We start from the raw sequence: 288,358 nt of genomic DNA, 5'->3' as shown, positions 1-288,358 counted from the left end.
TGTTCTTTTAGTCAAAGGTGTTTATTGCTTAAGAGTTCTACAGTTCCACTGGACTTGCAAAAACATTAATTGCTACCATGATCATATGAGACCTTGGTCATTTGCTACTGGCACCACTTGGGTTATAAAGTATTTGCTGTCAGACAGCAGCTAATAACTAATACATATGAAATGCATGATGACCTTCAGACTTCAAAAAGGACACTAAGGTTGAATATCAGGGTTCATGGGACAAAGGGTGGAATCTGACAGTGGGAAATATTCCCTTGATTTTAGTACAGTGTGAACTGTGCCTTATCCCTTAAGTACTTTTTAAAAATCCACAGCAAAATAGCAATGAAACATTGGGATAGACAAAAGCCCATTCTCTGAATGTTATGTTTTCATTAAGCACACACCAAAAGTACTTAGTTCTAGTGGAAAATCAGGGTGATGTAGTGGACTGAGATTGGGAAGTGAAGGTTCTCTGAGGAATTGGACTCGTCCATGGACACTCACATTAAAACACAGCACTTAGTCTTTAAGATTCCATGGGCATTTTTTGTCCTTTTTTTGTTTTTTCTTGATATGCTAGCATACATGAACATGGCTAATACTGTACTGTAGTTCTGTTTCTTATGCAGATATATAATTATTTAAACTGCAGAGCTGGAAAGGACCCTATGGATCATCGAGTTCAGCCCGTCAAGTAAGCACAGTGGGGAATCAAACTCCCAACCTCTGGCTCCACAGCCAGATGCCTAAACCAGTGGTTCTTAACCTTGGGTAGTCCAGGTGTTCTTGGACTGCAATTCCCAGAAGCCTTCACCACCAACTATGCTGGTTGGGGCTTCTGGGACTTGCAGTCCAAGAACACCTGGGTTACCCAAGGTTAAGAGCCACTGGCCTAAACCACTGAGCTATCCAGCAGTTGGGGAAAAAAGTATGCTGGCAGCATTCTTCCCATTAACAATTAAAAATATACTCCTGCTTTCAACTGTTCTTGCAATGAATGGAAAAAAGTTAACAGGCTGCAAAGAAGCACACGTCTTAAACGTCTTGTGTTATTTTATTTTCGGCTTAGTATAGTGAGAAACCATTTGTATAAATGTCTCCGTCACTGTTTTAACACCTACCCAAATGAGTGGGCATAGGCTTTGAAGCTTGTTTTACACAAGAAATAAAAGCCAGAGGACCACAACTGGTTTGGGTATTTCAGAATATAAGCTTCGACATTATATGCACATAAACCAGCCTGTCTCGGGAAAGCAGTGTTTATGCTTGGAAATCATGAAATAAATAAAAAAACAGGCTTGATGTTTTTACTCAGTATTTTGATTTCTGATCCTATATTTTCTGCCATTATGCTAAAGTGTCCTACTCTACACTCATAAGAACTAGAAACCCAGCTTTTAAAAGCCTGGAAAACTAAAGCATTCTAAAGTAATGGGGGAAAGGCAAAGTACTGTAGCATTTTAAAGACTAACAGATGTATTTCAGTGAGTCTTTGTGGATCATAATCCAGTTCAGACACAGGGAGTGCTCATACTGAAATTAATCTGTTGATCTTTGAAATGCCAGAGTTTTGCCTTTTTCACCTTTATTTTTGCCAACATGCTGAAACAGACTAACACAACCACCTTTGTGAAGAATTCTAAGAATCCAGATTCCATGACAATGAAGAACTCAAAGCAAAATAAACAGGACCTGGTTAATCAGAGTCATTTGTTTGGCCTATGCTTCATCCTAAGTCCTGACTACTACAGTCCTATTCAGGTGTTAAGCCTAAAAACTAATGTAGGGCTCATTGGATGGTGGGCATGTGGACAGATATGTAAGCCTAACCTCTCGCCTCCCCACTGCTGCTGGCGGTGATTTTAGGCTGCTAAAGACTTACGTGATGTCTTGAGGCCTCTAAAGTGGTTCCCAACCTTGGGACCCCAGATGTTCTTGGACTGCAACACTCAGACACCTTCACCACTAGTTGTACTGGCTAACATTTCTGGGACTTGTAAGTCCAAGAACATATGGCAAACCTAAGTTGGGACCCACTGGTCTAAAGGCTTCTTGAGGGCAAAAGGAACCCTAAGGAGTTCAGAACCTTAAGGGAGGTGGGAAGGACAGAATGCTTTCAATTAATTTAATGTTACTGTCATAGGATGACATCATTCTACTTGGGTGTTGTAAAGCTGTGAAAGATGACTTTGGACAGTTTATCTATATGATCTATATACTGTACTACCTCTTCTAAATTGTTTTATCATGCACAATCAATGTAGATGTGCCATTGCTTCTTGACTTTAGAACCAGGATGGCACTGGAGATTAAAAGAGAAGCTCTAAACAAATGCTGTAATGAACATTCAAAGGAGGGAAAACTAGCGTTACGGAGTTTCCTCCTCTGCCATCGTACAAAGAACCACTTAGCCTGGATCTGACTCCATGCTTATTTTGCATGTGAAATATGCACTGCAGAACTTCTGAAAACATGCATATACCACATCCTTCACATCTATAATACAACCATTTAGTACTCTAGTTTTCATTTCCTTTGTAAAATACCTACAATCGCAGTCTAGATTTACAAATAAGAGCAATGAGCTAAAACACTGCATGCTATTGTTAAAAAAGGACACACACAATTAAAACTATTAAAATTTCGTTCATAAGTTTCTTCGATCAGAATATTTGGAAAAGGGTAAGTCTATTAAAGCAAAAATAAATTAACTTCAAAGACTTGCTGAACTAGTCAGGGTACACTATTATTAAAACTACCATATTACAGAACACATTGGTCAAGAACCTCTGAGCTGCCTCTATATTCTCACTTTTTTTAAAAAAAAAGAATTAAACATGGTCATATAACACAAGCATATAAATTCATAGGCACTGTTCATTCTTGCCCAAATGATTCATTTTACAGCATTATCAATATTAACTTTGTCTGTATGAGTAATCTGTTTTCCCTGTGTGAACCAGGTTAAGTCAGTCCTGTCAAACCTTATTTCATCACCTTGAAAATCTACATTTGGAACTACAGCACTCATTTGTTCACGAGTGAACCACTTGTAACTTAAGAACCTTGATTTTCCAAAGTAATTATTCTTGTTAAAATAAAAAGGAAGTATGCGTATTTCAGATTTGTTGCGAAAACAGGACCTTATGGAAGATATTACCCTATCCAAAGCAGGCAAAGGACAGTATTTGGAATGTTTCCTCATAATGTAAAAATTAAATCCCCCATTTTCTACTTGCCTGGCTCAGCTGCCCCACATATAAACAGAAACAATTTGTCAGCAGGAAAGTGCAGGCTTGTTTGCCAAGAGAAGTATAGATGGATTCAAAGGTCCCTTCTTTCTGTAGCCAACTGAGTGCAACTACAGAACTTCAACTTTTCCTTTATCCAAAAGTGCTCCAGCATCACTGATGTCTCCTTATATCCTTTATCTCTTAAAAATTCAAAAAGCATTTCTTTTAGCAAAGTAATAGGGCTTCACTTCCTCTTCAGCAGCTGGAATGAATTTGGGTACTATCTGGTAACCCAATAGGCTTCCAATTTCTAATTATGCTGGACAAACGATGGGCTCCCTTTATTACTGCAGTACAGCAGCAAGCTTGGAAGAAACTAGTGGAGATTTCATGGGGCAAACAAGGAAAGGGTGAAATGAAGAAAGGAGTAAGAGAAACACTTGGGAGTCTAGTGGCTTTCCATCCCAACTCAAATTTACTATCAGAATATTATTCTAAATAATATTTAGACTTGAACCATGTTAACATTAGTATTCATCATTTCATACCTTTAGAGTAGTTCCAACATTGAGATCAGAAATTTTTTTTTACAGCTCACCAACTTTTTGTTAAAAATTATTTGACACTAAACTGGGCAGGAACTTGTTTTTATATGATAGTTTAATGAGGTATTCGGCAGATAGTAACAACAGTTCTATAATTTTATTTCTTTGTAAAAAAATTTACACATGCAGACTAAAACCAGTGTAAGAAAGTATCCACCATTATTTTAAACAAATAACTATACTTAAATAGAAATGTCTGCAATATGTTTGTATAAAAATAACGTACATTTTTTACAGAAACAGATTCTCCAGTTTTCATATTGATACAACAACTCTAAACACATACAATTTAACCTGATCTCCTTTTCTTTAAATCAGTATGATACTGCTAAGGTATTGTGAGTGCAAAATTCAACAGTTCTTTAAAAAATGAATCCTACATATTGAAGGTCTGAGTTTCAAATAAAATTCTAAATAACTTCTTTTCAAGTCTGAAACAGTCTTATACATTGTATAACATCCAAACATAACTAACAGGCTGTGTCTGCCCCAGTTAGCGCCTGTGCCGGCTATGTCCTCCTGAACGGCTACTATTGTGGTGCTTGCTCTTATGTGATCTTTCAAATGAGCGAGATCTCTCCCGCCTGTCCCTGTGGTGTCCTCGTTCATGCCTGTGTTTCTTGGTAACATCTGTATGGTCTCTGGTTTTGCTCTGAGAACGTGAACGAGACTTTTTTCGTTTGTGACCATGTCTATTTACACTTTTCAAGTCTTCTCTACTGTGCTTGGGTTTCAGGTGTGGTGATCCATGATTGTGATGCCTCCTAGGACTGCCACTGTGACTACGAGATCTGCTTCTGGATCTTGAGCTGTATGTTCCAGACAGGCTCCGCCTATTGTTATAACTTAAAAACACAGATATTAAAGGCTTTAAAAGTTGCTATACAAAACAGAGTTCTAATGCTTACACTCTGTTCGACAACATTAAACCTACTGTTCATTAAACTAGTACAAGCCATCATTTTAGATTTAGTTTGTTAAAAGAAAAACTGCATTCAATGGAATATTTCTTACAACATTCACTATGAGATATAAAATGAGGCTATTAATGAAAAATATTACATAGTGCCATCTACCCATTCAAAGCTATTACTATTTTTATTCTATCGCATTGTTGTCCCCAGCATAATGTTAAAATAAATATGAAAACAGTTGAAATAAAAGCAATTTAAAAGCACAATAAATATGGGCACCAATCCTTTAAAAGTGCCTTTCTTAGAAACTGTTAGCTGACAAGCTTGATTGAATAAAAGGGCAGCCAGTCAGAAAAGTCTTGGACTACTCCATGTTGTAAGAGGAGCTGTTGTCCCCATTAAAGATCCCAGAGAGATCTTGAAAGCCCAGATAATCTCATATGGGACAATATGATCCTTCAGCTAGACTAGCTCCAACCCATATAAAATATATAAACTTCTAGAGACAAGCAAATCATGTAGTGCTTCTTCCTGACTATAACTCTATTGCGCAGCAATGGATTGAAATGGAGATGATATCATCAGCAGTAAATCACCCAATTAAAAGCTTCCTTTGGGGATTTCAGGGTGAATGCAGTTTCACTGCCGTACATGTCACCGGTGCCCAGTAACTGCCTTTTATCAATGGTGAATTACCTCTAATCAGTGGCAGTTTGCCACATATGAACACCACCCATGCATAGCTGTGCAACAAGCAGAAGAACAGAACTAAATGCAGCAGACAGGCCACACACTACACATAAGAACAGAAGGACATATTATGTTTCTTTTTCTGATTATACACTAAATATTTCAAAAATACTCACTGCCTTCTTGGAGAATGGGACCTGGACCGTGACTTTGTCCTTGACTTTGATCGACTCACACTTCTGCTGCTTCTACTTCTTTTGCTCTCTTTTCTCATACTGGGTCAAAATAAGAGTAAATGCTGCATCAATTGCGTAGAATGCAACAGCAGGCAGTTTAGAATGAACTGTACAGCTCAGCATCTGACAATGTATTTACAAAACATGATTACTCACCCATTGTATGGGCTCTTAGAAACCACCTGCCTGTCTTCTGGCTCTTTTTTAACAGCTTTTGCATTGATACACACTGGAGACTTATCTTCTATTTTCATTTCTCTTGGTGAACCTAAGGGGGAAAACACAATTACATATACTCAAGTGACAAAATATTTAACTTTTCCCTTAGTGAATATAAGTTTCTGCAAAATGGCATCAAATGTCAAGAATATTTTGCTAATGACTGCATTAAAGTTAGCTTCTCCTGAGATACTGTTTTGTACATACTACCACCTTGCTTCCTAAATTTATTTAGCATTTCTGGCAACAAAACTATATTCCTTAAACTATGGCAACAAAGCAGATCCAAGTTCAAGAGTACTATTCATCCCACACTCAACAGCCAAGTGATATATAAAGGCATGCTGTGGTTGATAATAGAAATGATAGACGACCATCCTAGTTAGTAGCTACTGATGCTCCTAATATCCATAAATGCAGTGGTGCCTTGACTTACGAACTTACTGTATTTTTCCATGTATAAGACACCCCCCTCCACTTTTCTAACAAGTGTAGGGGAAAGGGATCAAAGTGCTGCAGGATCGCTTTGATCCCTGCTTTCCCCACCACTTGTTTTTGTTTTCTCTTCAGCTTACTTCCATGTATAAGACGACCCTCAATTTTTAGTCTAAAGATTTTAGACAAAAGTATAGTTTGATACATGGAAAAATACTGTAATTGGTTCCATAACTCCAGTTGTAACTTGAAATGGTCGTAAATCAAATCACCATTTCCAATAGGAATACACTGAAATGCAATTAATCCGTTCTGGCCGAAGGGGGAAAAACCACACACAAACAAACTCATTGCAAGACCCATTGGAAACGTGATTAATCCATTCTGGCCGAAGGGGAGGGGAAAAAAGAAAAGTGTACAAGACCCATTGGAAATGCAAAAAAACCCAAAGCAGAAAGCAAGGAAAGCATGCAAGACCCATCAGAAATGCAAAAAAACAAAGCAGAAAGCAAGCAAACCCCGCAAGACCCATCGGAAATGGGGGAAAAACCCCCAAGAGCAAGCAAACCCTGCAAGACCCATCGGAAATGGGGAAAAACCCAAAAAAGCAAGGAAACCACCCAAGACCCATCACAGCACAGAAACATAACCCACCAGCCCAAAACCACCCTGCAAAACCCACCCAAAAGTTTTTAAAAAGCAGAAAGCAGCACCTTACCTTACCAGGCAGTCCGAAGCCTCCTCCAATCACAATCACTCTAACCGTTGGGGCAAAAGAGCTACAAAGAAGCAGCCTCTTTGCCCACAAACGGTTAGCAATTTGAATTTCCTGCCTTTTTCTGTTCCTAACTAGAAGCTCCGGCTGCAAGTCGAAGCAAAATTTTGCGGCTGGAGCTGGTCATAACTCAAAATGGTCGTAAGTCAGGACATTCGTAAGTCGAGGCACCACTGTGTATCATACCCCTTTTAAAGCCTTCCAGGTTGGTTGCCTTCACTACATCTAATGGCAATGAGTTCAGCAGTTTAATAAGTGCTGTGTTAAATACTTTATAGTAGCTTCAAATCAGCAACCCTTGCACCAGTTCCTGGTTTGAATGAATGTATAGTGAACAAAAGACCCATTAAAATAAAACAGCCAAAATGTAGGTACAGTATAAAAGACTTACATGGCTTAGAAGCAGGTGAAAAGCCTCCTAATGTTGAAAGAGCTGGCGTTCCATCTGGGTTTAATCCTTTTGCTTTTAATTTAGCTTCCTGAAGTGCCATTTTTCTTTTTTCTACTTCCTTATCAAGTAAATCATAGTTAGGCTGCAAAGAAATAAAGAGTCCACAATCAGACTTTTACCTAACTAACATGTGTCTGCACATACTGCTTTATTTTGCCTAATATTCTCTTCAATACTGAACTTAAGACAGTTGACTGACTGGCTATATGTTTGGAAGAAAAACATGAATGCCACCTATGTTAAACAGCAGCTTCTATATAGTCAGGAGATACCCAAAATATGCAAGATATAAACGGACTGTACATGTTTCTCAATCAAATCCAGAATTCTGTTATGAATGGTTAACAGATCACAGGTGCAATGCTCTGCTCGCTCTCCAGCCCACAGCTGTGAGAGCCAGAAGAAATCCCTTTCAAATCAACGGGACTTTGTATTTGCAAGGTGGCAGTGACCTGCTCAACGTCTTTTTATTAAGTTGGAAAGAAACTGATTTGGGTTGGGAGGGGTATTCTAGCTTGAGGATACTGTCAAAAGACCTGTGAAGCTTTCAGAAGAAAATTCTGGAGGAAAAGGCTGGAGAAGGAACTGAGCTGTTCCCCATCTCCTGAACTTTTAAAGGGGGAAAGCAGGATTAGGCGGATAGAATTGGCAAAATTACCAAACTTCCTTCCCTGCTCCCCGAAGAAATGTTTCTGGAGGAAGGAAAAAAAATTAAATCCACTTTCACATTTAAAAATGCTAAGATTTCAGAAGGACAGCCACTTGCAATGCAATCCCTCTAGCACCATATGTCCTGTGTAAAACAAAAATGCCTTGGGATGGGTGTTTTCTTTGCCCTTTCCTGAATTTGTCCCATAACTGCTTTAACCTGTATGGCCTCTACTGAAGGCGAGATGGTGTCCTAATACAGCCTTGTGGCACAGTCGTTAAATCGCTGTACTGCAGCCAAAACTGGGCTCAAGACCTGGGGTTCAATCTCAGGTAGCTGGTTCAAGGCTGACTCAACCTTCTATCCTTCCGAAGTTGGTAAAATGAGTACCCAGCTTGCTGGGGGGGCAATGTGTAGCCTGCACAATTAACTTGTAAACCACCCAGAGAGTGCTTGAAGTGCTATGGGATGGTATATAAGCAGCACACTTTGCTATGCTAAACAAAAGCACACCTCCTAAGACAGAGAACATAAACTGTTGTCCTTCAGATTTTGAGACTTCCACAATTCTCACCATTGATTTTACTGCTTGAGGCATATGAGCCTTATAGACAAAAACATCCAGAAAGTATCATGCAGCCTACTGGTCATGAAATCCATGCAACATTTTGTTGGTAGTCCTACATACAAATATACTTTTAAAATTACTGTACCTTCTTTCTAGTGTACAGCTTAAGTGTTGTTAAACATATCTCCTGAATATCTTCTTCAGTAGCCCCAAAAAGCAAAAACCAATGAGGTCGGTTAGGCAAAGGAATCTAAAAGACAAAACATTGCAAAGGTGACAAATCTCAATAGAATCAATTTCATTAAGGAATACTGACACCTACAACCACTGAGCAGAAATAGGAATCGGGCAAGTACTTACTTGTAGAGCTCTAGCAGCAAGATAAATACAAGCACATGCTATGGTCTCTGGCTGAAATCGAACAAAAACATTGGTTCGAAGGCTATCATTCATGTAATTCCTGAAAAATAAGAATTTAAATGTGCTTCAAGTTCTAAGCCTATCCAAAAAACAAACAAAACAAACAAACAAACAAACATGACTTTGGAGACTCAATCTACTTTATTATTTTTTCTTCATCTTTATTTTAACAATTTAGATTCCATTCTGTTAAGTAATGTGCCTTACATGTGGCACATTATGAAGATAGATATAGCTTAAGAGCAGAAGTGCTTCAAATGCCCATGGACCACAGTAACAAGAAGTTTCTTGTCATCTCTCTAGATACTCAAATAGGACAAGCAGTGTTTTACTCTGAACAGTCTTCACCACGATGAATACAAGTCAACATTAAGACTTTATAATGATTACGTGGTTCAGATCTATTTAGTTCAGATTTAGGAAAGTTCTATGAAGTGTCCATCAACCTCTAAAACAGTATGTTCCATCATCAAGTTTTTTTAAAAAAAGGTAATAGCACATATTAACTTAATGTACTTAAAATGCTAAATTCAGACTAAGATACCTTCTACAGCATGTTTGTAGGCACAAAAACATAATTAAATGCACCATCCATGACATGATGTAAAAACAGTGTATCTAGAGAATATGATGCAACTATTAAGCACTGCTGTTTGCTGTTGATTCTCCTATCCAAATCAACAGATTTGTCTGGAGTTTGCCAGATGTTACATTTTTAGCAGTGGCTTCAATGGACTTCAACCTACTGCATACAAGATTTCAGCCTCTTGGGGGACTTGAAAAATTTACAAAATTAAGGAGTCTTGCACAGCTGTGATACAGAGATCAGCTATAAACATACTGTAGAATCATGTTCTAAGAATTTATAAGCGTTACTTGCTACATCCCACTGCTTCTCAAAATTGCTGCTTTGGAATTTAGTAACACGATTTCATCTCTAAACAGAAGGGACAAATCCAAATATCCCATATGAACTACTGTTGGTATCTGTTACACTGGAAAAACTGTGTTCAATAAGCAGACAGTATATAATTAAGACTGTGATAACTGCTTGCATGCATCCCATGAAAAATAAAAAAAGTCTATGCTATTAAAATCTAAAATGAGACAAAATGGGAAAAGCAGTTAATTAAATATCACACTTGATAAAACTAAACTCTACAATAACTAGAAAAACAAATATACAGTTCATGATATGTATGTTGAGTAGATACTTCTAAAATCCAATATACAAATCCTTTTGACACCCCGACAGAACTAGAAGCTGCTGCCAGATGGATATGGACCACTTCAGTAAATCTCGGCTGAGAGCTTGCACTGGATTGGCTGGAGAGAGAGAGGCAGCCAATCAGGCCATCCTCAGGTCATGAGCTGTGGTGCAGAGGGCAGAGTTCTATGACTTACCATCAGGGACTACCCTTTAATTAAAGAGTAGAAAAAAGAAAAAAGTTAAATTGAGTTCTCCAATATAATGTGTTATGCAAGCCATGAAAATAGTAAGCAGAAAGCAAGCGTCATTCCATATGATGTTCATCTAACTTACAATTTATTGTCTGGTATATTGGACAGCAAGCTTGCTTTTTCTGCTACTATTTTCTTGGCAAGGAGAAAGAAGAGAATAACTTACCAAGCAGTTTGAACGAGGGTTTGATTACGTTCACATTCTAAGACTTGCAAGTACATAACAATTATCTAAAAATGAAAAAAAGAAATAAGTTAGTATTTCAGTGTTAATAATATACTCAACTCACATTTATTATGAGCAAAAATGAAAATATTTTCATCTTTTATTAAGACTTATTTCTACCCTCAAAATCAAAATCCATTCTACTTTACTACTAGTAATATCACCCTCTCCCCAGACTTGTACAATGATTTTTACCTTTCCTGCCACCATTAAGAGACACGTACAGTTCATTATACCGACCAGTATTCTAGCAGACTCACCTTATGTGGATGCTTGACATGAACACAAAATCCCAATTCCTTCAGCACCCTTCTTTCTGCTTTGATTACTTGATTTTTGGTGTTTATGTAGTTCTGATCAAGTATCAGTGGGCTTGGAGTCCTACAGTTTGTAAGAAATAGAGTCAAAACGGTTTTTTATATCGAAGACAAGAGGCTTCCTTTTTCCCTTCCAACCAACTAATGGCAACAGAAACCAGATTTTAAACTCCTGCAAACAAGTTTAAGCTTTAATCTTGTGCTGTCCAAGTTAACTAAATTTACTACCTAAAGCTATATTATTTTTAAAAGTTTTGTTGTCTTCTCTCAGGAAGTAAAATAACAAAACCAAAGTTGCTTCACTTCATGTAATAGCACAGTGAGCTTCAAGATGAAATGCCAAGAAACCTTCAGGGAGAAAAAATGTAGTCAAACAATCCATGTGTAAAAAACTGAATTCTTAGTTGAGTAATACATTTTTTTACATTGCTAAAAGGTTGCAAACTGTCAGTAATCTTTTATGGCAGAATTCCATTATCTGGAAAGAAACGTAACAGTGCATTCACTATTCAAGTTACCACTCCAAGTACCCACATCTGTAAAATAAACGTGTTATGAAAGAGAAGATTAAAACAAAACATATTCGATTTTTCTTTAGAATATCCACAGCATGTTCAATTTTTTCATCTAGTTTTTTTTTTAAAGCAGTTTAAAACACAGTATTCTAACTACTACTTTATTCTACTCCTATCTCTCCCCATATACAGATCTGTCACACTTCATGTTTATAACACAAATTAGACATTAACTTTGGTTGCTGCATGCTACTTGGCAAATTTTCTTGGCAAACCAATTTAAATGCCAGATGATGTTTTTAAAAATTGAGGTAATTTCAAAATAAATTATCAGAAATATCAATGTGCTAAAGTTACTTTTTTTAAAAAGTTGCCCATGGATCAATACAATGTCATTAACCCACTTTCTTTAAGGAAAATAAAATGTTGAAGACTACCATTTCCCTGAAAATAAGACAGGGTCTTATATTAATTTTTGCTCCAAAAAGAGCATTAGGGTTTATTTTCAGATGTTTTATTATTTCATGCACAACAATCTACATTTATTCAAATACTGTCATGTCATCTTCTGGTTGCTGCACAATGGTGGAGGCCAGGGTTTCACTTAACTGGGGCTTATTTTTGGGGTAGAGCTCATATTACGAGAATCCTGAAAAATCATACTAGGGCTTATTTTCAGGTTAGGTTTTTTTAAGGGGAAACAGGGTATATAAGCATGCAGTTAACACATTTCTATATAAATTAGTGGGCCTACATATAACCTGTTTTGTGTAATACTATACATAACCTAAACTATTTATATACTAGTTTTTTGTACATACTACATACTCCTGCCTTGACTTTCATCATTTTCCATGCTGAAACGTAAATTGTACTTCTTCATGGAAGGAACATTTTCCTTCATATTTTGAAACATCAAATAGGATCTGTCAAATTTCAACTTTAGCTTTTATAATATTTGGCATTCAACACACTAAGCTGACTGAACAGTTTAAGGGGCCTTAAAGGAAACAAAGAATTTTTCTACACCAGCTGGGGAAAAATGCTACTTTAAAATAATAAAATTATTTTATTCATGCCTTCTATACAAATACTATACAAAGTTTACATCACCATAGTAGCCCCCCCCAGCTTAAAATATAAAGAGAGATAATTGATACCCATCTTATTTGGTTCTTTATCAATTTCTCTGTCAGCATTTCTTGGTAGGACACTACTACACACATAATACTTTCATAGTAAAGCTCACTAGATATACAGCCTGACATAACTACAAATACCCAAGTGCTATCACGCCAGAGATAACTTAGACCCACTAAATTCCTGAATTAATCCAGGCAGAACAGGCTATACAATTCTATGCCATCTCCCATCACAAACTGTTCTTGTGCTCAAATCGTGTTCAATTTAGGGATCCATCAAATATCTGCGTAATTACATAACATATTAAAGAAGCAAAACTATTTCTATGATTTCTTGATAGTCTAGCAAAGTGAGTTGATTTAGTAAAATATTCTTTCTGCTTGGACTTGGGGTGATTTTTTCACAGGCAAATTCATAGCCCTAAATCTACATCCTCTGCCGTCCGGTTTTTACAGAAAAGCATAGCTAGTTATATTTACAACACTAAACATGCACATTACTAAATGCCTGAAAATATGTTTTCCCTCTTTAGCCTCCAGTAACTAATTTTAACTTCTCAAATGGACGTGTTAACTATTTTTGAATTTTATCTTTGATAATTTGTTTCCTATGAGAACTATATTTTATGGAGAAAAGCACTTGTTTTTTAAAAAAAGCACAAGCTATCTGTGAACAGCCATGGAAAGATTTTAGAAAGCCAGGTATCTTAAGAGAAATGGAGATAGCAGTCTTTCCAGAAAAACAACATGTACTTATTTTAACAGCACTAGACAATATCTAGATTACTCATGTTAGTGAGTTTTATTTCTAGAAATATATACTGCAACCATTAGGGCAATAAAAACTATTAATTCTGGTAATTACCAATTTTTATTGGTCTCCACACTGTTTGCCAAACAAGATATTAAAGTGTACGAAAGAGATGTATGCTCCAAAAAGATAGGAAACTACATTAGAGTTCATTTTATCCAGAAAGCATTCAAACTGTGATGCACGGTAAATGCAAACAAGGGGTAACAGTATGTGTAGATCACCCCAGTACAAAAAATAAAAAGGACATGCACATGTCATATATCAGTACCTACAATTGCTATATTTACATTTCATAGACCTAATTCTACATGAATGTGATAGACAGCAAAGACAATTACTTAAGAGTTGCTGTAAGAAGTGTATAACTATAATGGAGAGAGTGTAAACTAAAGAACAGTAATTCCTGTATATCTAATAGCATCAATAATCAGAATGGCCCAACATTTGCAAATGATATACCCAACTTGAAAAGAGAGAACTTTCAAAGAAGCTATAGAGTTTAATGTAATTTGGAAGCAGCAATCTCAGTTTCAAATTCACTGAAGAGCCAGGTTCAGAGGTCAATGCAGACAATATCAAATTAAGTACACACTAAAGGTAAAGGTTCCCCTTGACATTTAGTCCAGTCGTGTCTGACTCTAGGGCATGTTGCTCATTCCCGTTCCCAAGCCACAGAGCCAGCGTTTGTCCGAAGACAGTTTCCGTGGTCATGTGGCCAGCACAACTAGACACAAAACAGTTACCTTCCTACCGAGGTGGTACCTATTTATCCACTTTTTACATGCTTTCAAACAGCTAGGTTGGTAGGAGCTGGGACAAGTGACGGGAGCTCACTCTGTTGCATGGATTCTATCTTACGACCACTGGTCTTCTGACCTTGCAGCACAGAGGCTTCTGTGGTTTAACCAGCAGCACCACCACATCCCTAAGTACACACTAACAAGGGAGTAAATTCCATTCATGGCTAGACTTACAAGTCTGTTGAAAGTCTGCTATACACAGTTGCTTAAATACCTGACACTGTTCAGAACTACAATTTGGGGGAACATGCTCATCAATTCAGCAAACATTTACTGTATCTTAAAATGCAGGTGTTATGGCTACCTTTAATATAACTTCTGACTGCAACGAAAACTTTTCACTCGTATACAGTTCAGTGTTCAATCCTTAATCCAGTTGAATCTTCCAAGATATATAACTGCTGCCTTCTGGCTCTCTCTTCTGCATCCTGTGTTTAACTAATTTGAGGGACACACAGAAGGAGCATCCCTGAAGAAAGTGAGAAGTATGAGCACATTAAGGTGTCCCCTGGGCAACAGCAGCACCCTGTTGATCAATCCTTCCAGTTTGGAAGCATCACTGGATTGCTTCTGACACAAAGACGAAAAAGACTTTGAAAGATGTCAAGTGTCCATGTGCAGTAATACAACTACATACAGTATAAGCATACAGGATGCAATGCATTCATAACAGCTTCAGTGATGCTACTTTTTGATCACAGTGTTCTTTAAAACAATCAGCCTAGGACAAATCTGTGGGCAACTTTCAGTATTGTCTGCATTTCCAAAGCAATCCTGCTAACTTTATTATAGCAAATTCATCTCATTTGAGGGTTAATACAAAAAACTGTGTTATACAACCACCAATGTCTGCCTTGGCAGCTACAAACCCCAGAACTTGCTTTCTGCAGTCCTTTTAACTGACATTCAGGTGATTGAAACTGGGAACACTGCAAGCAAAGCAAGTGCTCCACAATGAAATCCCTAATAATATGCAGCTGACTAGTGCTGATATTGAAGCAAAAATCCTTTTAATATGAAAGTCTGCCTAACTACAATGCTCTAAAGTTAACAGAAATCTTTAATTTCACATTACTACAAAACTGTAAATGAAATATTAAATATACATACAAAATTTGCAGTTATACTAAATATCTACTTGTACGTTTTCCAGATTTTGGTACCCAACAGTACAATTGTGAACTGCTTTCAGGGCAGAGATTTTGCTGTATTATGTTTCATAAATCAAAAGGCATTAAACTCCAACAGAATAAGCATAACATCTCTAGGTATACTACATGAAATTCTCAGACATTTAAGCTTATTTGCAAAAACCTGGACAGCAAAGATAAAAGCTTAAAACAAGATACAGGAGTTCTTCCAAATGGTTCACCAACGGCCAACCTGTCAGTCCCCGATTCCAGTGACCTATGCTCAGAGCACTGGCTTCTCCTTGGGGATTTTCCATACGTCACTCACTGTTGCCATGACGACAGCTTCATCTTTATGAACCACTCCACATCACCCAGGCTTTGGTAAATGTAGCTGGTCGCTGTATAGTCGGTTGCAAGGGAAAAAAGAGTTGAAGTTAATAACATGTACAACTGATTTGTTTGTAAAATTGTAACACGCACAGAAAAATGTTTACATCCAGTTCTAAAAATGAACCTTCAAGATTTAATACAGTTCTAGAATGTACAGACAGTATTTTATTTAGGTTAGTTAGCAAGAAAGCAAGTAAAAAAAATCTGTTTGAATGTGACATTACTGGCCAAAAAGCATGCAAATGGCTGATGTACCACTTCTTAAAAGACAGCCCTTTTTTTAAAAAAAGGTAAGTTGTTAAACCAACACTGAAGTATTTTGGTCTTATTCTGGCTAACCAAAAAGTTTTTCTGAGTTATTTGTCAGCAGTAATGCTTAAAATTGTGAGACTCAACAAAGCCTTAATTGCAATTGTGTTATTGAAAAAATATAAACGTTTTACTTATTTAAAGATATTTGTATGAAAATTAAGCAATATTAATGCATATACACATTGCCAAAGCAGAAACTGAACATCGCTTTTTAAACACCTAATGTGGGCTAGATATGATCTCATCCTGAAGACACAAATTTATCTGCCCCATAATCCCACACTGCATAGTGGAAAAACCCCAAACCAAAAGCTTCAGTAAATTGCTGAGAGATTACTTTGTTCCTACAAAGACAGCTTCAGGCAACAACACCCAAGTCACACAACACATACTTCTGTTACGTATACTTTCCTGTAAGCATTTAACCTTTCCTTGGATTAAATACTCCATTTAAAACTTTATATCTAAAAACTGTACAATTCTACAACAATCACAGAAGCATACACACAACAATTGGACTCATCTGATTTATAGGCAATCATGCTGAATGACAGCCTTGTATGTCATTCTAGGACCACATGACTTCCAGGATTCCTCTGATTACATCTTGAAGATACCATTAAAGCACGTATATGCTGTAAACCAAACCATGCTGTCAACTTTCCCAACACTATCAAATGCTACCACAAGCTTTCAAATGGTTAAAACGTTAATCTCCTAAAAGACTCTAGAGGTAAAACTGCTGCACTTAACATGTGTAGCCAACTATACTACCTAGTCAATTCTTACACGGGGGTTAGCATTTAATAAAATGTCACTACAATGAATTTTGCTACAAATCAAATGACAAGTCAACCAACACAAGAAGGCTGAGAGTCACTAGCCAGATCTTATTCTTCCTTCTGTACATTTCAAGATCTACTCATCTAGCAATAAATACTTAATGGACCGTACTACTAAAACACATACAAGCAAATTAAAAAAAAAACCACAACATATCAACTAGCTAAAGAACTGTTTATGCACAATTAAAAGCTTACCCCACTCCACCTAAGTCATGCCTATCCAGCCAGAACTTCCAGAGTTGGGCTACATTACAACAATGGAGCACAAAGTGGTATACTGCATGTATCAAAAAAGGAACAGATCTTACCTTTTAGCTCTTATCTGGCGCAAGTGATGGAAAACATTGATCACATCTCTTATGCGACGTGGAGCTTCTTCAATTTTGGAAGCAAGATTGATGCATGCCATAGCAACAATCTGGAAAAAAGAACCATTGCCATGAAAACATATTTATAAATTGAATCAACAACTGCAACTTATTATAATTACACAGAATAGGATTTGGAATTGGGGCTCTTGCCACAAAAGATGGCAACCGAAGGCTCATCAGAAACAACCAATATGATCTAGAAATTGTATTTTTTTTAAAAAGGGTGAGACAAAATTACTGTCCTGAAACAGATAAGTAACAATAGTAACAATAATAATAAATATACTGGGCATGGGACCTGTTACTAGGGCAACTAGATCTATTCCACCCTGTTCTCACACTCTTAGAAGAAAAACACACTTTAACATCAAAGGTTTCCCACACTCACCTCGAAGCTGTGTTTGACAAAGGACTTGGAATAGAAAAAGCGGTGAAACAGCACCTGCCCGGTTGCCATCGCCACCTACGAAGACAATCCCCAGGCGGGGAAGAAGAAAAAAACATCAGCCATGTCAGTAACAGCCGAGAAGCGCATGCGCGGAGACCAGAGCACGCATTCCCCCCTCCCTTTCCTGAAGCGGCGTCGAAGCCGCGCCTGTCTCGTAGGCCGAGGTAGTTCAACGGCCGCCATTTTGTGTCCAGCGCCCTCTCTTTGCCGTCCCCTCGCACGTCAGGCCTAAACGCCTTTCTGAGGCAGCGCCCTCCCCAACCCTCTCCGGACGGACGTTCAACACATATCCTTCTCCTCCCTCCCTGCCCTCCACACCCTCAGGCAACCGAGAGAAAGCTCGTGAGCCGAACACGAGGCCGCAGCGGCCTCTCCTTAAGTCTACCGAAGTAAGTCACCCGGCGACCCTCCTCCCCTCCCTCGTCCACAAGGCCCTACTTTCGCTGACCTGCGGCAGGCGGAGGAGGATGCCTGCGGACTGGATGAGTTCGCAGCCCAGGATCCGCAGGTCGGTCTCGGTGTGGAGGTCCAGGCCGTCCTGCATGGAGGGCGTCGGCGAGAGCCGCTCTTCGGGAATAAGCGAGTGGCTGATCGTCAGCGACACCTCGGAATAGAGCCGGTCCCCGATCAGGATCCCCGTCGGGGCGGGCGGTGGCGCTGAGGCGTGCGCGGCGACGGCAGGCGAAGGATGACTCCCAGTAGAGGCCATGGCGAACTACCAGAAAACGCACGTCCGACCGCACCCGGAGCCGGCCACGCAGAGAATAACCCGTTGGCGCCCGGCGCCCGGTGACGCAGCACTGAACGGTGCACGCTGGGAAAAAAATGAGTCCTCCTAATCCCCTCCCCCCCCTTATCCGCAAAGCGAGAAGCACGTTCTGTACTTTTCTCGCACGCGGACGCGCCTCCTCCCTCCCTCCCTCCCTCAGTGTGATGTCATCGGCGCCAACGGCCAGTGGGGGCGGGGGATGCAGGAGAGAGAGAGAGAGAAAGAGCGCGAGAAAGAAAGGCAGGAGGGCGCGCGCGCGCGCGCGCGCACTATCAATATCGAACGCGGCCAGCCACGTTCGCCTCAGCGTAGCAAAGATCAATTGCGTTGATGTAAGAAACGGAAGCCTGGTCGAGGAGGGCGAGTTTTCAGGCTATAGAGGCGACTGACTGTTTCGTTTCCTTAGGCCTTGCTAGTTTTTAGCCTCTGTCATTAATAAAAATAGGTTGTCTGTCTGCTCTCTGCAGCTCTCCTAGCTCACTGGGGACCGAATTTTTAGTGGACTTCTTGCTATGTGACCTTTCTCTATGCAATCATTATCTGGAAAGCAGAAAAAAGAATACAAGACGCTGGTCAACTGAAAAAAAAGTACTTTACAGACTCATTTGTCATTTGGGACTTGTGTGGGTAACTTGTTTAGCCAACATTAATTGGCCCAAGCATACAGTAAACATGTTAGTTCCCATATGGGATGCCATAAACTCATATAGTTGACTTGGGAGATCACCTAGTGACTAGAACTAAATTCTAGTTGAAACCCCTGCTCAGTAGAGGATCTGTGATGCAGGCTGCACCCATATTATCCGGATAAATCTTTTAGCCTCTGCTTAAATACCTCCTAGTACAAAGGTCCTCTGTACACATACTAAATAATGCCCTCCATGAGATATAAGTCAGGTCAGTAGAGTCTCCATATCCTCAAAGTGTAATGCATTCTGACCACTATAACACTTGCAAGACATAATACTTGCACATGTAAAGTCAACTGCAACATGATTATATCTGCATAGAATAAAAGTAACCAGTCTCTCATACAGTAATGTGGTCATGGGCATTCACCTGATGGAATGAACCCCATGTTCTTGCAGAGCTGTTCTGTATAAATATTGATTAAAACAGCCCTTTCCGTTCATAAAGTAGGCTGGATAGCTCAGCAGTTTAGGCATGGGGATGAGGAGCCAGTGGTTGAGAGTTCAGTAGCCCACTGCACCTCCCGTCCCAGGTGGCCCCAGAAGAAATGATGGTAAACTACTCCAGAGTATTCTCTACCTGGGAAACCCTGGAAAGGGTCGCCATAACCATTCAGGACAAACAGTAGTTCTTTTGGTTGTTATGAGTTTTTCGGGCTCTTTGGCCGTGTTCTGAAAGTTGTTCTTCCTAACAGTCTCTGTGGCCAGCATCTTCAGAGGACAGAGCCACAGAGACTGGCGAAACGTTAGGAAGAACAACCTTCAGAACATGGCCAAAGAGCCCGAAAAACCCACAACAACCGTTAGATCCCAGCTGTGAAAGCCTTCGCGAATACAGTAGTTCTTTTCATTGGGGCACATATAGGGGATACCTATGAATACCCAACGTTGCTCGACTGTAACTCCAGTCCTCACAAGCATATCCAATGGTAGGATGAGGGAAGGCCACACTTTCCCCATCTTTACTAGTTCAGGGGAGAAATTGTGTCAGGTCAAGCCTTTGATTCCATGCCGCTAGGAATCGAGGTGGTGCTGAGCCTGCGGTCAGCTGGCGGCGAATGAAAAACAGCCGCTGTGTATTCCAGATGTCTGTTTCAAACGTGTTACATCTCCCATTTTCTCTTATACTGCTCTGATCTCTGCTTGCTCTGTAAGCTGATGCTGGCTTCCTCCCTTCCCGACTTTTCACGTCCCGTCGCGTCACTCAGGGCGCACGTGGGAAATTTCCAGCACCGATGTCATCACTTCTCTGAGTCATTGCCGTCACCCAGCCAGTCTCCTTCCGAATTCTTCCTGCAGAACAAGCTGAGAGTTCTTCCAACAATTACCAGATGAAGCCAGATGAGCAAGCAGATCACATTGTGTTTCATAGGGTAGTCCTTCACCCGGATCCATTTTGGTGTCCTCATTCTTTTTCAAGGCACTACAGAGTGACTTGGCTGGCTGGCTGGCTATGGGATTAGAAAAACACGGAGAAAACGTATTAACTGGCAAGGGTTTTTGATCTCTTGAACAAGACAGGCTGTGCCCTAGAACAGTGGTTCTTAACCTTTGTTACTCGGATGCTTTTGAACTGCAACTCCCAGAAACCCCAGTCAGCACAGCTGGTGGTGAAGGCTTCTGGGAGTTGCAGTCCAAAACTCCTGAGTAACTCAAGGTTAAGAACCAGTGCCCTAGAATATTCATTTGTGTGGTGCAATAGTACCAATTTAGAGACTTCAGGACCGTATTGAGCGGGCGAATTTAGGAGACACCTGGAGACAGCTTGGTTTAGGAGTGATTTCTGGCTCTGATGTGATTTAAGAAGCTTTTTATTTAATAAAAACAGCGGTGGAACATGCAGGAACTAAATGAAAGAGCAAACTGTGGAAATAGTATGAGAAAGAAACAACAGAAAAAAGCCAACAGAACTGCAAAGCAAAAAGATTCACAACCACGTTGACAAATGCAGTTTTAAAAACTGGTATTCTCCCTCTTTCTCTGCCTTAGCAAATGCCTGTTCCTTATTCCAATCATCAGCTTGGAATCAGTTCTTGGAAACAGTCTGGACTGCTTTTTTAGATTGGGAGATTTGGAGGGGATGGTAACCCAAAAAGTAACTTTTCCAGCTGGTTGGAAGAGGCTTGAGATGTCATTAAGCTTTAATTTAAGCAGAAATGTGTGCTCAAAGTCTTTTCATAAGCCATTTAGATCAAACATGAAGGCTGAGTTCTGTTGTTTAATTTGCTGTATGTATGTATGTATGTATGTATGTATGTATGTATGTATGTATGTATGTATGTATGTATGTATGTATGTATGTATGTATGTATGTATGTATGTATGTATGTATGTATGTATGTATGTATGTATGTATGTATGTATGTATAAGGATTCATGCTCTACCTCCTTGTGGTTCAAATGAGACTCTGGAGGCATTCCGGTTACAAAATCGTAACTACTCTTTATTGGATCGTTTAACAATAAATCTTGTTGCATAATCTTAACGTCAACTTTCTCTCTCATCGCCAATGGGTTCGGCAAGAGCATCTAAACATCCTTAACAAAAGGGTTATTAACCAAATGGTCCCAAGGTCTGCTCAAGAACGGATTACTGCCCTCCAGGTCATGAGGTTCTGCCTCTGAGTTCATAAGTAGGGTGGTCTCATTGTCTTGTATCTCCGCCCTGCAGACGACCTCTTCTCCTCGTAGAGGGGTCAAGGGCCCGTTAAGTAACCCCTCCTCTGGGTTTCCTCCAAATGCCATTCCCGACGTTCTCTTTCTTCCCTGGACACTGCTTCTTTCTCTTCTGGCCTAGATGACTCAATCTACACCACTCTCTGGCCTCTGATTCACCCCAATAAGAAGGACATTGTGATAACCCCCTCCTTCTCCGATAATCGGCTTCCTCTCGAGGAACCCACACCTTTTCCCATTTACCAGTCCACGGGTCCTCTACCCATATCAACTCCCAACCCACCCACCCCCCGCATATCAAGTCAACTTGTCCTTTTATATCCCTCATTCCCGCCTCCACAGTGGACCTCCCCCTTTCTTCTCTTCCCACGAATTCACCACCCATCTGTGTGGCCACTGTCATTTTCAACAGTTCCTGCTCCAACTCCTGGGTATCCACTCCCTGCTGTTTAGTCTCGATGGCGGGGGGTGCAGGCGGGTTTGTCTGTGCCTCTTGCTCTCTTTTGAGGGAAGACAATACTCCGGCGAGATACTTTACACTCTTGCCTCGCGTCTCACTTAGTAACTGGATAAAATCCTGTTTCTTAATGTAGTAAGTTGCAACTAGAGTAGGTCCATAGAATCTTGGGATTTGGTGGGTCAACTCTTTCATTGATTCAGTGGGCCTACTCCAGTTGTTACAGTACTTTTACTGTACTTGGCTAAGCTATAGGATTTCTGCTAATGTTTCTATTCTGTCTTTCCTTCAAGAAACATTTTTTAAAAGTTCCCATTGACAATTTGTCCCGTTGTGTCCGACTCTAAGGGGTTGTGCTCATCCCTGTTTCCAAGCCCTAGAACCAGTGTTTGTCCAAAGACAGTTTCTGTGGTCATGTGGCCAGGGCAACTAGACACGGACCGCCGTTACCTTCCCACCAAGGTGGTACCTATTTATCTACTCGCATTTCTACATGCTTTCAAATGGCTAGGTTGGCAGGAGCTGGGACAAGTGATGGGAGCTCACTCCATCGCGTGGATTCGATTTTATGACTCCAGGTCTTCTGACCTTGCAGCACAGAGGCTTTTGTGGTTTAACCTGCAGTACCACAGAGGCATGTACGGCTTTTCTTTATGTTTATATACACAGCCCTCAAAGGTAGGTCAAGTCTAGAGAAATGGACCAACTCAAGATCATTCTGGGAGTTTCAAGGCACACTGGGCCTAGAACCTGCATCTCACAATTCTCTATTCATGTAGGAGTAGCTATGTAAGTCTGTGCAAGCAAATAAAGACAAAAACATTAAAAGAATGGGGGGGGGAGAAGAGACAAAAATGTGTTACCTTAAAGATTAACTATTAGATTTCAGTGTGAGCTTTTGTGGATATTCTGTACTGTATCTGTTTTCTCAGACATGTCAGTGTCCAACAAAAGTCTCAGGTATATGCAGTGTACAAGAAGTGGATTAGCTAGGTCAGTGGTCAGGGAACAGGGGTAAATTACCTCAAATGGGGTAAAAATGAAAATCCTGGGGGTAATGAGGACACAACCCTAACACCCTTCCGACCTCCTCCTCCTCCTCTGCCTGGAGAGGGAGTCCCCGGCTGCCCAATCGCCCCCTTCCCACCCCCTTCCCTGGCCTGGCTACAACCGAGCCATGGTGGCTGGCGGCTGGTGATGGGCCCCAGCTGGCAGCGTACAGCAGCCGGCGGTGGTGGGGACGCCCATGGTGAAGGGCGAGGCCGGGGATGAGTGGCCGAAGTGCCCCAGCCAGGAGGAGCCTCTCCTTCAAGTGCCTGGAGAGGAGGATTGCAGCGGAGGGGGGAGGGCGCAGCCATGATGGCAGCCCGGACCAGACTCAGCCTCATGGCACCGGGCTGCTGCTGCCCCATGCCCTGTCCCCATTCCCGGAGGAGCCCATCGGGCGGCAGCAGCACTCGCCCGGCCACGCGGCTTCCTTCAGCGGCGCCTCCTCACTAGCCAGCCAGGCATGGTGGAGCCTCTCGCCCTCCGTGCGGCAGCTGTTGTGGCACTTCGACGGCAAGACCCATGGGAGCCCTGACGCAGCCACCGGTGCCGGAGCAGGAAGCGCCGCCGGGGAGCCACCCACTGGTGAATAAAGGGAGCCTCCCCAACAGGGCCAAGGACTCAGCGCGCCCCCACAAGGTGACAGCAGAGGAGGAGGAGGCCTGGGCACAGGTGGCAGCGCTCAACTGGCCACGTGTCACCAAGATCCTTCCTTTCAAATCAAGGGGGTAATGTCAGTGTATATAAATTTTTTAGGGGGTAAAAGGTAAAAAAGTTCCCTGACCCCTGAGCTAGGTGATGATAGCACTAATGACACAAATGATTAATAGTAGGAACGTAGATTGCATAGATATCCCAGTTTCAGTGGGTAATCCTTCACATCCTATGATGTGCAAAGAAGCAGAAACTTCAATCAAGAGTCAACTGTTGGAGAGTCTGTTACTCCATGGAAAAAACAGTTTATAATTCTGAAGGTCTGCATCTGGTTATGGTGAAGACTCTCAGTATTCCATATCTGAGATTGAAGCAAGAATTCTTTACTAATACTGTATATGTAATGAGCTAAGAAACTCTGGTCAATATTTAATCCTTATATGCTTGGAATTTATGTATGTATTTTATCTCCACTGTTTCTCTTTCCACTCTTGTTTTGTAGTTATTTTTCTCTGCCACAGTGACTTGCAGATTATAGATTGTCCAGGAAAACTGAAATGTTCTGAAACAGGTTTTTGTGTGTTGCCATTTCTGATGTCAGATTTAAGTTATTTAATTCTCTTGTGTAGAGATGTCCTGGTTATCCTATGTAGAGTACAGATAGGCATTGCTGGCAAAGGATGGCCAAAAAATGTGTTTCTCAGAGTACAGTAACACCCAAGATGATTAAAGAACAAATTAACAGGGCAAGACAGATGCCTAGAAGCAACCTTCTGCAAGACAGACCCACAAGAAAATAAATGAATACAATGAGTTGTCACCTTCAGCTCACATGTGAAACCACTCACGTCACCAACAAGCTACAACTCATTCTGGACAACAATATGTCACTCTCGTAAGCCTTGCTGTTAGGCCTGTACTGGTTTATAGATAACCCATAATTTCAAATGAGTATTGTCACACAACAAACTACACAATGTGAATACAGAGATGGGGGTTAGACTCTGCTAGAAACCTAGATGCCAACTTGGTCCAGTCCACTCTTCTTCTCTGACAGCACAGTTAAAGTCTCCAACAACGTCACCCACAACATCTGGGGTTTACCCGTTCATTGACCACTGTAACGCACTCCACGTGGGGCTCCCTTTGAAGCTGACGCAGAAGCTTCAGGTGGTGCAGAATGCAGCGGCCGGACTCCTTACTGGAGTGAGAAAATACCAACATATCTCGCCTACTCTGGCCATGCTGCACTGGCTGCCCAACCGTTTCCGCATCAACTTCAAAGTGTTAATGCTTACCTATAAAGCCCTAAACAGTTTAGGACCTCGATACTTTGCAGAACGCCTGCTCCCACCTAGATCTACCCAGATCACCCACACGAGCCAGGAGGTGAGACTGAGGAGCCTAACGCCAAGGGAGGCCTGGAAAGAAAGGACACGAAATCAGGCCTTCTCAGCGGTGGCTCCTCGCCTCTGGAATAACCTTCCTCCGGCGATTCATGCGGCCCCTATGCTGGGCACCTTCAAGAGTCAACTAAAAACGTGGATGTATATTCAGGCCTTCTCTCCTATCAATATTTAATTTTTCTTTCTTTTTTTCTTTCGTTTCTCACTATTATTTGTTTTATTATTGTATGTGTTTGGATTCTTTGCAAAATTCTTATGTTTTTATTGTATATATTTGTCGGGATCTGCAAGATGAGGGGAAGTAGGGGTCTTGCAGATGAAGCCTGTCTCTGGATCTGCAGATGAAGCTCCCTCCCCTCTTGACCAGCAAGGAGAAAGGAGACGAGCGCTCAGGGGTATGTTTCAGGGCGGGATCCGGATGAACAAGGACAGCCTGCCGTCAGGCCTCTGTTCAGTTGGAATCTCCCCCCTTTGCTGCGCCCCATTTATTCTTGTACTCTACTACCTTTGCACTAGTTAATCAATACAGAGGTAACTAATTTCCTGAATACACAGCCAGAATAACCAGAGTGCTGGTAAACAGAGACAGCTAATTTCCTTGAATACAAAGGCATCAGTAAACAGAGTGGTTGGTAAACAGACAGGCTGGTAAACAGACAGTTAATAGTAAACAGACACAGCTAACTTCAAATACACAGCCAATGTAAACATTCCTCAGGTAGACACTTTAACTACATTACCCAGAGACAATAGACAGCAGGTTAATGATCATCCTTACTGGAAACTAGTGACTTGCAGTTTTAGCATGAGGCCTGCCATTGTCATAGATATACATTTGCTACTGCCACAGACATATACATTGTAACAGCATAACAGCATAAATTTTCCCCACATATATTTTTATTGGAAGCCGCCCAGAGTGGTCGACCAGACCAGATGGACGAGATATAAATCAAATAAATAAATGAATAAAATAAATCTGCTAACATGTTCTCTGTGATCCCTTCCCAGTTACACTAAATCTTGCCTATCAGTGCTGCTCTCCCCAATGTATGGGGGCCACAACTGGTATGCTTGTAGGTGGAACTAGGGGAAGTTTGTCCCCAAGTAATTTTCTCCAACTATGGTTACCTGTGGTTGTTTGAATGAAGAGAATAAGTGCATTGTGATAGACTCATTAACTTGAAATTAAAACTGGTTTGAAATTCTAAGTGTTCTTACTTGAAACAACTGTCTCAAAATCATCAGGATTTCCTGTGAAGAACATACCTTTAGGGTGGGAACATTCATGTAAATATATATCATTTCTGCTTCAAACATCTTAATACATTGTGGCATAACTTTTCTTTCCTCTGCATGGTAACTTCAACTGTAGTGCCAAATTCTCTTTCATTTTAAACATTTGAAAATTGCTTTCATGTTTGCTTATTGTAAACAAACCTAATGTTATGAGATGAGATACAAGGGCTGTGAGTGAATAATTGAGTACATCCTGAATCTATGCAGAATCCACCCAGCTGCTTATTCCAGGCTGTCTTCCTCATACTTTACCAGAGAGATTACCCATGCAATGTAAACAAAAAGTCAGTTTCCAAGTGTCTCTTGATGTTTCAGGGCAGCAACACTTGATAGATAACCCATAATTAGGAGATAGAAATCCTTAAGGGCCGATCGTGTATCGCAGCAGGGATTTCTCTCATCCCTCGGATTTTGAAATGGTCCTGGCTCTCCAGCACTAATCTACTTCGGGCGCTAATTAGCGGCAGTCTACAATGGCTGCTGCTGCTTCACCCCGCCCCTGAAAGTCAAAATCAACAGCAGAGGAGAAGCGTGCAGGCTGCAAGGTGTGGAATGGTACCACAGCTGAAACTAAGAAGCTTCGAGGCGAAAGTAAGAAGATACAGATTCTTGTGAACTTTCTTCTTTCACCACAGTCTGTTTGAACTGAAGTGACAAACAGACATGGATCCACTCACAAAAGGATTAATCTAGTAATGCAGTAAAGTTCAGATGATGTGTAAGGATAGAACCTAAATAAGACTGGGCATCCTTGCTGGTCACAGGCTCTCTATACTCCCTATTCTGGATTTGGGCCTCAAAAATCAATGCAGAGCATGGGTGTATGGAGGGCAAGTTACAAGCAAGCACGTTCTTTCGTTTCGTTTAGTCGTTTAGTCGTGTCCGACTCTTCGTGACCCCATGGACCAGAGCACGCCAGGCCCTCCTGTCTTCTACTGCCTCCCGGAGTTGGGTCAGGTTCATGTTGGTTGCTTCGCAGACACTGTCCAGCCATCTCATCCTCGGTCGTCCCCTTCTCCTCTTGCCATCACACTTTCCCAACATCAGGGCCTTTTCCAGGGAGTCTTTTCTTCTCATGAGATGGCCAAAGTACTGGAGCCTCAGCTTCAGGATCTGTCCTTCCAGTGAGCACTCAGGGTTGATTTCCTTTAGAATTGATAGGTTTGTTCTCCTTGCAGTCCAGGGGATTCTCAAGAGTCTCCTCCAGCACCACAATTCAAAGGCATCAATTCGTCTGCGGTCTGCTTTCTTTATGGTCCAGCTCTCACTTCCATACATCACGACAGGAAAAACCATAGCTTTGACTATTCGGACTTTTGTTGGCAAGGTGATGTCTCTGCTTTTCAAGATGCTGTCAAGATTTGTCATCGCTTTCCTCCCAAGAAGAAGGCATCTTTTAATTTCGTGGCTGCTGTCTCCATCTGCAGTGATCATGGAGCCCAGGAAGATAAAATTTGACACTGCCTCCATATCTTCCCCTTCTATTTCCCAGGAGGTGATGGGACCAGTGGCCATGATCTTAGTTTTTTTGATGTTGAGTTTCAGACCGTTTTTTGCACTCTCTTCTTTCACCCTCATTACAAGGTTCTTTAATTCCTCCTCACTTTCTGCCATCAGAGTGGTGTCATCTGCATATCGGAGGTTGTTGATATTTCTTCCGGCAATCTTAATTCCGGCTTGCGATTCCTCCAGTCCAGCCTTCCGCATGATGTATTCTGCATATAAGTTAAATAAGCTGGGAGACAATATACAGCCTTGTCGTACTCCTTTCCCAATTTTGAACCAATCAGTTGTTCCATATCCAGTTCTAACTGTTGCTTCCTGTCCCACATATAGGTTTCTCAGTAGATAGATAAGGTGGTCAGGCACGCCCATTTCTTTAAGAACTTGCCATAGTTTGTTGTGGTCCACACAGTCAAAGGCTTTTGCATAGTCAATGAAGCAGAAGTAGATGTTTTTCTGGAACTCTCTGGCTTTCTCCATAATCCAGCGCAAGTTAGCAATTTGGTCTCGAGTGCCTCTGCCTCTTCGGAATCCAGCTTGTACTTCTGGGAGTTCTCGGTCCACATACTGCTGAAGTCTACCTTGGAGGATTTTGAGCATAACCTTGCTAGCGTGTGAAATGAGTGCAATTGTACGGTAGTTGTAGCACTCTTTGGCACTGCCTTTCTTTGGGATTGGGATGTAGACTGATTTTTTCCAATCCTCTGGCCACTGTAGGGTTTTCCAAACTTGCTGGCATATTGAATGTAGCACCTTAACAGCATCATCTTTCAAGATTTTAAATAGTTCAACTGGAATGCCATCACCTCCACTGGCCTTGTTGTTAGCCAGGCTTTCTAAGGCCCACTTGACTTCGCTCTCCAGGATGTCTGGCTCAAGGTCTGCAACTACATTGTCTGGGTTGTCCGGGATATCCACATCTTTCTGATATAATTCCTCTGTGTATTCTTGCCATCTCTTCTTGATGTCTTCTGCTTCTGTTAGGTCCCTCCCATTTTTGTCCTTTATCATGTCCATCTTTGCGCGAAATGTTCCTCTAATATCTCCAATTTTCCTGAACAGATCTCTGGTTTTTCCTTTTCTGTTATTTTCCTCTATTTCTTTGCATTGTTCATTTAAGAAGGCCCTCTTGTCTCTCCTTGCTATTCTTTGGAAGTCTGCATTCAATTTTCTGTAACTTTCCCTATCTCCCTTGCATTTTGCTTCCCTTCTCCTCTCTGCTATTTCTAAGGCCTCGTTGGACAGCCATTTTGCTTTCTTGCATTTCCTTTTCTTTGGGATGGTTTTTGTTGCTGCCTCCTGGACAATGTTACGAGCCTCTATCCAAAGTTCTTCAGGCACTCTGTCCACCAAATCTAGTTCCTTAAATCTGTTCTTTACTTCCACTGTGTACTCATAGGGGATTTGGTTTAGATTATACCTGAGTGGCCCAGTGGTTTTTCCTACTCTCTTCAGTCTAAGCTTGAATTTTGCTATGAGAAGCTGATGATCAGAGCTGCAGTCAGCTCCAGGTCTTGTTTTTGCTGACTGTATAGAGCTTCTCCATCTTTGGCTGCAGAGAATATAATCAATCTGATTTCGATATTGCCCATCTGGTGATTTCCATGTATAGAGTCGCCTCTTGTGTTGTTGGAAAAGAGTGTTTGTGATGACCAGCTTGTTCTCTTGACAAAACTCTATTAGCCTTTGTCCTGCTTCGTTCTGAACTCCAAGGCCAAACTTCCCTGTTATACCCTTTATCTCTTGGCTCCCTACTTTAGCATTCCAGTCCCCTAGAATGAGAACAACATCTTTCTTTGGTGTCAGTTCTAGAAGGTGTTGTAAATCTTCATAAAACTGTTCAATTTCAGTCTCCTCAGCAGTGGTGGTTGGTGCATAAACTTGGATTATTGTGATGTTGAAAGGTCTGCCTTGGATTCGTATTGACATCATTCTATCATTTTTGAGATTGTATCCCATTACAGCTTTTCCCACTCTTTTGTTGACTATGAGTGCCACTCCATTCCTTCTATGGGATTCTTGCCCACAATAGTAGATATGATAATCATCTGAGCTGAATTCGCCCATTCCTGTCCATTTGGATATGTAGCAGAACGTGCTACATATAATGTAGCACGTTCTGCTACATATAATGTAGCACGTTCTGCTACATTATATATCATTATTTAATTTTTAAAAAACTTTATTAAATAAACAACATAAACACAACACTCTTGCAGTGATCTTCTTCCTTTATCTTTATTCTTCTTCTTCCTTTATTGTCCTCTTCTCCAGATCTGCACTGATTCCTGATTAGGAGCTTTACCTTTTCCTCTTGTATATATCATCATTCTTGATCGCAGGGCACATCTGTTGAGGCATTAGCTGTGGTTCCAAGTTTCTGGCATTACATCCATTGAGCCAATGGCTAAAGTCCTGTTGCTCAGTACTGTAAGTTACAACTAGAGTAGGCCCACTGAATCAGTGGGGATTTAGTGAGTCAAACTCCTTTTAAGTCCGCTTGATTCAATATACCTATTCTAATTGTAACTTACTATGCTAAGCATAGTAAGACCCTGATGTTAGGAAAGTGTGACGGCAAGAGGAGAAGGGGACGATAGAGGATCAGATGGCTGGACAGTATCATTGAAGCTACCAACATGAATTTGACCCAACTCCGGGAGGCAGTGGAAGACAGGAGGGCCTGGCATGCTCTGGTCCATGGGGTCACGGACATGACTAAACGCCTAAACAACAACATGCTAAGCAACAGGGTTTCAGCCTTTAACTATGGTCTTAATGTCAGGATTTGTTCCTCTAAGCGAACAAGGGATTACTGTAAATTTAATATTTTAGTGAGAATGCAAAGTCATGCCTGTAACGTCAAGTCAATGTATGACTGATAGCATACAGATGGGACAAGCCTAGGTAATGCTTGTCAACCATGTTCAGCTACTATGTCTGCAGTGATAGGCTGCTCTCACTATTTAAGCAGGAGAATGAGAGCAGCACTTCGTCAATCAGTTGTGAATCTGGTGGTCATTACTTGAATGTGAATGTTATGTTGCTCTGAGATATCTATGCCAATGTATATATTGCCATATATATATGTCTGACCAAGTCTAATATATTATGCTATAAGTCGTATAAGAACTCTCTCCGTATATTTTCTCATACGGGCACATCTTTACTCTGCTTATTAAGGGGAGGATTTGAAGCTATCAGATAAGAGACTCTGTGCAACTTGTTATCTTGGGCTCCAAGGTTTGTTTTCCCTAACAGAGTGCTCTTGGAAGCTTCATTATCCAAATTTGACTCCAAGCTTCTGGAGAGGCAATACGCCACATCAAGCCTTTGGAGTTGGCCGCACACCAACACTTAAATCAGTAGTTTAAAAAATCATTTGAAATCACTGGATCAGTTATAGATGAGGCAGACAAGAGTATTTAGCAGTATTTAGTTTTGTTCTAGATAAATAGTCATTTTGGCAGTTATGGTTATATATACTGTTTTTCTTTTTAAAATTGCACCTCTTGCTGCTTGCTTAAAGTGTTTTGAGTGCAATTTTGATTCTTGGAATAGTTTCAGAAGAGGTAGCTGTGTTAGTCTGTGCAAACATATCAAGCAAAATCCAAAGAAACCAAACCAAACCAAACCAAAAGGACAAAAACATGTGGCACCTTAAAGACTAATTATTACATTTTAATGTGAGCTTTTGTGGACAAGTCCACTTTGTCAGACATATGGAAAAATGAATTGCTGGATGAAATATCAACACACAAGTAAAACATAACAAATATTTATTGGCTCCAAGTGTCTTTTTTCTGTATTGGGTGATTGGTTACATTTCACATGCAGTGATTTATGGTCTGTGTTTGGTGTTAGGTTGTAAACATTCACTCAGGAGACAGAAAAACATTACAGGCATAAACAAAAGGAATGAAGAAAAAGAGGTGGTGTGTAAGCAGACTGTTAAAAACTCAAGCAGGGAATGAGTATATAAATAAAATAAGATAGTAGAGGAAGCACATGTGTTTATGTAGGGAATATTAACAGTTTTTACCTTTGAGCCTTGAGAGATGGGCCTGGAAGCAGTGAAAAAAACAGTGGCAGTAGATAAACAGCATAAACATTACATTTTAGAATGACTTAAGAAACCTAGGTTTATATTAAATCCATTTGTATGGGTGTCCATCATGCGTATACATTTTATCTCAACTGTTTCCCTCTGTATTTGTGATTTGTAATGATTCTTTTCTAAAATAGTGACTTTCAAATCCTCTACAGAGTGTCCTGGTAGGTTGAAATGGTTGGAGAGAGGTTTCTGTGTATTGTGGTTTTTGATGTCAGATTTATGACCATTGATTAGTTTGCGTAGAGGCTGTCTTGTTTGTCCTATGTAGAATGCAGAGGGGCACTGTTCCCAAAAGATGGCATAGATCACATTGGCTGAGGAGCAAGTGAAGGTGCCTTTGATATTGTGTGTGGCAATATCATTTTCTTAAAGAAAGCCTTCTTGATTCCTTAGCTGCTTGTTAAACAAGCAGGCATCTTCCAGGTTTGATACTATGTATTCTTGATCTGTAGTATGCATTCTTCGTTGACCTTATTCTTATGGTTTGAAATAGCTCCCAAGTTTTCTGGAGAAGTTTAATCCTTTTGATTTCGCCTTTCAATTCACATTTACTCGTCCCCTCATTAGATTTTTTTCTCTTGAAGTAAAATGTGACTGTATTGGATTTTTTTGGCAGTTGTCCAGTAAAATACAGTGGGGTCTCTACTTAAGAACTTAATCCGTATTGGAAGCTGGTTCTCAAGTGGAAAAGTTCTTATGTAGAATCTGCATTTCCCATAGGAATGCATTGAAAACCATTTAATCCGTATCTGCTCTTTTCCGTCCATAGAAACTAATGGGAAGCTGCTATTCCGCCTTCTGCCAGTAGAGGGGGATATTTTTTCTTTTTTTCTTAGGTCAGGGAACAGTGTTAAAAGCACTTCTGACGAAGCTAATTTTGAAGCAATGGACTGAAAACCAATTAATCCGTTCTGGCTGTTTTTTTGTTATGTAGAGGTGTGTTCGTACATTGAAGCATTAGTTCCCATAGGAACTAATGCAAAGCTGGTTAATACGTATTCTACCACTAGGGGGAGAATTTTTTTTAACCTAAGATGACCTAAGGTTAAAAAAAGAGCAGGAAAGGTTTTTTTTCCTGTTCTTATCTAGGATTTCTGTTCTCAAGTAGAAGCAAAATTTAGCAAACGGAGCTGTTCTTAAGTAGAACTGTTCTTAAGTAGGGACGTTCTTAAGTAGAGACCCCACTGTATGCATTGCCTTTGCTAGTGGTGTGCTCATTATTTCCTGTCAATTCAATAACACACAAGCTAGGATCCTGGGCGTCATATAGGATGAAGTGCAAGTCTGCCAGTGGCCCATGAACTGCGCTTAAACCCTTCACCAAGCCAACATTGGACTTGGACTGAATATATATTTTGCTTATAAGCTCACTCTTTCACCTTCCTTTAGTTTCTGCACTGTACTTGGTGGAGGATTACTAAAAGACAAATGTAAAACAGTTTAGAACTATATAACACCCCCACCTTTTGTTAATGATTGTCTGCCATCTGGTGGATCCTATAAAAAGTACATGTTGATATGGTAATAATAAGGGAATTCTCAGCCAGATATCAGAGGTAGCTGGTGACTGGGAAAGGGAAGTCCTTAACCAGTGTGAGCATCTGAGTTTCACAGCAAGAGCTTCTCCTGCCTCCAGGATTATGCATATTATCTTGTTTTATTTGGTGACTGGTTTTCAAAAATTAACCATGGGATTCCTTTGAGGTCTGATTTCACAAATATAGAAAAACTTCCTCTCTTCACTTCTCAATATTAATGTGCTTTCAGCTCAGATTGTGGGCTATCTCATCCATTTCTGGCCCAAGTGGCATTCCCAGGTTTCATACAGCAAATACTCAACTCACAAGCAGTCAAATAACTATACAGTATTAGGATCAACAGTTGATTCTAATAAAGGCATTTCTCATGCAGGCTTTTTTTTACATCTTATGACTCAACAGCTCCCCCATCAGTTTTAGAATTGCATTGGGAAATGCCACATTTGGTTGCTCAGAATAAAATTTACCAGCAGAGAAGCGACCATACCCAAGGATCAAAGCATAGGTGAACATTTCTCGTTAATTGAAACTTTGCCTAGTTCTGCAACTCAGCAATAGAGAATGCAAAGTCAGTCTAAAAATAATTTCCAGCTTTGCTGGACAAGGACTATGTTGTTGCACCTTTTTCTAAGGCTGCCAAAGAAATCTGTGTTTTGCTCAGAGCTCCTACCAGTGCTAGAGTTGTTGCTACCTTTATATTTGCAGAGAAGAGGAATCTCTGTACAGTGTTATCTTCCTGATGGTCATATTGATTATGGATTTTGCTTTCTATTGTCTTCCCATGGATCAGCCTGGCCTCATTCAAGATAGTTTGTAGATGGAGAAGGAAGTACATCATTAGAATGAAAGTGTTAAAGAGTCGTTGTTGTTGTTGTTTTGTTGTTTTGTTGTTTAGTCATGTCTGACTCTCCGTGACCCCATGGACCAGAGCACAACAGGCCCCCCTGTCCTCCACTGCACCCGGAGTCGTGTCAAATTCATGTTGGTAGCTTCAGTGACACTGTCCAACCATCTCGTCCTATGACATCCCCTTCTCCTCTTACCTTCACACTTTCCCAACATCAGGGTCTTTTCCAGGTAGTCTTATCTTCTCATGAGATGGCCAAAGTATTGGAGCCTCAGCTTCAGGATCTGTCCTTCCAGTGAGCACTCAGGGTTGATTTCCTTTAAAGAGTTAGACATGGGCTATTCGTATTTGTATCCTTGGGGAAATCCATTCCCTTCCCCCAGCACCAGCTGGCCCACTCACCAGTCATTGCGCGGCACTCAGGTCCTTCATCATCATGGTTGCACCAATCTGGGAAGGAGTTCGGTTGGTGCTTCCCTGTGTTGCCAGCCACTTATCAGCTGAGTGGGGAGACTCCCTGTCCGTGGCAGAGTGGTTTGCTGCTCTGAGAGGCAGGGAAGCATCAGCCAGGTCCCTTCCTGTATTGACATGACAACAACAACAACGGACCTGAGCATCATGTGGCGACCGGTGAGTGGACCAGTCAGTTCTGGGGAAGGGAATGGGCTTCGGTTTGTATTTGTATCCCCAGAGATACAAATAGCTCATGAGCAAAGGCTCAAGTCCTATCCAGTTATCATAAACCCCAGTGTTGTCAAAATGGTTAGAGGGGAGTTCCTAGCCCCCACCTTCCCCCATTATTCCTTTTTCCAAGCAAGCATCACATAGGTTGTGCGTGTGAGCAATACTCCAGATAAGGCATGTTATTGTTCTTTAGCCGTTGTGTCCGACTTTTTGTGAGCCCATGGACCAGAGCACGCCAGGCCCTCCTGTCTTCCACTGCCTCCCGGAGTTGGGTCAAATTCATGTTGGTAGCTTCGATGACACTGTCCAACCATCTCATTCTCTGTCGTCCCCTTCTCCTCTTGCTTTTACACTTTCCCAACATCAGGGTCTTTTCCAGGGAGTCTTCTCTTCTCACGAGATGGCCAAAGTATGGGAGCCTCAGCTTCAGGATCTGTCCTTCCAGTGAGCACTCAGGATTGATTTCCTTCAGAATGGATAGCTTTGATCTCCTTGCAGTCCAGGGGACTCTCAAGAGTCTCCTCCAGCAACACAATTCAAAAGCATCAATTCTTCAGCGGTCAGCCTTCTTTATGGTCCAGCTCTCACTTCCATACATTGCAACTGGAAAAAACATAACTTTGAGTATGCGGACTTTTGTTGGCAAGGTGATGTCTTTAAGAGGCATAGCTTTTGCTTATTGGTAAAGTCTACATGTGAGAAGGAACCTTTTCCATTCTGACTTGTCGTTCCTTGCAGCAGAGAAAATGATGATGGAGGAAGATGGCAGAGTACTTTAATGGTTTTGAATAGTTATTATTGTATGATGTTAATTGTTGTGAGCTGCTTTGAGTCCCCTATGAGGAGAAAGAGAGGTTTATAAATAAAATAGAACAAAGATGCTTCTCTAACTGTATTATCAATGCTGAATTCTGGGACAAGTTTTCACTCAAGAGTTGAGATATGTACAAAATATTCCGCAATATTTTGGGACTGTCTTTTCCAATGGAAGGGAACATACATGGAAATGCTGACTTGTTTAGCTACTGCTCACATTCTGATGTTTTCAGTGATGAATGCTGGAGAGCCACCTGGTCCTATGCATGAGTTGATAACTAATGACAGCTTGGGGAATTATTTTAAAAGTGGATTATTTACAGTTGTAGTCTAGTATCCCATTACCAGTCCCAGCTGGCAAGGAGTAAGCCCACTGAATCAATTGCTGAATGATAAGTCAGTATTGAGCCAACAAATATATTTTAGTTGGGACTATTACTAAGATACTGCACATATTTCCAAGGCCTCCCCAAAGTAGCTTTTGTAATTCTTTCAACATTAACAGATCTTTAGTTAACTACTTCTCAAAATTAACTAAAATGGGTACTTTCAAAATTTCTTTTTTAAAAATCTGAAGGCTACATAGTGTTGGCCTGTGGCATTCAATGCTTCCTTCTCCATCTAGCCACAACACAGCACAAAGAAGGAGCCTGAGGCTCAGCATCGGCCAGCACTGATCCATTGTGTATTTTTCCTCTACTGCTTAATGAGGCCACATCCCCATAACTATAGAAGTAGCTTAAAAGTCAAAATTGCACTGTGAAAAGTTAGTTACATAGTTATCTTTTGCTGAATTAAATTTTAATGTGGTTAAATTGTTATTATTAGCAGAAGAATGAATTACAAACAACATTATTTGTAATTAGTTACTTTCAAACTCTTCTTATGTTTCTAGACTCTTACACTGGAGGGGGGGGGAAGGAATTTCATATGGAGTTTAATAGTATTGGCAAAGGTAAGCATTCTATAATGACCACAAGATGATATGAGTGCCAACTAGATATGGGCTATTCATATTCATATTCCTAAGGATACGAATATGAATCTTGGGACCACAGGTAACACGGAGGCCCATTCCCTCCTCTCAGAACTGACTGGTCCACTCACAAGTTTCGACACGATGCTTGAGTCCTTCATCGTTGTTGTAGTGCCAATCCAGGAAGAAGTCTGGCCAACGCTTCCCCACCTCCCTGTGCAGCCAACCACTTTGGAGGTCGAGGAGGCAGAATGGAGAGTCTCCCTGCTCAGCTGATGAGTGGTTGGCTGCGTGGGGAGGCAGGGAAGAGCCAGCCGGGCTCCTTTTACAATTGGTGAGACAACAATTATGAAGGACCCAACCACTGCACAGCAACCAGTGAGTGGACGGGCTGGTTCTGGGAGGAGGGAGGGAGGGAATGGGCCACTGTGGCACCTGTGGTGCCGCAATTTGTATTCTTATTCCCAGGAATATGAATAGTTCATTTCTAGTGCCAACATTCAGTTCAGGCAATTCTCCTCTCTTGTGATGGTTGTCTTTTGGTCCTTCCCCTCAGAAGAAATCCTTTGTGTTTAGCTATTATATCCATGAATCGTTTGAACTCTTAGGTTCATGGCTTTCCTGGAGAACTAGAAATTCAGGAAGCAGTGACTGAAAGACTGTGGTGCTTACTCATACGTACAACTTCCCTTCTGTGGACTTTTCCACTCTTGCTGAGCCTGAAATTTTCCTAGAGGATTGTCACGATTTTGCTATGCCTTTTGTAGTGTTCCAGATGTGCTAAGGAAGAACATCTGTCTTTTCATTAAAAAAGAAAAAGAAAAACCCCAAACCTTCAAACTATGCATATTTGCTTGGAGGAAGCCTCTCTTTCTTTTGGAATGTCTCATTCTCCTCCATGTTCTTGGCATTTCCTGAATGAAAATACACCTTGTGTAAATGGTTTTATCTCCAGATGCATCTCTGTGCTCTTTGTGGAAATTGCTTGCAAAGAAGCACAGGATTGGGCTGAGAGATTTTTTTTTACTGAAAGGTATGTTAGATATCTAATATTTTCAATCTCTAACATACACAGGAATTTGCATAGCCATTATTCCTCATGTACCATTGTTCTTGCCTTCCATTGCTTCACAAAAAGAATTTTAGTTGCAACTGATCACCAATTTATTTGCGAAGGCTTTCATGGCCGGGATCTAATGGTTGTTGTGGGTTTTTTGGGCTCTTTGGCCATGTTCTGAAGGTTGTTCTTCCTGACTGAAGATGCCGGCCACAGAGACTGGTGAAACGTTAGGAAGAATAACCTTCAGAACATGGCCAAAGAGCCCGAAAAACCCAGAACAACCATTGATCACCAATTCTGCCCTATTTTCCTTTGGTAATAATTACAATAAATATTAATACAAAGGAATTGTCACCTTGCTTCTGACATTTTTGCATAACATGTCAATCTATTTTTAATTATTAAGGATAACACTCCCGAAGATGATGCATCACATCTGCAAAATAAATTATGTTCCAGGACTCTTAAAGAAAATATCAGAATTGACTTGACAGTACAGTACATGATTACTATTATTTAAAGAAAATACAATTTCCTTGCCATGTTCCTTTTTATCCAGCAGAAGGCAGCATTCCACTATAATGATGAGTATCTTTTACTGAACCTATAAAAATACCCAAAATAATTTGGGACATTTTAGAATGAACAGTATGTTATGACTTACAACTAACTATTTATGCAACAACCCAATATCACAAGCAAAATAATATATAGTATAAGAGGATATCCATTCAACACTCAGTGGCTCCAAACTACATTATTCCTGCATTAAGATGTGCAAACCCATTTAGAAACCTTTCTTATTGGCTCAACAGGAAGTTTTCACAGAGCTTTCTTCTAATTGAAGTGATGGTGTATGGGTTTTGAAAGTGTATTTTGTGGCACCAGTGTGTAAAGTCAAGGCAGCAGGTACTGGTTTTCAGTACTGTATATGTTTTCTAAAGCCACACATACATGCTGCGGGCTGTGTAATGAACACATCCAACTCCAGGTATCATGAAAAAAAGCATAATGTAGGAAAAAGTCAATATATTCATGAAGGCTTTCACAGCCGGGATCTAATAGTTGTTCTGGGTTTTTTGGGCTCTTTGGTCGTGTTCTGAAGGTTGTTCTTCCTGACGTTTCGCCAGTCTCTGTGGCTGGCATCTTCAGAGGACAGCGGAGCACAGGTTGCTGTCCTCTGAAGATGGTGGCCACAGAGACTGGCAAAACGTTAGGAAGAACAACCTTCAGAACAAGGCCAAAGAGCCCGAAAAACCCAGAACAACCAGAGGAAAAAGTCCTTTGTAGCTCTGTTTAATATCAGTGTAAAATATCCATATATTTAGCAAATCAGATAAGCAACTAACAAGCATTAGTGCTTTTTAGACATCATGCTAACTGTTCTTTTTTTGTGTGTTTGGCAATAATAGGTCTGTCCGTATTCTTGAAGGCTTTCACAGCTGGGATCCGATGGTTGTTGTAGGTTTTTCGGGCTGTTTGGTCGTGTTCTGAGGGGTTTTTTCCCCTAACATTTTGCCAGCCTCTGTGGCCGGCATCTTCAGAGGACAGGAGACAGAGTTTTGACTCCTGTCCTCTGAAGACGCTGGCTACAGAGACTGGTGAAAAATTAGGAAGAAAAACCCTCAGAACACGGTCAAACAGCCCGAAAAACCTACAACAATAGGTCTGTCCTTGCAAAAGCTTTTAGTCATTAAATAATTCATGATGGTAGTTTCCACTTGGACAACAGTCAACACACTTTGCAATGAAAAAAAGGGGTAAATAATATGAGCAGGTTTCCATATGTTTTAGAATTGATTGTTTAGATGGCCACCAGCCATCTTCTACAGCACCTGTCTCTTGAGCAATGGCACATACATTCTTAAAACTTGTGCCAAACCATATGCTTTTGCAGTGAATCGAGGCCAAGATCAACACTCCCACAGCTGTATTGGTAAATCCTTTGAAGCTATAAAGAAAAACATAAAAATAATCGTGTTTGTTCTAATTCTGAGTTGAAGGGAAATGTAAAAAGACATTGTTTATTAATCTCAAATAAAGTGTGTAGAGTAGACAGAGTGATTTGGTAGGTAAGCAAGATGTTGAACAATGCAAATATAAATCAATGGGAATGCTTGAATTATAGTGCATGCTGTTTTCAATTGACATGTTTGTAAAATAACATGCAACATCTGTAATAGAAACATATTTCTATAGTGTTGTTTTAGATTACTATCTCTCGGCATACGTCCCAGAGCTATTGAGTGGGAAGATGTAGTACTTTTGAAATGGTTAACAGCATATTTTCAAATTCATACCATCTGCAATTTTGTTGTTCAGGTAGCAGAAAGGTTTTAATCCAACACATTTATATATGATAGCAAGGCAAGTATGGTGCACATGACTTTATAGTGAAGTCCTAATCAAATGGACCATTTGAATCGTTTTTTTCCCCTTCTTTTCTTTGGTATCAATATATTTGTATGTATAGTCACGTATATATACCGCTGGGCCTCTTCACGTGGCTGTCAGTTCAATCAGTACATTTATTGCTATTTGTACCAGTTCTGTAGGGTACACGTGCTGACCTAAATTTTTCTTCTTAAAAAAAGTGATATCTCTCTATTTCCTGTCACTTCCAACGGTTAGTTGATGCATCTCCTGGTGGGATATGCCACCGGGAGCCCTTGCTCCCTTCCTTTTCTTAAACCAGGTGGCAGGAGAGGTGGAGTAATAGAGGCCACGCCCTGGCCCATGACTCGAACTGATCTTCTCAGCCACACTAGATGCTCTTCCAAGTCCTTTATTCAGAGCATGTTACTATAGTCTCTCGAGACTGAAGGATGCCTAATCTGTCTAATCTAATAGATTGGGGGTGGTTGTATGCTGCTTTCATTTTTTCCTGCCCTGCCCCTTTAGTTTACAACTAAAGATCACACATCATTGGGGCCATTTTATTTTGTCTGTCTCTCCCCCCCCCCAATTTGTCATGAGGCAAGGGGGAGGAAGAGTGTGGGAAGGCAAGGAGACGCAGGGGATGGATGAAGCAAGGGGAGGAGTGTAACCCCATCAAGGTCAGCTCCTGGGCCCACTGGAGCATGCCAGGGTTCATTGCGGCTGATCCCAGTCACAAGTGAATGATATCTATGGAAAACTGCAAAGTTTTTGAGGAAGACTGGAAGGATACTTTGCTTGAAATCGACATGCCGTAGTTGCACCCCTTGCTCTACATTCAGGGCATGGAAAAATTCCTCTTTTTTTGCACTACCAAAAAACCCCACAACCTTTCAACATTGTAGCCCTAGAATATGTCTCTTTGTCTTTGAGTGTGTAGACCCTCAAAATTACTCTGCGGGGAGCCATCCCAGTGTGTTTTAACATGACAAGGTAAACATTATCTCAGCACATTGCAATGCTGTTAAGTGACAGGTCATGAAAAACACCAGGGTTGAAATTATGGGACATGTCTCAGTGAAACCTGAAAGACAATTGCTAGTTCCAGCTTCAAACTGGCAAACATAACAAACTGGGCTACAAGGAAATTTATTGGTGACCTATGGACATTTCCTGGAATTGTGCAAGCACTTTTGGTCTCTGAGCAGAAAAAATATGTTCACAACGGTGTTATGGGGCTTTGTTTTGGTTGCACATTATAGTTACCAGGAAAAGTCAATCCTGACAAATCCTGGCAGGATGAGTAGAAGAAAACTGACAAGATTCAGATAATACATTATGCATTTGTTGTATTTAATTCCTTGGATAAAAAAAGATAAGCAGAAATTGATGTATCTAAAATGTAGTAGCTAAATTGTCTTACCTCCACATGCTATTCACATACTCTCCACATTTATGCTCAGTTTCAATATTCTCCTCCCCTCAGTCTCTTTCCTCTCTGCTTCCTGTACCATTTTTAATAGATTGTTGTTAGAAGAGAAATGCAAGGTCCCAAACTCCATGTTTCTTTTGGAGAGAAATGCAAGAAGGATGTGCTGGTAAAGAAGAAGAAGAAGAGTCAAACTAAATAGTATAGGGTGGTGGCACTGCGGGTTAAACTGCAGAAGCCTCTGTGCTGCAAGGTCAGAATACCTGCAGTCGTAAGATCGAATCCACACATCGCTTGTCCCAGCTCCTGCCAACCTAGCGGTTTGAAAGCATGCAAAATGCAAAAACGCAAGTAGATAAATAGGTACCACCAAGGTGGGAAGGTAACAGCGTTCCATGACTAAGTTGCGCTGGCCACGTGACCATGGAAGATTGTCTTCGGACAAAAACACTAGCTCTATGGGTTGGAAATGGAGATGAGCACCGCCCTCTAGAGTCAGACACGACTGGACAAATTGTCAAGTGGAACCTTTACCTTTACCTTTAGATAGTATAGTTAGCAAGTCATCTTTAGAAGTAAAAGATTTGAGTTTATGCTAGCACAAGCTTTTCTCACCTCTGCTTGTTGAAATTTAGCCTCCTTTAGTTTGTGATTGGTCATTGAGAGGTAGGTTTGGGCATTATTTGCAAGTGGAATGACTCAGGCTTAGAGTTTTCAATGGATTAATTGTAAAGCTGGTGTCTCATATAGTTTGACCCTCAGAGGCTGGGAGCTATTGACTTTGGGTGGAGCCTGGCTGTTTGGAATCAGTATAAAAGACTGAGTTAAAATGACCAGAACATACTTACTATGCAATTACATATCTGATTAGTAGAAGAGCAAAGGGTTTGCTAGCTACATCTGTGTCACTGAGACAAAAACTGATGAAGAGGAAGTACGAACAAAAGTGAAGTCAGATTTACAAAGTTTATAGTCAAGGAATGGGCCAGGGCATGGACTCACCTCCCTCTGTTACCATCTCCACACAAGAATTGGAGGTTGTTCATGACTTCGTGAACCTTGGCTCAACAATCTCTGACACTCTCTCCCTAGATGTCAAGATGGATAAACACATTGGCAAAGCAGCTACCATGTTCTCTAGACTCACAAAGAGAGTATGGCTTAATAAGAAGCTGACAGCATATACCAAGATCTAGGTCTATAGAGTCTGTGTCCTGAGCACACTCCTGGATCCTTTGTGCACTGCAGAAGAGGAAGGTGAAAATGTTCCATATGTGTTGTCCCTGATGCATTTTTGGTAGCACCTGGCAGGACAAAGTTCCAAATAGAGTAGTCCTAGAATGAGCTGGAATTTTTAGCATGTACACATTGCTGAAACAGTGACATCTACATTGGCTAGGGCATGTCGTGGAATGGCTGATGGTCGGATTCCAAAAGATCTCCTGTATGGAGAATTAGTGCAGGGAAATCGCCCCAGAAGGAGACCACAGCTGCGATACAAGGATATCTGCAAGTGGGATCTGAAGGCCTTAGAAATGGACCTCAACAGATGGGAAACCCTGACATCTGAGCGTTCAGCCCGGAGGCAGGCAGTGGTGCATTATGGTCTCTCTCAATTTGAAGAGACCCTTGTTCAGCAGGTCAAGGCAAAGAGGCAGTCCCGAAACCAGCAAAATCAGGGAGCTGGTTGTATTTGTCTTCAATGTGGAAGGGATTGTCACTCTCAAATTGGCCTTCTCAGCCACACTAGATGCTGTTCCAAGACCTCTATTCAGAGCACGTTAACATAGTCTCTCAAGACTGAAGGATGCCTACAGAGAGGCAAGGAAGCAATGCATCAAACGAGGGAACAGGGAAAACATCAGGGACCTATAACTACCTTTCTCCACCTCTTTTGACCCTTCCAGGATGACAATTGCACACATCCCTCCACTTCCAACAGAAGCAAGGTGGTTAGCCTTGCCTCCACTTGTCCATTGTCCCTGCAGATACCTTCCCAAACTGTTATAAATCATTTTCTGTCCCTTCAATAAGACTTGGAAACCAGACGTAAGAGCAACAAAGCAAAAAATAATGGTGAGCCTCGTGGCGCAGTGGTTAAAATGCTGTACTGCAGCTAAAACTGTGCTCACGACCTGGGGTTCAAATCGCAGGTAGCCGGCTCAAGGTTGACTCAGCCTTCTATCCTTCCGAGGTCGGTAAAATAAGTACCCAGCTTGCTGGGGGGGGGGCAATGTGTAGCCTGTATAATTAAATTGTAAACCGCCCGGAGAGTGCTTGTAGCGCTATGGGGCGGTATATAAGTCCCCCCCCCCAAAAAAAAAGGTCTTGTGGGGCATTTTCAGGAGAGAATCAGTGGGTGCCTGCCAATTTTGTCTTACAAGTTCTCCCACCTCTATATTACCTCAGCAAATCCATTTGGGAATGCTTGCCAATATATCCTTTTCCTCCTGATGATGGCTTGGTGAATGATGTAGTTGTGAAAATATACAGTCCAAACTCAATTTGCAGAATGTTCTGTAAGGCCAAATCATCCTGTTCTTTACATTTGTATTATTGTATAGCTGATTATGCAGTGTAGTGCCAAGAAAAGAAAATGCTTTACATACCTTCCAAGATCTGGGGAGTAATATTATCACTCCATTCAGGTCATGTAAGAAGACCTCATTTGGAATATTGCATTAAGTTCTGGAGCAGTGCAGCTGGAGAAAGAGGCAGACCACTTGAATTGGATTCAGGAAAAGAGCTGAGAGGATAAGGAGAGGTGTAAAAGGCAATTCCTGTGAGAATAGTTTGAGGTAACTAGATATGCTTTGCTCCAGGAATGGGGGAAGGTGGGAAGACCAAAAGGGACTTATGTTGACAGTTTCCAAACATTTCAAAAGGATTTCAGAAACTAGAGAAGAAAAAAACTATTGCCCTTGTTCGCAAATAATGAGCCATAAAGCAGTGGCCTTGGGCAAAGGAGACAAAGGAATTATATAGGAACAAAAGATGTGTGGTGAACAGTTATATCAAGGAGGATGGCGGGTCCAGAAAGCATAGAGACTCCAGAAAAGTAAAGTCGGGGCTTTTGGTCATGCTGGTAGCTCAAAGAACATGATTTTGCAACTCTAATCACATTTGCCAAATTCTAGCCCCCCTCCCCCGCTCTGCTATCAAGGGCCATCTTCTTGACAGAAACAAACATGGAAACCACTGTAAATATCCCCAGGTAATTCTAAGTCCTAGTGAGCATGTGTGGCCATGTGGGCAAGCTACGCAGCCCCAGGGTGCCCCCAGAGGAAGGGAATGGTAAACCACATCTGTGTATTTTCTACCTAGAAAACTCTGGAAAGGGCCATCATAAGTTAGAATTGACATGATGGCACAATTATTATTCTTGGAGATTTTAACTAAAAAGCAAGGCCATAAAATGTATGCCTCCTTGAGGATGAGTCACAGAGGCATGTTTTGGGTTATCAGCATAAAGGACATAATATATCAACATGTTTACATATCCTTTTAATACATTGCCATGGCAGCTAAGCTTCAAAACAGTTACAAGTAATGCAGATCAATTTAAGATGGCAATGGGGGGAAAAACCATTGGTGCCCCAAGATCCTGAATGGATTTATCATATCAGCAGTGACTCAGGAGGAAAGCAAGAAGGATAGTGAGGAGAAATTCCATGATGTGTCATTCCAATAACTTTGACTGTAGATCTAGTCCAACAACAGGACTAGATCAGCAGAAAAATATGGGAGCTTTGCATATCTTTGTAACTATGTATGGAGGCTGCATCCTGTAACAGAGACTGTATAATGTTTCACTGATCAGGAACATCTCCCATGTTGTGTGTGGTTAGCCATGGCTGAAAATGGAGTCAAAGTCAAATGGGAGAGTAAGGTAGTCTGAAAACTAGCCAGAACAGGACTCAGACTCATAAAAGGTTTTCATCTATTACTATTTCTCTGTACCTTAAGACAGATTGAGATGGAATAGCAGACTCAAAGGTTTATAGTGTAGACTCAGAGGTTTATAGCTCTTTAATCAGTTCCTTGTTCTTCCTGTTGGCATCTTGGCCTTCCCCAGCATCTCCTTCCTCTCATCCTTATAGCTGTGGGACAACACAATAAATCATCTTCCATGAGATCTGTGATCCCCAAATCCATAGCACCTCACTCTGAGAAATTCAGCACCAGCCCATGAGACTAGGAGCTGGGTTTTCTGATGTCTCAGAAGTGGGGCAGGCAGGAATTTAGAAGAGAGCTATAATTGCTTATGAATGGGCTATCTGATTGTGGAAAGCGGCAAGAGGAAAATCTGGGGAACAGCCCTCAGAATTTGGTTGAAACTCAGGAACAGCCATAAAATATAAGGACCTAGAGCAGGAGAAAAAAAAAACATTTTTCAACGGCCAGACAAAGTGCATCCAGCAACTGCAGCAGTTGAATATGACTCCTTCCAGAAGGTGGAGGTGAGCAACATTATGCTCATTCAGACGTAGGAAGCTAACTAAGCCAGGCCATCTGTTCCTCTAGTTGAGTATTGTGGGCATTGATGACTGTGCACCTCCAAAGTTTTAGGCTTCCAGTGCTAACCAGGGATGATGTGGGCCTTCTCATCTCAGGTGCAATTCATTTGACTAAGCCAGGCATAGAGGAACAGATGGCCTGGCTTAGTCAGCTTCCTACGTTTGAATGAGCATAATGTTGCTCACCTTCACCTCCTGGAAGGAGTCATATTCAATCACGCTTTTTTCCTAAACGTTTAGGCCTGCAGGTAATTGAATGACAACATCTTTTCTGTCCCTTAGGCTTTGCTTCTATATGCATTTCAAGGGATTGATATTTGTGGCTAGTGATGAAGATTTTCATTTGTGAATGAGCCATCACAAAAGAAACACCACAAAGCTCTCCTTTTATCTCGCCATGCATGATATTAGTTCAGGAGGAAAACAGATGACTAAGGGAGACATAATTACACTATTCCTGGAAAAGAAAAAGCGAACAGAGATACAGATAATACAAGAATGCAGGTAGTCCTAATGAAATTGGCAGGAGGTTTGCCAGAGATCAAAGAAAGTATACACAACATATAAATAATGTCCGTAACATATGATGACAGTTCCTAGTTCTCACGGCTTCAAGAAGTGATTAGACTAATTCAAGGAAGAGAGCCTTGCACCAGGTTAGACCCTTTGGTCATCTAGGCCAGCATTTAAATATACTGGATGTGGGCAACTGTGGCTCTTCAGATGCATGCACGTGAACATGCACACACAAACATACATCCTACTCCACAGCATGAAAACATCAAAATAAGAATACGTATATCATAACATAAAGCACAAGGTGGGTTACTAAGAAGCACATGTCCATGCCCATCAAGACAGACATGAAATCCTGAGCCATTTTTGATGGAGCGTTGCAGCCTCAGCCTGAATATTGAATTCCCCCAGCTGGGATAGTTCAATGTTAAGCCAGAGATCAGCCAGACTTGTTTAGGAAGGGAGACTGTAGTGTAGAAGAGCAGACAATACAGCAGCAGAAGGCCAACGTGGTCCTAGCTACCCAACTGCAGCAGTCTATGTTCAAAATTGGTGGACTGTTGGATGGACTATACAGTTATAGGGACTGAGTTTTTAATAGACTGAAACCAGTCTCCCTCCCTATCCTCTACCCAGCCTTAGCTTGCTGTAACATAGAAAAAGCTGTTGAAGTAGGTAAGACATGCTCCCTGTTCTTCTGTCAGCCAGGTTTCCATAACACGTGCCAGATCAATGCTAAGTCCTGCATGACTGTTGCTTTTCCTACCTGGCATTAAGGTCAGGAGGATCGACCCTTTGCTGTAGCCATGGCTTCTGCGAAGAAATTAATTGTGCTTTTTTGGCCCAGCCTGTGAGTTCTTAACAGAATCTCTGCCATGACAGCTTAAAAGGGAGTTGATGCTGCTTAACTATTGTTATTGCTGGGCAAGGTCAATCGGTAAAGCCTACTAACTGGGAAAAGTACTGCACCTGGTGATCCTGTGAGAACCAGCATCCACTCCAGAGTTCCAGAATGTTCTGACCTTTATGGCTTGTGGTTGGTTGTTGGGTTACATCAGTGTTACTATAAAATCAGATGAAGACGTGTTTCGGTCCTTTGGCATTCAAAATGTCCTATAGGTATGTTCCATATATGCTTTATTCCTTTAGCTTGTCTACAGCTTTCTGAGGTAGGGGTAGGGCGTCTGGAATTAAAGGTCTGCCACTCTCATAATTTGGCCAGAACTTCCCAGGCTGAATTATGAGAGTAAAAACCCATGGCAGCCAGACTAGCTGAGGTTTGACCTATTGACATGTCTCTTTCCCATCCAATGAAGAGGCCTCTGAAGAAGTACGCTGTGCTTGTGGAGTTAGACAACCAATACTGGTCCTCTGCAAGGACAGTGATTCTGAGTCACTGGAAGAGGGGCAGCAAATCAAATTCTGTAGATGGAGGAGTTCTTGCCACTTTTTAGAGGTGAAGGAGCAGGAGACGGCATTTGGTTGTACTGTGTGACTCTTTCCTGACAGGGACAGAAATAGCGGTTTGGAGACCTGGCAGGTGTGCTGGTCTCCCTGGTTCAAAGACATGACAGAGGTCTTGTGAGAAGCAAAGATACTGGCAGACATAGCCGTCAATGTATTGCAAGTGGATTTGAAGCTCTGGATGGAAGGTGAAGGACCTTGGAGCACATTTTTAAATAGCATGTGCCAGAACAGGCCAAATACTAGATTTCATGCATCAAAATATCAACATCCATTCAAACTAGAGAAGTGATAAAGAATTCATGTAATCAAAGTACTTATTTACATTAGTTTCAGTCTGACATTAATAACAGCAGTTCAGCATGTTCTGAATGGTTTCAGTGACCCTGTAGTATGAACTGAGTCTGATTTTGTTTTTTTCCTCAGCTAATTAGACAACTGGGAGATTTATGATGTAATGAAATCCCATTAAATGTTTTCTTTAATGTGACATCTAATTCATCAATGTCCTGTACCTCTCCAGGTGTAATTTAAATTCTTCTGTACTGATGTACAACATGTTCTTATTATGAGAGGAAATGCATTTATTCCCTCCATGACTATCTATTATTCTCCCTCCTAGCTTGCTCCATTGTATAATATGTTTGCAATAAATTCTGCCAACTATCTTTAATGTCTTCTAAATCATTTCAGTAGGTATGTATGGGACTTTATTTTAAAAAAGTTTGTTTCCCTAAATGAAATTTCCTATGTATTATATGGATAGTTGCTATCAAAATTTGAGGAAAATCAGTTCAATACTGAGTAGCTGAATTCAACATAGATGATGCACATGATCAAGTCTTGTGATAAAAGGTTGAATGGACCGGATTTGTTTAGCCCGGAGAAACAATTATAAAGATATGATAGGCATTTGCAAATATTTGACGGTCCATGACCTTGATGATGGAACAACCTGATTCTCTGTTGTTCCAGAAGACATGATTTGACCCAGTGGGTTTAAACTACAGGAAAGGGAATTTTGACTAAGCCCTTTAAAGGACTTCCTGACTGTTTGAGCTGTTTGACAGTGGGACAGATTATTTTCGAAGGGGGTGGGCTTGTAAGCAGAGGGTTGCAGAGCTACCTAGTAGATACTGCAGTACTGTAGTGGATTTCCTGTATTGGCAGTGGTTTGGTCTTGATTATGTTTAAGGGCCCTCTATCTTGCAATTTTGTGATTTTATTAAAGGTCCCAGATATGTTGAGTTAAGGGGCTTGGAATAACAGCACAATATATTCATACTATTGTTTTCTCATTTCTAAGTTGTGTGTGCTTCATCATTTTTTGAAATGGCCAGTGGGTGACTGAGGTATTTTTTGCTCTGTGTGTAGGACTGATGGTGATGGAGTATTGTGGCTGGAGGAATATCTTTGTGTGGCCTCTGGCGGTTGTGTACACTGAAGGATGGGGATTATGAGAATATAAATTAGTGCCTGCAAATGCCCGATGATGGTTCTTCTTTCTCATGTCTGTACTATTGCCTGCTTTTGAAATAGATTCTCTTTGGTCTTGCCTCTACTTCTTTGGAGTGGTTTTTAAGGGCTTTTGGAATGCCACAAATCACAAATGAAGAAGCAGAAACAGGAAATCTCAATGAGGCTTTCCCTTTTGTGTAACGTGAAAGGATCAGTTCATGAAAAATACAAACACAAAAGAGGCATCGCCACAAAAACCTGAAATATAGGAACCATGACATTTTTTTTGCTGAAAACATACCATGCCCTATCTGGGTGGGTCTCATGTCATGGGATGTAACAGGATGAACAATGTCTGGCTCTTTCTGAGGCCCATTACTTGTGTTGTTGCTAGCTATGGTAACAGAAACAAGCAGGTGATAACTATCAACCACAAAGACAACAATAATTAGACAGTCCAGAGCTACATGTAAAGGAGGTCTTAGAATTCTAAGCTAGGAAAACTCCATTATTTTAAAACAGTCTTCATCAGCAAAAGTGTACATTCCAGTTGTATTAGTCAACATAGTATGATATTCCATATGGGAAGGCTTGCCTAGAATCAATGGTTTAAATTACTATAATTTCAAACTCATGAGAAGACTAAGATAAAAGAATGAAGGAATAATATCCCCCTGTTCCATTTTTGCACATATTTATTTAGTTATAGAATATACTCTTTTTCATTCTGCCTTGTGAAACTGTTTTATGAAATGATGAAGCAGAAGAGGGAATATTAAACTTTTTTTGGATAATCTCCTAGAATTGGGCTCATTTCTTTTTAAACTATGGCTGTGATGTCTTGCTGCACACTCTTAGGTTCATGATTTCTACCACCAAAATAGGATAAGGAAGACTTCATGTGAGTACAGAGCTACGTTGGTTCAGAAGGGTTTTTCCAGCCGTCACCTCGGAGTAATGCACTTAGCTTTCTACTTGCTTACATCATCCCCACAATAACCCTACAGTGGACCCTCGACTTACAGACGGCTCGGCTTACAGGCTTTTTGAGTTACAGACTTCTCTGGCCGCAAAATATAGGTTTGACTTGCAGCCGGAGAATCGACCTACAGACCAGAAAAAAGCCAAAATGGAACAAAAATGGAACAAAACCGGCCGGTTACGGATTAATCGGTTTTCAATGCATTGTAAGTCAATGGAGACTCGACCTACAGACTTTTCAACCTGTAGCCACTGTTCCAATATGGATTAATTCTGTAAGTAGAGGGTCCACTGTATAAGGTACAGTAATTTGGGCTGAGATAGGCCAAGCATGCTCCATACATTGGCCGGTATCTTATTGCTGTTCTCAACTAGACTGGATCCATTGACTCAAGGTGATAAGATGGCACAGTTACTATGGTCTGGATTGGTCTAGATCATGCTAAACAGGTCTACTTTGAGGTAAAATACATCATGCAAGGATTAAGCACTTTACATGTCAAATACATTGTATTTGCACAATCTCGCCTGATCTTCTTTCCCTTTAAAGGAAAAGAAAAGAAAAATCCTGCTCCTCTCTCCTCATCTGTGCTTTGCCTATGCTGCTTAACAATCTTGAAAAATGGGAAGCTTCTTTTTCACTCGCCTGTGAAGAGAAATGGAGAGGAAGCATCCAATTTCTTTCAAAGTTCAGAAAAAATGAGAAAGGAGCTGTGCTATCCCAAAACCAATATAAATTCAGGAGCATCTGCATTTGAATTCAATTTCTTTGCCATTGTTATTTTCTAAAAAAGCTATTTCAACATACCGCTTATGTTTTGGCAACAATTAAAAAGAAATGGAAAATGTCCTTTCCTTTCCCCTTTGCAGGTGAGCAGCCAGGAAACTTTCCATTTCTCAAGATGGTTAAGTGGCTTCAGCAAAGGGACAGTCACCTACCCACTTTGGTTCAATCACAGCAAATCAAATTTGATTTGTTTTCTAGGTCTGAGGTGATCTTTCCATTTGTGAAATCAGAGTGTTGTAAAATACAAATGGCTATACTTTTTGTGTTTGCATTGATGTACATGGCATTTGGAGACATGAGAGACTCTGAAGAGGGAGTAAACGCACCAAATATCAGACATCAGACTTAAAGGATTTGTGTACCTTAAAATTGCATGAGCTTTTAAAAATGGCTGAAATGTTTTATGTCCCATCCAATTTAATTGGAATTACAAATAAATCTGTAAATTTCCATTTCTTCCATCTCAGAACCAAATCTATAAATTCCACTTTGATCACATCTCATACACATCCATTTGAATCAGGCAAATTCAGTTGAGAATATGGGATGTGTCCAAAGGCGGTACATATCCTTCATTGTAACCATCACAAGAGTCAATCTGGTCTACTGCACTATGCTGACAATGCCATGCTAAATGGTGACTTTTTGCACAAATCTCATGAGATTCGTTATACAAGAATATCAGAAGAATCTTCCTGGATCAGAGCAGTGCTGTATCTAGTCCAACATTTTGTTTGTGCAACACCCAACCAGATGCCCTTGGGGAGCTCAAAAGCAAGACCTGATGGCAACAACAATATCTACTGCTTCTGTTCCCTAGCAATAGATATTCAGGGGCATACTCAGTAATCATCCCTGTGGCCAACAGCCACCAATATTCAGATCATCACTGGATTTCTGCAATCCCCTTGTGAGGCCCTCCATCTTGATCTGCATGGAGTTGTAATAAATTCAACAGTTTGCCTGTGCGCTATTGTGTGAACAATTGCATTGGCCCCGAGTCATCCTATCATGTCAGAAAGAGACTGCAAAAGAATTTTTTTCTCTTTCTGCCTATTCCATACAGGCTATAGTTTTATGTAGAGTTCAGAAACCTGCTTTATTATTATTATTATTATTATTATTATTATTATTATTATTATTATTATTATTATTATTATTATTATTATTATTATTATTATTATTATTATTATTATTATTATTATTATTATTATTATTATTACCAGAATCCTCCATTTGCTATCCTTTTTTCCCTTTATCTGCCTTACCAGACCATTTGACATCCACCAGAGAATGCATGGTGGATGGGAGAAAATGCTGGCAGAATTGTTTTATTTATCAACTTAATGTTTCAGTGGTAACAAAAGCAACTTTCCTGGCTGTGAGTCTTGAGGCAACAGTTTGACAGGCAGGTCTCATATTGTCCCTCCCACAGCCCTGGCAGAATCATCGAGTAGCAATGCCAGGGTGTTGACATTTGCCTGCTGTCCCTCTTGTGGTCACTTTGCCAAGGTTTGTCAGGATTCAAAAGAGTTGTTCTCCAATTGAGCCCTTGCCAATATCATCATATAGTTCCATTTTATTTTCCTTGAAGCAGCCAGCTACACCAGAGTGGACTCTTCCTGCCATTTATCACTGAGGATGGGGAAAAAAGGACAGAGTGGCTATGCATAATGTGGCACAAGAAAGAAAAGGTGATGATGTTGCCTAGTGGAAGATGCTTTATACAAGGGCTGTGTATGAATCTTTCAATGAGATATGGAGGTCTTTGGGGAGTTCTGGAATGTATCCCTCTTGAATCTGATGGGCATGAACTGCTGGTTTGGTGAGGTTTATTTCCTGGTTGAACAGCTGATTGGCAGTTCGGCAGCCCTGCCCCCTCCAGCGGGTGCCCACTCAGAGGCACCACCTGGAGGGTGTGGGGCAGGGTGCTGCCGCTGAGTGGACGCCTGCTGAACCAGCAGTTCATGCTCATCTCTAGTCTGATGTGACTTGTGCCTTATTTGATTCAATCTGTGTCCCAAATCTGAATCAAATTGTAAGCCTCCCATTGCATTGATTTGCACCGAAAAACAATAATATCCTGCTGCATTATGTGATTGCGGAAGGGTTATGACCCTTTGCATGCCTGGTTTTGTGTTGCAGCCACAGCTACATGATCAGTCATGCAACACGGCATTTTGGAGAAACAGTGAAACATTTGCATTATTGCCCATATGATCCAAATAGAATCCTAGCCTATAGTATTTTCATTTTTCTACTGATGTGCATGACATTTGGAGACATGATGCTCTCTAGTGGGGCGGGGAGGGGATAGGGGAATCTGCCAGGCTTAGACCTCTAATCTGACATTAGAGGTTTGTGTTAGAGGCTTGTGCGCTGGTTCAGTTTTGTGTGGCGGACATTTCTTCTCCCCCCCGCCCCCTCCCCAAAAGCAGGAGAAGCAGGGAACAATGTGTAACCTATCCAATTTGATTTGTGAGCTGGAAACAAATTGATTTGTAAACTTTGCTCAGGGGCCAAATCTGGCCATTCTGTCTTGATTGGGGCTTTGTATAAATCCAACCCAGGTTACTCTGGAGTTCGTGATTTTTCAGAATGTCGTACATAACCTTCCTATAGAAATATAACGAGGAGTGAGGTTTGTTTAGTATGAGGAGAGCTGAAGATGCAACAGTACCTTAAGAGATAATGTAAGTGCTTATTCTTTAAAGGCTGATCTGTGTGATTGTCACAGCAGCAGCTTTTCTAATGACCTATAGTTTGCAAATTTGCTGGGTTTGTTTTTTAACTGGTGCTCAGGCCGTAAGCACAGCCCTTCCTTTGCAACTTCAGTTTCTCTTACATGCCTGCTTTGATTTGGTCTCTTAACACTTGAGTGCTTTTGGCTCCCATGGCAGGTAATCTCTAATGTGTTGTTTGGCTGTGAGTTTAGTGATCTGGCTATGTTGAATACTTCCATTTACTTATTAAAAGAAAGAGCACAACGAAGTTTGAAAGTGAACAATTTGTTCATTTTGTCTTTCTTTTGTTTTTGTTTTCTTTCTTTCTTCTGGGAGACCTCTACATATTTTATAGAACCTCTGCATGTTTGTTTATTAGGTCCAGAGACCACAAAATGATCCCTGTTAAAAGTCTCCCAAGTTAATATTTATAAAAAGGAAAATGATGCTGAAGTCTTTCATAGAAACACAAAAATCTGATAGTTTGGAGAAATATAAATTGCATTATTCATGTTCAATTGTAAAGTTGTGCAACCTAGATGAAGAACAGTTTCCTGGAAAAGAAGAAAATTGCCTTTGGGTTGCCAACCGATGGCTGTTTTTCATGCCAGAGAATCAGAGGGGGGTGAGACCTTTTGCTTTCTGGAGAGTGGCTGCTAACAACCAAGGGAGCAAAGATGGTATCAATCATATGTGTGTGTGTGTGTGTGGGGACAAATAAATGTCTGTCAACATATCATGCTGTGGAATCCTTCATAAAAACTGTTCCAGTCCAGTGAGCTTGAAGGTTATAATTGCTGGTTAGCTGTGCCCACTACACATCCTATGACTAATCTTCTCCTTGGGAGGGAAATAAAACTTTCAACATGTGGAACATTTAATCTACATTTTTGAAGCAATTTTGCATGATGGTCTGTGTTACAGTTGTTCTCCCCTCCTCCTCTCTGAATAACATCTACTGAATAAGGAGGAATCCTCTGTCTGTCTTGGAAGGCAGGTTGGTGGTCTGGAACATGAAGGCTTTTCTGATGGTAGAGAGATAAGAAAGCTGCCACATGTCCTCCAAGAACTGCTGTGGGTTTTTCTAGTCTTGTTGCTCTGGAGGTGTGGATCCCAAAAACTGGGTGTTAGGAAATTGTGTTGGAAGAGGAGAGGAGCCACTGGGCTGTGTTGTAACCCCTGCATGACCCTGATCATAGCTAGAAACTGGGCCAACATGAGAACCAGCAAAGTGAGTTTCCTGTCACTGGATGCAATGCCAGGGAAGAAAAAGAGTCAACACAATGGCTTCCCGCTCTTACCCTCATTGGAATGAGCCAGCAGGGTTCAGGAATGGCAGCTGACAACCTGTTGTTCTCTGCACAAAAGTATATACACAGTAGGATTGCTCAACCAAGCTTCATGCACATGGTTGACATAGGGCAGAGATTAACGGAACGTGGCCTTATACCAAATCAGACTGCAGATCTATCTGCCTCAGCATTACCTCCTCTGATTGGCAGCAAATCTTGAGTCACGAGCATAGGTTTCTCCCAATGAAATCAGTCAAAATGTTCCTAATATTGAACGTAGAAAGCTGGCGGCACCCCTGGATGGCACTGCCCTGCTGCCCTATCAATTGAATAAGTGGGTGTAAGCACACATCCAGATGGCTCCCCACCACATGGTGCCACAAAGAGAAGCAATACCATTGGTGGCAATTCCACAGTCTTCCACAACATTGTATAGGCAGCTGGAAGAAGGAGAGGTAGTGACTATAGCACTATCACAGTGGCTGCCAGAAGGGCAAGTGGTGACAGCTACACATAACCCTTCTACATTCTGTCTATGGGAATAATTGGCACCAAGAGATCCTATAAGCAAAGACATTGTGGGATAAGTACCCCAGGATGTAACCTGTGTCACAGTGTGGGTGTTTTTTAAAATCACCCATTTTGTTGTGTCTTCACTTCAGTACTTCTAGGAATGAATTGTGTCCAGGCAGATGGCTCCAGTAGTTATGGTGGTGGCAGGGATCTGCGTACTGCCAATCTGGCAGCCATGCATGGGGTATGTGCCTTCCTGCACATCATGGTAAAACCAGCTTTCTTTCCACCACCTGCCACCTGATAGTCTTATCTGGATAGGCTGGAAAAGGTACTGGATCACTCTGCCAAACTTGTATTCTGCCATAAATTTAGGTATATACCACCGCCCCCAGTTCAGCCTTCTGGGAGGATGATGAAGAGGGGATGGCCAGGACTTCCTGGTGCCCCCTCTTTTTTATCAATCAACTCGAAGGATGTAAGTTTTTCTTTTTGATAATGCTGTGCCCACAGAATGGAGCACAACTGCAATCATTTTAAACAAAACAAAGCAAAGGAGTAAAAGGACAAGCACATGATCTGAATTCTTTATAAAAAAATTAATGAAGAAAGGGTTCCATTCCAACTAGATAGGCAGTATGGAAGCAATGGAATATATATTGCATTACAAAAGTGGTGTGAGTTCAGTAGAGTCAGACAATATTTTGAATCACATATGGGAAAACAAGACCCATAAAAGTTTATTTGACAGTAGAAGACGAAAATATGCAGCAGCAATAGGATACATGTATTTCTGACAGCTCTCTCTCTCTCCTGATTGATTCTAGTTTCCTTATGTCTTTCTAGAAGAGCAACTAAAATGCATGGCAATGAAGTTTTCTTTTTATTGGCTCCCAAGCTATAATAGGCTGCAGGGGAACTGACTTATGCTCCTCATTTTATGCAATTATGCTTGGCTCTAAAGCAGGTCTCTTCAGTTTCACAGTTTTATGTTCCACATTGTTTCAATAACATGTAGATGGGAGGGGTGATTTAAGATGGTGAACGATAGCTTCACAGAAACAGTGGGTTGCAAAAGCGCACAATTTGACATCTATTCTACTGTAGTAAAAGAAAGCATTTTAATAGGTTTCCACATTCACAGTGTATACTTTTGTAGTCAAAACGATCACTACAAAGTAAATAAAATATTATTTTCTCTGTATCAGCATCTTCCTTGCATGCTAATGTCCCCCAGCTCAGCTCTAGATTCAGCGGTAGATGCAAAATTCATATAAGACAAGAACTGAGGGCACTACAGCAGTAGTGTGATTCCACCACCCCTTAGCAAAGCAGAGTGTTTGCAGAACCAGTGAAACAATTAGGACATGAGCATCAGGATACAAATTTATTTTATTTTAAGTGTGTGTGCGCTCGCGAGCACCTGCAGAAAATTCTGTCCAGGACCAAACTCACAAGAAGTGGGGGCTGGAGAAGCACCACTGAATGGAAAAGATTGTTTTGAAATCGATCCTTCTTCTAACACATTATAAAAGATGCTTGTGATGCACAAGGAAGGATTTGCTTTCCTAAACTACTACCCAGTCCTTTGCACTGCGGGGTGGGGATACTTCAAAGTCCAACTTCTCCTCCCCCTTAGGGCTTTGGATAAGAGAATCCAGTGGCATTCCATTGGCTTCCCTTTCAGCCTCCTCCCAGCCACAGGCAACAAAGAACTTGTGGCTGTGTGCAGTTCTTTGCTGCCATTGTTCACAGGCAGAAAAGGGGGAGAGAGAAAAAAGACCGGATAAGCACTGCTAGCTGCTCTAGCCACTTTTGAAAAGTACAGTAGGTGGAATGATGGGCATCCTTACAAGAATCCATGGTTTTCTTGCCTATCTGCATCTCCACAGGAAGGCATCCCTCCCTCCCTTCTCCTTGTGACTCTTTTGTCACCTGGAGCATTTGCCCCAATTTATTGACAGCATGAAGACCTTAGCTTTTGCTCACCTCATTGCATAAGGTGCACTTGTTTATCTGCGTTTCACAGCAATAAAGATTGGGAATCGAGTCATTATGAGTCTCCTACATGCCCTGGGCTGAGTTCAGAACTTGAAATAATTGCTGTGCATTTTGAATCTCCTACATGTTCTGGACTGATTTTGTGTGGTATGAATGGTCTCATTGTCTAAAGGCTGCCCACCGTCTCCTATCTCTTTTATCAGGCAACAGAAAATCGCTGTTTTCCGGATTCTTAATAGTGGCCTTTCAAGCATCTGAAGTTACCTATCATAACAGGGAAGGTGATGCAATATATTTGCTTTGTTTTTTTCTTGTTGTGCTTCAAAGGTGTAAGATGTTATGCAAAGGGTCATGCTTTCATTACTGGAACGGCCGGTAATCTGGGTCCATTAGGAATAACCAAAAACTCGCAACAAAAGCTTCTCTGTTCTTGCGAGGCAGCCAATTGCAATATTGATTTATTCCTACCAAGGTCAACCGCAGAAAAGTAACACATTAAGTCATAGAACACTTCTGAATCTAAGCAGCTTCAATGTTTTCTTTTATTTCAAGAACCTTAACGTTTCAGAATTGTCTCCCTATGCCTTTACATAGTCTGGAGCTAGTTAAGGCACTGTTGCGGTTGTTCATCAAATTTCCTTTCTGCCCCGCAACCTAACTCACATTATGAAAGCCACTGTGAAATTTATCTGTCTTTATCAGTAAATATCCTGTTGTTCTCAGAGTTCTCCTAAATCTCATATAATGTAGGAGCGTTTCATAACGCTCCCACCATGTGACTTGATTTAGCATGGCTTCCTGTTCCAATTACCACCGAGAAGACAAAGAATAAGATACAAACCATCTTTGGGGCCAGCTCTTGCTGCCAGCCTTTCTGAAGGTGGAAGCCAAGGCAATAATTTGAAGGCATGTGTTCATGCTTTTTGCTTACATGTTGGGTCACGAGGACTGGGCCTAAAGAAACTCCCGTGGAAACTGTATAAGTGGGTTCAGGCACATACATTTCCTGAAAAAGCCTGTGCAGAAGCTTGGTGAGGTCCATCTTTAGCAAAATTTGTGCAGGCATCAAGGTTCTGAAGGGATAAGGAGCAGGGAAGGGACCACACCCAAGTTTTTTTTCTTTTCTGTTTGAGTCAATCCTCTGAGGGCCTGATCTCACTGACAAAAAATTCCACTGTTGTAGCAGGTTCTCCTTGAAAAAAACACAACTTGAATTTTAGTGTACACAGGAGGCATATGCACATGTGAACTATTGTGTCAGGAGAGCAAGTTTTTCTGTGCCTTTGGCATAGATTTTATTTATTTATTTATTTATTTATTTATTTATTTATTTATTTATTTATTTATTTATTTATTTATTTATTAATTAATTAGATTTCTATCCTGTCCTTTTAGACAAAGTCTACTCCGGGCGGGTTCCATCAAACATTATAAGCTGAAACTGTTAAAAACAATTAAAAACCATTATAAACAATAGTAATTAGTAATGGTTAGTAGTGCTCAAGATGGAAAAACAGAAAATTATAGTAAAAATAAAGTCAAGTATTGACAGGAGGGAAGGCCGGCCAAAAGAGCCAAGTTTTTAATTTTTGCTTATTTTGTGGCAGATGTGGGATTGATTCTTTGGAATGCCAGCAAATCCATTCCACATATGTAAATGCTTCTGCCTCTTTTTTTAAAATTCCTGCTGTCTGATACAGTGCCAATGCCATATAGCAGGAATTAAATAACTAAATAACAGCACACTCCCCCACCTCCTACCTGACTGCAGGCTTGTCCATCTGCTCATCCCTCAGTCACCTGTACCCCTGCCTTCCCACCCTCATCCCATGACCCTTCTTTCAATTTCCACCCCCTTTCCTTTCCCTCTCACCCTCTTCCCCCTTCATTCTCCCTGCCCCCCCACAACTGCCTGATTGTCCACTGCCCATGCCTAATCTTGTTTTGGCCAGTGGCGGGGGCAGAAGGCAGCACCTCCTTCCAGCTTGGCGATTTCCTGGGCAGTACCAAACAGCTGATGGTTGATCCTGTCGGTGGAAATGCCTACAGGTGGTTTTGAATTGCTCTCATTTGCATTTCCAAAGACAGCAATGTAAATGATCAATGTAGATTCTGCTTGAGTTGGTATAGAATGCATTTGTATACTGGGAAAAGTCAATTCCCCTGGATCCGCTCTCTCCAAATTGCATCTTACCCTCCCAGCTTGGGATCAAAAGCAATGCATTCCTTGTTAATTCTAACAAGTAACACATTGATAATGAGTGAGAAACACTGTAATACACAATTTAAACAGTACAAAACACAGTCTCCCAGTACTATGAATACAATATTTTATCATTACTATATCATCAACATACATGACACTTGACAAGTGACATAAACAGAGAAGGCAGAACTCTGTTCCCCAGAGAGCTTAGAGCATAAAAACCGTAACAGAAAACAGGAAAGCCCAAGGCAATCAAAGGAGCAGATGTAGTGATATCTTATGCTGAAGCCTCTGTTTAACTAACAGGTTAAAATGAAAACAAAAAAGGGAGTTGAAAATGCAGTGGGTTAAAGTAATAATAATAAGGGAGCGATGACTTAGGGAATATACATAAAAATAGACTATTTTAATAAATAGTCATTTTTTTAAAAAAAAATGATGCTAGCATTCCAGCAATTCTGACATCATTTCACATAAAAAAAAGTCTGCTTCCTTAACCATAAAGTACATTTCAACAACAATGCTGAGGGGATAAGATAGGATTCTCTGGATACTGATGACATCCTTCCAGCAGGAAGATAAAAGCTATTTGTGTATTAGGACCGTATTTTACCTCCACCCCTCTCGCTTTCCATGTCATTAATTGACTTTCCTTTTCAAGTACCAGCAGAATTAAATCTAGACATTACATTATTGAGTTCTTAGGACACCTCAGCACTAGGGATGGGCACAAAATGCCACTTCGGCAGTTCTTGATGGTTTAGATCAGGCTTGTCCAACCTGCGGCCCGAGGGCCGCATGCGGCCCAGGTCAGCTCGTAATGCGGCCCAGTGCATTTTTTTATTTTTAAAGAAATTCCAAAGTTTCAAGTTACACTGCCGGCGCTTGTGGCCGGAATGTGGCCGGGGCACATCACAACGGTAGGGGGAGAGAGAGGGAAGGAAGGAGTGGGAGGGGAGGGGACAGGGGGGCTGCGTGACTGCATTGCACCATCCCCATCAATAGGCAGACCACCTCCCAGCCCCATAAAGCCGCCGGAGTCGAAGCTGGCAGCCTCTGCTGTCTGAGATCGCAGCTGCCGGTAAGCGCGCTTGGAGCGGGGCTGCGGGGGATGGCTAGGGCTGCCCCCCCATGCAGCCCAAACCAAATGTATGTGCGGCCCAATTCAAATTTTCATCTTATAATGTGGCCCAGGGAAGGTGAAAGCTTGGACACCCCTGGTTTAGATGATGGTGAAAGAGGTGGGGGGCTGGGTGCTGAACCACAGAACACCTGTCCCACTATCATCCAAATTGGCACAAAGCACCAAACCATCAATGGGTTTGTGCCCATTTCTACTCACCACCCAAAATTTAGTCAACGTCAGTCAAGTTGTGAAACTTTAGTCATCAGAAAGGAGTAAAAGTGATCGTTTCGGATGGGATCTTTGGGTTTTTTCAACTAAAAGTCCCATAAATCTCCATTCTGCAAGTTCCACCGGACAGATCCATGCCTAAATGTGACTTGCCTAGAAAAGGGGCCTAGCTGGGAAGGCTTTGGGGCCTAGGATAGGCCTGACTCTGCCCTAGCTTCCAGAGCAGAAAGGAAACTGCCCCACTGCCAGCTGGGAGCTTCGTATCTGCACAGGAAGCTAGGGTAGAGTTGGGCCTTTGCAAAGCCTTAGTCTTCACGGTCCATCCTGGCTTGAATAGTTTGCCTTCACTTTATATGCTCTGTGGCACACTGGACAGAGACATACAAATATCCAGTCCTCCTTCACATCATTGATAATCTGAAACACAGAAAGCATCTCAGTAGCTGTTGTTCACATATCTGTGACGTGGCAAGCCAGTGGACCCAATTTTAACCTAGTTTAAATGGGAAACAACAACAAGTAGAAATTAACGTGGACCATTATTTATGCTGAAAGGAGATACGTATAGAATAGAGATGAGCATAAGTCAGTTCAGCAGTTTGTGTCGGTTCATCCTTTGGGGAAAGAGGTGTTCAGCACTTCACAGCCCTACCTCCTCTGGTGGGCACCCACTCAGAGGCGGTGCCTGGAGGAGCTGGGGTGGGGAAGCCGGGGCGCTGCCCCTTTGGACTGGGAAGCACCTAATACCTGTTCATTTGAAGGATGAACTGCTGAACCGGCGGCTTGTGCCCATCTCCAATCGAGAACTTTTCATCCCATCACAAATTCATAGGAATCCGACAAACAATCATGTTTTGGGTTGAGTGCCACCAATGTGGCATCTGGAGGCACAGACAATAACAGGCAAGAGTTACATGACATTGACAAGACAAGACGAATCAGTGACAATATTCAGAGTCTATATGTAAAGCTACCCCCAAAACATTCAGAATAGATTGATAGGCGGTGTAGATTCCTAAGCTACTAATGAGAAAGTAATAAAAATTGCTATGGTTATTACTTGGGTTTTCTACAAAAAAAGGACATGGAAGTCGAATGGCAGTAATGCTGTGCAAATGTCATTTCATGATGTTCAAGGTTGCCATTTGTTGAGGCTGCCATACGGACAGTCTTTTGCTGGCAGTACCAACAAGTCAAATTCTACAAAACAGGGACCCAGCTATTGTGTCCATACATATGTACCAATTATTGCACACTATCAAGCTCTATTCAAATAAGAAAGGCAAAACAATACTAGGCAGTTCTGCAGGTATTATTTAGGAACTAGACCTTATTTCTGCACACTGTGTACACACATGCATTCAGTACAGAAATGTATCCTTTACTTTTTCCCTGATCCTCACAGGAAATCCACGATCAGTGGATCCATGTAAAATGCTTTTTTTCAATTGTGCTTTCTAGAGAGAAAAAAATATTTCTTTCATTTGTTGATGGGCAGACAAAGGCACTCCGAGAAAGGGCAAAGCAGACTGGATATTACCTTGGGAATAGTCCCATGACCAAATGTTGTGGGAGAAGACACAAAGGCTACATGAAGAGGTCTTCTTACAAATATGTAGTTGCCTCTCTGCTTTCTCTTTCTTTAGCTTGTGCGACAGCTACATTAATGTACTGAAGCCATTCTTCAGCGTTCTTTTCATCTTTGGCTTTGAGAACATATGTCTTGTTATCTGTGAAGATTTCAAAGGCCCGAGGAAGGCTGCGATCCCGGCGCTTTTTGGCCACCACTTTTACACTTTGAACCTTACTGAGCTCAATGGGGCAGTCATCTGGATCATCTTTCTGAAACAGAGAAATGTGGCTCAAGAGTTATTCAGAAAATACCCAGTGGGTTATTCAATGATGAAGAGCTCTGAGGAAATATATTTTATAGCTTATGTAATTACTCCTTACCAAGTTTTCTCAGGGTTAACCTATGCTATACTCTTAAACTGAAGCAGCCCTTCTTCCTTACCAGTAAACCTAGGGAGTTACAATTATGTGAGAAGATTTAGGAGAAAATCTCAGCTCTTTTTTCAAATGAAATTTCCCAGGATTATCTGGGGTAGGGTGAGGAGAGCCATGACATTTACACTGGTATAAAACCAGTATACGTTTTTAGTGAAGATATGCATTCAGTGTGCTCTAGGGAAAAAAATCTCTATTAAACACATAATTTGTTCCATAGGAGCCAGTATTTTGGACTTGGTGCTTGCCAACACATCAATAAATATTGCATAGTTTAATGTCAGACATCTTCCTCTTTCACCATTAGTGCATATGTTACAACAGTCCTTTAACTAACTCCAGAGAAGTAGGATTTGGGCAATTTTCCTACTAGGTTTTTAAGCAGCCTTAATGCATGGGAGAGATGCCCCAGTGATAACCCTGGGCTATGATGTGCTCTGTTTATTGTCTCAGCAACCTGGCTTGCAGATTTGTTCAGCACACTCCCACTCCAAGCTACCTATAAGAGCTCCTTTGCCATTTAACTCTGTTAAAACAAATTGTGGTAGAGAGGTGGCACAGGAAAAACTGAGCGGAGACCTATGGAACTTATTAGTAGCTTAATTAGAGCTTACAGAAAGAACCAACAGAGAGAAAGACAGAAAGATTATTTATTGTTCTCTTTTGTGGACCCGGATTTTAGTTCCATTCAGATTAGTCCCATGGGGTCCATAGGACCAACTGAGAAGAAATGGGGACAGCCATTATTGAGAAGTGGTTACTACCCTTGGGTAACACAAATGTTATTTGACTGCAACTCTCAGAAACCTCGGCCAGCACAGCTAGTGGTGAAGGCTTCTCCCCTTAAGAATCACAGGCTGCACCAACAAGCCGAATCAAAACTATTTGGCTTTGCTGTGGTTTGATTCACAGTTATCTTATGGTTCAGTTGGCCTTCACTGATCGCACCCGGGCCATGGATTGATTTTGAGCCAATCTCCATACTGCCTCCTCAATGCAATTTGCATTTCAACCTACAGGTTCCTCTTCCCTTCCTTCCTTTCTTCCTTCCTCCCTTCCTGTTTCCACCTTTGCCAGTTCTTTTATAGTTCACTGCCAAGCTGCCTAGTTTTTAAAATGTTAGGGGAAATGCAGCAGCTTTCCAAAGTACTTATTTATTTATTTATTTATTTATTTATTTATTTATTTATTTATTTATTTATTTATTTATTTATTTAATCAATCAATCAATCAATCAATCAATCAATCAATTAATTAATTAATTAATTAATTAATTAATTTATATGCCGCCCACTCTACCCAGAGGTCTCTGGGTGGCTTACAATAATTAAAAACTTCAAAACATACACAGAAATACACACCCACACATATATGGAAATCTGTATAGTCTTTCGCATTTCATTGGGATTTTTCTATTTTGTAGTGATTCGTTTTTTTTTCCTCTGCAGAGGTGATCCAGCACTAAACAAATCTATCAGTACAATGACTCAGTGCTACATTTGTTTATTCATTTTTTTAAAAAAACTGGGGACACTTAAATGACAGTTTATGGAGTATGTTCCCTAAAAATCACACAACTGCCTACATCACCAAAACACTGCCCCCTCAGACACACACCTCACATTCTTTGGCAGAAGGAAACAACTGATCACATGGGGAAAAGTCAGTTCAAAATCATTCTGGCTTGAAACAAGTCAAAGTACCCTCAAACTGTGCCTTGACAGCAAACAGGGCTGGATTGATTTGAATTGGCCTTTGGTTAATGTGATCAGTAAAATAGACAAACAAAAAATTAATCTTTTCTGCAGCTCCTGTGGTATTTTGTGATGTATACACAGCCAAAATGTGTAATAAGGAACCGGTTCTCAGAGGTTTTCAAAGCCGGATCTGGCAGAAGGACTTTGAAATTAAATGGATTTTCAAAACTTACAGATTTTCCCTTGCGAAAGAGAAGTTGATTGCCAGCGAGTGTAAAATACCGGGTCTTCCACCTTTTTATGAACTTCCATCGGACTTGCTTTTCCTTCAGCTTGCCTTCAATCAAGGGTTGGCCATCTTGATTCACAACTAAGGAGATACATTTTTTAAAAAAGTTTTATTGTTGAATACTTTGCTTCTGCTTTGGTGGTTTAGACTTTACAGTAACTTCGGGAGATGGGTGCCCAGAAGGTGTGATTTTTATAAGTTGCATGATTATATTTCAGCAAAGCAACAAATAAAGTATCCATGCTCCCAGAACAAACTTTTCAGAGGAGAAGTTAGATTATCTCTGAAAAGGCCCATCAAACTCATTTGTTACCCATTTAAATTTGTCACAATTTTCCCTTGTTTATTGGAAGTGGGTAAGAGTGCAACCATGCTTAGGTAAGTAATAATGTGGCTACAGGGGCAGGAGAGACAAGAAACTGCTGGAATGTTCCTTCTTTGTACCGCCTACTTTCCTGGTTTCCACCAAATGATTGAACTCTTAGATTTGCCTTCAGTTCCACCAACCCCCCCCTTAACAAGTTTTCTCTATTGCTCAGAATTGTAACTCCCTGACAAATGCTTCTCTCTTCATTTAAGATAGTATTTGTTAAATGCAATCTCGAAGGCTTTCACGGCTGGGATCTGATGGTTGTTGTGGGTTTTTCAGGCTCTTTGGCTGTGTTCTGAAGGTTGTTCTTCCTAACGTTTTGCCAGTCTCTGTGGCCGGCATCTTCAGAGGACAGGAGTCAGAACTCTGACCAGAGCACAGACAGAGTTCTGACTCCTGTCCTCTGAAGATGCTGGCCAGAGAGACTGGCGAAATGTTAGGAAGAACAACCTTCAGAACACGGCCAAAGAGCCCGAAAAACCCACAACAACCACCAGTATTTGTTAACTTGCTTCTAAACACCAGGTTCCACACAAGGAATAGTGTTTGACTAAGTGACTGTGCAGATCTCAAATTTCCCTTGATTCACCCACACACCACATCCCTGAACTGCCCTTTTCATCTCTCTGCAGGAACTTCGTCAAAGTTTTGGGGAAGTGGTAGAATGATCTGAGCATAGATTTGCCCTTGATGGGAACTTCTGATCTGTTCCTTTTGGGTCTATACTACCTTCATGTTAAGCCCCCAACCCATGTCCACAGAGATATGTGGTTCCTGATTTTATAGAGGTTTCTCTCCAGCAATGTGATCTGCTTTGTTATACATGTCTCTGGAGTTAATCATGCAAAGGAAGATGTTTACATTCCAGAAATAATTCTAAACATGCACAAGCTTTCACATGGTTTCACAATTACACCTTTTTGCCACTTGAGGAGAACTCCTAGAAAAAGATTTATCTGAACATGTGCTTTGGGCCTTATTCAAATGTGCCCAATTAATTTGTCCTGTTATGAAATGTGTGGTTTAAAGTTACCTCAAAGAATGCTAAGCAATGAAAAGCATTTTCATTGTTTACTTTTCTTTAATTTTGCTAAAACCTGATCATTTACATGTATAAACAGCTTAAAGAGTTGCAGGTGCTCATAAATTTGATTATGTACAGAAAGACAGGATACCTAGTGTGGTGTAAAAGAGTGATAAACTAGGACTCAGGAGGCCTGTTCTGAATCTGCACTCAGCTGTGAAAACTCACTGAGAGGGTGGAACTGATAGAACAACTCCCTGAGCACTGGGCAGAAAACAACACAATGAAATTCATCAGGGATAAGTGCAAACTACTGCACCTAGGAAAAAGAAACTAAACACACATTTACAAGATGGGTTATACCTGACTCAGCAGTAAGCAAGAAAAATCTTGTAATACAGTGGTGCCTCGCTTAACGAGCGCACCGTATAACGAAGAATCCGTATAGCGATCCCTTTTGGGGGATCGCTATACGGAGCTGCCCCAATCGCCGCACTCGCTTTGCGACGATTGGGGCGTCTGGCGGCCATTTTGGAGCCGCCGATCAGCTGTTCGGCGGCTCCAAAATGGCCGCCGGATGACCTGAAATGGCCCCCTGTCAGTGTTTTCGTGCCCTCCCCTTGCTTACGGAGGTCGCGAAAACGCTGCGGGGGGCCATTTCGGGTCATCCGTGGCCAATGGCTGCGGACGACCCGAAATGCCCCCCGCAGCATTTTCGCGACCTCGGTAAGCAAGGGGAGGGCGCGAAAACACTGACAGGGGGCCATTTCGGCTCATCCGGCGGCCATTTTGGAGCCGCCGAACAGCTGATCGGCGGCTCCAAAATGGCCACCGGACCAGCGAAAACATCGCTGGAAGGGTAAGTTTTGGCGCCTATTGGAACGCATAAAACTAAGTTTAATGCGTCCCAATAGGCTTTTCCTGCCCCGTACAGCGATGTTTTCGCATAGCGAAGGTTAATCCGGAACGGATTAACCTCGCTATGCAGGGCACCACTGTAATTGAAGATTACAAGTTCAATATGAGCCAACAGTGTGATATGGCTACAAAAAGGCAAATGCTATTTTAGGCTGCATTAACAGAAGTATATGTTCCAAATCCCGCAAAGTGCTAGTTCCCCTCTATTCAGCACTAGTTATGCCTCATCTTGAGTACTGTGTCCAGTTCCGGACACTGCACCAAGAAGGATGCTGACAAATAAGAAAGTTCAGAGGATGGCAACAAGATGATCGGGGGGGGGGTCAAAATGAAGCTCTATGAGGAAAGTCTGAAAGAACTGGGCATGTTTAGCCTTGAGAAAAGACTTAGGGAAGATACGACAACACTTTTCAAATTCTTCAAAGACTGGAGGGGCATGATCTGTTCTTGATCATCCCCAAGGACAGGACATGCAACAATAGGCTCAAGTTGCACGAAACTAGATTTCAGCTCAATATCAGGAAAAACTTCCTAATTGTTATAGCAGTATGGCAATGGAACCAATTACCTCTAGAGGCAGTGAGTGCTTCAACACTGTAGACATTCAAGATAAATTTAGACAACCACCAGAGATATATCCTTTGATTTGTATTCCTGCATTGAGCAGGGGGTTAGAGTCAATGGCCTTATAGGCCCTTCCAACTTCATTTTTCTACGATTCTATGATAAACGTCTCACTTATCTTGAAAGCCTTATTAGAGCTGCTATAGGTTGGCTCTGACTTGATGGCACATAAGAACAACAATAATAGGCCATGGTGCTAAACATTGAGCTTGGTAAAGTATATGGAAACAGTTCATTACAATGAAGCTGGCACTCCAGTTGAATTTTTGTGGCCCAGTGATGATGAGTCTCAGTAGCATTAGAGAATCTAATACACCAGTAAGTGCAAAGGTGGCCAAAGACAACTTTCTATTTTTAACCTTTATCAAAATGTGGGGGATAAATCCATGAATATTGAGTACTTTCAACTTTAAAGGGCACCCTAACTGATGCCTAAATATCTGAGGGACTAGTTAAAAAAGTAAATTTCAGAGGGGTAGAATGATTAATATTTTATTTTTTAAAACTTCTTTATTTTCTTTGAAATTAAGCTGCAGGGAAAGCACCCCAGAGGGAGACCACAGCTGTGATACAAGGATATCTGCAAGCAGTATCTGAAGGCCTTAGGCATGGACCTCAACAGATGGGAAATGCTGACATCTGAGCGTTCAGCCTGGAGGCAGGTGGTGCATCACGGCCTCTTCCAATTTGAAGAGACCCTTGTCCAGCAGGCTGATGCAAAGAGGCAGTCCTGAAAGCAGCAAAATCAGGGAGCTGGACAGAGGACAGATTGTATTTGTCTTCAGTGTGGAAGGGATTGTCACTCTCGAATTAGCTTCTCATCCACACTAGATGCTCTTCCAAGACCTCTATTCAGAGCACGTTACCATAGTCTCTCGAGACTGAAGGATGCCTAATCTTAAAAAGCTGTCTAAACATGGACAATGGTATATAGTAACCTTATAACTTCTCTGTTGTAGACTTTTTATTACTTTAATAGCAATAATCTCATTCTATGGGATCTAATTCACTGTGTAAAGTACTTTAGGTAAAGGTAAAGGTAAAGGTTCCCCTTGACACTTTTTGTCCAGTCGTGTTCGACTCTAGGGGGCGGTGCTCATCCCCGTTTCCAAGCCATAGAGCCAGCGTTTGTCTGAAGACAATCTTCCATGGTCACATGGCCAGTGCGACTTAGACACGGAACGCTGTTACCTTCCCACCGAGGTGGTCCCTTTTTATCTATTTGCATTTGCATGCTTTCGAACTGCTAGGTTGGCGGGAGCTGGGACAAGCGACAGGCGCTCACTCCGTCGCGTGGATTCGATCTTACGACTGCAGGTCTTCTGACCTTGCAGCACAGGCTTCTGCGGTTTAGCCCGCAGTGCCACCACGTCCCTTTCAAAGTACTTTAGACTGAGTTGCAACTGTTCTTTACTATAATGTGTAAGATAAAAAAATGAATGTCATTACTTTATAGATTAAAGCAAACTTGGATGATGACAGCATGTATCTCTGAGTAAAGACAACTGGGTATGTACATATTCAAATCTTCCAAAAAACACACAACCCTACAACATTGGCTTATGACTGTGGAATATTCTGCTTCTGTACCCACAATTCAAAAGCCCAAGGAATGGCCTCACACTGCTGCACAACATTGTGCCTTCATTGCCAGCAGAAAAAAGGATGCCAAGCTTTGCATAGCAAAGTGTAGACTGAATGTTGATGACACCAATGGCAGCAGTCAGGATGGTCTATAGTAGAGGTCCTCAACCTTTTCCAAATCATGGACTGGTTGGGTGGACAGGGTCCGTGCGCAGGGGGGCACCCCTCACACTTGTGGGTGGGCAGGGTGCACTTGTGGGTTGGTGGGGCACATGCTTGTGCATGCATGGGTGGGCAGGGTGTGCTCGCGACTGGGTGGGGTGCACTCGTGGGTGGGCAGGGCTCACACTTGTATATGCACCCATGGGCAAGGAACCCCATGTATGCATGCGCAGGTGGGCAGGCACCCATGTGTGCAAGTCAGCATGCGGGGGGAGTGTGTGCGGGGGGTGGGATATCTGTCTCCATGGCCTCGTCCTGCCAAGGCCACAGACCAGGGGTTGGGGACCCCTAGTCTATATAGGATACCCTCTTCTGTTTATTACTGTTCACAAAGGGACAACAAGCAGGGGGAAAATCCCAGAACCTGACTTTTTTTTTAAAATCACCTCATCACTTCTCACTCAAACACAATGCAATTGTCATGGTTGTTTTTCAACAAGTTTTCTATGTATCTATTGCTTGGAAAATATGGATAATCACCAACAGTTATGATGAAACCTCTGCTTGTAGGGTGCTAATTTAATTTTCCAGCTTTTAAAAATGGAAGCTGAAGTACAAGCACACTACACACTAATTCCAGCAAAATCTCTCATGTAGAATTTCCCAGTGCTAGAGGATCTCAGAAGATGAATTCATCTCTGTATTATGGTTGCTAGAGGAGGAGAGAATCAGGAACAGCTTGGATGTGGTTGTGGTCCCTCTGTGCCACCTTTTTTGAAGGTCTGTTTTGGACTTAATGAAATGGTGATGCAAATGTGTGATTAAGTGCCACACACACAATGAAGAGGCATCTACACCCTTCAATCTCTGAAGTAAACCAATGTTGCCATGCCCACTGCAGACTAGAAAGCAATCTTCCAATTTCCAAACATTTTCATTGGGTAGGCAATCTGAGGAAGAAAAGCTCTATGACCACGTTGTGTGCATATTTTCCAAAATATGTCCCCTCCCCTTTAAAATGAAAAGAGGATTGTTTGGAGTTAGCAAAGATTGTCAGTGGAAACCAAGGTCAAAATCATCCATGCTGTTAGTTTGCAAGACTGGAGCAGATGATTATGATACAACATTAATGATATGACATTTTGGAGATCATTAACTCATATAGTCTCTACACATCAGAAGTGACTTGATGGCGCATAACATCTTTGGAGGGTTTTTTTAAAATTTCCAAACAATTGTCTAGTGACAAGATGAATGGAATGGTTCAGACTATGAGAAGATACAGGCACCAAAGCTCTGCTAACATCAAGTAAGACCATCCCCAGCCACAAAGCAAAAAACAATAATCTTACAGTTTAAAGGAGTCATATCTGTTTTCTGTTCTTTTTAAAAATATCTTTTAAATATTTTTACAACCAGACAAATATGTTTGGCAAGCAGGGAGTTAAAAATCCAATTGAGTTCTAATTAACAAGTTCAAAAGTTCAGATTGCTCCGGATCTGGAGCTGATTCCTCCTTTGAAAACTCATGTCAAGAACTTGGTCTCAGAAATTCACAGAAAATGTTCAGTTGAAAGCACTCAGGGCTGGGCAAACACAACTGCTGCATGTTTTTATAATGTCCTCCTTTCTGGAGGATTATCTGTCTATTACTGTCTTTAAAACAAACCTTTTTTTTTTACTCTTTAAAGAAAATCTGCCTTTGACTCTGTTTCTGTGATTTTTAGCTGCCTTAAACTCTCCAAACATCGTCCTTCCCAGGCCACAAAGCTGCAACAAACTCTACTTTTCAAAGTCTGTTTGTTTGTTTATCCATCCTACCACGAACCACTGCCCCAGTTCTGATTACCTTTCTTGCAAATGTTACTTAGAAGAAGGAAAACAGACACATTAATGTACTATAATAATGCTATCTCACACATGTCTATGGAGTACACTTCCATAAATGGATATATAATTGCAGCCTTAATTTCACATTTAGTCTAGATGTACATAGCACTGCAGTTATTTTGTTCCTCAAGCAATGGACAGTCAGAATCTCTTGGTGATCTATAGTACATCACTGGGAAATCTACCATCAGATCCCAATTTGCTTTCTGCCCATCCTCACTTTATTTCAATTTCCAAGTGCCTGAAACCTCTGCTTTTTGTACCTACATTGAACTGTTGATATAAATGTCATCTAAATTCATGTTTACGTAGAAAGGATTCAAGAGATTAGATGTCTAAATATTTGTCTAACTCAACAGTAAATATTTTTCATGGTATATGACTTGTTTGGAAGTCCCTCAACAATGTAAAAAATGTTGGCTGAAACACATGTGCACACACAATCGCTTCCTTCATCAGCAAATTGGCACTGATACACCAGGAAGTGGGAATGACGTGATAGAATACTGAGGTGACAAAACAGATTATGCTATTTTAAACAACGGATGGGACATATCACTTTGGAAAGTTCTACCACATTAAAAAAAGTGGTTTCAAATAGAAACTAGTACTGCAAGAAAAAAATGGTCAAACTTAGCTTTCTCTCAGCTGTGGTATTTTTGTATTTGCAATAGCTTCTTAAACAAAGGATTCAAAAACAACATGTATCAATTGTAACCTGAAATGTTTTCTATCTGCAAAAAGTCTGATGAGAGGAAGCATGGTGTAGTGCTTAGACTATTGGGAGTAGCTACAAGTTCAAATCACACTCGGACGTAAAGCTCACATTGTGATGTTAAGACAATCACTGTCTCTTATCACTGCCTTGATTACTGCACAGAGTGACGTGGAGGCTGGGGAATAACCATATTGGTTGCCCTTAAGCCCCTTGTAGGAAGGGTGGGATATAAATGCAATAAATAAAGAAGTACCTACTGGATTAGATCAAGAGGACAGCAATTAGGATGATATTCATAGGATGAAGTCAACCTGCAACAGATGTTACCTTTCCTAAGGGATATTCACTAACAATTTTGTATTGCTTGTAGATCATAGTTTGGGTGGGGGCTGGAACAAGGAAGATAGAAATTAATGTCTGAATAAGACAGCACAACCTTTCAACATGTTGACTCTAGGGGACGGGAGGATGCAATTGAGCTCCACATCAGATAGTAAAATGTCTTGGACTAGTACTGATGGATAGAAGGACTTGGTTGACGTGCTTTTTGCCTAAAGGCAAGGAGGTGCACCCCCTTTCCCCCCAAGAGCTCTACTGATTCAAAGCCTGGAGGCTGCTCATACACATGCATGCAAATATGCCCCCTTCCCCCCAGTAATTCTGTTTGCTTACTGGGTGGGAGAAGACAGTCCTCTCTCTAACCCTTGTACAGCAATTTTGACACAGACTGCTATTTCTCTGCTGGTGCCAGCAGTTTGGAAAGCGCAATTTGAAGGAACTCAGTGTAGAATCAATGGCAGTGGGGAGTCAGGTCACCCACTGGGGGCCTAAGCTCTATCTAAGGCCTTGTGAGAGTTGAAAGTTCTATGCTCATCTTCAGGCATACAGTTAGCATTAAAGGAGACTCAAGCATGTGCCTTGTTCGAAGGGTTTTCAAGCCAGCGGAGTGCATCCATAATTAAATCTGTTGTTCATATACGCCATCAAGGTGTTTCCAACTTACGGCAATATGTGAGATGCTCAAGGAGTTGTTTACTATAATCACCCACTATAGCTTCCATGAGTCATCAGGGATTTAAATCCAGGTTTCCTGAGTCCATGTCCAACACACTATCCAATACACCACATGGGAATTACAAATATGTTTCAGTTAATATATACAGAATTTAATGAGGATAGAAGAGACACAAGTATGATTTTGATATTGTTTGTTGTTATGTGAAGCCACCTCTTACTCTTTGAATAAACAATTTCCAAAATGTCGTGTCCTCAACTGCCCTGCTCAGTTCTTGTAAACTTAAGCCTGTGGTTTCTTTTAAGGTATCAGTCCATCTCATGTTTCGTCTCACTATTTTCCTGCTGCCTTCCACCTTCCCCAGCATTATTGCCATTCTCAAAGAATCCTGCCTTCTCATGATGTGCTCGAAGTAGGCCAGCTTCAGTTTCAACATTTTTGCCTCCACAGATAGTTCAGGCTTGATTTGACCCAGAACCCACTTGTTTGTCTTTCTAGCAGTCCAGGGTATCCAGAAAGCTCTCTTCCAGGATCACATTTCAAATAATTTTCTTTTAAAAATATTACATGGCTAGAATTTCAGCAGGCCAAATAAAGCAATCTAGAGAATGTTCTCTGGCATGTTTAAGAAAACTGTAACTAAATCACCAAATGTATTGCTATGGTATTCATTTCAGTTAATATATTAACTTTAGTGGGAACTGAATCAGTCTAGAGCCTCACCGGATTGTTCTCTAGTCGTTAGAGCTCCTCTCTAATCATCAGAGTTTGAAAAATGATGCATCTCCATCTCGTTTCAGCTCAGACTCTTAATCCCCATCTACTAAGTTAACACAATGTGAAAGGTATATTGATTGATTCTAATGCTAGTTTCCCAATAAATCTCCAGCACAAACTGCTCAGAGACTGGAGATTTCTGGACTTGTGTAGGGATAATTATGCCCTTCAAAATGGTGAACAAGGACGTATTCTATTACAGGACTGGTCCTACCACAATAGACTTACTTAATGAGGTGCATGAAAGTTTAGTTTTGTGAGACAAAGAAATGGATTGAAAACAGGAGGTATTCCTATGAATAGTAACAAGTTTCTACTCTCTCAATAATACAAAGGACATTGAGCAAAACATTTGGAATTTCCAGATCTGGCAGCTGAAATTATCAAGATACAGAATGTCCTGAAACATATTTCAGCCATCTTAGCATTTCCTGACACTTCCAAAAATGCCTACAGCTTCAATTTCCCATTTTTCACCCAAATTCTTTTCCTCTGGGTTAATGCAAATTAGGATGACATCAATGAATTTATTTGATGGTGGAACTAATACTGATGAGAAATAAAGCTCTCCTCAGCTGTCTGAGCTTTGATCCCATGATGGACATAGCTGTAGGGCAGCAGATGTCATTAAGAAAAAGCAGAGTACTACAGTCTTCAATGAAGTAGCCCTGTTAGTCTGTGCAAGCATATCTGGACAAAACCAAAATACGGAATTGTAGTGGCACCTTAAAGACTACAGGAAACTCTTTGAGTCAACTATTGCTCACTACACATCAAACAGATCATATGTGGCCTCTCAGCATACCCTTACAAATATTCTGCTTTATTTCCTTTTGGTTTTGTGGTCTTGGGGACCATGGAACTCCTTGCCACAGCATGTGGTGATGGCATATGGCCTAGATGTCTTCAAAGGGGGATTGGACAGATTCCTGGAGGAAAAGTCCACCACAGCTTACACACTATGATGGGGATGTATAATTTCCAGGCTTAAAAGGAAGGCACCTCAAAATGCCAGATGCAGGGGAGGTATCAGGAGACAGGTATCTAGTGGTCTCGTGGGCTCCCAGAGGCATCTGGTGGGGCCACTGTGAGATGCAGGAAGGTGGACTAGATGGGCCCTTGGCCTGATCCAGCAGGGCTCTTATGTTCTTATGTTCTAATCATGGTGCTTTGTACTATCAGTTGCAGAACATTGCATGAGAGTTGCTACCAAATGTTTTTAAAAGAACCTTAAAAAATAAACATTTGAACAGTACGAAAGGTTGTGTTAGAGTACAAGTAATCTTAGAAAAAAATATATGCTGCAACAGGAATGGTGAAACCCTAGGACTGATTTCTTGTAGCCCATGACCTAATTTCAAAAGCTGTCTCCAAGTGGTCAGTTCAAGGTTTTGTAAGAGCAAACTGTCTCTCCTCTGGCAGATGGAGAAGACGGAGGGATAAAAGAGAGAGGGGAGACACGTGGAAGAGGAAGTTAAGAGATGGGTGGGTAGGCTGATCTACTGTGGGCTCTGGCTCTGTCCATTGCTACAGCCCCCTATGCATTACCATTGAAGGAGGACAGCCATGCATTACACACAGAGTATAGCCGTCAACAGGAAAAAGCTTGCTTACTTCTTTCCAAAAAACCTGGGGTTGCTGCCAGAACCAGAATCCTTCATCATGATCTTGTTCTGTACTTTCCCATCTGTAAAATATACTGTGCCTTAATGCCTCTGTGTTGAGCATTTCCCATATATATTTTATTTATTTATTTATTTATTTATTTATTTATTTATTTATTTATTTATTTATTGGACTTATATACCGCCCCATAGCGCTACAAGCACTCTCCGGGCGGTTTACAATTTATTTATTTATTTATTTATTTATTTATTTATTGGATTTATATACCGCCCCATAGCGCTACAAGCACTCTCCGGGCGGTTTACAATTTTTAATTATACAGGCTACACATTGCCCCCCCAGCAAGCTGGGTACTCATTTTACCGACCTCGGAAGGATGGAAGGCTGAGTCAACCTTGAGCCGGCTACCTGGGATTTGAACCCCAGGTCGTGAGCACAGTTTTAGCTGCAGTACAGTGTTTTAACCACTGCGCCACGAGGCTCTTTATTTTCCATTATGTTCCATATAACTTGGTGATGCTGTTTAGAGGTATGAAATAGTGAAGAAATATTTTGATACAAGTTGGAGATGCTGTCTATATTTTATATGGTACAGTGGGGTCTTGACTTAAGAACAGCTCGAGTTAAGAACATTTTGACTTAAGAACCACTCTCATAGGAAAATATTGACTTGACTTACATACTTAGATTTGAGTTAAGAACTGAAAAAAAAAACCAAGTGGGAGGCAGGGAAAGTGCAAAATTTGAACTTTCAGTTAACTGTTGGCCAGTGAAAAGGGTGCCTGTCTGCTTCCTCACTCCTCCCAGCGTTTAGAGAGTGGATTGGGAGACAGTCTTCAGACTGCCTGGTACTGTACTGCCTGGACTGTATTTTCCCTGCCTTCCCTGAACCTTTCTTGACCTAAGAAAAAAAGAAACAAAATATCCCCCTCTAGTGGTCGAAGGCAGAATAGCAGCTTCCCATTAGTTTCTATGGCCGGAAAAGAGCAGATACGGATCAAATGGTTTTCAATGCATTCCTATGGGAAATGCAGATTTGACCTGAGAACTTTTTGACTTGAGAACCGCCTTCCAATACGGATTAAGTTCTCAAGTCAAGACCCCACTGTACAATTTTTCCAGATTATATGTGGCTTCTGTCCACAGGACATATTGGTCAAACCCAATGGAACTGCCCATGATTATCCTATTGTGCATGCTGGGAGTGGGGTTCATAAACATTTTTATTGCTTTAAAATCTTCTATTTTAGGGTAGAAGATGTACACATTTCAAGAAGTGTGTGGGAGCAGCTACAGATGAGGTAGTAAATGAGGCTGAATGAAGTGATGAACAAACAGGGTCCTTGTCTCATAAACATTTAGAACATTGTGTACCGGGTTTGATTTTCATATGATGGTACATTTATCAGCAATACATTGCTTGATGTTTTAAAGTGAATGTGCATGTACTTTCTGTTGGAAATATTAAATATCAGGCAACTGAAAAGTTTTGTTGACAAAATGTGAGTGAAAGAAGCAGGAACAGAATTATGAGCACATTTGCGAACCCTGGAAATATTTGTGAAGTGTCACCAATAACTTGATCAGATTTAGATTAAATATATGCTAAGGTGATTTAAACAATAGTGTATGAGCCAATGCAGAAATGTTTAGCTTCTTCATATTCAAAATATTTAATCCCAGCCAAGATTTTAATGCTTGCTTCTGTCTCCTTTATCCCCATGTTGCTTCTTTCTGTCCCCATGTTTTTCCTTCCTTCCTTCCTTCCTTCCTTCCTTCCTTCCTTCCTTCCTTCCTTCCTTCCTTCCTTCCTTCCTTCCTTCCTTCCTTCCTTCCTTCCTTCCTTCCTTCCTTCCTTCCTTCCTTCCTTCCTTCCTTCCTTCCTTCCTTCCTTCTTGCGTTCATTTGTTTGTTCGTTCCTTCGTTCTTTCTTTCTTTCCTTCCTCTAAATCCTTCCTTAAGGAGAACCAAACCATATATTGGTGGTGTCACAGGGGTACGATCCACATTCAGCTGTACCATGACAACCCCCAGAATGAAGACTAATAGTCTAATGCAGTTTTTTTCCCTCTGGACACTCTCCACGTGGACTGGACTATAATCTACATAATACTTGATCAATATGGGTGTGCTGGCTGAGGACGGTGAGAGATGTGGGCAAACGATTCTGCCTTTATTGGCTGAGGGATTTGGGAAGCTTTAATTTCCTGTCCCTGCTGAAAGAAGCTGCAAAACATGGTGGCAGGGTGTTTAGCTTTCCCCACTCAATTCATTTTCAAAGTGAAGAGTCTAGCTGCCTGTAAAATAATATGCTCCCATCTGGCAGAAGACTACTAAAAATAATTATAATGATAATAAGCCCCTCTCTTTCTCTCTTTGCTATGACAGCAGGAAATGAGTGAAGAAAGCCCCTTCATAAGGTGAATTTTCAGATGTCAAAACATTTTAATTCAGCCATTCCATACAAGAGTGCCTTGCTGACATATTTATCCTCTCTTTGAGAAGTGGCTATTTTAAAATAATAACAAAGAGACACAAGCTAGCAAAATCATATATTCAAGTCTTAAGCAGATATTTTACATCCCTTTCTCTCTATATCTCTCCCCACCTTGGTCCAAAAAATTACTGTCAAAAGCAGCCTCAGTGTTCTGTTTAGGAAATGCAAGATGTTACAAGTCTACCTGGATATTAAGAATTCAGACTTGAAGGGATTTGATGTCAAGCCAGAGCTGTAGGCTTCCCACTGAGTCTTCCTACCTACATATCTACCTACCTACCTGCCTGCCTATCCGTCTGTCCATTCATTCAAATTTTATACCACCCATCTAGCAGACAGCTAACCTGGGTGATGTTCAACAAGAACAAAAATACAATTCATAAAAGGCAAATTCTAATATGCAAAAGCACAAGATTCAACAGTTCCTTCATAATAAAACAACGGATTAGTCAAAGTCATTTAAAAACTTCCCCTTAGTTAGTATTAGGTCTCCAGCTAATATTAGGTTTGAAAGTAGTAAGTCCACTGCAATGAGTCAAATGACGTGAGGGCAGGGAATAAACACTATGTTGAACATTTTATTTCATTGCTGATGGTCACACCTTTGTGGTTCTGTTGTACCTCCCTTCCGAATCCAGTCCCCAGTGGATGAAAGGAAGACAAAAAATGGGCTTGAGGAGAAAAAAAAAGTGAATATGTTTCTATAACAGAACACTTGAAGGTGCTTTTGAAATGTGCATCAAAAGCTACAACAGCTTTCCTAAATCTAGGACTCTTGAGATTAGTTGTATTACAACTACCAGCATATGATTTGCTTGGCCTTAAGGAAAAGTCAAAGTTATTGAATGGGCCATAACTATGTTGGTTGGTAGATGGATGAAGGAAGGTGCAGTTCAACACAACTGTAGGGTGCCTGGTTGTGAAGGGTGCTCTAAGATGTCATAGTAAGTATCTTGGGAAGAGTGTGTAGGGATGGGGTAATATACAATAACTTTGTGTGACACGGGATTTTTAAATAGGAAGGAAACACATGGTTGGATTTACATGGAAATCAGTCTTATTTGTTTCAATGTGCGCAAATGTGTTTATGATTTCAGCCTTAATTTATTTAGTCAGGACACTACACAGAAAAAGTGCTTAATTGAGCAATGACGCAGTCAAGATCTTCCCATTGATCAGATGTGCTGCCAAGTAAAATAAATCCACTTTCCTTTAAAAAGTGCCACAGAATTAATTTTGACTTCTGAAAAACTGATTTGGGTGAAATGTAATGAAAAACCACTTCCCATATAAATGCACATGGAAAACTCTCTGAGGTTAATGAATTTTTTTGGAAAAAAAAGCTGCATAATAGTGAACAGCCACCATTTAAATGCAGTCCAAATTCCCTAATTGCCAGCTGTTTTCATCCTACTGTAGGATTTCAATGGCTTCACATCTTCAGATGGCAGCTCATTTTAAGTGGCATCTGTTTTACCTCCTCATATCTCCATCTGTCCAGCACAGTGAAATGTTTCCAGGGCAAACAAAGTGGTCGAAAAGAAGGACTGATGTAACATGATTTAACTGGGCCACATCTCAAAAAAATGGAAATTAGTCACACAACAAACAATCCTATAAAAGAAAATGAATCTATCATTTTGTGAGAGACTTCAAAAATACATATCAACAGCACAGTTCTTATACTTGCAGTGCTGTGCATGCCTGCATTATCGTAATTAATTCATTTTCAATCTACACTGCCAAACTGGGAACCACATATCTCTATGAGTCAAGTCCTCAGTACAATTATAATTCAGGGATACAGTCTGTAGATTCACAACTTATTGTAAGAAGGCCTTGATTGGGTCAGTGGCAGGATGGAAAACCACTTGTAAGCCTTTCTCCCATCAACCATCTTGAATTCCATGATGGAAGAAAATGGAATAGAAAAGTACTAATTAAATGATGAAAGAAAGCTGGAACACATACGTAATGATTAAATGACAAAAGCAGTACAATATTTCCTTTAAGCAAACTTTCTCTTCAAGTACACTATCAGTTTGTGAGTGGACATTTCCTATAGCTCCAATTTACTAGAGATGGAAAATTGGTACATTACAAAGGTGTATAACTTAGTTTGGAAGGAATCCTAGAAACAATGTTCCAGTCCAACAACATGCCAGTTTTCCCACTGTTTAAATGTGAATTCACAAGGCTACTGTTCCCTCTTAAAAAACAGCATCATGTATCTTTATGACAGGAGATGCCTACAGTTCAGATATAATGAGCTCAGAAGTTGTTGCAGAGTCACTAAGAAGACAACAAACCTTCAACTAAAACCATTCCCTCTAATGTTTTAATGTTTATGATGATGACGATGAAATACTTTGGTAACACAATACAATAACCATGGAATAGTATTAGGAATTATAAGCGTTAAGCCCTGTAGCATTCACCCTTTTGTTAGGTATAAGTCATGTATTATCATGTCTATGCTAATGTGGGTTGAGAGGCGGAGTCGAGAGAGAGGTTAAAAGGCGGAGCCTCAGAGTCAGTGGGAGGCAATCAGAGTGAGAACTAGTCAGAGAGAGAAGGAACAGATACTTTTCTTCGCACTATGAAAGGGTTTTCCCAGGGTGCATTGCGCCTATAGCGCTGCCTCTTTTGTAGCGCAATTGCTGTTTGCGGAATTTCTGTACTACATAACGTTGCATAGAACGGATCCATTTCGCAAACCGAGGTACTAAGTACTGTATTTGGAATTCCAATTGAAGAAACTGTCATTTTTGCTCTGATGAGGTGATGGTCGCGTATAATCGCATGTAATTGCTACCTCCTCAGATTCCCGTGGCAGCTTATGCAATTGGAGCTCTGCATGGCCATCGAAATCAAATGCCATCACACATCATACCATTACAAAAACTGGCAATTCTGAATATTCAAGATTATTTCACCACCAAAATTCACATGGAGATTTTTATTTATTTTTTTTATAGAGAGCGAGAGCGCAGGAGAGAACGAGAACCTGTTTCAGTTCTGCTTTTGACCAAACTTTCCAGACAGGCGTATGTTCTTTTCAAAACTGATTTCTTTTGTAGACATGTAAAATATTTTTATTTGATTTGTGTTATATCTTCCCATTTCTAGAAATTTAAAAAAACAAATTAATGAAATGATCTGAAAATTATAAAAATTTTATAAGCTCTGCTTACCTGGGAGGAAGTTCAACAGAATTTAATTGGGCTTACATCAGAGTAGGCCATATAGGACTATAGTGTCAATGGTTTGCTTTCACAATCCATACCATCTGGACAAGCAATCTGTAGCCCCGTCAGATTCTGACCTTGTAATTATTTGCATGTTTCAGCACCAGAGGAAAAGCTCTCTTACCTGTTGCCTTTTCAGGATTATTACACATGAAACATTGCCAGGCTCCTGCTTCCTCGCTGTAACCAAATAAATCAAAGAACCTCACTTCTTCTAGATGTATGTGTACATGATCCAAGTCCTGGGCATGCAAAAAAAAAAAACCAAACAAAAAGCACACCTTATTTGATTGCTGTGGAACAGATTGCTCACAAAGTTCAAGTCATAGGATTAAGTACTTTCTACTGAAGGGATCTGAATGTTAACATTTATAAGCGGTTGACTCAAGCAATTCTTCTGCATGCAGTTTGTAAATACCCTCACTGCAAAGATGAGAAATGTTACCTTTTTCCAACGACAATACTCAGAATCCAGTAGTCAGTACAGCCACAATGAAATAAATCTCAAGTAAATGTCCCCCCTTAGATTGCTGTTTGTAATACTTTTAGGCTACAACCCTATACACACCTATGAGTAAGTCCTATTGACTTCAATAGAATTTACATGTGAGTAGATATGTACAGGTTCACATGGCATCTTATAGGGATGTAACAGATCAAACCCATAGATTTCCTTGGGAAAGTACAGTGGTGCCTCGCTTAACGATGTTAATTGGTTCCCAAGAAAACATTGCTATGGGAAAACATTGCTAAGTGAAACACCATTTCCCATAGGAATGCATTGAAAACCAGTTAATCCATTCCAATGGGAACGGATTACCGTCCTTAAGCGAAAATCGCCATAGGAAACATTGCTAAGCGAAACAATGTTCCCCCCATTGGAATGCATTGAAGCCTATTCAATGCATTCCAATGGTTTTGCGATGTTCCGTTTTCGCTATTTTTAAAGTGTCTTAAAATGTTCAAAAACTGTTTTAAATGCTTGGAATAGTTAGTGCACCTTGTAAAACCTTTGCAAACTTAATTTGGCTTTGTTCTGACTCTTCGTTAATTTTTGGTGAATTTTCCCCCCCATTGGAATGTATTGAACTGTAGGTTTGACAGCTGTTGTAAGATCGAATCCACGTGACGGAGTGAGCTCCTGTTGCTTGTCCCAGCTCCTGCCAACCTAGCAGTTCAAAAGCATGTAAAAATATGAGTAGATAAATAGGAAACACCATGGTGGGAAGGTAATGGCATTCCGTGTCTAGTCATGATGGCCATGTGACCACGGAAACTATCTATGGACAAGCGCTGGCTCTATGGCTTGGAAACAGGGATGAGTACCATCCGCTATAGTTGGACACGACTGCACAATTTGTCAAGGGGAACCTTTACCTTTAGACCCTTCTCTTAAAGAGCCCCCACAAAGGGTTACAAAACTAAACTACCCTGGTGAATAGTAGGGTACAGTTAGTACGTAGATGCATGGATTGTAATAATAATTGCATGTCATCAATTCAATTCTTGTGGCAGCCCTTTCCAGGGTTATCTAGGTACAGAGTACTCAGAAGGGCTTTACGTTTCCTTTTTCTGCAGGCGCCCTGGGACTGTGCAGCTTACCCAAGGTTTCACAGGCTGGATTTTCTTATGGGAGGCACAGTGAGGAATTGAACTCCCAATTTCTGGCTCCACAGGCAAGAACCTAACTCACTGAGATATTCAGACAGCTGTGTGGATTCTGGAGCACAGTAAATCTTAAACCAGTATCTTTAGAGGGGGTTCAGCCTATGTGCCTGCCAATATCTCCCATAAGCTGGGAATTGTAGGAAAGTCAGTTGCAGCAGAGAAAGAAAATTCCTTATACCAACAGGCCACAGCAGGAACAGGCTGAGACACATACTTTCTGAATGTCTATGAAACTAAGCTGTGCTAAACCTGTATTTTAGCTGTTAAACATTTCCCTTTGAAGAGAACCTCTAATCCGCAGTAAAGAAACAAAGCCTTGCTTGTCTTGTTTTTATATGTGAGATCAGGAAACTGAACACCTTTTCTCCTCACCTGCAAATGGCAAGAGACTTTCTTCTGATCTCAAGAAGACTTTTTATATTCATGAGAACTATTTTTGGGAAATAAAGCAATAGAACGAATTGTACAAAACAATTGTTGTTATGTGCGGTCAAGTCAGAACCAACTTATAGTGACCCTGACAGGGCTTTCAAGCTAAATAAGATATTTAAGGAGTGGTTTTACCAGTTCCACTCCTCCAGTCAGCTTCCATGACTGAGTAAGGAATCGAACCCAGGGCTACTGGATCCTAGTTCATCACTCTATCCACTATACCAGCGGTCCCCGACCTTTTTCGGTCCGCGGACCGGCTGGGGAAGGCGGGGCACCCCCTGCACTCATGTGCCTACGTGAACAAGTGCTTTCTCTCTCTCACATGGACACTCGCACACTCATGCGCTTGTGCAAACGGCGACGTGGTGCTCGCATAGACGTGCTGGAGCGCAGGCACAGGTGCAAATGGGCTGTGCAGGGGTGAGTGCATGCAGGGGGTGGGGCGGGAGGTCTGTCTTGGCGGCCTGGTCCGTGGACCGGGGGTTGGGGACCTCTGTTCTATACCACACTGGATATTATTTTATGGACTTTTAAGAATCTTAAGCATTGTTGTTTCCATCTTTTTGTGTAATTGACTAGCCTTCTGTATTTGCAGTACATTTATTTTCCTTTCCAAAGATAATATACACTATTGTGAATAGCAACATTTTGCATAAATCATTAAGACCTTAAGGGGAAAAAGGCATTGTTTCGAATTTCTCTCCCAAATCAGTGCCCTCTAAGATATCCTGCAATTCATCCAAATAACAAATTGTGAAGATATATGGGAACCTTTTCTACAATAAGATCTGTTGGCTTGCCCAATGAGAAAATGGAAAGGCTGTTCTACCTCCCACAAAGAACATATTCACAGTCCCCAACCCTATAGTCCTGAAGTACACAGTGTGCTTTCCGCACCCCCCCCCCCAGAAGTCACAACACAAATGCTTTCCCAAATAACTGGAAAAAGTTGGTGAGTTTGTTTTACATGTAACATAGCTGACGTTCTTTGATAAATAGTCCATGAAGCAATTGACTGGAAATCTGTGAGGAAACACATACATCTGGAAACATTTTACTGACTTGCAAATTTGAATGACGCTTCACAAATATTTTTTGTGGCGGGTACACACTGGAGAGTACAACACAACATTCTTTGCAAACAAATTGTCCTCCCCTGCCCCAGATCCCACATTTCTTTGACCAATATGACTATATTTTTTTGCCCGTAACAATTATACATTTTAAAACATCTCCCACAGTAGTTATTGGAGTATATTCTCTTTGTACATATACCAGTATTTGCTAATGGTGCAAACTGAAATTACATAGGTGGAAGAAAATAAACGGCAATTTCTTCCACAACAAGGGCATTTTATTGTCAATGTGTGAATGAACATTGTGTCATTTAACAACACATGTGAAATCCCACTGAATTCAAATAGGGATTAATCCCACAGGCATGTAATGTATCACAACCTAAAGGGAAAAAAGATTTCAAAGCTGTCAGAGAGATGCATCACAGAAACTCTTGCTGTGCATGATTCATATATATGGCATAACAATCTCATTTCATATTTCTCTTCCATTCACCCTTCAAGGTATTCAGAGCATATGTTTGTCTCATCTTCCATTTTATCCGCACAACATCTATAAAAAGTTGTTCATTCTTGCTAGCTATGCTGAACCTTTTTCCCCCTCAGCATAAGTGAGACCAAGAAATAATGATTGGTGCAGGGTCACCAGGTAAACCTAATGAGTGGGAAGGGATTTGGCTGCTGGTCTCCCCAGTCCTACTCTAGACCTGTTTGATCTCACCAGGTTCCCCTTTGCTATTTTTAGTCCAGTCGTGTCCAACTCTAGGGGGTGGTGCTCATCCTGTTTTTCAAGCCGTAGAGCTCCATCGCGTGGATTCGATCTTATGACTGCTGGTCTTCTGACCCTGCAGCACAGGCTTCTGTGGTTTAGCCCGCAGTGCCAACAGTAGAACCCTATACCTGCAGAATGAGATCAGTCTTATTTCTAGAAATTATTTGTAAGGACCAAGCTACAATCATGTGGACAATACATGATTGGTTTTCTGAATAACGTATTCTTCCTTCAGCCCTCAAGAATGTGGAGCATATATGATGTGGCCCTCCCGCTGAAAAATTTGGAGACCCCTGCACTAGAGGCATGGTCTTCTCGGCTGTGGCACTGACATTACGGAACCAACTCCCAGAGGACCTTTGTCGGCCCCCTCCTTGTATTCATTTGGCAGGCAGTAAAAAACATTACTTTTCAGGGAGGGCTTTCGTATCAATCCCAGTTGAATGCCTCACCTCCAGTCTTGTCTCACTCTGAAAATTGGTTTGCAACATTAGTTATTAATTTTCTAGACTATGTTTTCATATCTATGTTGTATTTAGAGTCAAACACACCCCCATGTAATTTGTTTTAATTGCCTGTAAACTGCCCAGAATAGTGCTTTGGCACTAATGAGGCATTTTAAATGAATGAATGAATGAATGAATGAATGAATGAATGAATGAATGAATGAATGAAGGAAGGAAGGAAGGAAGGAAGGAAGGAAGGAAGGAAGGAAGGAAGGAAGGAAGGAAGGAGGGAGGGAAGGAAGGAAGGAAAGTATGTTACAAAGCCTGTCCTAGCTACCCTCGTAGCTTCCACTTCCACAGATGAAGTGGAAGGGACTGGCTTATAGCAAACGCTGAAGGAAAGTTAAGCTGCTAGTACAGTTCACCTCAGTGCATGGAATGTGAGAAACCCAGAGTAGCAAAATCTTGGGCCAGCTGTGGTGGAAGTCTTTTTAGTAAGAGAGTACAGAAAGACAATAAAAGAAGAGAAGAATGCACCATTAGCCTCCCCTTTGACAGGCAATACTACTACTTATTCCAATAAACACATCACATAATAAAATAGCAATGTCTTTGTTGGATTAAGACCCTGCTGGACCAAGTGGGTGATTTCACACCAGTTCGTTGAGCAGCAGAAAACAAATGACTTTATAAAAATTATTATAACAATGATAATTGTGCACTGGGGGGCATGCGATGGTGGTGCCCATCTTTACTGAACAGATGACAGGGCACAAAACAAGCCTTTGAGCACAACTAGGTAGACACTCAGACTGATAACGCCCACCACTGCATTCCCACAAGTTCTTGGTACAAAAGCACAATGTAATAAAATACAAGCCCTTGTTTTCTTCCCGAACCACTTGGCCATAATCCCATGCACATTCCAAATGCGCCCGCAAAGGCTGGCCGTCATCCAGGTAGAATGAGCTGTGCCGAAGAACAGATAGACAAGCTGGACAAGGTCTTCCCTACCCCCTGAGTCGTTATGACAAATGTTTAAAAATGCTGTTTCAACCAGCTTGGGAAGGAGGAAAGCTTTGGAAAAAAAATGGAAAAAGAATAATGAGCAAAGAGTGTTTAACCATGTTCAGACTGCTAGGCATTCCGAGTTTCTCTGGCTGATACAAAACATCTGGCTGTCTCTGATGAAATGTAGCAGAGAAGCCTAGTTGACATGGTTTATTATGATAGGATGGGCCAGCTGTAAATTAAAACAAAAACAAAATAGTCAATTTTATTAAATCACCACTTCCAAGGGGAAACTCTTTTCTTTGCTGCTTATCAATTTTCCTTTCCGTGCTCAATATTTTTGTTGCACACCTTTCCCCAGCAATATTTCACGTAAATTAGATCTGCTGCTACAATCTGATGTTCTACTACTGAAGCCTATAGAGTCCATTTGATGAATATCATGCAGCAAGCTTAGCTGGTTAGCTGCTAGCAAACATCACTATATGGATTCAGTAAGGTGTGTCTGTAGCAGCAATCACAGTCTTCCTTAGTTCTACTTCACTATAAGGTGGAGCAGACATTGTTCCTCTAGAAGCTGGAATAGTGCAGTAATAGGAAGGCTTCCTGCTGAGAACATTCATGCTGGCATGTAGACTACACATGTCACTTGATTGTCTCCATATTTTTTTCTATACATAGTCAGCAATTCCAGTGAACTGAAGGCAGAGAAGATACAAAGGACAAGGACAAGATTCATAATCAAAGAACACTGGTTCTTCCCTAAAAAACTTTACTAAATGTGTGGTGCAAATCTAAATTTCCATTGTCCCTCCCCCTTCTAGCTCAAGCCTTAGTTGTTTGCTGTTTAAAATGCAAACCACAGAAGTAAGCATTTGTTTTCTAAGCTTGCAGAATACGGTTGAAAAAAGCAACAGTATTACAAATCATTGTGGTACAATCACAGATTTACCTACTTGGAAGTAAGTCCAAGTGAAAGCAACAGGACTTAAAGTCCAAGTAAGCCTAGCGAGAACAGTTGTTCAGTGCAAGAATGCTTGCACTGCAGTTTTCACATCATCAGGTCAAGTACTATAAATGACGATATCATTGATAACTACATGGACATATGAAAAAATCTAGAATCCAAGTTACAATAGTGACATGTCTGTTAATGTGATGGTATGCTATTCTTAGGTATCCTGGGCAAGCCTGGGGCGTGGGGGAGCCCAATGTGTCAAGAACACACAACATGTGTAGGTACTGGATCTTCTACCTGCTTGTGGATTGAATCCCGGTAGATGGTCGTTCAGTGTTCAAAATGAGTCTAGCTGGTCAATATGGGGCTAGGGGAAAATGAAACAGAACAGGCAGGGAGATGTTCACACCCACATTTGCTCACTGAATTAGACACTGCAGCTCCTGATCTAAGAGACAATTAATGCAAATAATGAAGGAAGTGCTCCAGAATTGAAACAGTCAGATTTGCATTTTCTGTTGACTATATAACATAGACACCAATGTGACTCATCCCAGAGTTTACTCCTCAATCTGAATTTTTCCCTCCACAACTGGGGCTTCTATTATGGCACCACGGTAGTGCTGCCATATATTTTTCAAAAGCACCGTAAACAGGATTCTGCAAGAAAAAATGGGAGGGGGCAAACAAAAAATTTGAACTATGAAAATGGACTTAAGATCAGCATGAAATTTGGCATGGATGTACCAGAAAGCCTGCTCCTGCTATGTGCCAGATTTAGGGATGTTTGGGCGAAGAGTTTTTGAATTGTGACTTTTTAGAAAATAACAGTGTTTTTTACCCCCATGCAGAACCAAGCAACCACTTCCTCAGCTAATAAAAAGGAAATGAAAAATGTATATAGGAGAAAATTTGTATACCTGTGGAGAAAAATCTGTTTTAACTTCTTTTTCTTTATCCACACAAATTGGGTCAATCCTGGCTCTAATTCAGACCCTTTAATTAATGCTTTTTAGCCCCTAAAATTGCTTTGAAATTGCTTCCTTTTTAAACACCTTTTGAGAATTCCAAAGGTCCAATCAGAATGTGTCTCCAGTCTGCCCACAGGGCAGTTGTCTGTCACTTTTTAACCCTGCCATGGCTTTCTGCGGGAAAGAAAGCATTTAACTCTTTCCTGGCCACACATTCTTAGCTCTTGTCTGTGGAAATATTTTTAAAGCTATTTTTTTTTAAAATAGATAATAACACACAGCAGCTCACTCATTTAAGCTGTGCAATTACCATTTTTCCCCTTTATGGCTTTGAATGAGCTCAAAGCATGTTTTACCCAGTTTACTCATGAGTAAGTTTACGCATAGGTTTATGGATCCACATGATTTCATATAATTTCTAGATGTTATCTTCCCTAAATCAAAGTCGGATCATACATCCCATTTGCACCCACAGATCACACCACAAAAATCATGGGTCCCCAAGCGCATGGCTTTGTAGTGGTGCAAAACCATGGATATGGTCCTCGTGGTCCTCGTGGATCCACACAGGTCCTCGTGGATCCACACGACTTTGATGTACGATCATCCACAAACCACCATCCAGACATAGGCCCCATTTGTGCCCGTAGATTACAAAACAGAAATCATGGGTCCCTGAGTGCATGGCTTTGAAGTGTTGCAAAAACACCGATCCAAGACATGGACAATAAGCATGGGCAATAACAATAATAACAGTAACAACCTTAGAACTGCAGATCTGGAAGGGACCCTATGGACCATCAAGTCCAGTCCTTGACAAGGAGGCACTTTTAGGAATTGAACTCCCAATCTCTGGTGCCTAAACCACTCAGCAATATTTTGCATCCACATGATTTTTACATATGTTCACCATCACACCACTATCCAAGCATAGGGCCCATCTGTAACTACAGACTACACGACAGAAATCATGGTTCCCCCAGTGCACGATTCTGCAGTGGTACAAAACATGGATCTGATGCATGGATCCTCATGGATCCACATGATTTTTAACTAGGATGATCCCCAAACAGCTGTCTAGCCATAGGCTCCATAGACTAAAACACAGAAATCATGACTCCAGACACATTCTGATTGGTCAGAATGCTGTGCAAAAAGTTCAGTCATTTACAACGTTCACAGTTCTACTATATGTGCATGGTACAATCGACTCAGGTTACTCAGGTTTGCACAAGTGATTGTTCGGGCTTGATTTGATTGAGCACCCACTTTTCTGCTTTTCCTGCTGTCTTTTGTATCTCTACCAACACCATATTTCAAATGACTTGATTTCCCCCCATCTTTCTTCACTATCTTTCTTTCACATAGTACAAATGATTTTGACCTTGTTTTCCAGTGACATTCTTGGCTAACTCCAACCAGTTCCTTTTTTAAAAAAAAATTCAAAAAGCTAAAGGATATATTTTGAAAAACATGCACCTAACGTACGTAGAGGCTTTGGTCCAACACAGCTTTTCTTCCTCAGCTTACCTAAGTCAAAGAAAAGGATATGAAATTGGAACATAGCTTTCCAGTCTGCATTTGGTGGAGAGGCCATGGCTACATTAGTTCAACCAAGAAGGGACCATTAGAGATGAGCATGAACCTTGGTTTGGAGGTTCGTGCCACTTCGTTGGCGTTGCACCTCAGGTGCCATGCATTCTCTCCCCCTGCCAGCTCCCCACTCATGCCAACAAAATGGCATGACTTTCCAAACTGAGCTTTGTGCCCATCTCTAGTGTGTATGTTTCTCCACTGTATGTCTTATACCTACTCACACCTTTGCTTCACCATTTCATTAAGTCCCAAACAGCCCTTCAAATTATTTTGGCACAGAGGGTCTGTAGCCACATCCAAGTAGTTCTCGTTTATGTCTTCTCCCAGTACCCATAGTACAGAGCATATGCCCATGTTCTGGAATCCTCTACCACTGAGTAATTCTATATGAGAAAAATTTCTGATTGTGTTTGTGGGTAGCATAAGTATATTTAAGCTCCCATTTTAAAAAGCTGGAAATTCAGTTCTTTGGAAAAACCTTTGGTTTATGAATGAGGGATATTGTGCTTCTGTACCCACGATTCAAAAAGCCAGGAAATGACCCAATATTGCTGCACAATATCATGCCTGTGTAGGGCAGCAGGAAGAAGGATGCCAAATTTTACACAGAAAAGGGCAGCCTGAATGTTGATAACATCAATGACAGCAGTCAATGTTGTCTACAGGATGCCTTCTTCTGCTCACTACCATTCACACTTGTTGAAAAACAGCCCTACAATTGCTTTGTGTTTAGGTAAGAAGTGATGAACTGATGAAAAAAGGAGTCAGTTGAGACACTCTACAGGCTAATTGTCAAGGCATTGAGCAGGAGTCCCCCAGCACTACTACCATTCATAAAGTGACACCATACAAAGGAAAATCCCAGATGTTGACTCCTGTTTGAAAAGGAAGCTTCCCAGCAACCACCAAAGCTTCCTTGCAATCATTGAGGTAGCTTCCTTTTAAAACAGGAAGTTAATCTTACTCAAGGCTTAAAGGCTTTGTGCTGGGTCTTCTCTCCAAATGATCACAGTTTAGGTTTCTGTAAAGTCTAGGTCCTATAAGTGGTACTTGCAGAAAGGACAACTATAGGATTAGTAGTTAAAAAAATCCAAAATGCTCATCTCTAATTCCCAATATGGTATAGTGAACAGAGTGATGGAGTAAAACTCAGAGACTTGGGTCCAAATCCCTGCTCAGCCCTTTGGGGTGGGGGTGAAACTTATATAAAACCACTCTTTAAATATGTCACTAAAGATGTTACAAAAGCCTTGTTAAGGTTTTTGTAACTTGGCAGCACATATCTTTCTCAAACACACACACACACACACGGAGTGTGTAATTTGAGCCTCTAGTAAACAAATCCCTAAAGACCCTAGAATATCACTTCTGCCAAAGATAGTCAAAGAAGTGTCAGGGAATCAGAAATACTGAAATAGAGGCTGCATGTCTTCTACTGTTTTGAAAGCCAGAAGGGTGGTTTTTTCCCATAGAACAGAACCAATTTTTAAAAGAGAAAGTTCAATATTATGTAGGACACGCAACAATGGGTTCAAGTTACAGGAAGCTAGATTTTGGCTGATTATCAGGAAAAACGTCCTAACTGTTAGAGCAGCAAGACAGTGGAACCAATTATCTTGAGAGGTGCTTCAACACTTCACCCATCCAAGAGAAACTTAGACAACCCCCTGGCAGATGTGTTGCACAAATTGTAGGGACTAGGACATTTTTCTTATGAGACGAAGGTTACTTGCAAAAGCATCGTGCCATCTCAAGAAATGGTTTTGCACTGTGTTTCAGTGTTAGTAGGGAAGGTAAAAATCCCACCATTCGCCTTGGGAAAGAGTAGCTTGATTCTTTCTTGGCCTGCAAGTTTAATGGATCTTTTCCACATCCTCCTCCAGTCAAAATGTCAGTGAACCTTTTAGAAAGAATCTCTCTTTGCTTGGTTTTAATTATGCAACATTATGCTAAGCTTGTGTGTGCGCACGTGTATTTTGTCTTGGAAAAGAAAAGAAAATTGCAGGCAGTCAAGACTAACCTCAAATATGTTTTTATTTTAAAGGAATTCCACGCTGCTTATTCCCATGAACCCCAATTAAAGATTAATAGCTCTGACCAGAAATCGTTAGCTCAGCTTTGAAACAGTATTCCTTACAATCTTTGAAAATGTAATTGCTTTGAAACAGTAATCTTTTTGGAGGGCAAAGGCTGACAGAACAGAGCATGCGCAAACCATTACCCTACTGGAGTCCATGCCATAGCCCACAGCTATGTGAATTTGCAAAAGGCAGCTAAACAATTCATCATGACAGCTCCCTCTTAGTCTGCTGTTTGAAACTATTTTCTCTCCTCTTCAATAAAGAACAAAGACCACATAACATTTGCATTTTCCATTCACATATCAATAGCATGTGTCAGGGATTTGGGGCAAAAACCAATGGCATTTCAAAGTGCCACACAGCATAACGATAATAGAAGCACTGTAGAAGAATAGGTTCCAGAACTGTTCCTAGACATATTGCTACCTAAGGCAAAAATCAAGAGGACACTCCCCCATCATTTTATAAACTGAAGTCAGTCAGATTGGCAACTGAATTTTGCTTTGACACTGGTGATGTGACAGCATGCCTTGACACTTATGGACAGCAACTAATTTAGGAGGTGCAGGGCAACCTCTCTTCAAAGCAAAGGGAATGGCCAAGGACCTCAAGACAGCATGCACCACCTGACTCAGCTTACTTCTCATATAGGGCTAGGTTTGCTAAATCTTAGCTCTGTACCACTATCCTATGCAAATTATGGTGGTTAAACCTACAGGTGGGTATGACCATGATATCTAATTGAAAACTTTATCCTTGGGAGCAATATACCTCTGGAAAAAAGTGATGGGGATTAGTAACAGAAAAGCAACATTACACCAGTACTTGGAAAAGTTAACTTTTTTTTGGACTACACATCAAAGAATCCCTCAGCTAGCATAGCTGGAAATAGGACATAGGACTAGATGGCTCCTGGTCTGTCTCAGCAGAGTATTCTCAACAGAGCATGAGAAATGGCTGGAGGAACTTAGGCGGAGGGAGATTTAAAGCACAGTGCAGATAAAAGTGTTAAAAAGTGCAGTTGCATATATGTATGCTTCCCTAGGTATTCCTAACCATATAAAGCTGGAATATCAGGGGAAAGGCTATAGGCTAATATACTTCTGCAATTCTTCATATTTAGGGGATAGCAATTTATAAGGTTATTCTACAGTTAAGAAAAATATTTTTGGATCTAAGCTCACCTAATCCTCGAGCTGGCATGATCAGTGGCTTTTTTGGATGAACTCCCAGAATGCCCTAACCAACATAAGGATACTGAACGCTGAAGTCCAAAAAAAAAAATATTAAAAAAAATTGAATTTACTGAGCCCAAAACTCTTTCTATAGTCTGGCCTGACATCCCTAATATTTAAAATTCAGTTAACAAAACTGGCCTCCTTGAGTCAATCAGGAATGTGGTGTGAATGAAGGGATTGGAAAAGCGGCAAACCAACAAATGCTCTGTGCTCTAGCCATGGCCTTCCAATTTTGTTTGCTGCCTGACATGGGAATAGGACACTCTCCCTTGTAAACACCAGGTGTAGGGGGGTCTCATTCCAACTGGAAGGACATGGAACAAAAGGTTAAAGTCTACCATGCCAGTAATTAAGGTTTTAAAAAAAACCAGAATTGTTCATGGCAAGCCAGACAACAAAGTCAATATCATGTGTAGTGTGGCCTTTAGTTTTCTACACAAATAATATTTAAAAAAAAATATTGGCATGTTCAATCATGCATATTTGTCCAGCAACTTAAAGCAGTAAAAGTTTTATTTCACTACTCATCTGCTCTTGTAAAATAGTATAAACACCAAGAGAACAGCTAACAATGAAGTTAAGTAATTTACGTTAATGGACATGCTGTGCATGTGGTGTTTTCCAACCCAGCTGACTGCATTTGCTTCCTCCTCCATTCTTTCCTTCTCACACAAAACTCATATGTTGCAAAATATAGTAGATTTGGTCATACAACACACTAGCTGAAATTCTATTGCACAGTTACGCAAATGGTACAACCTTTGGAAGTGAATTGCCATAAATTTAAAAATCTCTATAGTCATTAAGGATAATTATTGCATACTGAGTTGCTCAACTTGGTGTTCAACAGGTAATTTCTACAGAGATTTCTTAACTTATAGCAATTCACAGATAAAAGTTACACCGTTTGTGTAACTACAACACGATTTCAGCCCATGACATTTCCTACCCTATTACTGGGTGCAGCAAACCTGTGAATTGTGCATCAGATGATGCTCCGTTAAAGCAAATGAAGATTTACAATTATATATTAATGTGAGCTTTTATGAACTAGTCCAATTCTTCAGACATATGGCGTAAAATACAGAGTTCACAAGTCAAACTTTTAGGCCAGCTTTGAGAGTTGGTGTGTTTCTTCTGAATTTGCAACTCTTGCAGCATTGTGTATTTGAGACATCAGACATGTAAACAAAATTGTTCTACCTCCCAGTTATTCAATTAAAAAACAAAAGGAAGCTAATCCATCAGATGCAAATTGAGGCAAGCTTGTGGAAGAATGAATCTGTTCCTCTCAAGAGTATATTACTTCTAGTTAGAGTCAGCATCTTATCTAGTAAGGCCCTGAGAGGAACATTCTTTGAAGAGAGTTTTTTTAACAGCACAATATTAAACATGTTTACTGATAAATAAGTCCTGTTGTGTTAAATCTTTCTCTTGGGTATGTGTTGCAACCTTAGAATTCTTTAGAAAAGGGAAGCTTCTAGCTAACCAGGAAGAATTCAAATGTTTTATAAAAATAACACCTCTGGTGTTATGGTACGAATGTGGGAATAGAAACATGTGCAGCCTCAAGTTTTGTGTGTTACTGAATGTTATTAGACTTTTTGAGATATGCCACTTCCCAGATATCCATCCCTCTTTTCTACAGAATTAGCATCCAGGGAAAACCATGACCCATTGATTCTCTCCATTCCCCTATTTTTGTTATATCTATGTTATCCTTAATAACCAAGCAATCTAGTTTCCCTCATTTTCTTGGCTTCGTTCGTAACATTAGCAAATACGCAACATCTCCAAAAGATCAAATTCCAGCAACATTTTTGGAACACTCCTGATGTGACTCTGATATGGAGGTTCTGTGGTGTTAGCATGGGTTTTTCATATCCTGTGGGCCAAACCATAAATCACAGATTATTTGTAAACAGAAGAGGGGATTCTTGTAGTGATGAAATAAGACTGACTGCCACAACAGGAGAATTTTTACACCTGTAGTAGTTTGCAGATTAGCTTGCTTTGCTTTATGATCCTCCTGGTAGCACCAAAACTTTGAAAAATTTGATTGTTCAGTCATGAAGGTGACCTAGAACAGTACAGGTAACAGCTTCTAAAAGCAGGTAACAGCTTCTAATATCTATAATATATAGTTTGGCCCCAGAGTACAGATCACATCAATGCAAAACACTCATAAGGAAGAAAAGTTTACCTTCTGATGTGGAAATGTAGATTGAATCATTGCCGTTTCAAAGGTGTGAGTTCCCTTCAGCTGGGTTTTCTCCCACAAGGTTTTCAGGGCTTGCACAGAATTATTTTGCATGGACAAAGGTTCTGGGAACAAGCTCTGTTGGACAATTTTGAAAAAGGAAGCTTAATGTAACAGTGTTTTTCACCGAAGATAATTCATATACAATAGCAATTACTACACAATTGCCAGTTACATGTCCTTCCACTTAAATGATACTTATGAACATGATTGATTCAGAGATCACACCACAGTAGTGACTGAATCAGAGTGAAAATGGTAGGAAAGAGAGAGCGTGTTTAAGCTATGGTTTCGGACCTGGGGCTACATCCAAAGTTAGAGGGTGTCCACACAGGCATATGTTCCACTCTTTGGTGTGCTGGTGAGGCAGGTTGATTCACTCTTTCTTCCCATGTCCACATATGGTAATCACTGGAGCAGACCACTATCTCCCAACCCATACCGAGCCACCTTTCTATTTCAGACCAGGTTGGAGGGCTCCAGTTTAGTCCATTCTTAGCATGTGTGTTTATTTGGAATGGACAAAACTAGAGCCTTGCAGCTATCAAAGCTTCCTTCCAGAGTAAATTTCCAGTACAGTGGTGCCTCGCTTAACGGGCGCTCTGTTTAGCGATGACTTTTCGGAGCATTTTGCGCTTCATTTAGCAATGGTCCCTATGGGCGATTTTCGCTTAGCGATGGTTGGGACCATGCTTCGCATAGCGATTAAATTTTGGGTCCCCTGTTTCACTTAATGATGGTTTAAACAGCCTCATGTTTGCTGTTTTTTAAATGTTTTTCTGTTATTTATAAAGTTAAAGTTTACAGTTTAAAATGTTTGAAATCATAAAGTGCACTTAATAAACCCTTTGTTAACCAAATTTGATTTGGTTCTGACTCTTTTTTAATTTGTTGTATTTTTCCCCCATTGAAATGCACTGAATAGGTTTCAATGTATTTCAATTGGGGAACCGCGTTTCGCTTAGCGATGTTTCCTATGGAGATTTTTGCTTAAGGATGGCAATTCGTTCCTATTGGAACGGATTATCCGGTTTTCAATGCATTTCAATGGGAAACCGTGTTTCGCTTAGCGATGAAATCGCTTAGCAGTGATTTTTTCGGAATGAATTAACATCGCTAAGCGAGGCACTAATGTACCTTGAAGTGGCTTATGAGCTGCTTCAGGATACTGGCAAATTGAACACTTTCCCTGCTTGTCCACAGAGATGCAGGGGAAGTGAAATTATTTTTATTAGGTCCGTTGATCATTGCTGATGTATTAATTCACTTAAATTAAATTTTAAATCTTATTTTTCTTTGTTTTTCTGTGTAATGCTCATTGAGACAACAGAGTACAATTGGCAGTACACAGAAAGGCAAAAAAGAATGGTTTCTTTTAGTTTAATCTAAGTGAATCGGTAAAAAATAGTTTAACTTCCACTGCAGATGAGCAGTGAAAGCCACTTCTGAGTATTCTCTACTTAGAAAACCCTGAAAAGAGTAATCAAGTCAGAATGGACCTGAAGGCATTGATGACTACTGATTAGGTATCCTTCAGTCCGAGAGACTATAATAATGTGCTCTGAATAGAGAGAACTTAGAACAGCGTCTAGTGTGGCTGAGAAGGCCAATTCAAGAGTGACAATCCCTTCCACACTGAAGACAAATACAATCTGCCCCCTGTCCAGCTCCCTGATTTTACTGGTTTCAGGACTGCCTCTTTGCCTTGGTCTGCTGGACAAGGGTCTCTTCAAATTGGGAGAGGCCATGATGCACCGCCTGCCTCCAGGCTGAACGCTCAGATGTCAACATTTCCCATCTGTTGAGGTCCATTCCTAAGGCCTTCAGATCCTGCTTGCAGATACCCTTGTGTCACAGCTGTGGTCTCCCTCTGGGTGATTCTCCATACAGGAGATCTTTTGGAGCGACTACTGATGACTACTACTACTACCACTAATAGATGTGCCGGCATGTCCATTCCAAGTTACAGTGACTTCATGGAATATTGTTATTGTTGTTGTTATATTTAAAAAGTATTTCAAAAGGAGTAAGCATGTCAAAATGGCAACTTTGAGCCCATTCACACAAAACATTTGTTGAACTTCCCTTGAAGCTATTTTAATGGTACTGCATCCCAGTATCCACATAAAGCCATTGGAACAAAAATTCTTGCTTTCCAGGTTTTTTTTAAAAACACTACCAGTAGGATCCAGTGCAGGATCTGCTCATGTGGAGCCTTGCACTGCATTGGTCAGTCTCTAGCCTCCATGCCATGTGGATGGTTAAAACAAGGAGTGAAGGGAGCCAAGAATGAAGCAGATGAGGAGAGGGCAGAGAGACAGGCATAGGGGAGTTCAGTTCAGACTTGTTGGCAGTGAAACGTCCAGCTGTACGTGCATCCCAGTACATCCAACAACAAAATCCCTCGCTATGTGTGGATGCAAATACTGGGATAATCTGTTCAAATCTGCAGCCAGAAATAACAACCTGGAGCAACCAGTGTAGTAAAGTCTTCATACCATTTTCCCACATAAAATAAAGATATCGCCAAATCCTTTTTGTTCTTGAGCTACAAGGCCCATAAGGTCATCCAATGTTTTGACAATCACAGTACAAATGGCTAGAGCTTGGAGAAGTTTTTTTTTACCTCAAGCTACCTTTTGAGTATAAAATACCCAAAACCCTTGATCAGAATGGTCAAGGGTTTTGGGTATTTTCAGCCTTGGCAGCCTTGGCATGATTTCACCATGATGCACTAGAGTAGTAAGGTGCACTAGAGTAGACTAACTGAATCAGTGAGGATTTGGGGAGTCAACCCCTCAGTACATTCCATCGATTCACATGGGCCTACGGTGCATTGATTTAAACTTTCCGCTAAAATGCATCAGCGTAAATCCAACTAGAATAAATCTATTGCCTTGGTCGCCCTGTACGATGACCTTTGCCGGGAGAGAGACAGGGGGAGTGTGACCCTGCTGATACTCCTGGACCTCTCAGCGGCTTTCGACACCATCGACCATGGTGTCCTTCTGGATAGGCTGGCTGGGTTGGGAGTTGGGGGCACTGTTTTACGGTGGTTCCGCTCCTTCCTGGCTGACCGTGTCCAGAGGGTGGTGCTGGGGGACAGTTGCTCTGCCCCATAGCAGTTATGTCATGGGGTTCCTCAGGGCTCAATACTGTCCCCCATGCTGTTCAACATCTACATGAAACTGCTGGGAGAGGTCATCAGGATGTTTGGGCTGAGGAGTCAGCAATATGCTGACGATACTCAGCTCTACCTCTCGTTTTCCACCAATCCAGGTGAGGCGGTTTCTGTGCTGAACTCGTGTCTGGACCTGATAATGGACTGGATGAGGGTTAATAAATTGAAACTCAATCCAGACAAGACGGAAGTGCTGTTAGTGGGTGCTTCACCGGACAGGCTGGAGGGCCATTTCCCCGCCCTGAATGGGGTTACACTCCCCCTAAGGGACAGGGTCCGCAGCTTGGGGGTGCTCCTGGACCCCAGTCTAACACTGGAAGCCCAGGTGGACTTGGTGGCCAGGGGCGCCTTCCTTCAGCTGCGGAAATTATACCAGGTACGGCCCTACCTGGACGAGTGGAGTCTCATGACAGTCACACATGCACTGGTAACATCCCGCATAGATTACTGCAATGTGCTTTACGTGGGGCTGCCTTTGAAGACGGTCCGGTGACTGCAACTGGTCCAGAATCGAGCTGCGCGGCTGGTGAGTGGTGCAGCCGCCAGGGAACATATCAAGCCGATTCTGTATAAGTTACATTGGCTACCAGTTGCTGCCCCGGGCCCAATTCAAAGTGCTTGTTTTGACATATAAAGCCCTAAACGGCTTGGGCCCTGGATACCTGAAGGACCGCCTCCTTCCATATGAACCTACCCGGCAGTTAAGATCTAGCCAGGGGGCCCTTTTGAAAGAGCCGTCCCTTAAGGAGGTAAGAGGGATGGCTTGTAGACAAAGGGCCTTTTCGGCAGCTGCCCCCAGACTATGGAATGCCCTCCCGACTGAGATTCGTCTGGCGCCGACGCTGATGACATTTCGGCGCCAGGTCAAAACCTTCCTGTTCCAGAAGGCTTTTAATTGAAATAATATTAGCTGTGGGTCTGATAGCAATTTTAATTGTATTTTAATTGTATTTTAATTGTATTTTAATTATTTTATCTTTTACTGTATTGAATTTTAATTATTGTAAGCCGCCCAGAGACCTCTGGGTAGTGTGGGCGGCATATAAACTGAATAAATAATAAATAATAATAAATAATATTGGCTGAAATCCTGTTGCTTAGCAGATTAAACTGCACTAGAGTAGGCCCATCAAATCTACTCTAGTGGGGAGTTGGTGAGTCAGCTCCTCCATAAGTTCCACTGATTCAAATGGGCCTACTTCAGTTGTGACCTACTTTAGTGTAGTAAGTTATAACTAGAGTACACCCATTTGAATCAATGAAATGTACAGAGGAGTTGACTGCTCTGTTTGATTCAGTGGGCCTAGTCTAGGGTAACTCACTATACTCAGCACCAGGATTTCAGCCAAACAATATCTTAGCAAAATGCAGGCCAGTTACCTGCCACAGTATAGACAGAATGGTTGAGATTGGTTTCAGCTATAAATTAGCATTTGCTTGTATATTTTTAAGCATGATTATATGTTTGCATGAAAAGTGCAGTGTTAATCACTATTTTTTTTTCTTATTTGGGGGGTGGATATATTTTTTGAGGAAGGGTGCTGATTACATAGAAAAGTCCAATGTGACTGACCCAAGCCACATGGCTAGTTTCACACATGTCCACAATAGCAGCTGTGTTTGTGAAGGAGACTTGAAGCTGTTATCTAAACTAAGGAATGTGCCCAGGAAGGTGTCTTTATTTTACTTTTATGCAGAATTTCCTGCTGAACTGTTGCTCCAACTGATAGTTCGAATGGTTTTCATATTCCCTCAGGCTTGAGAAGTGGTTTGGAGATTTGGAGCACAGCAATTCAAAGAGAATCTGCTCTCTCTTTCTTTGTGTGCGCCTCAGCGCCTCAAGAAAGAAGGATAGCAGGATATCTGAATTCCAAGATAAAGATCTGCTACTTTGGCAACTGTATATTCTGGAAGTACAAACAGTAAATAGAACAAGGAATGAAGCAAACCAAGCTAACAGTTTGATTATTTCAGATGCTGGAAAAGGCAAATGGGAAAGGAGAGGGAGTAAGATGAGAGAAACAAAGACTAAGTACAGGGAAAAGGAGCTGCAAACGAATTCAGATGTATAAATGTAATCATTCACTGTTGCTAAGAAGGCGTTACTAACCCTACAATACAGCAGGGAGAGATTATGGCACCATGAACACAGGTGGTGATAAGGAGGGAAAGGCAGAAGTTGGTGATTTGGTGACTATAAGCTCTTTCAGAAATACCCAGTGTGATGTAGTGGATATAATGATGGACTAGGATTCAGGAGACCTGGGTTTGAGTTCCTGCTCAGCCATGGAAATTCAATGGGGTGGGGAGATGGCACTGGTAGAACCACTACTTAAATATTTCATGATGCAAAGGGAAATGCAAATAAGCCTGGAATCCCCACCCCTGCAAAATCTGCAGTTTTCCCTCTGTTATTGGGGCTTCTACTTTTTCAAAAATAGATATCAATTTGCACCAGTTCAGTTATGTGATTACTTAAACTGATGCAAACACACATTCAAGAATAGCAAGCAAAGCCTTGAGAAAAGATGACTGAGGGGAGATATGATAGCACTTTTCAAATACTTGAAAGGCTGTCATACAGAGGACGGGCAGGATCTGTCCTTGATCATCTCTGAGTGCAGGACACACAACAATGGGCTCCAGTTACAAGAAGCCAGATTTCGATTGAATATCAGGAAAAATGTCCAAACTAAGCTTTGCCGTGTCGTGTCTTCCTGGTGTGTCTCTTTGGCCCTGAATAATGGTTTGTTTTCTGGCCTTGATGCCTGATTTGATACTAGTTCCTCTTTTCTGGGTCATTATAGACTGATGACCACAATTCAGTTCTGAAACTATTACAGAACCTCTGCCTCTGCCAGCATGTGCTGTTTCCTCAGATATGCAAAGCACTAAGAGCATAAGAACATAAGAGCCCTACTGGATCAGGCCAAGGGCGTACCTAGTCCAGCTTCCTGTATCTCACAGTGGTCCCACCAGATGCCTCTGGGGGGCACACGAGACAACTAGATACCTGTCTCTTGATATCCCTGCCCTGCATCTGGCATTTTGAAGTACCTTCCTTTTAAGCCTGGAGATTATGCATCCCCATCATGGCTTGTTCCAGAAGGCTTTTAACTGAAATAATATCAGTTGTGGGTCTGATGGCAATTTTTAGAATATATATTTTAATTGCATTTTAATTATTTTGCTCTTTTATTGTATTTTAAATGCTGTAAGCCGCCCAGAGACCTTCGGGTAGTGTGGGCGGCATATAAGTTAAATAAATAAAATAAATAAATAATGGAATTCTCTTCCAGGAATCTGTCCAATCCCCCTTTAAAGGCATTTAGATCAGATGCCATCACTACATCCTGTGGCAAAGAGTTCCACAGACTAACAACATGCTGGGGAAATAAATGTTTTCTTTTGTCTTCTGTCACTCTCCCAACACTCAGTTGGAGTGGTTATGTATTGCATGTGAGGGAAAAGAGCTTCCATCTATCCACTTTATCCATCACCTGCATAAATTTATACATCTCAATCATGTCCTCCCTCAGGTGCCTTTTCTCTAGACTAAAGAGCCTCAAATGCTGTAGCCTTTCTTCATAAGGGAGGTGCCCCAGCCCAGTCATCATTTTAGTTGCTGTCTTCTGCACCTTTTCAAGTTCCACTATGTCTTTTTTGAGGTGTGGTGACCAGAACTGTACATGATACTCCAGGTGCAGCCTTACCAGCATTTTGTACAATGGCATTACAGTATAATGCTGGCTATTTTATTTTCAATCCCTGTTTTAATGATACCTAGCATGGAATTGGCCTTCTTCACTGCCACTGCACACTGGGTTGATATCAAGCTGTCCACCACCCACACCACGATCTCTTTTCTGATCCATCATGGACAGCTCAGAACCCATTAGCTGATAAATAAAGTTTTGATTTTTTTTTTTTTACGCCAATGTGCATTACTTTACATTTTCTTATACTGAAACACTTTTACCATTCTCCCAGTTTGGAGAGATCCTTCTGGAGCTCTTCACAATCCCTTATGGTCTTCACCACCCAGAAAAGGTTCATGTCATTTGCAAACTTGGCCACCTCACTGCTCATCCCTGTCTCCAGGTCATTGATGAACAGGTTGAAAAGCACCGGTCCCAGGACAGCTTCCTCTCTCCATTGTGAAAATTGCCCATTGACACCTACTCTCTGTTTCCTGGTTCTCAACCAATTCTCAATCCATAAGAAGATCTGCCTTCTTGTCCCCTGACTGTGGAGTTTTCTCAGCAGCCTTTGGTGAGGGACTGTGTAAAATGCCTTTTGAAAATCCATTAAGTGGGGTTTGACTGCCACTCCCAGAATCCCATAGTCAGCATGGCAGTGGCCATGATGGCTGTGGGATTCTGGGAGCTGTAGTCCAAAAAAGCAATATTTCCGATATCTGAGTTCCATATACTTAGCAATGATACAAACTCTCACTTCTACTGTGCTTGAATTACAAAATACATTTTGTGATTCCCGAGACATTTTCTTGCTAACATTTGGAATGAAAGCACAAAATTGTCAAAGTAAACATTCAAGTACAGTGGGGTCTTGACTTAAGAACGGCTCGAGTTAAGAACATTTTGACTTAAGAACCACTCTCATAGGAAAATATTGACTTGACTTAAGTACTTAGATTTGAGTTAAGAATTTAAAAAACCACGTGGGAGGCAGGGAAAGTGCAAAATTTGAACTTTCAGTTAACTGTTGGCCAGTGAAAAGGGTGCCTGTCTGCTTCCTCACTCCTCCCAGCGTTTAGAGAGTGGATTGGGAGACAGTCTTCAGACGGCCTGGTACTGCCTGGACTGTATTTTCCCTGCCTTCCCTGAACCTTTCTTGACCTAAGAAAAAAAGAAACAAAATATCCCCCTCTAGTGGTCGAAGGCAGAATAGCAGCTTCCCATTAGTTTCTATGGACGGAAAAGAGCAGATACGGATCAAATGGTTTTCAATGCATTCCTATGGGAAATGCAGATTTGACCTGAGAACTTTTTGACTTGAGAACCGCCTTCCAATACAGATTAAGTTCTCAAGTCAAGACCCCACTGTATGCATTATGAGTATATGGTGTAAATCAGGGGTGTCCAACCTTTCACCTTCCCTGGGCCACATTAGAAGATGAAAGTTTGGTTTGGGCCGCACATAAATTTGGTTTGGGCCGCATGGGGGGGGGAATCCCTAGCCATCCTCCACAGCCCCGCTCCAAGCGCACTTACCGGCAGCTGCGATCTCAGACAGCAGACGCTGCCAGCTTCAACTCCGGTGGCATTATGGGGCCCGGAGGGGGTCCACCTATTGACGGGGACGGCGCAATGCAGGCACACAGCCCCCCTCTCCCCTCCCCTCCCACTCCTTCCTTCCTTCCCTCTCCCCTCCCCCCACCATTGTGACATGCCCCGGCCGCATTCTGGCCACAAGTGCCGGCAGTGTAACTTGAAACTTTGGAATTTCTTTAAAAATAAAAAATTGCACTGAGCCACATTATGAGCCGACCTGGGCCGCATGCGGCCCTCGGGCCGCAGGTTGGACAAGCCTGGTGTAAATGTTTGTCTGAACAGTGGTTTTAGTCCACAAATGCAAATTGCTATTTCCTGCATATATTCAGCCCTGCAAGGAATGTTAAATTACTGGTGGTTTATATTGCATTTGTATTGTTTCCACAACCATGTGGCCTTTTCCTGATTCTTCCTGAACCGTAAGATACCACAGGACGGCCGATCAGAGCATCAAATGAAGACCAATGTGACTTCTTGAACATCATGGACTCTTGACTCCAAAAAAGCAGTACTGCATGCTAAATAATGCATACAACAGGTAAAAATATTTATTTGGCTTTAATTTGGCTTAAATTAACTGTTCCTTGTGGTTTAACTAAATTCTTAATCCCAACTCTGTTAGGGACAGAGTTTCAAAAAGGCAGAAGAAAAGGGAGGAGTGGGGCCACCATCCTTAATTCCAAACTGCTAGCTACAGAGAAGCTTTAAACCAACTTGCATACTGCACCTTTTGCCATCTCAGAAGATAACCTGTCCCCAACATCATCAGCCATGTGAATCTAGGACATTAATAACAGCATATAAGTTTGGAACTACCCACAAGAACTTGATGCACAGACTTGGAAAAAATGATTTATCATCGAAAAATTCCTGGTTTTGTTTTGTTTTGTTTTAATATGGGATGTTTTGTTTTGTTTTTAATTTGGGATACCTATCAGTGCTGTTCAGCTTTAGCTAGGCAAAAGAGTTGCTCTTTGACAGATACAACCTTCTGTGGCATCTGTAAATGGCTGGAATGTCAATGGTAATGACAGGAAGGGGAAGTTAGGAGATAAAATATCATCCAAAAGAATTTCCAGAAGCAAAAGAAGCTGACAGTTTTTCCAGGCTTGTCAGATTCAAGAAGTTTAAGGAAAGAGATCACTGCAGAACATTGAACATAAAATTAAAAGCTGGCTTTGACTTCACAGTACAATGGCAGCATTCAGAAAGATAAGACCTCTCTTTAATGGTGCTTTTTCAAGGAAGAGAGTTAAAAAGTTTTCTCTTTGTATCTACATGTCTGCTACACACCCAGGAAGGAAGGCGGGAAGGCAGAGCCATGACCAGAAAAGGATAACCTTGGCATTGACCCAGGATAACAAAATTTAGATTGTGCAAAACTTTGCTGCCAGAAGAGTATAAATCCACCTGTTGATATTTGTGGCTTGGACTCAGCCATTCTGCCCATTATAGTTTCCTCTGCCCACACATTTCAACCTTCTGTGGCAAAAGATTATTAATAAGATAGTGAGAGCCTCGGGCACCAGAATTGCTAGCGGGGACTCTGAGGAAAGGCACAGCAAAATGAAGAGAGGAAAAAAAGTTTCTCAAATATTTATGTTCAACAATGGCCAGCACCTCAAGACCCCCGAGACTTGCCACCCAGTCCATTCCCAAGAAAACACTCTCCCTTGTTTGACAAAATAAGGCATACAGCAGACACACATTTTCTTCTGTAAAAATGGATCATGCTTTCTGAAGTGTCCAAGAGTGTGATTCTTGGTTTTTTACATTAATGGGGAAGCACTGGGGGTAGAAAGAACAGGTGGTGGCACATGCAGCTTGCAGTAGATGTTGATTCAGAAGTAGGTCCCATTGATTTTAACAGAAATTTAATGTACTGGTTAACAAGGGAATGTATGACGGTATTAAGCAGGCTTTAGGTCCAATACAGAAGAAATCTGCTTCAGATGTGATCATCCAGGACCAAGCACAGCAGATGGAACACAAGGTGCAGTGCTACTCTGAGCTATATTTCAGAGAGAATATAGTAACTGAAGAGGCGCTAAATAACATTGAGTGCCTGCCTGTCTAGGAAGAGCTGGACAGCGAACCAACTTTAGTAGAAATAAAAGTGGCCTTGGATTCCCTCGCCTCTGGCAAGGCACCTGAGAAGGATAACATCCCTGGTGAAGTGCTGTAAAGAGATCATCACCACTGAGCTGTATGAAATCTTTTGTCTTTGCTGGAGGGAAGGTGGAATACCACAGGACATGAAGGACTCAAACATCGTCACATTGGATAAGAATAAAGGAGACGGGCGATTGCAGTAACTACCATGCATCTCTCTTCTCAGCATTGTAGGGAAGCTGCTTCCCTGTGTTGTGCTGAAGAGACTCCAGGTGCTTGCAGAGTCTATCCAGAATCACAGTGTGGATTTCGAGCTAATAGATCCACTACTGACATGGTATTTTCCCTCAGACAGTAGCAGAAGAAATGTAGGGAAGAACAACAGCCACTCTTTGCAGCCTTCATAGATCTTACAAAGGCCTTTGATTTTGTTAGCAGGGACGGCCTTTTTAAAATACTTCTCAAGATTGAATGTCTACCTCGACTCTTTAACATCATCAGGTCCCTTCAAGAGGAAATGAAGGGCACTGTAAGTTTTGATGGCTCAACATCATGTCCCTTTGACATTTGAAGTGGAGTGAAACAGGGCTGTGTCCTCACGCAGAACCTATTTGTGATATTTTTTGCTGTCATGCTCAAGCAGGCCTTTGGAACTGCAACAGAAGGTGTCTATCTCCAGACTAGATCAGATGGAAAGCTCTTTAATCTCTCTAGATTGAGAGCAAAGACCCAAGTCCAGCTGAAATGCATACGGGACTTCCTCTTTGCTGATGATGCAGCTGTTGTTGCCCACTCTGCTGAAGACCTCCAACAACTCATGAATTGCTTTAGCAAGGCCTGCCAAGACTTTGGATTAAAAATCAGCCTGAAGAAAACAGAAGTCATGGGCCAGGGCATGGACTCACCTCCCTCTATTACCATCTCCATACAAGAACTGGATGTTTTTCATGATTTTGTGTACCTTGGCTCAATGATCTCTGATACTCTCTCCCTAAATGTTGAGCTGGATAAACACATTGTCAAAGCAGCTATCATGTTCTCTAGACTCATAAAGAGAGTTTGGCTTAATAAGAAGCTGATGACATATACCAAGATCCAGGTCTATAGAGCCTGTGTCCTGAGTACATTCCTGTACTGCAGTGAGTCCTGGATCCTTTGCGCACTACAGGAGAGGAAGGTGAAAACATTCCATATGTGTTGTCTCTGATGCATTTTTGGTATCACCTGGAAGGACAAAGTTCCAAATAGAGTAGTCCTAGAACGAGCTGAAATTTTTAGCATGTATACATTACTGAAACAGCGATGTCTATGTTGGCTTGGGCATGTTGTGAGAATGGCTGATGGTTGGATTCCAAAAGATCACCTGCATGGAGAATTAGTAAAGGGAAATCACCCCAAAGGGAGACCATAGCTGTGATACAAGGATATCTACAATTGGGATCTGAAGGCCTTAGGACTGGACCTCAACAGATGGGAAACCTTGACATCTGAGCGTTCAGCCTGGAGGCAGGTGATGCATCATGGCCTCTCCCAATTTGAAGGGACCCTTGTCCAGAAGGCTGAGGCAAAGAGGCAGTCCCAAAACCAGCAAAACCAGGGACCTGGACAGGGAACAGATTGTATTTGTCTTCAGTGTGGAAGGGACTGTCACTCTTAAATTGGCCTTCTCAGCCATCCTAGAGGCTGTTCCAAGTCCTCCATACAGAGCACTTTACTATAGTCTCTCGAGACTGAAGGATGCCTAATATTAAATTGTTGGTGTATTTTTAGAGCATTTGTTGTATACAAACAATGGGATATAAATCCTCATATGAATCCCCATCTGGAGGTTTAGGTGGTTCTAAGGGATAACATCTGATCTGAAACAGCTCATGGTGTCATTGCCTCTGGATCATTTAATTCATCTCTGAATAAGGATATGTAAAAAATTAGTTTTGACAGTCCTGAAATTGGGCTGGATTCCTGGAATAGAATGCAGATCAGCTTTCTAGCTGCACACTCCAATAGGTTTTCTCTCAGTGGGAATAATATATTGAAATGGAATTTGAGCTGTACTTTGCTTTTTTTTTAATAGTCTGGTATTCCTGATATATTTAGGCTGTTCTACAGGTATGAATCAAAATCTGAATACTTATACATAGAAAAATCTGTTGTTTAGCATTGGTAAAATGTAGCTTTTATGTGAAGCAGTTTAAAAGCATTCTCTCTATTGAGATTGCACAATCAAACAAAATCTTTTGTAGGAACAACCTCAGTTTTGTATGTTGTAAAATAATCAAAACCAAGCACAATCAGGAACAGCAGATAGCTAAAATGATTGTTCTTCCCCTGTACCATCTAGCTTCCTCTGACGTAAAGTGATTGCTGCTGCCTAGCCCCATTACAAAGTAGCTCTGTTGCTGGACCAAGAAGGTCCAGCTGGGCATGAATTGGGGCTCAAGCTGGAAAGTTGTATATCTAGGTTTCTCAGTTATTCAAGAGCTTTTCCCCTACCTTAAATTATACCATGGGGAAGACGAAAGCCTATGGAGAAGATGAAAGATGAGGGTGAAGAAAGTGGGGAAATCTTTTTGTGGTGGAAGACTATGATCTCTTTTCATTCCAGGTATTTAAAAACAATTTCCTAACTCTGAAATTCTTTAATTTTTAAAATTACTGTTCCACCAGGCTTCACATGATGGTTCTAGTTCAAAAGAAAATAGGCCCCAGAAACCTGAAATCTTCCCAGTTTTACATGAGTAACCTTTTCATCAATAAAGAATATGGCAGTTCTTAGCCTGAAAGACCTGAGAGGGGTTATTAATAATACAACCTTCTGGAAGTCATTAATTCACAGGCTCATCATAAGTCAGAAGTGACACGTAAAGGTAAAGGTAAAGGTAAAGGTTCCCCTTGACAATTTTTGTCCAGTCGTGTTCGATTCTAGGGGCCGGTGCTCATCCCCATTTCCAAGCCATAGAGCCAGCGTTTGTCCAAAGACAATCTTCCGTGGTCACATGGCCAGTGCGTCTTAGACACGGAACGCTGTTACCTTCCCACCAAAGTGGTCCCTATTTATCTATTTGCATTTGCATGCTTTCGAACCGCTAGGTTGGCGGGAGGAAGTGACACGTAACACCACATATTTAGAGAAGCTACCAAATTTAACAACAATCATATCAAAACATATGCCATAATGACAGTACAGTAAGATGAAATGGTAGCATCAAATCCTAATGGAAGTACTCACCTTCCCAAGGGAACACAAAGTCTTCTGACTTAAAGTGCTAAGATCTTTCAATGGGTTACAACTAAGAGAACTGACAATGAACTTTAATGATCACTGTTTTATATGTTCAGATATTGCACATACCTGCTGAAAGAGAAACATGATATGAATCCAGAGCTGAGGCTGTCGGCTGATGAGAGTGAAACTCGATTTACTGTACAGGCAGTAATGACCTTTCAGGGGGCAGCTGAAGAACAGCTTTGCTACACAACTTTTAACAGTATCTGGAAACAAATATATGTTATCAATGTGAACTGCAACTTCTCTGATATACAGTACATCTAATTAACCATTATTATGTCACAAAAAAGAGGAAATGGATTACTTTTGCATCAATAGAGGTGTGTTGTCTAGATCAGTGGTTCTTAACCTTTGTTGCTCAGGTGTTTTTGGACTGCAACTCCCAGAAGCCTTCACCATCAGCTCTTCTGGCTGGGGTTTCTGGGAGTTGCAGTTCAAAAACACCTGAGTAACAAAGGTTAAGAACCACTGATTCTAGATCAAGGGAAGTAACAGTACCATCTATTCTGCTTTGGTCAACCTCATCTGGAATGCTGTGCCCAATCATAGGCACCACCGTTTAAGAAGGGTGACAGCAAGCTGGAATGTGTTGAGAGTAGGGTGACCAGGATGGTAAAGCTAATCTGGAAACTAAGCTCTTTAAGGAATGGTTGAGGGAACTAGGCATGTTAGCCTAGAGAAGAGCGGTCTGAGAAGCAATACGATAGGCTTCTTCAAATATTTGAAGTGCCGTACCATGAGAAATGAAACAAACCTATTTCTTGTACCTCAGAGGGTAAAACTCAAACGAATGAAATCAAATTATGAAAAAGGAGGTTTTGCGTAAACATTAGGAAGAACTTCTTAATTGTAAGAGCTGTTCGACAGTAGAATGGACAGCCTTGGAGGTAGGTGGGCTCAGCCCCATTGAAGGTTTTTAAACAGAGGTTATAAGGCAACCCATCAGGAATTACCTTTAGCTGGTGGATTTCCTGCTTTTGCCACTTAGATTCAGTGGCCCTTGGAATCACTTCTAGCTGTACATCTCTGCAATTCTATAATATACTTAAAATATAGTTAAAATAAGAAATCTTCATGAGTATCCAATACAGCTAGTGTAAATTTTGTAAAATTCAAATTTAGCAGTTATGGATGTAGTCCCCAGTATGTACACACATAGAAGCATGTCATCCTTGACAATACAATGGTGTTTTCCATTTACATAATAGGAAAACACGGCACAGGTATTTCTGCATAGGGATAAGGATCAAGATGTTTTATGTTTCCACATTACAGTCTGTGTCCTGTGCTTGAGAAATAGTAACACCATTTGGATGTAATGATTTAATACTGCATACAACAATAAAATTCCTTGTCTTCAGCTCGCAACAAACATTAGCAATGTATATGTCAGTTTAGATTTTCTTTAACCACATCTAAAGTACTGCAATCAAATAGAAATGGATACATCTGTCAAAAAGCACATCTCTGCACTTTTACTCTGATACAAAAAGACAGAGTAATGCATTGTCAAATATCTCCCCAGAATTCTTGTGTTTGAACAACGTCCTGAGTGGAAAATCATCTCCTCAGCAATACCATATGGAATGTCCAAACAGCTGCCAGATTGTAATACTATAGTTAAAGGAATATACCATAATCTCCCTATTCCCATTGTGCCAAAGAGTGGAAATGGTTCTGAAAACTATCACAGGAATTACATATTTTCTTTTGAATTGTGTTTGTTTATTCAAGACTTGTGCTCAAAATGGCGTAGGTAGCCATTTTTATCACTCCTTTGCTGTGAAAAGCTATAGCATATGAGGAGAACAGAAAACAGGAGAAGTAAACAACTGGTTCAGCAGATGGTGCAGAGAAAACCCATGGACAGATCTGCCCAGTCTCATCCCTTCCCTTGGAAAAGAATTAATGATCAATCTGGATACTTCCTGATTAAAGGAAACAAATAAATTACATACTGTTCACTGTAAAGTGACAAGTACGATGTCGACTTAAATCTCCACATATCTACTGTCAGACAGCAGATAGTTGAAGAGGGAAGATTGCTAGCAATGATATGAACAGGAAGATGAGAAAGGTCAATATCACTGTTCTAGTCTGGTTTGTGCAGTATCGATTCTCTGCCTGGACTGGAATGTGGTCTCTGGGGCTTTGTGGCTACTTCCCCATAGTTCGATGGGACAAGTGAATTTCATTGGGGTTTCCTACTCAGAATTTGCCATTCTGGGCTGCAGCTTTTTCTCTCCAATATTGATATTTCTGTCCAGAATGGGTACTGGAATGTTATTCTAGGACATGTTTTTGTGGCTGGTTTCATCATTCTCCTCTAGCTGGAGGGGGCAGGTGAATTTGGTTGGGCTGGCCTACTCAGAAGTCACAATTCTGGGCTGTTTTTTTTTGGGGGGGGGGAATATTGATTTTCTCCCCCAAATAGATACTGGAATGTTGTTCTGGTGGGAGTTTTGTGGCTAGTTCCATCATTCCCCTCTGGTTGGGTGTGTCTGATGAATTTGGTTGAGCTGTCCTACTCAGAAGTCACCATTCTGGACTGTTTTTTTTCCATTCTTGGTCATTGTGTTCCATTCTGGCAGGTTTTTGGGTAATAAAGCATGAATGAAAAACAGTATTTCAGCACATCCCATAGTTTTGGGGGATGTGCATAATTTTTTTGCATACATTTTTATTAAGAAGTTTCTATTCCATTCCAGCTTTTACCTAGTCCCAGAAAGGTCGGTGTAATTTTATTAGCGTTACTGAAACCCGATGGAATGAAACTTCTGATTAGAATGTAGCAATAGTAGATTATTATTAAGTCAGAAAGAACAGATCAAGCAGGAAAGGAGGAGAAAGAGAATTTTATATATAAAGGATCTATACACCTATGAAGAAATCTATGACTTTGAGCTTAGAAGGCTGATAGAGATCACTGGGTCAAAAATCAAAGGAGAGGGAAACAAAAGTAACATCAGTGTGATGTATGCTATGCACCTCTAAGCTAGACTGAACACTTGGATGATGTCCTTCGAAAGTAGATTACCAAATATTTAAAGTGGAAAGATACAGCATATGAGATTTCAGCTCTGTTTGTATCTGTCGGAAGGCCGACTGTACCAACAATAGAAGGTGAAACAAATTCCTCACTTGTCTTGCTGACAATTTCGTCTTTCAGAAGATGGAAGAAGTAATAAGGAGATCAGCTGTCCTTGCCTGATCGTCACCAACAGGAAAGAACGAGTTAATGAGAAGAAACTTCAGTGGAAACGAATACAGCCTGTGGAGATTAGTTATACTGAAGATGGAGGAAAACAGAGAATAGGTGTTTTGCTGCAATGCTTAGTAATCCCATATCCTACATTCAGGTTTACAAAACATGCTCAAGGAGATTTGTGACTGGATTTTCTGATTTTGTTCTTTTCGGTTTAAAGCACCTGTGAATGGAGATTGATTCTGACTGGAAGCTATAACTATCTTCCCAACCCACTGGTATTCTGGTTGTTCATTTCTTAGGACTAATTCAAAAGGAAACTTTTGCCATCATATCCCAATGGAAGTGATGGTGAGAAAGGTGTGTCACTTACTTCAATCCACACCTGTACATATTTTAACCAAATCTTTATTATTATATATATTTACATATTTGCATGTACATATGTGGACAAAAGCTTTGATGCATTGATTCCTGCCAATCCACACATCCAAATCTTATAACAACTTCAGACAACTGCATAACAGCAGCAAATGTACTAGACACTAAGATGTGCTGAACTGTGGGATTTTCCATTTTTTGTATTTCCTGCAAGATTTGCTGTGCAGGAAAATGTATTCCGTTTCTGTCTACAAAATCCTGTGCATGATTCCATAGACACTGCAAAAAAAAATCCTGCAGAGAATTGGTGCCATTCTCTGCAGGATTTTTTTTTATCAGCATCTAGATAAATCTTACCCCTTGCTGTATAAGCAAACAACGAATTTTAGTTAGTTTGCCTCTGAGCCTCAGTCATCATGGGATTTCAAGAACTGACTAGCAACAGTGAAATCTATGATGATTGATGACCCTCATTTTGAAGAGGCAAAACCAAGTGCGTAACAAACATAGCTCCCACTTTTCCCCAGACTCTTCCTGCATTGTGGGATTCAGTCTTTTGTTATCTTACGTGATTACAGTACACCATGTAGCATTCCGAATTTACGATGATATTACCTGTCTGTCTTGCCCTCTGGGCTTCAAAACAGAAAGGTGAGTAAGATTAATTTTGACATCCCTGGGCTGCTTGTACCTGAAGGATTATCCTCCACATGATTTTTGTAACTTTTTGTTGCTCTTAGTAATTTCAGGCTTAAGTGTTGTGTAGCATCTTATGAAGGGATGAATAACAACACCATTTTAAACCGACAAGTGTAAGAGCCTGACATGGACCATAGCAACGGAGGCATAAAAATGCTGCAAAGGATAATATTTCAGGCACAAACAGCATAGGACTGTCAAACTTAATCTTGTGCGGGCAATTGGTAACAGGAGAAGAAAACCCTCAGCGCTCAGGTTTTCACCCTGTGGCTACCCAAGAAATCTGCTGGTTTCTCTGGAGGTCACAGAGGGATCCTGAGCTGGGGTGAAATGTCAAAAATAACTGGGATCAAAAAATTGCTGAGCACTTATTAAATTTCTGTCTCAAACTAGCCAGCAATCAATTCTACAAGGAGCCTGATGGTCTTCAGAACATAAATGCCTGACAATGCCAAGGTCATTGAGAGTAATTCCTGCAAAATGTGTTATCTAGAACTTTCAGTGCCTGTGTAAATGTAGCAGTGGGTTAAGGGAAGTGGAGCACTTGCCCTTTCCTCACAGTTTGCTAGGAAATAACTTGCTTTACAGGTAAACAAATCTAGAAATAAGAATCAACCAGCTATGCAGGGAGAAATCCAACACAGGAGTAAGAGCTATCCAGTTCACTGCAATGAATTTCTCATATGTTACTCTTTGCCTTATGGACTGACATTGTGGGTTTGTGCTCATCACAGTGAGTAGCTGGCCTTGAAGAAGCAAGTTTTGTTGAAGAAAAGGTTGCTGACTTGGAGAAGCTGAGAGAAGCAGGAAGGTTGGAGGATGAAACCTTGAAGGCATTATAATGGTAGCACTACCACAAGGAAGTGAGCAGTATGGTATAGTAGCACTAATATGAGGAAAAGCAAGTTTTGAGGTCTGGGAAAATGAATTAAGTTGCTTAATAGCAGGCTGAAAGCCAAGACCTGCAAGAGAACTGTCTCTGAAATGCTGCCTTTTTCAAGTGCAGGGTTATCAAGACAGGTAAAAAGCAAAGAGCCTCATGAAAGGAGGAGGCAATGGTGCACAGAGGAAAGACATGAATTGGGGGTTATTTTAGGAACATTACCTGGGGGTGGTAGGAGAAGAACTGGCCCTGTACAAAAGGGATAGACTCCCTTTGAATCAGAACAGAAACATAATGCTGGCACCAAAGAAGGTGGCAGAGCAGCTTCTAAACAGAACCCTGGAGTAAAGCCACCAGGAACTGGGAATCTTCAGCTTCAACCACCCCTAGGGAACAAAGCTGAAAATGTTCTGGACTGCCCAAGTAAGGACTTTCTTATGTTCTTGCCTATGATCAACCCCCTCTCTCTATGCCTATGTGAATGGTCTTGCATACCTACCTCTGGATGCAAAATATATCATAACAAAAAGAAAAAGATCAGGTATTATGACCTAAAGCTGAAATCAAGTCTTTCATTTCCCCCATTAGTTTACAACTGACTAAACAGTCAAGAAATGGCTATAGAAAGTAACTTATGGTGTCTGGCTGGCAATGAGATGTTTCAGATTGCTTACATCAGCACTTGTCATTCTCAATTCTGATCCATTCCAAACCACCTTCGAGGAACAAATCATGTGCTCCCTTCCCAGCCAAAACATTCATATGAAATTACTAGCTATGAAGTAAGATTTCTCTGCCTCGACATCTTTTTCATCTGCAGAGAGCAGTTATAGAGATGTTCAAACTGAACTGGCCTGTGTTAAGAACAGAGTGGGGTTTAATCTTTCCTCTTTCACTGTCAACTCACTGAAAACTACCTCACCCCAGTGCCATATTGGATGGTTTCTAGGCAGACAGTCAAGAATGTTTTATTAATCTACCAATTTTTCAGTGCCTATTGCCTGGTTTGTTCAGCCTTTTGCTTTTAATGTTATTTTCAAACGAGTATTTTCAGGATTTTTTACTATATTGAGATGTGTATTTATGATTGCAAACCGTATGGCCAAAAGTCAGCATGTTCATACACCTTTGGTATACCTGTATCTGTTTGCGTGTGGAGAGGACAGTGGCAAAGACACCCCTGTCAGAGTGACGCCAACCTCCCACCCAGGGCCTACTGGGTTTATTCTCAGTGACAGCACAGGGCTTGGCAAGTCTGAAGTTTGAATCGTTAGTGTGGGAAAGGGGCAAGGACAAAGTCAATTGAGTTTCTTCCCCTATTTGTGGCTCTGGGAACACCACAGAGGGCTGGCAAGGAAAAGAAGCCCTGAGTGTACCTTTGGTGGATGGGAGATATAAAAAGGGCCTTGCCACAAGTTGGACAAGGCCTTGTGGCCTTTTCACAAGGCAAGGCAGACCCACTGCTGGAGGAGCAGGTCTGCCAAACTGAAGAGAGCCGAAAGCCCCTTCCTGGTACTAAAGAGGAAGAAGGAGAAATCCTGGAGGAAGAGGACTGGGGAAATACCCTTGAGAGGGTTTCTGGGCAGACTACTCACCTGAGGAGAACCCTCAGTGAAGTGAACCAAGGGACAAGAGACTGTAGTTTCTGATTTAACCCCAGTGAAGAGAACTGGGCAGAAGGAAGTTAAGTTGTTGTATGTTAACCCTCCCCCTGTTACGATAAAACCTGTTCTGTTACAACCCTTGTGTCTGGAGTTCATGAAACACAGGATGAAAGAAGGTAACCTAGCTGAGCCAGCCAGGTCTGGCAGGGTCCATACCGTGCCAATTAAAAAGCCCCATAACTGTGCAGGGCTGCAGTTTGTAACTACATTGAAGCCACCTCTTGTTATAGAAACCTACTCTTCCTCATTCAGTTTTCACCTACTGGGATACCAGATTAATCTCCCCTTATAACACCACTTCTGTCTTTGGTGCTAAATTCTGATCACAGAAAGGAACTTGTCCAGAAAAACAAGCCTGTCTGATGGCGTGTGAACTTTTCACAGGATGAAAACTGTGTTTGTGTGTGTTTCTGAGAGTGGAGTTAGGGGCTTCATATCAGGTTTAAATAAGAAGAGTCCAACTTTTCTCTTTTTTAAAGAATGGCATTAGGAAAATACAATGGATTTTCAGAAACATTAGTCTGCATCTCTGCAAGTCTGTGGTTGTACTGAGCTCGCAGGAGACCATGTGTTTTCAATCAAGCTCTGGCTGATGCCATGCTTAAATTTATCAAAAGGTTCCAGAAGCAAGCACTGCAGGGGAGCAGTGATCTTTTCCATCAATTCCATCATGTGGTACTAATTATCTCACAGTACAGCATAAAACATAACACCATCCAAATACAGACCCAGGGCATTGTTGCTCCTCTTTTCAAGAGGAATTCTGTCATAGATTCCATCTTTTTTTTCTGTTCAGGTTTAAGTGAAAAGAAACAAGTCAACAAAGACGCAGAACTTAAGAGACATTTTTGACACCGCTGCTCCAGTTTGCTTTTCCCAGTCTAATTGTAGCAGAATATACACGACACATCAGAAACACTTGGGACGAACAATGCAACCTATTATCTGTATGTCTGAACAAGCCATTCATATGTTCTTCTGCCATTCATCAAGCATTAAAGAAGCAAGTGATGTACATGTATATGTGTACCAGCTCTAATAAAGCAGAGGTCTCCAACCCCTGGTCTGCAGCCCAGTGCCGGTCCGTAGCCTGAGCCAGACTGGGCCACGGAGACAGACGTCCCCCCACCCCTGCACGCACTCCTTCCCACAGCCCCTTTGTGCCTGTGTGTGCGCCTGTGCCAGCATGAACGCTCCCCCACCCCTTTGTGCATGCGCACAAGTGCCCCTGAGCACTGTGCTGCCCTTTGCACATGCACACGAGCAGCTTGCACAAGCGCCCACCCACTCCTTTGCACATGCAGATGAGTGAGCACGCATTCCTTCGTGCATGCGCATGAGCGCAAGGGGGGTACCCCGCCTTCCCTAGCCACTCTGCAGAGCTAAAAAGTTTGGGGACTGCTGTAATTAAGGGTCAAACCAGTCAATATGCTTTTTAAAGACGTTCTCTCTTAAGTAGCCAAAGATATGCATGTTGTAACATAATTTTCCTCAATTATGGTGGTGCATTTAGCAGACTTGCTTTGTAATTGATTGGTAAATGGAGGGTAAACATGAGCTTAATTTGAAAGTTACATTGCCACAACAATGAATATTAGAAGGACCGCCTTCCCATATATAAACTTGTTCAGTCATGAACATCGGTGGAAGGGCCCACCTCCACGTCCCACCATTGAGAACAATTCATTATGTGGAGACATGAAGAGGGTGTGTTTTTTTTCTGCTGTTGCATCCTAACTGTGGAATGCCTTCTCTTTGGGAGATTGATCAGCACTGACATTGGCATCATTTTGGCACAAAGTCAAGACATATTTATTAGGGTATCTGGGGATTGAGGGTTGTGGCCTGTGCAGGTTGTAATATAATGGTTTTAATGTTTTAATGTTCTAATTTTGTGTTTCCAATGGTTTAATTTCAATTGTTTTAAAACTTTTTTTGTGTTTTGATTAATTATATATGGCTCTGTAACCTCCCCTGAGATCTTTTGATATAAAATGGGCTAAAAATGCTTTAAATGAATAAAATGGATTAATTGGTGAAACCATACTATCTTCTTGTTTGAACCAATAATGTTACCATTAAATCTCCAGGGCAGAATCCATGATGTTTTCAAAATGGAATAATTCCTGTCCAATGATCAGATGTTTAGTAGATATCTAAGACTGCCCCTGAAAATCAGCTATGACTTTTAAGCTATACAGTCTCCTCACTTGTTTCCCATCTGCTGATCATTTTTAAAGGTCACAATACTGACTGTATTGTGCATGGGCATCCTGGGAGTAACTTAAAGATACATTAAAGAAATCAGTATTTGTAAGATCACATAATAAAAGAGGAGAAGGGGAGGGGGGAGTCCTGTCACACCAGATATGTTCAGAAACAGGAGGAGCTGGAAATACCAGCTGACATAGCTTAACTAAATTTAATAAAGGAAAACTGGTCCTTCAGGAAATTATAAACCAATAGCCTGCCTTTGTAGTAAGCAACATTCCTGAAATGCTGATAAGAAGAAATATGTTTGAAATCTGGAGAAATGTAAACTGGTTACTCTACTTCAGTCTTTTTGTGCAAAAATCATGAGGTGACAAAGATTATGATATTTTTGAAAAGCAGAAAGAAAGGAGAGAAATAGGATTATGATTGGCAACATGTCAGAATATCTAGAAACGATTTCAGTTTCAAACAGAAAAAAATAAAATCATTTAGTTTAGGTGGGGTTAAAGAAGAACTGAACAAGACTGTTACTCTAACAAAAAATACAAATTAAATCCTATTTTAAGGTTCTAGTTTTTGAAGTATTAGTCTGTGCAAACATACCATCCATGAAAACTCACATTAAAACATAGCAGTTAGTCTTTAAGGTGCCACAATGTCTTTGTTGCGGGTTTTCTTCGGGGGGGGGTTGTTTGTGTTTCTTGTTGATAGATTTTAAAGTGTAGATTGTATTCATTTGAAGTATGTAAGTATGCAACCCTGTTCTAGAACTCCATATGCCTAAGGAGTTCACTGGGACTTACTCCTAAACTTAGGATTGCAGTTTCCTAGTCATCTACAGTATATCACAGAAGTGAGCACACCCCCTCACATTTCATAAATATTTTAGTATATCTTTTCATGTGACAACAGTGAAAAAATGACACTCGGCTACAATGTAGAGCATTTATTTATTTATATGTTTGGAAATAATCCGTAATGTAAAAGAATTGGTTCCCAAAGCCAATTTTCTCCATAGGAACATCATTTTGCGATCGCATCTGCATATCGGAGGTTGTTGATATTTCTTCCAGCAATCTTAATTCCGGTTTGGGATTCCTCCAGTCCGGCCTTTCTCAGGATGTATTCTGCATATAAGTTAAATAAGCAGGGGAACAATATACAGACTTGTCGTACTCCTTTCCCAATTTTGAACCAATGCTGTTTCCTGAACAGATCTCTGGTTTTTCCTTTTCTATTATTTTCCTCTATTTGTTTACATTGTTCATTTAAGAAGGCCCTCTTGTCTCTCCTTGCTATTCTTTGGAAGTCTGCATTCAATTTTCTGTAACTTTCCTTATCTCCCTTGCATTTTTTCCCCTTCTCTTCTCTGCTATTTGTAAGGCCTCGTTGGACAGCCACTTTGCTTTCTTGCATTTCCTTTTCTTTGGGATGGTTTTTGTTGCTGCCTCCTGTACAATGTTACGAGCCTCTATCCAAAGTACTTCAGGCACTCTGTCCACCAAATCTAGTTCCTTAAATCTGTTCTTCACTTCCACTGTGTATTCATAGGGATTTGGTTTAGATTACAGTGGTGCCCCGCATAGCGAGGTTAATCCGTTCCGGATTAACCTTCGCTATGGGGAAACATCGTTAAGTGGGACGGGGAAACCCATTGGAATGCATTAAACTTTGTTTAATGCGTTCCAAATGGGCCCAAAACTCACCAGTCTCCGTTGTTTCCTCATGTTGTGGCGGCCATTTTGGGTGTCCCGGCGGCCATTTTAGGTGTCCCGGTGGCCATTTTTAGTGTTCTGGTGGCCATTTTGGGTGTCCCGGTGGCCATTTTTAGTGTCCCGGCGGCCATTTTGGGTGTCCCGGTGGCCATTTTTAGTGTTCCGGCAGCCATTTTGGGTGTCCAGCGGCCATTTTGGAACTGCCGAACAGCTGTTCCCCCATCGCAATGCGAGGATGCCCTCGCATTAGCAATGGGGAAATCCGCATCGGTATGCGGATTCTTCGTTAAACGGTGCACTCGTTATGCGAGGCACCACTGTATACCTGACTAGCCCAGTGTTTTTTCCTATTCACTTCAGTTTAAGCTTGAATTTTGCTATGAGAAGCTGATGATCAGAGCCACAATCAGCTCCAGGTCTTGTTTTTGCTGACTGTATAGAGTTTCTCCATCTTTGGCTGCAGAACATAATCAATCTGATTTTGGTATTGCCCATCTGGTGATGTCCATGTGTAGAGTTGCCTCTTGTGGAAAAGAGCGTTTGTGATAACCAGCTTGTTCTCTTGACAAAACTCTATTAGCCTTTGTCCTGCTTCGTTCTGAACTCCAAGGCCAAACTTCCCTGTTGTTCCTTTTATCTCTTGGCTCCCTACTTTAGCATTCCAGTCCCCTAGAATGAGAAGAACATCTTTCTTTGGTGTCAGTTCTAGAAGGTGTTGTAAATCTTCATAGAATTGTTCAATTTCAGTCTCCTCAGCAATGCTGGTTGGTGCATAAACTTGGATTATTGTGATGTTGAATGGTCTGCCTTGGATTCGTATTGACATCATTCTATCATTTTTGAGATTGTATCCCATTACAGCTTTCCCCACTCTTTTGTTGACTATGAGGGCTACTCCATTCCTTCTACGGGATTCTTGCCCACAGTAGTAGATATGATAATCATCTGAGCTGAATTCGCCCATTCCTGTCCATTTTAGTTCACTGATGCCCAGGATGTCGATGTTTATTCTTGCCATCTCCTGTTTGACCACCTCCAGCTTCCCAAGGTTCATAGATCTTACATTCCAGGTTGCTATGCAGTATTTTTCTTTACAGCATTGGACTTTCCTTTCACTTCCAGGCACATCCACAGCTGAGCGTCCTTTCGGCTTTGGCCCAACCACTTCATTAGCTCTGGAGCTACTTGTACTTGTCCTCCACTCTTCCCCAGTAGCATGTTGGACACCTTCCGACCTGAGGGGCCCATCTTCCAGCGTCATATCTTTTAGCCTTTTGTTTCTGATCATGGGGCGTTCTTGGCAAAGATACTGGAGTGGCTTTCCATTTCCTACTCCAGGTGGATTGCGTTTAGTCGGAAGTCTCCACTATGTCCTGTCCGTCTTGGGTATCCCTGCACGGCATAGCCCATAGCTTCTCTGAGTTACTCAAGCCCCTTCGCCACGACAAGGCAGCAATCCATGAAGGAGAGATTGTTCTACATGACAAAAATAAAACAACCTCTGAAAATAAGCACTAATGCGGTTTTTTGGAGCAAAGCTTAATATAAGACCCTGTCTTATTTTCAGGGAAACACGGTAATATTCATATTCCTGCAGAAGTACCATATTACCCAGCTTTGTGGCCTACTTTAGCAACTCAGCCGGGGAGATTATTCTTTATAATGATTGCTTTTCTAGCTCTACACACACCACCATGAATACACAGAGAGGACTTTAGGCTTCTAGAACATCTCTTGGGCTGCAACACTGCACACCTTGTAAGCCTTTCACCAGCGGTGGACAAAGCTTTGATTAATATTTTCTGCTAAAATGCATTGGCCTAAATCCAACTAGAATACATCTATCAGCTGAAATCCTGTTGCTTAGCATAGTAGGCTGCGATAGAATGGGTCTGTTGAATCAGTGGATATTTGGTGAGTCAACTCCCAATAGGTTCCATTGATTCAAATGGGCCTATTCCAATTGTGAGTTACTTTAGAGACATAAACTGCAACTAGAGTAGGCCAGCTCACATGTGGATCTTAAATGCTTATTAACATAGCATTTATTGACCAGCAAGTGTGATAGGGTGAGTTGCAAATCTCTTCCCCTACAGATTTAATGTTGTTATAGTGTGTTATCAAACTGGACATTTTTAAAATGCTAAGGATAACCCAGTTAAAACTGGGCCCAAATAAAGCCCACTTTAAAAAAAATCCAAAGCTTACTCTTCTATTGAAATGAATGAGGTTTAAGAAACTTTGCTTTTGATAAAAGTGTTTTTACTCCTCTCTTTTTCACTTGAACACACAGCCATATTTAAGGGATAGTCAAAATCCTGTTACCAGCTGTCCCTTTTATCTCTTGACTCCCTACTTCAGCGTTCCAGTCCCCTATAATGACAAGAACATCTTTCTTTGGTGTCAGTTCTAGAAGGTGTTTTAAGTCTTCAAAGAATTCGTCAATTTCAGTCACTTCAGCATCGGTAGTTCGTGCGTAAACTTGGATTACGGTGATGTTGAAAGGTCTGCCTTGGATTTGTATTGAAATCATTCTATCATATTTGAGACTGTATCGCAGTACAGCTTTTCCCACTCTTTGTTGACTATGAGGGCTACTCAATTTCTTCTATGGGATTCTTGCCCACAACAGTAGATATGGTAATCATCTGAATTGAATTTGCCCATTCTCATCCATTTTAGTTCACTGATGCCCAGGATGTCAATGTTTATTCTTGACAGCTCCTGTTTGACCACATCCAGCTTACCAAGGTTCATAGATCTTACATTCCAGGTTTTTATGCAGTATTTTTCTTTGCAGCATCGGATTTTCCTTTCACATCCAGGCGCATCTGCAACTGAGCGTCCTTTCGGCTTTGGCCCAACCATTTCATTAGCTCCAGAGCTACTTGTACTTTTCCTCCGCTCTTCCTCAGTAGCATGTTGGACGCCTTCCAATCTGAGGGGCTCATCTTCCAGCGTCATATCTTTTAGCCTTTTGTTTCTGTTCATGGGGCTTTCTTGGCAAAGATACTGGAGTGGCTTACCAGTTCCTGCTCCAGGTGAATTGCGTTTAATCAGAACTCTCCACTATGACCTGTCTGTCTTGGGTGTCCCTGCACGGCAGAGCCCATAGCTTCCCTGAATTACTCAAGCCCCTTCACCACGACAAGGCAGCAATTCATGAAGGCTATTTGGGCCCAATTTGGACATTGTCACTTAGGGGTGTACTCACTTTTATTGCCAGTGGTTTAGACATCAATGGCTGTGTGTTGTGTTATTTTGAGGGGACAGCACATTTACACTGTTATACAAGCTGTATACTCACTGCTTTACATTGTAGCCAAGTGTCATGTCTTCAGTGTTGTCACATGAAAAGATATACTAAAATATTTATGAAATGTGAGGGGGTGTACTCACTTCTGTGATATACTGTACATGTAAATAACAGAATTTGGAAAAGTTACTCTCTTGTTCCACAGCTCTCAGGCTTCAGCAATCAGCATGGCTATACCTCCCAGAATTCCACATCTGGGATGGGAATCAGAATGTAAGTATTCTGAGATTCTTCTGAACAGTTAAAAAAAGAGTATTTTCCCCCAAATTCTGATAAATATTAGAACCATGCTGTAACTTGTTTCTCAAATCATAAAATTTCATTGGCAGAAAATTCTTCTCCGAAAATATTTTTTGCCTTAGCAAAAGAAATCATAAAAAATTCATTTTGCTGCAAAATTGTTGCATCAGCCCCAGAGCAAAGCATTGCCTGGAGAGGGAGGTATTATTCTACAAGAGCCAATTTAAAGGATTAAAGCTGAATCATTGGGCAGAACAAGCTTCTTTCCTCTTTTTTTTTTTTTTTTTTTTTGTAAAGAAAGAAAATTGGTGCCTTGCATTAACTGTGATGTCTCCATTATGGTGTCCCTTTCTGCTACTTCAGAAAAGGTTAGTTACAGTGTCAGGTATGAAGGTGGTTTACACCACTGGTTCTTAACCTTGGGTTACTCGGGAGTTTTGGACTGCAACTCCCAGAAGCCTTCACCACCAGCTTTCCTGACTGGGGTTTCTGGGAGTTGCAGTTCAAAAGCATCCAAGTAACAAAGGTTAAGAACCACTGGTTTACATGGAACACATTGGTGACCAGATGGCATTCTTTAAAGGGGCCATATATTTTAATTCAAAATTGTTTGCCTCCTTCCAGGTCTGCTGAAATGACATTACAAGTTTGCCCTGTTTCAACTCAGCCCTAATATGCATGTGAAAGTTCTGTAAAATGTTATTCTAGTTCCTGTAATCTATGATTGACCATGACCTTAAATCATTATCATGTTCTCCTTATGTATCAATTTCTTTCCATTTAATTTCTTCCTCCCTGTTTCTCTATTTGACTGTATAACCATGACTGCTACATTCAGGACGCGATAACCCGATGGATTTGTTATGCTAATGTATTCCACATATGGATGCTTTAAAATATATTGTAGGAGCTTAAGCTGGTCTGGGGTACAACTGCTGATTAGTAACCAGTTCCAACACACATTACACCATTCCTGAGTAGGAACAGGGAAAGTGGGAAACTATCAGCAAATTCCCTATGAATGCATTTTTTAATTCAATGATGGAAGAATTACAGCAATCTAGATGTTGGACTCAAACTAATTAACTAACTACACGTAACTACTGGCCATTTTAGCTGAAATTGATGGGAGTTGTATGGGCCAGATAGTAGTGGATTTTAATAAGCGGGATTAAGGGGAGTGAAACACAGAGCACCTGTGATTTAATGATTCCCCATAAAAAGCAGATCACAACATGAAAATACAGTGCAATAATATACATGTCAACTGAAAGTTGAGATCCTAGGTAAGCAGGCCTGAGGTTGCAAATTTCAGTTCAAATGCCTCGATTTTTCCAAATGATTCAGCAGAGAAATGTTTAAGTCTCAAAGATAATTTGTGCATATCCAGCCAGAGCAAATTTTAGGACCAGCCGATAAGTGTAGCATAGAAAAGAAAAGACCTCCAGATAACAAGGGAGACATCTCAGTGCTTAGCTAGAGAGCAGATCATTTGAGAACATAACAAAATGTTATTTTCCCCCTCAGATGGTTTCTTCAATTGAAATAGCTGTAGGAGTCTTTGTTCATTTTAGCTCAAGATTGTTTCATGTTAGTTCATGAGTTTAAATTGTTTATTTGAAAGAAAATGACCAAAATTAACAGCCATAGACCTGCGTTTGTAAACCCAGCCAGCCAGAACTTAGGGGGAAAAAAACCATAAAGGTGTGTGAAAATAACCAAGACACTATTTCAATGCATGTGGAGAGTGCAAATCCAAAATGCAAACATGGCAGCTTCATTATATTTGATTAGGTTAGGAGATTTTAAACAAACAGGCAATAAGCATATATTTGAACAATCGTGAATAATATATATGGAGTGAAAGGATACTCTTAGTTGGTAGGCCTGGAAAGGAGAGAAAGAAGGGCGATGCATTTCAGTGACAAAACATAACTGAAGAAGTTGCAAGACGAGATCCATGCTAGGACAGAAAAAGGCTGGACAGAAATCCCTCCTCAACTAAATACTTTCCACATGTCTTAGAGCCCAGCATCCCTAGCCAATAGCTGTACATTGGGATTTACAGTCCATCTGGACAAAACTGCCAGAAGGTAACTTCAAAAGGATAAACAGAGCACTTTTGAAAGAGCCAGGAATGAATGTGTCACAGAGGGTGATCAGTGACGACCCATATGCCAAGTGCTGTTTCTCTATAAACATTCATTACTATTAGTTCTGAAGCAAACAGCAGGATGAGTGTCCATGCAACTAAATGCTTGCATAAACAACACCAGGAACTAGGCATCAATCTCCCCATTTCTAACATTTAACATGAATTAATTTATTTTCAAACATAGTGTTCTAAGCGCTGGAGGAGCAATATTTTTCTCTGTATTTAATCTACAACTGTTTTAGTGGCTGACCCTACTGAGGAAGAGAGAGAGAGATCAAAACTTTTATTTATCTACATACTTTATCCATATTATGTAAATTTTATACACCACTATCATATTTGTCCTTCCTTGCCTTTCCCACTCATAAGCTAAACAGATTCAATCACTGTAACCTTTTATCCAGTCCCCTGATCATTTGGGTTGCCTTTTCCTGCCCATGGCTACAGTTCATTCCTGTAAGGCAGGGGTCAGGGAACTTTTTTACCTTTTACCCCCCAAAAAATTTATATACACCGACATTACCCCCTTTATTTGAAAGGAAGGAAATCATACATTATTTGAATTCAAAATTTATTGAATCTACACAGGCTGTGTACTGAACTATCAAGATATATCATCAGTGTCAATGGCTGCCAGGCTATGTACCGAACTAGCAGGATACACCAAATTTAATAAAGTTGTGCACTATTTTTGCTAGAACACATTGCACTCCAGCCATGGGGTGGTATAGGGAGTAGTAAGGTGTCCAACATGCCTAGCAAGTTGCATTAAATTTTTGCTAGCTCGCAGAGGATTTAATCATCATCAATGGCTGCCAGAGTGTTGTTAGCAATGATATGCTTGCTAGAGACAGCCAAGACAGAGTTTGGGGGTGGGGCTTTTCCTACCACTTTCTTTAATCATTCTGTATGTGGTGTGCAAAAAGGAACAAACCAGGCTAAAGGTCATGTCACCCACCCTGGTGCCACAGCCCAATATCAAAGGACCAGTGTGCTATTTTTTATCATCCTCAATGGAAAACTCAGCAGTAGCCAGAGGATTGGAAAAGATCAGTCTACATCCCAATCCCAAAGAAGGGCTGTGCCAAGGAATGCTCCAACTACCATACAATTGCACTCATTTCACATGCTAGCAAGGTTATGGTCAAAATCCTACAAGGTAGGCTCTGTTCATTACCCCCAGGATTTTCATTTTTACCCCATTTGGGGTAATTTACCCCTGTTCCCAGACCACTGCTGTAAGGAATGATGCTAGATTTTAAAAGCTATATAAAAATCACGACCCTCCTGGAGTTAGCATTTTCTTGAGAACTTTTTTGCACTCACAATTTATATATCATAACGCAACCATGTTGCAACATATCATTTGCCACTAATTTGGTGGTTTGGCCCTGAGTTCCTCTTCACTAGATCCCTCACATTATTACTAACACAATCACTACAAACTCCACACAACACTACCCCGTTGTGCATTCATGGCAATAACTTATGAACAGTTTCTGAAGCAAGATGTGGAAACAAATCTCACTCTTGATATGCCGATGGAGAAATTATAGGTCAGATGGCTGCCAAATTTGAGAACAAATTTGAGTGGTTTATGAAGTATCTGAAATATTAAATAGCTGTCCTGTGTGTAATGAACATCAGTGTATTTCCGTGAATGCACAAAGAATGAGCAATATTAATCTTACCATATGTCTTTACTGTGGGAATTCTATCTCAAAAATCTTACTTAAGGAATTTTCAGGAAATTACAACAGTAAAAGTAAATTCTCCAATAATGACACAGCTAGAAAGACTACCATATTAGGTATTCCAGTTTATTTTGGCAATGAGAAGAAATGGATGTGTATCCATGAACTATTCAGCATGCAAAAGGGGTACTTGGTCACGCTTTTCAGCAGCTTCCTAGAGAGCTTGGACAGTTACTTTTTTACTTTAAGAAGGTGGGATTGCCAAGGTGGATGGGGGATAATGGGAATTGTAGTTAAACAAAGAGTTATTGGATTGCAATTCCCAACTGCTGTACCTAACACAGCCAATAGGGACAAATGCTGGGTGTTGCAATCTATCAACATCCTAGAGGGCTCTACGTTGGCTTTTCCAGCGCAACAGAGTTGAATGTTGTTACCATTCAGACAGTTTCAGGTAACTTTTCAAGTAGTTAAAAAATTAACATGGTCATTCTTATATTACTTACAGTCTAGCTCTTTTGCCTGATGAGATGCTTATTTAAATATGTTGTTGTTTAGTTGTTAAGTCGTGTCCGACTCTTCGTGACCCCATGGACCAGAGCACGCCAGGCTCTCCTGTCTTCTACTGCCTCCTGGAATTTGATCAAAATCATGTTGGTAGCTTTGATGACACTGTCCATCCATCTCAACTTCTGTCGTCCCCTTCTCCTCTTTATATAAATATACTTGAAGTTTTTTCTAGCTCACCCTTGAGTCAGCTCTTTGGGGATTTAGCATTCTGGCATGGGGGACACAGCTTATTGTCCAGAGTTTAGGTTACGCATCAAGACAATCAAATGCTGAGGGGCATCCCTTTTCTTTTAGAATGATCCATAGCTTCTCATGATCCAAGCAGTCAAATGGTTTGCTGCAACCCACAAAGCACTGACTTACTCCAAAAATCTTTCTTCTGAAAGATCATCCACTATTGTCACATCCCACCATCATTGCTGCCCAGTAGCTGCCCTTCGGGAGTTTCTAAGTCCCCCATCACCATTAGAACAATCAGTTGGCTTCTCCTGACATGACTGTTAATTCTACAGAGGGTATTTGCATCTTGTCAGTCTGGTATCTCAGCTAAGAGCATTCCACTTTGGGAGACCTACTAGGAATCCTACAGGAGTGCCTAGCATGCTCTGGTCCATGGGGTCACGAAGAGTCGGACACGACTTAACAACTAAAAACTAGGAATCCAGACTTATCCCAAATCTGGAAAATACGTATGCTTAATTAGAGGCAAAAGTGGGATGATCCTTCTTTCCAATTACTGATAACCACAGTATCTGAAAAATGAATGTTTGCCTCTCTGGCTGCAGTTCAAGGTACTGCTGCACCCCATGGCATGTCGAAAGGATCTCTGAATACAGTTAGCATATGCTAAGGTATCAGTGCGAGATTAGGGCAAGTATGCAAGGGGTAGCATGCTAATAGGCTTTCTAAGGATAAACACACAGTGCAGGGTGGACATTAAGACAGCAGCAAGAAGGAATCTCAAAGCAATGCCTTGCAATATGACATCCTTATGTAAAGGCATATTTCAAGGGCTCATGTTTAGAGGAAGCCAGCTGACAGCTTAGATGACAATCCTAAAGTATATATTTAAAACATTCCCATAATTTCAGACATTTAAACCTCTTACCTTCTATAACACACTCATCTGGGAGAGGAATTCTCCTTCCCATCTCCATCACATATGCTTTCACTTTAGAGAGATTTTCTTTTAAGTGAAAGTAAAGCTTGTCTTGATACTCCACAGGGTTCTTCATTGTCTTCGGGCTCCCTTCATTGCCTGTTTCTTTAACAGGTTCTGGCAGATTCTCTCGTTCTGTACATTGGACACTTGGGTGAGAAAGCAAAGATGGTTCCAGCTGTGACTCTTCCATGCCTGCACTGGAAGGCAATCTGTCAGCTTCTTGGCTCACATAGATATCTGTGAAAGAGATGCCGGCTGTAATGTCTCCATTCTCCACCTCTTGGCCATTGTCTGAAGGCATGCCCTTCATCCGAACAGCATGCAAAGCCAGACTTTTGGACCTGCAGAACAAACACAAGTATGGTTTGGAGAGAGGCAGCACAGACTATGAGATATTGGAGTGCAGGTGTGGAAAGGTGCAGATTCCTATCTGTGGGCCAGTTTATAGTGTCAGATGACCATGTGTATGTTTGTCCACCTATAAAATGGAGGTCTATCTATTCTTTATACAGAAAGAAGTGCACTGAACAGAGGAAGCGTAGCAGCCTTCCTCTCACCTTACCATGTTAGTATTAAGCAGGTATATCCCTGCCAACTTTACTTCTTATGTCAGAGCTGGGTAGCGGAAAAATTGCTTTAGGAGAACGGACTGCAGCAATATGAGGTGGCTGAGGGCTTCAGACTACACTCTTCTCCCCCCCCCTCTCTCTCTCTGTGTGTGTGTGTGTGTGTGTGTGTGTGTGTGTGTGTATTTAACACAGATACTGTTGCTGTTCTTGTCTCGTTTGGGCCTCAGTTACAGCCACAAAGTGGCTCTGCATACTGAAGGATCCCAGACCATTTAAAGGGTAAAGGAAAATAAAAGGGGGACAGTGGTGAAAACAGCTGCAGGGATATGGTATGGGAGGAAGGAAGTGAGATGAAAAGTGCTTTAAAACGGGATCAAAGCTAGATACAGCAAAGTTGTAGCTGTTTATTTTAGCACACCGTTTTCTTAATCAACTTAAGCCCATTGTGAACCTTAGATCCAGTTTTAAACGAGAGCATTTCAATTACTCAGTAGGAATGTAGGAAATGACTTAAAAACCACATGATTTGAGTCAGGTAAATTAAGACACTACATATGGTGGGGTTTTTTGACAAATGTAGAGGGCTCTAGAAGCTAGATTAGAAGGTGTTTTATGACATCTAAATTTGTTTTAACATTGTTTTGGCACCTGAAAAATATAGAACATTAATTAATTAATTAATTAATTAATTGTGCCACCTTATTAGCACAACAGCACTATTCTGGGTGGTTTAACAACAAGTCAAAACATATGTCATACAAACAATAAATGGCAAGTTAAAAACACAAGTAGAATAATAGGGGAGTGGGGGTATACAAATTTTGCTCAGTTTAGAAATAATGACAGCCATGATTGCTTCATGAGAACAAGCAGCATCAAGCTACAGGCTTGTGAAATGATGTCTCCCATTCCCCTTTCTTTCGTGAATGAACACAAAAGATTAGAAGCTTCTAATTCGAAATTAGGAGCAATTTGTAGTTTGCCATTCAATCCAGCTGAAGCAAACTATGGCTTAAAACAGTTCACAGTTCATCTGCAAACCAGGAGCAAATGATGGTTTGGACTCTGTGCAAACTGGCTACAATTTGCCATACTTAGATAAACCAGAAAGCTACTTTTCCTGCTAGGCGGAGGTCGGACTGATCCTAATCTCCACCTATTGGCAGTGAAAGAAGGGAAAGGGAAGGACAGCGTGTGTATGCTCAGGATGCACTACTCCTCTTCCCTAATTCTGCTAACCAGCCATTCACAACATTTTTGGGCCACGGCTGTGAACACAGTATGAAAGAAACATAAGCCGAATCAGGATTGTATAACTCATAATGAACCTTATAAGGTGGTGTATTGTTTCCAGTTTTTGGTCCCCTTAAAATGTGTCAGGGACCCCCAGGGGGACCACATGGCCTCCATTGACAGTAGTTGCTCCAAACCTTAGTTTGGACTGGGGTCATCTCAATGTGGCTGCTATTTCCGGATAGCTCAATGGATTAGGCATGTGGCCTTGGAGCCAGAAGATGGGAGTTCTGTTCCCCATTGTGCCTCCTTGACAGGGGCTGGACTCAATTATCTCACAGTATTTAATTCATAATCTCAATACAGTCAAATGATGATGAAATTAGGCTGCATCATATTGCACAGGAGAAGTGCCCATTCAAAAAGAGCCATACAAAGCATGAACTTTAGGATCAACTCCCCTGCAGAAGAAATTTTGAGACTCCACTGCAAAAGAAGTTCTGCAGGGGAGTCTAAATTTTTTTTAAAAAAATAGTATGAAGCCACATCTGTTATAGCTGTTTTGATCTTCCAGTGCAAGTGAACAGGAGGCTCCACAAATTTATTCTGATCTGAGACCCAAATTATAGAACCAAACTAGGATGTATTTAGAAAGCCTGATTTATCTTCCAAACTGAATGGGAAGTGCAAAACTCTATCATCAATTAATTACTTGGTTGCTTTGCCTGTGCCTACAAAACTGGTTTTTAAAATTCCCTAATTGGAAAGAGTTACTACTAAAGTTATATTTAGGAAAGAGAATTTTCACTTTTCATTCCTGCACAACCCCCACTGGAAACCTACCTAAATGTTTCTTTTCTACCTTCCTCTGCACTCTGGAGTGTAAGACAGGTTGGACAAGCAGCTCAAACAGATCTTACCCGTCTCTTAAGAGTTACTGACAAGATATCTGGATATAATTAACTGCCCCATGCCCACAAGATATGTTAAGTTGGCTGCACACTTTAACATTTGGATAAATCTATGCAGAAAAGCATCAGCATGCAACACCACCAACATGCTTCACTGAAGCTTACCGGTTGAACCTCATGTCCTTCCTTTCTTCTTTAGAAACCTGGCCCAAGCTATACCTACGTACAGAGCCAGGAGTACTATTTTCTATGTTTATTTTTTCTTCAAAAGCTTGTATTTTAACTTGGAGCTTTTCTTCCTCTTCATTTTCGCTCATAATGGATTTTAAATCATCCAGCTGTAAAGGAGATTCTGTTTCAGCAACATCCTCTACCCTAGAGGAGGAAAAAAACGAGGGGTTAACAGTAACACCGCCATATTTCACAGGTGGTGGGAATAAAAAACACATCTCCAAGGTCTCATATATATGCCAACGTTTGTTCCAAGTGCATCTATGCCCAAATACTTTCAAAAGATAATAATTCTCATTTACTCCATTAGTCCACATTTCTGACTCTTGCTGTAATTCTGGACTATAGTAACCTACTGTTCATCCCACCTCACACAGTGCCTTCCCCATTTTCTTTCTCTCTAGCTTTCCAGGTGCAGAAGCTTGTTTCCTTGGGACCTCCCAACTATTTAACACAATCTGTTCTACAATATCCTGCCACCACAACCTCCCAGTGCTACCCTTGGCCTACGTGCAGCCCCCCCCCCAATGTTGTTTTTGCATCTCTCATAAGACTCCCCCTCTCTTGCCTGAAAATTGTAACAACAACAACAATAACCAAGGTGGACAATGCAAAGTGTAAGTCACATGAATCAAAGCCAGTTGAAGTGGAAGATGCATGGTATAAGATCTGACATTCTGTGTCTGTGAATATAGGTGTCATAGCCTGCATCAGCATGAAGCAATGCTATAGCCATCTTGCACTGATGCTTGTAGACCTTCGTGTGGGTACAGCATGGAAGTATTTTCATGAAAAGTATTGAAAAGATCAGGACCAAAGCACTGAGAGTGACATCTGATGAAAGGATAGACTTTACTAGAAAGTCAGGGCAATTTTCAGCCACAGCCCGGGCATCGATCCATTACTATGATGAAAAATATAAAGCTGAACAGTTGATTGGGGTGCAGAAAGTTTCTTGCTCCAGATGTTTGAATGAACTCCCAGATGCCTTCAACCATAGCCAATGGTGAGGGGTTGTGGGAGGCCCAAAACATCTGCAGGGCCAAATGTTCCCCTAGTCCTCCTTTCCTGTGCAAAACCGTATTAAACAAAACACATGCAAGGATCTTGAAACCAGCGTTAAGCAAACAGATATCTCTCACATGTTTAACTAAACAATTCTTGAGCTACTCACAGCCATGCAACCTGATAGAGTGATGATCCACCACCATCCTAGGAAGGATGTGGCTGTGTACAGGATTCTCCCTGTTTCATGAGAGAGAGAGAGAGAGAGAGAGAGAGAGAGAGAGAGAGAGAGAGAGAGAGAGAGAGAGAGAGAGAGACCAACCGTTCTGGGTTTCCAACCTAAAGATCTTTCAGTGAGTCTGACTGACTGACACTTGTCACTCATCAACAGTATGCTGACATCATTGATTACAATTTCCTTATATTAACCCTATCCTGACATGTTGCAAGCCTTTAACAATTACTTTTGTTTAGCATACAACAGAACCTTGGTTCATGTGCTCGTAATCTCGAGATTAGACCACTGCAACGCGCTCTACGTGGGGCTACCTTTGAGGTTGAAGCGGAAATTCCAAGTGGTGCAGAATGTGGCGGCCAGACTCCTTAGCGGAACGACAAAATTTGACCATATTTCTCCTATTCTGGCCGTGCTGCACTGGCTGCCCATTCGTTTCCACGCTGACTTCAAAGTTTTGATGCTAATGTACAAAGCCCTAAATGGTTTAGGGCCTCGATACCTGGCAGAATGCCTACTCCCACCAAGTTCTACCCGTGTCACTCGTGCGAGCCAGGAGGTGAAGCTGAGGAGCCTGACGCCGAGGGAGGCGTGGAAGGAAAAAAACAAGAAACCGGGCCTTCTCGGTGGTGGCTCCTCGCCTCTGGAACAATCTGCCTCCGGAGATTCACGCTGCGCCCTCGTTGGTACTTTCAAAAATCTATTAAAACATGGATGTATAGGCAGGTATTCCCCCCAGTCAATTCCTGACCCTCTTCCCTTCTTTTTCTATTTGCTTTATTGTTACATTTTTCCCATCTTGCAGAATAATTTAATATATATATATTTAATATATATATATATATACTTGTTATGTTTTTATGTTGTAAGCTGCCTAGAGTGGTCAAATTGACCAGATAGGCGGGGCATAAATTAAATAAATAAATAAACAGTATGGCTAAATCCATTGCAATGAAAACAAGACACTTTAAAGGAGAGGTTTTCAAGCCTCTTTACGGTGAGAACAAGACAAAGGTTTTTTTCTGACAAATTTATCCATAAGTTGTGCAAAACACCTCTGCAGAAGCCTTGCATCATTTCCACTTGAGAAGCAAAACACACACAGAAAGAAAGCACAGAATAACTGGTTGATGGTTCAAAAGGTGCACAATACCTGTTCAGTACTTCTAACCTTTAAAAGTCCATGCCGCAAGGCAGCCACTATCATCATTTCATTCAGTTGTGCAATTTGTGAAAAGTTTGTTGTGGCCTATTGAAGAATTCTCATCAAAATTATCAAAAAAATAACTTCCAAGAAGGATAATCTTATGGTTTCTTGTTTTTATATAGAAGGGCAAGAAAGCAAAGATTAACAACCTTTAATGAAGGTGGAGCCTTACGCCCCAAATTTCCCTTACATATAGAAAACATTACCAAATATAATTATTTGGTGTCCTCATTAGTGTCATACTATAGAAGGACATGTTTACAACAGCCCATTGCTTTAACCAGACATTTGTATCTACATTGCTCACTATGCCTCCATAGCAGACAATAAAGTACACAACTTGGATCACATTTTGCTTCTTGGCTAATAGCACATGTGGGATTTCAAGAACTGATGATTATATGCTCTTTTGCCAAAGAGAAACCCCAACAATCCTATCCCTGGAGATCCTCTTCAGGGGGTACAATATTGTCTTTGACTTTTCTATGTCCAGCTGACCTCCTCTGCAATATGATTTTCCTGGCAAACTATTTCCCAGAAAGTGGAATTTATGCAACTAGTTTGAAATACTTGTCTTAGCTTTTATATTGTGCACAACTGGGAGATCAGTATCCTTCTCTGTTGACATCTCCAGTGAGAGGGACACCAGGAAAATTAATTACTGATGAAAATTATAGAAGAATAAATCACATGCCAAAATATTCTGTCAGAGACTGGGATGAATGCAGTCTTTGCTTTGCCAAATGTTTTGGCATCTGGAATAGATTTCATAATCTTACTTGAACATACATAGTGTCTCACATACAATATATTATTTCAGTCACCTATGCAGAAAACATGAACAGTATTCCTTTATTAATAGCCCCCTACTGAAAATTCAGGAGCGAAATTACCTGCATTAAGCCACCTAGCCAAAAACACAATTATCACCCACCCTCCCTGAGAGACTTACACAAGAAAAAAAGCTCTAGTATGATCACTGCTTAGCATGGCCTCAGTGGTTCTGAACAAACTGTGACTACTGGAGAAAGGTGACATTATGAACCCTGATATGAACTTTATTAAGACAAAATGGTCACAATCAAGATGGGCCAGCTCTGTTAAGCATCTGTTATTGGATTCTTTCTGAAGAATATAACAATAGCATTGTCTGAAGAGCCAAATGTTGGTTCTGGGTTATACAAAAAAAAAATGGGCAAAGGGTTGTGAAAATAAAGGTGTAAGTGCTGTAAAAGCCAGATCAGATATGTGAGATCCATCAAAGGAAAGAAATTCATTTTGTACAGCTATTGAGTAAAATAAACAAGAAAAGATACAATCAAAATTGCATGCCTTGTTATAATGAAGAATGGTGGTTGGAAGGTTTTGGTAGAACAGCATTTTCTGTTTGTTGTTAAGTTGACCATGCTTGATTTCTAAGATGAAATCACTATGTATTTAAAAAAATGCATTCTTTTTTTTTTTTTTTTTTTTTAAGAAGGCAAGCTCTGTGTACTGAATGACCTGTATCTCTGGGATAAACTTGGGGTCAGGATATTCTAGTACTGTGTGGTTTTAATTACAACATGGTTTTCATTATATCAGATATATTTAAAATTCCCCATGTCAGAGGATTTAAGCCAACAACTGCTGTATGAAGAGTTGCCTTCTTATGGTAAAGAATTACAGAATCCCTAAAGAAACACATCGCTGCTGAGACATGAATTTGCACAGTGAACTCAGGCTTGTGGTTCCCGCAGAAGATCAGTGGCTCGATATATTGCTCCCATCCAGTTATTACTGGTGGACTGGTGGTGTCATCAATCTTGGAAGCATGAAACCTGGGCCCATAATATGCCCTGAAATGTGGTTCTTGGGGCTGCTTTGTGACTTGGTACATCCGTCCTTTCTAGTCCAATGAAAAGAGTGAATCTTGTCATGCTGTCCTACTTGGAAGTTCCGATTCTGGACTGTTTTATACAATGCTGGTTCCAGTGTGGAATGGATACTGGAATGTAGCTCCTGAGGATGTTTTCTGGTTTGTTACATCTCATCAGCTCCGTGGAATCTCAGTTGTGGGGTTCCACAGGGTTTAATATCTCTACACGAGGCCGCTGGGTCAGGTCATCAGGGAATGTGGGGCTTGGTGGCTGGGTACTGATGACTGGGTGTCATCAGTACGCTGATGACACCCAGCTCTACATCTCCTTTTTTCCTACAACAATGGATGCCATTCTGTCCCTTCAGCACTGTCTGGATGCCGTACTGGGATGGATGCAGGTGAATGATCTGAGGCTGATCCCGGATAAGATGGAGGTCCTGAGGGTGGGTGGACCTACCATCAGTGGTGTGGGAAATTCCTCTCTTTTGGGGGGTTGACTCTCACCATGAAGAGTGAGGTTTGCAGCTTGGGGGTACATCTTGATCTGGTGCTTACCATGGATACTCAGGTAGCGTCAGTGGTCCACACCACCTACTTCCATCTTTGGCAGATCGCCCAGCTGCATCCCTCTCTTGATGTTGGGGCCCTCACCACTCTGTTCCATGAGCTTGTAATCTCGTGATTAGACTACCATAATGTGCTCTACGTGGAGCTACCTTTGAGATTGATGTGGAAGCTTCAAATGATGCAGAATGCAGTGGTCAGTCTTCTTACTTGGGGTGAGGAAACATCAACATATCTCCCCCACTCTAGCGGCCTTGCATTGGCTACCTGTTCGTTTCCGCATTGATTTCAAATGATTAATGATGACATATAAATCACTAAATGGTTTAGGACCTCAATATCTGGCAGAACGTCTTCTCCCACCTAGATCTACCCGTATCACTCGCTCTAGCCAGGACAGACGGCTGAGGGGCCTAATGCCAAGGGACGCCCAAAGAGAAAGAACAAAAAAGCGGGCCTTCTCGTCAGTGGCCCCTCGGCTCTGGAACAACCCCCCAGAAATTTGTCTGGTTCGCTCGCTTGGTGTTTTTAAGAGCCAACTTAAGACCTGGCTCTTCAGACAGGCCTTCCCTCCTGTCAATACCTAACTTATTTCACCATCCTGTAGTGTATTAATATTGTTGTTTTCTTTTATTTTAATATTGTTATTAGCCGCCCAGAGTAGACTTCGGTCTATAAATAAATAAATAAATAAATAAATAAATAAATAAATAAATAAATAAATAAATAAATAAATAAATAAATAAATAAATAAATAAATAAATAAATAATTAAATAATTAAATAAATAAATAAACAAACAAACAAACAAACAAACAAACAAACAAATAAATAAATAAATAAATAAATATCTGGTGGAAAAGGTAAATATCACTGTTTCAGGCTGTTTTGTGCAGTATTGATTTTCTGCCTGAAACGAGTATCAAAAAGTTGCTCTTGCAGATGATTTGTGGCTTGCTGCATCCATCTTATCTAGTCACATATGTATTGTGAATTTTGTTGGGTTATCCCATTCAGAAGTTTCTGTTCCCGCCACTGTGTTCTGTTCTGACAGGTTTTTGGTTAGTAAATGGTTAGTGAAAGAGTAATATTAATCAGGTTTGAGGTCCAAAATATTGTTTGGATGTTTGTCCAGCGCATCCCATTGTTATGGGCATCAATTTTTTACTAAGAAATCCCTATTCTAGCCTGTTCTATTTTGGCTTTTATCTAGTCCCCAAAACATGTCTGAATCACAGACATAAAGAACATCTATCAGACCAGAAAGAACAGACTGTGCTCATGACATGTTATACTGACAGAACAAGAGAAGAAATTATAATAAATGGTAGAAGATGATGACCACCCTTTTCTTAAAGAACTGGGATCCTGTACAAGTGCCAATAGTTCTGTATAGGTTGTGAATATGATTCCAGTGAGAAGCACCAACTTATTTTACATATAATTTCCTGTCATTTGAGCTTTTGACAGCACGTAGTTGTGCACAGGCAAGAGGATTTGCTGTGTCCTGTCATCAATCCTGTGCACGAACCAATTTCACTTGCAGGATTGATGACAAGTTGCCCCAAACAAGGGGGGGGGGTGTTGTTTCAGCAGTCCTTAAATACATATGAGAGTCCTGACCATAGATTCTACCTTGGATTCCTGCCCTTATAAGCTGAAGACCAAATCCTACTCTTACCTCTAAAATAATAAATCATAACTCTGAGACAACATAGCACAGCCTTGAAGTAACATAATGCTTGTCCCAGAGTCCCAAAACTTGCATCACCAGATATCCCCCCACACACACACACACCTCCTCTCAAGAATGGAAAGAAGCTGCTCCTTGGGCAATAGACTCACTGCTTGGGTGAAAATCTATGATCTTTTAATTCTCTCTCTCTCTCTCTCTGATACACATGGGATTCTTCTTAAACTGCAGCCTTCCTCAATCTGGGGTCCTGCACCTCTGTTGTACTACAGCCCTTATCATCTACATCCAATGTGGCCAAACAACAACACCTCCCAGAAGGCAGGGTAACTTTGGCATCAAAAGAAGCCAGGTTTCAAATTAGCCATGTTTCCCATATTACTCTGTTTCCCCCAAAATAAGACCTAACCTGAGAATAAGCCCTAGTATGATTTTTCAGGATGCTTATAATATAAGCCCTACCCCAAAAATAAGCCCCAGTTAAGTAAAAACAACAACAACTCTCCATCAGGGACTCATTGTGCAGCAATCAGAAGATGACATTATTGTATTTGAATAAATGTAGATTGTTCTGTGTGTGTGTTTAGTCGTTTAGTCGTGTCCGACTCTTCGTGACCCCATGGACCAGAGCACGCCAGGCCCTCCTGTCTTCTACTGCCTCCCGGAGTTGTGTCAGGTTCATGTTGGTTGCTTCGCAGACACTGTCCAGCCATCTCATCCTCGGTCGTCCCCTTCTCCTCTTGCCGTCACACCTTCCTAACATCAGGGTTTTTTCCAAGGACTCTTTTCTTCTCATGAGATGGCCAAAGTACTGGAGCCTCAGCTTCAGGATCTGTCCTTCCAGTGAGCCCTCAGGGTTGATTTCCTTTAGAACTAATAGGTTTGTTCTCCTTGCAGTCCAGGGGATTCTCAAGAGCCTCCTCCAGCACCACAATTCAAAGGCATCAATTCTTCGGCGGTCTGCTTTCTTTATGGTCCAGCTCTCACTTCCATACATCACGACAGGAAAAACCATAGCTTTGACTATTCGGACTTTTGTTGGCAAGGTGATGTCTCTGCTTTTCAAGATGCTGTCAAGATTTGTCATCGCTTTCCTCCCAAGAAGAAGGCGTCTTTTAATTTCGTGGCTGCTGTCTCCATCTGCAGTGATCATGGAGCCCAGGAAGATAAAATTTGACACTGCCTCCATATCTTCCCCTTCTATTTGCCAGGAGGTGATGGGACCAGTGGCCATGATCTTAGTTTTTTTGATGTTGAGTTTCAGACCGTTTTTTGCACTCTCCTCTTTCACTCTCATTACAAGGTTCTTTAATTCCTCCTCACTTTCTGCCATCAGAGTGGTATCATCTGCATATCGGAGGTTGTTGATATTTCTTCCGGCAATCTTAATTCCGGCTTGAGTTTCTTCCAGTCCAGCCTTCCGCATGATGTATTCTGCATATAAGTTAAATAAGCTGGGGGACAGTATACAGCCTTGCCGTACTCCTTTCCCAATTTTGAACCACTCAGTTGTTCCATGACCAGTTCTGACTGTTGCTTCCTGTCCCACATATAGGTTTCTTAGGAGATGGATAAGGTGGTGAGGCAGTCCCATTTCTTTAAGGACTTGCCATAGTTTGCTGTGGTCCACACAGTCAAAGGCTTTGGCATAGTCAATGAAGCAGAAGTAGATATTTTTCTGGAACTCTCTGGCTTTCTCCATAATCCAGCGCAAGTTAGCAATTTGGTCTCGAGTTCCTCTGCCTCTTCGGAATCCAGCTTGTACTTCTGGGAGTTCTCGGTCCACATACTGCTGAAGCCTACCTTGGAGGATTTTGAGCATAACCTTGCTAGCGTGTGAAATGAGTGCAATTGTACGGTAGTTGGAGCATTCTTTGGCACTGCCTTTCTTTGGGATTGGGATGTAGACTGATCTTTTCCAATCCTCTGGCCACTGTTGAGTTTTCCAAACTTGCTGGCATATTGAATGTAGCACCTTAACAGCATCATCTTTCAAGATTTTAAGTAGTTCAACTGGAATGCCATCACCTCCACTGGCCTTGTTGTTAGCCAGGCTTTCTAAGGCCCACTTGACTTCGCTCTCCAGGATGTCTGGCTCAAAGTCAGCAACTACATTGTCTGGGTTGTCCGGGATATCCAAATCTTTCTGATATAATTCCTCTGTGTATTCTTGCTACCTCTTCTTGACGTCTTCTGCTTCTGTTAGGTCCCTCCCATTTTTGTCTTTTATCATGTTCATCTTTGCGCAAAATGTTCCTCTAGTATCTCCAATTTTCCTGAACAGATCTCTGGTCTTTCCTTTTCTGTTATCTTCCTCTATTTCTTTGCATTGTTCATTTAAGAAGGCCCTCTTGTCTCTCCTTGCTATTCTTTAGGTGGGGTTAAAGAAGAACTGAACAAGACTGTTACTCTAACAAAAAATACAAATTAAATCCTATTTTAAGGTTCTAGTTTTTGAAGTATTAGTCTGTGCAAACATACCATCCATGAAAACTCACATTAAAACATAGCAGTTAGTCTTTAAGGTGCCACAATGTCTTTGTTGCGGGTTTTCTTCGGGGGGGGGGTTGTTTGTGTTTCTTGTTGATAGATTTTAAAGTGTAGATTGTATTCATTTGAAGTATGTAAGTATGCAACCCTGTTCTAGAACTCCATATGCCTAAGGAGTTCACTGGGACTTACTCCTAAACTTAGGATTGCAGTTTCCTAGTCATCTACAGTATATCACAGAAGTGAGCACACCCCCTCACATTTCATAAATATTTTAGTATATCTTTTCATGTGACAACAGTGAAAAAATGACACTCGGCTACAATGTAGAGCATTTATTTATTTATATGTTTGGAAATAATCCGTAATGTAAAAGAATTGGTTCCCAAAGCCAATTTTCTCCATAGGAACATCATTTTGCGATCGCATCTGCATATCGGAGGTTGTTGATATTTCTTCCAGCAATCTTAATTCCGGTTTGGGATTCCTCCAGTCCGGCCTTTCTCAGGATGTATTCTGCATATAAGTTAAATAAGCAGGGGAACAATATACAGACTTGTCGTACTCCTTTCCCAATTTTGAACCAATGCTGTTTCCTGAACAGATCTCTGGTTTTTCCTTTTCTATTATTTTCCTCTATTTGTTTACATTGTTCATTTAAGAAGGCCCTCTTGTCTCTCCTTGCTATTCTTTGGAAGTCTGCATTCAATTTTCTGTAACTTTCCTTATCTCCCTTGCATTTTTTCCCCTTCTCTTCTCTGCTATTTGTAAGGCCTCGTTGGACAGCCACTTTGCTTTCTTGCATTTCCTTTTCTTTGGGATGGTTTTTGTTGCTGCCTCCTGTACAATGTTACGAGCCTCTATCCAAAGTACTTCAGGCACTCTGTCCACCAAATCTAGTTCCTTAAATCTGTTCTTCACTTCCACTGTGTATTCATAGGGATTTGGTTTAGATTACAGTGGTGCCCCGCATAGCGAGGTTAATCCGTTCCGGATTAACCTTCGCTATGGGGAAACATCGTTAAGTGGGACGGGGAAACCCATTGGAATGCATTAAACTTTGTTTAATGCGTTCCAAATGGGCCCAAAACTCACCAGTCTCCGTTGTTTCCTCATGTTGTGGCGGCCATTTTGGGTGTCCCGGCGGCCATTTTAGGTGTCCCGGTGGCCATTTTTAGTGTTCTGGTGGCCATTTTGGGTGTCCCGGTGGCCATTTTTAGTGTCCCGGCGGCCATTTTGGGTGTCCCGGTGGCCATTTTTAGTGTTCCGGCAGCCATTTTGGGTGTCCAGCGGCCATTTTGGAACTGCCGAACAGCTGTTCCCCCATCGCAATGCGAGGATGCCCTCGCATTAGCAATGGGGAAATCCGCATCGGTATGCGGATTCTTCGTTAAACGGTGCACTCGTTATGCGAGGCACCACTGTATACCTGACTAGCCCAGTGTTTTTTCCTATTCACTTCAGTTTAAGCTTGAATTTTGCTATGAGAAGCTGATGATCAGAGCCACAATCAGCTCCAGGTCTTGTTTTTGCTGACTGTATAGAGTTTCTCCATCTTTGGCTGCAGAACATAATCAATCTGATTTTGGTATTGCCCATCTGGTGATGTCCATGTGTAGAGTTGCCTCTTGTGGAAAAGAGCGTTTGTGATAACCAGCTTGTTCTCTTGACAAAACTCTATTAGCCTTTGTCCTGCTTCGTTCTGAACTCCAAGGCCAAACTTCCCTGTTGTTCCTTTTATCTCTTGGCTCCCTACTTTAGCATTCCAGTCCCCTAGAATGAGAAGAACATCTTTCTTTGGTGTCAGTTCTAGAAGGTGTTGTAAATCTTCATAGAATTGTTCAATTTCAGTCTCCTCAGCAATGCTGGTTGGTGCATAAACTTGGATTATTGTGATGTTGAATGGTCTGCCTTGGATTCGTATTGACATCATTCTATCATTTTTGAGATTGTATCCCATTACAGCTTTCCCCACTCTTTTGTTGACTATGAGGGCTACTCCATTCCTTCTACGGGATTCTTGCCCACAGTAGTAGATATGATAATCATCTGAGCTGAATTCGCCCATTCCTGTCCATTTTAGTTCACTGATGCCCAGGATGTCGATGTTTATTCTTGCCATCTCCTGTTTGACCACCTCCAGCTTCCCAAGGTTCATAGATCTTACATTCCAGGTTGCTATGCAGTATTTTTCTTTACAGCATTGGACTTTCCTTTCACTTCCAGGCACATCCACAGCTGAGCGTCCTTTCGGCTTTGGCCCAACCACTTCATTAGCTCTGGAGCTACTTGTACTTGTCCTCCACTCTTCCCCAGTAGCATGTTGGACACCTTCCGACCTGAGGGGCCCATCTTCCAGCGTCATATCTTTTAGCCTTTTGTTTCTGATCATGGGGCGTTCTTGGCAAAGATACTGGAGTGGCTTTCCATTTCCTACTCCAGGTGGATTGCGTTTAGTCGGAAGTCTCCACTATGTCCTGTCCGTCTTGGGTATCCCTGCACGGCATAGCCCATAGCTTCTCTGAGTTACTCAAGCCCCTTCGCCACGACAAGGCAGCAATCCATGAAGGAGAGATTGTTCTACATGACAAAAATAAAACAACCTCTGAAAATAAGCACTAATGCGGTTTTTTGGAGCAAAGCTTAATATAAGACCCTGTCTTATTTTCAGGGAAACACGGTAATATTCATATTCCTGCAGAAGTACCATATTACCCAGCTTTGTGGCCTACTTTAGCAACTCAGCCGGGGAGATTATTCTTTATAATGATTGCTTTTCTAGCTCTACACACACCACCATGAATACACAGAGAGGACTTTAGGCTTCTAGAACATCTCTTGGGCTGCAACACTGCACACCTTGTAAGCCTTTCACCAGCGGTGGACAAAGCTTTGATTAATATTTTCTGCTAAAATGCATTGGCCTAAATCCAACTAGAATACATCTATCAGCTGAAATCCTGTTGCTTAGCATAGTAGGCTGCGATAGAATGGGTCTGTTGAATCAGTGGATATTTGGTGAGTCAACTCCCAATAGGTTCCATTGATTCAAATGGGCCTATTCCAATTGTGAGTTACTTTAGAGACATAAACTGCAACTAGAGTAGGCCAGCTCACATGTGGATCTTAAATGCTTATTAACATAGCATTTATTGACCAGCAAGTGTGATAGGGTGAGTTGCAAATCTCTTCCCCTACAGATTTAATGTTGTTATAGCGTGTTATCAAACTGGACATTTTTAAAATGCTAAGGATAACCCAGTTAAAACTGGGCCCAAATAAAGCCCACTTTAAAAAAAATCCAAAGCTTACTCTTCTATTGAAATGAATGAGGTTTAAGAAACTTTGCTTTTGATAAAAGTGTTTTTACTCCTCTCTTTTTCACTTGAACACACAGCCATATTTAAGGGATAGTCAAAATCCTGTTAATTACACACTCTGGCAAAATGCAATCAGTATAAACCTTGGCAGTGACTGGCTACAAATTAAGAAGTAAGTGTAGGCATTTGCTGTTTTGCTTTCAGTCACATATCAAATGCATATGATGGTTTCTTAATTTTGCTGCTAAAATTTATGCCAAATGTTTTACACTGGTATAGAAATGCAATGGCCCCCCTCCTTGCTTTTAAATACTTATCGGCACTGAATGTGAAGCGTAGGTCTTATTAGAAGTTCAATGAAGTGTAAACAAATGTATAAAAAATTTTAGACTTTCTTTTGGGAGCAAGTACAGCAAAGTGTTTATGAAACTAATGTAGAAGGCTGTTTGAAAACTGGCTTGGTGTATCACGTTAATGAAACCATACGCCAACGAAAAATGAAACAAGATATTTGCTGGGATTTTAAGGTATTAGATGTGAGACAGGAAGACTGGTGATTGTTATACTTGTAGCACTCAGAATAAGTTTTTCAGGGGCTTTAATATTCTGATTATTTGACTCTAGCTAATGTTTATTGGATTTATTAGGACAGACATGAAAACCATCTGTTGTGTTAAAGTTGTAGCATGAAACAGCATCAGTATGGCTACATGCCAATGTTGTTTTATCTGTGCCCTTAAACAACTTCTGTGGCTCAAGCTATCCATTTTGGTGAAAGACTTAAATTATAGTTGCCAGCTACTTAAAAATCCTTTGATTGTGCCATCATTCATTCATTTAGTCAAACACTTTGACAATTATTGAACAACTCTGTGCAGTATTGAAGCATCATGAGATTGCCTGTCTGAAGACTATGGAGGAAAAGGGAAGATTTTATTATGAGAAAACTTACAATTTGATTTTTAAAATTTAAAATTCTCTGCAGGGGAACATTTTCTAGAATAGTTTTATTACAAACAAAGTTTGCAAGTTTCCTCTTCCATGGCAGCCATCTGCCCCATATGACAGTGACTGGTTGTACAAATTATGAGATAGGGATGAAAACAAACTGTGACATGTTAGCTAGTAGGCAGATTTGCCATTCAAAAGACCTCAATGATTTTGGTCAGTTAACAGTACTATTGAACCATCACCATAATCTGGTAGGGTAAGAGGTTCAGCTACAAATGGACCAACTTGACGGACTCATTTACAGACATGTGTGTTACATTTGTCACAATATGACTTAAATCCAGGGTAGTTACGTCTATTATGGATCCAGGTATACATTAGTTTTGAGGACTATAACTCTCAGAATCCCCAACCAGCTTATAAACACTACTTTTGAGGACTACAACTCTCAGAATCTCTAGCCAGCCTGGCTGGAGATTCTGGGAGTTATAAATCCATAGGAACGTTTCCAAGCTCTGATCTGGGAGTTATAGACCCCAAAGAACATTTCCAAGCTTTGATCCAAGTGTTGTGGGTTTTTCGGGCTCTTTGGCCATGTTCTGAAGGATGTTCTTCCTAACGTTTCGCCAGTCTGGCTGGCATCTTCAGAGGACAACACCAGAGAACAGAGTGAAAGCCTTCGCGAATACTTTGATCCAAGAGTTACATTCCTCTGAAATGACATTTTGATGCTCTGATCTACCACACTTTGAAAATGTTCAATTGAAACAAAATTTATGTCAATAATAGTTCCCCGGAAGATGTTCAAGAGCTTTTCTATATCAAAAGACGACAGGATACCATTAACATAGACTGAATTTTTCTTCTTGTTTGGTCTGTTATGTCAAACTTACTAATTTTCTTCATTTTCTTGTTAATTAAAAAAAACAATTTGTCCAACCACGATCTAACATTTGAAGAAGAAAAAAAAAACCTTGAAAATATGCCTCAGTATGTTTTAATCTCCAAAATGTAATGATAAGAAATAGTGAACAAACATTTGAATCCCTAGGATTTGCAAAGCATTGGTAGGGTGGTTGGTGCCAGGGCTATGGAAAAAGAAGATTAGACATGTTCAGTGAAGAGAAGAGTCCTACCTGTTGCCTTGCCAGCTAAAAGACATGAAACAAAAAGAAAAAGGGATGCAGACGGATGAGGAAAACAAGGAGACTGCCAAAATACTGAAAGCTGCAGAGAGATTCTTACCTTAATCAGTTGGAACAGAAACAGAAAGGTTAATGAACTAGCCCACATAGCTTATCTCTCAGCCAGGATAATTAAGTGGCCCTGCTTCCCATTTTGCTGAAATCTGAACCACTGCTGAAACCATTTCATGTATATGGACTCTACTCTGGAGGTCCTGTGGCTATGACCTCCCCCCCCTCCTCACTTTATAGAAATTGACTGAATGCAGGAATGCCCATCACTTAAGAAAAGGCTTGTCACTTGTTCTACCATCTGTACAGGCAGTAAGTTAGCAGTCAGAAAAATGGTCTATAAGCATAAGAAAGCAGCCAATAGGTAGTGCCTAAGCTGAGAAAATGTAGCAAAGATGCCCGTAATTCTGTCATCTGACCAGCAGTTTCAATGGTGCTGTTAATAGAGACTTGGTCACTATTGCTGGTGGATGCTCAAGGTTTCAGGGCCATGATGGAAAACAATGGGATACAGCTTGCAAATATTACACTGTCTCTCTCTCTCTCTCCTTAACTGGTGGAGAGTGTTGCCATTAATTGCAGTTTCATGTGAACCAATTACCATTTGCCTTAGTCATTAAAAACTGCTTTGAGGACGTTGCTGAAACTGCATAATACAGTTCTGTCATCAGTGATCTACATGAACATTCAGCAGCTGACATTAGATGCAAACCCCCTCTTTTTTACAGGCATTTAATGGTTAAATACTTTTCTATTGATATGCTCGGTGCAATCACAATATGTCTATCATGTCACCCATGTAGAAATAGGCTGCACTATATCACTTAGATATATCACATCTGCTGGCCAGGATTTCTGGGAGTTGAAGTCCAAGAACATCTGGAGGCCCAAGGCTGGAGACCCCTGACTTAGATGAAGGGATGGAATATTTGAATTTACCTGCTCTCAGAGGTAGGCTCATTTTCCAGCTGTTGGATAAGAAGCTTAGCTATGGCTGTGAAACTGTTACTCATACGGTAGATGTCTCTGCTCTGGATGCCCAGGATATTGGAGAAAGTATCTGTGATATGCTTGATCTCCAACAAAAGGATGTGGTGGAATGAATGTTCCATGTTGGCCAGCTGATTAACCAGGTAGATCAGGCAGATTCGGGCTCTTTCCTATTCATAAAGAGAACAAAATGTATAAACACAATTTTTTTCCAATCAGCTGTGATGATTTCACCAAGGAGAAAAACCTCTAGAGCTGCTCTGCTACTAGCTGTTCTTAGTCCACTTAAAATGGCTTCTTAAAGGTTTGGACAAAATAACTAAATAGATTGATAAAATAGAAGTATAATTGTGATAAGCATGGTTCAGAGACTTAGTACTCTGTGCTGTCAAGTCAATATCATCATACAATGAACCTCCCAGTCTTTTAGGTGTAAAATACTTAAAAGTGGTTTATCAGTCCCTCCTTCTGGTGATACGCTTGAGATCATGCACCTTGACTAAGGCCTCAGAAAACCTCATCAGCCACACACACTCCAAGCAAACTTGGGTGGCTCCCCTCCCAGAAGACACCATGAGTTTCAAACTCTCTGTTAGGTGCTCCAGTGCACTAAGAAATACCAGCAACCCTGAAGAGATTAAGGCAAATGCAACATCCAAGTAACACAAAGAAAACTCTTTTAAAGCCAGGAATTTGCTGATGTCTTTTCTCTTGCATAATTGCTAAATAAGACATGGAAAATGCAGATTAGTGGCTTGGCGCCAGATTTAAGAGACCACTGGGCATATTTGCCTCTTTCCACCTTTTCGGCATCTCTGTGCACAGGAAGCAAAAGCAGTGGCTGTTGCAGCCATTTTGCTTAGCAGTGTTTTTCCTGCTGTGGGTCCTCTGCCCTAATTAATTAACTGATCAATAAATTAACTAATTTAATTTTTACCCAGCCTTTCTATTGGTGAAAGTCAGTTTGGTACATCTTTTTCTGAATGGTAACCATGTGAACCCGAGTTTATTGTAGCAAACCCAGCAAAGTGTCTCGTGACAATATCAAAGACTAATGCATTTTATTTGGTATAAGCTTTCAGTTGTATCTAAAGAAGTGGGTTGCAGTCCACAAACGCTTATGCCAAATAAAATGTGTTAGCATTTTAAGATAGCACAAGATTCTTCCTGCCCTCTTTTTTCATGCTAGAGAATCATGACAACAGTGTAGTGGTGGTGGGCAGGTTAGCATCTGCTTTTTCATGTTGGTTAGTGACACTGTGCCTGCAAACCATGCATTGCCACCAGACAATGGGTTTGCAAATGTACCTTTTGCTAGCTTGAACTGGAAGAAGAGGCTGGGAAGATTAGCTGAAGAGTCCAATCTAGAAGAGTAGAAATGATCACAAGGAGATAAGCTGACCGCCCACAAAGATGCTCCATAGCTATGTTCACAGCTGCCTGACAACATCCTCCCTTGCTTGCTGCTACTGCCACACTCTTTTCTCTGCAATCTGTTCAGGCATGTTCAAGAGCAGGCTTCTGACTGGGCTGGCGAGCCACGATTTTCCACTACCCTGCCTCCCTCTTTCTCCTTCTTTACAGCCAGCCAGGTCAAGTCATAAACAAGAGCCCCATTAACATTTAAAGAACAGTTTTGTTTCCCAAACAATATTCTCAGTAAACCCGAGTGGGAAGAGAAGTTTCCACCAACATTCTTGTCCTTTAATCCATCTGGAAGGAATCCACAAAGACTGAAATCTTGCTACTCGCTCTAGAGATTTGTCCTCTAGTATGGAAAAAAAATAATCATCTGTAGCATGCATAGAATCAAAAATCTCTGGTAAACGTGACATTTATGTTTCAGTTATAATTATTATTGCAGGCTTGATGGGGGATATTTATGTTTTTTATGGGAAACAGATTTTACATGTTCATGGTATATAATTAGGTTTGTTGACAGCGGAATGAGGTAAACATAAAAATATTGCAACAATTTAAAATAGTTTATTTTGTAGCATCCAAAAATATAAGGAAAGAGCAGAAGGAAAATGTTGCATAATCTGAGATTTACATAGGCACTCTGAAATCAGAGTGAATAATTAGAGCATTACAAAGGGTTGCTCGTTTGACTTTGGAATAGTTTTTTCCACAGACATTGCATTGTCTTGTCAGAGTTGTGCTTTGGCCACAGAAAAAGAACCAACATGGACACAAAAGGTCTTTGTACTTTTTCCACCAGTTTGCTTGCCTTTTTAAAAGGTGAGCCGAAGGCTAGCATTATTAGAAAAGCAACAAAAGCTGTTAGTTTCCAAGGCAGCATTATGTACAATCTGGGCTGCCATGTACAAGCACCCTTTGTGATTTTTGAAAGGTCGTAGAATATATCTCTCTAAATATGCAGCACATGTTGAAGCAGCCAAATGTCTCGGGCAAGCTTTGGGTCAGCTCACAGAATGCAGGAAAATAATTACACTGTAGTTCAGCATAAACATTTATTTTTAACTGATTAGTAGACATGGATGTTTCGTATTCATCTCCCAGGAGAGACAAATATGAAGGCCACCAGCACAGATGTCTCAGAGGAAAAGAAACAATATTTGAACTGGGTTTACCATGTTTTACATTGAATTTTAAGAAATTGACTACAGGAAGCATGTAGAAGCATGGATTATTTTGACAGGAAATTGTATTATTTTGATTAGAAGTGAGGTATTTTCCTTTTCCAACATAAGGTTGGTTCTTTAAAACTTAGATATGTGTATGTCTGTGTTGGCATTAATTTTTAGCAGGCCCTCATACTGGCTGCCTCTCACAGGCAGTTGCTGTGGTGTTATTTTTAATGATTTATTTATTTTTTAAGGTTGCTATCTAGTATAGCACTATATCAGATAGCAAGAATTTTTTGAAGTATTAAAACAGAGCTTTCCCCCTGTTCTCTGTTCGAGTTATCCACTCCTCAGCCCTCCTGTGGGATCCAGGTCTCCACAGCTGGCTGCCTTGCCAGCATGTTGCTTGCTGCTGATCAAGAGCCCTTCCACAATTTGTAGGGTGCATTGCTCAGCTGTTCAGCAGGCTCACCTGCCCTCTTGCCTGCTGTCTCATTCCCTCAGTTATTTGGTAGGCTTGCCTGTCCACACATCTGCTCTTCTACATCATTTTAACACTAGTTTGAAATACTAAACCAAAAAGAAAAAAGAAAAATAAGGAGCTCACTTCCGAGGTTGGTAAAATGAGTACCCAGCTTGCTGGGGGGGGGGCAATGTGTAGCCTGTATAATTAAAAAATGTAAACCGCCCGGAGAGTGCTTGTAGCGCTATGGGGCGGTATATAAGTCCAATAAATAAATAAATAAATAAATAAATAAACAAGAAAAAAATCTGTAGGTCAAAATACTGGTTTCTTGGGCACGGCATGGAGCTCCGTGATTGTTAGGCAAACATCACAATCCATGGGTGTTTTGGAAATGCAATGATATAAATAAATGCAATTTAAATTGTGAGTGTAGTCTCTGACATTGGTACAGCACTTAAAAAACCCACAAGATTAAAAGTTGCTCCAAGGGAATGTACACAAAGATTAAGGCATTACATGACTACACATGACTTTAAAACCATTTCAATAACACCATTGCATGTTTTGATAGATTTCACTTGTGTAACCATGTCCTTAGTTACAAAGTTCAGTTCCACTGAAATCAATGAATTTTAGTTAGTCCTTCTGAATTTCTCACTTTGATTTAAAAGGGAAGAAACCTGACTGTCTTGGTGGGGATCCCAATTCTGTTGTCAAGACACTTTTGACCATATTTGAATCTTAAGCAGCAAGAACTGTTCAATCCTATTTGACTATTTATACTATACTAATAATTATGTGCTATCAAGTCAATTCAGAGTTATAATGATCCTTTTCAGGGTTTTCTAGGTAGACAGTATTCAGAAACTAGGGTCACCCAGGCTAATAAATGTACCTGGGGTTCTGCGTGTGGTTCTCATCCCCTTCCCGAGCTTCTTTGTTCACCTGGGAGGGATCGGAAGCAAATGTGGCAGGACTGCCAATGGGAAGCAGCCAGGCAAAGTCTGGGAGAGGAGCCTTCCAATCTAGTCCTTTGTGGGAGTATAGAAAGGTGTTCTGGGATCCTTTTCAACCAGTTTTCCCCTTGACTTCACCCACTCACTCTCCTTTTATGCTGTGGTTTAGGGTGTAGGGGAAATAGGAGCTGCATCAATTGTTATATTGTTGTAACTGTTATATTCTGTCATTGTTGGCTTTATTGGTTGCATTAGAGGTGAGTGATTTTTGTGAATATCAGTGGATCCCTAATGAGAGGGATGTGCATTTGGCTTTACCCTAGGTAGGAGATCCTCTTCCCAGGAGGATCAAGGGATAGGGGACTGGCAGGGACAGACCTTGCTTGACTTGATGGCACACAGTTATTATTAATCCTATACTACTTGACCCTATTTGACTATTAACCCTAAATTACTGCTCACTAGTCAGAATCTGCAGAGTATTCTGCAAAACATGGGAGGATTCATGGTTTCTTTCTGCACAGAACATTCTGCATTCAAATGAGAAGGACAGTAAATGGGAATAAAGAGGCAATCACTAATGGAAGCAAAAAACACAGCAAATCTTGGGATGGCATCTAGGTTGCCCTCAAATCCCCCCACAAAGGAAAGATCAAAAGCTTTTAGGAAATTCTGTAGATGGATAGCACAAGAATGTGTCTGCAGCTTGTTTGTGGCATTTTTCACCCTGACTTTTCTCAGGTCCTCAGGTATACCAGGATTCACATTCAATATTACACTGAGTCATGGAATAAAATAAATGATGAAGAAAGTGGGGGGTTTAGTGTGTAGAGAGTGTTTACTCCATACACACAAAGTAACCATAGCCTGTGAGGTCAGGCTGAAGATTAAGGAAGAGAACTTTTGGGAGAAAAGACCAAAAACTACAAATAATTGTTGCTGCTCTAGCTTAAAACCTTCTGTGAAAAGAGAACTGCTGAGACAATTGCACCTGGGATGCAGGAAGGCATGATTTTTCACTGCATGTGGCACATTTAAAAAAAACACGAGATATTATGATTGTTATTAAATAAATAATGACAATTGACTTGCCTGTCACTAAGGCCCTGTGCAGCTAATGGTGTTCACCTTTGTGTATTTCTGCATTTACATTAATATATGTAATAGCCAATTGAATGCTAACTCAGCACCATCACTGTCCACTTTGTATTCTTCCAAACTCTAACTCATGTCCTTGGAAGATGCCAGCCACAGAGACCGGCAAAACGTTAGGGGAAAAAAAACTTCGGAACACGGCGAAACAGCCTGAAAAACCTACAACAACCATCGGATCCCAGCCGTGAAAGCCTTTGAGAATACAAAGTTAATATTATCACTCTATTCTGCTTTGGTCAGACCTCACCAGAAATACTTTGTCCAGTTTTGGGCACCACAGTTTAAGAAGGAGATTGGCAAGACAATCACTTGAGTGATAAAAGGTCTAGGAACCAAGCGTTGTGAGGAATGTGTGAGGTTGCTGAATATTTTATGGAGAAGAAAAGAATAAGGGGCAGTACGATAGCCATCTTCAAATATCTGAAGGGCTGTCATATGGAAGATGGAATAAGATTGGTTTCTGCAGCTCCAGAGGGTAGGACCTGAAGTATGGTAGGACTATGGTATCCGCAGGGATGGGTTCCAAGCCCTTCCTCCCGACAGGTGCTGAAAAACAAGGAAGTATCGAATGCTATACACTGCATGGTCTCTGGCTCTCTTTAGTGGCTAGTTTTGGTAAACACGACTGAAAATAAAAATTTCTGGAGGGTTTCTATTTAGTATTTTCAGGCAGTAGATCAGCAAATACCCACCTGCCCTCAAGCAGACACTCATTAGGCCCATAAGAAAGAAACTTAATATGGCGGCGGATGAAATTGGTGATTATAGGCCCGTCGCCAATGTTTCTTTCATGAGCAAAGTGGTTGAGAGGGTGTGGCTGACCAGCTTCAGGCTCACTTGGATGAAACAGATGGCTTGGAGCCATTTCAGTCGGGCTTCAGGCCGCACCATGGTACAGAGACGGCATTGGTCACCCTGTATGATGACCTGTTGAGGGAGGCTGACAGGGGTAAAACATCTTTGTTGGTCCTCTTCAACATCTCGGCGGCCTTCGATACCGTCGACCATGGTATCCTCCTGGGGAGGCTCTCTGAGTTGGGAATTGGTGGCTTGGTGTTTGCCTGGCTCCGTTCCTTCTTGGAGGACCGCCCCCAGAGAGTACAGCTTGGGGAAGATGTCTCGGCCCCATGGAGTCTCAATTGTGGGGTTCCACAGGGTCGATTATCTCCCCAATGCTGTTTAACATCTATATGAGGCTGTTGGGTGGGGTCATCAGGGGGTGTGGGGCATTGTGTCATCAATATGCTGATGACACCCAGCTCTACATCTCCTTTTCACCAACTGCAGGTGATGCCGTCCTGTCCCTTCAGCGCTGCCTGGGGACCGTACTGCAATGGATGCAGGAAAATGGGCTGAGGCTGAAGCCAGACAAGATGGAAGATCTGAGGGTGGGTACCCCCGTGGTTGGTGGCTTGGGTGACTCTCGTTCGGGGGGGTGACCCTGGCCCCGAAGAGTGGGGTTCTCAGCTTGGGGAGACATCTGGACCAGATGCTCACCATGGAAACTCAGGTGGCATCGATGGTTCGTTCCACCTTTTTCCATCTTTGGCGGATAGCCCAGCTGCGACCCTATCTTGACACAGGGGCGCTCACCACCTTGGTGAATGCGCTTGTAATCTCAAGATTAGACCACTGTAACACACTCTACATGGGGCTGCCTTTGAGGCTGATGCGGAAACTTCAGGTGGTGCAGAATGCGGCGGCCAGACTCCTTAGTGGAGTGAGAAAATACCAGCATATTTCTCCTACTCTGGCCGCACTGCATTGGCTGCCCATTCAGTTCTGCATCAACTTCAAAGTTTTAATGCTTACTTATAAGGCCATAAATGGTTTAGGACCTCGATATTTGGCGGAATGCCTACTCCCACCAAGGTCTACCCGGATCACCCGTGTGAGTCAGGAGGTGAGGCTGAGGAGCCTGATGCCGAGAGAGGCCCGGAAGGAAAAGACACGAAATTGGGCCTTCTCGCGGTGGCTCCTCGCCTCTGGAACAATCTCCCTCCTGATAAATAAATAAGTAAGTAAGTAAGTAAGTAAGTAAGTAAGTAAGTAAGTAAGTAAGTAAGTAAATAAATAAATAAATAAATAAATAAATAAATAAATAAATAAATAAATAAATAAAAAATAAAAAAATAAAAAAATACGGATCCTACAGATATGGGGTTCTACTGTAATTGATATACATTATGAGAAAGGATAAAATTATGAGATTAGGAAAAAATTATTGATGGTAAGAGCTGTTCAATAATGGAATGGATTGCCTCAGAGAGGGGTGAACCCTTGTCCACTGGATGTCCTTAAAGAGATGTTAAATGGCTTCAGCTGTAGATATCCTCCTTTGGCAAGGGGTTAAACCCAGTGACCCAGGAGGACCCTTCCAGTCCTACATTTCTATGATTCTAGACAGAAAGACAAGCTGGATAACCTGTGCGATGGGGAACTTCAGTGCTGCTTTTAAATACCTCTTCCATTTCCCTCTTGAGGGACAATGGGAGAGTGTCCTGGTTCTGTACCTCAGTCCTCGCTGGATAGACTTTCAAGTATAGAATGCTGTCAAATAAAGAACAGTCTTCTATAAAGCAGGGCCAGGCAAGTGGTTGATTCAAGTATTTAGCATATTCTCATTCCAACAGAATTGCTTCAGTATGACTTATTTGCGTTTACTAATGCACTCTGAATCATGTCAATTTCATTGTTTTTAAGCCCTGAAAACCAGAGCAGACCCCTTCTCCACTCTCTGCCATTATAAAGAGTGGAACCTCTTCCAGCCTACCCAGATGTGACATTGCATGAATGCAATGGCCTCAGTACTTTGTGCAAGTGGGGAAGTTTAAGTCTCTCCTTCTTTGTTGTTATTTACACCTCTAGGGAAACTGGCGTTAGTGCCAATGGAAGCCTCCCCTGAAATGCAACTAGGAGCTTTACAGAAAATATTTCTCTCAGGACTATGGCAGGGGAACATAAATCCTCCTTTCCTACCCTCCACCCCACCTCACTCCATCCTCAAGGTCCCAAGGCTGTACAAATGTCACTACAGGTGGAGTGTCATGCTTAATACAGTCCTTCTCTTCATGGAGAAAGCATGGCTAATTACAGCCTAGGCCTGGTAAAAGGCTGGCTTTAGTATAGGACAGAGGTGTCCAACCTTGGGTCCTCAGATGTTCTTGGACTAAAGCTCCCAGAAGCCTTCACCATTAGCTGTGCTGGCCAGGATTTCTGGGAGTTGTGGTCCAAGAACATCTGGGGACCCAAGGTTGAGGAGCAGTGGTATAAGGGTTTGTATTCTTCCACTTGTGCCTTTTCATTATAGTTTGGCAAGATGAACCTTCATGCAAATAAGATAGCTCTCCTCTGTAAATGTGCTTCCTATAATGATCTGGAAGTTGAGTCATGGCAACTGGACTTCTTTCTTAGTAGGCTGAAACATTTCACTACTCATTCAGAGAACCATTTCAACTTATTAAGAAAGAAATCCAGTTGCCATGACTCAGCTTCTAGATAACCTCCCCTGGATGACTGAGAATCTTCCCAAATATATTCCTGTAATGATCTGCATTTGCATTTTATGCAGTTTTGATTTTACTATCCTGTTTGTGCTTCTTTGGCCTATATTGTTATATTGAGAAGTTAAAAGATCACTGATCTCTTGGTTATATTCTCTGAATGAATTGTTGTCGCTGCTTTTGTGTATGTGTGTACGTATGTTGTGAAACATACAGAGTTTAATTATTTCCAGGAAAGATGGTTATAAATGAACACATCATCTAATTTAAGATTCCTATACAAGTATGTTTTCCTCATAAGAACTCTTTCTTGAAATTTCAGTTAAATTTTAAAAAAAGAATGAAGACTTCATGCAAACACATTGTGGATGCCTTGTGGATTTGGTGCCAGCCTCTTGAGTTTTTGGATAACCATGTAAAAGTGATAGAATCATAATATTTAAGTGAAACTACATGTCCCCAATACTTTTGATAGCAGGTCTAATTTTTTTTATCGTACATTCATGTCCTAATTGTGCAATTTTTAAAAAAATTGAACATAGGGAGAATTTTAACTGCAGACGTTGCATATTAGTGAGGTCAAGCTTGATGGAATATTACTCTGACATTTAAAAAGCAGTCCTGTCAGAATAGTTAAATTATTACCCAGGACAACCCACTAAATAAAGGTGCAAGAACAGGGCCACTGGCAGCGAAAAGACTGTATTTCTTAGCCAGTTTTGACCATCTAGCCTTTTTAGATCTTCTTAGAAAGGTACTGCTCATCACATTTGGTTTTTCAGAGGAAAGGGTGACAAGTGCTGTGAACTTGTGCTGGCAACTTCACCAGTTGTGTCCTTTTCCTTTCGCTTCAATAAACATTTTAAAATACCTAGTAAAAGGTCTTCCGGATGTCACTGAAATCGGACCTAGTGAGGAAAATTCCCAGTCTGTGTCATCCCTTCAAATAGGTGTTGCTCCTAATGGCATGACCAGACGGTAACAAAATACTCTCCTTTAGTGAGCATGTCAAACCTACTTAGAGAAATGAAGGAGGCAATAGGGTAGAATGTTTGAGACTGAACATTTAAGCAAATACATTGGGAAGAAATACTGTACTGTTTTGTCCATCACAGCTATATGGTTGTGTCTGTTTCACTTATTCATTTCACGTTCTTCAGCAAGTTTACTCAGGAGTAGGTCTGTTGGAACACAGATCGGACAAACATGAGATTGTATTGTTAATCACTTATTTCACCCATCCCCTCAAAAAAAAAAAAAAGGATTGCTTTGAAATGGAGAATTTTGAGGATTGTGTAAGACATTCTTATTTGTTTCATCACTTCAGTGAAAAACTAACAAATAGTAGGGGATTGGACTCCCAACCACAGGCTCCACAGCCAGATACCTAAACCGCTGAGCTATCCAGCAGTTGATATCAATGAATCTTGAAGTACATCCACTCATCTTTTTGCTAACAGCGTTGTGCTTGTAATATCATATTGCTGCTGTCTTTGGAGCAACTGGCAAAGGTGGGGTGTGTGTGATTAATCCATATAATGTGCTTCCTCCTTTCAGGCATGTTTTCCCTTCTTTCAGACTATTTTTCTCTTCCTGCTTGATTCACAGAGTACCTTGAGAGTATTAGGACGGGGGTATATATTTGCATTATCCTAGAACTTGGGAGATTCAGTTTAATTCTGTGCTAGGCTATGAAACTCGCTGGTGACTCATTCTCAGAGTAACCTGCTTCACAGGGTAGCTGTGAGGAGAAAGTGGAGAACAAGAGAACTATGTATGCCACCTAAATTCACTGACCAAAATGCAAGATACACATTAAGAAGTAATTAATAAATGCATTATGGGGTGGTGGCAAATGGAAGCCTACCTTCAGCTTTATTAAGGAGCAACCATTTCAGGAGAGATTACAACGCCAGAGACTTGGTGTAGAAAAAAGGAACAGCCTTGGGCCGTCATTATTTTCTTCAGAACTCTCTTTCTCTTAGAGAGAGGTAAGCAAAGGTAAAGGACTCTGGGGTGCTGGCAATCAGCCCATTTACTGTCAGCCATAGTAAATCAAACCTCCTGTCTAAGATCTAGGTGAAGCTGGACTGAATCCTTGGTTGGCAAGTTATCATGATGGGACTGTACCCAAGCAAAATGATCTATTTATTGGATTAGAAAAAGTATCCTACATGATACAAGCAGCTCATTATGTCCTGGGATACATTCTGTGTGCTCTATATGCACAACGTATGATTACCAAATGGGCACAACTGGGAACCATTCATTGTAGATGGGAACAAAAACAAGAACAATCACCCTGCAGCTTCTTGTAAAGAAAAGAAGCCACTCTGAAATAATAGAAGATCATAATTCACATCACAGCAGTCATTCTGGTTTTCAATGACAGCAACTTAATACTGGGTTTAATCTTCTGCCTCTCCTTAAACAACTAATTATGAGAAGCTATTCTCCAAATAGGCATTGATCCCAAGTGTCTTTTGCTTGAGTGGGCAGAAATTCTGCCAATGCAAGTCCTCTGCCCTTTCGCCTTTTAATGTAACTGTAGCCATCTCCACCACAGCTCACACCACATGCTGTCTGGGGGGTAGTAATAAGGGGTTGCAGCAAGAAAACCTCAGTGAGTCAGTGGAGTTCAGTTTGCATTTTTCTAGGTCCACATTCTGGCTGGCTGCATAAATGCAAACTACACAGACCACACTCTACAAAGGCAGAATAACATTCCACAGTACCACCATGTTTCCCAAAAGCATTTTATCTTTGAGTAGGTCATTGGTGAAGGATATATTATTTTGTCTCAGATGGTCTAGTGGATAGAGCAACAGACTAGGGCTCTGAAGAATACAATTCAAATCTCCACCTGGCCATGGAAACTCAATGGGGGAGTGGAACTGATCAAGGTAAAGGTAAAGGTTCCCCTTGACATTTTTTAGTCCAGTCGTGTCCTACTCTAGGGGGCGGCTCTCATCCCGCTTTTCAAGCCATAGAGCCAGTGCCTGTCCGAAGACAGTTTCCGTTGTCACGTGGCCAGTGTGACTAGGGAACACTGCTTTGCCTTCCCACCGAGATGGTACCTATTTATCTACTCGCATTTACATGCTTTCGAACTGCTAAGTTGGTGAGGAGCTGGGACAAAGCGACGGGAGCTCACGCTGTTGCGTGGATTCGATCTTACGACTGCTGGTCTTCAGACCCTGCAGCATACAAAGGCTTCTGCGGTTTAGCCCACAGCGCCACCACGTCCCTTAGATATCTCACTTACTTTGAAAGCCCTTTTAGCGTAGCTATAAGTTGATTCCAACTTGATGGAAATGTATATTGATAGTTCTCCTATCCCTGACTTGTCAAGAACTAGAAATGTAGACTTAGAATCAAACTACACAAAACATATCATACATTGGAACAAAGCACTCAAAGTGGTAAAATGCATCTGTTTCTTCTAGCATGAGCTTTCCCTTTTTCCATATTTTGTAAATCAGCTGCCTTTGTTTTGTGATTGGTCATTGGGGAGGTAAATATGAGTTTAGTTTACAAGGCTGATTACTCAGGCATGCAACTCTCAGGAAATCCTATCACTGGAGGATAAACATACAATCAATTTCTAAATGACAGCTGAGCTAAATTTGACCCTGCCTGGAGACAAACTAAGAAGCTGAGGAGCCAATACCCTACAACCAGCCCAGCTTGACACCTACAAGCCAGCCAGTCGGAAACTGGAGAGCCATGCTGACCTGGCACCTTTGAAGCTTTCATACTATTCAACAGCTGTGAACCCACCAGGATGTGACCCATGCAGTGGGACAAGCCACAAACATCCCTGGGCTCAATGGCAATCCCGTGCCAGTGAGTCAAGGCGAACAGTGTTCCTGACAAAGGCTAGGATAAATGAAAAGCCGTTTTTCTGAAAAGATAAATACATGACTGAATAGGAGTATTTGTAATGAATGTATGGATCTTATACACATGTACTGAGGAGAGATGCTGTGACATGAATGTGAATATGTACAAAGTTCTACACCTAGTAACAAATCCACAGTTACAAGATGGGTGATAATAGGCTTAGTAATGATGCATGCAAGAAGGATCTTGGTGTTATTGTAGAACAGAGGCCCCAACCCCCAGTCTGCGGCCTGGTGCCGGTCCGTGGCCTGAGCCGGACCAGGCCACCGAGACAGACCTCCCACCCACTTGTCCCCACTAAGCCTGTTTGCAGCTGCGTGTGCGCTCCAGCACACCCGTGCAAGCACCAGGCCGCCATTCGCGCATGCGCGTGGAGATACCCTGCCATCCCCAGCTGGTCCACAGACTGAAAAAGGTTGGGGACCGCTGTTGTAGAACACAAGCTGAATATGAGCCAACAATGCATGTGGCTACAAAAAAAGGAAAATCCTATTTTAGGCTGCATTAACAGAACTATAGTCTTCAAATCCTGTGAAGTACTGTGGTCAGTTCTGGATGCTACACTTTAAGAAGAATGCCAACAAACTGGAACAAGTTCAGAGGAGGGTGACAAGCATGATGAGGAAACAGGAAACCACATCTCATGGGGAAAGACTGAAAGAACTGGGCTTTGAGAAAAATAAAACTGAGGGGAGATATAATAGCACTTTTCAGCTAACTGAAATACAGTATTGTCATACAGAGAAGAAGCAGAATATATTCTCAGTCATTTCAGAGTGCATAACATGTAATAACGGGATCAAATTACACAAAGCCAATTTTCAGTGACATACAGTATCAGGAAAAATGTCCTAACTGTTAGTGCAGTATACAAAGTAAAGGTCCAAAATGAATGTTTGGAATATATCTGTGAAGATTCTCAATCATTCAGGTGAGGTTATCTGGAAGTTGAATCATAGCAACTGGACTTCTTTCTTGTTAAGGCTGAAACATTTTGCTACTCATCCAAGTAGCTCCTTAGGTCTGTGCCCTTCAGTTTGAAGAAAATACTTGGATGAGTAGCGAAATGTTTCATCTCAGCTTCCAGATAATGTTTGGAATGTGCTGACTAATATAAGTACTTCAGAATTTTGTTGAATGGGCAGAAGAATCATAGCTATACAACAGACGTTGGAATAGAAAAGGCCTGTAGTCACTTCTTTAAGATGAAGAAGATGTCTATGGTAATACATATTCTCAGTTCCACTGCATGGCATGGAATCATGATCTTTCTTAACACATACAAATGTAAAAAAAAGGTAGAAGGGACGGAGGGAAAACTGTCAAAGTTTGTGCAGTCATGCACAATGGAATGGGGGTGGGTTTCTTCACCAACACAAGACCCATAAGTGTGAATTACAGAGAGCACAAAGAGGAATATTTAAAAACACATAAAATGTGGCTAGTTAGGAGTTCAATTATGTTAGGAGAAACAAAAAGGAGATTTAAGTGGGAGAAGAAGTGTAGGAAAGATAAGAACTTATTGGCTGGGGACTAATTTATGTGTAACACAACACCATTGTTTAATAATAATAATAATTGTGTGCCATCAAGTCAATTATGACTTATGGCAACACTTTCCATGTTTTTTAAGGCAGGGAATACTCAGAAGTGATTTACCATTCTCTTTTTCTGGGGACATGCTAGGACTGTGCAGCTTGCCCAAGGCTACACAGGCTGGCTTTTCTCCCAGGAGGTGCAGTGAGAAATCAAACTCCCAACTGCTGGCTCCATGTCCAGATACCTAAACCACTGAACGAACCAGTGGGAAAAGTAGTGCAGGAAAGATAAGAACTTATTGACTGAAGAACATAAGGGGGTTGATTTGGGTGCAACACAACATCATTGTTTAGAGCTGCACAAACTGAAACTAAGATAGCTATGATAACATCTGACCTCTGGTAGTAGAGGAAAAGGAGGAAGCGAGGAGGAGGAGGAAGAGAAATAAGAATAACAAAATAATGATAAATTATAGTAATTTAGAGAGCATATCTAATTGGCCTTGTAAATTAGATGCTTAACTACATCAAGAAAATGCTTTCAGGGAAGACCACACAGAATATTCTGGGAAACAGGAAAACAGACATTATGTTAAAGCTAAATTGGCACTGTAAAATAAGGTTTTAGGTTTCGCTTGGAAATTTGCAAGCCATTCTAAGCATTGTTATTAGGCAAACTGAAGATGTTCAGCTACAGTGGTGCCTCGCAAGACGGGCGCTCCATTTAATGATGAATCCGCATTACGATGAGGTTTTTGCAATTGCAAAACCAATCGCAAAATGACATTTTGAATGGGGGAATTTTGTTGCGCGATGATCCGTTCCCTGTTTCGGGAACCTATTTTTGCTTCCCGATGATCAAAAGAGCTGATCGTCAGGTTTTCAAAATGGCCGCCTGGTGCTCAAAATGGCTCCCCACTGTGTTTAGGAGCCATTTTTGCAGCACAGGCACCCGAAAATGGACGCCCCTATGGAGGATCTTCGCTGGAAGGTGAGTTCTTAGCCAATTGGAATGCATTAACCAGGTTTTAATGCGTTTCAATGGCTTTTTTATTTTCGCTTTACGACATTTTCGTTCTACAGCGATTTCGCTGGAACAAATTAACGTCGTAATGCGAGGCACCACTGTACTTACAATGCAGTTGGGAAGGAGAAGGGTACCCTCTTCTTATATTATCAAGCATGGTTAGGGAAGAAAAGAAAAGAAATATTATATGGATAATGGCCAGTCACCTAGGAGCCCTGCAGGTTTGAGTGATACAGTAAATATCATATTCCTATTCTTCTCGTAACTAAACCAGAGTAGAAAAAAATAAACCTAAGAAAAATAGAGTTTCCTGCCTTTATAGAAGAGTGAATTCTGAAAGTTTCTGGGCACAAATCCAATAAAGAGTTAAATATGCTGAACCCCATCGATTTTCACAGCCTTAAGCATACTAGCTCTGCACTGGATCCTGCTCTTTTACTTGAAATGACAAACCCATGGAAAGGTACCTTCATCATAAGCCATGTAACAGAGATGTATTTTCTTCAAAAAAAAAAAAAAGAAAGAAAGTAATTTATTTTTAATGGGCCCTATTATAAACCTCTTACGCTGGTTATCTTCCATTGTATCTGAGACAATGTCTAATTCAGCCTACAGTAACTTGACAGAAACGTACTGAATAGAGTCCCTCTTGGTTCAGCCATCTGAACTGGGCCTTCAAGTTGGAAGGCAAGTCATTTATCAGAAAGCTTACAGCCTGTCTGCTACTTCTGCCAATGGCTACATTCTCATAAAGTAAGATTTATTACTTGTAGGTGCTGTCAGTAAGCCATGCCATGACAACCCACAAAACAAAGTATTACAGTTCATTCCATAGGGTACCTAAGAAATATTATGGTGTGAAGCAAAATAGGTACAAAGAGAAGTAATATTGTTCTTAAATATGTCCAGGGTCGAAATCTCAATAATAATCCAAAGGTCACATTTCAAGGATAGCAGATCGTAAAATACAGAGAGAAGAAAATACCAAAACTGACACTGCTTCTCTCAACATCGTGTCTCTGGGAAGATATATATAGCCTACATTAGGCTGGGAGGGCATTTTGCTTTTAAATTTACAAGTACATATTTTTCTGCAGATCTAGCCCAGAGCTGACCACTTTCTTATTAAAGAAAACTAGAGGAAATTGTTTTATTTTTGGCAATGTAACCAAAGGGATCTCTGTATTGCAGAAATGTGAATGAGTAGGTTCCTCCTGTTTTAAAATCTGTGTTAGTGCTCTGACTTATCCTCCCTGTTACCACAAACGCAATGATGCATGTACACACAAAAATCACATGGAAGTGGGTGGGAATTACACCAAACAAATGAATAAACAAACAAACAAACAAAAAGACATTGGGACATTTGTTAAGACATTGACAACATTTGGGGGATGGTTTCTTGATGCAACGGATGTGTATCTAATGTGCTGCCATTATTTATGGTGATCTTTTGGGGCAAGGGCGAAGTAGCCATGATAATCTAGAAGGTGAAAGACAAGATAGAATATCTGCTCCTGTTAAAGTACTGCATACAGCACTGGAGATTTTGGTATTCATCTGCTATCCAAATGACACAAGGCTAGTCCCACAATGATAAGTGCTTTTTCCTATCCTTTTCCACCCTTTTTGGTACTTGCTAATAATTTATATTGTCCTGGGCTTTATTCCCAGGGGTTGAGTTTCGCACAATGGTGCTTACAATGGGAAGTTCATTTCCATGTGACTTCCCAGTCAGAAGCCTTTAATTTCCTCCTCTAATTAGCTTTTAAAATAATAGTAGCAGCAGCTCTAGCAACTCCAGAACCAAAGATCCAGGAGCCAATTTGTAAGTATTTTCTTAGGTTCTAAATGATTTCTTGACATGAAATGGTTTTCAAGATGTGGCTTCTTTCTGTGCAGAGTGGGAAGTAAACCCAATGAACTCTACTCTCCATCAGAATGAAGCACAATGAACTGCAATCAGAGGAGAACTTTGGCCTTGTTTGGTCACAGAGATACAAATCAGCTACAAATACTATAGTAGTGCATTTCTCAAACCCTCCAACCATCCTCAAGGAAAGATTTTGGAGAGCACACCAAATGGTTCATCACACATTATTCTTTCTAAACCTAATGGTCATCTGCAGCATAAGCAGTAGTGCAGCAGGTCACATCTAGAGAATGCCCATTAAATCAGTGGGATTTGGGGAGTCAACTCTTTCGTATGTTCCATCATTTCAACGGGCCTTCTCTAGTTGTGACATATTACACTAAGAACAGGATTTCAGCCAGCAAGTGCCATGTTATGATTTTTCCCCCTTTTTCATGGCTTATCTTTAGAGCATAAAACATAGTATGGACCAATTAAAAAACTGTTGAGAAATCAATACACATTCTGTTTATTTGTTATTTTGTAACCGAGTAGACATGACTCTAGAGGATGCCATAGAATGTAAAAATGCTACAAAAATGTGTTCCATTATGGAAAGCTAAGATGTATTGTTGCAGATTTACTCTGCTAAAGAGTAAGATGTCAGGGTTTTGTTACATTCCAAAAACACTTTATAAGGCTTCAGAATGGTTGTCACAGGCATTCATATAAAAATCATCTGAGCATGTTACACAAACCATTTGTTCTGGTTCAGACAATGGCCCTTGAGGAAAAGCACAATGTGGCAATACACATGCTACACTTCTCCTGTTGCAGGTCAGATCTAGGTCACTAGTGCTTCCCGGAGTGCCTTGATGAGGATGCTCAAGAGATCTCTGCATGAATCTGCAACACAGCATTTAACTGTCAGACAGCAGAATGTGCTCTGAGACAGATTGCATGAAACAGCCCTGTTAACATGAATTTCTTACACACAATAATGTTGCATTCTCATAGACTGTAGAGGGTATCACTAAGGGGAAAATATTTCATATTTTTAGAACACAGTGCTTCCATGAAGGATCTTCTAGGGCACTTCTGCAGGCAGGCAGTTAATGGGTTGCTTTCTTTTACTTTCTTAGGGAAGTATTACATCTTCCACACCTTTAGGTTAAAGTTCCAAAGACAACATTCCTGACAAACTGCAGGGATCTGTTCTAATTCTTAGCACCTTCCTCTTAACTGTGTTTCTAAATAAGTTTTAAGGTTTTAAAAAAGGATTATTATGTTCAGTTTTAAAAACTATTATAAATACTGTAACTGTATTTTTTTTTTGTTTTAATACTTGTTTTCTAAAATTCCTTGTCAGCTACCTCTGGTCCATCCTGGTTGTGAGAAATGCAGGGCACACTTCGAATAAATAGTCAGCCAGACGAGATGTGTCAGCTTGCATGTTAGAAGCCAGAATGGAACAAGAGTTAACAATTGGGAATGTAGGTGTTCTGGTTGCCACTTGGAAAAAGAAAATAATGAACCAGAGGACTAAGCAAGATTTTTTGAAATAGGAGAACCCGGGAGCTAACCTATGGGAATACTGGAATTCTTGAAATAAACATATGTAGCATTGGGTTTGAAGACTGTCACTTATGTGTGGTTCCTCCTGCTTTGGAAAAGCAGATTTGCCTGCTGTAAAATCTTCTAAAACTCACCGCAGTAAATCTGGTTCTATAAGCTGGACTGGTACTCTTGAATAGAACCATGCTTAAAGTATTGCTCCGAAGTAACTGTGACACTGATGCCAACCAGTAAACTGGGAAATCCAACCCAGGGGTTGAATTAAGAGGCTGTAAGAGCCTAATGGTTGTCAACAGTGGCCAAAACTCAAATGAAGAAACCATGCATGCAATGTCAATGATACAGCCTTTCCCCCCTCCTGATGCTTCCCCTTCATGAAATTGTTCACACTGATGGCTGTGCACCTGATTTTGGAGCCAGTTCAGTATTGGGTGGATAAAGGTGAGCTTACAGGAGGGAGCAGAAATACTTATGCAATCGCCCTTGTGCCAGTGGTGGCTGCTGTCCACTCCTCATCATGGGGCAGAAAGTGCAAGTGCCAAAGGTGGGCAGAGTCAGGAGTAAAAGTAGATATTCATATGCATATATAAAGGAATACTCACATAAACCAGCATAGATGCAAGCAGACAGGTATGGATACTTTCTGCCTCTAGTATGGAGACAGGAAAGAGGAGGTGGCTATGGACAGAGTGAGCCTGAGGTTGAGCAGCACCCCACTTAATGAATGAATAAAATAATATTTACACCCCACATTTCTCCTTGAGAAGGCCGAGGGCATTTCACAATAACAAACAATATACAGTAAAACTTTAAGCAGGGGACAACACAAACACACTTAAATAGCCAGTTTCTGAGAAAAAGACTGCTTGAAGAGAAAGGTCTTGAGGAACAACAGTATATATATAGAGAGAAAGAGAGCTAGTTCTGTCATGCCCACTTATGTTTAGATGTGTTGTTTATATGGTAATGGTTAACCGTATTGTTTTGAAATTCATTGGTTTGGTAAGTATGTGATGGGAAGGAAGGGTGGGGATCATGGAATGTTGCTAAGAATGGTTCTGAATGGCTGGGAGAAACAAAAGGAGCTGAGTGCTGGTTAGGTTTTTGGAGCAGACTGGTGGGTGGAGAGATGGTTTAGACAGGCTGATTTTTAAAACAGAGAATGGGGAGTTTAAGAGGGAGAGAGGTGACTGAGGCAGTGAGGAATTGTGCTAAATGAATTCAAAGCTTAGATCTAAATAAGATCTTTTGGACATAAACAGGAAGAGAGAAAATAAGGGAGGATTATTGAACACATTTTTTCCTGTGGCTATTCTAAGAGACCATGACATAAATGGTCAACTGACCAGATAAAGAGAATGTTGACATCAATCTATGAGGGAGGGGGGAGAACAATTTCCACTGCTTAGGGGCATCAGTAGAGAATGCCCTCTTCTGCCCTCACCGAAGGCACTAAACGCCTTAAGGAGTGTGCTCCCACTGCCTTACATGATCATGAAACCAAACAGGCCCTTGGGTTTCAAAAGCCCTCTCTGAATTTGACCACACAAGTACAAAAATGTCCTCTGTGAAAAATGGACCCTGCTCAGATTCCAGGATGTGAGGCTTGTTATGCATTTCCTGACATTCAAGTGCACTGGACAGAAAGAACATATTACTCATAATCAGTGATTTAATCTTTCTCCATTTCATAAGTGGTGACTCTGCATATTATTTATGGAACAGCAGCCTGTCTTCTTCCACTAGTACAACAATGTCACTGTATGAAAATAAATTACACATTGGCACAACCTATAAGATTTCCAGTAAAATGTGCCAAGGCAGTTACAATTAAAAACTTGACCTGGATGGACAGAAACCTATCAAGACGGAGGTCTTGAGGGTGTGCAGCCCTTCCATTAGCAGCATAGGTAACTCCCTTTCTTTTGGGGGGGCGACCCTTGCCACAAAGAGTGAGGTTTGCAGCTTGGGGATACATCTGGACCCTGCACTTACCATGGAAACCCAGGTGGTGTCCGTGGTCCGCTCCACCTATTTTCACCTGTGGCGGATTGCCCAGCTGTGACCGTATCTTGATGGGGGGGCCCTCACTACTCTAGTCCATGCGCTCGTAATCTCGAGATTAGACCATTGCAATGCACTCTACATGGGGCTGCCTTTGAGGCTGACGCGGAAACTTCAGGTGGTCCAGAATGCGGCAGCCAGGCTTCTTAGTGGGGTGAGAAAACACCAGCATATCTCCCCCACTCTGGCTGCCTTGCACTGGTTGCCCATCCGTTTCGCGTTGACTTCAAAGTGTTAATGATTACATATAAAGCCCTAAACGGTTTGGGACCTCAATATTTGGCAGATTGTCTTCTTCCACCCAGATCTACCTGAATCACCTGACACAGCCAGCAGGGACAGCTGAGGGGCCTGATGCTGAGGGAGGCCCGGAAGGGAAAACAAGAAACTGGGCCTTCTCTGCGGTGGCCCCTTGGCTGTGGAACACTCTCCCCACTGAAATTCGGCTGCCACCCTTGCTGGGTGTTTTCAAAAACCAGTTGAAAACTTGGTTGTTTAAACAGGCCTTCCCTCCAGTCAATTAAGTGTTTTCTTTTTCTTCCTTGTTTGAGTCTTGCCATCTTGGAAACGTATTGTTTAAAAATTTAAAATTAATTGTTTTTATATATTTTATCTTGTTGTGTTTTAACCTATGCAAGCCGCCCCGAGTAGACCTTGTCTAGAGGGGCGGGGTAAAAATCAAATAAGTAAGTAAGTAAGTAAGTAAGTAAGTAAGTAAGTAAGTAAGTAAGTAAATAAATAAATAAATAAATAAATAAATAAATAAATAAATAAATAAATAAATAAATGTTTATTAGACATGTACAACTAGAGATTCCTGGTTGTTGACTTGAATATCATTAGATATTCAGAGCCATCTTTGCCAATAACTATGATATGAGAAGGTAGAATGAAAACAATTTGATTAGAAGAGGGCCTTGGCCACGCTCTGATATCATTTAGCTTTTAGGATACCTTTAACACATTCCATTAATTCCAGTGGGTCTTGGGCTTACTGTTTCACCCCAGATTATGGTCTTAGTTAATTGCTAGGTCAGGCCATACACTTTTTTTCCCCAAGAGATGCTCTACTCAGCAACTATTCTCCATTTCCATGGACGCCTAGTAGCTGGCAACAAACTAGTGTACTTTTATATTAGCACTACTGGCAGCCAACCACAAGATTATTAAAAAGTATTACTTATGCTTAATAGTTTCCATACCTCATCAATGTGTCCTACAGCTCCATAGATCTTTGCCAATTGTCCAGTCAGACTTGGGAAATTCTCCCCAATCTCTTTCAGTGTAGGAAGCAAATTGGCCAGTAGCTTTGGTTCACAGTCTGATATTTCTATCAGTATATCTAAAATGATGTCATCATGATGGGGATCTCTTAGGTGACCAATAAGAGATGGAATGCATTCTTTGAGCACCTACAAAACAGAGAGGAAGTAAAGAGACTTATCCATTTATGCATAAATGTTCTATGTTTATACAGAAGTCTCAAGTGACCTAATGCAAGTTCAGTTATACAAGGCACATGAGCCTGATGTTATACATTCAAAGATTCAGCCTTTCATAATTAAGGAAATTCTTCAGTGTGTTAAAAAGAAACCTACAAAATTCTCAGGTTTCTCCCCTTAGACTAGGATGAAGTTTTGTTGATTTAAAGAGAAATTTGATCTAAGGCCCCTGGTGACACAGTAAATGAAAGAACAACAGAAATTCTCCTGTCACCTAGGAATCTGCAAAATCCCAGATCGAATGCCTGGAGCAAAAAATGAAATTAAGCAGCTAATCTCTCAGATAGTTTAAGTCAGCAACCGTGTATATGAGGCAAACAAAACATGCAGACTTTCAGAGGACAGGAATCAGATCCTTGGACATGGATTTTTACGTAGTTCTGAAAAATTATAGCTTACTAAACATTACATTTCCATCACTGTGCAATAATATATAGGAACACTGTGTGAAAACAGTTCAATCAGCCTTTTATACCGTAATTTAAATACATAATTTGAATTTTTATGCAAGACATACATGTCACGAGAAGCACATGGTGAATTCTGTTTGTGATTAAGAGAAACCAGTGGTTTGAAGAATAAACCACAGAAATATACATAAACAGTTAGCAATATGCATTAGGCTCATTTATATAATGCCTCCAGATGCAGAAACCTATATGCAATGTTCAAAATGGAAAAAAAGAGGGAAGTAGGATGATTTCATAGCAAGAAGGAAAGGAAGTAGAACAGCTAGGCTTGACTCAATCTTGTCCACCTAAAAGGAAGTAATTTTTCATCCCAACTTCAGAAAATGCTTAGCTGAGGAACTCCTCAAATGTGGAACTACTATAGTTTGGCACCCTGACCCCCTGTTATTGGGATGAGAGAATAATTAAATCCAATTCTAAAAAAAACCTCTGGTTTATGATATTTTGCTTCTGTATCTATGATTCAAAATGCCAGGAAATTGTGTCTGTGTTGACAGCAGGAAAAAAGGCTGCAGACCTCAACATAGCAAAGGGCAGCCTGAATGTTGACAACACAAGCGACAGCAGTCAATATAGTCTACAAGGCACCATCTTGTGCTCACTACCATACACACTTGTTAGAGAACATCCCTACAACTGCTTTGTGTTTGGTTGAGAAGTGGTTAACTGGTGAAAAAAGGAATCAGCTTCCAGAATCTGGGATTTTCCCTTGTTTGGTGTCACTTTGAGAGTAGTAGAACTCCTGTGAGTCAGCCTATTGGGTCTTGACTCACAGTGTCAAAAGTTCAGATTTCCTCAGACTTGGAGCTGATTTCACGATTGAATATTTGTGTCAGGAGCATGGTTCCAGAAATCTCGAGAAAATGTTTGCTGAGAGCACTCAAGGCTGGGACAAACACAACTGCTCTGTGTTTTTGTGATGGAGAAATATTTTATATATGTTTTACAAAGTTGTATGCTCATTCCCTGGAAATACATGACAAAACATCCCCCTTCCTGGAGGATTATCACTTCATTACGGTCTTTAAAGCAAGTGTGTGTGGTTTTTTTTTTACTCTTTCAAGAAAACCTGTCTTTTGACTGTTTTTGTGAACTTTACCATATTTTTCTGTGTATAAGACAACCCAATGTGTAAGATGACCCCCACTTTTCTAACCCCAAATCAGAAAATTGATCGCTGCTTTCCCTCTCCACTTCCTAAGCCCCGTGAAAGCAGGATCAAAGGGCTGCAGAAGTGGAGGGGAAAAGCAGTGAGGAAAGGGTTGCAGTATTGTAGCCCTTTCATCCTGCAGCCCTTTCATAGCTGCTTTGAAGTGGCAGGAAAAGCAGCGATGAAAGGGCTGCAGGATCAAAGGGCTGCAATCCTGTAGTGCTTTGATCCCTTTCCCCCGTTACTTCCATGTATAAGACAACCCTCAATTTTTAGTCTAAAGATTTTAGATAAAAGTGTCATCTTATACACAGAAGAATGTGGTACTTACCTTAAATTCACCATACATCTCTGTTTTCAGGCCACAAAACTGCAACAATGTATACTTTTCATCAAAGTTCTTGCTGGCAAGCATTTTCCATGTTGATTCAGTGTCTTGAGAAATCACTGTTTTTCCCTATTGAAAGGCCTTTTTGAGGACCAGTATTTGAGCCCCTACAGACTGGCTTCTTTCCAAATAAAAAAAGTGGACGGTGTCAACCATTCTGTTTCAAGATAAGTAAGATTGGTCTTTTCAATTTGTAGGAGCTATTTTAAATCTGCAGACATGTAGAGTTGCTTGTTTCTGTACTAGGAGACGGGTTTTAAATCATTTCACTTTTTAAAAAATCATAACTCACAAACCCTTTGCCCAAACCTCCCCATTTGTGGCACAGAGTGAGATCAGACTGCCTGCTACATCTGTGCCAAATTTGGTGCTGATCTGAAGTCTAGTTTCAAATGTGTTTTTGTTGTTGTTTGGGATGTTCTCATTTTTAGAATTGCCGTGTAGAATGTTGATTTGCTCTACTGCAGAATAACATAGCTGTTTTACTGTGCAGCTATAATCATCTGCCTCCAATATCTTAGGGCACATTCAAAATCACAAGTTACAATGCACTGAACAATTCCACATCAAGTTTTTCTTAAAAGTATTCTTGCTTTTCTCCTACTCTCTGAACTTCCATGTGTATTTCTGCCTCGTGTTTCGCCTTTATTTACGCAGCTATTAAACCCATCTCTGCATCTTGCAAATTTTGTTTTAAGGACAGAAAAAATGTTAGCCATCTTCTGAGTGAGCTGTTTTGAATAGTTGCATTGGTTGCATGATGGGGTTATAGGTTCTAAGCCCTCTCCTGGTAGTAAATGACTTTTGAGGCAACATGTTTTGCTGATCTCTTGCTGAGTCTGTATAAATAGTCCATTCTATGGTTCCTCCAATTTATAAGAACAACAGCTGCTGACTTTTGATTCTTTTAGTGGGATTCCTGGGAATAATAAAACTGTCTTTTCATGGGTAGAAGCTGGAGCCAAGAGCTTAAGCTGCAGTTGCTCATAAATGTTGCCAGTGCTACCTTTTGATCAAACATTTTGAGCTAGTTCAGATGAGGTTTGCATTTTATGTTATTTCATTTCATTCACACAACAACCTCTTGAGGGAGGCTATGCTAAAGGATAGTAAATTGTTTCAGTCCCAATGAGTTTCATGGATGGCCAGAGATTTATATTCAAATTCTTTCTGCAGGTCTATGTCAGGGGGTTCTGTTTTTTATTTTATTTTTTGCTCTATCACACCACTCCCTGACATTTCTTGTTACTTGACATTTAAGAAATACCTTTAAAATGTCAGATCCCATTTTTTAGAGAACAATTCCAAAGAGCCCCGATAGTAAACCAAATTGACATTAACAAGACAATGGGAATTATGTTGAAAAGGTGTCAAATGACTGAGGCTCCGAAGAAAAGTTATAGTGGGCCTCATCAGGCTGGAAAGTTTCATTTATAGAAAGAATTATATTTCCTCTGCAACTTTATATTTTGAGAAAGTTCCCTTGACAGTAGTGAGAGATGGATATTAAATTCCAGGTTTTGTTTTTTTGCAAAAAATTCAGAGTGTTGTGTATTTAATAAATTACCTATTCTTGTACTTTGTTACACTACTCTATTTCTCAAGAATATCCTACTTGAGTAGCTGAGTAGACTATATACAGAACATGGAATATTTCTATAGAGTAAAATATTGATTTATTTTGGTTCCTCATATTCTATCAATTATATATCTGAACTTGACTTTAAAAAGGACTCAAAGTGTGAAAACATTTTAACCTTTAGACGTGGCAGTAAGGGCAACTCTGAGGAAAGTGACCATGTTCTACTAGAGTTTTCGATTTCTAAAGAAACCAAATCAGATTGTAGTTGCAGGTGTGTACAGGATTTTAGGAAAGCCAATTTTAATAAACTCAGAACAATGCTAACTAACGTCCAATGGCAGGAGATCCTGACAAGGAAATGAGTCCAATATGAGAGGGCATCTCTTGAAAAGAAAATTCTAAAGAAACAACTACAAACAATTTCAACAAGCAAACAGTGTGGGAAGACAGCAAAAAAGACCAATGTGGCTTCACCAAAAGCTCAGAGAGGACCTGAGAATTTTTTTAAAAGGACACATATGGAAAGTGGAAGTGGATATATACGTCAGGTCACAACGAAAGAGTATAGACAAGCAGCAAAGAATTGCAGGGAGCGCAGTAGAAATTCAAAAGCTTAGAATAAGATGGAGTTAGCAAGGAGTACGACAAGGCTGTATATTGTCCCCCTGCTTATTCAATTTATATGCAGAATACATCATGCGAAAGGCCGGACTGGAGGAATCCCAAGCCAGAATTAAGATTGCCGGAAGAAATATCAACAACCTCCGATATGCAGATGATACCACTCTGATGGCAGAAAGTGAGGAGGAATTAAAGAACCTCTTAATGAGGGTGAAAAAGGACAGTGCAAAAAGTGGCCAAAAGCTCAACATCAAAAAAACTAAGATCATGGCCACTGGTCCCATCACCTCCTGGCAAATAGAAGGGGAAGATATGGAGGCAATGACAGATTTTACTTTCTTAGGCTCCCTGATCACTACAGATGGTGACAGCAGCCACAAAATTAAAAGACTCCTGCTTCTTGGGAAGAAAGCAATGACAAACCTAGACAGCATCTTAAAAAGCAGAGACATCACCTTGCCGACAAAGGTCTGCATAGTCAAAGCTATGGTTTTTCCAGTAGTGGTGTATGGAAGTGAGAGCTGGACCATAAAGAAGGCTGACTGCCAAGGAATTGATGATTTTGACTTGTGGTGTTGGAGGAGACTCTTGAGAGTCCCCTCGACTGCAAGGAGAACAAACCTATCCATTCTGAAGGAAATCAACCCTGAGTGCTCACTGGAAGGACAGATCCTGAAGCTGAGGCTCCAATACTTTGGCCATCTCATGAGAAGAGAAGACTCCCTGGAAAAGCCCCTGATGTTGGGAAAATGTGAAGGCAAGAGGAGAAGGGGACGTCAGAGGATGAGATGGTTGGACAGTGTCATCAAAGCTGCCAACATGAATTTGACCAAACACTGGGAGACAGTGGAAGACAGGAGGGCCTGGCATGCTCTGGTCCATGGGGTCACGAAGAGTCGTACACGACTTAATGACTAAACAACAAGCAAGGAATGCTAAAAGCAATAAAACAACAATCTTCAGGTATGTATGCAGCAAAAGAAAGAGAAAAGAAATAGTGGCACATCTACCCAGTGGGGATGGAAAAATGATAAAACATGACAAAGAAAAGGCAGAATTGCTCAGTTCTCAGTTTACCTCAGTCTTTCCCCAAAAGATAGTCTATGATCCTCCAGGCAAATGTGAAGTACAAGTGGAAAGGTGGGGGTTGCAACATGAAATTGATAAACAAATAATCAAGGAGTACCTTATTACTTTGAATAAGTTAAAAACTCCAGGGCAAGATGAGCTGCATCCAAGAGTATTGAAGGAACTGGCAGAAGAACATTCAGAACCACTGTCTATTATTTTCTTGAAATCATGGAGGATGGGTGAAGTGCCAGATGATTGGAGGAGGACTAACATTGTCCCTGCCTTAAAAAAGAACAAAAAAGGAGGAACCTGGGAACTATAGACTAGTCAATCTAAAAAAAGAGAGTCCAGTTCACATTATAAAGTGGTTACTCTTCAAGCACCTTGAAAACAATATAGTAATAACTAGAAGCTAATATGGATTTGTCATGAACAGATCCTGTCAGATTAATCTTATTTCCATTTTTTATTGTGTAACCTTCCAGGTAGTCAGTGAGAATGCTGTAGATGATTTCAGCAAATCTTTTGACAAAAGGAAACCATGATATTCTTGACAAAAGGAAACCAGGATATTCTGATAAAAAAGCTAACTAGGTGTGGATTGGACAGAACAACTGTCAGGTGGATAACACAGCTGGTTACAGATTTGTATTCAGAGAGTGATTATCAATGGCTTCTTTTCAAATTGGGACTGGGATGAGGTAACAGGCTGGGTACTACAAGGCTCACTCCTGGGCCAGATGCTCTTCAACCTATTTATTAATGACTTGGTCAAGGGGATTCAGGGAATGCTGATCAAGTTTGTGGATGCAATAAAATTTGGTGGAATAGCTAATATCCTAGAAGACAGAAACAAAATTCAAAAAGAAGACTGAAGGGACATATAATGGCATTTTTCAAATACTTGAAAGATTGTCAAGTAGGACCTGTTCTCAATCGTCCCATAGTGTAGAACAGTGGTTCTTAACCTTTGTTACTTGAATGTTTTTGAACTGCAACTCCCAGAAACCCCAGCCAGCACAGTTGGTGGTGAAGGCTTCTGGGAGTTGCAGTCCAAAACTCCTGAGTAACCCAAGGTTAAGAACCACTGGTGTAGAACATGTAATAATGAGCTCAAGTTACAGGAAGCCAGATTTCAGTGGAATATCAGGAAAACAAATCCTAAGTGTTAGAGCAGTACAACAATGGAATCAATTATCTCAGGTTGTGGTGACCACTCCAATGCTGGAGGTATTCAAGAAAAAAAATAGACAACCATCTGTTAGATGTACTTTGATTTGTATTCCTGCATTGAGCAGGGATTCGATGGCCTTATAGCCCCCTTTCAACTCCACAATCCTATGATTCAATGTTTCTATGAAATGGAACATTCAGTGAGCTGAAAATACTTGAAATTAATAAATGTTACCTCTGGCTGTTTTTTCTTTGCAATTATTAGCAAAAGCTGTAAAAGATGGTGCTGTTCAGGCTGCTCTAGGTGAGACATCAATGCTACAAGTTCTTTCAGATGGCTGTTAATTGGATGTGACTGCTTTTCATATAACGAAGGCAATACACGTAGCAACACGAAATTCCCTGTTTTTAAAAAAATGAAAATGAAACAAAGTAATGTTTACAAATGTTCTGCCGCTTCCCCTCTGAAAATATCTCTCAAGCTAAATAGATAAAGCAATACATTATCAAGATTGTACTACCCATGCTTTCTGGGAATAATATCTGTGGGAAGCAACATTTATGTTAAAACATATGGGTGCAACAAAAGGGAAATACATATTGCAACAGGAAATCAAAACATTATTTAATGCAGAATGTGACTAAATGAGATAACATGGCATGTTTCAAAAGTGGCTTGAATGTTCCAAAATCTGGGTATTTAATTGAATACTAAACCACACTGCAAGAAGATGAATTAAATAAGCACAAAAAGGAAGGAAATCCATTGCATTTTAATTGCCCCCCGCCTCTGCATTTTTAGTAGATTTCAGAAATGTGTATTAGAAATCTGGAATCAATATTCAGTTTTAAAATATATATATATTCAACATCAAGGTAAACTGAAATATAACCAGCTAAGATTCCATTTTCAGAGATGGGGGGACATGGAAAATGAAAGAGAACAAGGAAGACAAAATATCCCCACACAGTTCTGCGAGTGTGTTTGAAGACGTGCGTGCACAGTTTAATTCAAAGCCAGGCTTCACAGAGAAATCTATAACATGAAACATTGTACAAGCCGGTCCTGAAATGATTGAAGTTTCATGCTGACAACATATGGAAAACATCTGCCTATCACTATATTACATGGTTTCACTCTCTAAATCTTCTAAACATCCTGAAAACCTCTATGGATTCACTTTCCAGCTTAAAAAAAAAGTACAACGCTGGCCTCCTTTATTTTCTTTCATTTTAATTTGTTCAGTCTCTTAACAAGGAAGACAACCAGATCACTTATCAGCTGTAAGACAGCAAAATTTCAGACTCTTTGACATTTTAGAACATTCCCCATCGGAACATTCAGCATTTGAAATGACACAAACATGGCTCAAACAGCTAAATTATACTTGAAGTAAGTTTACAACACAGCACAAAATCAGAATTATGTTTCATGAAGTGCCCAACTTTCAATCTAGACTGCTGCTAGTTTCACACACAATTGCTTCAAGGTGCCTTTTTCCATGCCCTGCTTTAGACATAGATTTTTCTGATTTATCACGTCCTGATAGCATGTTTTCTCTGCCAGTTTTTTGTCCCAGTTGATGTCCTGGAACATATTGAGAACAGCAGTCTGTGTTATTCCTGGATGGCATCCTTTTCTACTTAACTATCCATGTTTGGCACCCACATCTCATTAAAGAGATATTAACATTACCGCATGATTTCCCCATGACATCTTGATATAAACATCCGGCAGGCCTCCCCCACCCAGCCAATTTCTGATTCCCCTCTTTTTTCTTTCCTTGTGTTTGATCTAATTGTTGAATGCATTTTTATATAACTTGTCTTAGTTATTGTTTTATCCCTGTTGTAAGCCGCCTAGAGTGGTCTATTGACCAGATAGGCGGGGTATAAATAAAATAAATAAATAATAAAATAAATAAATAAATACAAAGAAATATTGCTTGTTTTGAAGTTCCTGCTTGCACTTCCAACCTATAATGCCTACAATTCAATACTAAAAGGCCTCTTTGGCAACTGAAAGTACCCCAAGAATAAACACAGTTTCCAGTGGTGTCTTAATATGCCATGGTTACCTGTCTTATCTTTCTCTTCTCCTACTCCTTCTTCGTTTGGCATAACAGAGAAGCTCTGGTGCAGATTACGTACATTTACAAATGTTGTCAACATCTTTTTCAGGTATAGAAAAAGCAACAGATACAGAGTACAGATGCTGATAGTGCGAAATGGTAATCTTATTATGAACATGGTCGTGTCTCTTCACAACAAGATATTATTATTATTATTATTATTATTATTATTATTATTATTATTATTATTATTATTATTATTATTATTATTATTATTATTATTGATTTATATAGTGCCCATCTGGCAGCCAGGGCCACTTTGGACGGTTTACAGCAGATAAACAAACATAGTTATCATAGTGATACATAGACATGCAGTACTGCATATCCACCAGACCACTTGAATTTAATGTCCCATTTGGGAGGACATCTAAATGGAACCTCTATATTAAAAAGTTAATATACAGTACTGCCATTATTCAATCCCATGAGACTTTCATAAAAGTACAACTTGATCCATAGCTACATATTCTTATCTAAGACTATCACGCAATGGAATGTCATGGCATTATCAAACTATTTAGTCTAGGAATGCTTGAGTCAGTAGCAAACTGGGAAATATTGCCCCATAGGCCAGACGGCTATCAAGTCTTCTCTCTCATGATGGCGAGTCAGCCACCACAACTGACATTCACCTGGACCAGACAGAGGAAGCTCCTGATGAAGTCAGATAGTGCTCAGAATCAGACAGTAGAACGAAACACTAGTATATTTTCGCAAAGGCTTTCACGGCCGGGATCTAATGGTTGTTGTGAGTTTTTCAGGCTCTTTGGCCGTGTTCTGAAGGTTGTTCTTCCTAACTTTTCGCCAGTCTCTGTGGCCGGCATCTGCAGAGGACTGTCCTCTGCTGGCCACAGAGACTGGTGAAACATTAGGAAGAACAACCTTCAGAACACGGCCAAAGAGCCCGAAAAACCCACAACAACCACTAGTATATTTTATTCTTTTGATAGGGGAAGGCTATACTTTAAACCTCCCAGGACTCTTTGAACTAGTCTAGTCCTATATAGGAAAATAAAGTATTTTTAAGTCTTCTGCATAATATAGTGGAGTATCCTGGGACCAGAGGCCTGACATTATTGTTCTCTACCCATATTTGTTAAGCCTCCATAGTGATTTAGGAATAATGATATATTTCATACCAACAGGAAAAGAGTGAGCATCAACCTGGGATTTTCTATTTTACTTTTTGTGCAGCATACAAACAGATGTTCATTCTTGAAACCAAAGGTGCCTTCTCCTAAAAAGCAGAGGAAACAGTTGGCTCGTTGTGGCTTAAAAGGTGTGAGGTAAAAATTGGCTAATGGGTCATTCCAGGGGGAGAATGTTTGGCTATTGAATTATGAGCAGAAATCAGCAGCATTTCCTTTCTGCCTTGTTCACCTTTTGGATACTTTCTATTTATGGCACTACATAAAGTACACTTTCATATGAACAAATTCTGCTTTCTTGTCGACCTAACGCACTTCCACCCATATGATGCAGTTTTACTATAAAAATGAGGGTCAGCATTTTTATAGATTTGTGCAATGTGGTCACTTTTGCAATATTCTTGAATTATGGTAACATGGAACTAAAACTGGAAAGAAATATGCTGGCTGCAATTCTGTTGCTAAGCATAGTACGTTACACCAGAGTAGGCTCCCTAAATCACTGCGTGGGGTTTTTTTTTTTTTTTTGGTAAAGCAACACCTCTAGATGTTCCATTGATTTAAATGTGTCTGCTCTAATTTATTTTATTTATATATTTTATTTAATATAATTTATAAGCAACCTTTCTCCCCGGAAGAGGACTCCATGTGACTCACAGGGTTAAAACGAGTAAAATTAAAACATAATAAATAACATGAAAAAAACAAACTGACTATTAAAATAATCAAATATGTCAAGTGATTAAAAGCATTAATTTTAAAACAAACTTTTAAAAAGTTAAAACCAGCATCCAGGGACTTACTTCAGGGTAGTAAGTTGCAACTAAAGTAGGCTTGTTGACTGAATCAATGAAACGTACAGAAGGGACTCACTGAATCCCCACTGAGTCTATTGTAGTGCAAATTACCACGCTAAACAATGAGATTTCAGGCATCATATATACATATGGCTAAACATGTACAGAGGACTGCCTTTTTGGATTTAAGTTGTTTATCCATTATCCGCTCAAAGTGGCTCCATTAGGTTAAAGTGTAACAGGGCTCCAGTGCCAGTCCAATACTCACAACTGGTGAATGCCATAAGCCAGGGGTCTCAAGCTCAATTTACCTGGGGGCCGCTGGAGGCAGAGGCTGGGTGAGGCTGGGCCGCATCAGATTTTCTGCCAAGCGGAGCAAGAGCCCGAGGAAGCTGCCCAGGAGTTTCCTTAGCCCAGCTGGGCTCTGAGAAGGAGAAGGGGCGTGCGAGCCCTCGTCGCCGGCCACGATCGCCTCCAGCTCCTTCTTCACTACCACCACCACCAGCAGGATGAAGAAGCAGAGAAGAGAGGGAGCGCCGGCGACCGCCTAGCCGGGGGGGGAGGGCACGACATAAAATTTAAAAAGAATCCCTCACAGAATCGCCTTGCCAAAGGAGAAAAGCCCCCATCGGTACCTGCAAAATTAAACAGAATGGGGTGGCCCCCCACAGGTGCACACACGCACGCACAACCCCCCCCCACGGAGGTCCGGCATCCTTCCTCTGAGCCCCCCTCAAAAAAGGCGCACTAAGCAGCAGCAGCTACCCCCACCATGACAGAGGAGCAAACTTTGTGAGGTGAGCCGAGGCAGCTGAAGCAGAATGAAGAGGAGGAGGAGGAAGCACCACTGGGTGCTGAAGCAGCCACTGGCCGGGCTGGTGCTGGGGGGCACTGTTGGAGGCATTCTTCGAGGGCAGGCTGGGAGCGAGCTCTGCTCTAAGGGCATCACTCTAAGGGCTGGCAGCGCACGTCACTCACCGTCTCTCCCCCAAGACAGCGCCTCTTGCACCCTCCATCCGGAACTTCAGCCTGCCAGCCAGCAGTCAGGTGGGCTGGCTGGCAGGCTGCAGTTTCAGATGGAGGGTGCAAGAGGCGCTGTCTTGGGAGAGAGGTGACGAGCGAGGTGAGGCTTTTTTTGACTCTTGACAGCAGAGGACATGTGGGTGCTTCAAGGGGGGCAGGCAAGGTGGGGGCCGCAAACTATCATCCGGCGGGTCGCAAATGAGCCCAGCCTACTTCATAGGGCTGTTGTGAGGCTAAAGTGAGGGAGAAGAGAGTCTGGAAGAAAGGTGATAAATATAACAAACAAACAAGAAGAAAAGATGGGAAATCTGTCTCTGAAAAAATCCTCCTTTTCAAAATCAGCAAAAAAAATTCTACATAAGAGCAGTATTTTGGCCCAGCGCTACCATGGGTCAGGCTGATCAAATCATAAGCACTCACAGTTGGGTGAAAGCTAGACAAAACAGGCGTCATGCAGCCACTACCAATAAACAGCTGCACCATATCTCTCTCTCTCCTTTTTCCAGCTATATTTAGTAACCATGTAATATGACATTGCGAAGCTACACATTTCCTTCTATTTTATAAGCTGCAGAAATAGAAGAATTTGCAGAATACTAACATGGTATCATGTTCCTCATTACACATAATTAGGAGGAGGAAGGAGACTTTGGGGTCTCACTAAGCCTCAGTTCTATGGCCACCAAATGAGTCTTTGCATTGAAGGTCTCCATAGTTTAGAAATTAGGGCTCTGTTTGGAATGACTTGATTTGTGTGCGAGAAAAGATCTATTAAAATACACAGCACAATTATATGTAGGAATCATATTAATACCTAAATGGCTGACTACACCGTTGTTTAGCCTGCAGTTTGCTCTGCTGCAGGGAGAGGCTGTTTCACTTCTAAAGATGATGATCAGATGATGATTTGTTTTCAGCAATCACATGCGCTGGAAAGGGAGCAAAATGTAGCAAAAAGATAAGGCCTACTAAGCCTAGGGTTGGCAGATACATGGGTACCAAAAGGAGTACAGTGGTGCCCCGCCTAGCGATGTTAATCCATTCCGGATTAATCGTCACTATGAGGAAACATTGCTAAACTGATCGAAAAAACCCATAGGAACGCATTAAACTTGGTTTAATGCGTTCCTATGCGGCCCAAACTCACCGTTGAGCGAAGTTCCTCCATAGCGCCGCCATTTTCGCGCCCTCAGTAAGTGAGGGCAGGGTGTGAAAACACTTGCAGCAGCCATTTTGGGTGTCCGGCGGCCATTTTGGAACCACCAATCAGCTGTTCTAGGAATATCGCAAAGCGAAGATCGGTAAGTGAAATGCTTACCGATCATCGCCATGCGATTTTCTCCCTATCTAACCATCGCAATGCGGTCGCGTTAGTGATCTAAAAAAAATAGATTGCTATGCGAATTCGTTGTTAAACAGTGTGCTCGTTATGCGAGGCACCACTGTATACAGAAAGACAAAAAAGAGCACAGAGGAGGACGTACTGAATGTTTCATTTGAATCATTCTGTATTAAACCCGCAATCAATGAAATTTTATTAAAATAGCTGCCAATAAATGTCTCCTAGTGAATTGACCAAGAAACAGTCGTGTTAAAAAATAAAAATAAATTCAATCAAGGCTTTTTTAAAAATACCAAAAAACATTATTAAAACAGCCAATTGTATAATTATTACCTTATAATCTTTATTAATTTCACTACATATTTCTCAGAGGAGTCAACTTTTCACAGAAGATCTTCATTAGCAATCACATATGCATAAAACTGTTCACAGGTAATATTCTTCAAATTGTACTCCCGATTGGGAGCAAAGCAAATAAACCCGAACCCACCCCCATCCGGCTGCGGGATCCTCCGGCCACTCGCACTCTGCACAGGCTCAGAGGCAACCTTGCTAATGTGGACGCCCAAACAAGGCTCTGGCACAGGCAGGAGGAAAACAGTGCCAGGCAAAGCTGAACGAGTCAGCCTCCCCTCCCCCGTGGGTCATAAGTTCAAGGCTGGGGAGTGTGGGAGTTGGAGTCTCTGAAAGAGACTTTGAACACACACAGTCTGGATGCTCGCTGTGACAAACCCAGACCTACTGGGACCTGTCACACAGTTACACTAAGCTGCCACCAACCATTCCCTATAATAAGTCACACAGACCAGGGATGGATTTTCAAACAATAAAAGAATAAGGTTTATTTTAAATACAAACAGGGTAAATAAAACAATCAGGTGAATAAAATAAAGTAACGTGGCTTATTCTCACACACACAAGCATACAGTTTGGTTCACCTAGAACCTTTAACTTAAAGCACAGACCCTGAACCCATCAGTTCTGGCTAACCAACAGACCCCTGAACCTTTCAGGTTGGTACTCTGACACACAGTAGTACCCTGTCAGACACACAGACTCCCACAACAGCTTCTTCTTCCCCAGCTGCTGCTTCGTCCCAACCCAGTGTCTCACAGTTTGTCTCAGCATCTCCTCTTCACCACACAGGCATCACATATTTATACAGTACAGCCCCTCCTCCTGATGTCCCGCCTTCCACTCCCCATAGGATGGAACTTTCCCTCCAAACCCATGACAGACAGGTAACATCAGTGCTGTTATGTAACACCTCCCCTCTTTAAAAGTTGTTTTGTAGGGGGAAAGCTAAAAGTGCTTTTCACCAAAAAACAACCTGTATAAAATACACAAAAACATTTATACATACCATATAATACTTACATATACTTACACTCCAAGTTAAACATAGCAAATAGGCATTTCAAACATTTACCATATGCATTACATCAATTTTACCTTTATTAATACAAACCAATTTAAAACCAGGTACATTTTAACTTTTTGTCTTCATTATATACATATAGTCCGTGTTCTTTCGCCGTCTTCAGTCTTCAGGTCTTCTTGATAAGGCGTCAGCAACACAGTTCACTGACCCTCTGACCACCTTCACTTCAAAGTCATAGTCCTGTAAGTTCAAAGCCCACCTCATAAGTTTGCTATTGTGGGTTTTCATTGTCTTTAACCATTGCAATGGTGAATGGTCAGTACACAGAACAAAATGTCTTCCCCAGATGTAAGGCTTGGCCTTCTGGATCGCGTAGACTATGGCCAAACACTCCTTCTCCACGGTTGCCAAATGTCTCTCACCTTTTTGAAGTTTCCTACTCAGGTAGGACACTGGATGCTGGTCACCATTCTCATCCTCTTGGCACAGAACTGCTCCTACCCCGCTGTTAGACGCGTCGGTGTAGATGATAAACTCCCGGTCGAAGTCTGGAGCACGCAGGACAGGATAGTTGATTAACGCCTCCTTCAACCTCTGGAACGCCGCCTCGCAGTCGCTGGTCCACGGGATGCGGTCATCAGCCGTCTTCCTCGTCAGATCGGTCAGCGGAGCCGCAATCTCGCTAAACCTCGGGATGAACTTTCTGTAGTAGCCCACCAACCCAAGAAATGATTTGACTTTTCTCTTGGTGGTGGGTCTAGGCCAATCTCGAACAGCTTCTATTTTGGCCTCCAGGGGTTTTATCATTCCTCCCCCTACCATGTGACCTAAGTATTTTATTTCTGGGCTACCCAGCTGACACTTGCTGGCCTTTACTGTTAGCCCTGCTGCACTTAACCTCTGCAGCACTAACTCCAGGTGTATCAGGTGATCTTCCCAGGTATTACTGAAGATCCCTATGTCATCAATGTAGGCCACTGTAAAGTCACTGAGCCCTGCCAAGGTCTGGTCCATCAGCCTTTGGAATGTGGCTGGTGCATTTCTGAGACCAAAGCTCAGGACTCGAAACTCACAGAGACCAAAAGGGCTGCAAAAGGCAGTCTTTTCTTGATCCCTGGGATCAATTCTTAATTGCCAATATCCCTTTACCAGGTCCAATGATGAGATGAACCGACAACCCCCTATGGTTTCAATCAGGTTGTCTAGCCTGGGCATTGGGTAGGCATCAGGAGTGGTTACACGGTTTAATTTCCTGTAATCGACACAAAACCTAATGCTCCCATCAGGCTTGTCCACAAGGACTATCGGAGAGGACCAAGGACTAGAAGAGGGGACGATTATGTTCTCCCTCAGCATTTCGTCCAGCTCCTTCCGCACCTTGTCCCTATAGGGTCCCGTTACTCGGTATGGGGATACTGCCTGCGGGGGTGCATCCCCTGTGTGGATCCGATGCATCACTCCCTTCACTATCCCCGGCTTGTTGGAAAACACCTGTTGATATTTACTAAGCAGCATTTTCAGTTCTTGCTGCTGGTCTTGGGTGAGTGCAGGACTGATCTTGACCTCCTCTGGGTTGTATTTTACTTCCCCTCTACCCTCCCAGAAGGGTAATTCAGCTTCCTCACTCTCAGCTGCTTTTATAGCAAATAGAACCCTCTGTTCCCCTCTGTAGTAGGGTTTTAGGGCATTCACATGAACCACCCTCCTTGCTTGGTTCTCCTCGTGCTCTATTAGGTAGTTCAGATCTGACATCTTGGAAATGACCCTATATGGTCCTGCCCATTTGAGCTGCAGCTTATTCTCTCTGCAGGGCCTAAGCCAAAGCACCTCCTCCCCTGGGTCAAAGTGCCTCTCTCTAGCTTTGCGGTCATACCATGTTTTCTGTTTGACCTTCTGCGCTTGCAGGTTTTCTGCTGCCAGCTCTAGATTTCTTTTTAGGTCATTCATCAAGGTGTCTATGTAAGTCACAACGTCTTGTGGGTCATCCTGGGTGATCTGCTCCCAATTTTGTTTGATCAAATCAAGGGGCCCTTTCACCCGTCTCCCAAATAGAAGTTCAAATGGACTAAACCCGGTACTGGCTTGTGGCACTGATCGATAAGCAAACAAAAGGGATTGCAGCTTCTGGTCCCAATTGTTTGGATTCTCTGCCAAGTAAGCCCTAATCATGCGCATTAGAGTCCCATTGAACTTCTCAGTTAACCCATTGCTTTCAGGATGATAAGCAGTGGTTTCCTTGTGCTTAATTCCACAGATCTGCCATAAGCGTTTCATGAGCTTTGATGTGAACGATGCGCCCAAATCTGTGATTATCTCTGAGGCAAATCCCATCCTGGACATATACCCCACCAAAGCATCGGCCACTGTGTTAGTTTCAATGTTAGTCAGGGGTATGGCTTCAGGATACCTTGTGGCATGGTCCACAATTGTTAGGATGAACCTGTTCCCCCTCTTTGTGGCCTTGGGCAAAGGTCCCACAATATCCACCCCTATGCATTTAAACGGAGTGTCAATCACAGGCAAAGGGCACAACTTTGCTTTGGTCCTATCGCGGTTATTCCCCTGCCTTTGACACACATCGCATTGTTTACAGAACTCCCTGATCTGCTTCCCTATGTCAGGCCAGTAGAAATGCTGTGTGATTCTCTGCTGTGTTTTGTTGACCCCTAAGTGTGCAGCAAACATGTCAGAGTGCCCCCTTTGTAAGATCATGGGGCGATACTTTTCAGGTACCACCAGCTGACTTCTGATCCCATCTCCCCCTTTTGAGATATTCCTCAGGGTTTCTCTATATAAAATCCCCTTTTTCTCCAGAAATCTCACTGGGGTCTCAGGTGTTAGCTGGGCGTCAGTCACCTGTTCAAAACACTTTTGGAGAGTGGCGTCTGCCTTTTGCTCCTGTCCAAATCTGCTGTCTGTGGTTAAGGTTTCCACCACAGCTTCTGAACTCCCCCCACCTGCTTCCGTCTCTGGCTCATCATTACCCCCCTGAACTGTCCCTGTGGTGGCTTGTGAGCGTGTAATCACTAGCACCCGTTTCACATGTTCAGCCAGGTCATTTCCCACGAGCACGGCTGCTGGCAGAGTCGATGAAATCGCTATCCGCCAATCTCCCCTCCAGCCTTGAAAGTTGACAGGTACCTCTGCTACTGGCAGAGAGATTATCTGCCCCTCAATCCCTGCCACCTTCATGCTCTCATTTGGGATTATAAACTCCCTAGGAATAATATCTGGATGGCACAGGGTTACCTGGGAACAAGTGTCCCGCAGCCCCCTATACTGACGGTCAAGTATTCCTACGTCCACCCCGGCTGTCTCAAACAACTGAGAATCTGTTTTTACCAGCAAGCAGCGCTTTACCTCCCCAAGAGGACCACTTTCCTCAGCCTGCTCAGCATAGGTAGCTGTTCCAGACTGAGTAGTCATGGCAACAGGCTCCCTCTGTGACAATGAGCTTTGCTCTTTCTGGACACAGAACACAGCTTTTGGCTTGGTCCCACTAGAATTCTGAGGCACCATTCCTTTTAGCTGCTTCAATTTCTCACATTCTGAGATCAGATGACCCTTTCCCTGACAGAAATAGCATTTTCTAGTGTATTTGGATTCTCTCTCCTCTGGTTTCGGTTTTCCCTCCAAATTCTGAGGGCTTGGTTTCATGCCTGAGGGCTTCCCTTCACCATGGGCCCCTCCCCCTTGCTGGCTTTTCCCTGGTCCCTGAGAGTACTTGCTGTAGGTTTCTTTGGGTTTACCTACAGATTTCCCCTCACCCAAGGGCTTTCTTATTTGGGAGATAAAATCCGCGATTTCTGCGGCTGCTGCCACAGATTTCGGTTTCCTTTCCCTCACCTGGAATTTCAATTCCCCCTGCAGGACTGAATAGAACTGTTCCAGGGCTATCAAGTCTTTAAGCTGCTCATAGGTCTCTATTCCCTCCTGCGATAGCCATTTCTCAAGCAGCCTCACCAATTGGGCCCCCACTTGGGTAAAAGTCTGTTCTGGCTTCTTGGTAAGGGACCTGAATCTTTGTCTCAGCTGCTCTGCATTTATCCCATGTCTTGCAAACACCAGTTTTTTAAACTCTGCAAAATCTTTCATCCGTTCCTCAGGCATCTCGGCATAAACCTCAGCCAGGCTACCACTGATTAAAGAACGCATGATGGTCATCTTCTCAGTTTCCCTCACTGAGAAGTCCACAAACGCTCTTTCCACTAAGGAAAAGAACACCTCAGGACAATCTCCCTTGTGGTACACAGGGAATTTCTTCAGGTCAGCCTTAGACAGTTGGCCTCCCTCAGAATCCCTATTATTATTATTGTTCTGGTTCATCATTTCCAGTTTTCTTAACTCATACGCCATCCTTTCTTTTTCCAGAGCAATTTTCTCTCTCTCCATTCTTTCTTCCCTCTCCATTCTCTCTCTCTCTCTCTCTAATTCAAATGCCATTTTCTCTCTCTCTAATCTTTCCTCCATTTCCCTCACCCTCAGTTCATGCTGTTGGGCTAGGATCAATTTTCTAAGTTCTGGGTTCTGCTCTCCTGTGCTGTCACCTTGCACTGAGCCAAATTCATCCTCAGAACCTTGGTCAATCTGGGGGTCTTTCACTTCACTCATGTCTGCTACTTGGCTTCGAGTCAAGGGCATACCCCCCCTCAGAACAGGCTGCTTTAAAAAGTCAAGCCTCAAAATAAAACGACCACTTTTTTTCCTTCTTGCCTCAGAACCAGCTCTCCCTAGAGACTGCTGCTGTTCTTCAGCACTTAAATTGCAACAGTATCGAGTCAGAGCCTACCCCCCTCTGCTGGGCCTCTCAGCTGGCAAGCTAGATCACTGTTGCTACGCAGTTTTTCCTCAGCGTTTTCCCGCCAAAACTAGGCTGCCTCAGAGCACCTTAATCTAAGTCTTCCCAGTTGGCACGTTCTTCTACTAGCGCACCTCCCCGTGAGGTACACCTAGAAGATTACCTACGCGCCTCAGACTGTCCCTGACTAGACCCCCCTTGCTCTGGGCACACCTGCCAAGGCTTTGCTGGACCGCTGGACAACTGGACCAGTCGTATCCCACACGCTGGACACCAATCAATGTGACAAACCCAGACCTACTGGGACCTGTCACACAGTTACACTAAGCTGCCACCAACCATTCCCTATAATAAGTCACACAGACCAGGGATGGATTTTCAAACAATAAAAGAATAAGGTTTATTTTAAATACAAACAGGGTAAATAAAACAATCAGGTGAATAAAATAAAGTAACGTGGCTTATTCTCACACACACAAGCATACAGTTTGGTTCACCTAGAACCTTTAACTTAAAGCACAGACCCTGAACCCATCAGTTCTGGCTAACCAACAGACCCCTGAACCTTTCAGGTTGGTACTCTGACACACAGTAGTACCCTGTCAGACACACAGACTCCCACAACAGCTTCTTCTTCCCCAGCTGCTGCTTCGTCCCAACCCAGTGTCTCACAGTTTGTCTCAGCATCTCCTCTTCACCACACAGGCATCACATATTTATACAGTACAGCCCCTCCTCCTGATGTCCCGCCTTCCACTCCCCATAGGATGGAACTTTCCCTCCAAACCCATGACAGACAGGTAACATCAGTGCTGTTATGTAACACTCGCCTTCCCATCAATGCGCTCAGATGCTGCTTGCTCCTGTCTGGCCCGGCAGGCAGCACTCCACTCATGCCACCTTTCTGGACTCCATGTGGGCTGGGCGGGCATGGCAGATCGCCAAGCAGCCATTGCCATGGAGGGAGGGGAGGGGGTTGTGCTCCACCAGTGGCAGGTAATGGGGGGCAGGCAGGTGGGGGCAGGGAAAGACAGGGGGGTCCTTCCACCTCTCCCCCTTCCATCCAAAATTATGACATAAAATATACAAATGCCTGACATTTTAAAGGTTTTTATCTTTGCCTGCCAGATGGAGGACATTAGGCTAAAAAGGAGGACATGTCCTTGTTTTGCCGGACATCTGGCAACCCTAACCAAGCTCTCTGCAGGTACTCTTCTGATCAAGATAGAATGGGTGCAGGATTTCTTGAGTAGATATCCTGGATAACTGAGGTCAGGACGTGCAGGGGGTGGGGTGGGCGGAGGAGAATGTGCCTGGCATCAGGCACTATGTAAGCAGCAATCCTTCCTAGTTCCAATCCAATCCTTCCTAATTCTCCTATGCCCCTACTATGTCCCTACTTAGCAGGCTTAGTGGGATGAGACTCTGCCTAACTATATATTTTCTCTTATACAAGTGAATAGCTGCCATTCAGTGCCAAGGAAAAGTCATCCTGGGGTCCATTGCAGCCTGTATATATATTGCTATTAATTACTAATAACTAATACCAATACATTAAGATGTAGACCTCATTACACTTTGAAATCCTAGAACATTTAGTTTGGGAAACTACACATTCATAAAAGTTCTAGAGTCTGGAATGTACTCTAAAATGATTCCAAAAACATCTCTTAGAATTTCTGTCTTTTCTTAATTCAGCAAATTCCCAATTTACTATTTATTGCCATTTTTTTCCCTCCAGAAGAGCTCATGAGTAATTCTGTCCCTCTCTCTTTCTCTCTCTCTCAATCGCTTTCTCTCTTTAAAGTCTAGCCTCCAAGGAGCTTTGCATATTTGCAAGAGGAGTTTTTCTATTGTTTCTCAACCTTAAACTGCTTACTAATCTAAACAGACTTCAAACTTTTAAGGGTCAGAATTGTGCAACCTTCCTCCCTCCCCACAACTCCTATGCAAAAAAAAAAAACAAAAAAACCACACATTAATAATAACCAGAAGCAGTCCTGTTACAGCACTAGCATTACTCATTCATTCACATACTGAGGGAGAGAGAGAGAAAGAGAGAGAGAGAGAGACTGTATTATTTAAGGGCTTTCTGCAACTCCCTCCCTTAGAATCATCACTGCTCTTACTAGACTCTCATAATTAGAGAGACCCTTCATTCAGGAAGACGCAGAGACTTTCAAAGAAGCATCTGGGGAATCACATAAAAATGCTTTCCTTTGTGATCCTGTTCTTTGCTTTCTGGTCCCCTGCATTTCCTCAGAACCACTATGAGTATGATGATGATCTATTTTTCCTGAATTTTGACAATGAAGTAGAAAGTGTGATTCCTGCAACAGAAGAAAGTAAGTACTGTAGTTATTTTCCCCATTTTGTCTAGCCTTTAACAAGAAGCCATAGCATGAGAAGAAAGAAGATTCATAGTTGTTACTGTTTTGCTGCTGTAAAAGCTCTAGCCAGGAGACACAGAATTGGAATTAAGTTTAAAAGGAAATTTAGTACAGGAAAAAGGAGGGAAAAAAAGTTATTTCAGCACTTTTCTTCAGATGACTTTTATAATGCTGGCTATAAGACCTTATGAAGTCTTTAAACAAATGTTATTTCCCAAGAAAAGAAAGCAGTAGTAGTTTTGGAACATGCAATCAGGAAGTATGCATTCTTTAAGCAACACCTTTGCTTAGGGAAAAATATTAATGCACAAACATGTATTATAACAGCCTGCTATTTATTCTACTCTAGCTATTTCATGCGATTGTCAGAGGGAACACACAGAATGGGACAAGCTCTTCATTATGCTTGAGAACTCTCAGATGAAAGAAAACATGCTGCTCCAGTCCCTTGATGAAATCCTTAAGGTGGAGCTGCAGACGCTGAGAGGGGAAATACTCCAGTTTGTAGAAAACTTTGCTGGCATGTGCAGCTCATACATTGAGAAAGCCGTCTCCCGGTTCTCCAGCCAAGTGGACCAGATGTTGGCAAAGAGCAGGGGAGAATCTGAAGACCTTTTGGGAACACTCCATGAATCAAAAGGAGAAAAAATCCTGAGAGAGATTCTGCAGCTGAGCCAAAACCTCTCCAGCAGACTCAGTCACCTGGAACATGCCTGGCAGAGGACCTCTGAAGTAGATGCTCAGCAGAGAAGTATCTTAGAGAAAGACAGAGTTGGTTCCATGGCAAATGGGGATGATTTCATTTTGAAGTCACTGTGGCAAGAATTGCAGGAAACAAAAGCTGAACTGAAGGAATCCCAAAAAAAGACCACACAGCGTTTATTGCCAGCTGGTAAGTTAATCTCTATTGACAAATGTTACTAACTCATTTCCCAAACGGCTCTCTGTCAAAATAACCTCACACAATGCCCTGATTCTATAAGGGAAGAACTGCTGTGCATTCTGAAAGACTGTATACTGTGGGAGGTGCAGCCATCAACAAATGTCCAGTTTGTATAGTATAATGGCCAAAGGACATAGATACACAACATAAAAAACTACGTGCAGTAGCACAATGGCAACAAAGGATCCTATGTGATATTATATTTAACACATCATCCTTAGAAGAATAAATCAGGGAGCTGGACATGGGACAGATTGTATTTGTCTTCAATGTGGAAGGGATTGTCACTCTCAAATTGGCCTCCTCAGCCACACTAGACATTGTTCCAAGACCTCTATTCAGAGCATGTTACCATAGTCTCTCGAGACTAAAGGATGCTTACACACATTAGAAGAAAACATATTAGTGTTTAGTCATATGATTCTCAGCCAGCATAGTGCCTCAGCAACAAGAATGCATATTAGGCTACTGTTTGAGACTTGATGACCAATCATAAGATAAAGCATACTAATTTGCAAACTATAGGAGATCAGAACAGCTCATAGGATCACACTGCTTTTAACTCTTAAGGAACTGGGGCTTCTTACAACAAGCTCTCTGTAGCTATTTGTTTAGCCTAAAGAAAAAATAGCTAGAATTCTGAGGGATAGTGCTAAAAGCACCACAATTCAGTATCCATGTTTGGACGAGAGGTTAACAATTATCTGTGTAGACTACAACTCCCACAATGGCAAATGGGAATTCTGGAAGCTGTTATTCCAGAATAGCAAAAAGGGAGTTTTTCAAAGTTAAAAAAAAATAGGCCCCCAGGTTAGCCTACAAACAGACTGAAACACATTTGCAAGGCCCCGATGTGTTCATGTTTACCACCTCACAGCTATTAACTTCCATCCTTTTATTTTCTTTGCATCAATAATAACAACAATAAATCACAGATGACTGCATTCTGTTTTATTTTCAGCCCTTTCCTTTCCTTTCCCAGTTACATACCTGCAGCCTCCTTTACGGCATTCCTCAGAGGAATAATTGTGAACAAAAGTTGACCCTGTGAGCTCACTGATTATGTCAACAGTCTATTCATCAGTTCTCATGCTTCAGGGCATAAACAGATTCTCCACAGGGGCTCAGGAAGGTGGAATAGCTTTCACCCCATGTAGCACAACCAAATAGCATACATCACAGAGGTTCCCCTCCAACTTTCCTTTGAAACGCCTGACCATTCACATACTTTAGAATCCAACCACTAGCATATGTAGGTTATGATTCATGTAAGGATTAATAAACGAACATAAAACCACTTTCAAATTTATGACCTCTCTCCAATTTACAACTCAACTAAGAGTATTTAGGGCAGCTATATGTGATACCTTGCTGAAGTAAACCAGGAAACATTCCATTAAAGTTCAACAATAAGAACAACAAGATACTACTGGGTTTCCCCGAAAATAAGACAGGGTCTTATATTATTTTTTGCTCCAAAGGGCTTATTTTCAGGGGATGTTTTATTTTACAGTCATGTCATCTTTTTCTGGTTGTTGCAAAATGGTGGAGAGTGGGGTTTCACTTAACTGGGGCTTATTTTGGGGGTAGGGCTTATATTATGAGCATCCTGAAAAATCATACTAGGGCTTATTTTCAGGTTAGGTCTTATTTTCAGGGAAACAGGGTAGCAATGTTAGCATAAGATGGAAAGAACAGCAAAATCTTTCTTATAAGAAGTAGCCACAGAAAGGACCTTTTGCCACAATTCAAGGGCTTCCATTATATTTGTTTATTTCTTCATTTGTTTAAAATATCTTTACCCTCCTTAAAAGGACTCAAAGTGGCTTACATAATTAAAAGGACACTATTTAAACTCTGTGCCAAGAAAGGATGTTACTGCTAGATCTCAGCTGGCACTGCCAGCTTCTTTCCTCCAAAGCCCCCATTGCCTGTAAAATTGAAACATTCAACTAAAGTATTAAAAGTACTGTACTGATTATTTAGAAATATGAATGCAGTAGGAATGAGACATAAGCACATGGTTGAATCACCCTGACATGTTTTATGCATTAATTCATCCAAACAGGTACAATCTCACTGTACAGACACTCCTTGCATACACAGTGATAGGAAACACCTATGGGAAAAGAGATTCCCACACATTTTGACCACTGAGAAGTTTTGGAAAAAAATGATACACAACATCCAAATTATTTTCAAATGTTTCTGGAAAGAGAGAGGAAAGCCCAGTCTCACTAAGCATTCTAAAATTTTTCCTTCTATACTCATTTCTAAGGGGGCATTTCTATGACATTTCACATTTTCTCTGCAACTTACAGTTAAACCCATAAGTAAGTTCAAGCATGTTTATGAGCAATCTAGCTTTTCGCACCAGATTATGCATAAATATGTTCAAACCCACCCATAAGCTCAAACAGAGCCTGCAGGGGGGGGAAATGACATGTCATAGAAATCCTCCCCCTACTCATTTCTAATGTAGGCAGTTCAGGATACATATTCCGTTAAATGTAGGATATGAATTTATATCACTCTTAGATGAGCATATGATGGGAAAATGCCCTATAAAATAAATGATGCTATTCCATATACATTAATTCTTGAACTATGACTCCAAATTAAAACACGGTTGTTAAAACCTTAAATATGAATGTTATACTGCCATGTGGAAAGCTCTGCAGCAGTTCTTGAGAAACTACTCAAGGCCCTTTAATTCTTTAAAAGGATGTGGTAAGAAATTATGATTAACAACTCATTTTTTCTTGATTAACATGCTTTGTGACTAAAAATTTATTCTTCAAATCAGTACTTTGCTTTGTTGTAATTGTAATAGCTACTCATGAGATAAAGATGAAATAGTTTCTTATTTCAACTGTATAATATGTACAGTGATGGTGATGATGATGGTACCATTTAGGGAAAGGTAAGCACTTTTAACTCCTCTAAACCTATGGTTATTGAATGCTTGCAGTTTTAAGCAGCATCCCTGTGTCATGTCCTCCTTGCCTGTTTGTAACATTTAGTAATGTACCGTATAATATCTATGGTGACCAGTCACCACTGAACATTTTCCAACTCCCACTCATTTCTATTGGCTGTTGCTTGAGAGGTGGAGACATTCCCATTGTAATGGTCACACATGCTTCACATTACTCCAGGCTGGAGGATAGAGATCAGGAATAAATAGATGCTTTCAGCATCAGCCACAGATGAATGATGTAACTTACAGTTTGGACCTAGAAGCAAACCCACAGAATTTAATGGAACACAAAAATGCTTAAGTTCAGCTGCAATTTTGTCTGCATCCCTACGCAGTACTCCCAGCAACCTATGACTTCAATGTTAAATCTAGAATAGCAGCACTGATTTCATAGGACCTGTTCTTAATTTATAACAGACTAACTAAGGACAGAGTTTGGTCCCATATGTTTTGATGGGGGGGGAAGGAAATCAGAATTTGATTAAGAAGAATAGATTGCTGAAATGCCTGATAAATCCCTCTGGAAATATTTTCTGAAAGAATTTTCAGCAACTGGTTTTCATTTCTCACATATTCTGGATCTTTGCCAAGTCGACTCTTAAGAGGTTCTCTGATCACACTCTTCCTGTTATCTCATGAAGCTAGAGCTAATTTTGTTTACCTCTTGATAATAAAGTTAAAAATCCTGCTAATTAAAAAGTCATGTCCTTACAACAAAGCTTTTTGCTCTCTGAAGAGCTCTCTCTGCAGCATTGTGACCTGATGTCCTACTTCTTAGTGGTCAAAATGTTTTAAAACATGCCCAGATCTCAAAGCATATAACTGGTTCAATAAAGGCGGATATAAAATATCTAGTTAGGACATCAATTATTTCAAGATTCAATTTCATTCTTTAAATCTAGGCAATCTCCATTCACTTCATTCAATAGTTACCTAACACGAGCCTTATATGGGTGTTATACCTGAAGATGTGCAGAGGACAAAAAAATGATGGCTATGAGAGATCCATTAAAAAATCCACTCCATGTAGTTTTCCTTCCTCTGACGTTATTCAGAACTTCCCATTAGTGTGAAGGTCTAAAACAGATCCTATAACCTCAGCTGAATGTGCCAATAGAACTCCCGTCATTATTTGTTTATTTGTCTTATTTATAGGCTACCTTTCTCCTGATAAGGGGCCTAAAGGTGGTTCACAGTGTTTAAAAAGTAGAATTAAAACCACAATAAATTCTGCATTTAAAAGCAATTAAACTATGATAGTAATTAAAATATATTGAATGATTTTTAAAAATTAAAAAACTTCAAACACTCTACTAAAAACAGCATTCATGACTGTTAATGCTTTTAACAACTTATGATTGCTAAAAGCCTGCCTGAAGAGGTGGGTCTTCAACTTTCAGTGGAAGGATAAAAGGGAAGGGGCCAAGCTAACCTCCCATAATCTGGGCGCAGCCACAGAAAAAGAGCTTTCTTGTGTCCCGTTCAACCATGCCTGCACTGGCAATGAGACCAAGAGGAGGGCTTCTCTGATGATCTGATGATCATACAGGTCCTTCAGGTAGCCTGGACTGAAGCTCACACTTTGCTTTATAGGTAATGACCAGAACTTTGCATTGGGCCCGGAAACAGACTAGTGATCAGTGAGTGCACTTGTTAAGTAGGGGTTTTATTACTATTACTTGTCTCAGTCAGCAGTTGGACTGCTGCATTTTGAACCAGCTGAGGTTTCTGAACCATCTTCAAAGGTAGCCCCGTTTGGTGGACTCAATAGAAACCTTCATAAGGGAAGTCTCCTAGTCTCAGCTCCGTAACTGTTTTCAGCCAAATGGGCTTACAGGCTTGGTTTCTGGCCTTTGCATTCATCACCCAAAACTCTGAATGGCTTCTTAGTGGGGAAGGGATGTGGGGATGTGGCTCATCTGCCTGTCCATGTCTTCTTCACCATCTTTTCAACCCTCTCCATAGATTTAGGCATAATGCCTGAAAAGGGTTAATAAGCCCTGTCCTCCTTGCCTGTCCCCAATTCTCAGTCTTCATTTCGCAGTTATTACAGAGCATTTCCAATTTCCCCTTTTTTTCAAGTTACAACTCCTGGAATCCCTCTATCATCATGGCAAATAGCTATACTGGTTAAAAACCACCACCACCAAGAACAACTCTGTCTGCTTCTGCGACTGCCAAAAATCAATTTGTCATTTGGGGAGAGAGTAGCTTCATTCCGGAAAGCTTTTTTCCCTGTTTGCTTTGCCTTGTTTAGTCTCTTAGATCCAGATCCATCTGGAAGACGTTCCATTAGTAAACTCAGGGGCGTCTGAAACAGAACATTCTCTTTGTCTCCTCCCCCCGCCCCAAACAAATCTACACCATCTGAAAATATGTTCTGGAGAGTTTTCCAGTCCTTCAGAGGACTGTATGGAACCTATATGGAAGAGAAGATAATTTCTTCCTCCTTGGTCCAGATGGAGCGTCTTCCATCAGTGCTTGTACCTACTGGATCCTGGCTTTGTCGTTTATGAAATCATAGCCAGCTACTTTTACAAGCTATAGAAAAATTAGAATGCTACAAAGCACAAATGTGAACGTTAGTCAATCTTTCTCATTGTAATGGAAATGTTACTGTTTTCTCCAGTACAATACACCCAAGGAGAAAAGCATACACAATAAATATTATCAAGAACAAGCCTTGTAATAATATGCTGACGCTATAATGCAATCACAGTCCAATGGGGGAAAATAAAGGGACGGAGCTGCATGATCCTTGTACAGTGGTGCCTCGCTTAATGATTGCCCCGCATTACGACAAAATCACTGTACGACTGTCTTTTTGCGATCTAAATAGGGTTTTTTCGCTTTGTGATGATCGGTTCCCTGCTTTTTCTAGCAGCTGATTGGCGGTTTCAAAATGGCCACCAGGTGCTTAAAATGGCTCCCCACTGTGTTTAGGGACGGATTCCTCGTTATACAGGCAGCGAAAATGGCCGCTGTATGGAGGATCTTCGCTGGAGGATGGGTTTTTACCCCTTTGGAATGCATTGAACGGGTTTCAATGCACTTCAGTTGGGTTTTTAATTTCGTTTTATGATGTTTTCGCTTAACGGCGATTTTCCTGGAACGGATTATCGTTGTTAAGCGAGGGACCAGTGTACACAGTCTAAAGGCTAGGCTACTGAAAGAATCACACACAGAAATTAACTTTTGACCCCATACATGTCTTCATTCAGCTGGGCACCACAGATCTGAGGGTTGCACAGAAGAAGCACTTCACTATTACACAAATCTCAAATACCTTAGTGAGGTCACTGAAAGGCAGAAGGAACTAGTACAGTACATAATACAAGTACAGTCCACTGTCTTTGAAACCACACATGTTTCAAGTAAGATCAATCTATCCTGCCCCTTTTGTGAGCTGTTCCACTCCTTTCTGATACAGTGCCAGGGCTGCAGTTTATTTGGTGAGATTGGGAGTGCTCCTGATTATCTATTCTGCAGTTTGTATGGTTGATTAATTTGCTCCCAAATAGTGCTGTGGGTGGCATTCTCTTTGGTTACAACTATATGACGTATGCAGCGGATTGTGACAATATGGATGGTGGAGAAACTCTCTCCTTTATTTTCCTCTTTCCATATTTTTTTTAAAAAATCTCCTAAGTGACACATCACTATTTCAGATATAAGGAAGCATCCATGCCAGGTGATGTATTGCTACAGCACTATGCCACTTACTAAATTCAATGAAAAAATGAAAGTTGCTGCTGCCCATGGAATGACAGTCATGACAAACGGCTGGAAAATGGGTGGGGAGAGGTATCACTAATTGAAAGGGGGGGTGAAATTGGAGTAATTTGAAGTGCTCTCTGAATTCTTCTCACAGGAGAAGAAATATGCAAGATAAAATAGATAGCACCAAAGATAAGAGCCCTTTAAATGTGATCCAGGTTGTTCCAAATTCCCCCATCTAACTGTGCCCTTAGGCAGACATACATGCAGTAGAGTTTCAATTATCTGAATGCTTGTTCTCCAACTCTCAACACTGTGTGGCTGAACACCAGATCCATTATTTGCTCCGCAGGTTGTCCATGATTTTCGTTTGGTTGTAGAAAGGGACATAACTAAGTGGTAGAGTACATGTTTGGAATGAGGAAGGTCTCCGGTCCCTAGTATATTCAGTTTTAGGTCTGTTCGCTTGTAAAATAAAATAACTAGTGAAGAGAGTAACTGGAAGAGAGCCGCTAATAGTAAGAGTAGATAATGCTTGATTAATGAGCAGTAAGGAGTCTAACCCAATAAAAGAGAGCTGCTTACAAGCACTGAAACAAATTATTTTATGTTATAATTAGCTCAGCTGTACATAAGCCTTGCATACAATTTTACTGATTGATAAATAATGCAATTCTATTATTTTTGCAGGTTGTGAGACAGCCCTCTTATTTCCAATGCGTTCCAAAAAGATCTTTGTGAGTGTTCATCCAGCTTCTGAAATGGTTCTGTCTTCTTTTACTATCTGTACCTGGGTGAAAGTAACTGAAATGCTGGACAAAACTATTGTGTTTTCATATGGAACAAAGAGAAACCCTTATGAGATCCAGCTGTATCTGAGCTACGATTCTGCTGTTCTTGCCGTCGGCAGTGATCTCAACAAGGTAACTGCCTCAGGTGTCATCTCTACTGGAGAGTGGACTCACCTTTGTGGTACCTGGAGCACAGTTAATGGAAGTATATCTTTGTGGATAAATGGGAAAGTTGTGCAAACTACCTCAGAAATAGCTGAGGGCTACACCATTCCAGATGGTGGAATATTGCAGGTTGGCCAAGAAAAGAATGGCTGCTGTGTTGGAGGTGGTTTCAATGAATCTTTAGCTTTTTCTGGAAAAATAACTGGCTTTAATATTTGGAACAGAGTTCTCAGTGACAAAGAGATAACAAGACAAACTGGAGAAGAGTCATGTAATAGCCGTGGCAATGTAGTTGGGTGGGGGGTTACCGAGGTTCTGCCACATGGAGGTGCTCAATACATTTTTGGGCACTGAATCAATCTTCAGACTTTTTGCAAACTCAATCAAGCTAGCAAGCCTGAGTTTTTTCTAGAGCTGGCCATATCATACCGTTTTCATAATGAAGTCTTAACAGAAAAGCTGTGGTGTTAAGAAAATTGCCTAATATGGCACTTAGCCCTGGCTTACACAGGAACGTGTGCATGAGGTACCACGTGGCAGAAAGCCTCTGGGTGACTGACGGCTTTAGCCACAGCAATCTCATTCTAAATTCCAGGCTGATCTGAGTCCATAAATAAGAAGGATGATGCCATAGGCTGTGAAGTGGACAGGCAACATTGAGAAAGGGTTGGGAAAAAAAGCTTTTTTCAAGTGGCTGTAACCACTTTCAAAACATAGAGCTGTTAAGTCACTTGGAGGCATTCTCTTGAACAATATTCACAAAGACACAGAAACATCTCCCATTGGATAATCTAAAATGGCTTTTTTTCTTCTTTTTTCTTTTGGTAACAACTACGTATTACGTGCTTTTAAATAAACCCCGCTTACGATTGCTCTTGTAAACATGCAGGTCTAAGCTGAAGCATGAAGGCAGCAATGTCTGTGCAAACAAAGTCAGAATTGAAAGGTGTTATTAAGCACACTGGAGAATTAAGACTGGAATGATGACTGCTCAGTCTGATTTTAATCCTTCTGGATTGACAGAAAATAGGTATCCCTTATGGATATTCGGAGTCAGATTTCAGCTAAGAATGTTTTGCTGTCTTCCTAGATTTTATATCGTTAATGTGAATTTCCAAATGAACCATATAACTGTTGTGCATTAATATTTGTTGTATTTGCTCCTTGTTTGCTGGCACGTAAAATAAAGCTAGAGACTTGCCCATGGTATTATTTATCCTGGGAGCCATTCTAGCATTAAGATAACTGCAGTTTTCTTTCCTGAAGTAGATGTTGTTACATGCCCTTGAGTCGCCTCTGACCCATGGCGACCCAGCAAACGAGTGACCTCCAGCAAAATGGATACAGCTGTATTATATTGTAAATTGATCTTATACTAACATTATTGAAATTATTTTTGTAAAATTGTTCTGTAAATAAAGATCTTTTATCAGAGTGGTATTTCCTGTCATTTTTTTCCCAAGATGTTTGGATATGAAAACCAGCTTAGCTTTGGATTACCTGTGTCTTTGAGTTTGTCTGTAGAACAGTCTCACACAAGGAAATCTCCCACTCAGGGAAAGCAGAATTGCGCATAGCTAAATTGCAATCAAGGTCTGTGGTCAACTTTTGGCTGTTCCATCAAAATATACTGGATGAGGACATTGGAAGGAAGATGTGGTCTGCTCTAGTAGGCAAGCTAGCATTCTCTTTTCAGAGTGAACTGATATAGGACTGACAGAAAGAAATATGAGTGAAAGGTGGCAAAGAGATTATCTTTATCTAAACAAGTTGTTAGGATTCAGCACTATCAATACCTGTACCTTTAACAATTACCTTCCCCTCCTGTCATTGTCAGGTTTTATCAGTGTCTTGAGCTTCCCAGCATCCATGCATTTGTGTGGGTGTCTACGTGTGTAGGCAATCAACAAATGCTCCCTGTTTTATGCCTTTATACATTTCCTTGAAGAAAAAGAAATAAGTCCACTTATTTCTAATTCCCCAGTTCCCACTGCATCATGCAGTACCCCAGATCTGACCATTTGCTGCAGTTTCATCATAGACATCCAGAGCAACATCTGCTGGTACAATGATATAAATGCCAAAAAGGAAGAAAACAAAATAAATTTAAAAGTCCTAAAACACTTCAACTACATATAAGTTATTGGATAAATAATGTTTTTTTTCTATTTACTGATTAGATTCCTTGCTAAATATTTCCTGCATGTAATTTAATTACACATACAACTTGATTCAAGTAGGTTCCACTTTATCAATTCTGAAGTTTATCCATACTAATAAGACCATGGGTTTTAATAAGAGAACTGCATGTCACATTTCCTACCATAAAGAGGAATTGTACATAAATGAAAAGGCAAGGAGTAACAAGGAATTAATATGCAGTTGTTTCATCTGCATGTTGCAAAGCTTGGTTATAGGTTTTGTTGCAGGATGGAGTTTAGACAAAGGCTCAGTGATGGTGTCATTCTGAGATGTGATTGAAAGGAGGTAAGAGGTGGCATTACCTGTGAATTCTAGAAAACAGTTGCAAGCATGCATAAAGGCAGAAGACGCAGAGTCCTCTGAGGCAGGACAAGACTTTCTAATGTCTGTGAATAATGGACATGGAAAACCAGAGGTTGTAAGTAAGGATTATTGGGATATAAGCTCAGAGGAATATTGGAAGGCAAATTCTTAGCATAGTGGTTGTCTGGCTTATACATGACAGGATGATGATGATAAGGAATGACATACTTCCAGACAAGCCCTAATTTGGAAGTGAATTTTGGTAGAAGGAATACTAAATGCAGACAAACTGAAATATCTGTTAAGCTAACAAACACATGTGTATTTGCATAACCATGTCTACACATATACTTTGAAAAGTTTGTTGACAGTTTTAAAAATCAGAAACTTCAAATACATGTCCTTCCATTGCCATCTTCTTTTCCAGGTTAAAAATACTGGTTCATGTGTTTGTTCTTAAATGGCATTTGCAAAATGAAGGCAGAGAGAAACAGAAACCATCATTTTTGCACCATCATTATGTACATCCAACATATTATTTTACTGGAAGTGTTATCACTGTCCCAAAGAAAGATCATGGACAACAAAGGCAGGATCAGGGACCATGGTCAGGAATGGGAGCCAAGCCCCATGATATGAATAATGTGTGAAGGAGGCTATTGTGAGAGATTGTGAAACTTAATGAGTCATACATTCAGACCTTTGGCTGTAATATCTTAAATCAGCCTGGTTCTAATAAACTTCAGTAAGTGCTGATTTATGCATTGAACCTAGGGATGTGAAAAATCTGTCATGAAAGTCTGTGTAGTCCAGAACATGACCAGACCACTTTACACCATGGCATTCACTTACACAGTTATTTGTTTGTCTGATTGATTGTTTGATTGATTTTTTATTTCTATGCTGCCTTTCTCTCAATAAGGGGACACAAGGTGGGTCACTATAGTAAAAGGAATAAAGTTAAAAACATAAGTTAACATTAAAAGAGAATCAAATTATATACTAATTATAATGCAATTGAATAATTAAAAGTAAGTGAACATTAAAAACTATCTGACTCTAAGAAGGTATTCAGGGACTCAACCGGGAGTGTTAAAAGCCCACCTGAAGAGATGGGTCTTTAGCTGTTCAGTGGAAGGAGAAAGTAAAGTTGACCTTAAATGTTTACTAATTTGAATAGTATATTGCTCTCAGTCTCAGTTTTTATTGAATTTGTCTGAGTCTCTCAAGAATTTCCCAATTTCTGTACTGAAATGTGTGTCATTTGCACATTTTTCTGCATTGTGTGCATTATTTACACATTTTACTCATTTATTTTGGAAGCCTCTCCTCCACACTAGTTGTATTATTATAATTTTTTTGAAATGCACGTGTTTTAGCTATGCATTTTTCAAATTGTATGCATAGGTTTGTGCATCATTTATTTCTTTGATATGCTCCATAGCCTCACAAATGTATCAATTCCCAAGGTAAGGTACATTTCATCTCACAAGGAGTCTTAAAAGGTATGAAAAACTACTTTGGGTGGAATTGACAAACCCAATGAAAATTCTTTATCACCTCAATGGAAATGTCAGGACTGAATGGGCAAATCAAAACAGAACCATTTTAAGGTTTCCTACCTTGCAGGATACTTTTTACAATTGTTTCCGTATGCTCGGCCAATAGCTCTGCTTTGCTAATTGCAGCAAGGGAAAGATAACTGGACATGTTCCGACACAGCTCTTTGTTACCTCTCTGGAGAAATTTCACTGCCACTGGGACAGCCAATGCCATGATAGGAGGACGATTATAATTCTGCGGAGAGAAACGGTAGCAGCAAAAAAACACAAACAAACAAACAAACAAACAAAAACAAAAAACCGAAGTCATTATTACAAATCATTGCATCGGTACTTTTCTAGGCCTAATTTTAGGCACTTCCTTTTAATACCAGCTTTTAATAACAGTATCCTGTTGCCCCATTTTGCATATGCAAATTAAAGATTTCAGGAGCTCTGCAGGTGGTGCATTATGTTCCTCCTGGAATGGACAGAATATTGGCCAGTGCAACTAAAATGCAGTGGTGAAAATATTAAAATAATAGGACTAAGGGTTGGTCCAAGGCTATCACATTATTAGGATAGCAAATATTTAACAGTAACGTATTAAGAGGCCATCTCTACTAAAAGCCTCATCAATGAGGACAACTTTGGCAGCCAGCCAGCCAGCCAACAATAATGTCCCAGTTGTTGCTACTGAGGAAGCAGTTATGAATCTTGCCATTGATTTTACTTGATTTAATTTACACAAATGATTAGTGACTGAAATTTTAAAAAATAGGAGGTGAAGCATCAAAATATTTTAAGGGGTAGGATGGCTGAACCAGATTTTCCACACTTGTTGATGACACTTCCAATGTGATTTAAGAACATTTTATAAAGGATACTATAGAAAAGCAGAAACGATATTCATTCTGTGCAAACATGAAACTCTAGGAATAACATCAGCAAAGCTTTGGGTTGGTCCGAGCCATTGTCAATGCCCCTCAATCCAAGAAGTTAACGCATGGGCTGAAATTCTGTTGCTTAGTGTAGTAGGTTGCATACAGAGTAGGCTCACTGAATCAATGGAACTTCTGAAGGAATTGAATCACCAAATCCCTACTGATTCAGTGGGCTACCCTAGTAGTTAAGCACCAGGATTTCAGCCATGGTCTAAGAGATACCAGCCTAGTTCTTTTCAATGTTGCAGAAAATGGTCAGGCATTGACCCTTCAATTGCTGATGCCAGGGACTGAACTTAGGACCTTTTGCACGCAACACACTATACAACCAAATGATCAGTTCTTCCCTTTTGTACCAATCCAATGAGGCAAGGCTGCACCTCTGTAGGTTGTCCCACATCCAGCTGCTGTCTGAGTATTTCAATTGCTGTCTTATGTCAAACTATTCCTGGAACTTCTGTTTGATATAACAGCCAGTAAAACAACATAAATATTTAGGATAGGCAGCCTAAGGAGCACCAATATGGGAGGGCTTTGATTACATCACCTCCATGTATTCTGAAAAAGTACAACCAAACTTTTGGTAATACGTACTAGCCAACAGTGCCTTGACAGAGCTGCAATAACAAGTGAAATAAGACAATGGGGGTTTGTTCTCTTTATTAAAGAATTATATTTTTGGAACTGAACACCCATTTAGGATCCAGGATTTTTTAAAAAATCCATTGGTTAAAAGGCTTATTTGGACCTCATCCTAGAAGTTAGAAGCTGAAACAAACAGAACTGAATGCATACAAAGTTTTAATTTGCCACTTCACTGATGTGAAAACAGGTTTAGAGGTCCTTTCCTTCTCTAATATATTTGTGTTACTTTCTGGATGAAAACAGCCAAGGGTCAAAGCAGATCGATATGATTTTTTGAGCAACACAAGCCCTGAGGTCCTACACGTTAGGGAGACTTCTGAATGGCAATCAAGGTTAGCAAGGAGCACTTCAGTACTGTTGAAAATGTCCTGTGAGGCATGGCAGGATTTCAAAATAACAACATACCACAAGGACTGGCTCGCAGCATTGGACAAACAACAAATAAATTACAGTGGGGCAGGACTGAATGCTAATCATTACCCTGATGAATACACACTCTCTCTCTTCTAACTTTTCTGGTTAGTCTCATTCCTTGTTGATGAAAAGGAACGGTTTCCTGATACATTTTTCATCCCCAGGCCCATTTCCATACCTGTTGTGCAATGCATTTTGTTTGGTCATTGGCCCTCTCATTCCTTCATACCTTTCTAGCTCTTCAAGACATAACGTGAAGGCTAAAGTACATGCAGGGTACATATTAAGATGCCTTCTTCTTCTTCTTTTAATCTTGTAATGAGTATGTGCTGTCCTAGTACAGATCAGGACTAACATGGATGAGGAAGACACAAATATTTAACACTTCCTGTTCATTTCAGAATCCACTTCCACCTATGTCAAGGCCAAAATGTTGTTGTTTTTAATGCTCCATGCAGTGATGGTGAATTTTGAAATAAAACAAGATGGTTATTAAATTTTAAACTTTTCCCACTTGCATGTGTTTATTACAGTCTGGATAAGGACCCAAGGGTAAACAAGACAGGGCTCTCAAACTGTATGCTACATTTTGGTGATAGTATGTAATTTAGTTGCTATGAAAATAAGTACCCCACGTGGTATGGATTTGACCTCATATTGTACCATCTACATTGATTTAATCAGAGGTTGTAACAACATCTGCATGTTCAGTATACCAATGTCTTGCAAAACCTACAGTAAAACTATCTCCATAGTTCGACATGAAAATATTTATGAGGTAATAAGAGTCTTTGATAACAGGGGTGGGGAAATGTACAACATAATAACATCAAAGCATACCATAAAATGTACTAGTGATTGTGCAGGGAGACAATTAAGTATAACAAAGATGGAGACAATGTGATTCTCCAGATACGGATGGACTGCAACTTTTCTCTTGCATTGATACTGCACAGATTAGTGTCCAGGATTACAAAAATGCAGAAAAAGAATTGAGACAACTAAAAATAGCAAGGCACAGCCAACGTGAGGAGCATGGTGATCACTAGAGATGTGCATATTTGTGTTTTTTGAACTGATTTTGTTTGTGCACATCCCAGTTATGGTGACCCTAATGGGGTTTTCAAATTAAATAATTTATGCCCTCCCTCTGTGGGTTTGCATTGCTAAATCTCCCCAGTCCTAGTCTATCACTCTATCCACCCTCTAAAGTGGCTATGTTGTCCGCGGAATTCTATGAGTTTTAGTCTAAAAACATAAATATGCATACCTATAATGATCACATATAGAAACACATCCCTCACATTTTTTTAGTTGAGAGAAATTTCTCCGAGGAAGGTGAGCATTATGAATTGTCTCCAAATCACCCCAAGGGGATTCTGAAGTGATTATTCTTGGCTAGAAGCATGTGCCTGCCTGGGGAGAGCTGTTGTCCCAAACACACACATCTGCACACCTCCATTTTTTGCTTTACTACTTTATTCCTCACAATGCATTCATACCTGCAAAATACAGCTCATAATATCAGATGCAATCTTGGCATGTGGTGTGTCCTCATCTTTTCCTGAAGGTTTCAGATTGTACTCTAGGCATGACTCCCAAAGAGCAACAAGAGCTTTCCCATGTTTCTCTATCGATTCTGTCTCTCTGATGGCTGTGGTGATTCGAGTGATACAGATCTCCACTACTGCCTGGTCGTTGTCATTCTTCTGGTAGTCCTGGGTGAGACAGAACAGTTTGGTAAGCAATTTATGGTACCCAGGAGTCACTGGAAGAATGTGAAGACACTTAAATCCCTTTCAGAGATCACGTATAAACCTATCATTCTAGACCAGTGGTTCCCAACCTTTTTTCAAGTTGTGATCCCCTTTTATAATATTTATTTATTTATTTATTTATTTATTTATTTATTTATTTATTTATTTATTTATTTATTTATTTATTTATTTATTTAACTTATATGCTGCCCACACTACCCAAAGGTCTCTGGTTTATTTATATATATAAATAAATAAATAATAGCCAAATAACCTTCAAACCCTCTGTCATATTTGCATAAAATGGCATTTTTAATGGGATAAAGGTATCCCTTCTCAGAAAGTAAATAACATCCTGCTCTGAAAGGTCAAGAAAGAAATTAATTAAAAAGTGTGACAACATATATATATGTTGCGACCCCAAGGTTGGGAACCACTGTTGTAGACAGAACCTTCTACTTTCTATGACAAAACAACTGAGACCGAACTATTATTCAGGACTATATCTCTTTACATTCTAAACTCTGAAAGGAACAGTGAGGAACATGGCACAAATAGTGAGACAAATGGCCATTTAATTGCTCCTTCAGTTACAGGAATTCTTTCATGTCAAACTAGTTCATCGTTATAGAGATGGGCACGAATCTTGGTTCGGAGCTTCGTGCTGGTTCGTATATACAGCACCAAAGATACCACACATTCACTTTGCCCACCTCCCTGGCTGGATCTCCCACTCACCAGCCAGTGCATGCTCTTTTCTTCCTCTTCTTCAGTTGTTCAACCAGTGTGTCCTTCCTCCTTGTCTGAGTGGGTGATCAGCCAAGAAAGTGGGGCAGGGAAGCCCGGGCTCTTTCCAGAGGCTGGTTGAATAGCTATAGAAGAGGAGGAGAGGAGTGTGCACCATCTGATGAGTGGGGGGATCCCCCTGGAGAAGCAGGAGAAGGGAATGTGCAGCACCTGTGGTGCCACATGTACAAACCAGCACGAATCTATCTCTACTTCATTTTGGGGGTTAATTTAAAGTATTGTTCCAAATGGCTTTTTCCCCTGAGAATGTTGACTGATCTCATTCAAATGATACAAAACAAATTATCTTTGAAATCTGCCCTTCTAAAGATTACTAATGGCAATCCTTGGCCACAGATTAATGTTATTCTTCATCATCTCAGCCTTCAGAACCCCACTATGCTGCGATCATCCATGACTGGAGCAAAAGGAGGAATGAACAGAGATATACGGTAGTTATGTTTCTTAATGTTTAATTAGGAAGCCCAAAGCAGAACTGGGAGGACTGGTAGTCTGACCACCCCAAAATTATTTTTTTTAAAAAAGAGCCAGTGCCATTCTGAGAGCTGAAGAGGTCCACTTAATCCCAATGCCATTTACGTAAGTCCTGGAGGTCAAGAGTGGGTAAAAAGCCTGATCTCTGAAGCCTTTAGAGTAGAGAAAGCCTTCCAAATGGATGGAAATTACAGTGGACCCTTGACTTACAGATGGCTTGACTTACAGACTTTTTGAGTTACAGACTTCTCTGGCCGCAAAATTTAGGTTTCACTTGCAGCCTGAGAATTGACTTACAAACCAGAGAAAACCAAAATGGAACAAAAACGGCCTGTTACGGGATTAATCGGTTTTCAATGCACTGTAGGTCAATGGAGACTTGACCTACAGACTTTTTGACTTGAGAACCGCCTTCCAATACGGATTAAGTTCTCAAGTCAAGACCCCACTGTACTGGCACAATGTAGGCAAGTTCTTGGCTATCAATAATGGAAATGTGTTCAGTTTTAAAGTGGCCCTGGCCTTAATTAGTAATTTGGGATCTAAGAATTAGCTTTTGGATAAAGTTTTTTGAAAGGACTTTTAATGGCTCTGTGCTGTGCTTGTTTTTTTAAAAAAGAAATATGTTATAAAATTGCATTTAATTTAACAGTATTTTAATAAAGCAGTTTGTTTAATTTCATTTTAATATGAGAAAAAGAATTTGGAGTGTTTTTAATCTGTATCTTTAAAAAATCTTGCTGTGCACTGCTTTGGGTCCCCGTCTGATCCCATCAGCTTTCATTTGACCCCAACTGCCCCCTCCTCCTGGGCTCTCCTCTGTTCCTGCTTACCACTATATTACAACTAGTGAAACCTTTTGCAAAGCATGGTTCCTGGGCTGAAAGATATCCCCTACCCTGGCATTGAATTTCGAATGACCATACAGTATCAAAAGCCAGATTCAATGCAGGTCCTTATTTTATGACAGGACGTACAGATGATATAAAATTGCCTTTATAGATCAGACCAAAATTCTCTCTAGTTTGATAGTCTGTTTCCAGTAGAGGCCAGGTTCCCATGGGAAGCTTACAAAGTATTGTGGAGGTTACCATTGTGACTACTTCTCTCAGTTTTTGATAATCAAATTTTATTATGTCTGAATGTGGCCTTGTGTATGTATTTTTTTTATTTACCTACCACAGATAAATAGCGACAGACTATTTCACACAATTGTAAACTATTTTAATCACCTTCAGATCATTGTGATCTCCATCAGAAATTAGAAATGTTACTTCTTACAGGAAAAAGTAACTTTTCCATGCTCTCTGATGACAACATTCTACAGTGAGGGATTCTAAGCATGGTCCACACATTGTGTGGAGAAGCGATTCCATTTGTTTTAATATATTCGCAAAGGCTTTTACGGCCAGGATCTAATTGTTGTTGTGGGTTTTTCGGGCTCTTTGGCCGTGTTCTGAAGGTTGTTCTTCCTAACGTTTCGCCAGTCTCTGTGGCCGGCATCTTCAGAGGACAGCACTCTGAAGACAGCACTCTGCCGGCCACAGAGACTGGCGAAACGTTAGGAAGAACAACCTTCAGGACACGGCCAAAGAGCCTGAAAAACCCACAACAACCATTAGATCCCAACCGTGAAAGCCTTCGCGAATACTGGAGCTGCTGTTGCCACTTAGACTGCTGAGGCCCTTGCCAACTTGGTTTTGAAAATTCTGCATGTGGACCCGATTCTTCTGTGTTATGGTTATTCAAACCAGCTGAGGAAGATATTTTAGATTTCTGTCTGAATTTGAATTCTAAAGGACACTTGAACTTTGCCATTATACAAGCAACTTCGGTATTAGTGATGTTGCCAAGGACTTGGGTGCACAAATTGTAGCTTTTTTTTTTTTTTTTTTTTTTGGTAATTGCTCATGTTGTCTGTTATATAACTGTCAATATGAAGAGGGTCAGTTTGTGAAATTGTGTTTGCAAGGTTCATCAGTTGATATCTAAGTAAACAAATAGTCCCATAGATCTAAAAAGTATTATACTACCAACCTCAAGGACTGAGCCCAATGTCTGATATCTAACCTCGCCATTCAAAATTTTATAACATTCTATTTCATTTCTCTTATCAACTTCTCTTTTAAGCTAAAAAGCCTATACTCATGTATCCTTCAGAAAGGAAGGATTTTGCCCTCCAATAATTCTATTTATTCGTTTCTGCACCACCTACCCAATTTCTTTTTTATTACCCTGAAAAGTTCTGGTGTCTAAAAGCCTACCATTTCTCAGTCTTGATTCATATCTGGGGAAAATTGCAAGTATCTTTAGGATTCTGAATTAGAAAACAACTTCAAAATTTGCTCAGCTATGTATCACTGATGCCCTCTAGTGGGCATTAATTTGCAAATGTCTCCTCTATTTAATGGGTTTGAAATTAGTTTTTCTTAGATACAAAATGCAAATATACTTCGATATATTTTATGTCTGCCACCATTGTATAAGTTTATTAATTATTCCAGACAGTAAAGTGACCAGTACTTCTATATATGCAACCGTTTTAATGTTTTAAAAACTCAAATGCTATATAATTCTTATTGAAAAATACATTTAGTCTTATTTTACTATACATCTAATATTTAAATATCTTACATTTCTTCAGTAAATCTTATATTTACCACTATCGACATGATATTTTTGATTACTAAAGTATACAGTGGGCTTCCAATTATTTTGGGTTTGTAATCTAATTTTTTAAATATGATGACCAATTTCCTGTTGCATGCAGGCAGAGCACCATGTTCCTTTTCTGTGATTCTACATGATATACATTTCAAAGGCCACCCTTGCAGATGAACACAACAGCATTCTAGCATTTTATTTAGTAAAGCAGGGTGTGCTGTTTATATAGCGCTCAAAGCCCCCTCTGGGCACTATTCAATTGAATTATTCATGCTATACATTCCTTCCCCCCGCTACACCCCAGTGAGCTGGGTACTCAATTTACCAACCTCAGATGGATGGAAGACTGAGTCAACCTTGAGCTGACTATCTGAGCCGATTGGGATCAAACTCAGATTGTAAACAGAGTCTTGACTGCAGTCCTGCAGCTTAACCACTGCTACACCATGAGGCTCCCAGTTGTACCATTTTCATTACGTCCCATGTTTTCAGAATGAGGTTGGTTTTTGTTGGCTTAGGGAAATATATATGAGTATATAAACAGCCTATCACAGAGCCAGGAGACTGGAAGTTACGGGTGGTGACTTTAAGAGCCATACCATATTGTCAGGAATGATGTTGTACAGTATCACAAATTGTGCTCGCTTCTGTACACTTTGTCTTGGTCTTTCAAGCCTAAATGTATTGCCGGCGTATAAGACGACTTTTTTGGCCCCAAAAACATGCCTCTAAGTGGCGGGGGGTCGTCTTATATGCCAGGTGCACTTCAGTTGGGCCAGGAAGGAGCCGCTGTCACCGCCGCCATTGAGTGAGTGATGTGGGGCCGTGCTGGCCGGGGAGGAAGGCAGTCGGGCAGGCAGGCAGTCGGTCTGGAGGGAGGGAGAGAAGCAGAGCCGGCCATGCCTGAGCGGCCAGAGCCCACAGCCGGGCTGCCCCGTGCCGCTGAGCCAGCTGCCTGCTTGCCCGCCCGCTGCCAGAGAGCCGCTTCCCCTCCTCCTCCTCTGCTGCCGCCGCCCGCCTGGCTGCTTCCCCTCCTCCTCGCTGGCCATGAACTTCCAGGGCGGGCCCGGGCAGAGTCCCGGGCAGCCGGCACCGCAGCAGAGCCATCCACTCTATATTTTGAGTGGAAATGTTGGGGGGTCATCTTATACGCCCAGTCATCTTGTACGCCGGCAAATACGGTACATAGAGCAGCGCCAGCAAAAGTGTTTCATGTGGTTCTAACTCTGTGTTGCTTTATTAAATATCTGGCCTTTATTGTATTCATAGAAGAAACATCCTGTGAGTTGATCAAAGAATTGTGTGAATGAATCCAGGTTAAACAAGCACAATTGGTGTCACTCTTAGAGATGGGCATGAACCAGAAAACTAGTTTGTGATGGTTTGTGGTTAGCTGCAAATCACGAACCATAATGATCCCCCCCCCGAAAACAAACTGATTCATGATTCCATTTCTGGGGTTGTGCGGGGGGGGGGGGAACTATCCATTCACCCTTCCCCTTCTCCTACCCCCATTGCCTCCCTACGTTGTCTTGAAGCTGCTGCCTTCTCCTCCACTGTAGCCATCCTGAGATGCAGCAGGCCTGATTCCTTGCACAAAAGCTGGGCCTGCTGCCTTTACACATTGGCCTGCCTTTCAATTGAGGGGTGTGTGTGTCTGCATGCACATAGGGAGCAGGCTTGGATTCTGTGCAAGCAGGCAGGCCTGCTGCTTTTGTGCAGGCATCTGCCAGTCAGCTGACAGGCAGGCACATGCGCACAGGCAGCAGGTGTCCATCTATCAGCTAAGTGATGGGTGCATGTACACAAGACAGCCTGCCTGGCTCCTTGCAAGGAAGCCAGCCCTGCTCCCTGTGCACATGCACCCACTGCTCAGCTGACAGGTTGGTACATGCACAAAGACAGCAGGATAGTGGCGGTGGCGGCAGCAGCTTGAAGACAGAGGGAGGCGACAGGAGCAGGGGAGCGGTGGGCATCTCTTTTGCCAAAGCAAAACGAAGTGCCAAGTGGACAAAATTTGGTGCTTCGTTCAGTTGCACGAACCAAACCATGAGCCGAACCAGTGCAGTTTGTGGGATTTTTTTTCTGGTTCATAGTTCAGTTCATGCCCATCACTAATCATTCAACAGCATCATTACTAATCAAAGAACATAGGTATTAAGGAAAATCTTAGCTTCAAATATCAAACTTTGATACCTGGCAGATCGCCTTCTCCCACCCAAGTCTACCCGAATCACTCGACAAAGCCAGCAGGGACGGCTGAGGGGCCTTACGCTGAGAGAGGCCCGGAAGGAAAGAACAAGAAACCGGGCCTTCTCGGCAGTGGCCCCTCAGCTGTAGAATAGCCTCCCAATGGAAATCCGTCTGGCTCCCTCACTGGGCGTTTTCAAAAGCCATTTAAAAGCCTGGCTCTTTAGGCAGGCCTTCCCTCCAGTTAATTAACTGATTTTCTGTTTCTTTAATTATTCCATCTTGACAATGTATATAGAAATAAGTTTGTAGGATTTTATTATGTATGTTATAACATTGTGTTTTATTATTCATGTAAGCCGCCCTGAGTAGACTCTGTCTAGGGGGGTGGGGTATAAGTCCAATAAAAGTAAAGTAAAAAGTAAAGTTAGTTTAAGGAGCAACTCTCAATGTGAGATGGCTTTAACTTGTCTTAAACCAACCGTTTTTTATTAAGTATATAACCACTTCTATGGTTATTCTGCATAAATTAGTCGAGTACAAGTACCATTCCTTTTTTTCCAGGTATATTTATAACTCTCCCATTTTTTCAGGCAGATCACCATCCCATTTCTTTTCTTATGCATATAATTCAGCCCGTACTATTCCATCCCACTTTCTTTTTAAAATGTTGTTTTGAAAACATCTTATTCCCCATCCATGTCTGTTCTCTTGCTAGGTGTCTGCTAATTCACCCTTATGCTTATCCAGAAAGACTGAGTGCAACTGCTCCCATTTTATATATGGCAAACAAAGGGCAGAATTCTATATTCATTGTGTGTATGTAATAGAGGATAAATGGTCTCATTTTCCACTTCTTTGAGATATTCACATTTCCTAATCCATATCATATGTTTCATGTTATGCAAAGAGAAGAAGCAATAAAAATTATTACCTTCAAAACACAGCCAAAGAGCCCAAAAAACCCACAGCAACCATCAATAAAAATTATACTTACTGGAGAGGAACTGATTATTTTTATTTGCTCAAGAGCTTCTGACAGACATCCTTCTATTTCAGAATCATCTAAGGAGAAAAGGTCTCCTGCACGCGAAAGGTCCTTTTGTCCCAGAACAAGCCCAAAGAGATGATGCATCATTACTTGTTCTGCCAACCAGCGAAAGGTTTCAGCGCACAAAGTGCTTCAGTCAAAGTTAGTGACACACACATCCATAGTCCAGAAGATGACAGGAAGCATATATTTTGAGATACTCTCTTGCATAATCTGAGGGAAGAATGAAGATATTCATAAGAACATTTAGAAATATCAATTTGCACCCTATTGCATTACTTCTAGTAACTGGCACAAAATTTACTTGAAAGCACTTAGCTTGATTGATTGATTGATTGATTGATTGATTGATTGATTGATTGATTGATTGACTGACTGACTCACTGACTGACTGACTGACTGAAAATATTTTTACCCTGCCTTTCTCCTTAAAAGGACCCAAGGTGGCTTACATCATTAAAAACCATATATACAAAATGTAGGTTAACTGTTGGTTTTTTATTATTACAAAAATATTCTGAATAGTAGGTTCCAAAATGAAATAGGAAAAAATTAATCTTATTGAGACCTTCTCCCCCTCCCCGCATGTAGTCTGAGGAGTAGAAATGGGACAAGAAATTCATTAAGACTCTGATGATCACATTAACTTACATACATTTTACTGTGTTGGTTTCAAGTACGGTATGTTTCAGGAATTTAATTTCTGTTGCGGGATGAGGGACACACAGCAGCAGTTGGCAGGTTCTGGCACATAAAAATATCCTGATGTGGCACCCAAACCAGTATAAGTGAAATCTGTGTTCCTCTTGTGAAAGTTTGGCCTTGCACTTCATACATTTGAAGTGTCCTTTCAGCCATTTTGTCCTGAGGTAACTTTGTTTTATATTGGCTCACATGTTGCAGGACTACATATTTCTCACAAGTGGTTTTGTAATTATTTTTTTCCGCACCTTCAGAGATATTCCCCTTTTCTTTACATATACAGTAGAACCTTAGTTTATGAACTCCTTGGTTAACGTTATTTTTGGTTTACGAATGGAAATCCATTGAAAATAATGCCTTGGGATTTTTTCCTGCAGTACAAAGGAAGTTTTCCCCAGGATGCATTGTGCCTGGAGGTTTATAGCACCATCCCCGTTCCTATGGCAATCCGGTTTACGGATTTTTTTCATTACGTAATGTTCTGGAGAACGCATTAAATTTGTAAACCGAGGTCCTACTATATGGTGAAAATAAGCTTTTCTTTGTGGGATTGGAGTTAAGTAAACAACAACAACAACAACAACAACAACAACAACAACAACAACAACAACAACAACAACAACAACAACAACAACAACAACAACAACAACGCCAGAGTTGAAAATAAAGAATTGGAAAAACTAACAAAGTACAGAGACCTGGAAGAAACACACTTCAGTGGTCCCCGTCATCATTGGGCCTTAAGGAACAACATCAATAAAAATTCACAAAGTATGATAAGCAGTTGGAGATTTCAGAAACAACAACTCCAGAGCTACAAAAAACAGCAATATTAGGAACAGCATACATACTGTGCCAATATTTAACAGATACTTATTTTTTTTATTGAAACTTGTATCGGTTATATAATACCAATCAATGTTTTTATAATTTTGATTAACTGGGCCTGGTATTTTTGAAGAATAATAATAAGTCCACTTGATTGTGACTTATGCTGACCCTTTCCAGAGTTTTCTAGGAAGAGAGTATACAAAAAGCCGTTTAACATTCCCTTCTTCTAGGGGGCATCCTAGGACTGTGAGGCTTGTCCCCAGCCACACAGGCTGGCTCCCCAGCCAGAAACCCAAACCACTGTGCTATCCAGGAAGCTATTAAGTCAATAGCTTTCTTTTTAAAAAGGAGCACATCTCATCCCTAAAAAGAAGGCCTATGGATTATGGCAGCGGTCCCCAACCCTTTTTTGGTCCACGGACAGGCTGGGGAAGGAGCATGTGCAAACAAGCACACGTGCTCTCTCACACAGGTGCGCGCCCATCCGTGCAAGCACCATGCAGCTGTGCTGTGGCACTCACACAGATGGGCACGCTTGTTCACATGTGCAAACAGCAGCACAGCGCACAAACGGTGCCGCGGCACTTGCATGGGCATGCTGGAGTGCGTGCACAGACGCAAATGGGCTGTGTAGGAGTGAGTACAGGGGGCAGGAGGTCTGTCTCGGCAGCCCAGTCCAGCTCAGGCCATGGACTGGCACCGGGCCGCGGACCAGGGGTTGGGATTATGGGAATTGTAGTTTAGTAAACCTGTAAGGTGCCTGCTTAGAGCAAATTGTAATAGTCCATATGTTCTGTATTGAATGTAGTTCCATTATGTGTAATAATTTATTACTGATGTTAGTTATTGGAAAGTTTTAATAACCTGCTCCTCAATCCCAAAAGCTCGCACAGCAATATGTGTATAATTAAAATGACAATAACTATACAGTATAAGAAAACAAGTAGAACAGCGAAATTAACATAAAGACCAAATTAAAATGCAAAGGATCAGTTCACAACAGAATTCACAAAGATTAAATAGTGACACTGTGGTTGGCCAAACTGCACCCCATCAGACACATGTAACCCTTGGGAGTTAAATGTGATATTGATTTTTCTGTTTCAATAACAGTTCCACTCAGAAGAATTGTGGCTGGTTTACACACTATGGCAAAGTCTGCATGTTATTCTCATGGGAATGTTCCCCGGCCTGAACAGCTTCTCCATTTGGGCATAGTATTAAAAAAGGTGTTTCAGATCACTGTCAGACTTATAGCTATTATCTATGATGTGGCATAGCTCTGTAATGATAAAGGTTTAATGCACACAGGCATCATGGTGCAACATGAAATCTGCACATGTCAAAGTTCCTCTTGGTCATTCAGCACATTGTACACTGAATCTCTTGCACTGTCTGATTCCACCTAATCATATAGTGTGGCATATGTGGCACAGACATGTATTATGGTTTACACTGAGATTTATTGTGATGCGTATTCCAACACCTGTAAGCCTGATTCCCAAATCACACCAAACCACGGTAAGTGTCCATCTCTACAGGAATTTTATCGCACAAACTAAAACTAAAAGAAGAATAAAACCATCTAAAACCAATGAAATGGTAGATTTAACAAAAAGTATCTCATCCTATATCTTATGCATTAGGTGCAGTTTATAAAATGGTAACATGTTTTGGTTTTGTACACGGACTGTTGTTCATAGACTGACAGTTTTTCAAAGAAACAAAACTCATTATTGCAAAGAGTTTTGTTTCTGTATAAAGTCTGACAAGCATACAGTATAAACAGCTCATTCCGAGTACAGGTTCTCTTGTCAATACCTCTCAATGTTGATACATGAATCATTGGCTCTAAGCTCAAAAGACACATCCAGGTACATTTTCTAGACTTATCCCAATTTTTTAAAAATCCAAATTGTATCTCACCTGAGATGTTCATTTCAAGTTTAATTGCAAAGCTCGAAGAGAGTAAGATACTTTGCACTGGGCTATCCCCTCCTCCTGGTATCAAGGATACTGACTTAATATCATTCATTATTGATTAAAAATATTTTTAAAAATCATACAGAGCACAATAAAGAACAGAGGTAAGAAAAACCTTTGTTTGAAACAACATAGGGATGATATTTTTTTCCTGCCATAAAGTGGAAATCTGTCATCTTTTAGTTTCGCAATTTAAAAACTAATATTAGAGTTACTCAGAAATTATACATATTTCTTACAATAAAAGAAAAACTAAGTGGTAAATCAAAACCATATGAACAGGTTATTGCATCAGTGGGATACAACGGCAAAAGTTAAAGGTCACAAAGTCTATACAATACAAGAATAACAAGAGTAAAAACAGATGCACCTTGTTTTTTTTCTAAATCTGTTCCAGAAGGGAACTTGACAGACACACACACAAATGCAAGCTAAAGTATTACCTGATCCACAAGGACATTCGCAGGTTGTTGGTTTTTTGTTTTTTTTGTGGTTTTTGGTTTTTAGGTAGGGGGTTTGCAGCGACCAAGTGGTGTATTTCAAGACTCACGGCTGATATGCGGCTTTGCCTGTTTGTTGCGACAGTCCAGTATCCAAGGGGCATAACAAGTGGAAAGTTGTGGCATCTACTGTTTATGCAGTGAACCTGAAGCTGTTAATTACAGGGCCAGGAATAAAGAATTTGTGGAATGTAGACTAAAGCAGCCTAAAAGTTACCAAGGGCTTGATCAGGTGACCAGAAAGAGCCTAAAAACAGAGTAGCCTTATCTCTGAATGAAAGCCTCTGTTCCCAGGTTCCAAAAAAGAAAAGAAAAAAAGAAAAGGCAGCTCAACTTGTTGCTTTCAGTAGATAAAGGAAAGCACTCTGCTAATGGAAAAGTATTCTCTCCTGGGAAGAGACCACAGTGAGTCTGCAGCATTTATTTATTTATTTATTTATTTATTTATTTATTTATTTATTTATTTATTTATTTATTTGCTGTTCTTCGACACAGAGTATATGAAGAAATTTTTGTCCAAAGAATAAAATTGCTCATGAATCCAATCCGGTTCTGATGTCGCTTTATCATCTTAAAGTATCCCATCAAAATCTTCACGGTCTTAAACAAGACATCTCTTTGTTATCTATATGCAACTGAAGGAAAATCATCATCCCCTCTCTACCCACCTGAGTACCAGGGAATCTTGGGAATTGTAGTTCTGTACTTCAGGTTAGTGATGGCCATGATACAGCACAATGGTGGCTTATGATGGTTAATACAGTGAACCCTCTACTTACGGAATTAATCCGTATTGGAATGGTGGCTGCAAGTCGAAAAGTCTGTAGGTTGAATCTCCATTGACCTACAATGCATTGAAAACCGATTAATCCCATAACCAGCAGTTTTTATTCTATTTTTGTTTCATTTTGGTTTTTTTCTGGTCTGTAAGTCGATTCTCCGGCTGCAAGTCGAATCTAAATTTTGCGGCCAGAGAAGTCTGTAAATTGAGCCGTCTGTAAGTCGAGGGTCCACTGTAATACTTCATCAGTGTCCATGAACCATGAACCACACTGAATTTTTTTAAAAAATGAACTGGTTTGTTGTCTGTTCTTCTCCAAATGAATGGTGGCTTTCTGCGTAGCTTCATGAGTTTCTCACACTGCAACCCCTTGGCTACATGGAAACATGAATAAGTTTTTGGTAGCTTTGTTAAGGATTACCAGCTTTTGACTTCAACAGTTCAAGTGCCTAATAGTAAAGGAGGGAGCCTGGTATTCATCAGTGGACAGGGAACAGACTCAGATAGGGAGAGTTATAAAATCACAGAATCGTAGAGCTTGAAGGGGGTCCCTCAAGGGTCATCAAGTCTAACTCCATGCCAAAGCAGGAAATCCACAGCAATCCCCAACAACCCGCCACCTAATTACTGTTTAGAAACCTCCAATGAAGACAGTCCACAACCAACCAAGACAGTCCATTCCATTATTGACCAGCTCTTACTGTCAAGCTCTTTCTAATGCTTAGGTGAGATTTCCTTTCTTCTAATTTGAATGTATTATTTCAGGTCCTAAGCTCTGGAGTGGAGGTGGGCACGAGGGTAGGTGGGTGGCTGACAGGCAGACACATGTATAGAGACAGCAGACCCAGCTCTTGAAAGGGAAATCTGGCCACTGTCTCTGAAGATGATGATAGCAGCAGAGGAGGAGGAGGAGGAGGAGGAGGCAGGACCAGTTTAGGAGGTGATGGGAGCAGTGGGAAAAGAGTGGGTGAGCAGCAGAGGGAGATGAGGTGGCAGGTTTCCCTCCCCCCAGGCACGAATCCCCCCCCAAAAAAAACATGAACTGGTTCACTTTGCTGGTGGTTCGTGGTTTGTTGTTAGCCATGAACCAGCCCAATTTGTCAGGGTCCGTGCCCATCTTTAGTGGCTACTGATGCACATTTCAAAATGCTGAGGATGCAGATTCTGAGGTTACAGTCAAGAGCTAATATTTCTCCCTAAAATGAGGCAGGGAGCAACTTTAGCCAATCAGCCATCACCCGGCAGGAAACTAATGGCCAGTAAAGATGCTAGAGTGGCAAGAGGATATATGAGGAAACTTTGACAGCTCCCTTGCTATTCCAATGTCTTAACTTGTCATGCAGCAAGAAACATGGCTGCTGCTTGATTTGAGGCTGTACAGCTAATTTTACTCTGAGGGAAATTATTTCAATCAAAATAACGGTGCATGCCTTCTCATGCTAGCATGCCATAATCTCCCAGTGCTACCATTTTAAGATTATGAAATGAAGTTATATTTATTGATAGATATCCATTGATTGATAGAGTCTTCCATTTCTATTTGTTTTTAGTAGAAAAACTCAATCTAATTTTGGGAGAGTGGTGTGGCACTTAGTCTATTTCATCATGCCAACAAATAATAAGAATATATGTAAAATAAACTTTATGAATTATATTATATTATTATAAATGTAACACTCTTTGTTATAACTTACCAATAAAGCATAAGGTTGAACTATATCATTAATAGTATTGTTTAAGGAAGCAAACATCATTTCTTGATTAATAGACCATGTTGCTCTCTTCCTTCCCTTATTCTAATTCTAACCATATATGTCAGCTATATTTTGCAAAACCCTTTCAGTGCAATAACTTTGTTCATAATGATTTCAATAAAACAAAGAAGGCACTTGGTTTCTAATCTATACAATTAAGTTAGGTTTATGCTAAATACATCCCCAAAGCCTGTTTAATTAAATGACACAACCAGGCTTTAAGGACCAAACACTTATTTTCTTACCCTGAATATTGAAGTATATTCTTTTTTTAGTAGCTCTCTGGTTATAATATGTTTACCACCTTTATCATCCTTCTAGAACCATAGTAATAGCAGTCACACAATTGGAAATATCTATTAGGAGTTACATTTTCATAGGCTTTACATCTAATTGTCATTGAATTAACAGAATCTCTTTGGTAGCTTTTGAGCATCACTTACGGGTTTGTTTTTCAGGGAAACAAAAGGATTACAGATTATTTTGAAAGAGCATCTTTTTCACACAGCATGTATGGTCTGCTGGAGTTCCCATGGGATCAGATGCATGCATTGAAACTCTTCCCACAAAACAGGCATTGTTTCTTACATGCCTCTCTGTCTCTTTCTCTCAGGATATGCTTCTGCTCTTCAATTTAAAAGGAGGGGGGAGCATATCTGGCATGGAGGGTTATGTGACCAACCAGATGCCTACAGCAACCAACAAATTTTTGGAAGCTGTTATATAGCAAACAGTTTTGCATATGTTTTATACATTAGGTTTGTACAAACGCATCAGAGCTTTAATTGAGCTATAACTGTTACCACTTAATGAAACATATCAACAGTTACTCAAACTCTGCAATTCAACACTACAGATCATTATGGCACTTATTTCTACATAAGTGTACACCAGATTGCAGCTTTCTGTTCTCTGGACACATACCACCAGGCTAGGAAAGGGTTGCCATGTATTCTACTTTAAAGAATACATTCCCTATTTGACGGTGTCCTCCATATTTTAAAGGGTTTCAAGACAAAAACCAGCTTAAAGACTGAAGAAGCCACAGAACAGATAGCTATGTTTTTGTAGTTGTCCCTCAACAGCTAACAATGGCACATACACACATATCACAGGATCCCCAATATTTTTCACTATGATATGCAGCGCTACATTTCTGTTCAAATTAAGTGATTCTTTCCCAATTTTCATCAGCATCTACAAATTCCATACAAACTTCTTCCTACTTTTTTTCTTTTGTGGGCACTCTGGTTTGAGCTATAACTTTTCATGGAACAAAACTTTTCAAAATGGAAATTCTGAATAAATTTTTCATTGCATCTCGAAGGGAAAAAGAATTCATCATCAGAAAAATGCAGTATAAAGACCAGTCTCTTATATCAGTGGTCCCCAACCTTTTCCAAATTGCAGACTAGTTGGGGGGTGTCTGTGCACAGGGGCACCCCCTGTACTCGTGGGAGGCTTGCGCACATGCATGGATGGGTGGGGCTCGCTTGTGCAGATGGGTGGGGTGCGCTCACACACATGCATGGATGAGTGAGGCTGGTGGCAAATTAATTAACAGGTTGATACTGAGGTCCAGCTTGTGATGTGGTCAGCTTGAAGGGCCACCTTCTCTCACAAAAGCATATTCACATGGCACACTACTGTATTCCTCATGATACCTTCTTTGCCTTATTAACTTCAGAAGCTTATCTGGTGCACAGCAGAACAGAGCTTATTTAGTTGTAGTGACCATACTGTAGAACTATGATCCTTCACTGGTCCATTTTGACTTTTTCTTAATGGTCTTTTGCTAAATCCTAAAAAAAAAAAAATAGTTTTGTTCTGCCAGTTGGGGTGTATTTTTGTTGGTATGAAGCCTGTCCAGCTTTAATCTGACTTTTCAGATAGTCTGAAAAGGCTTGTCTTGTTTTCTGTTCACTTTTCTGGCTACTGAATTTGCCTTTAATGATTTTACCTTACTATCTTCGGAGAAGAGTGAGATACAAATATGTAGATGCAAACATTTAGCTAAAATACATACTTTAGAAATGTTTGCTTTCTAAAATACTGGCCTCCAGGGTCAGGGTGAGGCAAATGATGGTCAGGAGCACAGGCTAGAAAACATAAAATTTGCCTCATTTCCACTGTTGGCTGCACAATATACAGTGGTGGCCCGCATAATAATGTTAATCTGTGCAGCAAAAATCGCTGCTAAGCAATTTCGTCACTATGCGATTTTTAAAAGCCCATAAAAATGCATAAAAATCTATTTAACGCATTCCTATAGGCAAAAAACTGACCTTAAAGCAAAGATCCTCCATACGGCGGCCATTTTCGCTGCCTCTTAAGCGAGGAATCCGTCCCTAAACACAGCGGGCGGCCCTTTTTTTTACCCGGCGGCCCTTTTGGAACCGCCAATCAGCTGTTAAAAAAACATCGCTTTGCAATGATCGGTAAGCAAAACAGGGACCCGATCATTGCAAAGCAAAAAAAAAAAAAAAAATTTAAAACATCGCAATGTGATAGCTTTTGCGATCGCAAAATCTTCATCGCTATGCGATTTCATCACTAAACGGAGTGAGGCACCACTGGAATGCAAATTCCCTTGTTGGGCCAGTAAACTACTGGCTGGTTGACTGACCTACCTGTTTCTGAATTACCCTGATTCTATATCCGGAAATGCTTCAGAAGCAGGAAAGTCTAACTTTGGAAGAAGATTCATCCAGGCTTAAGAACGTTTCCAGTTCTGGAGTCTATAATATATTCTGGGAGTGGTGGTGGGGGACCATTAAAACAGGGATGTTTAGTTTGAGCCAAAGGTTGCAAGCATGATTTCCCACTGTGACTACATTGACAAATACTTTCGGATTTGCTCTGCAGTTAGCACAGGTGAATCTGAAATATTTTTCAGTGATCAAGTGACACAAAGGCCAGTGAGAATCAGCCAGGTCCTTTTTGCTTCTGATTCAGAGTTTACCCCCTGCCACTGAAGGTTTCTATATTTTTAAAACCGGATGATTTGAAAAGTGTTTTCCCTGTGGGATTGGTTTATTCTACAAAAGGATGTGAGGCATGCCTCTGGTTGGTGGTATGGTGATATATTAAGTTGTGGTATGATGTTCTGGGACACCTACCCCTGCGATCTTCCTCCCTATTTATTTTATTCATCTGTTTGTTTTATTTATAGGCTGCCTTTCTCCCAATAAGGGGACCCAAGGCGACTCACAATATTATAAAGAAGAGAATTCACAATATTAAAAAGAAGAGAATTAAGCACATAAGAAGTTAAACATTAAAAAATAATTATACTCTGATTAAAATACAATTAAATACTTAAAAGCAAGTGAACATGAAAAAATTATCTTTAAAAAGGCATTCAGGGAATCAATCATTGTTGTTAAAATCCTGCCTGAAAAGATGGGTATTCAGCTGTTAGCAAGAACAAAAGGGAGGGGGCCAGCCTGATTTCATGAGGGAGAAAATTCCATAACCTGTGGGGGCTGCCACAAAGAAGGCCCTCTCATCTTTCCTCATCATCTGTGCCTGCATTGTCAATGGGGACTCATGGGAGGGCCTCCTCAGATGATTTTAAAAGGCAAGAATGCTCTTATAGGGAAATATGGTCTCTAGTTGCTCTGAAGTATTTTTTTTTTAAAAAACGTTAAAAACAAACGTACTAATAGACCACCTTATCGCTGCACTGATACATCGGTTTAGTGCTAGATCATCTCTACACAGATTTTTAAAAAGGCCAGTCAGGTGGGCAATATCAAAAGAAGGGGGTCATGCGATGTGAGCGCATATCAAATTCCATCCGATTGAGGGTTGGTATGGACTAGAGATGGGGGTATTCATACATGAATACAAATATCTCTGCTCAGGTGGTGTTAACGAGGGTCCAGCCCCATGGGGCAGGACGGTCCACTCACCGATCCGCCGTAGACGCAGACTACGAATGGCTCTGCAGCACACAATCCACTCGCCAGTCTTCAACCTTGCAGTGAGGAGCAAGTGGAGCGCGTGCTGCAGAGTCATTCATAGAATTGCACTGTCCACATCTGTGGCAGATTGGTGAGTGGACTGTCTGGCCCCATGGGACTGGACCCTCATTAATGCCAACTGTGCAGGCATATTCGTATTAATATACAAATATCCCCATCTCTAGTGTGGACATTGGCATCCAAATAATCCGGGGTCTTCCTGTGATCTCTTGAACTGAATACAGCCATAAAAGAGACTGCAAATCAAGCTAGCAAAGCCCAATTACTCAGATTTGGCTTTCCACTGTAGTCACACTCAATGCCTCTCTGGAGAAGCTCCAGCCCTTACACCCTTGGGCAACTCCCAGAATGCCCCCAGAAGAAGGAAATGGCAAAGCATTTTTGAGTACAAAAATCACGGAAAGGTGACCATGAGCTAAAATTGACTAAATGGCATGTAGTTATTAATAATCCATATAATGCTCTGCAATGCACAAGGATGTCATTGTCCTCCCTCAACAACAGATCAGAAAATTCTCTCCATTGCTAAATGAAAAATAAATATTCCCCTTGTTTTATTAGTATTGATAGCTTGGTGCAATGAGATAAAGTCCACAGTCAGAAATTGAAGCAAAACAAACTTGTACCTAAATAACAGTTCTTTGAAAATATTGCCCAAAATAAGATGCAAAAAAGGGGAGGGTTCCTGCATTTTTAAGTAACAGCTGGGCAAAATAAGAAAACTCAAAGTACAGCCATATCAGTAAAAATGTGCAGAAGGGTTATAATCTTTTGCATTTTGCCATCCTACCTAAAACAAGATCCGCTTAACATTAAGTTCTAGTAGTTGAGCTCATCAGAGGCTTTCTGCCCCTTAAAAGCCCTTGAATGACAACTGAATAACAATTCTAAATAGTCAGAAACCTCCTGAATAATATTTTGTAAATATTGTATTTTGTAGTAATTCTGCAAGCAGCCTTTCATTCCATATTAATTATTCTACAAAAGTTGAGTGATAAGTACGGCAGTACTCAAAAGCATAGGTACACAAAGCAGTCACCTTACATCCACAATCTTTTGTGTAATCTTCGAACACTCCTGGTTAAGTCCTCTGTGTCCTGTTACAAATCTGGGAATAAGCACTGAAAAATTAGGGACTTAGTAACAAAAATTACTTACCCTCAAGTCAGCTCCAACTTGTGGAGACCCTCCCTGGCTTTTCTAGGTCGGAAGTACTCAGACCTGTCTAATCATGCATAGAACAATGCTATTAGTTATTTCTGTCTCAACATTTCCTCATTTGTATTTGAGTGGGGCAAAATTTCTGCTAGGCACAATACAGGCAAAGAGCCACATTTGATCTGTGCTAAAAACTGGGAGACCAACCAACTGAGCTGAATGAAGAAACCCCCAAAAAAGGACTAAGGCGAAGAATCTGAGAGTCTCTAGATCAAAATATCAAAATCAATTGATTGTGACCCTTGTAAGCCAGTATGAATGCAAGTGTGTAGCCTTCCCTCCATGTCCTCTACTTCTGTCGCAGTTAACACCCAACATCCATTAACGAAACTCAGCAACAAGACCTTTTTGTATTTTTGTGCCCTAAACTGAAGTTGTCCCCAGATTAAGGCTGCTGCAGTACCACATTCAGTAAACAAAAGAGGATGATCAAGAAATTCAAAGCCCTGGGGTCTTGAGGAGAAGTTAAGTGCAAGGCATATGCAATTGATAACTACACAAGCGCTAAAAAAGTTCCCCAAAGAACCTGCTTTTTCCTTCAGGGAAAACCAATGCACACTAATTCACGAGATTCCCACCCCCACACATAAAAGAGTAACAACACACTCAATGTAGCAAGTTCACTCACAAACCTCAGTAGTATATCCATATCTAGTGTAAAACTCCCCAACCACCACAACTTTAAGGCGACATTTTCGGCTGCCTCAGAAATCAACGTCGGTGTTTTGACATGCAGCCAATCCATTGAAAGCTAGGTCTCCCCCATGCATGCTATTAATTATTCAGCCCTGCAAAAGCTCCTATGAATGCATATTGGTTTAAGTTAATAGTTATTCATTACCTCACAGAAATGGGGGGAGAAGGGAAAACCCCCTCTCCAAAGCATTAATAATTGAAGACAAAATAGTCGGCCTTTGGAGAAATTCTGATAAAATCCATTACAATTGTCAAGAGTCCCCCTGCCAGCCCCCCCTGCCTCTGGTATGTGAAGCTGCTGGCTGAGTGTTCTGCCTTGTCAAACCAACCGTACAGTCTATTCAGTTACCCTGGAGTTGTCATGTGGAATCAAGCAAACAAATATCTTCCATTTCCCCCTCACTCTGCTACTTGAAAACTAAATTAATTGGCTGGAAAACTTGTGGCCTTAGTGGGGGGAAGAAAGCAATGAAGTTGATTTGCAAATTTGAATTACCATAGTTATAATAGTATGCACTTGGGAGTGGTTTGGGGTCCCTCCCCCCCCACAATCCTTAAAAGGGGATGAATGGTTTTCCATTCAGTTAATGAATAAACTGCTAAACATAGCAAAGAGTCCTTAGTTAATATAGTCATAGGCCTTCTTATCCAGAAAATAAAAATTCAAGTATAAAATTGGAATACAAGCTTCTAAAGGGAGAAAAGAGCAGGGAGCATAACCCTCTTCCCAAAAAGCTAAGTAGTGCTTTGTGAAATCTTCCATTTGAAATTAAAAGTATTACTGTATATGACTTTATGGGAACACTCAGTCCTTGATGTAGCAAACTCTAGTGGTAAAGGTTATGATGTCTAAGACACTAAAAAGGAACTTAAGAAAGTAGAGATGTTGGAGTTTTTGTTAGCATCATCTCATGCTGTCTGTAGTTTGAATGACCGGGGGTATTTTTCTAGGCCGGAGAGATTGTCTATCTATCCAGCAAAAACCAATCATTCCTTCCAGCTTTTGAATTTCAAAGAGAACACCACCTCTCTGCTGACTCTTCTATACTGTACTTCTCTTTCATTGGTTGGTGGTAGTTGCTTGTTATTGCTCTGTTTGGTAGGTTACTAGTATGTGTGCAGTAACATCTGTAATTTCAAGCAATTGTAAGTAAAGAACTTTTTTTATTCTTTCTCTTACAAATGTATCAGAGTGAGTTACTGAGACTTTGAATGCTAGTTAATGAGAAAGGGGTGGACTCTGGGGAACTTGAAGCTATTCTCCTCTGTGGATCTCTACTATGTATCAAAAAGAGAATTTTACCAGAAACTCAAAACTCTGCAAGAGATATGAGTGAAGAATAAGGAGGAATATGCTCTGCTTCTTGAAGGTTAAGTAATTTGTTATGTTCACTTTCTTCAAAGCCTAGTGTTGGAGAAGGAGCACATCATAAAAGAGAGAGAGAGAGATTCCATTGCCAAAAAGAGGAATCATGGATTTGAACACAAAACTGTGCATGCTAATTTTCTTGTACAGATACACATTACCTTTGGCTGATCTAAACAGTGGTTGAAATCATGTTATTTAGCATAGTAAGTCACATCTAGAATAGGCCTATTTGAATTGATGAAACTTGAATTGATGAAACTTGATGAAACAATGATTCAGTGGCCTACTTTAGTGCAACTTGCTACACTAAGCAGAAGGATTTCAGTTGGTTGGAAATATCCATAAAGGTAAAAGGTAAAGGTTCTCCTTGACATTTTCAGTTCAGTCGTGTCTGACTCTAGGGGGTGGTGCTCATCCCATTTTCAAGTTGTAGAGCCAGCGCTTGTCTGAAGACAGTTTCCATTGTCATGTGGCCAGCATGACTAGGGAACACCGTTTTACCTTCCCACCGAGGTGGTACATATTTATCTACGCGCATTTGCATGTTTTAGAACTGTTAGGTTGGCGAGGAGCTGGGACAAAGTGACAGGAGCTCACTCCGTCGTGTGGATTTGATCTGACGACTCCTGGTCTTCTGACCCTGCAACACAGGCTTCTGCAGTTTACTCCCCAGCCCCACCACACATTACTATGGGCTAAATCCAGCTATTTGTCCCAACTACAGTGAGCTCATAGAATGAATATATAACTTAAGTCTCCACTTGTGTAAGTTTCAAAGATTCAACTGATTTTCTCTAGTTGAGACAAATAACTGGATTTGGCCCACTAGTGATCCACTTCAGAGAAAATCAAAGTATACATTACGGATAATCAGTTCTCAGTAGAGGACATTCAACACCAGTTAAAAGATCTGTGATGATCACACCAGAAGTTTTTCCAATCCCCTGCAATCTGCAGATTAGCTTCTTTTGTTTATGATTGGTCTTCTGGATCTAAACATGGGCAACTTTTATTAAGTATTGTTCACTCATCTCAATCACATCTCTAGAAGACTAACATAGTTTAGTTTACAGCAAGATGGGCTCTCTGTAATGTATAGTTTGGCCCTTGGGTTGCTTTTAACCCATCGTTTTTCTTTGTTCCTGATGATAAAGAAAAACAAGTGATTCCAGAAACAATGGAAACAAATTCTCCTCCCCTATGAAATCATGTAAGATCTTCACTGGGACAGTATTTAAACCTTTTGTCTTTATCCTTTTTTAGGTCCAGTGCTTCTCTTCCATCTCACAAATTTTAATTTTTAAATTAATATATGAAGCACACTGCCAAATTAATGGCAAACTGAAGTTTAAGGTCCGAATCAGTCAAATATAAGGGTGTGTTTACTACTCCAGTTGAAATCAATAACACTTAAAAGTGCTTCTGTTGTCCATGTTTGCTAAATATGGAAACAGAATGACAAAAATAGTCTCTTGACCTTATTTGTAAACAACAACAACAATACAGCTTTTGTTTCCACAATTCAGGAATTAGAATACTTGCTAACTGGCAAATTATGATAATTACTTGGTCTGTTGCACTCTTTGCCTGAGCAGCTAGCAAAATAAGGAAACAATTTGTGACTATTAACACAAGCTGCTAAGATGTTCAGTGCTGAGGATAGTAAGGTTCTGACATACAGTGGTTCCTCGCTTAACGAGCGCACCGTTTAACGATGAATCTGCATAGCGATGCGGATTTTGCGATCGCAAAAGTGATCGCATTACGACGTTCCCAATGGCAAAAACTCGCATTGCAATGATCGGTAAGCGTTTTGCTTACCGATCTTCGCATTGCGATGTTCTAAAAACAGCTGATCGGTGGTTCCAAAATGGCCAGCGGAAGAAAAAATGGCTGCCCGCTCCATTTTCGCACCCTGCCCTCGCTTACTGGGCAGTGAAAATGGTGGCCAGATGGAGGATTCCCGCATAGCGGTGGGTTTTTCCCCCATAGGAATGCATTAAACGTGTTTTAATGTGTTCCTATGGGCTTTTCCCCCCGCATAGCGACGAATCTGGATAGCGACGATTTTTTTGGCACAGATTATCGTCGCTATGCGGGGCACCACTGTACTTTTGTACACCAGGTTGCAAATGCATGATCAGTTGATTATGCCATGTGTGTCACCTAGTAAAGTTTTGCCATAATAAATGTAAGAAAGAAATTTGCATTTTGCTTTTATGATGGATTTGGAGTTCTTATAAAGGAATTATCAAAATGATCAAGAAACTGAAGCACCTTCTCTATAAGGAAAGGCTTTTTAAAGACGAATAAGGAGTGTGAGGCATGGAAGAAGAGAGAACAATTGCTTGATGCTAGAACTTGAGGAATCCCAGTGAAACTGATGGACAGGAGAGTCAAGAGAGTCACACAATATAATGATGGCTGTTACTACTTCGAACAAAACAGCAGCATGAGTGACAAAACAGAAAAAAATTAAAATATTGCAGCAAGATGTGTTAGCTCCTACTTTCTTAACATTCTCAGAATAAATAGTGCTGTGTCCAAACTAGCAAAAACCTTAGGGTGTTGGGTATCAAATCTATAAATCCAGAATATCTCTTTTCCCTTTTCCCTTAATTTAAACATTTTTGTAATCCAGTCATCAACAACTCAAATGTGGTATGATTTTCTAAGTTCAAGCATATGGCCACTGTGCATGGCCACAAAATGTTCCAATTTTCTAGTAAAGACTGCAGACATATGACTTTTGAGGCATGTATGCGGATTGATCACTGTTTTGCCTACATGCTGCAGATGGCATCTAATGGCATTTACACTAATACAAAACAGAACGTATCCATGACGTTCTGTAATGTAGCAAACTCTGCCAGTTACATGGCTCTTAAAGGGTCTAGTACTGTGAGGCAGGATTGCTGACTGATTTCCAAACACCACATTCATTATGTGTGTGTTTGGAAGAAGTCACCTGTAAGGGCACTGTTATCTCCATTCTTCCGGGTTGCAGAAGTGCTTTTTGCTGCTTTAAAAATTGTGCAAGGCCACAGACAAGCAAAGCAAGCATACAACAAAAGCAGAACCAGAACAAAAACAAAAGCAGAAGCTAAAGTTAGCCTCACTTTAAATTTGTTAGTCTTAAAAGATACTGTAATTTTTGTTCCTTTTTGGCTTAGGTTGTTGCTGAAACAGACTAGCATAGCCACCTCCCTGGAAAATATATACATGAATATATTGTTGAGGTATTAAGAGAAAGTTGTTTCCCTGAGTCTCAGCAGCAGGGGGAAAAATACATGAACATTTCACTTTGATATTTCTGGTTAGAAAAGCATCTAAATGTAATAACGATAACATTGACAGATACAGTACCATTTTTACTAAATGTGTTTAGCGGCATTGTCTAAATAATTAGCTTTACATAGCCTTTTTGAATTTATATAAATATGAAACCACAGTGGAAATAGATAACCAGGCAGGGGGCCACATCCCATGAATGCATCTGTTGTATAGTGAAGATGAACAGGGTTGTTACATTTCAGATCCTAATAAAAATAAATACAATACAAGAGTACTTACAAAATTCAGCATTCAGAGTATTACAAGCTAAGAATGCAGCCACTCTGAGCTGAGGGTGCAGTCACATTGAAATACGCTCCTCCAATTACTCTGGGTTTAGCATGAGGCAAATTGATGTGGATTTTCCCAACTACAGGACATTGTGTAAGCATGGGGGAAACTTTCACTATTCTTCAAGGAATTGTTTCTTTTTTAACATAATTGAAGGGAAGATTGAGGATAAACATGGAAGAGGTAGAAAGTGGATTTCTTGGATGAGCAGCATGAGAGATTGGCTGGACCCTAATAAAGGACAGTGTCTAAACAGGGAGAGATACATGGAGATGTGCTGTGATGGTAGCCAACTTCAGCAATAGAGGTCAGGAACTGCTGGTTTGGCAGTTTGGTGTGGTTTGTTTCTCAGCCGAACAGCTGGTCTGTGGAAAGGTGTCCACCCCTTCAAGCTGGCACCCCCCTCAGCAACAGTGTCCCATCCTGCATTCTCCAAGTACTGCCTCTGAGTGGGCACCCACTGGAGGGGGTTGGATGCCAAACTGCGGATCAGCTGTTCAGCTGGGAAATGAACCACCTTGACCAGTGGTTCCTGCCCATCTTTACTCAGTGACTGGGACAGCATCCAGAGAGAGAGAGATAGACAGAGAGATACTAAGTACCTCTATTTATAGGAAATCATTTTGAACATGATATATTGATACTTGATTAATTTTTTAGTTTTTCTTCTCACTTGAAAGCACCTGAGGCAGAACACAACATATGAACATGACATGCATAATACAGGCACTTAAAAACATAAGATCTATAATTTAAAAATATGATTTCCCACCTGTAATTTGAAGCAGTATGACTGACTGCACAAAGTGTAGATCCAATCCTCGGAAAGCTGGTGTAAGGGGAAGAAAATTCCCTCCCTCCTTGACATTATGTGTGCAAGAAAGTCGTATGCTAATGAAATGTTAAAACTGTATGAGTATCACATTTAACTGTTGCTGTGTCTCATTACCATTACACAGACACGACAACTGCTGTTAATAGATAGGCTGAAAATATAACTACTCATCTGTCTTCTAGTTGGAAGATCATGTTACATATTTTAATTATCAACCTGCAAGGTTAGCTAATTGAGCTGCATATTTTATTGGCCAGGAGAAATGCCTTTTATGTCACTGCTGTTGCCAATCCAGGGAGCTTTACTAATTGAGTTGCATACTTGATGAACTCTGGAGCACTTTGTGCTAATTGAAGTGAACTGCATAACTCAGCTGTTGAGTGCCTAACTCAGTGCTTTGAACTCACAGAAGGAGAAGGAGTGGTTGAACTGGTGACATTTTAGATACATACTTCATACCACAGTACAGTACTTGACCAGTTCAGCTACATTCTTCACAAGGGAGAATATAGCATGCTTTCAAAAAATCTATCTTAAAACATCCTGAGCTTGCAATGAGAACTACATGTCTTCAACAAATAATAAGTACCAAAGGTAAGTAGCACAATTTTACTCAGTTTAAATAGAAGGCTACCTCTTGTGAATAAGCTATGCTTAGGTGATTTCTGGAGTAAGTACTCCAAGCATTCATACTAAGCTACAGGAATGGGCTACAGTTTGCATGCTTTGTATATAGGTACCACATTCAGTCACCACCACTTTGGGTTAAAACGTGTAAAAATCAGGAGGCTACAGAAGACATTCAGCCCCACCAAAAGAATTCCCACAACTTATGAAATTTATTTATTCATTGCTTCTCAGCTTTGCTATAGAGATGAGCAGGTGACGGTTTGAGAAAAGACGAGGAAAAGGAAGTGCCTTTTCCCTTCTCAAGTTTTCTGTAATTTGCACAAAACGTCTTGTACCACTTTACACAAAAGAGGCATCACTTCCTTTTAAAAGCAAAGTGTGCATGCATCTACACACAGAGAGAAAGTGTCAAATCAGATGGATACAACCCATGCAATCCTTCAGATTTTTAGAAGTCCCTACCGCAAACCAGCAGCTGTTGTAATTTTGTTCTGTTTGTAGAATTTATGCAACCCACACATGTTAAGTTGCGAAAATAGCTGAGTTGATAGCAACAGAAAATACTGTTGTCTTTTGCAGATTGAGGAGGGGGTTCTTTCCCATATTTACCTGGAAGATTGGGACAAGCAGAGCTTTATATCCTTAGCTGTAGGTATAGTTCAGTGATAGCACAATGCCATGTAATCAAAGGCTCTGGGATTCAGTCCCTAGGATACAGTGGGCTAAATCGAGGATGGGGAACCTCTGGCCTTCCAAGGGTGATGGAGGTCACACTCCAATAAAATGTGGAAAGTGAGAAGGCTAGGTGGACAAATAATCTGACTTCATATAAGGCTTCCAGTGTGCCCAAATCAGTCATTATCATCTGCAGCTGGAGAAAGACTTGACCTTTTTTTATTAAGTGTTTATGGAACAAAACCTATATATAAGTGTGCATGCCATGAGGAGGAGGGCGTCAAAGGGTCCCACTGGTGGGTCATAAGGATTGGAGTCAAATCTTCTTTATAGCACAGTCTTTGTTGACTAAATGAACAAAGTACTGTAACTCCAAACTACTTGAATCGCATAGACCCTCCTTTGGCCCACCTGAGTCAGTCTAATTCTAGACAATTGTAATGTCCAAAGATGGAGAGTGGTTACTGCAACCTCCTATAAAAGTCTCCAATGGCTCAGGACTGTCCTTGCAGCTGCCCTCTGCTTTGGGAGGAAGATGTCATTTGCTGGAGGATTCGCACCTCAGTTCAAGCTGCTGGAGGTGATTAAACTGTCTCTGCTTCCTCCATCATCACAGGTGTGCCAGAGTAGGCATTATTGGGATAGAATTTATTTATTTATTTATTTATTTATTTATTTATTTATTTATTTATTTATTCATTCATTCATTCATTCATTCATTCATTCATTCATTCATTCATTCATTCATTCATATCCCACCTATCTGGTCAGTTATGACCACTCTAGGCGGCTATGGGTTGCTGACACCTTCTCTTCACTATGGGATCCCTTGGCCAGCTGAAACAAGAGGTTTAAAGAACTTCTTCAGGCAGTTCAGGCTGGGGCCACTTATGAGTTTCTGCCCATGGCTTCAGTTTGTTGTTCTCCATAGCTTGCTGCCACTAGTCCTTCCCCTATCTGCGCTCTCTCCCCCATTTTATACCCTTTTATATCCCCCACATCCTTTGACCCCTTGTTTTTTACCCTCAGCCTCATTCCTTCTAGAAGATTCTTCACCTTTTGGCCAATCAGGGGGAGCATCTCCCATTGCTTACTTGTTTTCCACTTCCATGGTGACATTATTGGCTTCACCATTGGCACTGTGCCCAGGGATAGGGTCTCACTCTGGAGACCCAACTCTGTGACCCTCTGAGGCCCCTTCACAATAAGTTTTTATTTTTCACATACCACAGCCTACTTGTCCAAAGAAACAAATTCTCCCAAAAGCAATGGAGGAATACTGGAAAGGGAAGAACATCTTTGGATCTTATCCATATTGGCATTTAACTCTTCTTCTGCTATCTTAACTCTCTGTCATTACTCTTGTATTCAATAGAAACTATATTAGTTCAATATCACCTCAAGAGAAAGAAGCTGCTATTTTAAAATGATACATAACTACTGGTAAGCACTTGAACCAAAATAAGGACCACTAAAGTTAACAATATATTGTAGAAAATCAATTTCTTTCCTCATAAGGTTAAAAAAAATAAACCAATAACCTCCATTATATAAGACAACTGATGGTCCTTCATGTTCACAATATAACTTGGCAGCGTTGTCCCCAAGGTTTGAATTTATCAAGTGCCGAGCATACGCATTGCATAAAAATTGAGAAACAGAAAATTGAGCATTGGTGTTTCAGGCCCTGCTCAGTAGTAAAAACGATTGAATTTTGCTATCAAGTATATTAGGGAGAAAGATCGCAAAATGAAGATAAATCAGATTAACACTTTCAAAGATGAATGGTACTCCAGCCAAGTTTAATCTTACTTTTGAAATGTGCAAACTCATCATAAGCCTTTACTGTATATCAAAATATGATGCAGTGGTTTGGAAATCACTATAGGATGCTTATAATCATTCTTTAATTCTGTTAAAAGACTCCCTCCTCCACTGGAAAACTTATGGGATGCCATGGAGACATTCCGTCCTCTAAATATGAGAATCGATTTTCCAAAGCCCAGCCCAGGAAATAGGATCTGTTCTGCTTCAATTTTGTATTACCTACTATTTTCCATTAATTGCTTGACGCTATTGATATCCCCAGCTGCTAATCAGTTAACCTGCCTTGAAAAGGGATAATACCAATCCATGGAGGAAAGGTTTATCAATTAATGGCTGTTCCCGGGTTCAAATTTTAGATCTTAATCTTAAACTGCGGAGCTTAAAAAATGACTGTACAAATCACTTGAGTCCAGCCCCTATCAAGGAAGCACAGTGGGGAACTGAACTCCCAGATCTAAACCACGGAGCGATCTAGCAGTTATTGATGCAGCATCTCTCTAAGAGCTACTTGCTAGGAAGCAACAACTGAGTCATTTATGAGGCTGTGGCATTTATGTCCAGCTTGTGTGCTTCCTAGATGAACTTGGTTGGCCACTGACACAACCAGCATTAGATAAACTATTGGCCTGATCCAACAGAGCTCCTTTAGATGAGAAATCAAATCATTAAAACAAGCAAACCTTAAATCACAACCAAAGCGTTGTGGTTTTTCTTTACAACCGCAACTGTATGCATGCGTACAAACACACACACACACACACACACACAGAGAGACAGAGAGAAAGAGAGAGAGACAGACAGACAAAGTTGGTTTGGAGGTAGGAGCCAAAAAGCTAGGTGAGAGGTTTGTTTGCTTACCCTTTTGTCCTGAAGTTAGATTTGAGTGGAAACAGACTGCCACTTAGCGGTGAAGCTTGGTAATATTAGACCCAGAACTCCCTTGCAATAGGGGTGGGTGGGTGTGCGAGCACAGAATTCTCTTCCGTTTTGAAGGATGTAACCAACATTTTTCTTCTCTCCACTCCAGCTGGTTGTATACAAAAAACCCCCAAAGAGTTACCAAGCTGTGGCTAAGAAAAAAAAAATACTACTCTGAGGACGTGCAGTTTCTTATTTCCTCATGCAGCCATCATGACTACAGGAATATAATGAACTTGTTCCTGGGACCCTAATGCTAAAGCAAATTACTCGGAAAGATACACCACTTTTGTTTTCTTTTTTTATGATAGAAAAGGATGAGAGCTTAAAAGAAGAAAAACGGTTTATTTAAATAAGAGAGAGTGCTCAGTAATTGGGGTCAGTCCCAATGGGCTCTGGCACATGTATTCTGGGCTTTTGTCAACGGCCAGTGGGAGCTTGCTGGTCCCAAATGCCAGCCCTAACTACACAACTGCTGTCACCAACTACCAGTGTGTCTGAACTGGGAACTTCATCCACTGGTGCTGACATAGGGTGGCCAAATGCTCTCTTCTAGGGAGGCATAGTTCTCCATTTGACGGGCTGCCAGGAGATCTTACTGGAAGGAGGCATTCTGCCAGGTGTCAAAGTCCCAAACTGTTTAGGGCTTTGTATGTCAGCATCATCACCTCAAAGCTGGTTCTTCCAAACGTTTCACCAGGCTCTGTGGTCACCAGAGCACAGAGTGCTGTCCTCTGAAGATGCCGGCCACAGAGACTAGCGAAACGTCAGGAAGACCAACCTCCAGAACACGGCCAAAGAGCCCGAAAAACCCACAACAACCATTAGATCCCGGTCGTGAAAGCCTTCGCGAATACATTTAACTATTGAAAACGTCATTCTCTACAAAGTTTAGATTTTCGTGTGGCTACAAACTTTGTCCCACCCTGGCAGTAATGCAGACGACTTGGAATGATTAGGTGATTAAGACTTTATCACAAGATGGCTTGTAGCTGTAACCAGTTATCTGATCCTTTGCCTGAGCATAGTGCAACTGCAAGTTTGTTTATTTGTTTATTGATTGATTAATTGATTGATTGATTTGATTTGATTTGATTTCTATCCTGCCCATCTAGACCAAAGGACTACTCTGGGCGGTTTACAGATTTTAAAACAATAAAACCAATAAGCATATATTATAAATCCAAGATGGCAAAGTTCTATATTCCAGATAACGTTTTAACCTAAAATATTTCTGAGAGAATATATTAAAACAGACTCATGTTACTTCATTTTTTGAAGGACACAGGAAATAATCTTCCCTTTTTAGGAATAAGTACACTATTCATTTTACCATATGAACCCAGTTGGTTGGATTAATCATCCATTTCGCTCTGCAGAGAGATACAACTGTATCTTGCATTGCCTTCTTAATTTGTATGGCAATAATACATCCCTTCTTTCTGTGTGTTTGTGCACACACATGCACATAAGCATTTGCCTGCCATGTATGAATGCTGCATCAAGTGAAGAGGGGTCTGGCTTATAAAAATTATGCACAACAAATAAAAGGGTTCTTTTCAGCGAAAAATAGGGTAAAATGCTTTCAATAAATACATTTTTTTGTTTCTTTTATGGTGCTGCATTTGTTGCAACAGACTGACAAGCATATTCCACAATGTCACTCACTCAGACAAGCATCTAGTAAAAGGGTGAATTCTATACTTACAATATTTTCATCTACATTTCTTTCAGAACTCTACCTCCTTGTGTCAGGGCAGGAGCACTGTCAGGTATGTCTTCAGACAAGACAACATAGACGAGGTTTCAACAAATAATCAGAAATATGCAGAATGCCAAGAAAATCTGCTTTACTGCCGATGACAACAGTAAGCAGTTGACCAGGCAATAATTAGACTAGAACATTTGCATCTGTACAATATATGGCTCTCTTCACAGAAGGATGTTATTTTTACTAATATTCTTGTCAAAAGATAAACTTCAAAATACATTTCAGGTCATATACAATAATATGTGCAATAGTAATACCTTAAGAAGTTACTGGAAATAAAGAGAAATCTCTGCTTTTGCTTTGAACCTAAGAACAACTTTAACATTAACGGTAGTTGCAATTCTTTAACCAATCCATCTGTCTGGTGTTGCCTTTGTCTCCTTTAAGTCACACATTTAGACATGAATTTTTATGTAAAGGAGGATGACCAAAGATTATGCCGGTGGAGGTCTCAAACAAACTGTGGGAAGGAACCATTGCATGAAAGAATGCAATGTAACCAACTGTCTGCTCCTGATTTACCACAAACTATCATATGACTGTAATGTTTGATTCCACATAAGCCTGCACAATGTCACATTCCAACTCATAACAACCAACCTGGTAAAATTTCAATAAATACTCAAGTTTCTCTTTTTTTATTTACCAAAGGATTTAGTAGTAGTAAAAGAGGTTGGTATGGCCACTTTGAAAATAGTAATATAATATTTCAGGTTATTTTTAATTGGACAGCAAAAGTACACCCACTCTTTGAAGAGCTTGAATAAAATATTTCTGTAGACAACTGGATTGTTGTCTACAGAAATATTTTATATTATATTTTATATTTTATATTATATATATTATGAAATATTTTATATTTTATATTTCTGTAGACAACAATTTATAATTTCCTTAATAGCTGTTCATGCCAGGCTCATTTTGACCCACTGCTGTTAGAAAATGAGTTGCTGATTTTTTAGTCATACCTTGATCTCTGTAACAGGAAGGCAAAAGTTGGAAGTTATATTTGTGGCGGGGGAGGGGGGGAGTTCAGTAACATCAACCTGATTTGCATTCTGAGCCTACGTGTAGTAGGTGAAAGTAAATCCTTTATTGGATATAATATACTTCCACATGATGGAATTCAGACAGACATGTTAGCCTGTTAAAGAGTTGTAGGATCCATTAATACTACTACTACTACTACTACTACTACTACTACTACTACTACTACTACTACTACTACTACTACTACTACTAATAATAATAATAATAATAATAATAATAATAATAATAATAATAATAATAATAATAATAATAATTTATTGTCATTGTAAGTATATACACAGTATACCCATACAATGAAATTCACAGACACCCAGAGACCAGACACATGCACAAACATAAAATCCCCCAAACATTCCCCACCCACTAAAAGTCCCCCACTAAAAATACAAACATCTACACCGCAGGCCAAGTAACACAGTCCAACTAATTGTTCACTACTGGTGGTCTTTAAGCTCATTATTAATTGCAATTATAGCTCTGGGATAAAAACTATTCAGAAAACGTGTGGTCTGAGTCTTAATTACTTTATATAGCATCCATTGCTTTATAGTGGACTATGGTAATTTCATTTTTCTCTGCTTTTTAAAAGAACGGGATAAATGACAGACAGTTATGTAACTTTCCTCTTCTGCAAAACAAACAAAAGCTGACCATTTCCATTAAGCAACGCCTGGGTCTCTGGGACTTCCTGCACAAAATGTGGATGGAGCAAATAGTACGTACAAAACAAAGGCTTCTTGTAACTCATTGTAATTTGTACCTGTTGTTATTGATTTAATAATAATCATATGCCAAAAATGGCAAAAACTGTGGTCTAGAAACTATAAAATGACAATGGCAACATGTTATAAAGAGAATTTATATAAAATGTTTTATAGATGGCATTTACCACCGGATAGATTAGCTAAAGTGTACTCTAATAGGTCAAGTAAATGCTGGAAATCTCATAGAAACTGGAAATTACTATTACCTTTGGTGGACCTGTGATAAAGCAAAAAATTTTTTGGAAAAAAATACATATATGGCTTGTTAAAATAATAAAAAACATGTAGAACTTTTTCTCTTATGTATAATACCAGAAAGTGTTGATAAGGATTATATTTACACAATACTGGAAAAATGAAGAAACACCCACAGATCAAGAAATAATTAAAAAGATATTGGACTGCACTGAAATGGATAGACTAACACTGAAAATCAAAGGAAAGGAAGATACAGAATATTGTCAAACATGCAACCTGTTTTATCAATGGTTAGAAGCACGATGTATAGATTAAGAGCTTAATATGTATTGTAGTTGTATTAACAAATGATTATAAACTGAACCCAGGTGACACGATGTTAAATAAGCATGGATGGATCATAATAACAACAACAACAACAATTTCAATCAATTGTCCAAATCCTGTTATTTAGCATAGTAAATTATACTAGACCTATTGAATCAATGGGGATTTGCTTTGTTTCTGATTCTCAGGTCAAAATTTCCAACAATATGTGGTTCTGCTCTGTTCCCTACTTTTGCGTTCCAGTTACCTATGATTATAAGCATGTCTTACTTTGGTGTGTGGCCAGTTTCTTCCTGGATGCTTGTGTAAATTGAGGTGGTGCTGGGTAGGGGAAGGAATGGCGGTGTGGGTAGAACATGCTGACGTAAGAGAAGAGAGGTTAGATATCTTACAACTATCCCCTCTTCTAGTCCTACCCCCAACAGTTGGTATCAGCTGACCATATCAGCAAACCCTCGAGCCACACGGTGCTGTTGATGAATGCCAGATGAGTACAAAATAAGACTGCCCTCATCCATGATGTAATTCTGGATGAGGGTGCTGACCTGGCATGCATTACTGAGACCTGGGTGGGAGAGGAGGGTGGTGTTCTCAGTCCAGCACCAAGGTCGCTCAGAGTGTCAGGGAGGGGGAGTTGCTATAGTCTATAGGAGTTCTATCTCCTTGACCAGCCTTCCTATCCCTTTGAGTGGAGGTCTTGAGGGCCTGTATTGGGCTTATGAGACAGACTGGGGGTTCTGTTGGTGTACCGCCCACCCTCCTGCGTACTAACAGTCTCCCTGCCTGAGCTGATGGAGGTAGTCTTGGACCTGGTGTTGAGGACTACCAGGCTGTTGGTGCTGGGGGACCTCAACATCCATGCCAAGGCTCCCTTGACTGGGGAGGCTCAGGACTTCATGGCTGCCATGACAACCATGGGGCTGTCTCAATGTATCATCGGCCCGACACATCAGAAGGGCCATACCTTGGACCTGGTTTTCTCAAAGGGACTGGAAGATGGTGGTTTAGATGTGGAGGGGCTGGTTGTGACCCCATTGTCATGGTCAGACCACTTCCTGGTCAAGTTTAGTCTATTAGCTTCTTCTCCCCTCTGCAAGGGTGGGGGATCTATTAAGATGATCTGCCCTCAGAGACTAATGGATCCAGATGGTTTCCTGAATGCTCTGAGGGATTATCCATCTGAAATGGTTGGTGCTCCTGTCAAAGCTCAGGTCACCCTATGGAATAGGGAGATGACCCGGGCGGTTGATATGATTGCACCTAAGCACCTTCTCCCTGCATGCAGAGCCCAGACAGCTCCTTGGTATACTTCTGAACTGCGGGCGATGAAGCAAGAGGGGAGACGGCCGGGGTGCAGGTGGAGGAAATCCCATTGGGAGTCCAATTGAACACGACTTAGAGCCCATTATCGGGCTTATTTCGTGGCAATATAGCTGGCAAAACAGCAATATTTCTCCAGCCGTATTACTTCCTCAGAATGTCATCCAGCAGAGCTGTTTCGGATGGTCCGGGATCTTCTTCAACCAGGAAATCCGGTGGAGGTCCCAGACAGCTCATCAGCTTGCTGTGATGAGTATGCCATTCATTTTGAGGGGGAAATCCCTCAGATTCGCAATGGGTTAGACTCCGCGTTACTGCAGAATCAGAGGATGTGTCCACTGTGCCGTGTTTAGGTCAAATATTAATGGATGAGTTTCAATTGTTGAGAACTGAGGATGTGGACAGGTTGCTTGGATCTGTCCATTCTATCACCACTCCGCTCAACCCTTGCCCATCTTGGCTAATTGGAAGATCTGCCAGGGGGGTTCGCACCTGGGTCCAGGAGGCTGTGAAACCTCTTTGAGAGAGGGAATGGTCCCTACCACCTTGAAAGAGGCGGTAACGTGGCCACTCCTAAAAAAGCCTAACCTAGACCCAAGGCTGGTGGTTAACTACCAACCAGAGGTGAACCTCCCTTACTTGGGCAAAGTGTTGGAGCAGGTTGTGGCCGGGCAACTCCAGGTACTGCTAGATGAAACAGATTTTCTGGATACATTTCAATTGGGTTTCAGGCTGGGTTTTGGTATGGAGATTGCCTTGGTCGCCCTGTACGATGACCTTTGCTGGGAGAGAGACAGGGGGAGTGTGACCCTGATGATACTACTGGACCTCTCAGCAGCTTTCGACACCATCGATCATGGTGTCCTTCTGGATAGGCTGGCTGGGTTGGGAGTTGGGGGCACTCTTTTATGGTGGTTCTGCTCCTTCCTGGCTAACCGTGTCCAAAGGGTGGTGCTGGGGGACAGTTGCTCTGCCCCATGGCATTTATGTCAGGGCTCGATACTGTCCCCCATGCTGTTCAACATCTACATGAAACCACTGGGAGAGGTCATCAGGAGGTTTGGGCTGAGGAGTCAGCAATATGCTGATGATACTCAGCTCTCGTTTTCCACCAATCCAGGTGAGGCGGTTTCTGTATGGACTGGATGAGGGTTAATAAATTGAAACTCAGTCCAGACAAGACAGAAGTGCTGTTAGTGGGTGCTTCGCCAGATAGGTTGGAGGGCCATTTCCCTGCCCTGAATGGGGTTACACTCCCCCTAAGGGACAGGGTCCACAGCCTGGGGGTGCTCCTGGACCCCAGTCTAACTCTGGAAGCCCAGGTAGACTCGGTGGCCAGGGGCGCCTTCCTTCAGCTGCAGAAATTGTACCAGCTATGGCCCTACCTGGACGAGCAGAGTCTCATGACAGTTACACACGCACTGGTAATATCTCGTATAGATTATTGCAATGTGCTCCACGTAGGGCTGCCTTTGAAGACGGTCCGGCAACTGCAACTGGTCCAGAATCGAGCTGCGCGGCTGGTGAGTGGTGGGGCCGCTAGAGAACACATCAAGCCGGTTCTGTTTGAGTTACATTGGCTACCAGTTGCTGCCCGGGCCCTTTTCAAAGTGCTTGTTTTGATATATAAAGCCCTAAACGACTTGGGCCCTGGATACCTGAAGGACCGCCTCCTTCCATATGAGCCTACCCAGCAGTTAAGATCTAGCCAGGGGTCCCTTTTGAAAGAGCCATCCCTCGAGGTAAGAGGGATGGATTGTAGACAAAGGGCCTTTTCGGCAGCTGCCCCCAGACTATGGAATGCCCTCCCGACTGAAATTCATCTGGCGCCGACATTGATGACATTTCAGCGCCAGGTCAAAACCTTCCTGTTCCAGAAGGCTTTTAATTGAAATAACATCAACTGTGGGTCCTGATGGCAATTTTTAGAGTCTATATTTTAATCGTATTTTAAATGTTTTATCTTTTTTATTGTATTTTAATTGTTTTAAGCTGCCCAGAGACCTCTGGGTAATGTGGGTGGCACATAAATAAATAAATAAATAAATAAATAAATAAATAAATAAATAAATAAATAAATAAATAAATAAATAAATAAATAAATAAATAAATAAAAGCTTTTAATCTTGTTTAGGATCTGTAGATAGAGAATAGACTTGAATTATGTTATGCTGATAGGTTTTCCTGTAAGTCTGATGGATACTATTCTGTCAGACCTTGCATTATAGCCTCTAACTGCCTGTGTTCCATCTTGCCTCCGTTCTCTTTTAGTGATGTACCCATTACTCCTAAAGAAGGTGGATGCATCTTAGTCTGCTGCCTCAGCTATGAACATTCCACCATGAATGGCACTGCTAGGAGTCCAGGCTTGTAATGTCATCTGGCCTCCTGACAACCATTGCCCTTAGCTTCACTGATACATTCAAATTCCTCAACACGTTAAGGTGTGCATCTAAGAAGAGGGAAAATAGTAGAGTAATCAATTCATATTTAGTTAGAGAAATAGGTAGGAATTGCCTACCTAAGAGCACATTCATAGTCTAAAACAGGGGAATAACTATGGTTGTCCAGCTGTTTTTTCCTTCTTCCCTCTCTGGACAGTTGGAAATTGTAGTTAAGAAACAACTGGATGGCCTAAAGTCCTTTCCTGATTCAGAAGGGTTCCCAGATATTCAAACAGTGAGCTCAATCATAAAGTTTTTTGACAACACACTAAACAATGAGGTCCTAACTACTCTTATATGCATCCTTCTAACCTCACAGACTGACTACAATGTACTAACCGACTACAGTATAATTTGTCTCCTACCAGCATCATGGAACTGTGCCCAGAAAAAAACAGCCATTTTACTTGATGGAATACAGATCCTAGATGATTTCATAGATGTATTTATTTGTTTGTTTGTTTATGTCCTGCCTTTCTCGCCAAAAGGGAACTAAGGTGGCTTTATCCCCTGCCAAACCACAGGTTGACATTTTTGCACCAGCTCTGAACAATGTTCAGAAACATAAGAATTGCTCTGTTCAATAAATCACATCAAAGTCTTTTTAGTCCAATATCCTATAAGTCGACAGAGAGGTTCTTTTAAAGTTCTCAAAGAGGGAATGAAGGTTTTAGCACTCCCTGTTGTTCATAAACAGTATTTTTTATTTGGAGATTTACTGCTGCTGAACATGGGTATGCCACACAGCTGTCTTGGCTAGCAGCTACTAGTAGATTCATCCTTCATTAATTTGCCTGGTGCTTGTTGAAAGCAATCTAAGCTAATGACCGTTGCTACTAAGAGATCAACCCTTACACAACATAAAACTGCTATACAGTGAGTCTTCGAAGTTACAACGGCCACCAGAAATAGTTAGGAGAGCTCCTCTGAGGCCAATCCACAGAAAATATCTCTTTCCTCAGCCAGCTGGAAAGTGGCTTTATAGCTGAAACAGCCAAGTAGCTTTTCAGATCAACTCTTCAGATATAAATTTGCAGGACATACAGGTATGTGGGGCTGCACACTGAAACAAATCTGTTGAAATATGTAGAGGAAGAGTACACAGTAACTCAAATCTCTATCCGGATAAACATTTATAGATTTTTAAAAAATATTTTAGACTAATCAGTTCCTTCCTGTTTACTGACAGCAGAGGACTCCCATATAATATTCTACAATACTATCCAAATTGAAATGGCTAACTAATGGGACCCAAGACTGCGAATGTGTAATTCTGTATCGATTCTATCATTCACATTTATGTTATATAATCCTATATGTGCTCAGATACAGAAAGGGAGGCAAGTTTAAAAGAGAACTGAAAACTAAGTCTCATTTAGAATTCTAGCTTAATGCATTCTCATCCCATCACAGGGAGTGGCAATCCCTGTTGAATAAGACTTAAAAGCCACTTATTATGCATTCTGAACTAAAAATATGCTGTTTGCCTGCCCACAGCAATAACCCATACTGATAACTGATGCTGATATGCAGCTCGGGTATCCTTAAGCTTGTTGTTGTTATGTGCTGTCAACTGGTATCCAACTTATGGCGGTTCTATGAATAAGCGATCTCCAAAATATCCTGTCCTCAACAGCCCTGCTCTTCTCAGCCACAACTGTCCCCAAAACACTTTGAGTGACCCCCCCCCTTCGGAGTTATGACCCCAAGGTTGGGAAACACTGCTTTAGGGTGTTAATCCATCTCATATTTGGTCTTCCTCTTTTCCTACTGACTTCAACCTTTCCCAGCATTATCTTTTTTCCAAAGAACCCTGTTTTCTCATGATGTGCCCAAAGGACAGCCTCAGTTTCAACATTTTTGAGTCCATTTTTGAGTTCAGGCTTGATTTGATCTAGGATCCACTTGGTCATCTTTCTGGCAGTCCAGGTATCTGCAAAGCTCTCCTCCTGCACATTTCAAGCAAATCAGATTTTTTTTTCCTGTCAGCTTTCATTACTGTCCAAATTTCACACCCAGTTAGGGTTATCGGAAATACAAGTGTGGCTCATATTGGTCATGGTCTCCAGTGACATATTCTTACACTTAATTATATTTCCTAGTTCCATTGTTGCTGCCCTTCATAATCTACGGCTTCTTCTGATTTCATGACTGCAATCTCTATTTGGACTGATGGTTGAACCAAGGTATAAGATCTATATTTCAGTTTCGGACGTGGACTTGTCCATGGAAGCTCACGTTAAAATACAGTTGTTAGCATTTAAGGTGCCACAATATTTTTGTTTTCTTTCTTTTTTTTTTCATTTGTTTTGTTTTTGCCTGACATCAATTTCTTCATTGCTAATGTTGAAGTTGTGTAGTTCTTCTACAGTCATGATTTTGGTCTTATCTGGAAGTTGAGTCACGGCAACTGACCTTTTTTTGTTAGGTTGAAATGTTTCGCTAATCAAGTATCTTCTTCAGTCTGAGGAGAGTTGGTAGGAGATCCCTGATACATCCTCCATGTTGGTTTCTGAATAGGCTTGTTAGATGGACAAAGGACTGGGGGTGAGTGAAAATCCCACTTCTGTAATCCTCCTCCACCCATTCTCATGGATCATTAACAGTGCTCTTTCTGGACTTCCAGCATGACACTGCGACCAGACAGCAGCAGAAGGACGGAGCTCTGTCCCCTGGGCTGAATGCCGACCTGTTTGGGACCCCCCCCCAGGGGGTTAAACCCACCCTAAAAAGGTGGTGAAATGGGGGAGAAGCCTGTTGATCACAAGATGGATGGCAGTTACCCACATTTGATCTGGGAAACTCCTCAATCAACTAGAGACTTCGCCCCACAGACTTCGGTGCGACTTCGATATTGTTGTGTCCTAAAGATGGGGGTGGGTGGGGGTGGGTGGGGGTGGGATGGGGTGGGGAATGAATCCGAGACTTTTCCCTTCGTGGAGGTCGGCCTGGAAAAAGAAAAAGCGCCCGACTATCAGTAGAGGGAGCTGCAGGCCAGCCGGCGCGTCCCTTCTCTCTCCTTCCTCTGGGTCGGTGGAAGGAAGGAAGGAAGGGAGGAAACGGTCTGTCGTTGTGTTTCTGTCGTTCCACAGTAACGGATTCTTTCCTGCGAGGAGCGGGTGCTCCGTTCTGCCGTTTTTTGTTTGTTTGTTTGTTTCATTCCGAGGGTGAACAGTGGGTGTCTTTGCAGGACTCTCTTTTGTATTGGGAAGGTGAGCTGAGGTTGGTATTCCGGGGCTTCCCGTTATGTGGCGTCAAGAGCTCGGTGTAGGAGTCGAGAGAAAGTAACAGAAAGAAGAGACTGAAGGAGACGACCCCCCCCCCGTTGGACCACCCGCTAGAAAGAGAGACACGTCAAGGTCTTTGGGTTTTAGCATCTTCTTGCATCGTTGCCATAAAACCGGCGGTACAAAAGCTCTCTTAATGATGTTAAACGGCGCTTCCCAGCAGTTATTCGTTTGCATAATTCAATGCTGCAGTTTAACAACATCTGGAGGGCTGAGGATTGCCTTTTCCTGTCAGAAGGACTGCAACCCGGGTAGTGGGAACGGGAAAGAGAGTCCCTTCTTCCTTTAAACGTTCAGGAAAATTAACACCAAGAATCCTTTTCACACAAACAGTGAACCAGTAGCTTGGGTTCATATCACCTTTTCCTTGCAACCTCCGTTTCCCCAAGTCTTCTTAGGTACAATTAAAAAAAAAACGAATAAATGTATTAGGCTGAGGAGTAAGGACAGGGGACATGGCACTCCTGCCTTTTAACTGCAGTGGATGTCTTAAACAGGCTGAGATAGCAACCATTATTTTGGAAGAACTACCCATCCTTTAATAACTGACATCTGGCAGGTGAAGCTTTTTCTGTCTCTGGATAAGTCTCATCAGCACAGCTTTTGTGAGACACAAGGCTGAGAGCAAGCCAGCATTGTGACATGATGTACTGCTAAGCAGTGTAACCTAAGAACCACGAGACACCCCTTTCTGCTTGAGTTCAAATCTTACTTCAGCCATGGAGTCAAGGTGTCCTCTTTAAACTTCCTCTAATTGTACACAACATTGTTAGGATCCCTGAGAAAATTTAATCAAGCACTTTGGATATTCTGGGAAGTGTAAGAACAGTTTGGAGAGTTCTGCCTCAATTTTCCTAGATCACTATGTTTACAGTAAAAAAAAAAGGATGTGAAACAGTGGTGGGAAGATGCTTATAGGTCAGTTTCCCCAGTTTACTGTGTGTTGCTATCCATTTTATACTATGATGTTCCTTTGTGAGATGTAATCCTTTTCTGCTTGGCACATTATCCTTGTGTTTTAGTAGGTCTTACCACTGACCTCTGGTGTAGCCAGTTATTGTTCAGCTTGTAAAGTAAGCAGTGTAGAACCTCTGGCAAGTCTGGAGGAATAGTCCTTGTGTGGGAAAGTCCTTGAAATTAGCTCCCCCCCCCCAATGTAAAGTATAAAATCTGGGTGGGAAGCTTCTGGGGGTGCTGGCTATGAGAACAACTGGCATTATTTTTTGTTAAAGGCTTTTAGTGATACTAAGCTTGCTACTTTGCAATTGACTGGTTCTGCATAAATGCTAAGTAGCAGTATACAACAGAGAAACATGCACCAGAGGAGATGTAGAGTTAAGAAGCCAAAGGCCTGACCTTTAGTCTCATGAGGATTCCTTGTTTACCTGTGTAATCCCACTGCTATTTTTGCTGTAATAACTGTTGCTGGGTTACATCTAGAGACGCCAGTTTGAGTTTGAAAAGTGAAGTTCAAAGCCGACAGCAGATATTCTGACAATCTCCTTGTAAATACAGATAATAAAAAATTATAATCCAGGCTTTCATTTGACTAAATCAAAATGTGCTGTTTTTCTTTTCTCCAGATCACATGATGCTAATTTCTACCAATATTAGCTGCCAGTTTGATGCTCCAAAATGTACCACCACCGTGTGTTGTTAAAGCTACTACAAAGGCCTCCTAGGAATGTGCAAGCCCTGAGGTAATGAAGTGAGTTCTACTTTAATAATGCATTACATTGATTTTTTTTTCAGTATATTAGTATCTTGTATGGCTTTTATCTTGCTTTTTTTCAATTTCACATTTCAAAATCTCCATTTTGTTTTAAATTCTGAGAAGAGCTAGGAAGAAACTAGGACCAGTAATTTGGGGCTTAGTGGAAAAATGCAGAGGAGCTAAGGTTGTAACCCTGTGTGCACATACTTGGGAGAAAGCCCCATGGAACTCTGCAGGGTTTACAGTACTTCTGAACAGGCTTGTATACAATCCCACTATGATGGAATAAATCTAAATATGAAGAGATGTTTTTTAAAAAACATGTTGAAATCTATATAAAATACACTGGTGCCGGGGGGCAGTAGAAGACAGGAGGGCCTGGCGTGCTCTGGTCCATGGGGTCACGAAGAGTCGGACACGACTAAACGACTAAACACACAACGCCTCACACAACGATGTTAATTGGTTCTAAAAAAATCAACGTTGTGTGAAACATCGTTCTGTGAAACACCATTTCCCATAGGAATGAATTGAAAACTGGTTAATCCGTTCCAATTGGAACAGATTGCCATCGTTCAGTGAAAATCCCCATAGGAAACATCGTTGAGTGAAACAATGTTTCCTATATTGGAATGTATTGAAGCCGACTCAATACATTTCAATGCCTTTGCGAAGTCCTTTTTCGCTCCTGTAAAAGTGTCTTACAATGTTTGGACACTGTTTTAAATGATTGCAATGGTTAGTCCACCTCCTGAAACCTATGCAAACTTAATTTGATGTTGTTCAGAGTCGTCCTTAATTTTTAGTGATTTTTTGAATTTTCTCTCATTGGAATGTATTGAACTTTCCGTCCAATGCATTCCATTGAGAGAAAATTCAAAAAATCACCAAAAATTAAGGACGACTCAGAACAACACCAAATCAAGTTTGCATAGGGTTCAGGAGGTGGGCTAACGATTGCAAGCATCTAAAATATGTTCCAAACATTGTAAGACCCTTAAAAATGAGCGAAAACGGAAGAGCTTCAAAAGCACTGAAGCCGGCTTCAGTGCTTTTGAAGTCTTTTCCGATGTCCCTTTTTGCTCATTTTTAAGTGTCTTACAATGTTTGGAACAGGTTTTAAATGCTTGCAATTGTTAGCCCACCTCCTGAACCCTATGCAAACTTAATTTGGTGTTGTTCTGAGTCGTCCTTAATTTTTGGTGATTTTTTGTTTTCCCTATTTAAATGAATTGAACTGTCCATTCAATTGATTTAAATGGGGAAAATAAAAAAATCATCAAAAATTAATGAAGACTCAGAACAAAACCAAATTAAGTTTGCACATGTTTCACAAGGTGCACTATGGAATCCAAGCACTTAAAACAGGTTTCAAACATTTTAAGACACTTTTAAATGAGCAAAAAGGGACATCGTTAAGTGAAATTCCCCCATAGAGAACATCGTTAAACGATGGGGGAAATTCCTCAAAAAAACCCATCGCTGTGTGAATTCATCGTTGTATGAAGCAATCGTTGTGCGAGGCACCACTGTATAGTCATAATATTTAGTTACAGTGTTATGTCTTTAGTTCAAAAAAATGGGATAGCTGTGTGTTGTGTAGATTGGGATTTTTTGTAGCTCACTGGATAATCAGCAGTAGTTTATCAAGCGTTTCTTCAGTTCAAAAAAATGTTGAACTGAAAAAAATGACTCCGTTTATTAACATAACAAGAGAATCGCAGTGCTGTCTTCTGAAGGACACAGAGACTGGCGAAACGTTAAGAAGAACAACCTTCAGAACACGGCCAAAGACCCCGAAAAACCCACAACAACTATTAGAATCACATTTATTTCTTATTTCAAAATTGGTATTTCAGAATTCCTAATCTTGAGATTTTTAGATGTGAATTTGTATAACAGATGATTATCCAAGCATAATGGCACATGGGATGAAACAGATTATTGGCATCAATTTTTGTCCTATTATTCTTCACCTGGTGATCTTTTGTTTTAGTAACAATAGTTACCACAAGACTAAAATCTGTTTATTTCTGCAAGAGGGGATAAACGGCATCTAATAAATATCCAGATATGCTGTATTTTGTTTTAACTTTTTTGTGCTCATAGATAAAAGTTCATAAGGTAAAGACAGTTTCAAAACTTGGGAAGACACACAGTGGCAGAGGATGTCGTTGTGGCCTCCAGTGTTCATGCTTCTTATTTCTCCTAAAATATTTCATCACATCTTCCTCTGTAATCTTTAATTCTTAATTTGAACGTAGTAATTTGGCATGTGTAGCATTATGTTGTATGGACTATGATCATTTATGGTGCAAATGCCATAGGCTTTCTGTCTGAAATCAGGTGGAATCTTGGGGAAATATAGCAGTGGGGGGCATTTTCCTCTACTTTCACTTTCTTTGTATCGAAGATAAAGCAGGTTCATATTTTGTGTAAATTTGTATGTTACGATCACGAGTTTTTAAGGATTCAGAGAAGGCACTAAATGGAGATTAGGTTATTGGGCTATGTAATTCTTAGCCAGTGCAATGAAAATCTTAGAGACCCTTGTTTCACCCTTCATCTCCCACTTCTGCGAATATTGCTGTGTGCATGGTTCCTCAACAAGCAGTGTCCTTCTCCCACAGCACAGGTAATAACTTATTTTTTTTCCTCATAAGATTTAATACTGAAGTGAATTTTGAAAAGTACTGGTCATGTAAGACATTGCTATTATCTTCCATATTTCATTAAGTGAATTCTTGAACTCTAGAGATTTAGACTCAAACCTAAGTTTAATTTGCATCGAAATAAGTCACTTAGGATGCATATTCAGAGCATTTAATGTAGATCACTAGACTTTAAAAACATTTAGGCCTTCCTGATTTACAGTCAGGCTGGCAGAAGATTGGATGCTAAAGCAGGGTATTCAATCCACAATACTGTCTGTGTGTACAGAACCAACGGCTGGCAACTATTTCATATCAGTTAAAAAGGAACATAAAGATAGATCTTCAGGGCATCAGTTTATTTCACGTTGCAGTGCACCTTTGTTCACGCCACAAATATGCTAACTTGTTTTTCATAACTTCACATAAGGCTAATAGTTTATATCATATTATATCCTCCTCATCTTAGAACTGCAGAGCTGGAAAGAACCTTATGGATCATTGAGTCTGGCCTCTGTCACAGAGGCAGAGTGGGAAATTGAACTCTCAGCATCTGTCTGGCTTCACAGCCAATACAGAAACCACTGAGCTTTTCTATTGGCTGAAATACAGTATAAGAGGCAACTAGAGTAGGCCTATTGAATCAGTGGGGACTTGGTGAGCCACCAACTATGTAATTTTAATTGATTCAGTAGGCCTACTCTAATTGAAACGTACTACATTTCAGCCATTATGTTATATTATAAGAAAAAACAATCAGAACTATGAAAATATGTGCAAATAGAGCTAAATGAGTAAAAAAGAACTAAAACATTCCAAAGGTTGGTGTAAAATATCTTGGAACAAATATAGAATCACTGGAATCCTGTTATGTATTTAGACCACCATAACTCAGTTAGCATGTTTCTGCAAGTTAAGAAGTCAGCATATACCACAATGTCTTTGTAGCCTTATTTTGTTGGCATGTTCACAGTCTTGCAGCCCTTTCATTGGATGTCAGTGAGAGGGGACTTTACACCCTGTGGTTGTCCTTTACCACTAACTTGACTGCTGACCTTGACTTCACCAGCAGCCCTTGCTGATCCAGGGGTGAGCATCACTGCTCCATGTCTCACTGCCCAGCTGGTTCAGTTTGATCCTGTAGTAAAGGAGGAAGCCTCCAGGGTGATAGCTGTAGGTCCACCACTTCCTTGCTTGATCCTTGCCCAGCATGACTGATCAGAAACATGAAGGGGTCTATGATTGATTGGGTTGTGAATTTTTGTTCATTCCTTCCCCCAATTAGTGTCAGACAATCTTAACAATTTCTGTCTGATCGCTAGTATACCATTCCTGGGCAAGGTGATTGAAAGAGTGGTGGCAAATCAGCTGCAGTCATACCTGGAGGAGCAGGACTGCCTTGGCCCATTCTAATCTGAATTCAGGCCACAACAGGGTACTGTGATGACACTGGTTGTGCTGCAGAATGACCTTTTAAGCGGCAGATGCACCCTTTTGTCACTCCTAGATCTGTCAGTGGCTTTTGATACTGTCGACCATGGTATATTCCTGGACAGGTTCTCTGAGGTTGGGATTGGGGGTTTAGCATTGAATGGCTCTGGACCATTTCCAGAGATTTCAGCTATGGGAAGAGTTGTCGGCATCTTGGACCCTACAGTATGGGGTTCTTCAGGGATCGGCAGTATCCCTGATGCTATTTAACATCTATGGTAAGCCGTTGGAGGAGGTCATCAGGAGATTTGAAGTACTGTAAGGTGTCATCAGTATGCTGATGACACACAGCTATATCTCTCTGTTACCACCTCTACAGTGGATATAGTGTATTAAGTGTAGTGTAGTATATTAAGTGTGTAATCTGTGTGTTCTTCTGGACCTGGCTCTTTCTTGGGAGTCCCAGATTGCAGCTGTGTCCAGATCAGCTTTTAACCAGCTTAGGCTAATAACTTTGCCCCTACCTAGATGAGGACTCCTTCAAGACATTGGTGCATGCCCTGGTCATCTCCCAGATCAAGTACTGCAATGTTCTCTGTGTGAGGCTCCCGTTGTGCCTAATTCAGGTGCAGAATGCAGCAGCGAGACTGGTGGTGGTTGCAAGTAAATTTGACCACATCACTCTGGTTCTGACTTGCCTCCACAACTGGTTCCCCATTGTGTCCCAGATCAGGTTCAAGGTTATAACACTCACTTACAAAGATCTCCATGGTTTGGGCTGATGTTACTTGTTGGAGCGTCTTTCCTGATGTCATCCGCCTGACCCACAAGATCGTCTCAGTCGAGGTTCCTCAGGATGGCCACTCCAAGGGAGAACCATATATCCACTACAAGAGGTAGGGCCTTCTTCACAGTGACTCCAACTTTATGGAACCAGCTTCTGGAGGAGCTGCGTCCAGGCCCCTCCTTGTTGGCATTTAGGAAGCAATTAAAGACATTGCTTTTCAGGGAGGCTTTCCACACCAACTTTAGCTGACCACCTTTCCCCACCTTCTCCCCCATCTTTTCCTCTATCCGCTTTGGTTTTATATGGTTAGTCAGTGCCATCTCTTTTTAGGGTTATTGTTGTTGCTTTTAATGTTTTCATCTTTATTTTGTTTTCCATTATACGTGTTGTAACCACCCAGAGCAGTGCCCAGACACTAATGGGAGTGGGATATAAATTTTAAAGAAAGAAAGAAAGAAAGTTCTTTTTTCCGCCTGTAACATTTGAGGCAAGCCACCACCCCTCTTTCCAGTTTATTTGCTTGCTTCCATTGTTTTGTTCCATTGTCTTCCTCCAACCTTTCTCCTATAGTAAGAAGCATGGAGGGTAGAGTGTTTTATGTGGTGGGACTCCCATTTTTCCTCTCCCCCCCTTCTGACTGTAACTGCAGATGGTAACTATAAGTAAATAGATCTTTTTCTACCTTACATGTTTCTAGAGTGATTTTATCATGCAGAGTGCTAATTTGTGTGCAGAAAAACCCAGAGGTAGTGGTGGTTATGACACTGACCTAATATCTACAGATTTCTGTGTTGCTATTTTTCTACCTCATTCTGTGCTAACTAAAAAGGAATAACCAAAGCTCCCCAATAATTTTTCAGTCATATTTCCTTATGTGAATGTGTGGTTCCTTTAAAAAACAACAAGGAGTTTTGTGGAAACTTAAATACTATCTAAATTAATTTGATAGAATGTTTTTTGGATGGTAACCTTCCTCTTCAGACGCATCTGAAGAAGTGAGCTGCAGTACACAAAAGCTAATGCTAGATAAATTTGTTGATCTTCAAGTGTCTTGATGTTTTTGCTGCAACAGACTAATGCAGCTCCCGTGATTGCTTTGTTAAAGTTAAAGTAATGTTTATATCAATTTTGTTGTAGTGGACATTTTAGCAGATTTACTGTTCTCTGTTGATTGACTAGAGTTGAAAGGTTACTATTAGTAACTGAATATCCATTTCCACTACAGAAAACTGGCCAGTTTCAATCAGCAAAAGAATACTCAACTGCTGTGGGATAATGTCTATATTTTAAATTTTCTTTCTTGCTTTGAGTTTTCCCTTTCATATGTGTCCAAATAGAATAATTAGCTGGATTTGTCTTTTAAATTGATGTATTCATGCTGAGTGTATTTTATTTTCTTTGAATTTGGCAGGCCCTTCTGTGAGCCTGGAAAGAAATTGTTGTACCAAGACATCCATCTGGATGTGGGAGCTTTGAAGGGGGAGAGAGAATATTCAGAATTGGTAAATGGATTTGCATGGGATTCAAAACTGAGCCAACATCGGAAATAATATCCCCGAACTTGAATAGATGGCTCTTCAGCAGCATCCACATGCTTTTAATATCTCCCCAGTAGAGGATAGGAGATTGTGTCTAAATGGAACACCCTGGATTTGGCATCTCCTTGAAGAATGTGTCAGGAATGCGTGGGAGTATTGGAGCGTTGTCATAGGCCTGATCTCCATTGTCTGTTTTCTGTTTGCTGCACTACCGTGAGTTTAAAATCTTTAAGTACTTTTCAGATTCATACATGAGTAATCTTGCCTCAAGCTCTTCTCAGAAGCTGCCTTTTTTGGTTTATTCTTTGATGCATTTCTGTCCCTATCTGCATAGAATAAATAGGATATGCCAGAGCAGCATGTTTCTCCTGTTCAAAGCAACATTTGATGGTTGACAAATTAGCTTGCTGTACTCTAATGTTGTGGTGACTTGACACTAATCTATGCTATTTGGAGCGCATAAGAACATATCACTCCTTCGTCTTTGATCTTTCCATCACTAAACACATGAGTGTATGAGCACATCATTCACACACTTAGCTGGGGAGAGCTATCCATGGAACAGGCTGCAGTCTTCCCTTTTGGTTGGCGGATTCAAATTAGAAACCACTGTACCTTGATTGCTTTACTTTTTGCCACATGAGGATATAGGGAGTAGCATTGGGAGTGTATAGCAACTGCATGCCTGAAGTGTGCAGGTTCTGCAGACAAACCATTGTTATGTTCCAGTTCATTATATTATTATTGCACCAGGTGAAACCGTTTCCATCTGGTTGGACTTAAATAGATCATTACAGAACTTTGAGTCATCTGAATCCAGCTTTTGCTGTGATGTCTCCAACTATCTTTATTCAGATAGGGAAACTGGCTACACTGCTAGTATAATGGTGTAACCTGAAAGGTCACATAGAAAAATAAATAGCCATAATTGCTGTGTTTACAGCATAAATCTATGTGATGTTGTGTATTTAATTTTACTTTAATCCTTTGAGCACATGAATAAGTGTGATCTAAAATACAAGCCTGGATTTGAAAGTCTTAAAATTCTGTTTTTTGCTTAAACAAATGACATTTCTTCATCTTCCTGTCTTCCTCTCTTGTACAAAAGGAATATTAATTAGTGCCTCCACAGATTTACTGTGAGGAAGAATAAGCAAATGTCCATAAAGCAGTTTTCCTTTGTGCTAAGTATTGCCAAGTTTTACAGTTGGAAGCAGAAGATGGAGACACTCAGTTCTCCCTGCAAAAACAAGATTAGGAGAAGACTGTTATACAGACCATGAATTGTTAATATCAAAAATTACAATAAAGCTGAAGAAGATCTATAAAACAATCATAATACCAACATATAATTTAATTGACCTTCCAGAAGAATTTAAATGCCACGTGAACCACAGATTTGCATTACTAAGTGCATTTGACAGCAAACCAGAAGAATTAGGGACTAATACTAGAAATATATAAAGGGATGTGGTGGCACTGCGGGCTAAACCGCAGAAACCTGTGCTGCAGGGTCAGAAGACCAGCAGTCGTAAGATCGAATACACGTGACGGAGTGAGCGCCCGTCGCTTGTCCCAGCTCCTGCCAACCTAGCAGTTCGAAAGCATGCAAATGCAAGTAGATAAATAGGGACCACCTCGGTGGAAAGGTAACAGCGTTCCGTGTCTAAGTCGCACTAGCCATGTGACCATGGAAGATTGTCTTCGGACACAACGCTGGCTCTATGGCTTGGAAACGGGGATGAGCACCGCCCCCCAGAGTCGAACACGACTGGACAAAAATTATCAAGGGGAACCTTTACCTTTACCTTTACTAGAAATATAATCAGTAAAGAATACCAAAAGATTATTCCTATAGCCAAAAGAAAAGAAGAGCCTCACCACAGTATCTGATGAAACTCTGAGAATTGTTATGATGAGAGGTTAAATAAAAGGTGACCAGAATAGGTTCAGGATTCTAAGTGCAACACATAGTAACTTGGAATTTAGGGTAAACAGGGATCATTTTGTGTCCATTTAAAATCAGTGTTGAAAACTCATTCTTTTTTTGGATCACCCTGCAAATTAGTATATGTGCATTCATTTCAGGTGTGTTCCTGACCATGCAAGTCAGAAACAAAGCTTCATGGAAAAATGAATGAAATGAAAGGGGGGGGATATTTGGGGGAAATCTGTAACTTATTGAACTGTATGGAAATGTGTGCAAAATAAAACTTATGGTATAAAACCCTTGTGCTTCAATGCTATTGTTCACAATGTGTTGCCAATAACTAGGTCACTTTTTGCATCGTATATTTTTACAGGACAATTTTGATAATGAGATCCATGAACAACTGTGTAATCCAATTTCTTGAAAAAAAAGTGTCAAGTAAAAATCCTGTTCATAGCCTAAGACCAAGCATAACTTTCCATCTGTTCGTCTCTGGTAACAAAGTACCACTGTTGTGATTCTAGGGGATGGGGAAAGTGTGCATGCATACTGGCTTGATTCATGCATGTGCATACTACCCTCAAGAATCACAGTAGCTGTGCTTCATTTACCAGGGAGAAATGGATGTAAAGTTATACTTGGGCTTAAGCTACAAACAGAATTTCTGCATTATGAAATCCTAGCCATTGCTTAAATTTGAATTGAGTATGTGTGTGTTTGTTCTCAGTGCTACTCAGCACCTTGTCTGTTTAGCTATAATTACATGGAGCAAGTTATACGAAACCTATGTGAACACTGGTAGGTTTCTGATCACAGCTCTGTAATGCAACATAATAAAGTATTATTATAATAAAATAAGAGGCATTTGGAAAATATGTGGAAAATATTTATTGTGAGCTTCTTTTTGAGAAGTTCATATTTTCAGCACACTGTCATTATATGTATGTAGATTTTATCTGAGGTAATTGCAATATGGATGTTATATCTACAGGGCAGATTTTCTTTTAGTTGTTTCATTCTCTCCTCCTAGTCAACTATATGTGGCATATCAGAATGGAAGAGTAGACCAAGCACTATCATTGGGGTTTCTGTTGTGTTGGATTGCTGGAGACCTCACCAATTTTATTGGATGCTATTTGACAAATCAACTTCCAATACAAGTAAGTGGTCAGAGTTTCAAATTTGGCTTGATAGAAACCTGATACCTAGTATTGTATAGTAGACAGAATGATGGACTAAGAGTCAAGAGATCTGGGTTCACATCCCCACTTGACCAAGGAAGATTTCTAATCTTGACACATTGCTTATAAGGAATGTTGCCTTTGTGAGCTAAAACAACACAAAGATGGCATTAACAAAAGTATAGTCTCCAAATCCTGTGAAGTGTTGATCACTTGTTAGGCCTCGGCTTGAGTGCTGTGTCCAGTTCTGGACACTGCACTTTAAGAGGTATGCTGATAAACAGGAACAAGTTCAGAGGAGGGAAACAAGGATGATCAGGAAATTTGAGATCAAGCCTTCTGAGGAAAGACTGAAAGGACTGGGTGTGTTTAGCCTTTAGAGAAGAAGACCAGAGGGCAATACGATATCACTCTTCAGATACTTGAGATATTGTCATTCAGAAGATGGGCAGGATCTATTCTTTAGCATTCCAGGATTCAGGACACACAATAGTGAGTTCAAATTACAGAAAACCAGATTTTAGTTGAATGTCAGGAAAACAACTTGTAACTGCTAGAGCAGTACAGCAATGGAAACGTGGGAGGTGATGAGCAATCCAGTGATGGAGACATTGAAGAAAAAAATAAACAACAAAGTTGGGGGTTGGATTCAGTGGCCTTATAGGCCTCTTCCAACTCTGGTGTTCTGTGACTCTGTAATTGGTTGTCAAATACACACCAGTATTCAAGCTTGTTAAGGTCATCTACAGGGATACTGTTTGGGCTTCCCTTGGTAAAAGACAAATAAATAATGATGTGTTAGAGCAGGAGCTCAAGGCTTGTAAATGTACAGCCACTTAGAAACTACAAATTATGCATTATTCTTGTCATTTTCAGATAATCACTGCCATTTTTTACATTAATATGGACATAATTATGATATCCCAGTTTGCTTACTATAAGCTAAGGAATCAGAAGATGACAAAATGTAAGTATTGAATAGAGGCATTCATGGTAGTGTGGATTTTTCTGGTCCTTTTATTTTTTTAAATGTTATATACTTGAACATTTTTTAAATAGCACGTTTGATGTCTATTATGATAGCTTAAACCTTAAATGTTCTCGAAGTGTCAGTCTACATCTAGTGTTCTATGTATTTTTAGAAGAAGATACACTGATGATTGTTGAGAGTAACAAGTGGAATTAAGGAATTATTACTTTTAAAGGCTAAAAATCAAACAAGTAATAAACATGTATCTGAAGTATAATATCACTCCATATCAGTCTTCTCAGCTTTTAAGATCTTCCAGGGAGGCCCTTCTCTCAACTCCATTGCTATCTCAATCTCATTTGGTAATGATACGAGATAGGACCTTCTCAGTGGCTGCTCCTCGGCTTTGGAATGTGCTGCCCTGAGAAGCTAAGTTCGCTCCCTCCCCCTTGCCTATCTGTTGTCAGATAAAGCCCTTCCTTTTCAGGCAGGCTTTTAAACAATAAATGGGGGATTTTTAGGAATACTGTATTTATTGAATGCAATGATTTTAAAAATTCTAAAATGTTTTAAAATAGTTTTTAATGGTGATTTTAATATTTATAGATGTTTGGAGTTTTTTTGGCATTGTTTTTATGGTGTTTTTAACTGTCACTCTTGTATAGTTTTAATTGTTTGTGAGTGGGGTGGATTTGTTTTAAATCACAATTTAAATAAACATTGGACTTTTTGATGATTTCAATATTAAAAAGCAATTTAAATCAGTTTGATTTTTAAAAATCATTGATTTTTATCCACCCTGTTTGTGAGCCGTCTTGGGTCCCTTATTAGGAGAAAGTCAGTATATAAATAACATAAATAAATAAATAGATAAATAAAGTAAACAAGCAAATTGCTGAATGTGCTGCAGAAAAGTGTTCATTTAAATTGTAGTGGTATACCAAATCACTTGATTTAAGACCTGTTGAATGCAGTAGGCCTGAGGAGACAGGTAAATGATTCTAGTATCAGCCACTCAGCTAGGCCCCCTCACTTGACTTTATTGTGAAGACATATTTAGATGCTCCTAGAGCAAAGAAGCAGAATAGGTCATTTGCATGGTTTTACAGACAACGGCTCATGCATAGAGAAAGAGATACAATTTTCTTCTGCCAGCAGAAATATGGGATCCAGTGCAAAGGGTCTCAAATTTTAATAAGATTTTAAAGTGGAAAAAAGTCATTTGAAAGCGAAGAGATTTTTTAAAAAACTTTGGATGACTGGAACAGCTATTAAAATCACTTTGTATCTTGGTAAAGAACTACATGTGTATATCTTTACATTTGTGTTTACATTGAAACACAAAAGGTTAGGTTTCTTTAAATGCAACAGTGAAAGATCTAGCTTGCTATAATTTTTTATTTGTCTTTCAAGGTGGTGTATACTTTAGGAACTCTTGTATAACATGGGTTTTGGTTTGCATAATGCTGTGCCTGATTTTACCCAGTCGACTACTGCTACGAAACCAAGTCCAGAACTCTCTTTCAAGAACAAGTGAGGTATCACTTAGTTTTGTATCAGAAAATTTGCTGTACATAAATTTTAACCTTCAACCTTAATCCATGAGAGTTGTGATAAAAAAAAATCTGATGTGAAGTCATATTGTCATTTTTTATGATTCTTTATCAATTTTAGATGTTTTAACATTTTTGAACATTTTTTAAAAAAGGATTTCATAATTTACTGCTTTAATTTATAGTAATGAATAGTGACTAATGTACACACTGCATTCACTGTTATAAATGTCTGCAGATGGTGAAACTGTCTATTCTGTTTTTTCTCCTCTCTTTTTAATCTTCAGAAGTCTCACAGTGTGGTTGAGCTATCAGGCTTTGTTTGTGGCTATATATCTTGTTTGTTTTACTTGACATCTAGAATTCCTCAGCTGTATAAAAATGTAAGTTTATTATTTATTTTTAGTATAGGAAGTTTCCTCTACAACTTCCATGACTATAGTGCTTGATCAATAAATATCTAATACTTAATAAGTTGTCCCACAAAGAACAACACATAGTGGGATCTTCTTGAGCCTGATGAATGAGTGGTAATTATTTCTGCAGAGGAGAACAATTATCTGTTATATTCAGAACATCCAAACTTAAGAGTAGATCTGGAATGGTCATACTGTACATGCCAGATCTCCTTGAGAGCTAATGTTAAAATCTTTTGTGCATGAGTATGGTAGCCATGCTTAGGTGGTCTGATGCTTATTACTGAATTCACTTGCATACCATCCTAATCTGAAGGTATTATGAATCTCCAAAAAATAAAAACATACACACCTTCCCCAGACTATTTTAATGCTTAAATAACAGTGTTTAAAGCAACCTCTGATGTCTCTTCTTTCTGAGAAGTAGAAGTGAAACCAAAATTGTAAGTAAAATAACATTCTGGCAAGTTTTCTTTAATTTTGAATTGGAAAAGAAAAAAATTAAAATAAAAGTTGTCAAAAATGTGTTTAGAATGATTTTTTAAAAAGGGCAGCTTTCATTTATATCCTGCTTGCAAAAGGGTAAATTAATTCACCATTGAAGAAGATAACTGGACTAGACACATATCTTTTATAGTTCATTTCTGATTAAGTGGATTGTACCAAGTAACTGAATTGCATTAATATATATTTGAGATGAATCATAGAAATTCTCTTGAGAATGGAGATACATATCTCTTGATGGACCTTTGAGGCTGTTCTAGAAAAATTCCTACGAATGAGTCTCCCACAGCAAAATATTGCAGTATGGTACATTTCTGTCCAGTTGTGCCTGATCCCAGTTGCATTAAATCTTTATTAGATTTTCTGTTGATTTCTGTAAAGATCATTCTATTCAATTCCTTGAGACATTTAAAACACTGGTTCTTAACCTTGGGTTACTCAGGAGTTTTGGACTGCAACTCCCAGAAGCCTTCACCACCAACTGTGCTGGCTGGGGTTTCTGGGAGTTGCAGTTCAAAAACATCCGAGTAACAAAGGTTAAGAACCACTGATTTAAAATAAAATAATTTAATGGATAATTACCTGTTTAGAGAATGAAATCATTCTTTCCCTTGTTATATGCCATCTGTTCTGAAGCTTGTGCTTTTTGGATGGGTCCTCCAGAGATGCTGTAGGATGGTGAAGACAAGGATGGGAGTTGTGCACTCTGTGGGCTTTCCCATCACTGGAAAAATAATTGGTTAAAGAAACTGGAGAATTGAAATTCCTCTATTAAACATTTTAATGCCCTATTGTAGCATTTTCAGAAAGCCAGAAGTAACGTCTCAGCCATTTCTAGTTTCCTCAACAAGTTTGGGTGCAGCCCACAGGGGTCAGCACTATTTGGAAAATGGGATGGTTGCAGTTCCCAAAATCCTGAGCAGCTGCCCACCATGAAATATGGAGAAGTGAGATTGATGGATCAACAGTATGACTCCATGCCGAGTAATTTGTTATGTTTTTAGCCTCTTATTAAATGATAGAACATAAAGTGTTCTTGTGATGGCTGCATTATTGACCATAAGATTCAGAATCTGTAAGTTCTGGTTTTCTTTGTAAAAATCCTTTTTCTCTCTCTAACTTTGCTAACACTGTTTTTTAACTTTTAGTTCCAAAGAAAATCTACTGAAGGTACATCTTATCTACTGTTTGCCTTAGCCATGATGGGAAACTGTACTTATGGTCTAAGCCTTGTCTTAAAGATGCCTGAAACACAGCATCTTGCAAGTCTTTACTTCTGGCATCATCTCCCTTGGCTCATTGGGAGCTTTGGAGTTTTGTTTCTAGATATTTTCGTATCCTTTTCAAATGACAATTGGTAGTTTTACAGACATTACTAAATAGGGTTTTACAGACTAATTATGACTGATTTTATCTGAAAAGTGTTTCAGGACTTGCAATAAATTAACAGCAATTCACAGTTTTGTTGAATGAATGAATGAATGAATGAATGAATGAATGAATGAATGAATGAATGAATGAATGCATTTATTATCAACATCAAGTGTCTGCTTGTTTGGCAAGATTTTAACATGTTTTACTTGTTCTGTTGTAGAATAAAGAGAGTATGTGTGACCTGTATTAATGTATCAGATAAAAAGTGTTATCTTATTATGGTATCTCATTTTGCTTGAAGCTGCAGCTTTGAAGAATTATGTCAGGAGAAAAAGAACTATTAAGGGTACAGTCCTAGGCACACACGTCCCTGGAAGATACGCCCCATAGAATCCTGTTAGCTATGCTCACTGATGTAACTCCTTTAGTGTAAATCTTCTCAGCTGCAAATTGCTGCAAGTTAAATAAATGGTTTGCCTAGGCATTTGCAATCAGTCACATGATTTGATGAACAACAGGAAATGCCTACACTGATTCTTAGAGCAATTCAGAGCTGAAACTTATATCAAAGTTACAGTGATATAATTTCTCAATTGGATTCCGGCCAGTATGAATTACGTTTGACTAACACGCCTGGGCTCATTGTTATCTTATATACATTTGTATGGACAAAGTCCCAGTGAAATCTGTAAGGTCTGCTTCTGAAACTGGACATTTCAGATATAATAGATATATTATAATATAATCTCAGCACACTTTGCAGTTGATAGGCAAAGCTTTAGTAAGGAAATGATTGCAGTCTTAAATCATAAGCTTACAGAAATTTACTTCCTGGAAATGTATTAAATTGCTCCTACTTCTTATACAGTACAGTAGATTTTGTCTGCCCCCATTCTCTTTAATTGTGGTTCAGCCACAGGTTTTCCTGTCTGGTTGAGTTTTGTTGTTGTTTTGTTGGTCTAACATAGCAGTAACATTTATCTCTCCCATTTTGCTGTTGCCAGATAGTAAACAAGACTAAGTTTCCTGAACATTAAATGCGTATAGTTCTCAGTAAGCTGTAGAAAATGCTTGACACTGCAGTTGTAGAAACTGGTTGTATTCATATTACTTGCACAAGTATTATATATCACTGTCTCTTGCTACTTTAGAAAGGAATTGTTTTAGCTAACCCCCAAGGTTCCTCAAAGCAGCAATTTTAATTATATTCGCTGTTAAACTCATGTTTCAGTCTAATGCAATCTAGTCTGGACTCTGATCTTGCTTGTCAATGCTCTACAAATGTAGCATGACTTCTAGAGAGGTGTAACAATGGATTCTTTCAACCCAAAAGAAGAGCATCTCTGACTGCTGCCCTTTTAGTCAATGCCTGTGGTTTTAATATGCACATCTAACTTCCCAATCCATAACTCAGGTTAATCCTCATTATTATTCTTCAGTGGGCCACATTTTATTAATTCAAGTAGCCTGGCTTAACTGAGCTTCGTATGGAGTTTTACATGTTGTTTTACAGCTAACTCATATTGAATAGTCTGAGTTTTTATTTCTGATAGAGTTAAAATTTAGATTGGCACAGTACTATAGCAGATGAGACAATATCATGCTGGTTGGTGTCATCCTTGCAATGAAACACTGGCTTTAAATTCTGTTAGGATGATAGCGCCAGAGGGTGTAGATGTCCTTCAGTATTTTTTAGAAAGAGTTGTGTTGCACATTCATTGGCATAGCTGTGCGAATAAATATATACAGCAATATATTACAAGAACCAAGGCCAGACATGACAGCACGAGGGGAAATGAGATGTGCTGAGATTTTTGCAAAAATCTTAGTTGAATGTAAAATAAACCGAGTTATTGGCTTAACATAGTCTGTTGCTAAATGTAATTCCTTATTATCTATGTTCTCTGCCACTATGATAATCTGTCAATTTGCCCATTGGCAGCTTTCTAGAATGCAGGGTTTTTAATCCATTGTTGGAACAAAAAAGTTTTATTTCTACAAGGGCAAAAGTGTCCTGCCCTGTTTGGCTTTAGCTGGAAACATTAATAGAGGCTCTCCCCCCCCCCCCCCAAAAAAAACATACCAAAATCTGTATTTGACTCCAGTGTTCATGGCTTTGTGCTTCTTATACATTTCATAATATGGGTCCCGAATATAGAATTTAAAAAAGAACTTGTGGACTCCTACTTACCGATAACTCAGTGCAAAGGAGCAAACATCACACATCTTCCTGTTATGTGAACTGAAGTCTTAGTAGTTCATCCAAGCTAAGTTTATATGTGAGGCTGCAGACTGGCCAGATCCTATTTTTAATTGCCAGAATTCTGTTGGATACTTATGCACAAGCAAAAGCAACAGTGGAAATTGCCACAGATGTTTGAGGTGCCTGTCTTCCATCTGTTATGGACTTTGTACCTTGTCAATTAGCTGTAGTAACTTCAACAGGTCGTCTTGATTGTTCATAAATATCCAGTAGGGTTCTACCTGATGTGTATGCCTTCAGAATCAGAGTCATCTGTTTGGTAAAAGGTCTAAGGAATTGAGTGTCCAATTCACAGTTATAAGTGGAATGCTTCAATTGTAATTTGCTTAATATTTTAACTGTTTTTTCCATTTCTCCTAATCCTCTAATTTTTAAACCATTCATTCTCTGTGCTGTTGCCTTCTACAAGGGTGTGTATGTTTTTGTGGCAATTCACAGTTTTTGTCCACATTGAATCAGATGTACCCCAAGATTACTTCTGAGCTTTCGGGTAACCAGAGACCATAAATTATCTATTACGCGGCACTGCAGTACTTTCTCTCTCTTGACTAAGCAATAAATATGTACTATAGTTCTACGCTTTGGGTGATTTTGAAACAACACACTTTTTTAAAGCAAAAAAAGTTTATTGAAATGTCATTCATTCCCTCCTTTGTCCAAACTAGACTATAATGTTAATATATTCAGAGGACAGGTGGTTATGTCTGTAGGCCTGAAATATCAAAAGGATAAGAAACAAATATTTCCCAGTGGTATTTCTAATTTATAATTTCTGAATAAAAATGAAATGCATTTGTATAGTAGTTAGTGGCAAAGGTTTTTAATATTCAGAATTGGCACATCTGACTTGATGCCATTGAATTAGGTGAAAGTTGTAGCATTGTGAAGTTAAATTGATATACCCATTTAGGAAGGGATATGTTGAGCTTGATTGGAAAATATGAAAATCAGATGTTTTAAAATATAGGAACTATTCTATAATATAGCAGCATATGCATATCAAATCCCTTATCCAGTTATCCGTTCCAGATGTGGGTTGCCTGGATCTCCACCATGTGTAACAGCTTCCTGTTCATTTTGGTTGTGTAACCTGATTCTATATGGAATGGATTATGTGTATCTCTTCCTCTTATTAACATATTAGAGAATAAAGAAAATGTACATGTGAAACTCAGACTTTGAATCAGTGACACTGTTATGTAGACTTAAGACAGATATTTCTACAAATAATCAAAAACCACCCCATATAAAAACTGAAGGCATGTAAACACAAATTGATTTTACATACATACACAGAAAGAATGTGTGCTTCTGTGTGTATACATTTCTTTTAAAGTTATCAATTATCTATCCATATATGAAATATGATCAGCATGGAATTTGTGCTAAATTATTTTGGAACAAAGAGATGTTGATGAGGGAGTTAAGCATTTATTTTATTGCTTCTAATCTGAAAATGAACATAAGTCTTTCTCTCTGAAATGATGAATATTTCCTTTACCTTAACATTCAGATAACTGCACAATTTATTATGTATCGCAAATGTGATAAAACACAAACCAGCTTGGTGGCCTTGGAAGTGGAACCTTTACTCATAAATGAAGATTCCTGATATCCCAACTTTGTCAACGATGTACTCCTTGTATGATGGGTTGGATCCAAAATTAGTCTTGTCTAGCTTGAGTTTATTTCAGTGGGTTCATTCTAAATCTGACTAAGTCTGGATCCAACTCAGTGTTCTCATTGTAAAGTTTCCTAAACAAAGAACTCAACATTGTTGTTAATTCTTTGGGCATAGTTAGATTGGAATGATACATTAGAAAATGAGGAAAAAACAGTCTGATGCCATGTTCAGTTAGTGGATTTTGAGAAGTGCTCAGTACCTGGATGTTTCCCAGTGTAAGAAAATAGGTATTATTTTATTGCACGATTGATGCTAAGTTGGAAAAAAAAAAGACTTAGCTCTTTTTAAACAGTTTTTTTAAAATCCCCAAATAAATCCAGAGTTTCATATTACTTCTTTGTTGTAGTCGGATGATATATTGTTTTACACAATGCTCATTATAATGGTCTTTTCAATGTGTCATGCTGTTGAGTGTCTTCACATTCTTGGGAGGGAGGGAGGAAAGAAAACATGGTACCTCTTCTATCTTACAAGATCAATTGGATTTTGAGCTGGAAGGAGGTGGAGCCAACCTTTCACAACCTCTGTGTGTGTGTGTGTGTGTGTGCGTGCGTGTGCGTGTAACGAGTACTTGTTGCATCTAAAATGTTCATTTGGGGAGTCATTGGGGATCAGGGCATTTTTGTATTTTAGAATATTTTTTATTTAAAAGTAATAAATTATTAAAATGCTGTAAATGTGTTAGAAAATAAATAATGCTAGCAATTGGTCTTTTATTAATAATTTAATGAGTAGTGAATTATTTTTGAAAATATGTTCTGTACGCTGACATGAACTATGAGCATTGGCTGGCAGTCATACCTCTTCAATCCAGGAGTCTTCCTGCCAGCCTTGCCTGTGTGTCCTCTCTCAATCCTTTCCCCATGTTTCCTCTGATGAGGTAAAGAGTAGCAGACCGCCTTCAACATCCACATGTTTGACCTTAGTCTACCAAACAGCCCTTTGATCTCTAGCATTCAGGCTCCCAAGTGGTATGGAAAGGACAGGTAGGAATGTGAAGCACCCTGATACTAGTCTTTCTCCTTCAGTGGAGGTGTGTGGCCATAATGGTTGGCAGGGAAGACGGCACACAGTTTAAGTGCTATGGAGCAGTATATAAGCAGCACACAGCCAATTGTGGATGGTGTCAGGGAACAAGCCAACCCAGGCATAGAAGTAGATATCCATGAAGAGAGAGGCAGGCAAGCATGTGTGCTGATACTCTAGATCTATCCACAGCCTTTACTATAGCTATAACAAAAATGTTCTTGACATAATTGTACCTCAACACAAACAGTATACTTCAATTGATTGTTATTGGACCATTGTGATTCTGAATATTGTTAATATCATAGTTACCATCCTTTTATTTGTTTCTCTTGTTCCCCATCCCTCTACCATGTCTCCTGCATGGTTCCAAGGGATCTCAAGGATCACGTCTTCTTTTATGAGTCTGCCCAGGTGTTAAGATAATCAGGAGAGGCCTTTCTCTCAGTCCCACCATTTGCTGGGGACACAAGAGAGGGCCTTCTCTGTTGCTGCTCCCAGATTTTTCAGGAGGAGGAGGAAGAGGGAGAATTCATGTGATTCTCACATGAGGACCATAGATAGATAGATAGATAGATAGATAGATAGATAGATAGATAGATAGATAGATAGATAGATAGATAGATAGATAGATAGATAGATAGATAGATAGATAGATAAACAAGCAAGGTCAGAAGACCTGCAGCTATAAGATCAAATCCACGTGCTGTAGTGAGCCCCCGTCGCTTGTCCCAGATCCTGCCAACCTAGCGGTTCAAAAGCATGCAAAATGCAAGTAAATAAACAGGTACCACCACGGTGGGAAGGTAAACAGCATTCCGTGTCTAGTCACACTGGCCACGTGACCATGGAGGATTGTCTGTGGACAAACGCTGGCTCCTATGAGTTGGAAACGGAGATGAGCACCGCCCCTTAGAGCCGGACACAACTGGACAAATTGTCAAGGGGAACCTTTACCTTAGATAAACAGGCATCTATGTATAAACAGAAGAATAGCTACGAAAACCATGCCTGCCTCACCCCCATGAACCTTTTGTGTCACCCTCTAAAGCTGATCATAGAGGGTGCTAAAGGCATTCTTTGTTCAGGGCACTATTTCTGCTAGGACCATGTCTGTCTGACGCAGTTGTCCTAATGGACCAGCCTCTACTGTTCTTCATGAAACACCTTCTGGTCTTTTCTCAGTAAATAACCAAGGTGACCCTGAAGCTCAGGGTTGGGTGGTTTTGTATCCTGTACTTTCTTCCAATCTTGCACCACTTCTGAGCCCCTGAGGATTTTACCAAATCACTTTTACATCATTCTACCCTGGTATTTCTATAAACACCAGTGGTCAGGCAACAGGGGTAAATTACCCCAAATGGGATAAAAATGAAAATCCTGGGGGTAATGAGGACTGTTGCGGCAGGCATTTTACCCCCAGGCATTTTATTTCTGACAATGCTATGTGTAGGTGGGTGTTCCGTCGTGGGAAGCGTGAGCCTTGGCGTGGAACTGCACAGGGCACCCACCTATCGTCCTCGCCTCCAAAGGGGGAGGGAGGCTGGCATATCAGGACAGCTGGACTCTTTGCCCAGCGGAGCCCTGGCTAGGGCTCTCCTTCCTGCCTGCGCCCACCTGCTCAGTGCGCGGGCGAGGAGGCCCCCTTCCCACCTCACCTGAGTTCATGGCCACCCTCGCCCACCTCACCTTGCCAAGGACGCAGTGTGACAGCTCTAGACTGGCTGCCTGGACGGTGGCTACAGGTCCCAAGCAAGCGCAGAGGTGGGACGGGGTCGGCTGTGGATGGCAAGAGCCGGTGGGGGTAATGTCAACGTAAATATTTTTTGGGGGGGGTAAAAGGTAAAAAAAATAGGGACGTGATGGCGCTTCAGGCTAAACCGCAGAGGCCTGTGCTGCAGGGTCAGAAGATCAGCAGTCGTAAGATCGAATCCACACGACGGAGTGAGCGCCCATCGCTTGTCCCAGCTCCCGCCAACCTAGCAGTTTGAAAGCATGCAAATGCAAGTAGATAAATAGGGACCACCTCAGTGGGAAGGTAACAGCGTTCCGTGTCTAAGTTGCACTGGCCATGTGACCGCGGAAGATTGTCTTCTGACAAAATGCTGGCTCTATGGCTTGGAAACGGGGATGAGCACCGCCCCCTAGAGTCGAACACGACTGGACAAAAATTATCAAGGGGAACCTTTACCTTTACCTTTAAAAGGTAAAAAAGTTCCCTGATATACACAATGGTGGTTCTGTTTCTTTGTAACACTAAGGCGTAACAAAGACAACTAAGTAATGGGATTTTATAAATGTGTACTTGTGTGGAAATGGGGCTATGAGGTGGAGAAGAGAAACTGCAAATTCAGCTAATAAAAAGTCTAGGGTGACATTTTTTAAATTTAGCTTTTAATTTCCTAATAATGCAGATTTGCACTGCAGCCCATGACAGATCCTTAGCAATATCACTGTGAACCAGGGATGCTATGATAATTGGTAACTATTATATCTGATGTACCATAATGATTTGGCATATCACATTGTTAGGTCTTGTGTTAATTTTACTAGTCCACCAAATGTCGTCAAATGTCAAAGTAAACTTGTATTCCCTGTGGATTTTATTTTTCTTTTGTAGATTTCTATAAGCATAGTAACTGTCATGAAATCTGGCAGCTGGGCACTGGGATATTTTTAAGTCTCTGGTTTCAGGCAAAATTCCTAGAACGGATCATATTCCATTATCTGAAACTGACTCTAAAGCAAGCGACCTCATTACTGCAAAAATGACTGTTGTGTGATGCCTATGAATTCTGGTGTATAAGAATTTCCAGCCAATTCTTTTGACATTTAGTGCATTAATAGGCTTCTGTATAAAAAGAAAAGGTGACTATAGAGATCGTTGTTAAGTATTAATGCTAATGCATAGTTCATTAATAATAGCTTTGAATGCAAATTCTTGGTCTAGGTATCTTTATTAATAGTTTCAGAAATAAAATGCTACCCATTATAATTCAAGAGTACATAGAGCTTGTTGCATTGAGCTTATACTGGTTTTCCAAGAGCATATTCCTCTAAAAAAATACAGCTGAGCATCACGTAATTTCTATCAAAATATTAAGTGCCATTAACTACCTTGTAAGCACCTTTAGTTGGGCTATCACTGACCTAGGACCAGGTCAGATGAAAATAACTACTGACATGAGGCTGGTTAGTGTGTCAAATTCATAAAGCAAAAAAGTGTGCTGCTTATATTCTGTCCCACAGTGCTTAAAGCATTATATTGGTGGTATATAATTAAATTATGCAAGCTACACATTCCCGGCCCCCCGCCCCCCTGAGCTGGGTACGATTGTGAGCAGAGTTTGGCTGCAGTACTGCATTTTAACCAGTGCACCACGAGGCTCATACCTCATCTTTCTGCACTTGGTGATGAAGACGACAGTAACAACATTTCAATTAATACAAATCAAAGGATAAGAGCAGACAAGAACAGCAGTATGAATTAAAAGTAGTACTTGATTTAAAAGTATTCAGCTTTACGCTGAAAAAGGAGTTCACTCACCTAAAGAAGGCCAATATCAAGTTAAAAAAACCAAAACAAAGCACATCCCAGAAGCTTGAACCAACATAGCTAGTAGTAAGAAATTGTGGTGATGAAATCTAAAATATCTGAACAGCCAAGTTTCTCCATCCTTGGTTTATGGGGGGAGTGAGCTCAGCAGACATCTCTGTGAAAGGAGCTTCAACACAGAAAAAGTCTTGAAAGGGGCACTTTTTCTTGTCTGCACCCCACATGGCTTACATCTTGCTTGAAGCTTAATGCTATTCTAAGGTTGCTTTAGAGCAGTGGTGGTGAACCTTTTTGGGCTCGCATGCCCAAAATTCGGGGGACAGATGGTGTGCTGCCACCGACAGACCTGGACCTGGAAGACCGGAACCGGAAGTGGTAGTTTAAGGGGTAAATCATGCCGACGGACCTGGAGGACCCGGAAATGGTGGCGGAAGGGGGAATCCTGGCTGCAGCTGCCTCATGAGGTTTGGCTATGTGGGGGCGGGGCGGGGGGAGTAGTGACCTATGGTTCCCGTGCCAGAAAAAAGGGCTCCGCATGCCAGCTGTGGCACGTGTGCCATAGGTTCGCCATCACTGCTTTAGAGAATAAACACACAGGAAGGGAAAGCAAAGACAAACCCACCAGTTCCACTTGTCTGTCATCAACCTCAGCACATCCTCCATGGTATTGAGAGAGGAGGCTGTTTTATTTATGTAGGCTCCTGGCACAAGCTAAAATGCCTGGAGGGGGTTATCATAGTGATAGTTACTGAAAATCATAAAACACAGGCAGGTTTATTTAGGACTTGCCAAATATTATAGACTACAATTCCCATTAGCCCCGGACAGAATTAGATGATGGGCTGTATAGCCAAAATAGAATCTAGAGAGTTCCAGGTTTCAGAAGGCTAGTATTGGAAACATTGGTCACAGTTTGTTTACAGTTTTAAGGATGCAAAGCTTATTTTGCCATAAACTTGTATAGAACGTCCACTGCACTGGGCAGCATGGTTAAGGCATTAAAAGTACTTTGAATGGTTACCAAAGTTAATTTGGATGTGCGTTGGCCATTTAAATCCTATTTTGCCATTCAGTTTCTTTCTTAGTCTTTTTTCCTCCATCATCTATTAAAAAGGCTGTTTCAGATGCCAAAATAAATGTTCAGTGCCGAGCAATGTTCCCTCTAAACCATGCAGATGTACAGCACGGCATGGGGTACATTCTGCCAAGCCAGTGTTTCTGCTGATTTGCTTCCAATCACAGCCGGACAGTGATGGTTGGACAGTGTCACCGAAGCTACCAAAATGAATTTGATCCAACTCCGGGAGGCAGTGGAAGACAGGAGGGCCTGGCGTGCTCTGGTCCATGGGGTCACGTAGAGTTGGACACGACTTAACAACTGAACAACAACATGTTGGGATAGTTCGCACACTGAAATTTGTTTTGACTCTCTGTTGGAGTGGGGGGAGGTTGACAAATATGGTGGCTTTGGGTGGTGCACATGGAGCTATTAATCACATGGACAGCAGAATTCTCATTGGACAAACTACTTACATAATTTAATCCACTTAGATTTATATGTGTGTAGTGTGTCTAATACTTTTTTCTGGAGGTGCAGATCTTTACAGAAATAGCTTGAAAGGTTCACATGATGCACTGCAATTTTAAAAGCATTGTCAAAACAGACATTTCCATTCTGGAAAAGTTCATCTGGCAAAATTTCAGCCAACCTGTCTGAACAGAGTGTGGATATATTTTCAATATGTCAGAGGCAAGTGGTGCTGGTAGCTCAGAAAAACCTACATTTTCATACTCTAAATGATGATTTTGCCTTTTATAAATTGAACGGAATGTGGGGAACCTTAAAATATTGATTTACTGACAGTTGTTGAAAAGAGCAAACAAAATACAGAAAAGGTGATGTTTATTTACACTACTATTATTATTTTTTAAATCTCTCCAAAATTGGAGGAAAAAACCCAGAGAGGACTCTTAAAATATCTGTATATTTGTTATTTGATCTCCTTTTACTGTAACATTTATATAAATAAATATATCTTGCCTGAACATCAAAATTATTTTCCCTCTCCAAGGTTTTCCGTCCTGAGTAAGAAACATTTACATTCCATGATATCTCCTTCAGTGCTAGTTGTATTTGCTGTACTGTATTAGTATCTTACTATTCCTCTAGAGATTCAAGACAGAGTACATGGTTTTCTTCCCACTTAACTAAACAATCAAATGAAACAGGTGCAGCTTAAATGGAGATATGGTGAATTCCATGACTGACAGGTGATTGGAACTTAGGCTTTCCCTGCTTTGTTGAACACTATATTTAACACAGTCTATCCCTTCACGGATTGCTGCCTTGTTGTGGCAAAGGGGCTTGAATAATTCAGAAAAGCTATGGGCTGTGCCGTGCAGGGACACCCAAGACTGACAGGTCATAGTGGAGAGTTCGGACTAAACGCGATCCACCTGGAGCAGGAACTGGTAAGCCACTCCAGGATCTTTCCGAAGAAAACTTCAGGGACAGAAACAAAAGGCTAAAAGATATGATGCTGGAAGATGAGCCCCTCAGGTCGGAAGACATCCAACATGCCACTGAGGAAGACCAGAAAAAAAGTACAAGTAGCTCCAGAGCTAATGAAGTGGTTGGGCCAAAGCCGAAAGGACGCTCAGCTACGGACGTGCCTGGAAGTGAAAGGAAAGTCTGATGCTGCAAAGAAAAATACTGCATAGGAAGCTGGAATGCAAGATCTATGAACCCCGGTAAGCTGGAGGTGGTCAAACAGGAGATGACAAGAAGTAACATTGACATCCTGGGCGTCAGTGAACTAAAATGGACAGGAATGGGTGAATTCAGTTCAGTCGATTACCATATCTACTATTGTGGGCAAGAATCCCATAGAAGAAATGGAGTAGCCCTCATAGTCAACAAAAGAGTGGAAAAAGCTGTACTAGGACACAATCTCAAAAATGAAAGAATGATTACAATATGAATCCAAGGCAGACCTTTCCACATCACAGTAATCCAAGTTTATGCACCAACCACCGATGCTGAAGAGGCTGAAATTGACCAATTCTATGAAGTTTTACAAAACCTTCTATAACTGACACCAAAGAAAGATGTTCTTCTCATTATAAGGGATTGGAATGCTAAAGTAGGGAGTCAAGAGATAAAAAGAACAGGTAAGTTTCGCCTTGGAATTCAAAACGAAACAGGGCAAGGCTAATAGAGTTCTGTCAAGAGAACAAGCTGGTCATCACAAACACACTTTTCCAACAACACAAGATGTGACTCTACACATGGACATCACCAGATGGGCAATACCGAAATCAGATTGATTATATTCTCTGCAGCCAAAGATGGAGAAGCTCTATACAGTCAGCAAAAACAAGACCTGGAACTGATTGTGGCTCTGATCATCAGCTTCTTATAGCAAAATTCAAGCTTAAAGAAAGTAGGAAAAACCACTGGACTAGTCAGGTATAATCTAAACCAAATACCTTATGAATACACAGTGGAAGTGAAGAACAGATTTAAGGAACTCGATTTGGTGGACAGAGTGCCTGAAGAACTATGGCTGGAGGCTCGTAACATTGTCCTGGAGGCAGCAACAAAAACCATCCCAAAGAAAAGGAAATGCAAGGAAGCAAAGTGGCTGTCCAACGAGGCCTTACAAATAGCAGAGAAGAGAAGGGAAACAAAATGCAAGGAGATAGGGAAAGTTACAGAAAATTGAATGCAGACTTCCAAAGAATAGCAAGGAGAGACAAGAGGGCCTTCTTAAATGAACAGTGCAAAGATATAGAGGAAAATAATAGAAAAGGAAAAACCAGAGATCTGTTCAAGAAAATTGGAGATATTAAAGGAACATTTTGTGCAAAGATGGACATGATAAAGGACAAAAATGGGAGGGACCTCACAGAAGCAGAAGACATTAAGAAGAGGTGGCAAGAATACACAGAGGAATTATACCAGAAAGATCTGGATATCCCGGACAACCCAGATAATGTGGTTGCTGACCTTGAGCCAGTTATCCTGGAGAGTGAAGTCAAATGGGCGTCAGAAAGCATCGCTAACAACAAGGCCAGTGGAGGTGATGGCATTCCAGTTGAATTGTTTAAAATCTTAAAAGATGATGCTGTTAAGGTGCTACACTCAATGTGCCAGCAAGTTTGGAAAACTAAGCAGTGGCCGGAGGATTGGAAAAGATCCAATCTACATCCCAATCCCAAAGAAAGGCAGTGTCAAAGAATGCTCCAACTACCATACAATTTCACTCATTTCGCACGCTAGCAAGGTTATGCTCAAAATCCTCCAAGGTAGGCTTCAGCAGTATGCGGACTGAGAACTCCCAGAAGTACAAGCTGGATTTTGAAGGGGCAGAGGAATTAGAGACAAAATTGTTAACTTGTGCTGGATTATGGAAAAAGCCAGAGAGTTCCCGAAAAACATCTACTTGTGCTTCATTGACTATGCAAAAGCCTTTGACTGTATGGACCACAGCAAACTATGACAAGTCCTTAAAGAAATGGGAGTGCCTGACCACCTTATCTATCTCCTGAGAAATCTATATGTGGGACAGGAAGCAATAGTTAGAACTGGACATGGAACCAGTGATTGGTTTAAAATTCGGAAAGCAGCACAACAAGGCTGTATATTGTCCCCCTGTTTATTTAACTTACATGCAGAATACATCATGCGAAAGGCTGGACTGGACAAATTCCAAGTCGGAATCAAGAAATATCAATGGCCTCCGATATGCAGATGATACCATGCAGATGATACCACTCTGATTGCAGAAAGTGAGGAGGAATTAAAGAACCTCTTAATGAGGGTGAAAGAGGAGAACACAAATATTGGTCTGAAGCTCAACATAAAAAAAAACTAAGATCATGGCCACTGGTCCCATTACCTCCTGGCAAATAGAAGGGGAAGATATGGAGGAAATGACAGATTTTATCTTGTTGGGCTCCATGATCACTGCAGATAGTGACAGCAGCCACGAAATGAAAAGATGCCTGCTTCTGGTGAGGAAAGCGATGACAAACCTAGACAGCATCTTAAAAAGCAGAGACATCACCTTGCTAACAAAGGTCTGCATAGTCAAAGCTATGGTTTTTCCAGTAGCCACGTATGGAAGTGAGAGCTGGACCATAAAGAAAGCTGACCGCCAAAGAATTGATGCTTTTGTATTGTGGTGCTGGAGGAGGCTCTTGAGAGTCCCCTGGACTGCAAGGAGAACAAACCTATCCATTCTGAAGGAAATGAACCCTGAGTGCTCACTGGAAGGACAGATCCTGAAGCTGAGGCTCCAATATTATGGCCATCTCATGAAAAGAGAAGACTTCCTGGAAAAGCCCCTGATGTTGGGAAAGTGTGAAGGCAAAAGGAGAAGGGGACAACAGAAGAGGACATGGTTGGACAGCGTCATTGAAGCAATCAATATGAATTCGACCCAACTCCGGTAGGCAGTGGAAGACTCGAGGGCCTGGCATACTCTGGTCCATGGGGTCACGAAGAGTCGGACATGACTTAACAACTAAACAACAACCACCCCTTCCTAGCATCAGTATAACTCAAGAAGTAAAGTAGATAATGTGCCAGTCTCTGAAACAACCAATACTATTAGAAAAAAAAATGGGTTTCTTTAAGAACTGCTGGGAAACTTACAATTGCATGCCTAAGACTTTGTTTTCTAAGTGTAGTTTAACTTAGTATTATAATTTCAAGGCTATTTGTTTTCTAGCAGATGTCATTTTTAGTATAGTCTCATCAAATGCATTTATCTCATTTGAATTGCCTTTGAAACAAGTTGCCCGTTCTACCTTAAAGCTTCCCTTTCCTCCTGGCGCTGATAATCTTGCAGAAGAGTGTGTCCTTGTGGTGCATATGTTCTGTGTGCATTCTTTTTCCCCCCTCCCCAGCTAGAAGGTGAATCAAGAACTGTAAGCAAAAGGAAATATGAAGCATTTTTCTTGCATGGCTTCAATAGTTTTCCCGCACCTGAAACTGTGCTGCAGGTTTGTTGACAGAACAAATGTGTCTCCTTTTGTGATTGCGGTATTGGTGTCCATCTGTTTGGCTCTTCTGCAGAAGTCTTCTGATGTGGTGTGCAACTGTAGATATAAAATCTGACTCTCGAGCCTGCAATATACTGCTTTCAGCTCTCCACTTTGTGGTTAAGCTGTCTCCTGGCTTCTGACCATTTCCCCAGACAGTTATTTCTTAGATGTCTGTCATCATTTTCAGTCTGCAGGGACTGGAGCTACTGACATTGAGATTATGCAGTCCTGGGCTTTTAAATTCTTCTCAACTTGCCTCTGGATGAGAGGACTGGAGATCTCATGTCCTTTATTATTCCTTTGCAACCTATAAACCAGGACTGCCCCAAATCCTTGTTAGTGGAGGTCTCACAGATTATTCCACTGTCAGCAGAACAGTCCACAGAGAACAGGTAGCAGTGTGTATCACTCTGATGCACAAATGGCAGCAGAGAGCAGCTTTGTATTTAAGTGCCTCGGTTCCTGGAAAGACAGCAACCTACAAGAGGCATCAGGGACTTCAGAGCATCACAGAGTAATTTTCAGGTCATTATTTGTCACCTTCTAGGAAGCCACTTTCATGTAAAAGGCCACTGGATCAAAAGGGCAAAGTACAAACAGAGGAACAAGACAGAATCCAGTCCAGTAAGGGTGCATAAATCAGTAGGTAGGCAAAGAAACATGAAACAGTGAAAGCTTGCGAAAAGCAGAAAAGACAGGGGTTCTGCAATTTTTTGTGATAATTGTTTTAAACAAATGCTTTAAAAATGTCCTTGGTGTGGTCAGCCCTTCCTTCCTTCCTTCCTTTTCAATGTTTATACAGTCGTGCCCCGCTTAACGATTACCCCGCATTACGACGAATCTGCTTCAATTGCGATCGCAAAACTATGTTTTAAATGGGGTTTTCGCTTTTTGAAGATCGGTTCCCTGCTTCGGGAACCAATTCTTTGCATTATGATGATCAAAACAGCTGATCGTTGGGTTTTCAAAATGGCCACTGAGTGCTCAAAATGGCTCCCCGCTGTGCTTAGGGATGGATTCCTTGCTATACAGGCACCAAAAATAGCCGCCGTATGGAGGATCTTTGCTGGACGGTGAGTTTTTAGCCCATTGGAATGCATTAACCAGGTTTTAATGCGTTTCAGTAGGTTTTTTATTTTCGCTGTACAGAGATTTCGCTTGGAACGAATTAACGTCGTTAAGCGAGGCACCACTGGTAATTTGTGTTTTTTTTATCCAGTAGGCTCCAAGTGGCATGCACAGTTCTCTTTCCATATTATCCTCTTAACTGCCTTATGAGGTAGGGCAGGCTGAGAGTGTGCGACTGGCCTGAGATCATCTGCTGGGTTTCATGACTCAGCGGGGACTTTATCCCGAGTCTCTAGAGCAATGCTTCCCAACCTTGAGTCCCCAGATGTTCTCAGACTAAAACTCACATAAGCCTTCACCACTGGCTGTGCTGGATTTCTGGGAGCTGTAGTCCAAGAACATCTGGAGGCCCAAGCTTGAGAAGCACTGCTCTAGAGCAGTGGTCCCCAACCTTGGGCTTCCAGATGTTCTTGGACTTCAACTCCCAGAAATCCTGGCCAGCAGAGGTGGTGGTGAAGGCTTCTGGGAGTTGTAGTCCAAGAACATCTGGAGGCCCAAGGTTGGGGACCACTGCTCTAGAGCAGCCATTCTCAATGGAAGCCATATGGCCCCTTGGAGCTCCAGGCATATTTGAAGAGGGCCACAGACTGGAAAGAATTTTTCACACCCCGCCTTACAAGGTTGGTTATGCAATTTACACAATCCTAATTTGACCTAGATTTCTTTGATATTGAGTATTTTAGCCAAAAAAAAAAGGTTGAAATTGGCATCTCTAGAGAATTCTAGTCCAACATGCTGACTACTGTACTGGACTATATCATTATTCTGAAGTTCCAAGAAGGAAGAGTGTGTCTGAGAGAGAGAGAGAAAGAGAGAAGCTGGTAAAATGCCTGCAGTGTATATTGCTTACATTGCAGATCAGAGGTGTGGCTGAGGTCAGTTTATGGTTCTAGTTGCAAATGTCTCATAACCTTCCACATTTAGCCAAGGTCAAAATAACCTAAAACATAAGATGAAGATGTTTTTAACTTCCAGACTCACCAGTTAAAATTGCCTTCCATCAGCTAATCAACGAAAGCTTTAGGTTGATTGCTTACAGCCCTGAGCTCCAGGACAAAGATTTATTTTGAGAGGAGAATTTACAAGTACTGTACACAGAAGGAGTAGGAGTTTAACTACAGAAAAATGTGGGTGAGGAAAAATAGAGGGCTGGGGCTGCCATAAAGCAGAGTGAGGTGATAACTTCATCCACCGGTACGGTGATAAAACAGTTACTTCTTGGAAGAGAAAGCCGAGGATGTTATTGTCCGGCCTGTCCTCAAGTGTGATGGAGAACAATGTTTTTGAAGTGCGTAAGATTCATATATGACTCAAGTGGAATTAGATATAGAAAATGGAAGGCCACATTCTTTTGTTTCAAGTGACAAAATGTTTTGGGCTGGCCACGACAGAAGTTTCTTTCCACTGTATTGTAGGATCAGAGCTTTGGAAAGTAACTCATTTGGACAGCATTTACGGTTCAGCAAAGCAGCTTTTCTAATCCCTGACAGGATTCCAACTTTGGTTACCATAAGAAATCCAGCATGTATGTTTTTGGCTGACTGATACTTTCATATTTTTCCCTCACATTCATGTTCTCTCTCTCTCTCTCTCTCTCTCTCTCTCTCTCTCTCTCTCTCACACACACACACACACACACACACACACACACACACACACACACACACACACACACACACACACACACACACACACACACACACACACACACACACACACACACACACACACACACACACACGTCTGATGCTTAGGCTGGAAACGCTGCAGGGACTTGCTACTCATAGTATGCAACAATTAAACATAAATGTAGCCTTCATTTACGGCATTTGTTAGATCGAGCTAATCTATTGCAGAGTTGACAATAAATGTTTGCTGAATATTTTATAATTATGTAGCAAATAATTATACAGTCCACAATATGGGATTGGTGCATATGTTAACACAGCTACTGTTGCCTCGAAAAAAAAACCCAAGTCAAATGGGAAACACGATGCCTGAATTTTAATGGCAGCACCAAGGAATTAAGTTGCCTTTTGCCAGCATATTTAAACATGCACACATTTCAGACAATTGTATTATTTTCCTGTTGTAAACTGTGATTTGAATAGGTACAGAACGTTTATCAGGGCAGTAATTGCCTATTAAGATTTGAGGAAGGCCACATATGTTTACAAGAGAAAATGATTAACCACTAGATGGCGCACTTGTGATTCTAAACTGAAAAATGAAGCCTTGGAAGCTTAAAGCTGTTTAACCGAGAAGAGGTAGTGGATGGCTATTCTAGTGCCTATGAATCTTCTTCTACATTAGCGAGAGGGATGTAATCTTCAGTTCTCCTGGGCTTGTTCTGTCGTTTGCCACTCATACTGGGAGGTTGCTGCCTACCTAGGACCTCTGCAGTTAGCCACATTTTAATGTAAGATGTTCCACTGATACTATTTTTAAAAAATCTCCCTGAGATGTATCAATAGTTCTGAGCTCTGTGGGTAACCGATTCCCTTGCCATGAGAAATATCCACCCCAAATATGGAATGAACAGGCTGGGACAGACAGTGACCTTACCTTTGACATGACTTCCACCAGAAACCGTTGCTCTTTTGTCGAGTTGTCTCTGTCTCTTCCCTGCAAGGCAGTGGGTAATATTGTTGCTAGAGGAGAGGAGGAAGAGGATTCCAGATCTTGGCAGTAAAGTCCCATCGAGCTCTTGGGCCTTGCTCCAAAGGAACCATTATACACCCTGCTCCATTGTAAAACACCTCTTTCATAGGAGGTATTGATCCACTGGCCCCCTTGCCACAAGCAATGCTTTGGGGGTGCCTTTTTGGACTTATTGTTTAGGGTGCAGAAAGGGTGTTTCAGTTTCATTTTTTGCCTTAGGCTTTGAACGCCTAGGGAACAGGACTATTAGCATTTAGAAAAAGGGTTTTCACCTGCTCTGATCCCATGAGATACAGCAGAATATAAATCATGAACGTTGGCAAATAAACAAATATTTTGACCAGCATCATATTATTTATGTGCAGAGCAGAAGGGCAATAGTGTAACCATCTCTCCTACTCCAGCAGGTACCCCAAGGCATGCCCATTCTCCCACTAGGTGCAAGCCCAGCCATATAACTGCTCATGCATTAGAAAGTCAGAGTGGGAAGAGCAGTTATACAGTTACCTTTCCATTCCATATTTAGGCAGTGTTGGCAATCTTTGCCATAATGTTTCATATGGCAATGATGTCATTGCCTTGGGTATTTCTCTGCACGCACGAACATGGTATGCAATGTCATGACATTCTAATGTGTGTAAGAGGGCAACTACATTGGCAATTTACCCCACAATTTGCATCAGTTTGGGCACAGATGAATTTGAATTTAAAACCTGCCGGCTACTTGATGTAAAGTTCAATGCAGGACAGTCCATTGTGGAATCGTCTCTTTTGAACGGGGAATCATCTTTGGCTGTTCATCTGGTAGAATGCTTTAGGTTCATTTTGATCAGGCTGACATTGCTTTTGTCCACTTTCTGCCTTGTGTGATCCCTTGATGCAATGTAAAGGGACATTCGTGAGGCCGTCCTTTCCCCTCATTTGGGTGTCCCTTGTCTCCAAATAGTTTAGGTGCCCCTTGTCTCCAAGCTCGCAAGACGACGACACCGCTAAATGATGAATCTGCATAACAATGACTTTTTGCAATTGCTATAGCAATTCGCAAAACAGTCATTCCAAGAGGGGATTTTTGCTGAACGTTGATTAGGTTCATGCTTCGCGAATCGTTTGTTCACAAGATGACAATTTTTACAGCTGATCGGCAGCTTTGCAAAATGGCTGCCCTCTGTTTTCCAGACCCATGCTTCTCAGGGCAGCCATTTTTAAAACTGATCAGCGCTTGCAAAATGGCTTACCTATGGGCGATCTTTGCTGGATGACGAGGTAATTTCCCCATTGGAATGCATTAAACCAGGTTTCAATGCATTCCAGGGGGGAAACAGATTTCACATGACGACAATTTCGCTAAACAGCGATTTCAATGGGGCCGATTATCGTCGTCATGCGGGGCACCACTGTACCTTGTCAAAAGCAGCTTTTGCTGTTGGAGCTCTGTGCAAACCAAGCTGTCTGCATCTGCCCCTGCTGACTCCTGCAAACTCTCATCTGTACCACTAGAGTGATTTCACCCACGAAAATCCGATCTGGAAACTTCAAATCACAGCAGATAAAATGATATTTTCCCCTCTGTGTAGGTGTGCCATAAATGTGATTTAAAAGAAAAAGAAAGGGGGAAAATCATAACTAGAACTTGGAAATATTACTTTTTTGAACTATAACTACCAGAATCTCCCTGGCCATGGCAGCTGGGGGATTCTGGGAATTGTGATTCACAAAAAACATGTTTCCCAATCTCTGATTAGAATTTAAAGCTATTATTTCTCCCAGCAGCTTCATGTTGTATATACTCTCTACGGCCACCCAGTATATGGATGATCTGTTACTCGACTTTTGATTTCTACCATATGGACTTTTGGAGTTACAATTTCAATCAAATACTTTGAAAATTATATTTATAACTCCACATATTGCTAGGTAAATGGATGCAATTCGTAGGAACTCTTTGGAATTACAAGTTACAATTGATTTGGACAAGACTTTCTCTTTCATTATCCTCATCCTTTGTTACAATGATAAAATGAAACCTTACTCAGGGCCATGATTTTCCAGTTAGTTCATATTTACCAAAAGTTTTGAAACTGAAGTAAGAGTCGAAAGTTTTCATCTGCCTTTAACAGCCTGCCTGATTAGCTATAACAAACTATACAGGCCACATGTTTAATATATGGGAAAAGGAGTCAACTAAATCAAAACTAAATATACCAAGAGGTTCAAGCATTCACCAAACAACTCTGCTCCTCAGTGTTCATCACAACAGCTGTAATTCACCCTTGCCAATTACTGTATAGTGTAATTACTCTGTGACTGAGTGCTTAATTGACACTGATAATTAACTTTCACATTATTGGTAAAATGTGATTTACTTTTTTCTGCACACCATCGAGTAAGCTGTTTCATCCAAAATGGACAATCATATCTGCTTGTAGCATGCAACTTGTAGATTTAATAGCCAAAGTAACTGAAAGAATGTAAAAATTATGACGCGTGAGTCATCTTTCAACATTTTAATTTGCGTGCTATGCAGTGAATTTACAATTATGATTGACTTTAAGATCCAATTTTTGATGATGCTGATAATACTAGGCAAATCTATATACCATGAGTGTTATTGAATAAAATGCCTGCATAGTTGCCTCTAACATTTATTTATTAAATTTATATGCCACTTTTCTCCAGCAAACCGTTAATGGCAATGGCTTTTCTTTTGCCAACACAGTACATTTCATGGTCAAGTAGGGATTTGAACCCAGATCTCTTGAGTCTTAGTTACAAGACTGTAACCATTCTATCACAATTGCTCTTGTTAATTCAAGAAATTGACAGATGCAATAACATGATGATGATCTAATGTATTTATTATGATCTGTCCAACTATTCAACATATTCAGACCTGTTACACAGCATTACATTTGTCTGCTCCTCTAAGCAAGCACCTTGCTTAGTCCAGTCATTAATTCAGAGTAATACAGTTAAGTTTTCAGACATTTATAACATCTTTTACATAATGGTTGGAATTCTGTTGCACGGTTACATAAACAGTGGAACTTTCGGAAGCAAATTCCCATAAGTTAAGAAATCCCCATAGTCATTATCTGTTGCATACTGAATCACATGGCTTGGCATGCAGCAGATAATACCTATAGAGACAATAAATGACAATTGGTGACTAAACGTTACACCGTTTGTGTTACTCTGCAATATTGGGTTTCAGCCAGTATAAGCAGGCATCTCTATAATACATATAATAGATTATAACAGAAGTTAATCTGAACTTGATGTCCATTTGTGATTAAGGCAAATGTCATGTGATAAGTAAATGAAAATGATAAGAAAAATCCTATTATTCATATTAATGTGTGTGTGTGTGTGGGGGGGGAATAATTGACTATACACAATTAGCTTTGCAACCCATTCTGTGGACAGTTTTCAACAAGCAAAAGCTTCCTGCTGTTGAAATCCAGAATGAGATGCAACGTAACATCATCAAGCTATAGTTTCACATGAGACATTAAAAAGAAAAGCCATAAATTGCTCTTCTGCCCAGTGTATGGGTATGCTTGTTCTTCAGAGTGAAACTCGTTTAGTAGTAATTTCCCATATTCATTCATTCATTCATTCATTCATTCATTCATTCATTCATTCATTCATTCATTCATTCATTCATTCATTCATTCAATTTTTGTATTTCCCATCTAGCAAATTCACTACTTTGGGCAGCCTCCGTACCTAGGAGATCCTGGGAATAGGAATTTATGAGAGGTTTAGAGATGCTCCTAGGAGGATTCTCACAATCCATGCCAAGCAAAAACTCCCAGGATCTATGGTGGCTAAACTTCCATTAAATCCAGGATGCTGGTGCTGATTTTCAAAGTCTCAAGTCCATATCCACACTATTCAAAGAACTGCTTGGCTCCACATAAACTTATCTATGGTGTACATTCCTCTATGGAGGCCATCTTTCAGTT

General features: G+C 40.8%; 4 protein-coding genes and 1 long non-coding RNA gene across 22 annotated transcripts; 2 read left to right on the top strand and 3 right to left on the bottom strand.

The window, feature by feature from the left end:
* Positions 1 to 3,869: 3,869 nt before the first annotated feature.
* Positions 3,870 to 18,771, bottom strand: CCNL1 (cyclin L1). The gene is made up of 11 exons (XM_020781960.3): positions 18,412 to 18,771; positions 17,904 to 17,978; positions 17,453 to 17,562; positions 11,137 to 11,257; positions 10,817 to 10,881; positions 9,130 to 9,229; positions 8,915 to 9,019; positions 7,493 to 7,634; positions 5,829 to 5,940; positions 5,613 to 5,711; positions 3,870 to 4,677 (listed from the first exon to the last, which is right to left on the bottom strand). The coding sequence occupies exons 1-11, from the start codon at positions 18,670 to 18,672 to the stop codon at positions 4,326 to 4,328; spliced, it is 1,542 nt and encodes a 513-aa protein (XP_020637619.2). The 5' UTR covers positions 18,673 to 18,771; the 3' UTR covers positions 3,870 to 4,325.
* A 44,640-nt stretch (positions 18,772 to 63,411) lies between these two features.
* On the bottom strand, positions 63,412 to 229,210 carry VEPH1 (ventricular zone expressed PH domain containing 1). Of its 10 annotated transcripts, none has more exons than XM_078389058.1 (14): positions 229,082 to 229,210; positions 216,432 to 216,698; positions 209,045 to 209,260; positions 205,621 to 205,795; positions 178,119 to 178,285; positions 171,129 to 171,338; positions 149,249 to 149,469; positions 133,723 to 133,932; positions 130,791 to 131,185; positions 111,010 to 111,149; positions 97,014 to 97,148; positions 82,686 to 82,803; positions 66,053 to 66,189; positions 63,412 to 63,957 (listed from the first exon to the last, which is right to left on the bottom strand). In XM_078389058.1, exons 2-14 carry the CDS (start codon positions 216,570 to 216,572, stop codon positions 63,721 to 63,723), a joined length of 2,502 nt encoding a protein of 833 aa, XP_078245184.1. In that variant the 5' UTR covers positions 216,573 to 216,698; positions 229,082 to 229,210; the 3' UTR covers positions 63,412 to 63,720. The 10 variants fall into 10 exon arrangements, 9 of the variants coding, with proteins under 9 accessions (XP_078245184.1, XP_020647477.3, XP_072852215.2 ...); XM_020791818.3 differs by lacking the exon at positions 229,082 to 229,210 and adding an exon at positions 228,873 to 229,025; XM_072996114.2 differs by lacking the exon at positions 229,082 to 229,210 and adding an exon at positions 220,445 to 226,663.
* On the top strand, positions 191,497 to 202,927 carry PTX3 (pentraxin 3). The gene is made up of 3 exons (XM_020791817.3): positions 191,497 to 192,852; positions 193,247 to 193,789; positions 201,228 to 202,927. Exons 1-3 carry the CDS (start codon positions 192,717 to 192,719, stop codon positions 201,845 to 201,847), a joined length of 1,299 nt encoding a protein of 432 aa, XP_020647476.3. The 5' UTR covers positions 191,497 to 192,716; the 3' UTR covers positions 201,848 to 202,927.
* Positions 229,211 to 242,252: 13,042 nt separating the features above from the next.
* SLC66A1L (solute carrier family 66 member 1 like) lies at positions 242,253 to 270,694 on the top strand. Of its 9 annotated transcripts, none has more exons than XM_072996121.2 (9): positions 242,253 to 242,350; positions 251,559 to 251,675; positions 257,970 to 258,309; positions 261,057 to 261,186; positions 262,084 to 262,174; positions 263,591 to 263,715; positions 264,018 to 264,113; positions 265,799 to 265,984; positions 269,801 to 270,694. In XM_072996121.2, the coding sequence occupies exons 3-9, from the start codon at positions 258,128 to 258,130 to the stop codon at positions 269,897 to 269,899; spliced, it is 909 nt and encodes a 302-aa protein (XP_072852222.2). In that variant the 5' UTR covers positions 242,253 to 242,350; positions 251,559 to 251,675; positions 257,970 to 258,127; the 3' UTR covers positions 269,900 to 270,694. The 9 variants fall into 9 exon arrangements, with proteins under 9 accessions (XP_072852222.2, XP_078245189.1, XP_078245192.1 ...); XM_078389063.1 differs by lacking the exon at positions 242,253 to 242,350 and adding an exon at positions 249,586 to 249,900; XM_078389066.1 differs by lacking the exon at positions 242,253 to 242,350 and adding an exon at positions 249,586 to 249,900 and having other exon boundaries at positions 251,559 to 251,683.
* On the bottom strand, positions 263,340 to 269,922 carry LOC144587790 (uncharacterized). Its single transcript, XR_013542935.1, has 2 exons — positions 269,806 to 269,922; positions 263,340 to 265,989 (listed from the first exon to the last, which is right to left on the bottom strand). It is a non-coding gene; the product is annotated as an uncharacterized LOC144587790 (long non-coding RNA).
* Positions 270,695 to 288,358: the final 17,664 nt, after the last annotated feature.

The sequence above is a fragment of the Pogona vitticeps genome, chromosome 3 (genome assembly GCF_051106095.1).
Source record: "Pogona vitticeps strain Pit_001003342236 chromosome 3, PviZW2.1, whole genome shotgun sequence".
Lineage (NCBI taxonomy): Eukaryota > Metazoa > Chordata > Lepidosauria > Squamata > Agamidae > Pogona > Pogona vitticeps.
Note: the sequence above shows the minus strand (reverse complement) of the source record. Positions and strands in the feature narration are given on the sequence as shown.

What these genes read in the sequence shown, in the direction of transcription:
- CCNL1 (XM_020781960.3), bottom strand. Translation starts at nt 18,672, where the DNA reads ATGGCCTCTACTGGGAGTCATCCTTCGCCTGCCGTCGCCGCGCACGCC. An exon ending in ATGTCAAGCATCCACATAAG is followed by an intron (nt 10,882 to 11,136) that starts GTGAGTCTGCTA and finishes TTTCATTTTTAG; the next exon opens with ATAATTGTTATGTACTTGCA. An exon ending in ACCCTCGTTCAAACTGCTTG is followed by an intron (nt 9,230 to 10,816) that starts GTAAGTTATTCT and finishes CTTATTTTTCAG; the next exon opens with GAATTACATGAATGATAGCC.
- PTX3 (XM_020791817.3), top strand. Translation starts at nt 192,717, where the DNA reads ATGCTTTCCTTTGTGATCCTGTTCTTTGCTTTCTGGTCCCCTGCATTT. An exon ending in GATTCCTGCAACAGAAGAAA is followed by an intron (nt 192,853 to 193,246) that starts GTAAGTACTGTA and finishes ATTCTACTCTAG; the next exon opens with CTATTTCATGCGATTGTCAG. An exon ending in ACAGCGTTTATTGCCAGCTG is followed by an intron (nt 193,790 to 201,227) that starts GTAAGTTAATCT and finishes TTATTTTTGCAG; the next exon opens with GTTGTGAGACAGCCCTCTTA.
- VEPH1 (XM_078389058.1), bottom strand. Translation starts at nt 216,572, where the DNA reads ATGATGCATCATCTCTTTGGGCTTGTTCTGGGACAAAAGGACCTTTCG. An exon ending in CAAAGAAAAAACAGCCAGAG is followed by an intron (nt 171,339 to 178,118) that starts GTAACATTTATT and finishes TCTGTTTTGTAG; the next exon opens with GTGCTCAAAGAATGCATTCC. An exon ending in CTGTAGGACACATTGATGAG is followed by an intron (nt 149,470 to 171,128) that starts GTATGGAAACTA and finishes CTTTATGAATAG; the next exon opens with GAAAGAGCCCGAATCTGCCT.
- SLC66A1L (XM_072996121.2), top strand. Translation starts at nt 258,128, where the DNA reads ATGGCTCTTCAGCAGCATCCACATGCTTTTAATATCTCCCCAGTAGAG. An exon ending in GAATCAGAAGATGACAAAAT is followed by an intron (nt 262,175 to 263,590) that starts GTAAGTATTGAA and finishes TTGTCTTTCAAG; the next exon opens with GTGGTGTATACTTTAGGAAC. An exon ending in CTCTTTCAAGAACAAGTGAG is followed by an intron (nt 263,716 to 264,017) that starts GTATCACTTAGT and finishes TTTAATCTTCAG; the next exon opens with AAGTCTCACAGTGTGGTTGA.